The 238,703-nt window shown below is 36.6% G+C and overlaps 3 protein-coding genes across 6 annotated transcripts; 1 reads left to right on the top strand and 2 right to left on the bottom strand.

The window, feature by feature from the left end:
- Positions 1-14,685: 14,685 nt before the first annotated feature.
- LOC149777432 (RILP-like protein 1) lies at positions 14,686-91,676 on the bottom strand. Of its 4 annotated transcripts, XM_089942059.1 has the most exons (9): positions 91,287-91,676; positions 86,003-86,153; positions 82,891-83,009; positions 80,708-80,926; positions 72,620-72,864; positions 64,151-64,207; positions 57,759-57,863; positions 48,505-48,581; positions 14,686-35,298 (listed from the first exon to the last, which is right to left on the bottom strand). In XM_089942059.1, the coding sequence occupies exons 1-8, from the start codon at positions 91,584-91,586 to the stop codon at positions 48,527-48,529; spliced, it is 1,251 nt and encodes a 416-aa protein (XP_089798185.1). In that variant the 5' UTR covers positions 91,587-91,676; the 3' UTR covers positions 14,686-35,298; positions 48,505-48,526. The 4 variants fall into 4 exon arrangements, with proteins under 4 accessions (XP_089798185.1, XP_089798184.1, XP_089798186.1 ...); XM_089942058.1 differs by lacking the exon at positions 48,505-48,581; XM_089942060.1 differs by lacking the exons at positions 48,505-48,581; positions 64,151-64,207.
- A 419-nt stretch (positions 91,677-92,095) lies between these two features.
- On the top strand, positions 92,096-110,346 carry LOC149777431 (transmembrane emp24 domain-containing protein 2-like). Its single transcript, XM_089942057.1, has 4 exons — positions 92,096-92,350; positions 100,286-100,481; positions 101,587-101,694; positions 105,643-110,346. Exons 1-4 carry the CDS (start codon positions 92,165-92,167, stop codon positions 105,765-105,767), a joined length of 615 nt encoding a protein of 204 aa, XP_089798183.1. The 5' UTR covers positions 92,096-92,164; the 3' UTR covers positions 105,768-110,346.
- A 25,843-nt stretch (positions 110,347-136,189) lies between these two features.
- On the bottom strand, positions 136,190-186,070 carry LOC149777430 (uncharacterized). Its single transcript, XM_089942056.1, has 3 exons — positions 185,561-186,070; positions 144,658-144,866; positions 136,190-141,315 (listed from the first exon to the last, which is right to left on the bottom strand). Exons 1-3 carry the CDS (start codon positions 185,949-185,951, stop codon positions 139,324-139,326), a joined length of 2,592 nt encoding a protein of 863 aa, XP_089798182.1. The 5' UTR covers positions 185,952-186,070; the 3' UTR covers positions 136,190-139,323.
- Between the last annotated feature and the right edge of the window lie 52,633 nt (positions 186,071-238,703).

The following is a 238,703-nucleotide window of genomic DNA, read 5'->3' as shown; positions in this document are numbered from 1 at the left end:
TTGCACAGATGATGCTCATCAACAATCAGATATGACCATCGTAATTGCAAACAGAAAAATTTTCAAGCTATTTCTCAAAAATTCACTTAACAAAGTTTGACCAGACAAATAGTACAAATTATGCCAATCTGTCATCATTACGGCTACAAGTTTAAAAAATATATATATATATATATATATATATATATATATATATATATATATATATAGAAATGGTTTCACAAAAACGACTGAACAGAAACTGACCAAATTTCAACAAAATCATACAAATGATGCTGATGCATCATCAAATTTGGTTACTTAACTTTAATCAGATAAACATTTACGTATCTGGAGGCAACATACTGATCCAGATTTCTTTGCCCTTCCATTAACTTTTAGATGGCTGTCAACCATGGAAGCAATATCAGACTTCTTGTATGTGAATGGGTATCTTTCTCCTTCAAATACGTTCCCCGATCACATTAACATTAGGGATATAAGCCTGCTACCTCTCGAATCCAGCCCTACTAAAAGACGAAAATTCGTCTTTTCGGTCTATCTCATATAGACCAAAAGGCAATAACTCTTGCCCCTTACCTCCCCTAGCCACCGCCAGATATTAACCTTATTTCCCTCGCTCGCTAACTCAGCTTTGTCTGACTCTTTGGGGGAATGTTTCCCCAATTTTAGGCTGCCCAGTGGGCGTAAGTCCCCCCGCATGTCCGAGCATGGCCTTCGGGCCTGTAAGTCAGGACGCATGGGGTTTTTACCGGATCCATCGGATCCATTTCTTTATACAATCTCTACGTCACCGGCCGTCCAACTGTCCCAGCATGGGAAAACGATCCGACCAAACATGACTTACGGGGATTTTAGTGATAAATCCGTCCGTCAAGCTGTACCGCCGGCAACATACCAATACTATGGCGGAGATTTTAGTGAGAAATCTGTCCGTCCAGCCAGGCCATTTTAGCAGCCGGTACCGGTGATAGCAGGACCATCGCCAACATTCAGGCCGACCACAAGCCAGACAAACCAGCCGGCAGGGCCGGCCGTCCATATGTTCACGGCTTATCCACAAGGGAGAGTTAGTGACAGTGTTAAGGATGACGGAATCGCGTCATCTATGCCACCTGGTATGCTCTATCCAGAAATGCAAGCTATTACAGAACACGACTCGGCAAAAAGTGAGGGTGACGAAACTCCTGCAAATCAGCCGTACACAGATCCAACCATGGAACGGACTGAGTTTGGCTTCAAGGCGGCAGTGGAAGAAATTTATAGGGTGTTGGCAATTTCAGAATGCCCTCCACCTCCTACCGCCACTCAAGACTACAAAGTTAAGGCGTCTGTAGATCTTGACAGGGAGGAAGAGACGCCGTCCTTCCGGCTCCTTCCCCAGTCGGCAAAAATTAAGGAGATCAACGATCGTCTATCAGGATGAATAGGTGATCCGGGGAATACTAAGGCGTTCTTTTCAGAAAGCCAAATACCAGCGACGTTCTCGGGTCGCTGATACAAAACTCATTCAGACGCCTTCAGTACGGATCTTCCGGCCCTGGACAAAAATATGGCAGCAGTTCACATGTCCGCTCCACTGTTTTACAAAGTGGACAAAATGTGTTCCATGCCACGTCAAAGCTAGTCCGGAACGTAGTCGCTACGTCTTCAATGTTAGACTTGGCTTCATTAGCCATTGTCCGACTCGCAGAAAAATCCGACAATGACCACGCTTGGGAATAGACGACCCGGATTGCTAGAGTTATTAACAGGGCAGCTCACCATTCCATGGCTAATGTGTTGACTGCTTCTGCCAACTTAGACCTGATACGACGTGACGCATGTCTGCGGTCCACGTCGCTCAAGCCCCATCATACTCTGGCTTTACGGATGACTCCGTTTGGGTCGCCTTTACTCTTTGGAGGAAAAATTGAAGAAGTTCGGAAGCAGGCAGCTCAGGAACTGCCCCTCCGACTCACCGCCCAGCCCTCGCAGGCGTTTAGAAAAAATCAGCCCCTGCCACAGCGTAGGGATGATTGGCGAACCAGGGACAAGGGATCCTTACAATCAAATGTGCAGTATAGATCCCAACCCAATGCCAGGAGACAACAGTCTAATCAAGCTAGGAGGCAACCATACAGAGGTGGTAAGAAACAAAGTTTCTCCGTCTTCAAGCCTCCTAACTCTAAAAATTGACATACCCTCCCCACCACCCGCGGATAGCCTACCTGTGGGCGGCCACCTCCTGCAATTTCAGGACCACTGGACCACCTTTTTTCCTCAGAACAATTGGGTGATCCAGGTCATTTCGGAGGGACTTCGAATTTAATTTATCCAACCCCCTCCCCTGTCCTCCTCTCCCCTCTTCACGGACGTACCGTCCGATCGGGAGAAGGATACCTTTCTACAACAGGAGATACGGTCGCTCATAGAAAAACGGGCGGTAGAGATTGTGAAAACCCCGCAATCGACGGGGTTTTATTCCAGGCTGTTTCTTATCCAGAAGGCAAACGGCAAGTTGAGGCCGATCATCGACCTGAGTCGCCTCAACCAATACATTTTACCACCGAAATTCAAGATGGAAACGGCGAGATCAATCCGTCTTTCCATCCGGCGGGACGAGTATGTCGTCAGTCTAGATATGACCGACGCATGTTTTCACGTCCCTATCCACCCCGCGTCACGGAAAGTTCTCCGATTCGCTGACCGCGACGCGGTTTATCAGTTCCAGGTCCTACCCTTTGGCCTCAACATCAGCCCTTGGGCTTTTACCAAGGTTATGGATTGCGTCGTCACCCTGTTCCGCTCGACTTCATCTACAGGGACGGCAGTGTATTTGGACGACATCCTCCAGAAACATATGGTAAGTTCTATTCTGCTCAAAGGCAGAAACGATCTTTTAGCACTTTTAGATCATGTAGGCTTTCTCGTGAACTGGAAAAAGTCCGATCTCCGTCCATCCCAGCGTTTTGTCCATCTGGGTATGGAGTTTCTCACCGATCTGAATCTGGTACGGCTTCCTCGCGCTCGTGTAATCCGGATCGTCGAACTCGTCGAGTCCGTTTCCAACAGGACGTGGATTTCAGCGAGAGAATTCTTGCAACTCCTCGGATTATTCAATGTGGCGGCGGACTTGATCCCGCTTGGCCGTCTTTTTATGCGTCCCTTACAAATGACGTTACTGGCACAATGGCGCCCCTTTTCAAGTCCCCTCAAGCAAACAATAATGATCACGCCCGAGATACGATCGTTCCTGAGTCAGTGGCACAACCCAGGTTGGCTGTCCACGGGGATTCCTCTGGAGATGCCCCAAGCGGAGATAACGGTATGTACCGACGCCAGTACCTACGGTTGGGATGCCCACCTCTTGCCGGACTTCGCTACAGTCAGCGGCACGTGGGAGCCAGAGGAGAGGTCTCTCCACATCAACCTTTTAGAAATGAGGGATGTCATCAATGCCTTTCATTTCTGGAAGGATCAACTCTCAGGAAAAAGTGTCCTCATTATGTCAGACAACTCTGTGGTGGTGACTTATCTCCTCAAACAAGGGGGCACCAAATCACCAGACCTGTACATTCTGATCTGGCAGTTTCTACGTTGGTGTGACAACCTCCACATCAACGTATAAATCAGACACATTCCCGGCAGACTCAATGTCTTGACCGACACTCTATCCAGGAAAGGTCAAGTCATTCACACGGAATGGTCACTCCATCAATCAGTCTTTCTTCGGATTTGCACACTTTGGGGGCGTCCGATGATCGATCTTTCTGCGACAAGGTGGAATCGCAAGTTGCCCACCTTCGTCTCTCCAGTTCCAGACCCAGAGGCTTGGGCTGTGGACTCTCTGTCAATCAGCTGGGAGGGGTTGGGGCATTCGCCTACCCTCCCACGGTTTTGGTACCAAAAATAATCAAGATGCTTAGGGGTCAGAACTGTCGGATGATTCTGATTGCCCCTCTCAGATGGAACAAGTCCTGGGTTACCGATCTACTCAATCTAGCGATAGATCTACCCAGGAAGATTCCAACCAGCCCAAATCTTCTCAAACAACCGCGGTCACGAGTGTTCCACCCCTGCCCGGATCGTCTTCTTCTTCACGCTTGGCTCTTGTCCGGGCAGCCTTGCGAGACAATTTAAACCTTCGACTGTGGAGAGAATCTCAAGAGCAAGAAGGCCCTCTACTCTGAAGGCTTACGAGGGAAAGTGGCGTGTTTTCAGGGACTGGTGCCATGTCAATAACATCGTCCCTTTGAGTGTCTCAATCCCTCAACTGGCCGACTTTTTTCTCTGGCTTTTCGAGGAGAAACAGTTGGCCCCAATTACTATCAAAGGCTACCGCTCCATGATATCAGACACATTCCACCATCATGGTAGATGAGACATTGGGCATAACAAAGATCTATCAGATCTTTTAGCCAATTTTGATTTCAATCGACCAAAATCCCTCACCCTGTTTCCAAAATGGAATCTGTCCTGGGTTTTAACATGGCTCAATTCAGACAAATTTTGAACCTTTAGGCCACACTTCGTTAAAGCTACTATCATACAAAACATGTTTCTTGATAGCTTTAGCTTCAACATGCAGGGTGAGCGAGTTACATGCCCTTTCCAGTGACCCGAACTTTCTTCAGTTCAGATCAGATGGTTCGGTGGTCCTCCTGACGCAACCAGGCTTTGTAGCCAAATATAGGTTACCATCCATTGGCAATCAAAGAATTGTCATTCGCTCGCTCTCTTCCATAGATAAGTCAAGAGCAGCAGCCATGCAAGATCCTGTTCGTGCACTCAAGCACTATTTAAAATGCACAGAGGTGTGTCGGGACACACGTAAGCGCCTCTTTCTTCCGGTCAAAGCTGGTAAACGGGATATCACCCCTCAAGCCCTTGCTTCATGGCTGAAGTGGGTTATATGCTCAGCGTACTCTGAGGTCTCACAAGATCAGAGTCGCCTCATGAAGATTACGGCTCATGAGATTAGAGCAATCTCGGTGAGCCTGGCATTCGAACGCAATGTTTCGATCCGAGATATAATAGAAGCTGTTGGCTGGCATGCAGAGTCAACCTTCTCCAGTTTTTATCTCAGAGATTTGGCTTCGCAGAGGCAAACCTTGAATCTGGTAGGTCCGGTGTCGGCAGCCCAGATGACCATCAGACCCATTTAAAACAATCAGCACAGCCTATCAGCTTCGCTGGATTCGCCAGTGAAATTTTGTAGGTAAGAAGATTTCAATAACTATCTTCTTAACCGTATATAGGGGTCACATATCACGTGACCCTAGGCTGTGTTGCTGATGAAATTAGGAGAACGGGTTATCGTTCAAATGGGGAATCCAGCCATCATTCCCTAGAAGGTACCCGGGGTGGAGGTAGGATGCTCAGCATTCCCTCCTCCTAATACTTATTCTCCCAACGTTAATGTGATCGAGGAACGTATTTGAAGGAGAAAGCAAATTTTTAGTAAATTGTGTTTCTCCGAGAATACTTACCCGATCACATTACTTAAAAACCCTCCCAACCACCCCGCTATGCGAGCATCCTCGTATAATATATATCGCTCAGCTTAAAAAACTAGTGACACCTGGCGGTGGCAAGGGGAGGTAAGGGGCAAGAGTTATTGCCCTTTGGTCTATATGAGATAGACCGAAAAGACGAATTTTCGTCTTTTAGTAGGACTGGATTCGAGAGGTAGCAGGCTTATATCCCTAATGTTAATGTGATCGGGTAAGTATTCTCGGAGAAACACAATTTACTAAAAATTTGCTTTTTCTGTTTTTATATTTTTTAGTTCCATTCAGGTTAAAATTAGGAATATGAATGAAATGAAAAGATTAATGGAAAAACCTTTAAGTTAAATAAATATGTTTGATATTGGTGGTTAAGCAGGAGATGTACAAGAACTGGAAACCTAATTGAACCATCTCAATCAAGCATCACTAAGGTATGGGATGGAGATCAGCACTGAAAGACTAAGCTAATGACAAACAACCAGAGTGGCATCCAAAAAGAAATAACATTTAATGGACAGAAGCTGGACAAAGTGACAAGCTTCATGTATCAAGGTATCTCTGAAGAAGGTTCAAAAACTTGTGTTCTTTCCAAGATTGTGCAGACATTAACTGCACTGGCTAAAGTCTATTTGAAGGACCACAACTTTACATTTGGGTCTTAGATCAAGCTAATGCACTCATGGAGATGAATCCATGTGTTAGAGATGAGATGTTCTAGAAAAATCCAGAAAATCTCAGACCAGGTCTCTGATTTGGAGATGTGCATTAGAATCCAAGGTGCTGTTGGACCATATGAAGATCCGTTCACCACGGGAAAAATTACAGACTTAAATGGTTTGGTTACATCTCGTGTTCATCTGGCTTGTCAAAAGACAATCCTACAGGGCACAATGTGAGGAAAGAAAAACAAGGCAGAGAGAAGAGGACATTGGAAGATAACACCAAAGAATGGACAAGCATGGACTTTGCAAAGTCACAAAGAGCAGTGGAGAACAGGGCAAAATGTAGAGAAATCATCACAAAGTCATCAGTGGTACCCCTGTGACCAGCCAGTTTACGGGAAAAATGAAAAATCAAATGAATCCATATGGATGGAAATATCACATCCTCAATCCAGACCATTCAGTATTCTGTGTAGACTCCCTAATTCTACCATTGAATGGGTTGATAAACTAGAAACTGAAACAGAAAAGGCCTTTCTAAATGAAGAATATGAAACAATCATTCTAGGTGACTTTAATGTTGATCTGTTGAAAGATCCTCAAAAATGGTCAGATTTCTTCCAGATGATTGATAAACAAACAAGGAACAAACAAGGATAACTGACAAAAGTGCTACACTTATTGATCATATCTACACAAATAGGTCAGAAAATACAAATGAAATTAAAGTGCCTATTTGTGCCATAAGTGACCACTATCCATTGTGTATATCCAGACGATCTCCACATATTTTTGTTGGTCATCACACAGAAATAAATTGAGGCATGAAACATTTTGATATAAAGGAATTTCTTTATGACTTGGCTCAAATGCCTTTCCATGAGATTGAAAATTTTGTCACATTAGCACTGCTCTTGACATGTGGTATGTACATAACAGCTAGTATAAATGGTGGAGGAAGAACCCTGGAAAATCCAAATGTAAACTACTGATCTACTAGAAGCTACAAGCAAGCTTTCTTGACTATCTACAGTGTCCAAGCCTGAGACATCTTGGATACTAGATTGCACCATTTTCATGTAAGGCCAGTGGCATACTAAGGGTAAGTGGCATCTGAATTCATTCACACAAGACAATCAAATACCATTTTATGCATTTATTTAATTTCCACATCAGGCCCATTAATTTTACCTTGAACATATTACTGTACTGTTAAGCATGTACAGAAACCATATATTTTAACAAAATCTATTTATGTACAGACTGTTTGTTTACCAAAAAATATAGATATGTCTACAAAGCAACTTAGAGACAATAGGTTTTCTGAGCTTTTAACACTTCAAACTGCTGAATGATGCCCAAGACCTTGACTGTCCAGGGTAACCACTGTCTGCCCAGCCCCTTCCCTGTTAGTATGCTACTGTTTAAAACCAACTGGAAATCATAGGAAATCTCCTGGTGAAAATCCCATGTCAAAATGACTTTCTGTTGTTGTTGTTGTAGGGTTTAATGCCATTTTCAGCACAAGATAGGCTATACATGGTGGCCAGTATCAATGGTGGAGGAAGAACCTGGGAAGATCCACTGACCCACAAGAAGCTACTGGCAAGCTTTCTCACATACCCACATTAGCTGACTTTCTGTTCAAGTAGAGTTATGATAAAACATGAATTTTAAGATGGTTGCCATGGCAGCCATATTGGATGTCATATATTTTGGCACCATTTTTAATTATGTCCAGCTAGACGTCATAATTATTTTAGTGAAAGCCCTCACCATCCACTCAGCAGAAGTAGCTATGTAATTTTCAATGTGGCTGATGATCACATTGAATATCACATCTGTTCACTTTTTATTTAGGTCCAAAAAAACTTTGGGATAAATGTGTGTAAAGTTTCAAGTCAGTCCTCCAAGTAGTTTCTTCGGAGGAGTAGTGATTACAAACTTGTGATATCAGATAGATAGATAACATCATACCATACGTTTTTCTGGTTTATGACCAGTAGAGCAAACAAGTCCTGAATTTAATATGACTTTATCTTGACATGACCCCCCCCCCCCAGGATACAACCTCAGGGCAACAGTGGTATCAGAAAGATGGGAAATATGATATAAAATATTCAAACTGAAGTGAATAAATTCTAAGGTAATCAAATATTAGAAAACCAAAATTAACCAAAAAGTTTCCTATTTCTAGACCCCATAGTCATAGCTAAGCCTGTAACTCAGTGAAAATATAGTATAGAGAGAAAGCAGAATCTGAGATATAATATCCCAAAGATATAGTGAACTGGACACATTTCTTATAACTAAAATGAGAGAGAAGAAATCATAAACTTTAACCAAAAGTTGTCCATCATTGTGTCATTATGGTATGACATTTGACATGAACAAAGGGTAGGAGCAATAGAATCCAAAAGTAGAATGCATGTGATGATGTCATTTTCCAGACATAATTTAACTTTGTTATGGAAATATAAGTGTCTGCATTAGAACTTCTGACCCCATTTCCTCACCCAGGGGATATGGGGAGTATATGATATTACAAATAGGAAGTGAATTGGGTAAAGGAATTACTTACCTACAGTGGCTGGAAAACATAACCAAAACTGTCTGCAGACATACACACAAAAACACAATTAACAACTCAAAAGTTTAAGGAACTAGGGTTATGATAAAAAAGCTTTACTTGTTTGTAATATTACATAAAATTATATATATATATATATATATATATATATATATATATATATATATATATATATATATATATATATATATATATATATATCACTTTGTTGACAATGAAAAATAATTTCATCTTAGCTGGAAATGGGAATAATTTTTATGTGATGGTTTGAGCTGCTGTAGATGGCTTATGGGATGGTTCTGTATCCATTAATAGTTATTATCACTATTGTTCCTGCTTGCAGAAAAGTCATAAACTTTGGCACACAGTTTTATCTCAATGTCTAGTTGCTTCGGAATTAAAATGAACATCCAATATGGTTACACTGAAGTCATCTTGAAAATGTTGTTACCAATTCCCCACATGTATATTAGATAATCCTATAATTATATGGGAGTTGGAATAAAAGTCTTATGATATTTGGTTGGTACAAAAATAAAATGGTACCAATCAGACTGCCGACATGTCCATCACAGTAGCTGTCTTGAAAATCTCTGTTCCTCTTGAACAGGTTGTGGTACTGACATTCTTAATTCTTTCTTTCTTTACAAAATATGTTTTACTATCTGATTTTGGTCCAGCATGAAAATGGAACCTGAGGTCACAAATTGCTTGTCTTGACTATCTTGAAATCTTGTAATTGCTTTGTCTCTTTTCCTGAACAGATAGTTGTATGAACATAGAATTTCCACTAAAACATTTCACATGATACATGTAACTAGTTTGTCCAAAATAAAACATGTGCCAATCTGACCCCACACAATAGTTGCCACTGCAGTCACTTGAAAACTTCATTGTCACTTTTCCTCCTGATTGATGTATCGACATTGGTAAATTTCACTGAAATCCTAGCTTGGATGATTATACCAGCATTATTTTCTTTAGGAACCAGCCCTTGTCCCCCCTCCTCATTATTCTGATACATAGTTAGTTATATCTTAAAATGTTATTTAATTTAAAAATGGTGGCCTTTATAGCCACCCTGAAAATAATAGGTACATCTTATGAATAGATAGTTGTTTCAACATTGGGGGTTTACTGAAACACTGTAACAATATGTGCTGGTGCTGAATGAAAACTGGGCTGATCTGGCTATACTGTTGTAGTGAAGATCTTATCACTACTCCCACTGAATGAAATCTGGCAATACAGTTGTAGTGAAGATCTTATCACTACTCCCATTGAATGAATTCTGGCATTTTACAATTGCAGTGCTTATATGATGATCATATCACTACTCCCATTAAATGAAATCTGGCATTACAATCGTAGTGCTCATATGAAGATCTTATCACTAATCCTATTGAATAACAATTCATCAATCCATTTTTTGCAATATGTAATTGATTCTGAGTGACAGATCTGATTACTAACATGTCTTTGCCTCTGTGAAGGAGTCTCAGAAATACAGACCTACCATACCTCAAGGTCAAGTCAAAGGTCATTGCAGAAACTTGTACATATTACAGTTTAATTTTTTATTAGACTTTGCTTTTAGTTGAATTCATCTAAACAAGTTAATAGTCAACACTCTGAAATTAAGTTCAAGGTCAAAGATCTTGAATTGGGGTTCAATCTGTAATAATCTTTATCCATGATATTCTATCCATTATTTAAGGTTCATGTTCAAAGAGTATGACAAATAATTTTGTACTACATTCGTCTTGCAAATTGTTAAATCAAACATACAAGAAAATAATTGGTGGATGGTGGAGTTTCCCAACAATGTCCAACATAGTTTTAATACCCTGAATATAAAAAGAATGATAACCACATATGGTATCTTCTATTAAATCTAACTCCAAAAATATGCGAATATTTCACAGAACCCCCAAAAATTTAGATATTCAGATGAAACTGAAAATACTACATTTCTTCCCCATCTTATCAACTGATTTTAAAGCATTGTACAAACTTGTTCCAATATGATAAGATGCTTCAAAATCATTTTGTGAGCAATGAAGCATCTCTCTAATGTTGATTAGATGTTTGTTATTTTAAGGGACATAACTCTTAATTTGGAGATGCTTACTATTCTAACAGTGAACTACAATATATCATATCATCTGGTAAAAGTGAGTTAAATACCTTAGTGTCATGTTACTGCAAGCTTGAAATATTCTAACATAAAAGCTATAAAATAAAAAAAAGGAGAGGAAAAGAAGGTAAGGGAAGAAGAAAGAATATTTAATTTGCAATATTGTCTTTACACAAATATACTGTTTTGCAATATTGAACTCTGCTTAAATTTAGAGTCACTACATGAGATAAAAAAATAAGTTCACAGCAATATATTACATGGTCATAATCCATCAAGAATATCCACAGATGTGCAATGCTATATTAATGGCTTAGAAAAAGAATAAATATATAAATTGATCAGTAAATGAAAGTTTAGATGTACTATGAATAAAAATAGGGTTACTAAATAACTGTCCAAGTTTGATCAACAAAAACAAAAGGTACTTCCTTCTCATAAATCAGCATCATCATCCTGTACTCTCTGCTTAGCATGAATTAACATTGCTGCAGGAGTTTTCTCCTGAGTTTAGTTTCTTTTGGTGTTAAGTCTGTCACTAAACTAAATCCCGAGTCTTTGGGTAGTTTTGTTATCTTTCTTCAAACAAGGTCTTGAACTTTGAGGAACTGGACAAAAACCATTGGTTTTGGGTTGGGATCACTGGCTGATTTCAGCTATTGTACTAACTGGTAGAGCATGTTATTGGTTCCATCATAAATTTTCATTGACTCCATGAAGGTTCCATATTTCGCTTCTTTTTTTTATGTTAGCATCCATTTCAGCTCCATTCACCATTATCATGGACTAGGCAGCCCCAATGTCAATGGGTATCTGCCTGTAACAAATATAATTCTACACCCCCAACATCACCTTCATTCAGAGATTTATAAAAGGATGAATTCCTAGAAATCTTTTGAACCTATAGAATTTTAGTCCCTTGGATGGACTTATATGTCAGATCTATCCCTGTCCCCTTTCTGCACCCTCACCTTAAGGTTTGAATGGTGAGCAGTTTGCTCAGGTAAATATACCCCTGCCACTCCCACATCCTGCCCATACCCCCATGATGGAAACCAGTCCATATTATCCACTCCTATAATGGAGACCAGTCTATATTATCCAGAATGCAGACCTCTTCCAAAAACAGCGTGAGTAAAATGATTGGTTAAAATACATGTCATCTAATGATGATAATAAAATGTTCTAATTTTCACTGCAATCCACTGAAGAGAGTTATTGTATTCACAACATTCTGTCATATATTGCATCCAGCTGGAATTACATCACAATTAATACTTCCAGTTCAGTACCCACGAATTTAGTTCTAGTCTATTTTTAGAACATTTTTTCCTCTCTCATTTTGGTGGTGATAGAAGAGTTTTATTTATGCATTTTTGGTAGGGATTTTAAAGGTAACTGTTTATTCTTGATAATATGAGCTCAGGGTGTTGTTGTCTGTGTGCATTTTGGCGACAGCGCACAGTGAGTAATAAGGCCTTGGTGATGATCCGGAAGTGAAATCTGTGTTCCGTTTACATGCTGCTATGTTGACAGTCCAGCATCTCAAAAAAGAGCAGGTCAGCCTTTGACAAGAACTTCACCGTGAAGTCATCTTTGAAGGTATTTTAGATTAACATATGATTTGCATTGATTGTCACACAGTGGAAAGGTCAGTACTGAGAAACAAATGTAGAGAACATATAGTATTATTAATTGTGTTATATGTCCAGCTGTAGGACTAAATGGGCAACAACTCTTACAAAACAGAAAATGGGCAATAACTCTTACAAAGACAAGAATTCAGTGAATGGCATATTATGCATCCACCTCATAAACAGTAGTGTGTAACAGCTTGAATAGCATGGTTGACCCTGGAGATCACTGACCAACAAGTTTCAAAGACCCAGGATTGGTCAGTATTTGCAGTCCTCAAGTAAAGCTACATCACAGAAAACATTATTTTCATTTAAGCCTTACATGAAAGGCCTTTAACCTTTAGACACCATCCTCTAGAGGTTCCTTCATTATACCAAATACATACCATCCTTGCTAAAGGAACTATAGACATTAAAAAATGATGCAGTGAAATTGATTTTTCTTGTACAATAATCATGACTTTTGTATTTTTTAATCCAAATATCTATTGGCCGCATCCATACATTAACTGCATGCCTTCCATAAAGTTTGGTGATGGTTCATCATCACGACCCAAATATATTACAAGAATACCATAGTTCATTATATAGATCAGTCAAATTTGTTTCTGAAACTGTTATTCTTTTTTCAGTCTTTACAGGTGCCCCAGGTGGCTGAATGGTCCAAAGTGCTTGCCTTTACTTATCACTGCCACCTCACCTTTGCCTGCTTGGGTTCAAGTCTCAGGCTAGGCCAATGTGGGTGTGTGAGAAAGCTTGTCAGTAGCTCCCATGGGTCAGTGGTTCTTACCTGGATCCTTCCTCCTTTAGTTACACTAGCCACCATGTATAGCCTATCTTGTGTTAAACACCTAGGCAAGAACAACACAAAAATCTTACTTTTGACTCCCAAAACATTGTGCATCTTCATTACCCAAAGTGTAAACCATTCACAAAGTTTGGTCCAGGTCTGTGATTTACAAACAATGTTATTGTGCACAATGATTTTGGCCTCTGACCTTTTGACTAGAGCTGACCCAAATATCCAAACATTCAGATGCGAGTACATTTGTGCAAATATTTAAACAGAAAATTGGTATTCAAATATTCATCAAGTTTGGCAACAATTTGTACAAGAAAAATCAAAGCAAAATGTAAGCTACAACTTAAAACTTGCTAAATGACCTGCAACTCTTGACTCACAAGGTAATCAGAATGTAAACCCACTAGTCATTGCTCATAACACTACCATTTCTGTTCATTATAACCTTGAAAAGATAACATAATATGGAAAGTTGATGAAAACTGGTATAGATAAGGATGATATAAAAGTCAATATACCATTACATATCAATCAACCATAAGGATCATATCAAAGTCAATAGACCAATACATATCAATCAACCATAAGGATGATATCAAAGTCAATATACCATTACATATCAATCAACCATAAGGATGATATCAAAGTCAATATACCATTACATATCAATCAACCATAAGGATGATATCAAAGTCAATATACCATTACATATCAATCAACCATAAGGATGATATCAAAGTCAATATACCATTACATATCAATCAACCATAAGGATGATATCAAAGTCAATATACCATTACATATCAATCAACCATAAGGATGATATCAAAGTCAATATACCATTACATATCAATCAACCATAAGGATGATATCAAAGTCAATAGACCAATACATATCAATCAACCATAAGGATGATATCAAAGTCAATATATCATTACATATCAATCAATCAGAGTTCTGAAAACTGTGTGAACTGTTGTTGGACCATACTTTATACAAAACACTTACAAGATTGTATGTGTCTGTGTGTGTGTCTGTGTCTGTGTGTGATTTGGATTTTTATCAGCGCTTTTACAATGTTTCATTCATATTGCTACGATGTCTGCAGTATGGCAGTTTATACTGATGTCTTGGACTGAGGCATTGTGCCACAGACATGTTGCATGATGTCCCACCACAAGATTGTGTGATGGATGGAAGTACCAATGGACTTGTGAAAGTATCAATGGACTTGTGGAAGTATCAATGGACTTGTGGAAGTATGGACTTGTGAAAGTATCAATGGACTTGTTAAAGTATCAATGGACTTGTGGAAGTATCAATGGACATGTGGAAATAAATAAAAAATTGAAACATAAAAACTGCTTTATGAAGTACAGAGTTTATTGCTTGTATAATAACTCAATATTTAGTAACTTTAGCCCAATCAATATAAATATTAAAATACAATATCATCTCTATCATCATATCACCAATATCATCAGCCACAAACATCATTTTATTATTAATATTATGAAGGACTAAGTCTATTTTTACACAGCAAATTACATTTCTTATAAAGAAACCTCATTTTACCTGAATGAATTATTGTCTAATATAAACCCAAAGCTATAGTCAAACAATGAAAACATTACATAACTGTTCTCAAATGTAAGTATGCAACAGTTATATGAAACCTGTATATTTATCCAGAAATTATGAAGAATTACACAGATATCCTGTCCATGCTTTGCATAAAATGACACACAAACAAGAGGCCCAAGAGACTGTTCACTAGGCTGATATTTACCTCAATGCCAAAATACAAAGGCAGTTGGCCCAGAAATCTGGGTTATTTTCATGCTTAAAGACATTTAAAGGTTTTTCTGATGTTAAAACAATGGCCATAGTTGAAGATTGATTGGCATCATTTGTCAAAAATACAGGCCATAGCTAATGATTGATTGGCATCATTTGTCAACAATAATGGCCATATTTGATGACTGGTTGGCATCATATGTCAGCATTCATGGCCATATTTGATGACTGATTGGCACCATTTGTCAACATTAATGGCCACATTTGATGACTGATTGGCACCATTTGTCAACATTAATGGCCATATTTGATGACTGATTGGCATCATTTGTCAACATTAATGGCCATATTTGATGACTGGTTGGCATCATATGTCAGCATTCATGGCCATATTTGATGACTGATTGGCATCATTTGTCAACAATAATGGCCATATTTGATGACTGATTGGCACCACTTGTCAACATTAATGGCCATATTTGATGACTGGCATCATTTGTCAACATTAATGGCCATATTTGATGACTGATTGGCATCATTTGTCAACATTAAAGGCTTTCATGCCATAATGCTGTCTGTCAAGTATGTTTAATTATGTTCATTTATTTTGGACAAGAACTCATTTAAAGGTTTTCTACTTTTAGAGCAAAGATTCCTTTTTTTCCCCAAACGATGTTTTTCATGTTCATGTTGACATACATCTCCATGATGATTGACATGCATATAATAAACAAGTTTTACGATTTGTTGAAAGTGTCAAGATACATGTATGTGTACCAGCCAGAAAGAGTCAAGATACATGTATATGTACCAACCAGAAAGGAAGTGTCAACAATCATCTTATTAATAAAATGAGACTTTTTGTTGATATGTCTTACAATGATATGCAAATACACGCAAAGAATATCAGATGTGTCACCTTGAGCTTGTAGGTACAATTTCTACAACTTTGCTGAGTCTGGACACAATGGTTGCAGTAGGTCATCATTTTTCTTGTCACTTCCAGAAGCAGTAAATCTAGTCGCTTCTCATTGATTACTTATTTCACAAGCAATATTTTTGATTGTAGGCACCACAGATATGACAAGATCACTACTGAAATTAACTGAATCTTAAATATTGACATCCTTGTAACCAGACCCACATAAGCATAACATATCAGATGCCACAGCAAGGGGATTATCATCACAGTCACCAGTAATGACATTTGTACACTCACTAAACCATGCCTTAACAATACAGTCTGTAACACAGTCTAAACATCAAGCCATGCATACTCAATCATATTGATTGCAGACAATACGTTTACTTCAAAATAAATTGTCGTCAAGGCTTGTGAGGTATCTTTTGATTAGAGCAAACTGGTACCATGTCTTCAAACTGAAAATGACTCCTTGGGGTACGAGGGATTTACTTCAAGCTGTAGGTACTCAATTATTCAATATATAGGAACAGAACAAAAACTAATTTCTAAATTATTTGGTCTAAAAAGTATTAACAAAAGCATTTACTTTAAATGCACTGAATTAGCAACCTATGATTCTAAATTACCAATTATGAACAAGGTGTTATTATGATACTCTTGTTACCTGGTACATTTGTTACACCTTTGTTAGTACATGACTGCCATTGTTTACCTGGCACATTTGTTACACCTTTGTTATCTACATAACTGCCATTGTTTGCCTGGCACATTTGTTACATCATTGTTATGTATATGACTGTCATCGTTTATCTGGCTTCAACATGCCCAGTGATACAAACAATAATTGAGCTAATTTAATCTAAATGACCACAAATAAAATGCTGTAAACATTTAAATGTTGTAACAAAGGAACATTATACAAAGTCTTTGACAATATAAAGTAATTAGGAATTTATCCTGGGAAATTAAACTCAAAACGTTCAAAGAAATAACACTTTATCCAAGAATGGAATAAACAACCAGCAAGATGGAAGATCAGCACCATCTGAACAAATTTCAAAGAATTCCTTTCCACAATGTTACCTTATTAAAATTTCAAAGGATTCCTTTCCACAATGTTTCCTTATTAAAATTTCAAAGGATTCCTTTCCAGGATGTTTCCTTATTCAAATTTCAAAGGATTCCTTTCCAGGATGTTTCCTTTTTCAAATTTCAGGATTCCTTTCCAGGGAGTTTCTTTATTGATTTCAAAGGATTCCTTTCCAGGATGTTTCCTTATTCAAATTTCAAAAGATTCCTTTTCAGGATGTTTCCTTATTCAAATTAAATTCAGTATAATTCTGTTAAGCAGTTTTTGAAAATAGGTTGTAAAAAGGTTTTCTGATTTTATAAATGGGAGCCATATTTGATGGCAGATCAATGTTGTTTGTACCTAAAGACCTTTATGCAAGGATGCTTTCTGTCATGATTGGTCAAACTTAATTTAGTGTTATTTACAAAAAGTCATTTTTAATTTATTTTCCATATTTAGTAATTTCCTGAAGGAAACAAAGGTATATATTATGCATGATTTTCAAGTATTTTGTCAAACCTTGGCAAGATCTTTAGATGTTTTTTTCTTCAGTATTTCTATTTTTCGTAAATGTGACCATATTTGATGGCTGATGTAACTGGTTATATCCTGTTTATGAGAAGTCATTTTAAAATATTTCTATTTTTAGTAACTGTGACCATATTGATGACTGATGTAACTGGTTATATTCTGTTTATGAAAAGTCATTTTAAAATATTTCTATTTTTAGTAACTGTGACTGTATTTGATGACTGATGTAACTGGTTATATTGTTTATGAGAGTCATTTTAAAATATTTCTATTTTTTGTAACTGTGACCATATTTGATGACTGATGTAACTAGTTATATTGTTTGTGAGAAGTCATTTAAAAAAAATATTTCTATTTTTAGCAACATCAGCCATATTTGACAACAGATCTGAATCATTTGTGAAAATTCGTAAGCCTCTGCTATGATGCTTTCGGTCAAATTTTGATAAAGATCAATTCAGTGACATTTTATATAAAACGATTTTTTAGGAGGTCTGTCTATTTAGTAACAGTGACCATCAACTGTGAAATAGTTTTGTACAAAGTTAAAAGGTCTGCAATCTCAAATTAACTTTCATTTTTTCTTTTCAGCTGTTTCTAAGATGAGGTTGTTTCAATGATATTTTAAAAATATTTTTAATAATGGTGGACACATTTTTGTTTGCCTCATGCTTTTTCTTAAATTCAATGAAATTTTAGTTTAGGATGAGTCATTTTAAGGGTGAGTCATTTTAAGGGCAAGTCATTTTAAGGGTGAGTCATTTTAGGATTTAACTTGATGACCATATCTGATTGCAGAGGATCATCACTTTTATAAACTTGAAATTACCTCCATGCCATATGCAAGTGTATAAAATTGAAAAGCCTCAAGGCCAAGATCCTTTTCTGCCTCATTCAGTCAAATTCTATTCAAATTTTCTGAGGAGTCATCATTTTAAGGTTTCATTTGATTAGCAATGGCAGCCATATTTGATATCAGATTGGCAACATTTGTATGAATTTGAAAGGCCACTATGACACGATGCTTCTTGTTAACTATGGTCAAATTCCATTTAGGAATTTTTGAGATGGTGTCTTTAAAGATTTTGCTATTTTTAGTAGTGGTGGCCATATCATGGCAGATCATAATGATAAATTGGAATAGCCATATGCTTTCTGTCAATTGTGGCCAAATTCTATTTTGTGTTGTTTTTAAAAAAAAGTAGCATTGTTGTTTTTCTTTTCAATCCAAAGAAATGATGCTGATATTTTATGGTGGATCTGCATCATCTGTATAAATATGAAAGGCTTACATGTACTTGTAACAGGATGCTTTTTAAATAAATTTGGATGAAATTAGTTTAATGTTTTTTGCATTAGAAAAAGCTGAAAACTGCAAATGTTTACAGACAACAGGTCATTTTCAGACAATAGATGACACATGACAGACACAACACCATATCATAAGCTCAACTGTGTTTATGGCCAGATGACTAACACCCCCACCCCAAAAACAAAACATAGACGGTACCTGTAATAATAAGATTTCTGCCCAAATGCAACATATATATAATTAAAGCATCACTAATAAACACCAAAATAAAACATCTGATGAATACAAGAGCAGATAATTAAGAATAAAAACACATGACTAGCACATGAACTGATTTTTCATGCAGCACACTGTCTTTTCAAATGATTAACCCAATATTTCAGAGAAAGCTTTTTCTGATGTCTTCATGAGAAATGGATAAACTAGTTTCTCAGAGACATAAAGAATGAAGCATAATATAATGTTCCTCATGCTGATATGGGGGTGCTCACCAAATATTATGTACTTTTGAGAGAGTGATGTATGTAGGGTGAAGTTGTTTGCATTTAAAACGTGCACAGTGGAGAGAATGTTGGCATACCTATATGCTACATTAATGTAATGTGGATGATATTTCTTTGGATATTGTACTTTTGGAAATTGTACACGATCTAAGCACATTGCTAACTAAAATGACTGCTCCCTTGTGTTAAAAAAGATCAGCCTGAATTAGTCTAAAGTACACTATCCATAGCAGCTATTAAAATAGGGAAAATGAATTTTGCCCGACTAGACAATACCAGCTTCTGAAAGTGCAATGAATGAATTACCAAATATATAAAATGTAAAAAAAAATTTACCTCTGAAGTTCAGGAAGTAAAAATGACCAAGTGGAGCTAGCACTGTTTTGAAAGGTGCACATCTGGAGTTAGGCCAAGCTGTATACTCTACAACCCATGTTACACCCATCAATCATACACCAAAATAAAGGGAGTTAAAGTTTCTTTTAATTATACCTAAGATATACAAGGTATTTTTTAAATGGCCAGTATAACCAGTGAGGAAAGCCAGGGAAATTCTTTTTCTTTAAAATTCTAACCCTATGCAAAATATGAAACTGTAGAGCATCACCTTAAAGCAAATATCAAAATGTTTGCAATTATTTTTTCTTTGGTTTCATATCATTATTTATGATGTTCTAAATACAATGGTATATTCATATTGATGTTAAGAATGAAAATAAGCTAATTATGCTCATTTTGCTCTTGCTTATGTAATTTGCCATGAGGCATGTTTGTGTGAGTAGTGACCTTAATTATGGGGAAATTAGAGGTCTTAGAATATAGGAATAGAGTCAACTTAAATTTAAAACTGTTGCAATAAGTAAAAGAAATATATGGTGAAAATGTTTCCTTGCATTTTTTTGCAATGAAATAAAAAAATAAATGATGAGAAACTGAATTCGCTTCTTGCATATTAAACAATAGGCAAATATTTTACACTTTGACCTTTATGAACCTGATGTGTTCCATCCCTTTTCAAACTGTAAAATTCATTGTTGAAATCTCAGAAATAATTCTGGCTAGTTTCATGTTCCTGTCATTCAGCATAACATTGGTTGCTATGTTAACAAATTGTAATGTGCATTTTTAAAATAGCTCACTTTTTATCATGGGGAGGGGCTGGACATGTTTGAGACTCTGACACTCATAAATACCGTTCTGTGGGGGGAAATACAGGAGAATTATTCAAAAGGACTGTTTTGATGCTTGCAACTTAAATATTTCAGCCATACAATCAAAATTAAATCGTACAATAATAATACCTATGTTCTCTTTTTTAAATGGCCAGTATAACCAGTGAGGAAAGCCGGGGAAATTCTTTTCTTTAAAATTCTAACCCTATGCAAAATACGAAACCATAGAGCAGCACCTAAAAGAATATCAAGATGGCCACTATGGAGGCCATACTGGATATCAGATCAGTACAATTTTCATTTAGAAAAAAATACATCACAGAAAGTCATTTGGTAATACCTATGATTATCCTTTCTGGAGGAGCATTGATTTTCCTTCCAAGCAGTATTTATTTTAACTTAGGACCAACTATACCATGGGTGAATGTTTCATGGCAATCCTCCAAGTAGTTTAAGAGAAGCAGTGATAACAAGATTTTCAATGGATCTCCAAGCAGTACTTTTGTCACTTATGACCAAACATACCATTGTGTGTGTGAATGTGTGTCTAAAGATTCATGTCAATCCTCCAAGTAGTTTATGAGGAGTAGCGATAACAAACTTATGCTAAAGGATGGGCAGACAAGAGATGACAGAACACAGTTGATCTAATATGGACTTCTGGTTTATGGCCAGTAGAGCTAATTAAAATGTGTTATCATGATTTGTTAAGCAAGCTCTTATTATTATTATAATTATTATTATAATTATTATTATTATAATTATTATGATTATTATTATTATGATTATTATTATTATTATAATTATTATTATTATTATTATTATTATTATAATAATTATTATTATTATAATTATTATTATTATTATTATTATTATTACAGTAATTCCTCACCACACAGCCCCTCAAATATACCTCTGCTCTTCTTATAACACTCAATTTCAGTTCTTGACAAATGAGAACCAAATTATAAGGTCATCAAAAATAATGTGTCATCCAGGTTTAATGCTTAAAAAAGATATTCATCAGAATAAGTTAATATTTTTCTCCCTCTCCATTTACCAACCGTGATTTTATGACCTAATTTTATTCCTCTGCAAAATGACCTATTAAAAATTACCCAGCAGCATGACGTTATACATACAGAAATGCACTCTCCATAATCACTCAGTCATTTGCATTTGTCTCATATCGTTACACAAAAGAAATGCAGTTTCTATAACCACTTGGTCATTTGCATTTGTATAACTTGATCTAAGTTAAAACTGAAAAGTAGAAAAGTACATGCAAAGGCAGACAATACTGAATCATGCCATCTAGTCTGTGTTCAGAAGGTGCTTAAAATACTGGAGAAATAGCAGCATCCCTCCATGAGCATTACTTCTAATACAGTTACCTATGAAAGACTGGTGAGACTGGTCACAACATTCAGAAAATCCCAAATTTGGGGAGGGTGGTGGTTCTTTTTTTATGATCAGAAAAATGTATAGGGTCAGCAGGCAAGAAAATAGGGTTGGTCATGGAAAAGTGAAATAAAGTAAGCTTCCTTTTTTAGTCTAATGTGATTTCATATTGTTAAGTACCCTATTTTGTGTTTTTATCAAAAAGATATGACACAGCCTTGATGGTATAAGACTCCATCAAATGCAGTCTCCATTTTATGGTTCCAATAAGTATTGTAAAGAGGGAGCAAAGGATTACTATTATAATTATTATTATTAATTTATTACTGCATTGTGGGTATAAATTTTCTGTTTTGCAAAACTTAATGCAGACAAGGAAAAGGAATCACACTATCCTCACAGATATATCTCTTTTAATGTTCTCAAACTGGTTTTTTTGAACAACCAGGAAATCCTAGGTATCCCTAAAGTAAAAGTAAATTTACAGTTATTGTACTCGTCACTACATTTATTGACCTTTTCTGGAGGCAATATTAAATTTTATGAACTAGCAAACCCCATACTGACCAATGCAAAGTGGAGGTCAAAATTATTTGTTTGCTGGTTCATACTCAACAAAGGCATATAATTGTTATATTACATGAATTTGTGCAAAAATGTTACATTCAACTGATTTATTTTTAAAAACATAATGAAAATGACATTTTTACTGCATACTGCCACAAAAATAATAGGTCATTATGTCAAAAACATCACAGCTGTGAAAGATGATGATACACTTCAAATCGTACAATCTCATGTCATCCAATGAAATGTCATGTTTCATGTAATACTCATAAATATCTACGATTGGGACTCTCATAACCAACACTTGTTTGTCCACCGAGCATGAAACTGTGCATACACATGTGTAAAATGAACACCACAGGTAGGGTCCAACAACATTGCTGGATTCCCCGATAATGAACTCACAAAGGTCAGTGGGTTACTAAACAAAACCATGACTTGCTCCACCATTTTACTAAATTTAGTCAAATAGATTACACAGAAAAATAAGTATGAATGACTCATAACAAGGAAACAGCTAAGTCTTGAAGCAAACAGGTTTCATATTTAAATACTTTCTTTGGGATGCTGAATTCAAGCTGTGCCATCACGTTCTTTTGTTGGCAGTCCAGAGGGCTACCAGATTTATTACTTATAGTCCAGCGGGCTACCAGATTATTTTGCTGATTGTCCAGAGGGATACCAGATTCATTACTTGTACTCCAGAGGGCTACCAGATTCTTTCCTAGTTAGTCTGGAGGGCTAAAAATTATTTCATTACTTAGCAGTCCAGGGGATTACCAGACTCTTTCCTAGGTATACCGGTTTTATTGATCGATAGATTGATTACAAATAATCCAAAAATTACACATGAACTGCAAATATACCAGGCTAGTCTGCTCAACATAGATAATAGTCAAATACATGCACACACACACACACATGAAAACACTGGCATACTTCATTATTAAATGTACTGGAAGATGTGTAATTTTCAGCTTTGGATCAGCCTTTTCTTTGGTTTTAATATCGTTTTCTATGAAACTGTTTACTAACCAAAATGACTTTGTCTTTTAGGAAACAAACAGAATTTTGCCAACAACAGTATTTTATGTGACTCAACTATTTTAAAAATTAATGTAGTTTTGATAAGCTGACTTACTACCTCGAAATTATGTAACACTTAATTGTAGGACATTTCTAGTCTCACCTGATGGTAAATTGTTATTTTATTGGTGTCCTCAAATGTGTAGGAGGATAATAATAAAGATTAATTGTTGTTGCTAAGATCTTTTTCTGTTAAATAATGCCTTGTCTCAACACATTTTGTTCTAAAAGTCTGATCTGTCCTTACACACTGCTACACTGTCAAAACCAAATGCTCAAAAGGACTGATCGGTCCTCATACACTGCTACACTGTCAAAAGCAAATGCTCAAAAGGACTGATCGGTCCTCATACACTGCTACACTGTCAAAAGCAAATGCTCAAAAGGACTGATCGGTCCTCATACACTGCTACAGTCAAAACCAAATGCTCAAAAGGACTGATCGGTCCTCATACACTGCTACACTGTCAAAAGCAAATGCTCAAAAGGACTGATCTGTCCTCATACACTGCTACACTGTCAAAAGCAAATACTCAAAAGGACTGATCTGTCCTCATACACTGCTACACTGCCAAAAGCAAATGCTCAAAAGGACTGATCTGTCCTCACACACTGCTACAATGTAAAAAGCAAATGTTCAAAAGGACTGATCTGTCCTCACACTGCTACACTGCAAAAAGCAAATGCTCAAAAGGACTTATCTGTCCTCATACACTGCTACACTGTCAAAAGCAAATGCTCAAAAGGACTGATCTGTCCTCACACAATGCTACACTGTAAAAGCAAATGCTCAAAAGGACTGATCTGTCCTCACACACTGCTACACTGTAAAAGCAAACACTCAAAAGGACTGATCTGTCCTCACATACTGCTACACTGTAAAAAACAAACACTCAAAAGGACTGATCTGTCCTCACACTGCTACACTGTAAAAAACAAATGCTCAAAAGGACTGATCTGTCCTCACACTACTACACTGTAAAAACAAATGCTATAGGGTTTGTTTTCAAATTTTTTTCTCCATTAGCAAGACTGATGGTGGAAAGCAAACAATTATCTTTACAGAAACTACTGCTCACTCAATAATCAATTTCCCTTCTCTAACCTCATTCAACCAGCTAATTTTAATATCCGTGTGGTTGTGATTGTGTGTGTGTGCGTGTGTGCGAAAGAGAGTGGTGATAATATAAAAAATGCTAAGATCACCCCAGATAAGTGCATTAAATTCTTCAAAGAAAACATAATGTTTCATTCAAGACTGAATTTAAATTTTCTAAAGGCTTGTAGGTCTAGTTGATAACTTATTCTCAATTGTACAAAAAACACACTTTATGAGCCTCAAAATCTATTAACAATCTAGAAGGTAGACAGATATGAAGATTAGTTCAAAATTTACCTTGCTAAGGTTATTATGCATGGCCCTAATAACTGAAATCACAGTAAATAATTAAAATCAACCCAAGTATTCAATCAAAACACTCTCCACTGCCAATCTTCAATTTATGGTTCTCAAGATGAAAATTCTTTCTTTTTCTGTTATGGTGTGTTATACTTTTCTTAATTACATTTTTCATTTCATTAATTGATGACATAAATTTAATTGTTAAATCACAATATAGTCCAACCTATCATTAGCAGCTACCCATGGAAAAAGGCAAAAGTGGTCTTCGTACAAAGGTGACCTCTGCACACAGATTAAACTTTTAAAATTAATTTGGTTTATAAACAAATACTATTCACCAAACATCACCATTATTATTATTATTATTATTATTACTATTAATATTATTATCATTATTATTATTATTATTATTATTATTATTATGTTATCAAGATACTTTATGTGCACATTTCAAAAATATAAAATACATGTGTATATTGTTTTCTCCCAAATGTATGTTGCACACAAAATTACACTGCCCTACTTATTTTAGTCATGCAATAAATAATCACAGACTTCAAGCATAAATCACTAATTTTTGTTTATGCATTAAAAATTATATCTGGATTAATTAGTCAGTTGCTTAACGTGCCAAGATCAAATGACAGCTATTGTATGTGAGAAACCTGTAATAAATACGAAATCCAAAGAAGCTTTTATGGCGATTATCTGTGTCCCACAAAGCAGAATTTCATCTGTCTTTAACGACAAAACTTTTTAAAAACTGAATGACCCATGACCATTATGTAAAGGGATGTAACTCATATCTCTTCTGTAACACAAATGTTATTTCTTCTGAGATAGCTTTAATCACTTGTAAATAGAAGATATTGAATATACTTGTTACACTGGCACTAAAGGTGGCTTCCATTTCAGCTGCAATAATACAACTACTTTTCCCACCACCCACCAACCAAATTGCTTCCACCATCTACCCTAATGTAAAAACTGCCTCAATTTTGAATCTGACATATTGATACCTCTGAGTTACACTGTCAATGTGACTGGAGTATGGTGAGCACAAGCAAGATAGAACTGTTTGCACTTTCCAAGTAAAGACCTTGGGCAAATATCTTTGAAGGTAAACTGACATAATTTGTACAAACTTGAAAGGCACTAATTTTTCACAAGTTTTTTTCTTCAGTATTTCTATTTTTCATAAATGTGACCATATTTGATGACTGATGCAACTGGTTATATTCTGTTTATGAGAAGTCATTTTAAAATATTTCTATTTTTAGTAACTGTGACTGTATTTGATGACTGATGTAACTGGTTATGAAGTCATTTTAAAATATTTCTATTCTTAGTAACAGTGACTGTATTTGATGACTGATGTAACTGGTTATGAAGTCATTTTAAAATATTTCTATTTTTAGTAACTGTGACTGTATTTGATTACTGATGTAACTGGTTATATTCTGTTTGTGATAAGTCATTTTAAAATATTTCTATTTTTAGTAACATCAGGCAGTGACCATGTAAGGCAGAGAGTAACTACTCTTTGGTTAGGAAACACCTGGCTATTGACCGCAGAAGGCAGATGACCATTACATACAGGACATTTAAACAGGAATTTTTTTGAAATTAGAATGACCACTGTGAACAGGTGATCACTGAGTGAAGGTGACTGTCAGGGCAGGTTTGACTCCACATCAAAAGGGTATCCATCCTGCTATGTACAAGTCAGTTTACAATTTGAATACTGATGAATATAACATTAGATGAATTGCTTTGTTCTTTGCTCTTTATACTATAAATCATAAAATTACAAAGTATTAGAACATTATGACACACTATAAACATACTATGAACATATCATATGCTAATTATTTGAACATTATGAGATATAAGCATTTAAACAAATTATTAGCACCTTACGAGATATAATAAACATATCATAAGCATACAGATTATTAGCACATTATGAGATACTATAAACACTAAAATAACTTATGAACTAAAATAACCAATAAAACAACCATAGTCTATGTGCCACATACATTATAATATCATAAATATTTAAGATTTCAATAATACACTGTCAGCAGGGCTCAAAATTAGGATTTTCGTCTCACAAATGCAAAGGATAATTAAAATATATTTTTACTGAATTCAGCATTTATTATTCAGTAACATCAACTCAAAACAATAACAAAGTATATTTCATCACAAGACTCATGAATAAAGTACTTTGTACACTTTTTTATTTTCCTGAATACTCAGTGCAGATAGTGCACAAAATCACAGCCTATCCCGAGTCATACTTCAGCCATCTGTGTTCATTTTCCCAATCATTTTTAGTGCTTTCTTAGTCTGTCCTCTTTATCTAGTCATCATTTAATTTCTGCTGTTTCCATGGAGGCTGCATAACTTGCAAATAATTCCACATTTATGATTTTAACTGCACTATGCACATGCACTGAATAAATATTAAATGACACTGTTCTGTGTAATTCTGTATTATTCATTGAGTTGGCAAACATAATCTTCTCTGACTGGTCTGAGACTCTAGACCTTTTGTTATCATCAATAAAATCAGCACTTGGGGCAGTAAACCAGTCTAGTTCCATCTGCATGAAGATTCTTTTGACAGTAATCACACCAATTTACTTCATGAGTAGGTTAACGCCTGTTTATGTGCACTGCAAGCATTTATTGTTTACCTTCAAGTGCAGGATGCTGGTAGGTATTCAGTTCATACAATTAACAATAAACAAATAAATTAGCCATTAAAGGGAATGCTTACTTATGACCACTTCTTAACTGTTACAACAGTGAATGGCAGTAATTCTCACTGTTCCAAAAGATTAGTGACAGCTGAGTTTAAGTGATCCATCAGCAAAAAACTCAGTATCTATGGGGTAGTGATCCATCTGCAAAATCACTAACTATGGGGTAGTGATCCATCAGCAAAATCACTATCTATGGGGTAGTGGTCCATCTGCAACATCACTAACTATGCCATAGTGATCCATCAGCAACATCACTAACTATGCCATAGTGATCCATCAGCAAAAAACTCACTATCTATGGGGTAGTGATCCATCAGCAAAATCACTACATATGGGGTAGTGGTCCATCTGCAACATCACTAACTATGCCATAGTGATCCATCAGCAACATCACTAACTATGCCATAGTGATCCATCAGCAAAATTACTACCTATGGGGCAGTGGTCCATCTGCAAAATCACTAACTATGCTATAGTGATCCATCAGCAAAATCACTACCTATGGGGTAGTGATCCATCAGCAAAATCACTACCTATGGGGTAGTGGTCCCTCTGCAACATCACTAACTATGCCATAGTGATCCATCAGCAACATCACTAACTATGCCATTGTGGTCCATCTGCAAAATCACCAACTATGCCATAGTGATCCATCAGCAAAAAAATCACTATATATATTGGGTAGTGATTTATCTGCAAAATCACTATGGGGTAGTGATCCATCAGCAAAAAACTCACTATCTATGGGGTAGTGATCCATCAGCAACATCACTATCTGTGGGGTAGTGATCCATCAGCAACATCACTATCTATGAGGTAGTGATCCATCAGCAACATCACTATCTATGGGGTAGTGATCCATCAGCAACATCACTATCTATGGGGTAGTGATCCATCAGCAACATCACTATCTATGGGGTAGTGATCCATCAGCAAAAATCTCACTATCTATGGGGTAGTGATCCATCAGCAACATCACTATCTATGGGGTAGTGATCCATCAGCAACATCACTATCTATGAGGTACTGATCCATCAGCAACATCACTATCTATGGGTTAGTGATCCATCAGCAACATCACTATCTATGGGGTAGTGATCCATCAGCAACATCACTATCTATGGGGTAGTGATCCATCAGCAACATCACTATCTATGGGGTAGTGATCCATCAGCAACATCACTATCTATGGGGTAGTGATCCATCAGCAAAAATCTCACTATCTAAGGGGTAGTGATCCATCAGCAAAATCACTACCTATGAGGTAGTGATCCATCAGCAACATCACTAACTATGGCATAGTAATCCATCTGCAAAATCACTAACTATGGGGTAGCAGAATGGTGTCAATTTTGATCCCCATGTACACATATTTCATACATTTTAAGTATATTTGACAATGTACATAAATTATGAAAAAAATATGGCATTATACTCCCCTAACCATAAGCACAATTTATAATAAAAACAAAAGAATGACAAAGAATGGCGTTTTATACATATGTCTCAATTACAGAGTTCCCTCATGATAAGGCAACTCATCATACTGCCATACATCTTATAATGTTATGAATCCTATTAAATGGATCCAAACTGGACTCATGAGAGCCAACTATATTGTGATTTTGCATCATTCAATATTGTTTGTATGAACTAATACACATAAATGGACAGAGTCTTGTTGGAATATCCCTCACTATAGCACTCCCTCACTTACAACACAGGTCGCTTTTATGACTCAGGAACAGCTTTATAAAGTGGGAGCAATGAACATTATATGTACATTTGGCAAACTAAAAGGAAAAGCCATTACTATCAGTTTTAAAAATTGTACTCAAACTTAATTATGGAATAATCACTCACTAGTCAATTCTTTGTCATCTGATTGCCATCATAGCATCAAGCAAGATATCATGAACAATTCTCCATGTGGAGATGTCTTTTCTTACTTAAATATAGCATCTGCATCAGCAGTAAACATGTGTTCCACTGTACTCTTGGATGTTTATAAAAGCATGTAAAGTCTTCAATGGAATAATTACAATTCCTTGTGAAGACTGATGCAGGCTCCTTTGTTTTGAATTGTTATAATGATATTTTTAACATATTTTTGACTGAGGATTGGAAGCTAAGTGCCTTTCCAAAGGACACACTGAACCAGCTCACCCAGGCTGGCCTGGGTGGTTATCAAACCTGCAACCCTTGGATTACAAGTCGGATGCTCTACTAACATATTTATTGTGACTGCCTTGCTAATTCTAACTTAAGTTGAAATCTGCATATGGAAACCAAATTTGAAATGGTTCTGTCCTGAGACATTCATGGTCTTATATTATGGGACAGAAAAATTAAATCAGCAAATAATGCTGTATTAGGAAATAGTTTTAAATTAATTTTTATAAAAAGACAGAATGAGTTATAGGGTTAATTTCATCTTTTAAAGTATGATCCTGCAGGAGTCATTTAAAATACAGTATAATGATTTTGCTCTTGTAAAATATCATCAATTCAATTTTTATTCAAATGAAAGCATTTAGTGTAAACCCTGCTGTTTTATTTCAAGAGCCTCAACAACATTAAAAGTCAATTAAATTCTGTCTGTATATGCATCAAGGGAAAAATTGAAACACAGTATGTGTGCAATTACTACTATATTGAGCATGACTTTTTCATAATTTCACAGGTACAATTCTAAGAGGATTTATGTTAAAATGTAACAAAATTGTACAAGGTATATTTTCTAAAAAAATCAAACTAAAACAAAAGTTTCTTAAAACATTCAGGTGAGAAATTTGTGAAGTCAGTCTTACAGAATTAGTGAATTAGTAAAGCTTTGCTGTTGGTACTCCACAAACATGATGAAAAATGTACACACAGTGAAACCTGCTGTAGAACCACCTGCTTTCCACAACCACTTGTGTATAAAGTCATGTGATTGAAAAGCACAAATATAAATAAATCAATATATTTATAACAATATAAATTACCACCATGTCATATTAATTAATTCAAGCCTTCCATTGGTAGCCTTTATGTAAATTGTCTGGCCAGAAGCTTTACTCTTGTTTTCATCTTTTGATTACATCTTGTTTTTTTGTTTTTTTTACAGGTAACAATTTTTGTGGATCTCTTGGTCACAACAAACCATGAAAAAGACCCAACAGTTATTCTTCTGTGTTAACAATAGTGCCACTTTTCTCAGCTATACTGTCACAGAACAATGTTTCGACTTTTTAATTATTCCCCTGATGAACTCCATATACACATAAATCTTTCATAAAACTAATTATTTCATATGGTTTTAATGTGATAGTTTTTGTAATTGATATATGTATAATTCACATAGATATTAATTGCAGATATTAATTTTTATTGTCAAATTAAGGGATGACTATAAGTAGAACTGTCTTTCTTTCCAATGGTTGGTAATAGCCACCTAGTAAACAACAAGCATCAAGTCCCTGAACTTTAACCCCTTCATGTGCATATGCACACAGGAAAACTTTCATTTTATGAATTTGCTATTCAGTCATGTTGCAGCAAAGATGTGATCTTTCTGCTGCAATGAAAACTTGTTTTCAAATCTATGTTGCAGGTACTTTGTTATTATATTTTTCCTGGCCACAAAAAAATCTTTAATTCATTACTTTTATTGTAAATCTGATAAAGAAATATTCCTAGAATGTGGCTTTGTAATATTTCTTGAAACTGAATTTTATTGATTGTCATATGAATCTCATTCACATACTGAACACTGGTCAAAGAGAACTTGTATGCATTTAAAGAAAAATATATCAACCTGTAATCTGATTGCTTTACATTTAAGTTCAAACATTTTATTTAATTTTCCACTTTTAAAAAATATGTACCACACATTTGTCATTCAGCCATATTGTAGCAAAGGTGTTATCTTCTGTTGTTATGTTTATATAGCAGATCAAGTCACGCAATGAAACTACAGTCCATCAGTCGAAGAGAAATGACTTATTTTAATTGATGTGATATATATATATATATATATATATATATATACACACACACACACATACACAGTGTAACCCTGCTATAGCATGCCTAAGACACAAATCCACATATAATTAATATGATCTGGCGTGGCCCCCAAAATGTCATACACATGTATTTTTTCTTGAACACAAACAATTATTTTTTCTCTTTAAATGTACAAACAAAAAAAAAACGATCAAAAAAGTTTATCATCACTTTGGGGAAGAGATTATATATGAATTCTATCATAAGAAGATTGTGGCAAAACTCCTGAAATTCCATACACGTATTTTTATTGTAGTTTTGGTTTTACAGGTGAAAAATAACATGCCTAAAGTTTACTCAGGGATTGCACTGGGTTTCGCCAATGTTGCCAATTGCTGTGTTTTTTCCCCATATTGGCGACAAAATATAGCACCTGTCAATTTTTCGATTACAAAATTGTTGACTGTTTAAACTTGTGCATACAACCTAGGGTTTTGGAGTGGAGAAATTTAAAGGCACTACAAATGGAAGTTGCAAACTTAGATAAAAAATGCTCTGGAATCTATCTATTGTTACATAAACAAATACTATATTCATATTGACAAACTATCTTAACAGTGCATTATTATATCATAATCTGCTTATGCTGATATCTGGCCTCAGTACTGTATGATGTGATAAACTCAAATAGTCATGCTACCAGACTAGATGCAACTGATGACTGATCTTTTTTTAAATGCATCCAGAAAAAATAGTTTTGTTGAAACTTCAAAGAAGACTAATTACTTTTGAAGCAGCATTCGTTCTGCATGAAAACTAACCAAATGAAAAGCAAAAATTCAGTCTCAATCAATGTTCTACAATTATTTGATGTTGCCACCACAATGCCAAATGGGCATTTGCTAGGTCCTCCAAAGTAGGCCTGTAGTGATGACTTCAATAACACATGCACCCTTCATCAAAGCAAGCTGACTACAATCTTCAATAAAAACAAAACATTTTTCATCAAAGGAAGTCAGCACCAACTTAAATAAAAGCACTGGAATCTGATGGATTGCTGCATTTTCTAAAATGACTGGAAGACATTTATTGTGCAGTGAAAGTTTCACTTTTGCATGCTTATGATCACTACCAATGGCAGCATAAAATGCAAATTAAAATTTTTGGGAAACCACAGATCTGGCCATCAGGTTAACTCAGTGTGTTAAACTGTCTAATTTGTTGATGTATTCATTTTCCTATAAATAGCTCCATCCCCTGGGTAGCCTTGGCAAGATGATAACTGTCTCCAGCTGACCAAAATCTAAGCCAATTTAAGTACATTGTATATGTAGCAAGTAAACAACTATAGCCACATGCTACTGCCAACAATACTGTAGTGAATTGTTTAGAGACACGTGCTTTTTGATAATGGGATACAGATAAAATGAGGACAACCATTTTTTTATATATGTGTTATCTGTGTCTTCTAAAAGGATGACTGATTCATGAATTTTATAACACATGATCTATACTCGAATTCATGGATTTTTCATATACCTGTACAGAACTTAAATGCATTATGGATTGTATTACACAATCGTGGGTGTGTGTGTGATTTGGATTTTTAATGTAGCTTTAAAAATATTTCAATCATATCACTACGATGTCTGCAGTGTGGCAGTTTAAAGTGATGTCTAGCACTGGGGCATCATGTCGCAGACATGTAGCGTGGTGTCCCACCCAGTCACATTATCCTGACACCAGGCCAACAAGTCCTAACACTAACCTTGTAATGCTGAGCGCCAAGCAAGGAAGCTGTTAGTAACATTTTTGTAAATCTTTGGTACGACTCGGCCTGGGATCGAACCCACGACCTCCTGCATCCGAAGCGCATGCTCTAACCACTAGTCCACTGGAGCAGTATATTACACAACTGTAAGTTGTCAATATACAAGTGTATTTCAGTCTATTTTGGTCTTCATTTAATCAAAAGCACATATTTTTGCACCCACTTTTATTACCCCTACTCACAGCCATTTTTTCGTACATGCTTCTTTTTCTTAAGCTATATGACTTGGTTGGTTATAATGGTTTGGTACATAACATGCTCCGGTTCTATGGACCATCATGTTATAGCAGGAAAACACTGTTTATATATATATATATATATATATATATATATATATATATATATATATATATATATATATATATATACATGCGCACACACACACATAAAGCCACACCCATCATAGATAGGTGATAATATCCCAGAGTGAAGTTATGGTTCCATTATGGTATATGCATTTTATTAAATGACTACTTTAGTATAACCCATCACAATATGATTTCACATAAATATACCCCTGAATAATAAGGTTTCACATAAATATACCCGGAAAAATCTGCTTTAAAGTAACCAAGAAAATTTCATAACTTGCTTGTAATATACCTTGCTATAAAGCGATCTTTCTTTAAAGAAAATACATGGCTCCTGTTAACAGCATTATAGTTAGAGACACATATATGAACTAGGAATGTGTTTAAGGGACATGGATGTTCCCTTCCCATCGGCAATGTACATAACAATGTATGAAACAGGAATGTGTTTATGGGTCATGGATGTCCCCTCCCCATCGACATTATGCATAACAATATATGAACTAGGAATGTGTTTAAGGGTCATAGATGTCACCTACTCACCCTCCCTGGACACTGCCTGAAATGATCTAAATGCAGAACTTACCCAAGGTGTGATGGATGGATGGAAAGGCAAAGGTAACACTATGTGTTGCTATTTGTGATGGGGCATAAAATGACATTCAATAAAGTCATCATTACCACGTGCAAGTATTGCAAGTATTTTGTTGTACCTTTCATAAGATATATACAATATCTGCATTTAAAAAATGATATTGGTTTTTCTGAATTAATCTATTATTTAAAATCTAGTTACGTGTTTTGAGTAAAAAAAAGTATAACTTCTGAGGGAAAAGATTTCAGGTATCATCTTTCTGATCAAAAAATAAAAGAATGCAGATTGTTATTGGTAATGGTGAGTGTGGCTTTATATTTGAACTCTTCTCACTCATCTAACTCTTTCAATTATAATTAAAGTTCATTCCAGGTAAAAATATTACATAAAAAATTCTTCACAACATTAGTAACAACATCAGCATCAACAACAACAACAAAATATAAAATAAAACACTGAACTGCTTCATTTTCAAAACCCCATTAAAAATTTGGTCCCAGTCTGATGCTGGAGATCAAAGGTTGCTTTGAATACACTAGTCAATGATTAGATTCCTTGGCACTATTGTAATGGTAAATGTAATATCACAGCAGGTTTGTACAAAAATTCTCCACAGTGCTGATGTCAAAGAGATGATTTACTCGAACTCCGCGGTTTGTCTGGAGGTGACAGGGGGGATCCTTGACTATTGCCAAATACAAATCTGAAACTGAAATAAAGGCAAAAATATTATGTGGGTTTTGTTTGGAATTTCTATTATTATGTGTATCAACATAACAGACCGTATTTATTTTAATGAGTAAAGAATTACATGCATGCATTTTATACTAAATGACTACATTGTACAGCAAATTATAAACAATAACGCGTAATGTATAGATGAATAAAGTTTAAATAAATAATCTACAGTCAGAATATTTATATATGAATGAAAGTATACAAGATATTCCTGAAACAAAATTGCTTATCAAATTTAGTATTTAATATAGCATTTTCTCAAACAACATCTTTGGTATTTTTTACTTTTAAACCGTCATTTGAATGATAGAAACTATGCCTGTCTGGTTAAACCTTCAAAATGATAAGGTTTAATTTTTGACCTTTGAAACTTTGCACTTTATGGATTCAATTATCTTTTTTTTGAAACGTCAGTTGGTCACTGTAAAGCAACATATACCAGAATTACCTCCCTTAAATTGAAAAGTTTGCTGTGTATGCTTTATTTATATTTACTGTAAAATTCATGAAAAGCTGTGCAAATAAATCTTATCACATTAACCAATGAGATTTTCACTATCATTATTCATGCATTATAAAAATTAAGAATGTAGTTATTTTGTACCTATTCAGTGCACATGTACATTCATAAAATCTTAAAAATGCTTGCAACTGAACAAAAGAATGTTCAGATTTAAATACATGCCACTTAACAAACAGTCTCAAATTAAATATGAAGGGCTTCATAACGAAAATAATTATAGTGTACAATTTGTGTATCCTTACACATATACTGGTCATTTAATTGTTTACGACAATATTACTTCTATATATGTACATCCAATGACTTGCAAACATGCTTAACATGCTGGAATGCTGACAAGAAACAGAAAGAATCTGAAGAATTTACCACCATAAGCAGGCTTGGACAAGGAGACATTATACTGACATAGCAAAATATGAACTGTCTGCTGGAAAACAACAGTAATTTTTTTATTATAAAATCCTCTGATATTCTACAATCATTCCAGAGGTAAAATCATTGAGAGGTGTTAGGTATAGGTATATTCAAAATGAAATGAATGATGTGTACATATATGTATGCTCAAGATGAATGACAACATGTAGATACAGGTATGCTCCAGATGAAATCAATGACAACATGTAGATACAGGTATGCTCCAGATGAAATCAATGACAAGATGTAGATACAGGTATGCTCAAGATGAAATCAATGACAACATGTAGATACAGGTATGCTCCAGATGAAATCAATGACAACATGTAGATACAGGTATGCTCAAGATGAATCAATGACAACATGTAGATACAGGTATGCTCCAGATGAAATCAATGACAAGATGTAGATACAGGTATGCTCAAGATGAAATCAATGACAACATGTAGATACAGGTATGCTCAAGATGAAATCAATGACAACATGTAGATACAGGTATGCTCAAGATGAAATCAATGACAACATGTAGATACAGGCATGCTCAAGATGAATCAATGACAAGGGGTAAGTACATGTATGCTCAAGATATATGCTCAAAACAAAATAAAGGACAGAGGTTATGTATATTTCAATGACAACATGTAGATACAGGCATGCTCAAGATGAATCAATGACAAGGGGTAAGTACATGTATGCTCAAGATATATGCTCAAAACAAAATAAAGGACAGAGGTTATGTATATTTCCATTTAAGATGAATTAACTGAAAGAGGCTAGGTAGATGTCCATTCAAGATGAAATCAATGAAAGAGGATGGGTATATGTCCACTCATGATGAAATCAATGAAAGGTGATGGGTTTATGTCCACTCATGATGAAATCAATGAAAAGGGATGGTTATATGTCCATTCAAGATGAAATCAATGAAAGGGGATGGGTACATGTCCACTCAAGATGAAATCAATGAAAGGGAATGGGTACATGTCCACTCAAGATGAAATCAATGAAAGGGGTTGGGTACATGTCCACTCAAGATGAAATCAATGAAAGGGGATGGGTATATGTCAACTCGGGATGAAATCAATGAAAAGGGATGGGTATATGTCCACTCAAGATGAAATCAATAAAAGGTTATGGGTATATGTCCACTCAGGATGAAATCAATGAAAGGGGATGGGTACATGTCCACTCAAGATGAAATCAATGAAAGGGGATGGGTATATGTCCACTCATGATGAAATCAATGAAAGGGGATGGGTATATGTCCACTCAAGATGAAATCAATGAAAAGGGATGGTTATATGTCCATTCAAGATGAAATCAATTAAAGGGGATGGGTACATGTCCACTCAAGATGAAATCAATGAAAGGGAATGGGTACATGTCCACTCAAGATGAAATCAATGAAAGGGGATGGGTACATGTCCACTCAAGATGAAATCAATGAAAGGGAATGGGTACATGTCCACTCAAGATGAAATCAATGAAAGGGGATGGGTACATGTCCACTCAAGATGAAATCAATGAAAGGGGATGGGTATATGTCAACTCAGGATGAAATCAATGAAAAGGGATGGGTATATGTCCACTCAAGATGAAATCAATAAAAGGTTATGGGTATATGTCCACTCAGGATGAAATCAATGAAAGGGGATGGGTACATGTCCACTCAAGATGAAATCAATGAAAGGGGATGGGTATATGTCCACTCATGATGAAATCAATGAAAGGGGATGGGTATATGTCCACTCAAGATGAAATCAATGAAAAGGGATGGTTATATGTCCACTCAAGAAGAAATCAATGAAAGGGGATGGTTATATGTCCATTCAAGATGAAATCAATTAAAGGGGATGGGTACATGTCCACTCAAGATGAAATCAATGAAAGGGAATGGGTACATGTCCACTCAAGATGAAATCAATGAAAAGGGATGGTTATATGTCCACTCAAGAAGAAATCAATGAAAGGGGATGGTTATATGTCCATTCAAGATGAAATCAATGAAAGGGGATGGGTACATGTCCACTCAAGATGAAATCAATGAAAGGGAATGGGTACATGTCCACTCAAGATGAAATCAATGAAAGGGGATGGGTACATGTCCACTTAAGATGAAATCAATGAAAGGGGATGGGTACATGTCCACTCTGGATGAAATCAATAAAAAGGGATGGGTACATGTCCACTCAGGATGAAATCAATGAAAAGGGATGGGTACATGTCCACTCAAGAAGAAATCAATGAAAGGGGATGGGTATATGTCCACTCAGGACGAAATCAATGAAAGGGATGGATGTATGTCCACTCAATAATAGTGGTTAGGTACATGTCTGATCAAAATGAAATCACTAGCAGGGATTAGGTACATGTCCACTCAGTATAAAATCAATAAGAGTGGATAGGTACATGTCCACTCAATAAGAAATCAATGAGCAGGTTAGATTCATGACTGCTCAAGATGAAATTAAACACAATTAAAATTCCAAGGTCAGCACTTTCAAGAAAAAGGAGTTTAAGTGGTTTAATGCCATTTTTCAGCATATGATATTCTATACAAGGTGGCTAGTTTAACTAGAAGAGGAAGAAAACAGGAGAAACTCCAGAAGAACTACCAACCGACTGGAAGCTACTGGTAAGCTTTCTTGCATACCCCCTCCATCGGCCAAGACTGAGACTCAAACCCACATGGTCAAAGGTGAGATGGCAGTGATCAGTAAAGATAAGCATTTTAGACCATTCTGCCACCCTAACGGCCACCGGAAACAAGTAAATCCTGAGTAATGAAAATACTAAGAGATTTCTTCAACAGAGAGGAAAGATTTTATTACAAGTAAGAAAAATTAAACTTTTTGTTGATAATGTCATTCTTTTATTCTTTCAGATTTATATATCCTCTGTGTCCACTACAATGACATTTGTTCTGCTCCTTTTGACACTGCATTTTTAAGCTAACAGGGTGTGGTTACTTCTTGTACAAAGTCATTATGAACACTGATATAACAGAACTTAAACCCTCACACAGATTTTACACTGAGGATTAATGTAAAAGTGACCAAGAAAGGTACAAAAAGAAAACATATATTGTCTGTGCAACTGACCCAAACATCGGTTGCCAGAAGTAGCTTCGACACATTTGTGTAAATATTCTCTGAAAGTTTTCCAGCAGCCATCATTAAACAATATTATATATTTACAACATGGACAGAGAAGTTAAACCCTCCTGAATCTCCAAAAACCAGAACAGAACATTAGTTAAAATTACTGAACTCGAGTTCAAAGAATGTCAGGGTGCCACCATATATAAATCTGTTTAATTAACTAATAAAATTTTCCATTGATTGTCAACTGAGGATAAACAAACAAAAAATGTTAATGATGCTTCCAGAACAAAAACTCAGGCTCCTCCTTAATTTGAAAACCCCACAAATAAATGGACTGACATAATGAGCATAACAGTAACATACAGTTTTTCAAGAGAATACTGTCAATATTTTTTGCTATGTGAAAAGCTGGTCATGTTATGCATTACATTAAATGCATATTACCTTAACTAAAAAAACAAGAGCCCCAAGTGGACCTGATACTGCTCACCTGACTTTCGTAACTTGACAGTTGACAATTTCACTAAGTAGTACCACAACATATGAACACATCTCCCTGACTTTCTATCATGTCAATTTAACCTACAGTGCTACAGCCTGATAAAAATTCTTTCCAATGATAATGGCATAATTAATATGTACAGTCTTTTGATTATAATGAAGTCATTTAAGATATTACAACTTAAATTTATAGACAAATTTAATTTATAGTCTACAGGGTCATCAAGCATTCACACAGACTGGATACTAACAACTGTCAATTTTTCATTTCACCCAATACGTTAAACCTGCTCCAAACATTTAAGAAATTTAAAATGTTGTAAATTGTTTTTAAAAATAATTCTCTGCAAATACATTTTATCAATTTGAACATGAATTTTACAAGAAATATGTTCGGACTCAAGCAAAATCAATATGACGAAAACAAAAATACCGTTAAAAAATGTATCTACTGTATTTACCATATGTTTTCAGACTGCAACAAATAATTACTTTTTTTGTCGTCCGAATACATATCAAATTCTTTAATTAGGTGTCAGAAAACATACATTTGAAGATAGATTTATCCCCCCCCCATGTCTGTAACGAAGTTACCGTTAGCTCACATGATGACGTGCTGCCATGAAGTAAAACAAGTATTTTGTCAAGCACCATGGAAAGGATAATGAATGAAAATCAGGCATTACTTGCCTATTTTGTCTATGGGATACATGTCCATCCACCAGAAAACACAGCCATACATGTATTAGAGCCACGATTGTGTGTGTATTTTCCAAAAGAACCGCCATATTACTATATAATCTTGCAATCCACAGTTTAACCCTCTGCTAATCGGTGATCATTAAAATCTACATTACCAACGCGCGCAAGCTTAATTTCTGTGTAATTAAGACATTAATGCAAACTAAATAAAAAGATTTTGGAATTATAATTTTTAAGATATTTATGACAGAAATATTAGTATCGAGAGTAGAAATACCGGTACATGTATGATGGCTAATCTTAGAGCACCAAAGGTGAGAGGCTCCATATAGGGTGAGTGTTGTATGCACGCATAGGAAGGGTAAAAATAACAAGCAAGTTGCAATATACGAGTCGGCGTGTTTAATATGTTGGTATTTTTTTTTTAAAAATAAAGGTGGTCTATTTGTTGTGGTTCTCTCTTTTTTTTCTCCCCACCTAGCCGAGGGTAGCTTCAAAATGAGTACAGCTTGCTGACTCAAAACAATCAACTGCTCAAAGATTGTTTTGATGTGCTGGTATGTCGGAGATTTCAAGGTGTCTAGGTGATAATTGTTAATAATAAAACTTGTGGGATTCTTTGACATGTGTGTTCGGAAATAAAATGCAGCCATCTGGATTTCATTAAAAGAGCACACGATGTACCGAACATTTAGCACCCACAATCAATATTTATCGTCTACAAAGAGGTTTACTACCAATAGAACAATAACTATGTTTAAACCTTGGTATATAATGCCTCAGGGATAAGGGGTTTGTTTTGTTGCACAATGCCAATGAATTTTACTAATCCATACCAACTCTCCGATATATTGTTTAATGATATAAAGCAGGGGTCATGGTTTTTAATCAAAGCCATAACTGTCACACCTGTTTGATGTGGTTTCATGTGTAACAATGTCTACACCAACAACCAATTATATTTTTTAGCCGAATCAAGCTATTAAAATATAAAGTATAAATAAAATACCCACCACTATCAAAAGTTTATATACTGGATAGCTGTCGTTGTGCAATATAATATTGTTAGTACTGTAATAATTTTGATGGATAAGTTTATCATACATTATGCAACAAGCGGGGAGGCACTGCCTAGTTCATGGAGGGACTCTCCCTTGCCGAAATCGTCTCCAAAATGGCCAGTACGCCGTCCACAGAAGCGACTTCGAATTAATGATTCTGAGGATGCATCACAAAAAGAACCGCCTATGAAGAAAGCTGCTCTAGATGATGAGTCTGATTATCTTGAACCTGAGAGTGCTCCACCCGGTTCTGTACATGGTCACTATAAACATTATACATTAAAGCAAAAGCAGGATATCGTTATCAATACAAAATGTCTGGGAATTAGACCTACAACAGAAAAATTCAACATTCCGAAATCCACGGTGAGTACCTGGATGAAAATTGACTTTTCTGCCGATCTGAACTTGAACGGACATTTGCCTAAGTGTGGATGACCCATTTCTTATGGACAAGCTATGGATGATAAGATAGCTCAATGGGTGCTCACTCAACGTGACTTAAAAATTCCAGTCAGTGTTGAGGGAATATGTATATATGCCAAGGAGCTTGTCTCAACAGAATTTCCAGAGAGCAAATTCCATGCCAGTCGTTCATGGGGAGAGAGTTTCATGAAAAGACATGACTTTGTACTCAGAAGCAGGACCTCTCTTGCCCAACGTTTACCAAAGGATTTGGAAGAAAAGATTGCTTTGTTCCACAAGTTTGTGATGGATAGACGTGAGAAGGACTAGTTTGACAATAAGTTTATTATTAACATGGATGAGACACCGATGTACTTTGATCTTGTGCCAGGGAAAACAGCGTTCTGATTTGTACAACTGGCGCAGAGAAGAGACACATTACTGTCATTCTAGCCGTTGCAGGTTCTGGCGACGTATTACCTCCAATGATTATTTTCAAGGGAAAGAGACAGCTAGATCTGAAGGCTCCAAAAGGGTGGATTATCGCAGTTCAAGTGAAAGCATGGATGGACGAAATGCTAATGCTGCGATGGACTGAAGAAATTTATTTCCCATTCACCAGAAGAGAGCGATCACTATTAGTTATGGACTCATTCCGGGCTCACATCACTGATGACGTGAAGAAACAGTTGCGGTGCGGAAACGTTGTGCCAGCAATAATACCTGGAGGCTGCACATCCAAAATTGCAACCTCTTGATGTGAGCATCAATAAACCTGTTAAGAGCTACCTCCGCCGCAGCTGGACGGAATCATCAGGGATGCTACGAATGCATTAATATCATCTAATGAAAGCAGCAACGGACGGATCAAGACAGCCAGCAAACAGACTGTATTGGACTGGGTTGTAAATGCCATGGACACATTGAAGGAAAAGCGCACAATGATAATTAAGTCTTTCAAGGTGTGCGGCATCAGTGTCAATCTGAGCGGAAGTGAAAACGCACTGATCAGAAATGACAAACAATTAAACAATATGGATGATGATAGTAATACAGAATTTGAGGGCTTTTCGCCCGAGGACCTACAAAAGGCTATGGACAAGCTACTTGATACTGAATAATATATTTAAATATATTACAGCATTAAATCATATTTCTTTTCATTCTTTGATATTGCTACTTATTGTGTATGGCTTAATATAACAATGTTTATCTATCTATCTGCATACATACAAACATAAATATATACATACGATTAAAAAATTTAAATTACATTAGTTCATGGATGTTCATGATCACAATAAATAATTATCTACCAAATGAAGTTAATTTTGTATCAGTTAAATTAACGGTAAACACGCTGTGAATTTTACAACAAAACGAGGCAGCGAATCTTCCTAGATTGTGTCCAAAAACATAAATTGTAGAAAAAATTATAGCAGAGCAATGTCCGAAAACTTACAAGGCATTTAAATATTATATTTTCAAAAAAAAAACAGTGTCCGAAAACAAATGGTGTCTGAAAACATACGGTAAATACAGTATCATTGTGCATAATTAAAACACTGCACATAGTTTATGCTGACCTGCAAGTGTACATCATCCTGAACATAAATTCATCAGATCAAATGTAGATCAAATGATTCTTCAGTAACTATCTTCATTAAAACAGTTTTTGTGTATCAGAGGCTAACATTAACTTTTCAACTCACTATCAGGTGCATTTCCTAGTGGCTTCAGTTAGTTTTTATGATTTATTTCTGTGGACACCTGCCAGGTCTCTAACTATACAAAACTAACAGACCTATGAATGACACCCTTCTGATTGAAAGTCAAAGATTTTTATAACTGTATGCTTTTGATGAGCAACACATTATAATAGTGTCCCAGGATTGTAATGATTCAATGATTTTACAAACTTGTTTAATAGCCAACTGTTTTATGTGATTAGAGTGCTATTTGTTATATTTCCGCTGTTTACACTTTTTCTTCAGTTATAAATTACAAATCTGTCATAATTTCTCCAAGTGTATTATTTCTCTAATTTTTATAAATAATTCTACTGAAATGTGCACATCTTGCATTCTTTTTTTAAATATCTGAATTGCATTTTTGCAAGACGAAGAATTCTGTGTAATGCTGGACTTGTGAATCTCCATATTAAATATCAATTCATCTGCTTTCCTTTTTACTAAGTCTGATGATATAAGCCTATTTACTAAGTTTGATGATGTGTAAGCATATTTACTAAGTTTACTGATATCAGCCTATTTACTAAGTCTGATGATGTGTAAGCGTATTTACTAAGTTTGATGATATCAGCCTATTTACTAAGTTTGATGATATCAGCCTATTTACTAAGTTTGATGATATCAGCCTATTTACTAAGTTTGTTGATATCAGCCTATATACTAAGTTTATTGATATCAGCCTATTTACTAAGTTTGATGATATAAGCCTATTTACTAAGTTTGTTGATATCAGCCTATTTATTAAGTTTGTTGATATCAGCCTATTTACTAAGTATGATGATGATACAGTGTATAAGCCTATTTACTAAGTTTGTTTTTGATATCAGCCTATTTACTAAGTTTGTTGATATCAGTCTATTTACTAAGTACATGTATAACGATGTGTAAGCCTATTTACTAAGTTTGTTGATATCAGCCTATTTACTAAGTATGATGATGATATCAGCCTATTTACTAAGTTTGTTGATATCAGCCTATTTACTAAGTATGATGATGTGTAAGCCTATTTACTAAGTATGATAAAAAGAAATATGCTCAGAATTAGTTTGTAAAGCGCTGACAGGCTCAGTCATTCAGATGCAAAATCAACTTATCAATATGCATTGATCTTGTTCATAATTCTTTTCATCTGATATGCTGATGCTTTAAATCATGGATTTGATACCCACCCAGTGTGTCCTAAACAACAAATTCAACCAATCAGATGCAAGTTCACCTTATTAGGATGCAGAGATTTTACTCATTATCAAAACTGTCCACAAGGCAAATAGTCCAAGATTCCTCAAAATCAGGTCTGAAATATGGCTTCTCATGTGGTTACAAACTCAGTCAATAAGCATAAGATGCAAGATTATTTCATTAGCATAAATGGATCTCATACAAGTTGAGCCTTTGTAAGACCCTGATAATACATGTCCATGTTTTAAATTTGAACAAAATTGGATTTTAAAAAATGGCTTCCAATAATGAAAACAGGTTGATCCAATTACACATATGGTGACCTCATCAATATCAATACATCAAGTTCATCAGTGAATTTGTCCATGATCTTTTTATGATATAAGCATATATTCCGAGACTGATCAAAATTGGATAAAAAAAATACAGCCTTGAGATATGCAACAGGATCAGCCAATCACATGCAGGATAACCTTATTATTATGAGCAGATCTCACTCAGCATCAAATCTGTCAGAGATCTTGAGGATATAAACACATGTTCAAAGTCTGATCAAACTCAAAGTAGAAATATGGCCTCCAGAGCAGTAACAAGGTCAGCCATTAGTGTGCATGGATTTTGCTCATCGATGAACTTGTCTAATATGTTGATGATATAGGCCAATATCTCCTGTCTAATAAAAACTGGATTGGAAATATAGGTTCCAAGGGTGGTATCAAGCTATGCCAGTCATATGCAAGATCATTTCATTATTATTTGTGTATCTTCAAGTTGCTCATTATCAATTCTGTAAAATATCATGATGATATAAGCATAAATTCCAAGTTTTATCAAAACTAGATCAGAAACACAGTCTCCAGAATGGTGACAAGCTCCACCAGTCTGATTATAGATCAGCTCATAAATCGGCATGCATGGTACTTGCTAATTATTAAACACATCCAATATTTAATGAAATAAACATATATTCAGATTTTGATCAAAATCAAGATCAGAAATATGGTGTGGAGTGGTAACAAGGTCTGCCAATCTGATGTAAAATAACCAGATTTAATATTCAAGGATCTTCAATATTATCGAAACACACATACCAAGTTTGATTGAAACTGCAACAAAAATATGGACTACAGAGGGGTAACAATCAGTTGTTGATGGATTAAGGATAAACAGCTTGATGATGGATGACACAGGATAGATGCAGCTCCATCCCATAATCTCACTTGATCTTATGTCCCAGTGAGTTAAAACAAAAATGAAAAGCCCTGTATCTGTATTGGATCACAATTTGTGGCTGTACACTGACCAGTCATCAAATGACCATGCAATGAATAACACTTCTATATTGGTGGCTGGTCTGACCCTTCTAGAATGATGTCACACATAACATCAAACCTAATCTAAGTCATAGTCAGTAAGGCAGCTGGTAAAATTTTGTCATTTAATCTTTTTTAATTTTCATGGTAAATAGTTGGAAATCAGTTGGAATAAATTCTAAAGGAGAAATGATCTTTAATCTACACAAAAATTGTCATTTGGAAGTTTCTATCCACATCTGACTTTAAAGATGAAACCACATATCAAAGGTGTGAGTGAGAAAAGATTTTAACAGTGTAGGAAGCGAATGCCATGTTATGATGTGTATAATGTGCACTGATTAATAAAGTGAATCCAGAATTTCAACCCAGCGTGAGACGAAAAACTCAGCTCTTTTGTATAACTTGCATGCGATATGCTACATGATGATGATTTCAATCTATTTTTATGCAAATTTTGGCAAGTGTGCTAATCATCATTTGTAACACGTTGTTTGATTGGTTCCCAATAAAACAGTACTATACTTTTTTGTTATTTTCAATCGGTGCTTAAAACTTGTATGTGGCTTTAATGGTTATCTTGCATATCTCTGTGTAGGAGTATCTTATGCAGTCAATGTTTATATTTTGTGTCACATTATCATGCTGTGTAGGAGTATTTTATACAGTCCTTGTACACATTTTGTGTCACTATTATCATGCTGTGTAGGAGTATTTTATACAGTCCTTGTTCATATTTTGTGTCACTATTATCATGCTGTGTAGGAGTATTTTATACAGTCCTTGTTCATATTTTGTGTCACCATATTCATGCTGTGTAGGAGTATTTTATACAGTCCTTGTTCATATTTTGTGTCACCATACTCATGCTGTGTAGGAGTTATACAGTCCATGTTCATATTTTGTGTCACCATACTCATGCTGTGTAGGAGTATTTTATACAGTCCATGTTCATATTTTGTGTCACCATACTCATGCTGTGTAGGAGTATCTTATGCAGTCCATGTTCATATTTTGTGTCACTATTATCATGCTGTGTGAAAGGGTGAGTAAAGTATTTATATGCATTTGGATTAGGATGACACCACTTACATGTATCTAATAGTCTGAACCCAATTCTACCATGATAGTTCATTGTAATTCTGTTTAGCACAGCAAAACATTAGCTGGCATAAATTACCTTTCAAAACTGAGTCACAAAAACGTTACAAGTACTTTGATTTAAGATGTGAAATTCAACAATGAACTAAGTTGATTTTTCAAAGAAAATTACATAAATAACAAATTTGATGCAATAACTTCAGCTTCATGATAAGTATTAATATTACTGTAACAGGATTTTGTACAGCTTAAAAATATTTATGACAGTTGAATAAGCCATCTCTCTTGTGTATTTGCACTTGAACCACTGAACAAAAAAAACCCACAATGATATAAAATAAAAATAGCGCAATAAAATAGCCAAAGAACAGGACTATTGAGGTTTGTTACCATTAGGCTTCCCTTAAATAAGGCCTTTATCAATGTAGTTGCAATGAATTGAGTATTTCAACAGGAAAGCTATAGTGCCATGATCCTCTGAACTGATCAACCAAAACCTTTTATTTGGTCCTTGTAAAATATGCACCCATTGTTGAAAATAGGAAAATGAGTAATAAAAATGCAACTACATCAACTAAAATAAGCTAGATGAAAAAAGTTAGTTATGTGAAAAAATTAAATCGCAGTGACCAAGCTTTAGTATGGCGCAATTACAATCTTATATGCAACTACATACCAATGTTGAAAAGAGTAGGAAATAGATGGTCCAAGACAATGAGGGCATAATAAATAAATACAAACAAACTCAGAAAATTGCTATACCCCTATCAAACCTCATTGGCAAATGGATAAAAATAGATTTCTGTAAGGATCAAATTGAAAATCCTCTATTCAAAAGCAGAGCATATACAGCCATCCTATAAAATGAAAATGCGCTATTTTGGATATCAAAAAGATTGTTATTCTGTGAAGAAAAGAAAATGCACATTTAAAATTAAGAGCAAAATTTACCAAACTGAACAGGCACTATTACTGCCGAGACCTAAATGTGGTAGCGGTGAAAGATACTGCAGCCAACACAAGAACCAAATGTGATTTTCTACATAAAAAGAGTCTAACAAAGGGAGGTAATGCAGGCAATCTCGAAGAACAAAAGATTACATTTATGATACATATGTGTCACCTGATTTACTCTTGATGAAAGGTCAGAAATCAAAATCTATCTCAGGCAAATTTAACCTATCCACAAATTGCTGGAAACTGAAATATTGGAAAGAAATAGATCTTGTGATATTAAAATGCCTTCCAAATCTAGCTCAAGTTATATTTAATACTTTTTTGTTATGGATTTAATTTTACAAAATCAGTCATACAGTTTTAAATGTTTGACTTAGTATTGATAAAGTAAACAAAATATACACTCCAATCAGAATATATATATATATATATATAAAGAAAAGTAACTCTACAAAAATGACAGGTCCTGTGTGTGTGTACTAAGAACACTCTGTCAATGCTATCATTCTGTTTTCACAATAGTCTTTATCAACATAAAACTGAAATAACAGGCTTATTATTAAGTTCTGTAAGTCCACATGAACTTGTTATCAGAGGCGTATTACCAAGTTTTGTCCACATGAAATTGTTATCAGAGGCTTATTATCAAGTTCTGTAAGTCCACATCAAATTGTATCAGATGCTTATTATCAAGTTCTGTAAGTCCACATCAAAATGTATCAGAGGCTTATTATGAAGTTTTATAAGTCCACATCAAAATGTATCAGAGGCTTATTACCAAGTTTTGTAAATCAACATTAAATTGTATCAGAGGCTTATTATCAAGTTCTGTATGTCCACATTAAATTGTATCAGAGGGTTATTATCAAGTTCTGTAAGTCCACATCAAAATGTATCAGAGGCTTATTATCAAGTTCCGTATGGCCACATTAAATTGTATCAGAGGGTTATTATCAAGTTCTGTAAGTCCACATCAAAATGTATCAGAGGCTTATTACCAAGTTTTGTAAATCCACATTAAATTGTATCAGAGGCTCATTACCAAGTTTTGTGATTCCACATTAAATTGTATCAGAGGCTTATTATCAAGTTCTGTAAGTCCACATCAAAATGTATCAGAGGCTTATTATCAAGTTTTATCAGTCCACATCAAAATGTATCAGAGGCTTATTATCAAGTTTTGTAAATCCACATTAAATTGTATCAGAGGCTTATTATCAAGTTATGTATGTCCATATTAAAATGTATCAGAGGCTTATTATCAAGTTCTGTAAGTCCACATCAAAATGTATCAGAGGCTTATTATCAAGTTATGTATGTCCATATTAAAATGTATCAGAGGCTTATTATCAAGTTCTGTAAGTCCACATTAAATTGTATTAGAGTCTAATTATCAAGATCTGTAAATGACATGAAATTGTATCAGAACTCATTATCAAGTTGTGTAAGTCCACATTAAATTGTATTATAAACTCATTATCAAGTTGTGTAAGTCCACATTAAATTGTATTATACACTCATTATCAAGTTGTGTAAGTCCACATTAAATTGTATTATACACCCATTATCAAGTTGTGTAAGTCCACATTAAATTGTATTATACACCCATTATCAAGTTGTGTAAGTCCACATTAAATTGTATTATATACTCATTATCAAGTTGTGTAAGTCCACATTAAATTGTATTATACATTCATTATCAAGTTGTGTAAGTCCACATTAAATTGTATTATACACCCATTATCAAGTTGTGTAAGTCCACATTAAATTGTATTATACACTCATTATCAAGTTGGGTAAGTCCATGTGAAAATGTATCATAGGCTCATTATCAAGTTCTGTAAGACCACATGAAATAATATAATAGAAATAAAGATAATTACAGAGTTTAATACACCCATCAATACTGATGCCAAAGTCATTAGACATTATCAACCATATCGATCTGAACTAAAGAGACCATCCAAATGTGAAATATAAATACAGACTTTTCAAATCCTAAATCTACAGCATACAAAATCTTTCCCCAAAATTTTAAATTTTCAGAAGTTATTTTTCTGCATTATAAAGCACTCATGATATTTTTCCTGTTAAAATGAGTAACCTTTAACATGACCTAAAAAGTTCATACAGAAGTTTATGTTGTTAACAATTTTTTTCCCAGTAAAATATGTTTCATCAAGAATACTTACCCAATCAAAATATGTAAGAGAAACTACTACTACCTTGCAAATCCAGCCTTCCCAGATAACACTTTTAGCTAAAAGGAGCTAAAAGTTATCTGCCCACTTAGGTGACAGTTGGGCAGATTGATCTGCCTTTGGTACAGGAATTGGCACAAAATCCCATGAATATCTCAGTTGCTACTGAAGTGGAAATTATATGGATGTAACTGCAGGGAGGCTTGAAGGGTGTATGTGTATTACGATTGGATAAGCATTCTTGAAACATTTGCTAGAAAAAATTGGTTTCTTCTATAAATATGTTACCTAATTATAATACCTTAGAAGCATAGGTAAGAAGTGGAGAGAGATGAACTCCCTTACGCCAGAGATTCCATCTCCAGTCCCCTAAGGTATGTGAGACAGCTTCTAGATAACCTGACTTGAGAAGACTCCATGCGTCAGGCAGCGGCATCAAAAAGTTAAAATTTTCCTCCCACAAATCCAGTGAAAGTTGTTAAGCCACATTTTATGAAGCTGTTGAATGACCTGGAAGGGATACCTGTTGTGCCATGGCTATAGGTCCTACCAGATGAAGTTGAGCACTTTGGGATGAAAGATCTCTGTTATAAAAACTGGAGAACATTGACTCTGATCTCCATTTCATACCCTGGATAATGTCAGTTAGGGAACAGTTCTGGTCAAATGCAATGATTGTGACAACTGCTTAATCCTTGTGAGCCAAAACACATAACAAATTCATTTGAGCTGGGGTTATTTCTTGATATGCAAAACAAATAACCCACATAATCCAGGATGAAAGGGTCGGTGCTTATATATCATCCTGGTCTCATTTGAGAGGTAAAAAGTGTGATCTCCCTCAATGCAATGGTTCTGTCATTTGAGATACCACTTCAAAGCTCATACAGAATCATGTAGGTGGTCTTCAGCTGAAGTGTCCAGGAGCAGACAGTTATTTCATTACAAAAGTCCGGATACCGATGGACAGGATCCCTGGCAATGAGAGAGGGTACCATCATGAGAGAAACTGACCCGTCTTGTCGTAACTGCATGGAATTCAGGTCCACTGATAAGGTATATACTTCACTGATTCTACCTGCCATAACTAATGCAAATGAGGAAGTAGGTCATGTAAGCAAGGTGTGGCAATGATGCCCTTGCAAGTGGCAGAACATAATGAGTGATATTAAACCACCATGTTGGAACTGTACTTAGATGGGCCCACCAAGAAATGTATTGCCGATTTTGCCTGCTGACTGCCAAAGTCATGAGGAGACTAGACTTGTATGATAAGTAAACCAATTAAGCTCCTAAGTGCAGTTCAATTGGTGTCTTGTTCAGCCAGGCTAATCCTCATGAAAAGTCCACTTGGGCAAAGGGTCCAGTGTCACTGGCCAGGTGAAATCAAAACAAGCAGAAGATCAGACGGGTCTTTGATTCATGTGATATGCTCTCTTCTATGATAGCACATTGTGCTAGTAATCATGGAATGGTAAGTTGAACTGTCATGGGTGCTAACTGTTTCTCATTGAAGAGCCCAGAAAGTCAGCCAATGTGGTATGGATGTCTCCACTGAAATAAAGTACTCTCCTGTGAACCACTGAGATTATATTCCATTGTCATCCAAGACTCACCCAGTCCTGTATTCCCTATTTTAGTAAACGAATCAGGGTGAAGAGACACTCAGGTTTTGGTTCCTGTATCATGTACAGGTGCTTAGATGAGCTTACATTCTGCCATTGCAATGTATAGAAAGCAGCAATTAGCCTGGCCATTGGACCCAGGATTGGTGTGACAAAGGTTGATACTGTTGGCATTCCACCTTTTTATTAAGTTCCATCATGAGTCCACCCACTGAACATGTATCATAAGAAACCGAGGGATGTAAAGGTCATTCTGTTTTGTACAAGTTCTTGCTTGCAGAAAAACGAGTCTGCCAATACATTACCTAACCTAGGATATGTCAAACTGATACCTGGAAATGTTTTTTAGGACATGTTTAGAAAATCCCAAACAAGGATATAAAGGTCCAAGTACTTGTTTCATTTTGATATTTGAAGTCAGACAACACAGTGAAGTCATTGGTGTGAAAGAGAACTTTATTCTCATGTAGATTCACCAGCCACCAATGACAGGCTTTCAAAAATGGTGTCCATTCTAATAATGTGGACCTACACATATTTATCCTGAGAGGACCATGTTCTTATGTCACTCCAAATCGGTAGGAGTCTTGCCCCACCCAGTCCTGTGTGTGAGCATCTGTTGTGATTGTGATTACCAGAGGATGTGTTTACAGAGGTACTGCTGATGAAAGTTGTCTTGATCCAAGGTCAAATGGTTGCTGATTGAGAAAGATGGGTCCAATTGTCAAGGTAAGGTCTCCACTTGGACCACATAATCAATGTTATAAAAGACCAATAAAGTGACCAAAGACTAAGACGTCCACTGCTGTAATGAACAAAAGTCGGCTGGCAAATGAACACTCTAGCCAACGGATTGTTCCAAGAGGGTAACAACTTACCATTGCATGAATTCAAATCTCATTTCTAGGGAACACATTCTAAGTCCAGACCTAATTGACCAAATCTTGGAAAGGTACAAGGTCAAAAATGTTCTTGTTGACAATAGATTGAGAATGAAAGAAGAGTAAAATTTAAAATCGAGTCTTAATCCAAACTACAACCAGTCAGTTGTTTGTAGCCTGTTGTAGGCATAGCATATAACTTGTGGAAGCCATTTGAGTGGTGGGCATGAAATTACATTGCTTGCGAATTCACACTGATTACACAGACTTCACAATGGACAGTATTTGGACCTGCATTCCATCTCAAACCAAAGAGTGTAACAGAGCTGATTCAATGCACTTACGTTGAGGACTAACTGATAAGTGCCATCTTGACGCTGACAGAACTCTGGCCACAGGCTTAGTAGGGGTGCTGACAGAACTCTGGTCACAGGCTTAGAAGGAGTGCTAACACAACTCTGGCCACAGGCTTAGTAGGGGTGCTGACACAACTCTGGCCACAGGCTTAGTAGGGGTGCTGACAACTCTGGCCACAGGCTTAGCAGGGGTGCTGAATGTGATACCAAGCCAACAGGAAATCGTCCCCATTCTGCCACCAAAGATTGGAGCCAGGATATGTGATAAGAGTAGGAGAGAGGCCTGAATGTATGTCACTGAGATACATATGGTCATGTGTAATGCTGATGAAAACAAGCAACCTCCCTCTGACTCTTCCATTAAGTTGCAGGATTGTTTCCCAGGGCATGTGCTCTATGGACATCTCTGACCTTGTTGGTTGCCTTGCAAATCCTTCCGCTGTTGCAGAGACTGAGGGAGATGGTTGTATGCTGTAAATTCTGTCAACTTGATCATTAAAGAAGAAAACAGATGATGAAGGTTGAAAGCATATCTTGGGGCATGATTGGTCTGTAAGGTGGAGGTAGAGACAACTGCATCTTTTCCCATCCATTACAAGTTAATACTTGCAATTACAGTTATAGGATGTTGAGCCTGTTATGAAGTGAACTATAAATACGGTGCCACTTATTTTGTTGACTACACTTGTGGGATGCCTTGAACTGAGATTGTGACTTATGTATATGCTGTGGTTGTGGACCCAACAACCCCTTGTATATGGCCTAGTCTGGTCAAAATAGAAGTAGTTCATCTGTGTGGGGAGATTCATTATTTTGGGATGGGTAATAAAATATGTTTGACCCAAGTGAGATTGTTCCATGTATCTGCTATGCAAGAGGATATTTTTGGCTGTTTGCTTAGCTTAGTGTATAGCAATACAGAGTTGAACCCTGAGGTGGCAAGGTCTATAGGAATCACCAACAATGATGAGTTAGTCATGTGGTGATAACCTATAACGATTATGAAAGCAGAATCTTCCGTAGATAATTTTCACCTCATGTCAGAACTGTTGACCCAGCAGGTGATGTAGAGAAGCGAGGACTGAAGTCCAATGGGACAGGGTGGGAAATTTCAGTTCAATCATGCAAAGTGGAGTTTTACTCATTCAAGCAAGACCTAATAATAATGAGGGAACTTGAATGCCAGTTCCGTCATTTATAGATTAAGGTAGTAAAGTCGACATATAACCTGTGAAGTAAGAATGTTGATGATAGTGGCCCACTACACTTGCAACACTTATGAGTCAAATCCTGTTATTTCTAACATGTCGCTAAGTGATGGCAAAGGCTTAAGGGCAAGTGAAGAGACATCTCTTGAAGCTATCTGTTTGAAATACCCTGCAGTAAGATAGATAAATGAGGGTGTCCATGTTAACTGTACATCTTCCACGGGAAGTGCCTGGGAGCATTGTTAGACTGATCCAAGAGGGTGCCATACAGACTGGGGATTGTCCACAGGACATGTCTGCTCATGAAGAGCTTGGCAGCACAATGTGATTCATGGAACTGGACAAGTTCATTTTGGCTGATGCTGTAAGATCGGATTGTGTTCATGGCCCTTTACAATCAGAATCATATGGCCAATTGCAGTCATGGAGGAATATGGCAAACCTGGCTGGCATGATACTGTCAAGTTTGTGAGGTTGGGACTGGTTATGGAATGTTTGATCCATGCATCTAGTCCATAAATCTGATAAGAGAGACTGTAACTGCTGCTTGTAGCTGCTCTCACTGCCCTTGCCTGCATGGAGTGACTGGTCTCCCTCATGGTCAAAATCTGCAAGCTAACAGAAAGACCCTCTTTACATGTTGTGTAGTGAGTGTCCTGTTTAACGAGCCAGTGAGTTTCCATGCAGTCACCCACAATGATAATTGCCTATAAAGGTGCGCATGTGACACATACAAGCAGATTTGAGCACAGCTATGAATATTTAGAAAGTGGTCGCTAAATAAACAATTCTGGCCATAATAACCCGCAGGCATGTGAATCTGACTGCCTGTACAGGAAGAATCACTGTATCATCACTTATAAAACTTACACGTAAGAAGGTACGTAGGAAAATATCAATTCTATAGTCATAGTTTACCTGTAGGAAGGCACATGGATTGCCTATGCAGATAAACATCACTCAAGGGTCACTTATAGAAACATGCCTGGGCAGGATGCTACTGATGAAAGCATGTAAAGAAAACTTACCTGTACATGTCCGACTAGAGCAGAAGCTATACAGTAATACAAACAAGTTTCTATATTACACACAAAATCCGGCACATAAAATGGAAACTGTAGTGCTGTTATTTAGATACTTACAAACTATGTTTGACAATGTCCATTATGAGATGATTTTAGCTGTAGGAAAAGGCCTAATGAAATTCGATACAGATAAAATCAATAAAGTGTCATGTATATGACCATGATTTAGTGTTAGCAGACCTCATTAGGGCAATGAAGCAGCCATAAATCATGTCTGTTTGCAATTCTACTTGTTGGAAGGTGCATGGATGGCCTGTATGGGTGAATTCAATGCACCTGTCTGTTTGAATACAAGATAGGTGCCGAGCTATACTATGTTTTATCTGGAAATCAGTGATAGCAGGCGATCTGAAAAAGCAATGAAATGTTCAGGAATAATATAGTTTACAATACTACCTACAGCAAGGCTCCAGGACAGCATGTACAGGTAAAAACATTGAAGCTTGGCACCCTGATGATAATAATGCCTTGGTACAGAAAACTCACCTGCATATAACTGGTCTTAATGGAAGAATACATAATAAAGAGTTTTCAAGAGGCATAGAGACAAGCACAAATAGAAAAAGTAATGACAGTCTGAATTTATCGATAAGTAACAAAGACTACCCATACAAGTGCTATGAAATGTGAGAAGATGACAAAGTGTTAGAAATTAGTAAAGGTAGAACTTTGTCGGCACAGGAACAGAGAAAAGTTGAAAATATAGATGGAGTATACTTTCCTTAGAAGTGAAAAGACTCTTCCAACTTGTAATGGTATTTCTCCCAAAAGTTTATTTTGGCTTTTGCGAGGTCTCTAATGGTGAGGGCATACTTCTTAGCATAAGCAGAAGTAGTAACTGGCATATTGACAGGATTTACTGATAATCTCTGTACCAAGGGGAGATCAGTCTGCCTGACCACCAAATAGGTGGGCAGATAACCTTTAGCTTCTTTTATTTAAAGTAATATCTGGGATGGCTGGATTTGCAAGGTAGTAGTAATTCTCCTAATGTACTCTTATTGGGTAATGTATTTAAAGAAGAAAGACATACAAACAGATGTCACCATAACCATGGTATCTCATGATGTCCCAGATTTAAAAACACTTAGCAAAGACAAGAAAAACTTCCTGACTGTAATTCAGAGGTTTTAACCCAAAACCTGTTACATATTATGTTCCTTCCTGCAATGACTGCATGCATAAAGTTTGGTTTTATAAAAAAAGTAACATTACAAAAATATTACCATAATTGTACATTTTGACCCACTCCCACAGAGCCTAGGGTAGAAGCCCAGAAAGGATATCCCTCTTGCAGACAGTAACCACATGAGCAACGTGCCAATTTTGGCAAATTTCCATCCAGCTCTTTAGCTCACGATAAAGTTATGGATGGAATGAAATAAAGATACTCAAACTGAAAGGCAGATGGATACACAGACTGAAAAAGGGTTCATACAGAATTCTGAATGATAAATTCAAAGACTTTTCCAAAACTTTTGAAAACCACAACATAGATTTCCAAGACCTATTTTCGCTAACATTTTGTATAAAAGTTATGTTATATGAGAAAACAACAAATGCAAAATGCTACAATATTGTTTAATGATGAAATGAAACTGAATGGGTCATCAAAAGAAAGAAACCAGGAAAACTTGACTACATCCAAATCTAACAACCTTGGGCAATTTTATTTGTGATTATGGAAAGAAATTAAAACGTTTGGGTTTACTTCAGTTTTCAAAGACTTTTAAAGACCTCAGGGCAGTCTGCTCGATTTTCCCAAACTTTCAAGGCCTTGAAAATGCTACCTCATTTTTCCCAAACTGTCAAAGACCTTGAAAATGCTACCTTATTTTTCCCAAACTGTCAAAGAACTTCTTAGTCCGTATGAACCCTGTGAAGGACAGATGGATAGACAGAATGAAAGATGGATAGAGAGACTGAAAGACAGATGGAGGGTTTAACATTTAGCAAAATGATAAAAATGTGATAATATTTTGGTTATGTAGATACAGTAAATATAGCCAATAGTTTGAAATTATGTACATTTTTGCTATAACAGTCAATACATTTCAGACTTACAATTTCCTAATTCCTGACTCTCTCTTGAGATTTGGGTACAGCTTCTCAAGTGGTTCCTTATTGATAGGTCCCTGAACTGGCAGATCCTCTCCACTGTAATTGGATCTGAAAAATAAAGAGAACCATTCCAGTGAAAAAAAAGAAAACTATTATTATGTTAAGTTACAGTCAACTCAGATTAGAATGACTAACTCTGTCTCAAGCCATTTTATTTGCTGCAACAAGTTTGATGCTATAATTCACGAAACTTTTTAACCTGACTCAAACGTCAACTCAGATTTTGAAAGAGTATGATAAAGGAGCTAAAACAGATATTTCAAAGTAGCATTAGCACTACTTTCAGATATATCATATATAGTTAATTTTGTAACATTGTTACAAATACAAATCCTATGGCAAAGGTGTTTTAAGAGTTTTATGAATACAAGGCCAGGCCAATTTCTTTCTCTCCCTCCACCAAGAGCTAAATCTCTTATTTAGCCATTTATTCCGAGTTCAAAAGCTTAGTCCATCGTTTTTACTGGGAGCTCCAAGGATGTTATCAATGATTAACATCGTAGTTTTAAAAAAAATTGCTTTACATATGTTTAGTTAACCTTTTTCAAGCAGACTTTAAATGAAATATCTTTGAAATACCAATAGCCTGTTAGAAGTACCTTAACCTAAATATCTCATGTATTAGTCTGTAATTAGCCATATAAAGATGAGATAAATAAATCAGAAATCAGCTACCGTATATACTCACGTATAAGCCCGTTTGCATAAAAGCCGACCCCCAAACTAAACAGGTACAAACACTAATTTCTGCATGACCTGCATATAAGCTGACCTACAACTCCAAGACATCTCAAAATGCACGAGGTAAGTTTTAAATGCATTTTATTCAGGCAGACTTATATTTTAAAAAAATATATGTATACTTATCTTGAGGTTGGCGTGCATGATTATTAAAAAGAAATAATGCTTTATTTTTTAATAATAATGCTTTATTTATAGAGGGTGACTCATTAGTCAAGGACTATTCTCCCTTGAGGCCCTCTTAAGGAGAGTATAACAATGCACATTATATGAAGATGGCAATAATTACTGTTTATTTTAACATGTTTAGTATTAAAATACTAAATTCCATTATCTGTTAGAAACACGTACATGCTCATGATATCTTTTCTTAAATATTCTAATATTTTCAGCAGATTTTACATGTAGTGGAAGCTTATTCCACAGAACTGTACCAGAGTATTGAAAACTCTTTTTAAATTGCTCTGTTCTTGGTTTTGGTATTAGAATGTTTCCATGTGATATTGATCTCAACTGGTATTGTGCTGAAAAAGGCCTGAATAAGTCTTGAAGATACTCTGGTGCAGTTCCATGTAGACATTTATATAAAAGAACTGCCTTGTGAAAATCTATCCTGTCATATATTGTGAGCCATTTGAGTTCTGTAAATAATGCTTTTGAGGGATGATCAACAGATGCATCTAAAATTACACGTGCTGCTCGTTTCTGAAGTTTATAAATCCTGTCAAGCTCAGATTTGGCACAGTTTCCCCATACATTAGAACAATAATCCATTGTTGGAAGAATATATGACTTGTAGTATAGATTGCGAGTTTCCATAGGTAAATATTTCTTGATTCTGCTGAGAAGGGCAATTTTGGATGACAGTGTTTTACAAAGCTTATCAATATGGTCATTCCATAATAAATTATTATCTACAGACACACCTACAAGCCTTTCATGTTTGACATTTTCTAATGGATGATTATTTATTGCAAGAGACAGTTTTGGGTTCCCTGACTTGTGTAGCTTTTGTGATGTCCCCAAAATCATACATTTTGTTTTACCTTCATTAATTACCATCCTATTTTGTTGTGCCCAGTTTTGGACTCTGATAAGGTCTGAGTTTAATTTCATTTGGATAACTTCAGTATCAGAACTAGATGTATACAAAGTTGCATCATCTGCAAACAAATCTGTGTTTGTGGATTCATTATTTAATGGTAGATCATTGATATAGATAAGGAAGAGGAGAGGGCCCAAAACTGAGCCTTGAGGGACTCCTGAATGAATAGTGCGAGTTTGAGAGCTAATATTGCCAATGCTTACGTGTTGAGACCTTTGGTTTAGGTATGATCTAAACCAGTTTAAAGAAGGATTGTCAAATCTGTAACAGTTCAACTTTTGCAGCAGAATTTCATGATCAACAAGATCAAAGGCTTTCTTGAAGTCAAGGAAAACAATCCCAGTCATATGTCCATTATCCATTTCCTTCAGCCAAAGATCAATTAATTTGGTAAGTTCTGTTTGGCATGAGTGGTACTTTCTAAATCCTGATTGAGCTTTATGAAATAGAGAGTATGTTTCGAAAAATTTATAGACCTGAATGGCTACATGCTTTTCAAATAGTTTTGACAATACAGGTAGAATTGATATTGGTCTGTAATTTCCTGGATCCTCCTTTTCTCCTTTCTTAAAGATAGGTGTAACCTTTGCACATTTCAATTCTGGAATGGTATAAACTTGTTTGAAAAGTAACTTATTTAATTTTCTGTCTTCTTATTGTTTCTGCCTAATTCAGATTTGTGTATAATTTGACCAAACAATGACAAGTATTTAGCATTCGCGAGTTACTGTAACACTACCTCTCCTTTTGACTTGTTTGTTTATGCAGTAATGCACTGGATATTTTATATCAGTGCACCGGTAATTATGTTTTTACTTTGCTTTGAAATTGTAAATACCTAATTCATTAAAATGTAATCCCAGTATGACAACACAACGAACAACAATAAGGTTCAATTCAACACTCGCAATTAGGCTAATGAGTGTATTTACATAATGGCGCCACCACATGTACATTGTAGGTTTGATTACGCACTGAATTAATTACATCTCTTGGAGTCGAATCATGGGCACCATTACGCTAAACTTAAATGATAATACAATAATTAAGTTTCAGAAATAATGCTTTGAAAATTATGCTAATACTGTAAAAGTCGAGTTGTAGTTTGCTTTGATGTAAGCGATCTTACACCATACCTGTCAATTTTCATGCCGGGATGAAAAGAAACCTCCAGATTTTAGGGGAGTTCCATGCCTACCTCCCGATTTCATATCTTCCAATTTTGGCAGAGAACTCCCAATTATTACATTATGTCTTCGACTTTCATTTCTTCTAAACAAGAAAAGTCCTACATGTTCTGTTGCATCACCTGTGAATTATTGTTGTGACGAAGTAATTACTTTACTAGAAAGAATTTGCTTCTTCACTAAATAGAATGTTAAGTTTAAAAATTATTCAAGTAAATTAATGATTTTTTTTAACCTCTACAACAATACAAAAATAAAAAAAATAAACCACAACAAAAAAATAAACCACAACAATAAAATCGTCCACAATTAATTTCATACCCAAGAATGATCACTACAAATGCTGTAGCTCCATCTGCTATAGCGCCATTCAAACAAAAGAAATTTAAACAAGTGAACACCTTACATTTTTATACCATATATACCAATGTTAATTACCATCATTAAATTAAAAGAAGGAATGAAAATATATACCACGCAGCAAATGTGTCCTCAAAAAACTAATTCAGAATACATGTTTTATAGTAAACAATACTAAATGCTTTATGAGTTGACAATAAGGGAATGAGGTTGGATATAGATAGAGGGGAAAATACCATGAGACTGCCTATTTAGGTACCTTTAGTTCAACAAAATTGGGAATCCTTTATTTGCCAATCAATTGCTGGTGTTTGCATAACACACAATACTGTAGAACGTGGTTTCTTTGAATTAAGACGGAGGGCCAGTCATTTTCACAAAATAGTTGCATCGATAAGGATTAACTTTCAATTAATTGCGTTGACTTTCTTGCTTGTTTATTTAAGACTAATCTCTAGCTATTGTGCAGTTTGACCACAGCTGACCTGAATATGAAAATAGGACATGTCCTGGAGAAAAATAAGGTGTGTCACAGGGAGAAACAGCAAGTCTTTGTGCGAATTTCACACATATTGGACCAGGAAGATCGATCAATATTTAGTGAAAACAAGGCTTTAAAAATGCCAAGAAAAACCTCACAATTTTAGGTCCCAAACTCTATTTGTTTTTATTCAGTCTCCCTACTTGGCTTTTGAAAATTTCATAGGTAAGCCTTACACCCAGTTTTACAAAACTACTATTATGGAATAAAAGACAATCACACATCAATGTACTGGAATAGTTGCTGGTCAAAATTCCCTCTTCATACAAGTCAGTTTCAGGGTTTTAATGATTAACTGGCCTGTACTGCTGTTGCAAAACAAAAGACAAATTTGCCAACTATCAACATAGGAGACACCAAAACATCAAGCTTTACATTGTTTGGAAAGTTATGATGTTTGTTCAGCCAAAACACAACTAAAATTGATTGATGTTGATCTTAGTTGATCTATATGAGAATTTTAGCCTTTATTATTACCACTCTTCATGAACATGTAAATTATGCTGGTTATATGCCTTATACAATTAAACCTGCGTACCTTTTTATTACCTCCATTTGTAGGATCGCTTATATCACTGCAAATGAATAACTTGTGAGCATGTGATTCAACGTAAATGAAACAGCTATTAAGGGCTATCTGAAATTTTATCTGGAAGAATGTGATTTGGTCGAAACAATGAATAAAGCAAAATCTGCATCTAATATGTTTGGGAATAAATAAGGATTTAAGTGACACTTTGCACTGTGTAAGTACTGTACATTATAGTTCAGCCAGGTCTCCCGAGTAAAATCAACCGTCCTGCAAATTATCAAGTCTGTATTTACCTTTATTTAATTTCATGTTGGAGAAATCTGAAAATATGCACATGCAAAATAATAACAAAACCAATCATAGTACTTTATAACAGTTTAATAATTGTCGGGTCACCGAAAGTTATTTTTTTAAAATGTGGATAAAAGCCTATCAAGACAGCTGGCTGCCCAATTGAGTTTTTTTTTATACCACAACTTGATGCATGAGAGCTTGAGCTGGTTGCCTAATTGAGTTTTTTTTTTATACCACAACTTGATGCATGAGAGCTTGAGCTGGTTGCCTAATTGAGTTTTTTTTTATACCACAACTTGATTCATGAGAGCTTGAGCTGGTTGCCTAATTGAGTTTTTTTTTATACCACAACTTGATGCATGAGAGCTTGAGCTGGTTGCCTAATTGAGGTTATTTTGTACCACAACTAGATGAATGGAAGCTTGAAAAAATGAACCGGTGATTGCTAAAGTGAGATGACCTTTGAGGCAGATTTGACTTTACACTGCATAAAATACATATGTATTAGTATTCTTTTTATTCTTTTGGTACTGATACGGGTAGGCTAGTATGGTAATACATTCTCAGATAAATTATAACTAAAGTTACAATGCAGGATATGACAGTATATCAACCATGTAACACTCCATGTTTAGATGCATTATTTGTATAAAGAAACTAACAGCCATAGGCAAACATGCATGTTTTCTCAGGACTGCTAGTTTTGACTCTGTAAAGTGGGAAATAAATGTATGCAAATCTACAAAGTACTCACTCATTATAGTGCAATAGTCAGGGTCCATTGCCACTAACAGCTTTATGTACTGAACCACACTATACTGAATTTTTATAGAATCTATAAAAATGCAGCATACGGAGAAAGGCGTAATACACAGAACTGTGGTATAGCAGGCACAGTCACAATTTGTAAAATAATGGTGTCTAAAATGAAATGAATACATACAACTTGTTTTCTTTCAACCCTTACTGTTATACATTTGTATGAATTTGGTCAAAGGGTCCATAGTAGTATAGCATTATGTCCAGAATAGCATATAGCAAGATGCATTGAAATGGGGTGGGGGGGAGAGCTGTATATGTTGAATTTTTAATTTTAAACAGCCCAGGCCACATATTTATGAACAATCTTCACACACAGAATTTGACTTCATTCAAAATGCTGATGTCTGATTGGTTAATCACACATCACTGACCAGTGAATAGCTAATGATGCAGCACTGACCAATAAGATGACTGATTTACTAACCTCACATCAGTCTGATCAGATGTCTGACTGGCTAACCTCCCATTACACATCTATCAGATATCTGGTTGGCAAATCAGATGAAAAGAGTTTGAATTACATCTAAGTTGGAGTATGAGAAATTTTTGTAATCTCAGGTTTAGTCCTGTCTTTAAAAAAACAGTTGCAACTATGGTCCAGCATTTTTTAAATATAGACTCCTAACGTTCGTCTTAAAATATCAATTACTTAGTGAACTGGTTTTTCATTTTCACACTCAATGGGTTGTACATCAACTTTGTTCCACACTGCTGTTGATAAGGAGTAAAGTGGATCAATGGCTAGCAACTTACTCATTGTCATCCTGGTCCTTCTGTAAGGTACACCTGCCACCATCTCCTTCACCTTCACTACAAGTCAACCGGGGAGAATGGAAGTGATCAATATATATGTATATATACATGCAAATTCAAAAATCATATCAGGGTTCAATTTTTAGGTTGGTTTGTTGGACATTTTCAAGTGGTTTTATCAAAAAGGTGCTTGTTCCTTGGACAAGTGGTTTGAAAACTGGCTGTCTAGTAATCTCACAGCCTGCTGAACATAAAAATTGTCTCAAACTTTTAAAGCTTTGGACATTAATTGGAACTAAACTTTTTCCCAATGATAAGGGCTAAATAACCTTGCAATTTTAAATTCATGTTTTGGAAGATGTAAAAACAAACAGGTCAAATAATGATTTATTTTCTATTCAACAATACTAAAAGCTTTTCCACGCATGTTTTAAGTATTAATAGTCCTTTCCAAAAAGCACCTGTCCAAGGTACATTTAAGAACAAAAAACTGAACCCTGTAAATACTAGCTATTGTTAAAAGACAGCAAAAGCATGATATTTAAACAAATTCATGACTCAGAACCAAACATTTATCAGATACAGTATTAAACACACATTATCAGTAAAAATTTAATCCTTTATAAATCAAGTATGCAAGATATCAAAACGAAAACATGTATAATACAGTAAAACTTCACTACACTGGACACTGTTGGGACCATAAATCTGACAATTTTTTATAGGTGGTCAGTATGCAGAGGCTTCCTAATAATAGTTACTGTAAAGCTTTATCAAATTACTTGGGCAGCTTGCACAGGAGTCCTGATTTTGGAATGGCCAGTTAAGGAAGCTTTCACTGTAGAAATAAAGGTTCTGGAATGTACAAGTTTTCAAGACTGAAGTTGATGTTTAATACATGTTCTCAATACTGGAATGCAATTGCATACCAAAGGCATCAGGTTAAAATGGTATATACATGGTTCCCACGCTTTTCTAAAGATAAATTTCCAGGGTTTTTCCAGGATGAAATTAATTTTTTCAAGGTTCACCTATGACCATTACTGAATGGAATTAAAGAGCATTTTAGATTGTAAAATATGCATTTTCTAAATCTAAAGATGTTTCTCTTTCAAGACTCTCCAAAACATCTAAGTCAGAAAAGATGAACGTGTACAAAACCACAAAATGTATCACACGAAACAAGTTTGATTATATTCCTACAAATTGACATGTAAAGTCATTTAAATGTACAGAATAAAAATTCTAACATTTTTTCGCTGACCTGCATTATATTGCCAAGTGGTAACAACATAATGAACATAAATTAGTTTTGTTTCCTTTCAAACCTTTAATTCTAAAGAATTCTATAGCAATATATATATATATATATATATATATATATATATATATATATATATATATATATATATATATATATGTATGTGTATGTGTGTGTTTATCTCATAGAAAGTAAACATTTCCTACTTGAGTATATATAAATAATTAAAATCTTGTCTAGTAACAAAAAGAGTTTAACCCTAAATTTATCTGTGCCAATAAAATCCCAAACTAGATTTTTTTCAAACAACCTAATCTCTTTAAGACGGTTAAAAATCCATCATTTAAAAAACATTTTCACACGGGCTGATTTTGACAAAAGATCTTCAAAATTATATACTGTTGTATAAACAAGGACTGAATTTTCTGTAAAATCAATAGCCTGTATTGATACAGGGGCTCATATCGTGTTTTAATATATAATACAAGGGACGACAATTTCTCATTTCAGCTCTGAGATTCAACAATTTGGACCACAAATTTGGCTTAAAATGAATAACGGTCAGTTTTGTAATCCTTGTTTTCTCCGAATATTTCCACTCCATTTTTAATATTTAGACATTTAGGTTGCAGTATGGGGTCATTGCATATCGAAGATTTGGAATTTGCCGCCACTGTACATAGCAATATATGGTAGTTGGTTACCAGTGGGCCTAGCAAATTTAAACATGTTATATCGACTCATACCTGCATCAAATCAATAGGAAAATGATTAATTTTCTCAGAAATGGCAAGCGTTATTTAACATTACAGTATATCTTTAATCCACTGAGAGACTAGACGAAACTATGGCATAGATGAAACCTGACCCTGAACTAGCTAATTGCATCACTGGTCACATGACTTCACAAATCTCAAACTTTGACATCGGAAGTCCAATAGTCATATGATATGAACAACAAACTCCTTTTTAATGTTGTTGTTGTACAGAAATTCAATTATATTAAATTAAAGTCAGATACTTTCTGTAAAAACAAGCAGTCTGACCAGTCTGATTCATCAAAAAGAGAGCACATGTCAATGTGGTAGTCACATGATACAACAAAACTCTAGAAGTTGTTCTCGGAATATAATAATATGGAGAATTTTGTGTTCTTTCATTTTTTGCATTTTTATTACAACCAGTGTATGACTTTCAATTAATATATTTTTCTATTTTATTCTCTACAACATTTGAAAATGTGGTTTGTTAGATTTGTGTATTCATGTGACTAGCAATGCAAATCGTGAGTACCAGGTAACATTTCATCAACGCCATAGTTTTATCTTGTGTTTCAGCAGATTAAAGACATAACGATTTTAATACTCACAATTTCTAAGAAAATAAGTAATTTATATATCGATTTCATGCATGTATAACTTGATCTAACAACGTTTAAGTTTGCTAGACCATCTGGTATGCAGCTACACTTTGCCATGACCATGCTGGCCTCTTGTGATGCTAGACTGGTTTTCATACCTTATATATAATGAAAGATATGGATATTGAGCTGAGTTTGAAACTAAAAGTCTACTAAATGAATATAATCCACTGAGCATTTGGATTCACTCAGCATATATAACTACTGCAAGCACCCAAATGATCCATACTGCACCCTCTGAATATCCTGGTTAGAACTCGATAAATTTAACTCATGATCAGTTTATTTATGACTCAATTACGTGATTGTTTCGGGCATCAAGTGGTGGCAAAAAATTCCATGTTTTTTCCCAACTTTCATCAATATTTGCAAAATTCCAGGACTTTTCATGGTCAGGAAATTTTTTTATATTTCTCCTGACTTTTTCCTGATTTCTTGGTAGTGTGGGAACCCTGTATGTAATAATGGCATGAAAAGAAGTAAGCAAAGCAATACAGTGTCCACTCATTATGCAACTGGAAAAAAATATTGTATTATATGTAAACATTTTTATCATTTTCGCCCCAAAGATAAAATCATGCAGCAAACTTTTTTATGCTAATTGGCCAAAGGAAAGGAAACATGTTTTTACATTAAAATCCATAATAACAATAAGCCCCATCTATAAAAAAATATAATCTATGGCATCCTCACTACTGTTTCATTATTCACTGAAATAAGTGGGTTCTTAAAATACTCTGACACAGAGAAGAACATACATAGTCTTGCCATGAAATAACACGTACCTCTTGGATACTTCTGATCCACCACACCTAAGTTGCAAAGTGAGACCAATCTGAGAGAAGTATAAAGCACTAGCACCTAACACTACACCTATGCCATTGCAGTCTCTGTTTATAACAAGTCAATTAACTGCCAAAATTATCATGCCATACCCAGTTACAGATGGTATGCTTAACACTACTGTCTGTCTTACTGTATTTACCGTATATGTTTGTTAGGACACAGTATTGGTTGGAACACTATAATTTTAAAAGCAGTTTTTTGGGTACTGTATGTTCTGGGACACATCATTTTTTTAGTCATAAGTTGTGGAACATCTTTTAAATCATTCAAAAATTACATTTCAGAAAATGCACTCCAACTAAAACTCTTTAGTCCACTGCAGCATCACCTCATCAACCTAACCCTTCTCCTGCACATGTATGATCCATCCTTTCAGTGCATGTATACATGACATGAAAAATTATCATTGGAGGCAACAAACCTCCTGAAACTGAAACTGCAAGGACTAACTTAAGTCATCTTTTTTTTGTTTTTGTAACAAATCTGCACCAGTGCACTAATCCTCAGTTTTAACCCCCATCTTACTGACAGTCCATCCAGGAATGAGAATCAAAGTATACTGGAATTTCAGCCAAGTTAATGATCATATTGTCAGTGAAATCTTCTTTTCTTCTGGCATTCACAAATTCATCGAATGAATTTAATTTCTCCAATTCTTCTGGTCGATGCTGGGTCATCAATGTCAGTGCAAGAAGCGCTATATTGCATACTTTAAAAATTCTTCCACCATTTCATTTTATTTTTTCAAAATTCCCATGAATACCAATAAAAGGAACCAAAGCTGGCTTCTCCGTGTCAACCAACTTTGTATATAAAGAAAGAAAACACTCAACAACAAAAAAGTCGGCACACTTAAAAGGATCCAAAGTCGGCTTCCAAGGTCAGCATGCTTTGTAATAAAATAACCTTTGTTATCTTTTATCCTGTCAATAAATTCAAACAATGAGTTTACTGCTCGCTGCCGGTTTTGTTTATTCATCACCTGGAATTCTAATTTCTTGGCATCTACAGTCATAATTAATACAAAAACGGCACTGATGTCTGCAGGTAAATAGTATACACAGCAATAGCTTGCTTTAATAATACTTTCTGCAACCCATGCTATCAAAAAGATTGTCATTTGCACTCACAGTGAATGTAGTGTCAAATAACAATTTTTATTTGTCATTTGCACTCACAGTGAATGTAGTGTCAAATAACGATTTTTATTTGCAAGATACTGTACTATCATCTCATTAACCTGGATATAGTACAATCTTGGTTATTTGTACCTAACACCATTTCATGCATGAATGGCAGATGCCTTCAAGCAATCAGTTGGTATTTCCCGCCGTCGTTTGTGATCACGTTGGTTCCAGTTTTCAGTCGGATAACATATTCAAACCTTTGAGTAGAACCAAATAAAATTTGTTTATCTATGTTCATGTCAATGAACAGTGTATTGTGTTTTAACTGACATAAGCGATACACGCTACAGTACGGATGCCTATGCTACATATACAGAGTTTGTTAATATATTTTTTCCTTTAATGCTCATGGTGAAAAAAAAGGAATAAATGATAATAACACAAGGTTAATTTCTTTAATTTTGTTATCAAATAAGTGTTTTTTTTATATGGCAATGTGTGTGTGTGGGGGGGTGCAAATTCAACAGAAATTTACTTCATTTCTTAAGTTTTGTGACACATGACCTTGGTGATACAAGTTTCCACATTAGTTCTGGGACAGGAAAAAATTAATTCTTTTATTGTGTTTCAATATATATGGTAAATATGGTAATTAGTATCACACAAATTGTGCAAGTAAATTCTTGTGCTGCACTTGCAACTTAATGAGTAATGCCAACCAGTCTGTGACTAATTGTATATCATTACCTGTGTCATGATGGGCACTGTTAACTAGTCTGTGCTAGGACCTTTACTGTCTATGCCCTAAAGGGCAATGTTAACAAGTCTGTGCTAAGCCCTTCACATCCTCTGCCATAATGGGTGCTGTTAATTAGTCTGTTGTTGTTGGGTTTAATGCCATTTTTCAGCACAAGATAGGCTATACATGGCTAAGTATAAATGGTGGAGGATGAACCAAGGAAAACACTGGAAAGAACCACTGACCCACGAAAAGCTACTGGCAAGCTTTCACACATACCCATATTGGCTGAGCCCAAGACTCAAACCCACGCTGACAGAGGTGAGACAGGAGTGATCCGTAACGGTGAGCGCTTTATAACACTCTGCCACTCGGGGACCCTGTTAACTAGTATGTGCTAAGCCCTTCACAACCTATGACATAATGGCACTGTTAACTGGCCTGTACTATGCCCTTTACTGCCTATGCCATAAAGGGCAACGTAAACTAGTCTGTGATAAGCCCTTCCCTACCTATGCCAACTTGGGCACTGTCAATTCCTCACTCCAAGTGACAAATAAGAGACCTGACCGATTTATAACCAGTGCTGTTCTTGTCTAATTATATCCTGTAAGTTGTGTTTAGCCTGTTATCTCCAGTCATATCACATGACAGTTTGATTATGTCATAAAACAGCATGATGCATTTTCATGATGTAAAAGCGCTAAACACAACTTCTAAATAAAGCAAGTTAGTGACAGTGATGGAATTAACCTGAATAATTATTTGCTCTATCCACTTTGAAAAACAAATGGGTAAACAAAAAATAATCAAAGTAGGAGTTAGCATCAAAGCGAGGAAATTCCACCATCACAATTATATTTGTCTTCTAATCAGAAATGCCTTGAAGACAAAAATGTAACCCACTGACTGCAATTTCCTTGTGTCTATGCCATAACCAACAAAGATCTACTGATCTCATCAATGCAAAATCTACTACATATACTGCCCATACACAATCAGCCATGACTCATGCAAGATATAAATGGTGGAGGAAGAACCCAGGAGAACCCAGAAAGATCCACGACCCATGAGAGACTATCCATCTGGGAGATGCAATAATAGCAAGATTTTGAAGCTGGCTGCCATGATGTTCATACTGGATGTCAGATTGGTACCATTTTCAGTTAGGATCAACTAGACTGCATATGAAGCGAAATCCCCTTATCAACATGACGAGCCAATCAGGTTCATTAGTGATAACAAATTCTTCAAGATGATTACCATGGCAGCACACTGGATGTCTGAGGGAATGTCTAATGGGCACCATTTTCATTCAGGCCTCATATTAAGTCTTTTAGTTAAAATGCATGTTGATATGACCATTTATTCAGGAGTGCTAGAGATTTTCAGGATGGTGGTCATACTGATTTCAGATCAGTACCATTTTCATTTAAGGTAAATTAGACATTATAAGTTTTTAAGTGAACACCACACATCAATTTGACTATATATTTGTAATAATGAATGTCTCAGGATGTCTGTCACAATGACCAAATTGGGTGTCAAATTCATTCTGAACACTCTCTTCTTCTGGACTTGAGACAGAACTTTTAGGATTATTTTGGAATTAGTTTACAATGCTTTGAATTCCTCTTAAAGTTTCATTTTTTTCCTTGGAGAATGGAGAATTAAATTATTTGTTAAGTTTTACCCAAAAAATTGGATTTTCTTATTTCTGTTGTCCTAGTTTAAGACCTCAGAGTTGCAACAATACATAGGAGGATTTCATTAATTAAAAAAAACAAGAAGCTTTGAGTGGATAATGTAATATATTTACAAGACAAAAACGAACCATCTGTTGGAGGTATATAGAAAATGCTGAAAGCATAAAGAGGAATAACATTTAAAGACATGGGACATTTCATTGAAAGCATAAAGAGGAATTATATTTAAAGCCATGGGGCATTTCATTGAAAGCATAAAGAGGAATTACATTTAAAGCCATGGGACATTTCACTGAAAGCATAAAGAGGAATTACATTTAAAGCCATGGGACATTTCATTGAAAGCATAAAGAGGAATTACATTTAAAGCCATGGGACATTTCATTGAAAGCATAAAGAGGAATTACATTTAAAGCCATGGGACATTTCATTGAAAGCATAAAGAGGAAATATATTTAAAGCCATGGGACATTAAATTTAAAAAGGAATTATATTTAAAGCCATGGGACATTTCAATTAAAGCATAAAAAGAAATAGTATTTAAAGCCATGAGACATTAAATTTAAAAGCAGAGGAAAAGATTACAGCATTTCAATTATCAATCAAGTCAACGTATGCTGGGTCCAAAACAAAGAAAGAAGTACAAGTAAAAATGCTATCATGATATTTATTTTCAATACCTCACCCCAGTAGTCACCCTTCTCCTATGCTCCTCCAAAAATTAAGTGCATTAAGGGACTAAGCACTGAGGATATAAATGTAACTTCCAGGCCAATATTTGTGCAAAATCATATGAAGCAGGGTCATAGATCATAGAGCTTAAAAACACACATATGCTGAAAATAAATAGGTGCATTATAAGCTAAAAGTGAACCCCAAGCATACTCAATAAGGTTATTTATAAAACGTTCTGACTTGCAGTAGAGTATGTGCCCAAAAAACACACAGGCATTAATCACCTGCATGATTATAATAACAAATAGACAAAAATCTGAATGAGTCAGTCACATGATGCACAAACCAGGTTCTCACATGCACAGAGATGTGGTCTTTAAGTCTGGACACAAAAATGTCCAAGAAAGAATTCTGCATCATATTTAAAATAAACTTATTTTGAAAAGTTGACAGCTTTTTTTTAAAAGCTATTAAAAGTAAAAAGACTGGTAAATTTATCATGTCACATATAAACCTTATCACAAATTAAGTGTTCTGATATTTCTCCTGTATTATTTAAAAGAATATGCTGTTCAAGTGACATGAAAAAGTCACACAGAAAGATGAAGAATTCTTCAGTTAAATTTGAAGAAATATAATCTTTTACATGTTATATAATCATACCTGGGAGGTTTATACATGTTATATAATCATACCTGGGAGGTTTATAGATGTTAAGTTCCTCTTCCACTTCTATCAACTTGGCTTTTAATTCATTTCTCTCCATCAGCACTGTACGGAGTTCGCTGAGCGTGAATCTGGGACGATTTGGATCCTTGAGATCTATTACTAATTTTCCAATTGTGCTTAACTTTTCATCTATATCGGCCATGTTTTCCCCAGTGTCCTGGAACCCTGGTCCACCTGGGGCTGGAATGTCATGGAGTTCTGTTTCCTCATCCTATAAGCAGTAACAGTTATTCTAAATTTACTATTATTGTTGTATTACCCTAGAACACAAAACAAAAATTTTAAAAGGAACTTGCAGTATAATTAATTAAATTCCAAATGATCCTAAAAGTTCTATCACAAGTCCAAAAGTATAGTGTTCTAACCAATTACAGTATTGAATGTGCTGATGTACCAGTAACCTTGGATGAGATGATGTGCCAACAGTATTGATGTATCATGACGATATTATCCAAAATGTCTTTGAAAGAATTTACAATAATCCCAACATAATTATTTATTCCAAAAGTCAATAAGCACTTTTGTAATTCCAATGAATAATTTAAATGAATAAATCCTATCAAGATATGACTGAACACAAATAAAAGACTGTTTCCACTACACAGATGTTAAAATAGGAATGAAAAATTCTGATTTGAACAACCTTTATATAAAAACATAAGAGGTAAAAACAGCCCCAGGATGAGGGTCAAAAGTTCATTTCCAAAACATTCTAAGTTGTAAACAAGGTCAGGTGTTTTATTTAAATTTTAGTAAAGAACATGACACATATCAAGAAGACCAGGAATTTCTAAGGGGAAAACCCATATCCTGAACTCAGGTCCAAATAAACATGTTTACACATATTATCTTTAAATTTTAGTCTACACTTAAGAACTGGAAATTACCCATACAATCTATAATAATGGACACAGATTAAACACACAACACAGATATACATAACAGATCAGAACATTCTCCCCAGTCCACAGATTAAAGTCCTTACAAAAATGTAAATTTTGTGAAAACATGATACACAAAATTAAATGTATTTAGAGCATTAATTCTGATATATTCATCAAATGATATATTTTAATACAACAATTAAACCGAGATATATTTGCAATGTGTTTATATAAATACAGCAGTCATGAGAAGATGGTTTGTCCAGACAGTAGACAGAGCAGATTATGACACATTTAAGACTCTGTCAACATATTACTTGCTAACTATGTTGGTGAATTGCTACTGCTATAATGTGCCCATGAAGTTCTTGGTAACTACATGAAAATCGTGAATTGTTTTATGTTCTCTGTGATCTCTTATTATCTTCATCTTACCACACATGAACTGAAACATAGAGTGCTATTATGATCAAGCTTGTGTTATGATGAGCTTCAATGGTCAGAGGTAATCTGGGTTAAAACAATCTGTTTAGAAGTGCCTGGCAATTCTGTGCTGAAACAAAGCTGAGTTTTAGGTATTTTGTAAACAAATTTATCTTCAAGTGAACTGAGACTGAACTCTACAATATTTATTGCATTAACCAGAGATATCAGCAAAGGGTCCCACTCTTTACGATTTACTCAGAATGGCTTTAAAGAGACAAAAACTAGCCAAGGTTAGGAGAACAAGCATTAATGGTACACAACTCCTCTAAATGAAATGGAATGATAAAAATCTAAATAATTCAAGGACACATCAGTATAAATCTGGCTGAATACCAACAATCCTTTGTAAAGTTATGCTGTACAAACCAATGTCAGAAGGACTGGCTATCTGGGATCATAAGTCTTTTAAACGATAACATGGAATGTTAGAAATGAAACACTTTCAAATATGTTGTCAATAGAAAGTTGAACATCAAACATGGTTGAAATACAAAATTTCTCAGTCAAGTAATGCTGATGAAACCAGTCATGAGGATGAACTATATGGAGCCACGCATTTTCTAAATGATGATATGAAACATTGGCAATGGAATCCTCTCAGAGTTTTATCAATATAAAAATGCATAAATCCAACAATAGCAGATAATGAAAAGCTGCAGAAACCAAAATTTAGAAGGACATGCAAGGTCCATAACTCCTGCAAATCATGTTGAGAAACACAGAAAATCAAATTAATTCAAGAATATACCAATATAAATGTGCATGCTCAATTTCGTTGAATCCAAGAAATCCAAAGTAAAATTTATGCTGCAGAAACCAAAGTGTGGAGAATGAGAACTGGAGTTATAACGCCTCTAAAGACCGTGAATCTAACTCATTCTAGATCACATCACTATAAAGTTGCATGCTGAATCAGACTGAAATCCAATAACCCTTAGCAAAGTCATTCTGCAGAAACCAAAGTCAGAAGTGCAAACAATCAGGAAGAATAATTCCCACAAATAGTGCTGTTGAACACAGAATATCAAACACTAATACAAAATCTCATCAAGATATAGGCATATACCAATTCTGGCTGAGATCCATGAAACCTTGTTAAAGTTATGCTGTGGAAACCAAAGAAGCATAATGATATGAAACATTGGCATCCTCTCAGACAAACAAGCATAAACAACTAATTTAATTCCAGTTGCAAATAATATTTTTGTTTGACCAAATTACTATACCTCCCTGGTAAGACCAGCAAAAAATGTTTAAATACCATGCAAAATCAATCTAAAAGGAAACTTTTAGAATAAACACAACAATACATCGTGCTGCTCATTTTTGACAAGAATTCATTTATAGGTGCCCACTATAAAAATCTAACCTGGTGAGATCTTTCAATTTATAGCCAGTAGCACATGTACCATGACAGCAATAAAACAAAAATTGTTTTGGTTCTAATGTAATACTGCATACAATTTACCATTTCATAAGTTACTTTTGAAAAAAAGTTTTTTTTCCAGTAATTATCAGCAATCAGTAAACTTCACTCTTTTAAATATGGTACTATATATACCACCACAAATAGGCTTCTTCCACATGTGATATAATAATTACCGTATTTTCGCGTATATTAGACGCACCCAATTATAAGACGCACCCATATATAAGACGCGGGTTTTGACGATTTGTGTAAAAAATATTTTAAATAAGATGCCCACGAATATAAGACGCACTCGGCCACGCCATCTGCCAAACTGAGCAAACCCTATTTTGACTGCAGATGATATAGCATTGATTTTGTTAAAAACTTATAAGTTACTTACGGTATTGATCTGTATCTAATATTATTTTGTTAAGTACTATTACATTATTGTTCCAATAAAGTTTAATAAAATCTTTTGAATAATTCTGTGTGTTGTTTTGTTCAAATATGTACCGGTAAACATCCGTTTTCAAACCGCGTGCATCAAAGTGGCTGCCAGTACATGTACTTTCCATTGTCATAAACGCAAATATCTTCAATGTTTCAATCACTGACCTAATGTAAAAAAGGCTCCATTCATCGTTTTGGCTGAAGCTCAAAGAATTGTTTGAGGCAGGGCTGCAACGGTTATCGTTTGATCTTATCTTCTTCTAGGCCGCTTGGCCTAGGCTTTAGCGGCTGGGGTTAGTAAACACCAGTATATACTGGTATATAGGGTATACGTGGGATCAATCTCTTGTTATAAATAAATGAGTGATCAATCTCTTGAGCATTTATAAAATTTTCATGATAACGAAGCGAAAATCATATATGGCCGATTTTAAATTAGACGTCATCAAGTTTGCCAAGGAGCATGGCAACAGAGCTGCTGGAAGAGAATTTAGTTGCACGTGAACTAATTTTTAGTTGCACGTGAATTTACGTGACTGGAAGTTGCAGGAAGAGGAGCTTAAGAAGATGAATCCAAGGAAACGAGCTCGTAGAGGTAGAAAGGCAAGATGGCCGAACTTGGAAGAAAATCTTGCCAACTGGGTACGTTCGAAACGTGACAGTAACCATGCGGTTTCAACGATATCGATCAAACTCAAGGCTCGAATTATTGCTACAGAAATGAAGATCGTGCACTTTCGTGGCAGTGGGAACTGGGTGTACAAGTTCATGAAACGGAACAACCTTGCAGTCCGGGCACGTACAACTGTTGGACAGAAGCTTTCAGATGTTTGGGAGAATAAATTGGATGTTTTCAACACCTTTGTTCAGAAGGAAATAACTGAACTGAAGTTGGCAAATGATGACATCATCAACATGGATGAGGTTCCAATGTCATTCGATATTCCAGCTAGCAGATCAGTGGCAGAGAAAGGAGTAAAGACAGTAGCAGTTGATACCACGGGACACGAACGAACGAACTTAACTGTTGTGTTGGCCTGCACAGCTGCAGGAGGAAAACTGAAACCCATTGTTATCTTTAAAAGGATAACCATGCCCAGAGAAACTTTGCCAGCTGGAGTTGTTGTTGTCTGCAATAAAAAGGTTGGATGAATGCTGAGGTGATGCAGACCTGGACGGATAAGTGCTTCAGAACAAGAAGAGGCGAATTTTTTCAAGAAGCGATATCTTCTAATTTTCGATGCGATGGCTGCCCATAAGGAGACAACTGTGCAGAAACACATCCACAATGCTGGAGCCCACATAGTCATTATACCAGGTGGTCTGACTTGTAAGCTCCAGCCCTTGGATGTTGCCGTCAATCAGCCATTTAGGACTTTTGTTCGTGAGGAATGGGATCGTTGGATGACTAGCGGTAAGCACACCTTCATGCCAGCTGTTCGACAACGTCGTGCAACGTACGTAGAGGCATGTAATTGGGTTCTCCGGGCATGGGAGAAAGTGAAAACAACAACAATCATCAATGGCTTCAGAAAGTGTGGGATAATTCCAGAACCGGCCGCCGATATCAGTTCTTCGGACATCCGATACCACTGACTCCAATGAGGATCGATTATCAGCGGCTATGGAGGTATTCGGCGACAAGAGTGAATTCGATGAAAATTTCTATGGATTTGAAGCAGAAACTGATGACAATGAAGATGAATAGATTGATATTAAATCAAGACAAACAGTATTTTTAGTAAATGTTTATTACAAAACTTGTTGACTGAGTTTTCGTTTGTGTAAAAAAATAATTAGATAAGACGCCCACGAATATAAGACGCACTTAGGGTGCGGGGTAAGTAAAATTTTATATAAGACGCATCTTATATATGCGAAAATACGGTAGTTGTCTGTGACCAATCAGGGGCATAACTCCTGTAAATGATATAAACAACTGGAAACAACTCATTCAAGCTTCCATCAACACAGAGCTGCATTCCAATTCAACTTTTGTTGACATCCAACAATCCTTTATAAAATTAATCGGCTCAAATGAAATTCAAAAGGACCAGCAATTTGGGGCCATAACTCCTTGAACTAATTTTACCAAAGGATAATAAACAGAATATTCTGAGGCCTTGTTAGTATAAAGCTACATAGCAAATTTGGCTAAATCTGACCATTCCAAGTAAAGATATCCTGCAAAAAAACAAATTGTTGACAGCCACATGGACATCCTAATGGAAAGCGCTCCAGTGGCCTCGGGATTTTAGCATCCGCTTCAGATGCGGGTTCAAACCCTGGCTGAGTCATACCAAAGACGTATACAAATTGGTACTAACAGTTGCTTTGATTGGCGCTCAGCATTAAGAGAATAGTGTCAGGTCTGGTTGGCCTGGTGTTGGGATAATGACTGGGTACAACATCATGTCTGTGGCACAATGCCTCAGTGCTAGATATCACTATAAACTACCACATTGCAGACATTGTAGGATTTGACTGAAAAACTGTTAAAGCTACATTATAAATCCAACACACACACACACACACAAACACACACACACACACACATATCCTAATGGACAGGTGGATGGACAGACAGCAAAATGGATGGAAATGAATATTATAGGATTCAGACAACTTCAACTGATGCATTTAAATGAACAGTACACTAATGGTAATGCATTTGTACTCTAAATGATCCATGTCCTACTGAAAGAGGATGTTAATTGTGGGCCTTCTTGGATAATGTGTCCCTCGATGTACAGACACGACTTTGTTTTCTTTATTATTGCACATTTGTCTCCTGCAACTGTTATCATGCTGAAGAAAACTTAACCAATACATTCTATCAGGAACTGTTTCTGAAATAGCAAATAAAGATAAGGAACTGTCTTTATTGTAAACTACAAGTACATTAGTTTTGATTGTTAATTTAAGACTGTACCATTTCAACAGCAGATTGTAAAAGAAATAACTACTACAAATAGAACTATCAGAGATGGGTGCATTGCAAAAGGCCCTGCAACTATTTGCTTGATAAAATGAGGACTTTGTGTGGGGGAAACCAAAGATTTGTTCTATAAAGCCTTATGATGAGGAACTTGTGTGTGGAAACCAGATTAAGATTTGTTCCATAAAGCCTTACGACGAGGAACTTGTGTGTGGAAACCAAAGTAAGATTTGTTCTACAAAGCCTTACAATGAGGAACCTGTGTATGGAAATCAAAGTAAGATCTGTTCCATAAATTCTTAAATCGAGGAACTTGTGTAGGGAAACCAGAGTTAAGATTTGCTCAGTAAAGCTTTAAACTGATGAACCTATGTGAGAAAACCAAAGTAAGTTTTGTTCCAGGAAGACTTAAACTGAGGAACATGTGTAGGGAAACCAAAGTAATAGTTGGAGCTGAGTAATGTTTTATGACAGGCTAGTCATTCCTGCAGAATTTCTTTTTTCTCACCCCCAATTTGTCCACAAATAAATTTTCAGGAAATGAAATGTATGTGTACAATGTATGTGTTACAGTACCTGCATCAATTAAATCAACTGACTAACATCTTATGTGTATCAAATGAACCTATATACCACCTGTGTCAAACAGATCTACTAGCCAGGGACAAAATATGGTTAACTAAGTAACTCTCTCTCTCTCTCTCTCTCTCTCAAGAAAGATTAATTTGACATTTGAATAAAATACATGTATATTTAATTTAATTGTTTGTTTGTTAGTTTTAATTTTTTTTATTTCATTACATGTCATTGTAATGTAACATTGTTTGCTGGACTTGACCTTGTCCAAAATTTTGTTCATTTCTGCTTGAACTGACTGACTTTTTTTTTAACAGTTTCATTTATGTAAAAAAAAAAATAGCTTCATTATTCTCTATGTGTATGAGTTTATTAACTGAATTATTATTCAGATAAACACGTTGATTTGGGTCAGGGTTTTGCAGATTCCAAAGTGAATTTTATAGGCTATTGTGTTGTAAGTAAACAAGGCTCATTAGATCATTCTAGAAGGTTATTTTCCATTAGGTAATAGCTGTTTTTAGAAAATGCTAATTGTGACCTGGGGTCAAGCAGAGAACTATATTATCTTGTGAATGTGAGGATTTTAGCAGTCGTTCTTTAACATCTAGCACTTTAAGCTGTATTATGTTGTGACCAGTTTGGGCTGAATTTTATTTTCTTCAAATTATTGAATTCAAGGGATTATTTTCTCTGGAAATACAAGTGCTCTGACAAATTCTTGGATAAAGAAATTCATTTGAATTTATACTGAATTCAAACCTGGTATAATATTTCTGTGATTTAACAAGAGACTGTTGACACATCAGTACTTCATAGGCTATAACATACACATCATCGCCTTCAATTCCGGATATCTTCGGGACTTGAACTGTTTCATTCAGGACTTTTTATTACTAGGACTTGTATCTTTAATTCTTGGATTATTTTTTTACTTTTTATTCCAGGAAAATAAAAATTATTTGTTAAATTTTACAAAGCTTCTTGTGGGTTCAAGTCTCAGGTTCGGCTCATGTTGGTATACATGAGAAAGCTTGCCAGTAGCTTCTCGTGGGTCGGTGGTTCTTCCCGGGGTTTTCCAGGGTTCTTCCTCCACCAGTTATACTGGCCGCCATGTATAGCCTATCTTGTGCTGAAAAATGGTGTTAAACCCTGTTACAACAACATCAACAAAGCTTCTTGTCTTCACTCTTTTCCGTTACTTATTTTAAGAGCATAGACTCATAACATACAAAAGAAAATTTGTTCTCAATATTGTCAATCAAATAGAGGTGAGATTAATGGAACTAAATCTGTAATTGATACTCACTGTAGAGGATGATCTTTTATCTTTCTGATGACTGCCATCTATGCTGTCCTGATGTCGTAGTAACTCTTGCACCTGGATTACTTGTTTATCCTTTTGTGCAAGTGCCACTTCAAGGTCACATTTTTCTTCCATTAGTGTGCGTGCATGTTTACGCTGAGTGTTGTTTTTCCGTCTTAATTCTGCATTAATCTTTACCATTCTCTCCAACTGGTTTTGCAACTAAAAATGTAATGATCTAAAAATTATAGTTTCTTTAAAAATGGCATGCAGAAAATCTATGAATTGCATTTCATCCAAATAAAGTCCTTCATGCGTAAACTTTTCATTTACATATGGCTCCACAATAAAGCAAAGAGAATCAGCTGAATGCAAAGTAAATATCAATGCATTTCACATTCAATGTAATACAAAATCTTGACAACCCTCTAAAATCAATGAATGAGAAGAGTTTCAATGAAAGTAAATGTCAATGCATTGCACAGTCAATGTAATACAAAATCTTGACAACCCTCTAAAATTAAGGAATAAGAAAAGTTTCAATGAAAGTAAATGTCAATGCATTTCACAGTCAATGTAATAAAAAATCTTGACAACCCTCTAAAATCAAGGAATGAGAAGAGTTTCAATGAAAGTAAATGTCAATGCATTTCACAGTCAATGTAATACAAAATCTTGACAACCCTCTAAAATCAAGGAATGAGAAGAGTTTCAATGAAAGTAAATGTCAATGCATTTCACAGTCAATGTAATACAAAATCTTGACAACCCTCTAAAATCAATGAATGAGAAGAGTTTCAATGAAAGTAAATGTCAATGCATTTCACAGTCAATGTAATACAAAATCTTGACAACCCTCTAAAATCAAGGAATGAGAAGAGTTTCAATGAAAGTAAATGTCAATGCGTTGCACAGTCAATGTAATACAAAATCTTGACAACCCTCTAAAATCAAGGAATGAGAAGAGTTTCAATGAAAGTAAATGTCAATGCGTTGCACAGTCAATGTAATACAAAATCTTGACAACCCTCTAAAATCAATGAATGAGAAGAGTTTCAATGAAAGTAAATGTCAATGCATTTCACAGTCAATGTAATACAAAATCTTGACAACCCTCTAAAATCAAGGAATGAGAAGAGTTTCAATGAAAGTAAATGTCAATGCGTTGCACAGTCAATGTAATACAAAATCTTGACAACCCTCTAAAATCAATGAATGAGAAGAGTTTCAATGAAAGTAAATGTCAATGCATTGCACAGTCAATGTAATACAAAATCTTGACAACCCTCTAAAATCAAGGAATGAGAAGAGTTTCAATGAAAGTAAATGTCAATGCATTGCACAGTCAATGTAATACAAAATCTTGACAACCCTCTAAAATCAAGGAATGAGAAGAGTTTCAATGAAAGTAAATGTCATTGCATTTCACAGTCAATGTAACACAAAACCTTGACAACCCTCTAAAATTAAGGAATGAGAAAAGTTTCAATGAAAGTAAATGTCAATGCATTGCACAATCAATGTAATACAAAATCTTGACAACCCTCTAAAATCAAGGAATGAGAAGAGTTTCAATGAAAGTAAATGTCAATGCATTGCACAGTCAATGTAATACAAAATCTTGACAACCCTCTAAAATCAAGGAATGAGAAGAGTTTCAATGAAAGTAAATGTCAATGCATTGCACAGTCAATGTAATACAAAATCTTGACAACCCTCTAAAATCAAGGAATGAGAAGAGTTTCAATAAAAGTAAATGTCAATGCATTTCACAGTCAATGTAACACAAAACCTTGACAAACCTCTAAAGTCAAAGAATGAGAAGAGTTTCAATGAAAACATGTAGGTGAGGCACATATCAAGGTGACGTAGAGCAAAAGCAACCAAATTAATCTACAGTAGAAAGTGACTTGAACAAATAACTTGCAATGTTATCTTGCTGGTTTTCAACTTAGTCCATACCAAATTTTGTTAAATAAATTTCACAATATACAGGTCTTTAGCTATGACAAATATATGTTGGGCATGGTATCACACAGAGCTCTTTCTAACATCTTGTCTTTTTTTGTTATTCCAAAGTGATGTTCATTAAGTTGGAAAATTTACAATGGAAGTGACATGTTTGACTCTACTGACACACATTTTATGGATTTCATTATAATATTAACAAAAAGAATTTCACTTACAGCTTCAGTGTCAACAGTCTTTTGTCCAACTTCCCTCCTTAACTGCCGCAGTTCTTCTCTCTGTCTATCAACTGTCTCCTTCAATTTATTTAATACCTCAATTTCTCGCTCTTCTGTCTCTACAAGAAGATAGGATAAAATATGTTGGCAATGGGGTGTATCACCTGTCTTCCATTCTATGGTGCAACTTTGATGAATCTGACTTGCTAAAACTTTAATACAAAACATTGATGATGTATGCTTGTAAAACGTTCTAGTATATATTTAACTTTTTGTAAAAATTTGTACGCTTACATAGTTACAAATCTGAGCATCCTAAAATCACTTGGAAATGTACAGGTTGGGTTTTCATTTTCTTAAGTTACTCCTCGATGAATAACTATCCCCAAGTATGGGCTATTACATATACAAGTATGGGCTATTACATATACAAATATGGCACAACAGTATCCTGTCACTAAATTCTGTAAGAAAAGAGCTCATGGAGCATTGAATTTTTTTTCAAATTTGCCTGAAAACTACAGACTCCCCTAGAAAAGGGTATGTAGACGAGTTAACTTTTACAGTATGACACAATTACTGACATCACAACACAGTTCCACAGCATAAAGTCTGTGCAGCTAATTTATGGCAGGTCATAAATCACCAATGTTTTCATTCATTTTATTAAAAACGTTCTTAGGACTGCAATTATCATTTTTAAATGGTATATGCATTTTTTGTTATGAGCAGGTAACAACTGACATCATACTGATGACACTGTCATATAAAGAGCAGGTAACAAGTGGAATCATATTGCTGACACTGTCATGTAAAGAGCAGGTAACAAGCAATTGTCAACTAATGAGCAGGTAACAAGTGAAATCATAATGCTGACACTGTCAGGTAATGAGCAAGTAAAAAGAGACATCATATTGATGCTGTTGTCATGAAATGTACCGGTAACAAATGCCATCATATTGATGACACTGCCATGTAATGAGTAGGTAACAAATGCCATCATATTGATGACATTGTCATGTAATGAGTAGGTAACAGATGCCATCATATTAATGACATTGCCATGTAATGAGTAGGTAACAGATGCCATCATATTGATGACATTGCCATGTAATGAGTAGGTAACAGATGCCATCATATTGATGACATTGCCATGTAATAAGTAGGTAACAGATGCCATCATATTGATGACATTGCCACATAATGAGTAGGTAACAGATGCCATCATATTGATAACATTGCCATGTAATGAGTAGGTAACAGATGCCATCATATTGATGACATTGCCACGTAATGGGCAGGAAGCAAGTGATGTAATGAGTAGATAACAAATACAGTCATAGTGATTACTCTGTCATATAATAAGTAGGTAACAAATGCCATTATATTGATGACATTGCCATGTAATGAGTAGGTAACAGATGCCATCATACTGATAACATTGCCATGTAATGAGCAGGAAGCAAGTGATGTAATGAGTAGGTAACAAATGCCATCATATTGATGACATTGCCATGTAATGAGTAGGTAACAGATGCCATCATACTGATGACATTGCCATGTAATGAACATGAAGCAAGTAATATCATATAGATGACTCTGTCATGTAATATGCAGTTAACAAGTGACATCATACTGAAAACATTGTCATGTAATGAACAGGTAACAAGTGATGTTATACTGATAACAGCCATAATAACACTGTCATGATGACCACAATCATGCCCTATTAAATTTTCAGTTAGGACCAACCAAATATAATAAATCTTTTGCTGAAAACCCACTTTCAATGAAAATCTTGTGTCAAGTATTGATGCCATACTTCGAGTGTTTCTAACACATATGTCCCCCTTGTGCTCACAAGCTTTGTGCTTCTCAGTCCCCAAAATCTGTGACCAACAGAATTTCATTACATGGGGGTAAGAACACATGCCCATTTTTTTGCTGCAGACATTTATTCATATTTACATACCAGGGAGTGTATATGCAGTTACAGGTTTGGGATCTCAGTAATTTGCAAGTTATGACCCAGCAGGTAAGTTCCATGGGCCAGTGTCATCTGCTTGTATGCAATTATATTTTCATATTCAGTAAGTGTCTAATACTTCTAAAGGGTAAGAAATGTACCGGTTTCCTGGTTCCAACCCTGGATTAAGTCCCTACAGATCTGGGATGATTCCTGGGGCCAATGTCTTTTACATCCATCAATTTTCTCTCCAAGCTATAGTAATACTATGCTGATCTCGACAGGTTTCTATGTTGTAAGAATGGGGACTGCTATGTTATAACAATGGGGATTTCTACATTGTAACAATGGGGACTTTTATGTTATAACGATGGGGACTGCTATGTTATAACAATGGGGATTTCTACATTGTAACAATGGGGACTTTTATGTTATAACAATGGAGAAAAGTTTCAAAGTAAGAATATACCATGGGGCAAATGTCACTTGCATATCTGAATTAGCCTTTTTCGCATACAAAAAGTGTACATCAAGTTATGGCATGTGGATCTCAAGAATCTTTAAGGAGTCAGAGTCTATGTTCCCTGGGTGTAACCCAAGGGGTCCAATTCAAACTACTATTATCATGCACATCTAAAAGACACCCTCCAATCATATCCAAGGTTTAGTATTTCTATTTAAAGCAGCAAGGTGAAATCATAACCAGCCCTACTATTGTGTAAAACTCCAACCATTTCCAGAAATGTAATCTTGGGGAAAACCATTAAGTGCTAGATGAGCATCATAATCACTACAGAGGTCTGTCAATCTTGTCAAGTAGAGTCCTCCAGCATTATGCAGGACTTCAATTAGAGTCCTCCAGCATTATGCAGGACTTCAGTTTACTGAACACTGTTGGGATCAAAAGTGTTGGTCTTCCCTCCAGGTTAATCAGTACAGAAGATTGATCAATATTTGAAAATCTTTAATGGAATGAAAATGTCTGCCCAGTCTGCAGTGGAAGCCAGGGTGCTGAAGGACTAGTTGTTGTGAAAAGTTTAACAGTATAATGAAAGAATAAATAAAAAAATACACTGTATTATAGTCTGAATACTAACGAGGTAACAATAATAGTAATGATGCAAGATGGTTAGGTTTGGAGACTACCTTGCTTTGCTGCTATAACCTCATTAATCACAGCCTGTTTTTCTTCTTTGATGGAATCTTTTAACCTTCGATTTTCTTCCTTTAATCTAGTGACACTTGCAACTAGCTCTTTGGTCTCTCTCCTCCAAGCTGCTTCAATCTGCTCTAATTCCTGGAGTTTTAAAAAAGAACACATTATATATATATATATATATATATATATATATATATATATATATATATATATATAGCACCCATCTCACACTTACTGATACATTTGTTATAAATTTGGGTTTTGGATTGCTTAATGTAGGCTGTTCCAAGGATGGCTTTAGGTGAGCAGTAAACTTGCTCCAGCACTGATGCTGGGGCACCTTAAGCATTTCACAGTTGACCAATAATTCTTCCATAAACAACTTTAAATATCATTGCAACACTCATAAACATGTTTTAAACATGACACAAAGCACATCCAAAGTTATTTTCAACTTCCTCTAAATTGCCCAGGGCTACTGTAAGCTTTTCACCTAACATTTTACATGTAGGTTGACCTTAGTCTGCTCTCGGACAAAAGGATGTCCCTGGACAGCCTCCAAGCTGTGCCTGCAATTAGGGCAAAGTTACAATGGGTCACCCCAAAACCAATCAAACTTGCCAGTCAATTGGAACATCCTCAGTCTTTTCCTTCAAGTCCATAAAAAAACCTCACATGTAATTGGTCACCATCAACTATATTCTGAACTACTTCAATTCACATGGAACAATATAGCAGTGGAAAATGAAAAAATCACAACTGAAATATCATCAGGCTTGCTAATGTAATATGTGTGGTATGCTCTGCCTGAGGCAAGTTACCAATACATCAAACTGATGTGCATTCCTACAACTACTTTCGAAGTTATTTCACTACCTAATGGAGATGTCAAAGCAATGTTCCAAATGACTTGCTAGTGTGACAACAACAACAAAAAAAACAACAGCCCAAGGCCAAACTCTAGGCTGGCCTCTACTGCCTGTGAGAAATGTATATACCTTAATTTATGTCCACCATCATTTATACCAACATTTGTTTTATTTTCATACTCTAAAATGTTAAACGCCATTCTTCTTATGCTTAACAGAAATTAAAAGTGTGTTTTTGTTGTACAGTCAAACCCACTTATCTCGACCTCGGTTATCTCGACAACCCGCTTATGTCGAGCGTTTTGGTCCGGTCCCGAAAAAATTCTTCTTTGTTATGCTATTTTTTACCCGCTTATCTCGACCTCTGTTAAGTCGATAACCCGGTTATGTCGGGCATAAGTTTCGGTCCGAAGTAACATGTGGACCCGCTTAATTCGACGAAATGCAACTTTTTAACGTCAATCTCACAGAAATTGTACAAGAAATAGTCAGCAAAAGCGATCGATTTTCAGGCACAATTTTGGTCCGTTACAGCAGTAGTCACATGTCACCATAGGCATTGGCATCATCATCCACGTGAACATAATTAGAAAATTCATCCCGAGCAATGCCTATGGAGTCCGCAATCTCATCAGCCATCGCTTCAAGACCTATTTCTGATTGAGGCTCTTTAATTTCTTGTGCAATTAAACACTGCTGGTGAAATTCTTCATCAGAAATTTCCGGAAAAATACAATGGAACCAGCAGTTTTGAATGGTTTTCGGCGATACACTGTTCCAAGCTGCACGGGCATACATGATGGCGTCTAGCAGAGTTGGTTTATAGGATCGCTTTTCCTCAACTGCAAGCAAATAATTACAAACTAAAGCTTTCCGATAATGGATTTTAAAAGCCTGAATTATTCCTTGGTCGAGTGGCTGAAGCTTACTGGTAGCATTGGGAGGAAGAAAATACACTGTGATTGCTTGTAACCCTTCTACACGTGGGTGAGCACGGCAGTTGTCTATTATCAATGCGATCTTTCGTTTTTCAAACTGTAAGTGGCGATCTAACTTGCGTAACCAGCTGGTAAAGATATCACCTGTCATCCAGCTATTTGACTGGCTTTTATAGTCAACGGGGAGAGAAGACATATTCAGGTTTTTGAAGCATCTTGGATTTTCTGATTTTCCTATTATTAATGGCTTGATCTTGTCACTTCCATCCATATTTCCGGCCAAAAGCAAAGTTACTCTCTCTTTGGATTTTTTTCCTCCATGGCATTTGTTTCCTTTGAAATCCATCGTCTTGTTAGGCAGACATTGCCAAAATAGCCCCGTTTCATCAGCATTGTATATATCGCATGGCTTGAACTTGTCTAAGATTTTTGGCAAAACTTTTTTATGCCATTCCTTAACAGCCACATCTGAAACAGATGCACTCTCTCCACACATGGTTTTAAAACATATATTATTGCGCTGTTTGAAACGATCTAACCAGCCATGTGATGCTTTCCATGTTTCGTGTCCCAAGTCTTTTGCAAATTTCTCAGCCTGTTGCTGGCATTGATGCCTGCGGGGTAAGTAGTCTACTCAACATTAACTTGCTTTAATAAATACTCTTTGTAACCCATGCTAGCGAAAGGAGTGTCATTTGCACTCACAGTCAATGTACATGTACATGTACATGTATTTTCAAAAACATTTATTGATCTTTATCTGCGAGATACTGTCATATATTAACCTGGATATAATACAATCTTGGTTATTTTGCACCTAACACCGCGTTATGCGTGAATGGCGGGTGCCTGAAAGCAATCGGTGGATGTTTCTCTCTCACTCTCTCGTTTGTGATTTTCTTTGATCCATTTTTCAATCTGATAACATATTCAAACGTCTGAGTACAACCAAACATGATCTGTTTTTCAATATTCACATCAATTATAAAAATGCGTCGTGTGTTATCTGACATAAGTGATGCACACTACAGTAATGGATGCATACGCTACATGTGATATAAGGAGTTCATAGATATATTTTTTCTTTAATAAATTACTTATGATGATAAAAAAAGAATAAATGATAACAACACCAGGTTAGTTCATTTCATTTTATTATCAATTAAGCGTTTTGTTTATTTTATTGTAACATGCAGTGGGAGGGGATTCCAGTAAACACCAGCAAGAGACAGGAGTAATGCTCAAGGACATTTTTAAAATTACCGGTTTTTATGAACCCGGATATCTCGGGACCCGGTTATGTCGACGATTTTTTTACACCCCCGACGTAATCGAGATAACCGGGTTTGACTGTATTTATGTTTTTAAGATTTGCCTCTTTGAATGTTTTTGAAAAAATGGATTTTATATTTTTATCTAGTCACAAACTTATATATATATATATATATATATATATATATATATATATATATATATATATATATATATATATATATATATATATATATATATATAATTTTGCTTTTCTTGGTGACTATTGGTTGGATAATTGTGACGTGTGTGTGTGTGTGATTTGGATTTTTAATGCAAATTTACCAATTTTTCAGTCATATCGCTACAATGTCTGCAGTGTGGCAGTTTCTAGTGATCTCTAGCACTGGGGTATCATGCTGCAGACATGTAACATGATGTCCCACCCAGTCACATTATCCTGACACCAGGCCAATCAATCCTAACACTAACCTCCTAATGCTGAGTGCCTAGTGATGCAGTCGTAAGCACCATTTTCATAAGTCTTTGGTGTGACTTGGCCAGGGTTCAAACCTGTGACCTCCTGCATCTGAGGCAGATGCTCTAACCACTAGGCCACTGGAGTGGTCCACTGTGATATGAGAATTAAGCTAAATAAAAAAAATGTGTGGTTCTGGTTACAGTGAACAAAAAATTAGGTTTGGTATGTTGGCCCAAACGTTTTAAATTATTTTATATATCTGCAGAGATTTTAAATGAAAGGAAATAAGCTTCATTCTCATCCAAAATATAACTTTGATCAGTTAAAAATATTTTCTCCTGAAATATTTTTCTACTAATTTTTTCAAATTTTCAAACAATAATTTACAAACAAAAATGTCGGGTCAAGAAGGGAAAATCTGGGTGGTCAGGTAACCAGAACCACACATACATTTTTCTTTGACCTAATTCATACCCTAGAAGAGTCTGACCATCGCTAATGACTATCAATGCTGACCTACTTGCCAGTCTCCATTCATGCACACATGACCTCTTGAATTCAAAATGCAATATCATCTGATCAGAAATCACAGCCAATAAAAAACTTAATTATACTCAAACACTGCATTTTTGTTACACAAAACAGAGATCCCTTAATGTGCTGCTGTCTGTAATGATCATATCTGTAGGAATCCAATGTGTATGATACGTTTTACAAAGATACAGTAACAACTTTGTCCAACTATGGTAAAAAAATCCAAACCTAATCACCATGTTAAGCCTGGCTGGAATGACTATCAAGGAACTGCACCATACATGAAGTACACACCTTATGTGGTATGATAATGGCAAATCTTGATGTGGACCAAATGTGCCAAACTCAGTTTTGAAGAAACAATTAAAACACATAAACAACAAGATGAAAGTGATTTCTGGAAGCAAGTTAAGCAAAATACTAAATCAACTTCCAAAAGGTTACCAATCTGCATATATGTTGACCATGGCCAAAATAATATATGCAATACTAATACATGTTGAAATAATAATTTTGAATCCTTAATGAACAGTGTTAGAAATACATTTCAAATAAGGATTATGTTCTTTCAGCATGCAAGACCCCTTCTAGTTTTCTGGAATTTATCTCATTTTCTGAGATCAACTGTGCCATAGAAAAAAAGGGGGTAAATGTCCAAGTTCAGAACTTTTAAAGGAAGAACATTTTTATTTTCATAGAATAGACTCCATTTTCTAGGGTCTTCATGTTGACATGTATAAATCACATTTTTATATACATTTAGAATAGAAATTTGGATCTTTGTGTACACTTTATGAATATCACTCACCTTAATTAGAGGATGATCATTCTTTCTTTATATAAATTAGATTGTCTACCAAAATCAACACGTGAGCTAATGTTTATATAAATGACATATCATTGTGCAGAATTACATGACGTGCAGAATAGGCCGACACAGTGGTGTGTGTGTGTGTGTGTGTGTGTGTGTGTGTGTGTGTGTGTGTGTGTGTGTGCGTGTATGCTATAACAAATATTATACTTAGCTTTCTATCAAGCTAGGGCATTTGACATGCTTGAATGTTACATTCAAAGACAATTTCACAACTCTTTAATTACAAATTTTAATGGTGTCAGGAAATAATGTCGAGTTTATTTATGCATTATTTCTTGACGTGAGAGGATTCTGTAATTAAAAAAAAAAAAAGTTGGATGTTACCTCTTCAAATCTAGCTCGTTCTTGAGCCTTTTCAGCCTTTTCTGCCTCTAACTTTTCAATTGTGAATTTCAGGTCCGATACTTCGCTATTTTCTTTTTCATATTTTGCTGCTAGTGCTTCTAATTGTTCCAAAGCCTTTATCACTTTGGGCATCAAATCTGTCACTGACTCAACCCCATAAGATTCAATCAGTCTTTCGAAATCTTTGCCGATTCCAGCAGCTTGATCATACACATCTGTCACACAAACATTAGTTAAAATATCATCAGACATGTTTCTCCTTATAGAATATGGATCCATAGATCACAATAACTGTAAATGAGAAGATTGCTTCCGTTTTCTTCCTTATACATGAATCTGTCAATCACCATCCCTCTAGTCATAGGGCAGCTGACCCCACCTATACCGGAGAAAAGATAAATACTAATCAAATGGATTTTATTTGTATCTTAGATATCAAATTTAACCGACATAAATAAAAATGATAATTTTAATTAGGAAATGTTCACAATTGTATTCAAATATACAAATATCATAATTTAACAAATCAATGTGCATTCTTCTCTTCAGTTGCATTTTGGAAGCCATTCTCTTTCTTATTATTACTTATGTCGATAATATTAGAGTAATCCCAATTTTTTTCATTTGGATCGGTACAGCATTGTTTTGTGAAATGTAAATCGTTCTGAATGCACTCAATGATTGTCTCTATTGAGTTGGCATATATCATACGGAAAAAAAGTATAGATTCCGATTGTAATCTCAAGTCTGAGGTCTTTATTATAACAACATTTGAACACCAGTCTAAATCATACGCATGCTCAAACATCCATTACGTGGCAAGCCGAAATTGTAGACGCGAGTTCAACGAAATAAGCATGGATACAGTCAGGATATTAGCAACTATACTAACTTTCTTTGTATTTATAGCATCGATAGAATGTTATTTCATTCATATTGATGCACATGCAGAAGAATGTTTCTTTGACAAGGTTACATCAGGGACAAAAATGAGCCTGATGTTTGAGGTTGCAGAAGGTGGTTTTCTGGATATAGATGTCAAGGTAACCCAGTCATATTGTGAGATATGTAGATACGTGTACAGAGGCTCGTTACAAATGAAAATGAAGAGTAGGGTATATTCGTCAGTGAACAGAGGCCTGGGGTGGGGTAGGGAACACATCGGTCCGCGCCCCTCGGTATGTCCAAACCCGCTAGTTTGTCCTAATTAACTCTAATAATTTCCCAATTATGCCAGCCTAGTCATACAATGTAAGACATAACACGTTATTTTGGTTTTAGTGCTATGTCTTACTACCCAAATAACGGGCTTGTATAACGTGTTCCGATGTCGGTTTACATCGGAAAGAGTAATCAAAGTTTCAGGAATATCTCACACTTGGCAGCCCATATCAACACTCTTCACCAGTTGATATGAAATTAATATACTTACTGTGTTGTTTTTGTCTTGGTTGAATCAAAATCTGACACTAGCAAATAGATGCATTTTCATGTACTGTTGACATACATTTGAATTTGTTGAAATGCAACAGTAGACGAGGTGTGCCGAAGTAAGTTCATGTGGGGGATAAGTTTCATGAACTAAACGAAATGTTGCTTACAGCTTCAATAGGCATAATATATTTTTATTCATTTCAGTAAAAAATATTTCAACTGAATTTTGGCATACCTGGCTTTCATCCCTTTCCAGCCAACTGAAATGTAGGCCAACAAAACTTGAAAACAGATCCATTTCTTTTGTGAGACATTGAATTTATTAGAGAAAAGACATCAGAGTAAATAAAGTCTGACTAAAACATTATGATTTTACTGATGTTATTTTAGTTGCCAGTTGTGTGAGATATTCCTGAAAATTTGTTACAGTGTTACTCAGCATCAAAACATGCTACACTGTGCCATTAGGCAGTAAGACCCTGATGCCCAAAACAAAAATATCAGTGTTGAGGTCTTACATGTAGGACTGATGCCAGCCATGTTCAAGAATAGTTTAGTTTCCAAAACATCTCAACATATTGAAGACAAGTGAACATTATAAGCCAAAAGTACATGGAAGGAAGATGTCATTAGCATTCAGATAGTCTTGGATTTGACCATTTTAGAGAGATGGAGGTTGTTCTGATTTTAACTTTTGGTCAGTGGTGAAATCCAGGACTATCTGAATCCTAATGATGTATTCGTTCCATGTACTTGCCATTTCGTTAAAATCAGATAACAAATGTTGACTTCTGTCCCATATGTCATGAAATGAACAAAGTACATGTATCTTGAACTGTTTTGGAAATTGAACTACTGTTTACTATGGCTAGTGTAAGTTGGAAATTAACAGATGTAATTAGGACAAACTAGCAGGGTTGAAAATACAGAGGATTGCGGACCCATGTCTTCCTTGTGTTATATTATTACAGGTTGGACCCCCAGCCCTCTATTCATTGAAGGATATTCCTAATTTTCTTTATAATGAGCCCTCTGTGGATACATGTATTAATGTTTAATGTTTAACAGAACCTCAACACAAATATAACAAGAATAACATTGGTATTCAGTGCTCAGAGACATTTATTTTGTAGACATAGGCCAAGGGCTGGTGACTTGCACAACAAAATCACAAGCCCTGGCTTGGTCATACAACATAAAACATATCACATGATATTCAGGGTCCATATGTGGCCTTGAAAAGCCTTGAAAATTGAATTTGTCCCTCAAGGCCTTGTAAACACCTTGAAAATTCAAATTATTATCTGGGTACCTTGAAAAGCCTTGATTTTCTTGAAACCGAGAGTAATTAATAAATAGTTTTTGTTTACAGATTTAAATAAAAAAGAGAAGGAGAAAAGGATCTCTTGCTAACAGAGGTCTTGTAAACACTTAATCGTGTGTATTTGGACACCAATGTTTTATCTTGGCCGCCGAAAATCACTTAGGCGGGAGTCCATACACATGTAATAGGTTGGCAGCAAAATTCAAAGGCTTGACCATCCTGCTTCAGCCACCTGCTTAGTGGGAAAATGTGTTGATTAATTAGCTGTGCTGATATTTAGTGACCGAATTTAGTGGCTGTTGTTGTTGTAGGGTTTAACGCCATTTTACAGCACACGATAGGCTATACATGGCAGCCAGTATTAATGGTGGAGGAAGAACCCGGGAATCCCCAGAAAGAACCACCAACCCACGAGAAGCTACTGGCAAGCTTTCTCACATACCCACATTGGCTGAATCCAAGACTCGAACCCATGCAGACAGAGGTGAGATGGCAGTGATCCATAACGGAGAGTGCTTTAGACCACTCAGCCACTTAGGGGCCCCTTTAGTGGCTGAAAAACCCATTGATGTACGTGTTGCAAATATAAGAGTACGGCAAAAGAACATGATGCAATAGCAGGGCGGCAGGTTCAAAAGCTTTGACTGGCAGCTGGGTAGGACAATGTATTGATATTTACTGTGATTGAATTTAGAGGCAGAAAGACCCAGAGATGTACACGTGGTCATTTATAAGACCACATCAAATAAACAAATTTATATTTTATTAAAGTTAGGGCATAACCGATTAGCATTTTTCTACTGATTTCCGATTCCGGATTTTGGGCATGAAATTTTTCCGATTCCGGATACGATTCAATTAATCGGAAATGCTAAATTAAATGGTTTTTCAAATTAACTTTTTAAACCGTGTTACACACGTTTTGCATATCACACCGATGTCACAAGGGGAAGGATATGGCAGGACTATAGCAAAATGCAACGAAGTTCAAAGACACAAAGAATCCATGAAATTTTTTATTTTTTTGCCAGTTCCGACCCATTCTTTGTTCAACAATTAGTTGATCTTGCCGCCAGGCTTTTATTTTCCCGCCTTAATCATTTATGTCGGCAAGCGGCCAGTTCCATCCTGTACTTTATTCAACAATTAGTTGATCTTGCCGCCATGCTTTAATGTCGCGGTCAAATAAAAATAAAACAGGCTTTTGTTTGGTCCTATAAAGTTGGCCTCTTGCGGAATCATTTTCTTTTAATACCTCATTAGCATGTGTCAATGTATTCAATATTATGCCTTCATTATTGAGGATGTTGACATAAACGGGTAGGACTGTATTATATGTTTTAATAAATTTAAATCTTTCGGTCTAACTCAAGTATTATCGTTTCACCCCGTTGTGTTGACCATATTGGACTTTTCTGACTTCTTATTTAACTTTATTAACGCACTATGGAATGACACGCAGTGTTAGACACGGTGCTATAGAAATTCAACTTTATTATTTTTATTATCCGAATCGGTCGTTCCTGCCTTGTCCGACTCCGATTAATCGGAAGTTCATACTATCCGGTGGAATCCGATTTCCGGATCAAAAGTCGGTTATGCCCTAATTAAAGTGTTAATTTCTGAGCATAGTGGAATAAGCAGTGCATGTGACCTCAGAATCAAGACATGTTGAGACTTGGACAAAATGCCATTCGCAAATTTGGATAAGTAATTTGGGGTTAAACGGCAAACTGATGAAGACTCTATTGAGATTGAGAATAGTACTCAAGTTGATAGAACAAAATTTAGTCTCACTCTGATGGACAAACAAGAGCTGTTTCAGTGTTATAAAGAATGTAGAAATTAACCTCAGTGGCAGCCAATAGTTGTTCTGATTTGCATAGTTTTTTGTGAGGGGACTGCAACTTCTGCTGGTGGGACTCCTATTTTTACCAAAATGGTAGTTCTGGACTCCTACTTTTAAAATCCAAGTGAGACCTTTCTACTAAGTTTGTGCCAGAAGGGAACTTTCTGCAACTGGCCACTGTGCAGTTGTACATTTTACATTTGTACAATTGTGTGAAGCCCAGATGCAGCCACGGTTTAAATTTGAATCATTTGTATGCTTTGAAATGGCTGGCTGCCGATTCCAACCTTGGTGACTAGATGAAGGAAAATATAAAGTTTGGATTAAGAGATCTTTCTCAGAGAGCTTTGCATGCAGTAGGAGAGAGCGATCTATGGTCACATGCAACTGGAAAAGAAAAACTCTTAAGCTCTCGTAATGTTGGCTAATATGGCAAAACATGAAACCTTCAAGAAGAAATCGTTTTTGATGAAAGAAGTATGTGGACAGTAACTGTATATAGTCTTAATTATGAAATTAGTTTGATCTGGTTCTGTATTTTGATTGAATGGAAATAGAACAGACAGTAAGTGCAATGAACATGATGAATCTAAAAATATAGACTACAGCTAAAAAAATATAGACTATAGCTAAGCTCAGAAATATTAATATGTTTAATATTAAATTGTTTGAAATATCCATATGCTGTTTTAAAATAAGTGATAATACAAAAAAACAAATATCTTTGTTACTTTTTTTATTGTCTGGGGGTGGGTGAAGAAGAAAGGCTGGTACTGAAAAAGACAATGAGACAATGACAGCTGCTGCTGATGCCTATGCATTGAAAGCAGAGACCCATAGGAAAATTTCCTTTATCACGACAAAATAGTTTGAGGAAAAGTGTTAAGGACAAAATCGCTGAACTTAGAGCTATTGAAAATTAGCTTGATGACCAGCTACAAGAACAGAATAATTCACTCTAAAATATTTGGGACTTTGTAAATAGTTTAGTGTAGACAGAGTAAAATGACCATAGTTCAGTGACTGTACATTATTCTAATGTCCAGATGTAAGATGTTTATTTAGTGTTAATGGGAATGATATCAATGATCATGATCTTAACTTAATGTTTTTTTTTAAAGAAATATATTGTTGAGAAATGTTCTTAGTATGAAGTAACTATTAACTTGCATTTACATACAGTTTCATTTATGTATCCTTTAAAATTAATGTAAGAACGCACCTTGAATAACATGATTTTGAACCTTGAAAATTTTGAATGAAATGTGCTACTAACCCTGGGTATTTTTTCTTTGGTGCTTCATCTTACTGCCTAAATAATGGCCTTGTGTAGCTTGTAACACCCAAGTCAACTGATAGAAGAATGAGAGGTCAAATTTTCAGGAATATCTCGTATGATTGGCAGCCCATATCGACACTCTTCCACAGATTGAAATCTAATTGATTATACTAACTTTGCTGTCTTTATCCTGATGGCATAAAAATCTTAAGTGGCAAATTAATGCATTTTCATATTCCGTTCAGCTGGTTGGATTGCAGTGGAAGCTGGTAAGGCCTAAATCAGTTTTGGTTGAAGAATGTTTCTTTAATGAAATAAAAAAAAATATACTAATATTGAAGAAAGTGTTTAGATGGCTTCGTTTCATTCATGATATTTTTATCATCCTTTTAACCAATTTTGGCATTCTCAGCTTTTATCGCAATTAACCCAATGGAAATGCAGGTTAACAAAACTTGAAAACGTCCATTTGCTGGTGTGAGAATGTAAATTTTTTATTTATTTTAAAAAAGTGTGTTAAAGTAAGTAAAGCCCATCTAAATCAACATGACTTTAATTTGTTGTTGTTGTAGGGTTTAACGCCATTTTTCAGCACACGCCACTGACCCTCGAAGCTACTGGCAAGCTTTCTCACATACATGAACATGAAACAGAATTAAACCCAAGTCAGTGATGTGTAAAGTATTGGACCATAATGTCTTTCTATGGACTAGTGCTTGTCAATATACTTCTCCAAGTTTTATGACTAGATAGGATAGTACAACACGACAAACATATAGTTGTGAGCTCAAAATTCTTAATATAAAGACAGTAGAATGTGAAATATAGATAAGAGTGACCTTGTTTGGTATGGATTTAGTACATGCATTGAGGGAGTGTGTGTGTGTGTGTGATTATTTCATTTTTGTTGTTGTTGTTGTAGGGTTTAACACCATTTTTCAGCACACGATAGGCTATACATGGTAGAGGAAGAACCAGGGAAAACCCCAGAAAGAACCACCGACCCTTGAGAAGCTACTGGCAAGCTTTCTCACATATCCACATTGGCCGATTACGAGACTCGAACTCAGACAGAGGTGAGATGGCAGTGATCCGTAACGGAGAGCGCTTTAGACCACTCATCTACTCAGGGCCCCGACTTTAATTTGTGAAAAAGCTTCAATAATTGCTGCCAAGCACATGAGGTATTCTTTATAATTTGTTCTCTCATTTTGATGTCATTCAACATTGGAACATGCCACATAATGCCATTATTTAGGAAGTAAGATATAGCGCCAAAACATAAATAACATGTGATATGTCTTACGTTGTACGACTAGCCCTGTTTCAATTCCACCAGCCAACTCCAGTTTCCATATGCTAAAATTGCCCCTATTTTAATATTTGTCACACCGGGGCTCGTATAGTTGCCTAAAATTTAACTATCTGTCATTCATATACTTTATAATATTACAAGGTAGGACACTTCTGTCCATGTTAACACAACCTATATAAGAATCAGTGCTGATATTTCAGGTTACAATTTGGCTGGTGTAATAAATTTGGTACTGATGTTAAGCTCAGGCATTTGATTTTGTATGCCTATTCCAAAGTTTGGCTTACTATCATCATACCTTTTGAGTAATGCCAAACCATTTTCCCACACTACTGATTGACATAGCCATGATTGCACCCACTTACTTTGCAAGTGAAGCACGCTTAATGGAACGCTGCCTTCTCATTGGCCAAAGAAAATAAGTTGTACATAGGTACAGTATATCATTTTCCTTAACCAATGAGAGGGAAATATTGGCATTGATTCTTAAAATGGGTTGTGCAAGAAAGAAGATAAGTGTCATACATATATATAGTACATGTATGACTGAGTGTTAAATTGTAAGCAATGATATGAGCCCCTGTGATTTGTCAAACAATGTTGCAGTGGCTACACTTCAAATATGAAAATATAAAAACAATATCATGTTAAATTGATTTGTGTTTATTTGGATCTTGAAAAACTAACAATGCAATGTTTTCCTCCAGGTCCAGAGGTCAGCCATTGTCAATAATTTTACTGACAAAGTCCTTATTCATTGGATCGTCAGTGTTTATGTTCCTTAGCATCTAAAGTGTGTCTTGATTTATGCTGCTTCTGTTTTGACTTCAGATGTTTATAGGTGCCACTTTGTTTAATCAGTGTTTCATTAAACCAGTGGAAGCGGGCACAAGGGACAGGTGAATTATATTAATTAAAATTTACCTTGAAATATCTTGCATAATGCAATGACAAGACCATTACAAATAATCAAAATACTTAGTGTTTTTGTCAAAATCATTTTTTTTGTTGGTCTTTCCACTTTATCTCAACTCTTTCCGAGCCAAGGACAGCTTATTTTTAATGAAAAACTCGGAAGCCAACATGAACACATTTGATCACTTAATTACTTATAAAACAATAAGAAACATCCCGTATTTGGCCTAAACTCTCCAGTAAAATAATCAGTAAACAGATTGTAGTGTGTGCGTAGTAGCCTTAATTCGAATTACATGGCCATGCATCATTGCTGGAACATGTGCTCAGTATAGATTCCGACTGGTTTCTGAAGTTGGTCAGAATTTCTGGTTACAGCGAGGGACATCTAAAAAATGTTTACATTTTTCAGGCAACTTAGTCACCCACATCGCCAGATTAGCACTATCCCTGGCTTAGATGACCCAGGGTCAGAACAACCATATAGTTGCAATATATTCTGAAAGAGTAAGAGCTCAGCAGAGGATAATAACTGGGCATTTGTTGAAAATCGTGTGTGTGTGTGTGTGTGTATATATATATATATATATATATATATATATATATATATATATATATATATATATATAGTCTAATTCAGTGATGTGTTGAATTACCAGTGTTTGATAGCTACAGATAAAATGAACCAAAACTGGACTATTGAGAACTAAATGCTTATTATACAAGTTCATTTGATAAAATATTTTTTAAATGCAAAATCTTGGTTTTAGTGCATAAATTTGATACAGATCTTGTTTGCCTAAAAAGTGTAACAACAATAAAATATTAACTTGTATATGCTGTGAATTATCTTATATTTTAGATCTTCGGACCAGATGGAAAGGTAATCCATTCTGGTGACAGAGAATCCAATGGCAAATACACTTTTGCGGCCCACATGGATGGTATTTACAAATACTGCTTTAGTAACAAGATGTCCACAATGACACCCAAGATCATCATGTTCACCATGGATATTGGAGAAAAACCAAAAGAACAAGACATGGAAACTGAAGATGGTATGATTATGAAAATTTGAGATGGCTTTGAAACGATATTTCATGAAATCTCACAATTTTTTTCTAGGCAGAATACTGTGAATTCATTGTTTTTGTTGTTTGTCAATTTTCTTGACTTTTTATTAACATATTGTTTCCATTTTTACTAAAATCTTGTTCCATGGGTCCTATTGTTTCCACAGAAGAATCTTTGTGAATTTAGAGTTTTTTGGATTGTTTAATAGTTATAGAACATACACTCAGCGAAGAAGCACAATTATTGTTATCAGACGCATGATATTTATAAAAAATTTGTGAGAAGTAACTTAATATTCCAACAAAGATTGTGAGCTGTGTGACGTGTTTCTATGCCAAGATTACATTATTTGTGATGGAAAAATATTAGTTGAACTTGGTTAAGATATAATTTGATACATTTCTTTAGTGAACTGAAACATTATGTCCCTATTTCACCATAGTACTTTTGAAAAATCTTGTTCTCTCATATTATAGATTTTTAGCTCTATAGACAAGAAGAGCATATAGGATGATCTATCATCTGTCCATTAGCACAAGTTTTCTGTAGCTTCTCTTCCTAAACTACTAGGAAGATTACCATGAAACATTATACACACATTCATCCTGAGGTCTAGTTGTTCCTAGATAAAAAATACAGCACCTGTATCCAGTGTTGTCATCACAGCAGCCTTCTTGAAAATCTTGCTATTATTACTCTTCCTGAAGGGAAAGTCTTATTGATAATGGTGTTGTTTTTTTTCTCATAACATACTCACCTTAGCAAACCCTACTACATTAAAACATCATTTGTTACTTTATCTGAGATAACACTCGGGTACAGGGAGTTTGTGGTGCCCCGCTATAAATATGATAGGGGCATATAGTTCTTCTCTTGTCTGTCTCTCCATCATACCTTGGTTCTGGTCTGTACAGCCATGTGAGCTTATGGTATGGCTGTGAATCATGTCTGTTTGACAACAATTACATATTAATATTGAGGAGTCCACATTTCTGACCTGATTTTCACAGACATGTTTACCTATCCATACTTCTCTGTATTTGTATCTCTCATGGCAGACAACACATCATATGCTATTTTGTATTTCAGCTCACCAGAATAAGCTTTCTGAGATGATCAATGAATTGTCTACAGCTCTGACCGGTGTCAAACATGAACAGGAGTATATGGAGGTCAGAGAAAGGATACACAGATCAAGTGAGTACTCAAGTACTTCAATTCAGTGATATTGTTTATCTTTTGCAATGTGCGTTATAAAGCATTAATTTCGTCTTTTCGCAGACCTGCCAACCATTATGATTTTTCCTTAAGCCTTACAAAAATAACCCTTAAAATACGGACCTACGGAATAAATGCACAAATTGCAGAAATATGATTATTGTGGTAAAGACCATTTGCGGGCTTGCTTGTTGTCCATATTTGATTCGGATGCAGGTTTCATATGAGATTGATTGGAGTTGGCCAGGGAACCAGACTAACTTTACAGGAGTACTTCAGATTCTTTAAACTTCATGCATTTTGTGATGCAAAATGTCTGCATAATCAAGCTTTTGCTTATTTTTCTAAATGCAGCATCCAACAAGCAATACATTTTCAGGATTAAAGGGATAGTAAACTTCTTCAAAAGTTTTAATAATACAAAAAAAATAGAAAGGAATGTTAAGATTCTTGGGGAAAAAGCAGGAAGGGCAACATTTATGTTTAGTGGACGTCATGTATGGATTTTAGTACATCTCATGTGGGAAAGATAGTCTACATTGTGACAGCCCACATAAAATTTAATTATTTAAGGATTACATCAAGTTGAGAGATAACAAGAAGCCGTTGATATCCATGGGGATTTTAACTGCAGTTTGTGAAACTTTAGATAATTAAGGTCAAACATTTTACTTGAACACAATGTTTACTGTCACTGTCTTGTTCACACTTCTGGACTTTAAATGCATATTTTCCATGCTAACAATAGCAGTATGTGATATTTTGTTATAACATTACTGAAAACTGGCCTAACTGGAAAAAATTAACTGCATTACTGAGGTTTCGTTAGGGTTGGCAGGTTTGCTTTCGTTTATCTGTCCATTGTTCATATCAGGAATGTAACTCTTTATTTAATGAAGCTGAGGAGATTTTAAATTGCATCTTGGGATGAGCTTTTTCTTATCTGATACCAATGCTGATTGTGTGACATTATATATGATTTACTTAATGTTATATAAAAATAATATCCATGTCATAATAGTACTGTCTTAACATCTGTTGTCATATAAAGTGTCCACACCATAATATCAATCTCTACTCATCTCTTGTGATGAAAATATTGTCCAGCTTACAGTACCAGTCTGTTCTCATCTTGTGTCTTGAAAATATTGTCCAGGTTGTAATACCAGTCTGTTCTCATCTGTTGTCTTAAAAAGTGTAATAAAGTTGTAAAATTTGTGAATTGCACGATGAATATAAAGAACATACTGAGTCACTATAAACTGATTCTGTGCATCATTGATGATTAGTATTGCCAAATATCGCCCAAGTAAGGATATTTTGTGACTGCATATCTCTCAAGTTTTATTGAGGGACCCTTGGTTAATTATATAAAACCTATCCATTATCAAATTTAGTTCAACTCTCAAGAGTAATTTATTCACACTTTTTCTATGATAAAAAGTTTTCTTAAATAACTTGCTTATATAAAGAGAAAGACTGCACCATTTGCCTAAGTAATTAGAGCAACTGCTTTGGATGCAGGTGGTCGCAAGTTTGAACCCTGGTCGAGTCATCCCAAAGATTTATAAAAAATTGTACTAGCAGCTGCCTTACTTGGCAGTCAGCTTTAAGAGGTTAGTGTTAAGACTGGTCCATACATGCCAACCATTATGCTTTTGACATAATCATTAAGCTTCCTTTCACTAAATTACATCTTACACATAAATGTATTCAGATTATGTGTTTTTGTATATCCCCCTCCAACAAAAATTATAATTTGTTTTCTCATTTTTATTAACATCTCATTTGCCCTACAGACCGTATTCTAGAAAAGATGGCTTCTATGTAACTACGACATAAGAGTGCGCTTGTCCATAAACTTGCATGCACTTTCCTAACAGTTATGTTCTATTTATAGCAGCTGCCCTATTTCCAAGAAACATGCAGGTTCTACTTTTAAACTTTTGACCTCAGTTTCTATTTATAGCAGCTGTATGGCTTAGGAGAGAACAGACTGGTTTTCTAACTTGTAATCTTTGCTCGCAGATTCATTGTTCAAATTCATATCTGGTACAGAACCAGTCTGTAGGTATTTGGCACTAAAAGTCAAGTCAGATTTATTCTAGTCAGTGCAAGTGTTAGAGCAAAACAAGTTCAAATAATTTCACAGATGGATTAGGAAAAGATGAAAAATTGATTCAGAGATGAATACACGAATCACACAATACAACGTTCCATTCTAGGGCAGCTATATGCCCCTTGAAGGCTGTGTGGAAATGATTTTAATATTGGTCATGGTGGTAAAACAAAGAAACCTTGAATTAGCTCGTTTTACTAACTCCAATACTAAGGTAACTTCCTTTTTACAGCAGAACTAAATTGTGGACATGAATTTTATAAATGCAGAAGTGTTATGTAACAAGTTCTTGATAGAACACGGACCACCCCTTTGTTCAAATGGATGTTTCCTGATTCCAAAATTGCAGAAAATGTGCATGTGCAAGAACAAAATCATCTAATATTGTTAGGTGTTTAGGAGAAAATACTTCACTTAAAATTGCAGAAGCCATGAAAATTGGGCTGTTTAGTATTGCAACAGACAGGAGTAGTGATTATGCCGACAAAAAGTTGTACCCAGTCTGTAAGAGACTTTAACAACAAAAAGGGCAAAGTCAGAGTGCTCTTCTTTCATTACCAGAATTAACAGTAGATTCCACTAGAGAAAACATTTTTGTATTTGCTTGATAATGATTTGAATAAACGTAAGTTGGCAGAACTGTATGGGGTTTTCAGCTGACACTGCATCAGTGATGGCTGGAATTCATAAAGGAGCTGCATTCTATATTTTGAAAAATGTCTCCATAATTGTACATATAGGTTGTCTCTGTCATATGATGCACCATGCTGCAGGAAAGGCTGCTGATAAATTAGAACTGAAGTATCAAGTTGGCACTCTTCCTGACAATGTACTTCATGCAGAGTTGATTTTTATTCATCTTATTTGCCAGCTAAAAGACCCAATAACTAGAAGATATAAATTTCCTCTTCTTTGTCAGGTTATGAAAGGAATATTGGTTCTTTACCATTCTAATGCTGACTGTGAGGGATTGTTCAGTATTGTTAACAAAAGTAAAACTGAATTCAGATCCAGGCTCTGTAACCCAGCACATAGTGCTCTACTGGTGTGCAAAACATTCATAGTCTCAGCTGTTACAAAGTGTTTTGAAACGCAATATGAGTTTGTTGCTTTTTAAAGCTCAAAGTGTAATATACAAAAACTTGGAGCAGTCATTGATGTTAAGAGTCCAGAGAGATAAATAAATCATTTTGTACATATGCTCATTGAATTTTTATCATGTTATATGTGGATTACTCTTTTTCTGCTCGGATTACTCTTTTTGTCCACCTGGATTACACTTTTTCCTCACCAGGGGTTGGCATGTATGCTTGTTGACCTGATGTTAGGATAATGTGACTGGGTGGGACATGATGCCCTGGTGCTAGACATCACTATTAACTGCCACACTGCAGACATCATAGTGATATAACTGAAAAATTTATAAAGCTGTGTTAAATAACCAAATCACACACACACACACACACACACACTATATACAGAGAAACTTCCCCAAACTGGCCTCTATGCAAAAGGACCACATATTTTGGTCCAGAGAATTCAGTTGTAATATGAATCAAACCTTTGTGCACTGGCCATGAATATAAATTAGACCAGAATATTTGGTCCCCACACTATTAGGTTTCAGCAAAGTTTGACATAAGTATTTATTATTTGGAAAGATAACTATTTTTCTTTTCTCAGTATATATAGAAAAATACCTCAGTGGAATAGTAAACATGAAGTTTCTGTTCAGATTCTTGCAAATATTTGTGTATTTTTCAAAATAATTAAGTAATTTACACCACTATCCTTTCCTTTCATTTCAGTTAATGACAACACAAATTCCAGAGTGGTGCTGTGGTCATTCTTTGAGGCCTTAGTTTTGGTTGCAATGACATTAGGACAAGTTTATTACCTTAAGAGATTTTTTGAAGTGCGACGAGTCGTGTGAAATTTGCTAACATTTTAGTAGTATACATGGGAGTGTGCATGTTTTTTATGTATAAGTGTGTATATCATGTTGAAGGAGTGATAGCTCTTTCTAAATCTGTGACTCTTATTTTTGGGAATATCAAAGGATTTGTGTGCTTTAAGTAGTTACCATGGGTGGGCCTGTTTATATAAATTGTATTTTATGCAAGTTTTTGTACACATTGTTTTATTTGCTTTGGGTAATATTCAAATAATTTTTGGAAGAAAAATGGAAATTATAATTGTCTACCAATGATAAAGTAAAAAATATTTCATAAGTTTCAACAAATGATACAACATTCATTTTGATGATGTACTAAAAGATTTAAATGGTATGAGAAAGTTACAGGTGTCATAAAAACTATGCGAGTTTGTTGAATATTTCTTTTTCAGTGTTTTACCTTTATGTTCTGAAAAATGTTCATTTTCAAAATAATAAATCTTTAGTCTAAATTACAGATTCTTAAGGAAAAAGGAAAGTAATCTAGACATTGAAAAGTAGTGTGAAAATCTTTAATGAATTTGTACCTTTAATGGTAAACATCATTTCCTGTAGCCCCATTTTTTTCTACATTTCCTCCATTTTTACAGTGTCTATGCTCCCTACTTTTTGAGGGGGAAAAGGCCTTAATATCCCAACTTTTTTTAATTGTTAAGGCTAAAAGAGCTTACAGTGCAGTCCATTTTCCACCATGCATCATCATTGGACTGATTTCAGCCAAACATGGCTGAAAGTATTGTTGCATGATTCTTCCCTATTGTTTTCTACATTTTCCATGCTTGTTAAAAACATTCAGCTCAACATTATCACCACTTTTCACAAAATATTGTTTGAAAGACTGGATACAGTAAATAATTTATTAATGTTAAAGTTCACAGTTTATGTAGGTTTTGGTGGTGTAAAAAGCATACCTAACTCCAAATGTCATAGCAAATGGTCTGCCCCAGATAATCCATTGACAGATACAGTGGTATCACCCTCTACAAGTTGGCCCATTTTATGATCTGGGAATGGCCATTGGTTCCATTTCATTATTGAATTATAAATTATACATAAAACACCCCAAAAATGCAACATCACAATGATCTAGTTTCAGTGTATTTTAAAATCTTTCAGGTTTGAAACTCGTGCAGATTCAAATATCCATTGATGAGGAAAACTAGGTCAAGCTAGGTCTTTCACTGAAATGTTCCTCTATCAACGAATTCACTCTATTTTAATTTTTAAATATTTTTTCTTCTTTTTCTGGGGAGTCTTATATTCACCCTAGCATTTGCTTCCACTTCCATATCATCCATTTTCACCTTGAGATCAACAGTATGCATTTAAACAACCACGAAAAGCCAACTTGGAGAATGATTTGAAAATACTTATTTTTATCCATTATTTGCCAAGCAGTATGTATCAGTCTCCTGTAATAATTACATGAAACATACATGATAAACAGTACTGATGGGTGCTACATTTCCAGGTGAATAATTGCTACAGGCGAGTCCCTTTTATTTTCAATCAGATGTGTTAAAGAAATCTCACGGGTTATATTATCATCCTTTATGACCTTGTAGTCTCCAAATTGGTGGCACCCATCAAAATGATCTATTACAAGCCAGTTGTTTGGAGTCAGCAATCTCAGCACATTCAGAGCTCACAACAGGCAATAGGTTGGTTAGGACTTAAAAGTCAGATAATAATGTATGTGCATCAAAAATGTTATTACAACTGATGCATAACTGATAAGTACAAATATAAATACTTGGTTTCAATAATAAAACTGAACACAACCTATTTCTCTCTCTCTTTAACTTGCACAATGTTTAGGACTTGCCAAGGCACAAGTACCTTGTAAGCATAGGCTTGCACAAGATAAATTTGTCCAGGGCACTGTACTATTAGATTGTAAAGCCCTGCACTTTCTTATATTGCCTCAATTAAATGACCTACTTGTGTTGTTGTGTTGTAAAACACCACACCAAACAACATTAAAATTTGTTTAAAAATCATTCCAAGTGTGTCACTTTCTCTTCACTCCAGTCTAATTTCTATCTATCACGAAGTTGTAATTTAATGAGGTACATCTATAATTTCTACCCAATGTTGTTGGAGAAAACATGTTGGTGTAACAATGGACTGCTTAAATTATTAGGTAATAAAATACATGGATTGAATAAGGGAATGTTTTATTTAATGACAGGTTTAAAACAATAAAGAATATAAATGAAATGTGTTTTATCTGAAAAGTATGTCCTTTTTACTTCTTTTAACATTTGATTGTTTTCATAATTTTGGATATTAAAAGGTTCAGATAATTGATACCTTTCCGGTGAGTTTGCATTCTACATCCGTAAGAGACCAGAATGTTAATGAACATGCTAATGAGCATTACTTACGATCTCCTTGTCTTATTGCCTAGGTCCATTTGGAAAAATGTCAGCTGATGCCTGTTGAGAGTAGTTACATTATGTAGGACAATCTAACTTAACATTCCCTTATCTTGTTAACTAGATCCAGTGGGAAAAATGTCAGCTGATGACTGTTGAGAGTAGTTACATAATGTGGGACAAAATAACATGGGGCTATTCCATTTAAACATAAATGGTACCCAGGGAAGGCACTTTTTAAAAAATGTATGCCAGGGTACTCAGATTACCTAAAGAGTTAACATGAAAACAATGCAGAATTCTAAATTGCATCAATGGGTGACTATTCTGTACTAAAAAGTTGCTTCCCTGTGTCCCATGTATATTTTACTGGAACTGCCCTTGAGATATGCTTTTCTAATTACATAATGCAGGACAATGGGAGTATTCTTCCAACAAACTGAAATAGAATTTGAATATGTGAAAAATATATCAGCCAAGAGCGGAAACGACTTTAAATTTTGAAAGCAATTTAAGTGTCAAGTCCGCTTTCATCACAAAAGAATTTCTTATATAAAACAAGTTAGGGTATCAGTGTAAAGCTAATTTTAAAAGTTAAAGTGTATTGAGCAATGACTTTTACTAGGCAGCCATTTCTTGTAGTAATTTCTGAAAATTTGATCCTTTCCCATATATGCTCGTATGAATGAGTATATGTACAGTATATTAGAAACATAAATGGGATATTTTGGCATTAATAAACACAACTCTGCATGTTTAATCGGAGATCCTATTTTTGCCTAGTGGTCTAAAGCACTTGCCTATACAGATCAGTGATATCTCACCTCTGTCCACATGGGTTTGAGTTGCAGCTTGGCCAGTAGCTTCTAATACATCACTGGTTCTACCAGTGTTTTCCTGGGTTTTACCTCCCAAATATACAGGCTACCATGTATAGCCAATCATATGGCTTGGCGCCCAGCATTAAGAGGTTAGTGTTAGGACTAGTTGGTCTGGTGTCAGGATAATGTGACTGGGTGGGACATCATGATGCATGTCTGCATCTTGATGCCCCCATGCTAGACATCACTATAAACTGCCACATTGCAGACATAGCGATATGACTGAAAAATTGTTAAAAGCTACGTTAAAAATCCAAGTCACACACATACACACACCAATCATATGCTGAAAATAAGTTTTGATGGCAAAACATTTCACTCCATAAATTTGTACAGAGTTGTTTTATTTTTTACTCAAAGCACAGAACAATTTTTTAAACATTGCAGAAATTTTCCCATATATTATTTTATATGCTGGAAACTACTTAGCAAATGTCATATTGAATTGTTCAACAAGTTTCATACATTTACTGTCTCGTAAACACAAACATGATTTAGTATTTTGTATTTGTGCATAATTTGGTGTCACTGCCATGGCTATGTAATGCTGGAATGTTTGTTGCAGTATGGTATGCAATATTTATCACATAATCCTGTCTCGCACCTTTGTTCAATCTGATTAAAATCAGATTTCCACTATCCTAAATGAAGAGCTGACAGTGACTGCTTAGGGGCCATGTTCTGACCAGTGTTATGACCATACCAGCCAATCAGATGAAGTCTTATATCTTCGCATTTGGGAGACTGAGCAGTGTAGCTGAAGGGTTCATATGTGTTTAACAATTTGATTCATTTTCAGAGTTTTGAAAGCTGCATTTCCATTTCTTAATTCAAGTGTCACCAGAACATGAACTGTCAGTGGTCGCTGTCAGATCTTCAACAAGGACACTAGAGATCTGATTTTAATCAGATTGTCATTTGTCATCCTAAGAAAGTTTGCCTCAGTGTGACATGCCATGTTTGTTACATAATTTGTGTCACAAAGTGTCACTGGTTTGTGATGCTGATAAGTTTGTCACATGTGACATGGCATGTTTATTACCCAATTTTGTGTAACTATTGAAGCTAAGTGATGCAGAATCTACAGTTCATACCTCACTGAGACCAGGCATATTTCTGATGTGGCATAATTAAGCTTGTTTGTGTTAACATTAGATGATAATAAAAATAATGATGTAAATTTGAGATGTCAGATTATCTCATATGTTAAAGTCTGAGACCTTTATATAAAGTTCAGCAGAGTTGTTGAAAAACCATCCAAGAGTTGAAAAGGTGTCACATTAAATAACTTGAGTTTAACTATTCATTGTATGTTCATGTCTACTTTTTAATCTATAAGGATAAAGCTGCCAAAACCTAATAACTTCTTAACAGTTTGTCTTGCAATTGTTTGGTCTACTGTTTGTAGATCAGAGGAGCTGCTGGGATGGCCTATTGTCCATCTGTCCTTCATCTTTAGTCTATCTGCACATGTTTGAAATCATGATTCCATGACACACATTAATCCAAGGTTTGATTGATCCTAAATGAAAATGGTGGAACTCAGACATCCAATATGTTTAGCACAGTTGCCATCTTGGAAAAATTGTGTTACCACTAATCATCGTCACTGCATGTTCCTATCAAATGAGATCTGATAATATCATTAAATGAGATCTGATAATATCATTAAATGAGATCTGATAATATCATTTTGGTCTCCAGTCAGAATGGTGTGGATCTTGCATCTAACATGGTCACTAGAGGAAGCCATCTTGAAAATCTTTTTGTTGCTATTCTTCCTAAGTAAGTCATATCGACATTGAGTATTCGCCGAAAGATTTATTATGTCTTGTTAGTCCTAAATGAAAGTGCTGCTGTTTGAACATCCAGTAAGATCACATTGGTGGCCATCTTGAAGATATTGTTATTGCTACACCTGACTGGATGGTCATATTTACACAGGGGTTTTAACTAAAATTCTTTGTATCATATCTAGATAGTTTTAAATGTAGATGGTGTTGATATATCATGCTCAAAATGACCACTGCAATGGCAAATACAATAATCTTGTTACCATTACTGGACAGTCTTGGTCCTAAATGCTTTTCTTATATACCATTTGGTGGCCATCTTTAATTATTTTTTTTTGTGCTCAAGAATATACAAGATAGTTTCAATACAGCAGTTATAAAGAAGAAACAGTCTTATCTTGGAGTCCAGGAAATGCCTTTTTAGTCTGAGCATCAGTACCTCAGAGATTTTATGCCCCCATCTCTGGAGGGGTAAATAAAAATCATGCCTGTCTCTCCACTGATCTGACACAATCTCATTAGGTCTAGTCCAGCAATTTATGATGCATCGCATAGAATCTTGTTAATTAATTTGGTCATTACCTGAAGATGCGCATATTAACAAATCACTTTGTTCCCCCAATATTAGTTCGTTATTGCCCCTTTTTGTCATGTAGCAGTGTATGGTACAATCATCTTAATGCAGCTGTTTCCACAGTTTTTAGGTCTACCAGGCAGGAATAGTTAGCGTAAGATTCCAAATGCCTTTACTACTTGGAGGATTGTCAAACTTTACACACACATTCGTTCTAGTTGGTGTTAAATGAAAATGGTGCCACTCTGAAATCGAATATTCTTGCCACATTGACCATCAATGGATGCAAGTAAACTTGGTAAAGTTTGGTGTTTGAGTACATATTAATCACATCTAAGATGAGATTAATATCAGCAATTCAAGTTGTATGGCCATATTGTTGAAGCTAAAGGAGTATTATTTTTTGTGCTTTTTAACTCAACTGGTCATAAAGCGTTGTCATCCATCCGTTATCACAAGTTTGTTATCGCTACTCATAAACTACTTGGAGAGTTGCTGTACAATTTCATACACACACACACACATTCATCCCATGGTCTAGTTGGTCCTAAATGAAACTGGCGCCCATCTGAAGTCCAATATGGCAACAATCTTTAAAATCTTGTTTTCATCATTCCTTCTCATTGGATGATCATTTTAACATAGGGTTTTCAATTAAAAAAGCTTCTTAAGATGTCTAGTTGGTTCTGAATGAAATTAATGTAGGTTTGATGTCCATTATAGCCACCACAGCAGCTATCTTGAAAATCTTGTCATTACTCAATGGATGGTCTTATCAATATGAGGTTTTCGCTGAGATACTTGTGATGTCTGGTTGATCCCAAATAAAAATAAAGCCCATTTGAAATCCAGGGTGGACACCACAAATTTATTTCATGTGAGACAAATGAATGTGCAAGATATAAACATTACAGTTGATTCGAACTGCTATTACTGTCGGTCCTACATACAACATGGTTGCAATGACAACTGTCTTTAAGTCTTATTGCCCCCCCCCCCCCCTTCCCTTGGATGATCATCATGTGGAGCTTTCACCAAAAGACTTCTAATGATGTCTGCTTTGTCCTAAATGAAAATACGTTAAATCTGATTTCGAATATGCGCACCACAGCAGATACTATAAAACTATTGTTATCGCTGAAGAATATCATGGTTTCCACCTCGTCAGTTAAAGGAAGAAATCGTCGTCTTCTGCATTCATGGAAATTCTTTTCGCTCAGTAGAGTATCAGTCTGTTCTAGGGTCTTCTGCTTTTAGATAACTAATGACTCGTGAACTTGCGAAATGCTTTGGACAAAAGTGAATCGGACTGTGACACTTGATGTAAGTGGTTTTGTTTGCGGCTGTCCATTAACATTACTAGTAAGTAACCAGAGCAAATATTTGTGGATTACTATCTCATTTTGCACGTAGGTTTATCTCGGCAAATATATTTACTGGATTGATAAAAAATATACATATAAATACCTTTATCTTTCGTGTTAGGGTCAGGATAAAACGAACTGCCCATATTTTTGTTTTACTTAACATTTGTGAGAACAGCAAGTTTTGATGTACTATGGATTTTGACCAAACGAGGCATTGAATACATATCGGCTTCATAGTGAAATTTTTTAAAAATCTGATTCTTAGTGTTTAACCTTGCGTTCAAGGTTATTGATCATGACTTAAAGTTTGTGAACCCTACTCGCTACCTAGGTAAATGCCCATGGATCTGAATTGCATTTGTATATATTGTTACGTCTTTTGGTCATAAAGTTTGTAGCAGGAAGAAGAAAAAAAAAGTTTTGTAAAACTTAACAAATAATTTCATTATCAAGTGTATCAAATAAAAATGGAAGAGGATCTTACAGTATTATGAATTGAATCAAAAATAATCTTAGAAAATTCTATTCAACTCCAAAATAATCGAATGTTCCGAATGAATTTCCTATTCTGGAATGCACTCGTCTGCCAAATGCTCAGATGTATCAAAATGGCATTGTCCAGATCTCTGAATATTTCACAGTAGTCCCAGAATAATTCATTAGTCCAATGAACACTTTGTAATTTGAGTAAATAATCTAAACAATATGTTTCCTCTCAGTATCTAAACATAACATTAGCTTACAGCTGCTGACTAATGTTACGACATGAACATTATAAATAAGAATGAAACAAATTGTCCAGTTCCACATATATACATGCATAAGGGGCGAAAACGCGTTTTGCTCCTACAAAGTAGCTTTTTGAAAATATCCCACATTGTAGAAGAACCCACCAAACCTAAACCATCCAATGGGAAATAACTTAATTCTTCTTAGAATCCAACTGACCCCAACAGCCGATGCGAAATTATTCCAAACTTTTCAACAGGTTTTATTAATAGTATTATTAATAATCGTAAATATCTAATTCAACTATTTATAGATCATACACTCTTATAATCTTAAAATAGAAGTATATATCCCTATATAAAAAGTATCAAATATATTGATTATCGATTATCAGTACAGTGTAGTCATACGTTTTTTAATATATAATATAGATAGTCATGTACCAAGAGTTGCCAAAAATAAAGATGTACATAATATATTCGCCTGACAAATAAATTCTGGTTCTAGCATCCCTCGATTCCAGTCCTTGAATCCTTATAAATATCTACCATTCCTGGCATGGATCAATTGTAATACTTACCATATCTGACGATTTCGAGTTCCGAATCTCCTAATTTGAACTTAACATTTTGTCTGTTTCTAAATCTGCTAAAAATGATAAATTCGGCTTTGCTTTTGGTAATTATAAGAATGCGTCAAGATTATTTTTCATATCGCTTGGATGATCTGAAAATACAACGGTACCATCTGCACAGAGTAAAACAAATAGTTCTAAATCTCTTGCTTTATCTCCATCCAGTATATCGACTGTAACTCCATTACACTTCAAACTTAAATGTTATTGTCGATGTCACTTGGATACAGGGCAAATAATGTTTAACTAATTGATTCCATTATAGTCATGATTTCTTTTCGTTGTGGAAGATACAGTACTTTACATCCATATACACGTTCATTAGGACCGTGAGTATTTTCCTATGTATAGCAGTATTAATCAAGTTTCTTCATACCCCAACTCTCCAAATCTCATCGAATGTCGAGGGGAAAAAATCCACAAAATTACAAAATTATATCTTAAATTCTAAATATCTGTTAAAGAATATAAGGCAAAAATTGTATCAGTTGTGGAGTTTAGTTTACGGAAATCAGGCTATGCCTTGGATGGCAAATTGGTTTCTTAAAGAAAACCCGAAATTCTATTGTGAACTAGAGGTAAGACATGAAGCAGACTAATCGGTCTGTAATCGGTATATCTTAGTTATCTCCCTTGTTTTATATATCTCGGTTTAATTAACGCTGTACATATTCCAGGAAGCGGGGGGGGGGGGGGGATGACATGCATTTAAATTCAGGCTTTAAAAAACACGAATGTGTTTCTCCTGTACGCTTAAAATACTCCTTCACGATGGAATGCTCATCAAGCGACTTGTTAGACTTCAAATTTAATTTCTCAGTCGTATGATTATTTTCTCAAGAGATTGGTTCCTTTAGTACCGTGTAATGTCTTACATTTAATGGTCTCTCATTTACATCTATCTCATCATCATTCTCAAGCGATGTTTCATTTTGATAGGTATGTCAACATTTGGTTTTATTCAACTTGTTTATTGTTGACCAGTATTGTTTTTGATTTGATGTCTGCAAGTTTCTTTGTTATCTTGGGGTTTTCTTGTTGTGTAAGGTTCTTATCCTATCTTGCTTTTTTTGCTGTGCAAGTTTTTTTTTTATAGTGTATCTTAGGGTTTCATTCTTGTGCAAGATTCTTAGCCTATCTTGGTTTTCATGCTGTGCAATTTTTTTGTAGTTGATCTTGGTGTTTCTTACTTCTTACTATGCAAGTTTACACACATCTAATTGTTTTCTTGTAATTTTAACTAGCAGAAAGTATTAATTTTGACTTTTTGTTTTTATTCGTGAATGATTTGTTTTAGCATTACAACATTTATCTCTAACTAGATTTCATTCTCTTCAACAAATGGTTTGCTAATACTTTATTATCAGATATTTATTTATAGTACCTATTTGCAAAAGTGTTAACAGCACTATCTTAAACAAATTTTGCAATTTCATAAAAAAATCTCCTACTTCTAATTATCGATATTCATAGCTTCTTAAGTCACGAATTCTGTTATTTGTAGCTTCCACCGAGACCCTGCTAATGCTTGCTATGAACGTAGTTATCTTATCTGACCTCCATTTTTTTTATTTTTTTTTATTTTTTTATTTTTTTTGGGGGGGGGGGAGATTTTGCTTCAAGTAAGCACATATTCACCCCAGAATGTACTATGAAAGTCAATATATTTTTGAACGTCAGAGAGCATTAGACAAAATCATGAACACAAAATTCTTTTCATCGGGATATCAATATTACTGACACGTTGTATGCCATTCAAGTAATCTGAAGCGATTTTATCAAGATTACTGGTATTTTCAGTATTGATTGATAACATGATAAAATCATCTGTATCTAAAGCGCAGCGGGTTGTTTCAATCGCATAAGAACACATGCTATGTATGTATGATGAATTAACATCAGCTATTCTAATCGTCAGTGAAGAACACGTGCTGAACATCATGAATTATCATCATGTATTCTAATCATCAGTAAAGAACAGGTGCTGGGCATCATGAATTATCATCAGCTATTCTAATTGTCAGTGAAGAACACGTGCTGAGCATCATGAATTAACATCAGCTATTCTAATCGTCAGTGAAGAACACGTGCTGAGCATCATGACGTATCATCGTCTATTCTAATCGTCAGTGAAGAACGTGCTGAGCATCATGAATTATCATCAGCTATTCTAATTGTCAGTGAAGAACACGTGCTGAGCATCATGAATTAACATCAGCTATTCTAATCGTCAGTGAAGAACACGTGCTGAGCATCATGACGTATCATCGTCTATTCCAATCGTCAGTGAAGAACGTGCTGAGCATCATGAATTATCATCAGCTATTCTAATTGTCAGTGAAGAACACGTGCTGAGCATCATGAATTATAATCAGGTGGCGCTATACAGTTTCGCATTTTGCATAGGTTAGGATTTTAAAGAAAAAGAATTTCCCCGGCTTTCCTCACTGGTTATACTGGCTATTTAAAAAAGACCTTGTGTATCTTAGGTATAATGCAAAGAACCTTTAATTCCCTTTATTTTGGTGTATGATTGATGGGTGTACTATGGGTTATAGAGTATACAGCTTGGCCTTACTTCAGATGTGCACCTTTCAAAAAAGTGCTAGCTCTACTTGGTCATTTTCACTTCCTGAACTTCAGAGGTCAATTGTATAAAAAAGAGCCGATAACTTTTTTTACATTTTATATATTTGGTAATTCATTCATTGCACTTTCAGAAGCTGGTATTGTCTAGTCTGGCAAAATTCATTTTCCCTATTTTAGTAGCTGCTATGTATAGTGCACTTTAGACTAATTCAGACTGATTTTTTAACACAAGGGAGCAGTCATTTTAGTTAGCAGTGTGCTTAAATCATGTAAAATTTCCAAAAGTACAATATCCAAAAGAAATATCATCCACATTACATTAATGTAGCATAGAGGTATGCCAACATTCTCTCCACTGTGCATGTTTTAAATGCTAAAAACTTCACCTTATATACGTCACTCTCTCAAAAGTACATATTATCTTGTGAGCGCCACCTCAGCTATTCTAATCGTCCGTGAAGAACACGTGCTGAGCATCATGAGTTATCATCAGCTATTTTAATCGTCAGTAAAGAACACGTGCTGAGCATCATGAATTATTATCAGCTCTTCCAATTGCCAAGCAAGAACACGTGCTGAGCATCATGAATTATCACCAAAAGCTCATCCTCAATTTTATCAAAACATCCAGTGAAGGGAATGCTAAACCTTCGAGAGATAAATAAACGATTCCATAATGGAAATCATTCGTTTGGAGCAATTCTTGTTATAATTTAAACCAAAATATTGATTCATAACTGTTCGATAACAGTTTGATATCTTGACTATTTACCTCACAAGCAGACTCTTTCCACCCAATGTGCGTTTGGTATTGTGTAATTTAATTTAATATTCCTTAATCACATAATTTTCAAAACAAACTATATCCAGGTTGACGGCTTGATTTCAGTACGACAAAACTGATTTCAAGTTGCTTATTATTAAATATAAAATAATTTAGCCTGCTTTTTTAAAATACAGACAGTAAAAAGGAGAAGCTTGTATTACTTTTGTTTTCATTTTTTATCGCTCATGTCTCACTCACCCTGATTCACTACGGAATAATGCATGTTTGATTCAGGTAAAAGTGCAAATCTTTGTTTCAGTATTTCTTTAAGATTTGTTCACTGATGACATGTTTCTTATATTACGAGTCTGTCGTCTTAGACTAAATAACAAAAAAGAATGAAAACAAACAAGTTTTATAAAATTTAATAAATAATAAATATCCCTAAAATACAAAATAAAAAGTTAAGTAAACCTTATATTATGGTGAATGAAATCTTAAATAGTCCTCCAGTTCTATCACAAGGTGAAAAGTAAAGGGTATTCCAAATGAGTTCCAGTGGAATTCCTAATGAAGTTAGATTAATGGTGCTGATTTCGAATAGTCTGGAATAGTTTGCTAACAGTCTTGATGTATGACAATTATATAATCCAAAATGTCTTTAAATGAATCCACAATAGTTCCAAAACAGCTACATAGTCCTAAATGCTGAGCTGTTTGTAGTTCCAATGTATGATTGAAATAAATAACTTAAATTCTCTCAAGTGACCACAATCAAGGCTGATTCTTATAAGACTGCTGTTTAAGATAGGAATGACTAATTCTCACGTAAAACATCCCTTATATATAACAAAATCTTTGAGACCTAATTTCAGAATCAGAATGAGGGTCGATTATTCATTTCCAGAAAATTCTAATAAATCTATTATGTCAAGTACTTCAGCAGCTGACCAATAAGGAAATAGGTCTCGTAATTTTCCTAGGGGGATACCCATGGCCTGGACTCTGATCCCATCAAATTCGTCAACATTTCTTCTACACATTTAAGGTCTAAAAATCCACATTAATGTTTACTCCAATTAAATGTACATCCCACTATTTTGAAGTTTTGTAATGTGTTTAAAAATGACCTTCTATAATCGTAAAAAAACAGCATACATAATATAGATATACATAACACTTATTTCGTAATACTTCTGTAGGTACCTTTCTTACAAGTCCTCTTTCTTTAAAATAAGTGACTGTTGCTATTTTAGGTCATGGCCAGGGTCGTGAGCCAGGAGTTTGCTAGTGCTTCATTCTGTTGACTCTTTCAAGACGAATTTGATAAGCACCGATTTCTTCTTTCATTTAAACCTCGTAAGATTCTTTGAACAGTGATTTGTCCCAGGTTCTTAGTTTCTGTTTCAGTTATTCCTGACAACACTATGCTATCACGCATAATTCTGCTATGCAAATTAAATATTCGCATATACTGGCATTCTCTTGGTTGATTTTTGGATATAATGTTCCCCGATTCGTTACATATGCTTACTAATCTGAAAGGTTTGCACGTGGCCTTTCGTCCCTTTTTTTCACTGTAAATTTCAATGTATTTTCTTTTTCGGAGTAATTTCAGGAAAGAATTTTCACTTCGTTTTTAAATCCACAAAACTTGCTCATCGAAAGGGGTGGGCAAAATACGACCCCCTTTCCAGATCCGAAATGTGATCTGGTTTTATCCGATATCACCATATAGTGTGGTTTTGAAATTCACTAAACCGGCCAGCGCCACGTACGAAGTTGCCCATATCTTTTATGTTATCAGTTTTGACCAAATTGATGAGCATCGCACCCTGTTTCTTACTGACTTCTGCAATATGGGTGGAGTGACGGGATTTTTAGCGAGACCGTGAAATATCAGCGAAGGTTGGAAAGGTTTCTGAGTTTGTGGATAACTTGGAGAAAATGGATTCAGAAGATAAAGTTATATTTCAACAAATCATTTGCCTTTATTTGATTGATTAATTGCCGTACTTAATATTAAAATTCTCCAGTGAATCTAACAGACCATTGGATATTACTAGTGTCACAACCCCTCTACATTATTTGGGGCTAATACGGCAGAAAGGTGAACATTTAAATTTTGAATACTCAGAAGCACCCAGTCAGCAATGCCGTCAGCCTAAATACATGAACAATATTATTCTAGTGACTATGTTATTTACCATAATGACTAATTTTATCAGCTAATCAATGAAGTCTTCTATCATCGGGTTTGGAAGGCTGAACAGCTTGTTTGAAGAACATCAATGTGTGCCGAACGATTTGATTCACTTTCAGATTTTTTAAAGCTGCATTTCCATTGACTAATTCAGAGGTCACCAGAACATGACTCATATGTGGTCGCTGTAAGATCTTCATGTAAAATAGTGGAAATCTGATTTTAATCAGATTGAGATAATGGTCATATATAATTGAACATATTTACAATGTTAACTTTTGTCCATGATAGTAGGTAGTAAACACGATGTTTATTACACTTTAAGTTCAAGGCCTGACCTTGTTTACGAATTTTTCCATTATAGATATTACGTTTTTGCAGAGCATTGTGTTGCGTCATAGGTCAGATGACAGTTTGTATGTGGTAAATTATTATTCATTCTTGTTTTAAGATCAGTCTTGGGGAATCTGTGACAAGAGTTTATCGTTGTATTTCGTTATTATTTGAGAGTAATTATTGTTTAACTTATTCATCGTAATTACAAAGTACTTACAGACCAAAACAATATTTTGGGATTTGTGAGGACTCATTTAAAGACACTCTGGATTATATCATTGTGGTACATCAAGACGTCCAAGACTTTTGAAATTCATTCGGGACTTTCTATAATTTTGGACTTGTCATAGAACATTTAGGATTATGTTAGGTTCAGTTCACAATATTGTATGTTCCTCTTAAATGTTCAAATGTTCCCTTTCTAAATTCAAGAAACAAAATTATTTGTTGAATTTTACTTAACTTGTTGGTTTCGCTTCTTTTTGTTACATAGTTTAATTCCATAGAGTCGTAACAAACACACACACACACAAACGCACGCGCGCGCGCAAAACACACACATACACACACACACACACACACCATTCTTTGTCCATAGTCGAGATGACAAGGCCGTCCTTGTGGGAAATTGGTACCCACAGAACTATGGCTTTAAAAGGATCCATTCATTAATGTGCACGCCTGACAAAAATTCTCAGACATGATAGTCGATGACAAGACTAGAAAAGAAAACTTTTAAGGAACAAAAATTGGGTTACTGTTCAGACTTAAAACTGTTTTTTAAAAATACATTTTCTTAATAGAAATCTCCGTACCACCTAACGTATGACTTCGATCAAAATTGTAAATTCATATTTTGCAGTGAAATATATACTATGCTAAAATAAACTCATTTAGTTGTCTTGATAATTTTAGAGATATTTAATTTCCATCCTTGGAGGTCATATTTAGTTTCAAATTCCAAAATTTTAAAAAGTTCATGGTCATACCGCTTTGAACTTAAACTGAACTTTATAATTTAAAATTGAAGTACCTTAAACTTTGATCCTACAACTTTGTGCTGCAATAGTTTTAACTTTCGCCAAAATTCTTATAATTACAAACTTCGTACATAGTATCATATTTGTAGACGAAAATATTTAAAACTCTGAATTGTAAGAGATCGGAAGGTTAAAAGCAAATTGTGGATTTTAGCGTTAAAGTAAAATTTCCAGAAGGGTACCAGTGTTTGCGACTTTGAATCAAAGACATGATAAGAAAAACATAAAACAAAAAGACATAGCCTAAACTACTTGAATAAACCAAATATAATTTCCGAAAAAATGCACTTATTGTTGTTTGCTTTATGATATTACTTGATTTAAATACTCGGTTACAGATTCGGATAGTATTTAACTTTATGGGGAGCCCGGAGTCGCAGTGGCACAGTCGCTAGCTTGCCGGACTCTCGACCGAAATCGTGCGGGTTCGAATTCGACCATCGTATCAGGCAATGTCAGCTTGTTTGGTGTGTCCTATGGCAAGGCCCTTTACTCCAATTGCCTAGGCACTAAATAACCTACTTGTTTTGCTGTACCGAAAAGCAGCAACCCAAAACAAAACAATGAAGTTTTTTTAAAGAGATTCCATGCACGGGATGATGATGTCGAGATGTAACAGGTTGTATTCTCCAGCTCTCATTAACGTAGCCTCCTGCGACTACTGTATATTAACTTGATTACTCTTATTACAGATATTAAACAATTTTGCAAAGATTTATTGTTGAGGCGGTGTCACTGTACGTTTATATAATTTCTCAAACTTCAGCATTCGTGGCTATTTAATTTCGAAGTTTCGATCAAACTGTAAACATTATGTCAAAAATAAAGACAATATAAATTGTGTTACAAAACAAACATTATTAAAAATTTAAATCATAGGCTGCAAATCATTCATGCTTTTGGAGTTTGATTTTTGTTTTCCTTCAAAATCTTATAGTGCATTTAAGAAAAGCGTTTTTGTGTTAATCACTTCTCTAATCTTCATACCAAATAAGTGTCAAAGAATAAATGGTGACGTCCTCTGTTTCAATTTAAACACGAACACAAAGAAGGTAAATATGAAAATTCATTTCCTTTTGTTTCTAATGTAAATCCTGGCATTGCATCGTAGACATGGCACCATACAAATTTATTGCGAGATTATTTTTAAAAAAATTCAAAGAAAATACAGATTCTAAAGGTTATATTCATTGTTCCGTTTTAAAACACGTGTATTTTAACTTTAATGTTGTCACGGAATTGTATACATCCTTTTATTTATTAATTATATGTACTCGGGTTTCGTATTTTGTGTACAACGATACCCGAGGGTGATTTATGTATATTGTACAATGTTTCGAAATAGTGAATTCGGTTCATCCTATGCCGCAAGTGCGAAATGCTTTCAGTGGGAAAAACCGAATGCTTCCAGCGCACAGACAATGTATGACGACTTCTTCTGTGTACAAATGCCTCACCTTATGATTAAATCTTCAAATTACGGAACGTCTTGTCAGTGAGCGGTCTACTATAGTGATGCAAGACTTAATCCGTGTCTATTATAGCAGACATAATGTCGTGTTTTTGTGCCAGACCAGACACGTCACCAAGGTAGACCTCGGATTGATTCACTAATACGTCTAAGGGGTATAAACCACAAAACAAAATATTTATTCTACGGAGAAGGAATGAAAACAAGCAAGGATTTCGATTTAAGAAAGGGATTTCAGGTAAGGGAACTCAAATAATTAATATGTGTCTATCATATCAGACAGAATGTCGGGTTTTTGGGAGAGGGCCAGACACTCAGAAGGGTTGACCTCAGATTGATTCACTAATACCAATAAGGGGTATAAACCACAAAACAAAATATTTATTCTATGGAGCAGGACTGGAAACAAACAAGGATTTCGATTTAGGAAAGTGATTTCAGACACGGGAACTCAAAGAATTAATCCGTGTCTATCATATCAGATATAATGTCGGGATTTGCCGGAGGGGCCTGACACGTCTGCAAGGTGGACCTCAGATTGATTAATTAATACCTCTAAGGGGTATAAAACGCAAAACAAACAAACAACTTAACCATACGGAAAACCGATTCAAGACACGGACTATTTTGGACCAACACAAATATAAATGGACAAGACATTCTAAACTAACGAAATTAGAAAAAGAATACTATGGTACTTCGTCTGAAATATCCCCTGCTTAGCTCTGACTCTGTAGCCGAGCCACCCTGAGAAAACTCAAAATAAAAGAGGAGAATTTTGGTACCCAGAAAAACGAACCAGAGGAAAGAAAAACCAGTTGGGTAATGATTTTGATGGATTACTTTCAAAATTGCCATAGGATTGACTTATTCTTATTCAAAACACATGAATTCAATTATAAATATTGATTAGAACAACTTACATTTTTACTACCAACCTGTGATTATTTATTCACATTTCAGATCGATTTAATTACTTTCAATTTGCCGAAGCAAGACTTACCAAATACTAGTATCGGCATTTTAACACACAGCCAAGAATCTGATAATAAATATTAATTGCAACAATTTTAATTTTTTGTACCAACTAGTGATTTTCACAACTCAGCTTGATTGAACTATTTTTAATTTGCCGAAGCAAGACTTACTATTTACCATTATTGGCAATACATACTATTTTATTTTATTTTGATAACGAACTTTAATAATCTGAATATACTTTAAAATCTTGGAAGGCAATAACTATCTATTCTGGATTTTTGACTTTTATCACGCAACCAAGTACTACTGATTGACAATATAAAACAACCTAACAACAATTACAGTATGCTAAGGAATATAGAATAACTAGAAAACCAGTAATAATAAGCACCACATGTACTCACCAAACAAACTCAAACACTTAAACATTTTTATTATTTTTCCAACACTAAATATGTTATTTTCGGCTTTAAATACTTATTCAAAATTTCCTTTGACACAAATATGTTTAGATAAGAACGTATAACTATAATGAATGTGACCTAGATAGTGCCGTCTTTACGTGTAAAGGGGGATCAACATCAGCACAACGCAAATCATTGCACAACACAAGACAAAACGACTTTGGCAGTGTCAATTTCAAATGAGTAACCACCACATACACAAAAATGAAAGGAACCTTCCATTGACATAATAGTCCTAAAGGAAGCTAGTACTATCCTAAGTTCAAGTGAGGGTCGTTAGAAATCGGGCCCATTGCCATCCCAGGCACAGGGAAGAACGACTAACTACCTAAGCATCATTGGGATAACGTGAAACTCTATAATATCACGAACAAAACAGAGAACAACCCTGACTAAATTACACTTATTTTATTATTATTTTTCTTCTTATGACAATTACACTTATAACATCAAAAGGGTGGACAGGGAGACACTCACAACATAACACTTTTGGAAAACCAGGGTGTCACTTCTAAGTCCTAGCCAGCTATATATGATGAGGTGGGGCTAAGAGGTGTCAACAACTACTTTAAGGACTTGCACATCTTCAGCTGTAGAGGTATGTGATTTATTAATTTCTTGTGTATAAGTTATAACTATTGTACTACCACGTTTATTTTTGCTGGTTTGTGACTTATCAAGGGATTTATATTAGCAATATAAACCTTCAGTTTTAAGAAACGTTTAGTACCGTAGGATTCTTGTCGGGCACGGTTATGTTTACTTCTGAACCTGTTTGTTGTTTTGTAATTATTGTGCCGATAATGGAATTTTTATAACTTATCGTATATAAGGTCATTAAGTTTTATCGTATATGCCCGTGTCATGCATAGCACACGGTGTTAGGTGTATTTTCAGCTGACCCGAGTGATCACAGAATAACCAGAGTGGTCGGAGTGGTCGGATTGACCCGAGTGACCCGAGTGACAGGAGTGATTTGAGTTATCGGAGTGATCGGAGTCGACGTGGTGCCACCTGCAGAGCTAATCATAGAAGTCGACCATAGCAGCTGTGAAGCTGAACCATAGCAGTCGTAGAACTGAATAAACAGTGTTGCTGGTCGAGTAGCAGGTGATCGGGCGTTGCTGACAGAGATTGGTGGACGCTGATTACTTGATTGATCAATCTGGAACACTGACGGCTTGATTGGCCAGTGTGACTCGTAGCCGAGTGTGCTAGTGACGGAGTGTGTAACTCCATTCATGTAATCTTTTAGCAGTGGGCTAATTGTTGGCGTTTGTAAAACCGAGTTCGTTTTGTGGACTGTAAAGATACTTTGTATACCTGTCCCTTTTGTTTACATAATTTCATTATCTGAGTGAATACATTTTATTATATGAGTAAAATACTACATTTGTTTCACTAATTGAGTAAAAAAAGTCAATCTTTTCGTTGTGAAATCACTGTGAATCATTCACTCCTTGTCCTTGTACTGTGTATGGTCATTTATTTGTAGTTTCATTATTAAGTCCGTGTGGTTTATGTTAAATGATCCAATATTTGGATCATATACATGCACATATTAATCATAATGAATTGCTCATTCAAGTCGTTCGATATTAATCATTGTATTTGTATAACTACCAAAAGTGTTATGTTGTAAATCCGAAATCCCACCGGTTATCTTGTCACAAATGTTTCCGAATAATAAGACTGATATAAGCTATGACACTAATAAGCAACTGTAATTAAAGGTGTAAGAATTTTCAAAATTTTATTTAATTTTAATTTCTAAGTAAACCACTTAATTACTTCTAGATTTTAAGATTACTCCAAGGCCAAATATAACCACTTAATTATTTATAGATTTTTATTTAACCATGTTATAAACCTGGAGAATTACATCATAATCGATACTACTTTAACGTTCAATGTCAAAGGTTCACGCAAAATAAATATTATAGACATCGTCGGTAAAATGCAATCATTTGTAAGTATCGTAAACTGCGTCAATAAAATGCAATCATTTATAAGTATCAGAAACTGAGTCAGTAAAATACAGCCATTCACAGCTAAGTTTCAGAATTCAAAGTAGATGATTAAAATATACGAAACTGTAATGATCTCAGATTCATTTTCCTGAAAGAGATTGGGTTACGGATAGATAGTTTAAAAGGACAACGTTTCAAATTGGTAAATTTGTAATAAAATGCTTCGGGATCTATGATAGCGAGATATCAGTGTTGTTTGAAGTTATTTAGAAGATTGGTTACCATGCTTAATAATGTTCATCAATAGAAGCTTGCATAAAGGTTACTATACAGGTGTAAATGAGTACTTTAAATGACATATTGACTTGTAATTGAGTTTCATAGTAGACCTTAGCCTCTTCCTTACAACAGTAAACACATTATATAGCTACCAGTTCGACGGTTTTTTTTTCTCTCTTAAATTAAAATCATTTACAATAGCTGCATTAAACATTGTGATAAAATGGAGCACAAATTCACACGAAATTATAAATTTTAAAAAACAATTAAAAGGCTAACGCAAGAAATCGTTCATAAAGTTTCAAATCAAAAAAATTTAAAAAGTTGAACTTTGATCTGTTAATTTTTCTTACCTCGTAATATTAATGAACGTCAAGGTCCAAGAAACCAGATACTACGTTGTTAACTTGATCCAGTTTGAAATAAACATTTATCACACTCCTTATATTAAACTCTTCAATCTCTTTATTTTGGATTGGTTCTGGGAATAAAAGTGTAGAGTTAGCATGTCTTAAGTATTTGAGACCGTTCCGGTGGTCTAGTGGTTAGAGCGTCCGACTCGGAAGCGGGAGGTGTTGGGTTCGAACCCCGGCCGAGTCATACCAGAGACTTACAAAAATGGTACTAACAGCTGCGTCGCTTGGCGCTCAGCATTAGGAGGTTAGTGTTATGACTGGTCGGCCTGGTGTCAGGATAATGTATGTGACTGGGTGGGACATCATGCTACATGTCTGCGGCATGATGCCCCAGTGCTAGACATCACTATAAACTGCCACACTGCAGACATCGTAGCGATATGACTGAATCTTTTTTTAAAAAGCGACGTTAAAAATCCAAATTACACACACACACAAACACACAGACACACACACACACACACAGACACAGACACACACACACACACACACACACACACACACACACACACACACACACACATTTGAGAAATACATTAACTTTCCATGAAGAATGAATGACTCTAAGGTGTAAAAATTTGAAAGCTTTGACCTTTTTCTGCTTGCTCAACAATGCCTATTACAAATGTGAAATAATGTCCGTAATAGAATAAGCATTAATTACAAATTCTCAGACTGGGGAGATATGTTGAGACTTCTTAGGTCAACGAAACGTCTTTGATATGACAGACAGGTAGCAAGGGAGATAACAGTTACTAGTCGTAAAAGACTTACCACTAACAACACGCAATTTTTGTCTGTACTTTGACTTAATTTGACTGACTTTAACTGCACTTTCTACTGCGTTTTATACAAGAAGAAAACATTCTGGACTGTAAAAAGTAAATAACAATTATAAAGTTTAAACCAAGGCCATTTAGATGATTAAGATAATAGTCCACGTGCAGCAAGTATTTTCTGGCTAATCAGAATTCTGGCAATGCCACTACATGATTAAACTCAGAGATCCACTGTCCTACTTCAGTACTTCACATAGAACAGTGGAGATCGGATTTTAATTAGAGTGGGCAATGCCCATGACTAAGAAAGGTGAAAACGACGTGTCCGTACTTTTAAAAAATGTCACAAAGTAATGATGTTTGTTTAGCACAATACATCTTACTGTTTCTGATCCCCGCCCCAAAGAGGCACACTGTTTACACCTGCAATAAAAACTAGTCTGGTTTAGTTTCAAGATCTTGTAATATCGCAAAATCTATACCTTTACTTCAAAACCTCATTGAATCAGGCAGTGTACAAATTACTCACCACAGAATTAACAAGGAAAATATTGTGTGAATTTAATGTAGGGTAGCGTGTCGCGGATAGATGAAACAATTTACAATACAAACAGGCATATTATAATGTAAATGTAATTATGAAGATAATGGTTTATTTGTTTACACATGTTACTGGTTCGGTGAAATGATTATATCACGGATATAACATGCTTATAAAATGGAAATTCAAGAACTGTCTTTAAGCTCTGAATTTCTTTCGTTATTTTGCCATTCAAAAATAAAGCTGGAGATTTTACTTCGTTCGTTTCTGGTACACGGTTTCAAAATTAACTGTGGATGACTTTCCACTCAATATTCTTTATACCAGAGAATTATTTTTATAAAGGTATGTATGTATGTATGTACGTATGTATGTATGTATGTATGTATGTATGTATGTATGTATGTATGTATGTATGTATGTATGTATGTATCTATGCATGCATGTATGTATGTATGTATGTATGTATGTATCTATGTATCTATGTGTGGATGTATGGATACATGCATGCATGCATGTATGTATGAAAGTATGTACGTACGTATGTAATATGTGCATGTATGTATGTATGTATGTATGTATGTATGTATGTATGTTTGCATGTATGTATGTATGTATCTTTCTTTACGACTCTATGGTCTTAAACTGAGTAACAGGAAAGAGCGAAAACCAACAAGTTTTGCAAAATTAATTTTTTTTATTTCCCAACAATACAACGTGAAAATTAAAAACAAAACTTACATTATTGTGAATTAAATCTTAAACAGTCCTACACGTTCTATCACAAGTCCAAATGTATGAAGTTCCAACTGAATTTCATTGGTATTCCAAATAAATTCCGATATTGATTTTTTTATGTGCCTGTAATCTCGAACATGCTAGTATGCCAATAGCGTAGAATGTGGTGATGTGTTAACAGTCTTTGATGTTTCACAACAATATAATCAAAATTGAACTTGACTGAATTCACTATAATTCCAAATTAATTTTTAGTCCAAGAATATTATTGAGCACTTTAAAATTCCAGTTAATAATAATTTGAATAAATATGTCTGTCCAAATTAAAACAATGAACACAACAAAAAGAAAGACTGCTTCTTCTTCGGATGTTAAGGCAACAATGAGTAATTTTCAAGTAAACAACATTATATACCTGTCTACCTGACCCAGGTCGCAATTACCATATTCTGTAAATATTCTGTCAACTTAGTGGGAAATTTCCATTCTGGAAATTTCTCGGATCAGAATCAAGACTGTATCTTTAACTCAAACTGATGTAAGCATATATACTACCAATAAAGATCTGAATATTTATTCAAGAATCATAGAGAAATATTAGCTTTGTATTATATTGTTTACAAAATAAATGTTCCTTGTCAGCTACATAATGACCATGATTTATTTGGATAAAGTCAAGTACAAACTACCGGTATACATAACAAATAATCATTTTTTAAAAAGCCAAAAAACAATACAAATTAAATATACATAAGTGCACGTCAGTACAATTTTGGCTATATGGTGACAGTTGAATGTTATGTTCTAAACCTGTAAAAATAAAGAATTGCAAAAACAACTTTTGGATGATAATTCCTTCTAAACATAAGTAAACAGGAAGTACTACAAAATATAAGATAAAGGATAAAAGGTAAAAAGTACGTGAAACAAACGATACAGATAAAATATAAAATATATTGTGAAAATGTCTTGCATAATCTGTATTCTCTCAAAGAAAGTCCACGAATTTCGCTCATGGTACATCATCATACATTTTCTAATTAAATTCACATAAAAATACATTCTCATTCACAGGGTGGAAGTCATTAAATTCAACAGAAACGTGTTCCGCTAAGAGTTCGCCTTTCTGCATCGTGACCGTCTCCGTTTCAAGTCAGTTGTATGAAAATTTGCCATATTATGTTGGTTCAGATTTGAATGTAGTTAAACATATCAATGTATTTAGCCCTGGCTTAGGATATAATAATAGTAGACATCAAGATAATGATTGCAGTGCCGTGTATATCAAACGAGTTGCCGGCATATATTTTGAAATACTTCTTACTTCTTACTGCTCATGCCGAGATAGACGTAACATTTACGCACGCAATAAAGCAAATTTATTGATTTAATTTTAACACAGGTCAGTGTAATATTGGTAAAATGTATATATAACACCCTTACTTTCAATAACGCTGCGAATCCGGCAATGTCGAAATGACTCATTAAATTTAGAAAACAAATGTCAAGAAAAATATTGTGCCAAATGAATGAAGGGTGTGACGTATCAATGGCACGAAAATAACTGTCATACAAACTGGAGATAAATAAAATGAAAGGCTACATAAAACATTAAACTAAAGTTTTAATGAAAAATAAAATATTGCATTGGTAAAGCGATACCATGCGTATTACAAATGCATGGTTTATAGCCATATACATAAATGGTGGCACCCTGCATGGAAAAGTCAACCCGATAATTTTCGGTATTATTTAAAATTGAAAAACATTCAGGCGATGTTGAGAATTAGGATGACAATTTTGATGGGGGTGGGGGGGGGGCTGCATTCCATGAAACAAATGTTGCACATATGTTTTATAGAGTATTCCTTGTCATGTTTTTTTCCGTACACTAAACGTGGACACTGGCCTTTCACCGTGGAGTGAACTTTGGCACCTGTTTGCTCAGGGATATGGTTTCACCTAAATCGCCACTCAAGTATTTTGATAAGACAGTTCATATGAATTCTTGACCTGAATTCGTTTCATTTTAAGTCAACAAAATTCACCAACACACTTAAAAAAAACTTCATGGTGGTGATGGTGGTGGGGGTTTACAAGAATTTTCTTTCTTACCAGACTATTCTTTGTTTATCACAGGGATTTTAAAAAATATTATCAACCATTAAAATGGATATAATTAGTTGGTTCTCCCCCTACAAATTAGAGCAAGACTATTTTTATTTCAGGGCATGAATTATTTTGTCCAAAAGAATCACACACCGATTTTTTAGGTCACGTTTTAATCGGCTCTTGTTGAACTCGGCACTTAATCATATAAATCATTACGAAATTCAAAAGCCGCGCATTGAATCATAGGTTATATAACTCGCCGAGTACGTTCATGAAAAACTCCATGTTCAAAAGGTTAGGTATTATAAGGGTCAATTTCGGTCCCTAATCAGACCCAGATTATAAAGCTTTATAAAGCTGATGAAGATGATAAAGTTGATAAAAACGATAAAGCTGATAAAAATGCAACTCTCTAATTTATCCAAGACCACTTTTACTAAAGGAACGCAAGAAATGATTTTAGTTTTGCAACATTGTCTAAATGATGTGTATATTTTCCACTAGGTTCGTTTGATTGCATATGACACCTAGTTTCGTTTTCAATTAAAATATTTCGCTCATGTTTATATTTAGTACTGATCTACTGTCAAAAATCTTGGCATAATTGCCCTAGAAAATACAATCTATGTATTTCTTAACCATTTTGTTTTTTTAAAAATCAGAGCATACACTTCGTACATTAATATTATCCGAATATGAATACCACACCCTACAACCTAGGCCATCGGAAGCGATGCATTCCGGAAACTTTAAGACGCCAGATTTTCGCTTCGATTGTAGGTACGTTTTGCTTTAAATTCTATATTAATCAAACCTTTCAGGAAAACGATGGCGTGTACCAAAGACACATCATCGCTAGTCATTTATCTTGGTTTGAGCATTGATGACGTGTAGTGTCTTCAAACATCGCAACCGACCATCGGTTGAGGTGTTTGAAGTTATCAGCAGCATCTGGGACAAATATTTAACACCGATAATACTCTGAGAACCTTCTGACTTTGGTGCATTATGTATTTTTATTTAATGAAAACTCTTCAAAATACGCAAATATTAAATAAATTACCTCAAATCGACAGTTCAGTCAAATATGGCGGCTCAGATTTCCCGCAGTTCATCACTTCCCATGACGTTGAGTGTTGGCCCTAGATACTGTGTATACAGAAAATTACAAACGTTCAAAATATCAGTGACGAAAGCTATTTTGTTTGTGTCGTTAAGTCGGCGTAGAATGATTACTCTATGTTAAATAATAATGCATGTTCAACGACCATAAAATTATATTTATTTTTGAGAGAGAGAGAGAGAGAGAGAGAGTATGATTGCTATAAATTGTACAGAGTGTAAGGCACTTGTTCAACAAAAACGGCACGGTTTTATAACTTCACCGACTGATTATATCAGTTTTTGGTATGTTTTTAATACATTTATTATCATGACGATGAGTAAACAGGCACTGTCGTCTTATTTCGTATAAAATAAGTCTCCAGAATGTATGTAATGAAGAAAAAAACCCAGTAAGATAAATTAATACAAATGCATGTGTTCCAGTGCGCAATGTTCCTCTCCTTATTAGTGTATCATCGGCATCAATTACTGTGGCTTATTCAATTAAAACTCAACATTATCTCATTACATGTTCTTCCTTAAATCCAGAGTATTTATCCCTTAACTTCCCATGTATTCGTGCTTAATTTAATCAGGAAATGTCTCTAAATTTCTTTCGGAGAAAATCGTGACATATTTTTGCATTATTTTTCCGAGTTTTTTAATTTTGCATAAATATCTTGGGAAGTAATGACGATACGTTATGAATATCCTAAACCACAATAATTTTCTCTTTATAGCATGTAGTTTGCATTCCCAACCCTTTGCACTTAAAATAAACAAGGTCATACCGGGTTGAAATTCATGATAATATATTGAATTTCAAGTTGACATGGTAACATGATGATGTTCATGTTGACATGGTAACACTGATCTTCTCGTAAGCTCTGCAAACATAGAAATATTCCTTGAAAAGATGTACACCACATTTTATTAATGTCATATTGAACAATTAAACAGGAAAATTCAGGGGTGAAAAATACCAAAAATGTTTTACATCTGCATTAAGAAGGAGTCCACACATAACAAAGATTTATATACATTCACGCGTGCATATTCATGCCGGAGCACGTGCGTACACACACACACACACACACACGCAGAGTCCAGTGATATTAGGACTTTTTAAAAAACCCTGTTTACTCAATGTTAACTAGATTTATGTGCTAGAGGCGAGGCCGTTAATCAAATTGTTTGTTATAATTTAATTTGAAGAAGAATAAAACAGTAGTAGTTATGGTCGACGATCTCGCTCGTTTTTGGACAATCCCCGTGCACATATACAGCACACATTTATACATTTTAAGTTCAAAATCCAGCAGCTGAACACTGGGTAGGAGAGACTCCAAAAAGACTTCATCACCTCCAGTTCTTGTCTCAACTTTCTTAGGGCTGACACATGTAAGCAGCAAGTTGAAACTGCAGTATTTAAAGACAAATGAGTTCCAGGGTAAATTTTAAGCTATCCCACATCTTTGAATAGATGATAATTTCATTTATTCAGCAAAAGAACTATGTGACGTGAGAAAGAAAGACAAAATCAATGAAACAGAAACAGATGCAAGGTATTAGTAACAGAGGAAATACAACAATAGAAACAGAGTCAAAGAAATAGTGCAAGAGTACAAGCATAAATTACTGAAGAAAAAAATGAAAGGAATCCAAATAATTAAAAAAATGAAAGGAATCCAAATAATTAAAAAAATGAAAGGTCTAAAATAACAACGAAGTAATTATGTTCCAAAAAATTATAATATCCCTGAGAAAAAAAAAACGATTTCTGCTTGTCTTTTGCATTCCAAATAGAGCAAAATTTATAACTGTAAAATATAACCCCTTTATCAAGGAATGCTTAATCTACAACTATTACAATCAATCATATTTTTTGTTTTCCAGTCAGCTGCATGTTTATGCGCTGCAGTAATTTATCAAATGGGAAAAAATGGCTAATAATGCTAAATATCTTGCATTTTAAATGGATTCGACGATGACTTAGTAGTTTGATAGTGTCTATGTATATGATTCAAGTTATTGCATATTTTGCTGCCGTTTGTCCGAGTTTGCGGTTGTGAATTTACACAAGGGATAAATATAGTCTACACAAAAAAAACTAAAACAATAAATATTATTTTAAAATTATCAGGGTAAGTATAATATAACCGGTAATTGTTAATTCTACCATTATTCCTTGTCTTTCAGACATTGTTAGTAAAATAATACCACCAGCTTCGTCTTGTTCTTGTTGCTGGCCGATTTTCGTTATGTGCCTTTTATATTTTGCTAGCATCATCATTAGATTCACACAAAGACTGTCCCAAAGACTGTCCCCAACCGCGATCAGGAAAAAAGAATACAATTTACAGCTGACATTCAATGTCAGTTATTTTAAAAGAAAAGGTGGGGGACGAAATTTTGGGATGAAGTGTAGTTGATTTTTTAGGCCATACCGCGAAGGATATATTAGGTGAGCAAAGAAAACGGATTGTCTTTTTCTTCTGTTCAAACCGGAACACGTATACAATTCGAATGCACATTAGATTTTTAAGAATTTTTGGTATGTTTTTTTCTTTCTTTTTTTGGTTTTCGATTGTACTAATATTTTCCGAGCTCTTTGAATATATTAGGACAGAATTTTTTAGTAAAAGTAATAAGACTGAAATTTTCTCTAAATTGTATTAAAAGTAATTTTTGATTAAATTATATTGAGAGTAATTTTCTATTAAAATATATTGAGATTAAGCCCATTTATTTCTGTATTACAATTATATAATATTTAATAAAGATTGCGCCCTAATGAGCAAAAGGCAAAACTCTCTATACATTTCCCTTGTATCATAAGTCAGCAAAAACTACTCTCGGTAAGTTGTGAGATAGACGAACTAGACAAATTACAAAGATTCCTTCTAGAAGGGTAACTGAGCTGATCTGGCAAAATTGCCTACATAATGACGTACATAGACCCAGACGATAGTCTGTAAGAAGCGATGGAGCCTCACTTTGAGATTCTGGCGGTCCACAAGAACTAGACGTATCACTTTATTTAACCATGTCCCAAGAAATTGATTAAAAAAAGTCTCGACTGGCTGACACGCCAGTTTATTCGTCAGAATCTCAAAGAGTCTCGTGTCGTTACAGGTAAGATTCTCGTCTATGTACAATTTTTTATGTAGGATAATGATTTTTAGTGTAAAGATGTTAATCTAACATCAGTACGTTGCAACATTGTTTTATTTTAATATTTCTTTACCATCCTTTAATATAATGTATTGGAAAGTTTAATTGTATGAAAAACTTTTATTTACTTGTAATTATATTGTTGATTAAAGTATATGTAAAAAAACGTTCGCTAACAACTTAATACTTAGTAATAGTTAATTTAGAAATAAAATACTCTTTAAATAATAGACTTTAATATGTTGACATTTTAGATTGAATTCAGTAAAATATATTTCTATTAAATGATTGCGGTATTAGTCTGACATATTGAATTTTAGATTCTTTAGTTATCGTGAATTTATTCGATATTTAATTATCTGTATTCTATTCTGAAAGGCAGAAATTATACAAATGTATGATGTTGGTAAGTTAAGGAATATCGTACTTTTATACGTATCTCTTATATCCGTAATTAAAGTTTATGTAGATTGATATTGGAATGTAATTTTATATGTCGAGTATTTCAATAAAATGAGTTGATTCATCAGAACCTCAAAGAGGCTTGTGTCGTTACAGAATCTCAAAGAGGTTTGTGTCGTTACATTATCCCGAAGTATCCTCGCATCGCCATATTCCCCAGATGTAGCCGTATTTACACCGTTATCAGTGGCACCCTCTTTCGAGACAGCCGGGAACTCTCTCTCTCTCTCTCTCTCTCTCTCTCTCTCTCTCTCTCTCTTTCTCTCTCTCTCGCCATGGGTAGAGACCTTTCTTAACTAATGAATAATCCCCTTCGCAAAAAAAAAAAAATACAGAAAGATTGCAGAATTTAAGGTTTTTAAGAACATACTCCCATTTAAAAACAAAAATACCCACCCCCACCCCAGTTTCACGATATCATACGTATGTATAAATTGATTAACATAATTCCAAACGTAGAGCAAAATACAAAAATAAAAGCAGTCTGGAATGAGATAGAAAAAAGGAAGGAAATAAATTATTATATGAACTGAAGCACTTACGTTCAATATCGCAGTCTTTAATAAGAGTCAGAGTAAATAATTTTACTGTAATACTGAACAACATGGGTACAGTAGTGTAATACTGGATAACATGGGTACAGTAATGTAATACTGGATAACATGGGTACAGTAGTGTAATACTGGATAACATGGGTACAGTAATGTAATACTGGATAACATGGGTAGAATAGTGTAATACTGGATAACATGGGTACAATAGTGTAATACTGGATAACATTGGTACAATAATGTAATACTGGATAACATGGGTACAATAGTGTAATACTGGATAACATGGGTACAGTAGTGTAATACTGGATAACATAGGTACAATAATGTAATACTGGATAACATGGGTACAATAGTGTAATACTGGATAACATGGGTACATCAGTGTAATACTGGATAACATAGGTACAGTAGTGTAATACTGGACAACATGGATACAAAATGGGAGAGATTACGTCTGTAATATTTCATCATATAACTATAACATACTTCCTGGATATAAATTGTTTTTGAAAAAGCCATTCTGTAAAACAAAGACTTGACTGTATAAAATTATGTTAGTCCATGCAGTGACATATATACAGTAATTGTTGGTTACTCCATTTGTATGGGAAAATATGAAAGAGTTTTTCTTAACAATATTGCACGACCGTCGGGAGTGCATTATTTTTTCACAAAAAATGAGTTCGTATTTTCCCATACAAATGTAATAACCTTTTTATTATGTGCTCATTTTGTTCCACTATCTAAGACTTAATAATAAAATATTTCACAAGAAACAATGTAACTGAATTTATGCTTTATTCCAAAAGAAATTCACAACTGTAGATTCATCAATGCTCAGTAAAAGCATTTATGCGCACATAGCACCGCCAATCGACCTTTGAACTTGATAGAAATCCCATTTTGCTCTAAAATTTAAAGTTAAGGTCATATCTTGAATGAATGCGCCATTGAACAAAAAGCTCAGAGTTGGTCAGGAATCGAGGGATTTAGTTTATCTATCAATCCAACTAAATTCTGATTATCTAGTTCTGGTTGTTTTTCGCACGGTGTTCAAGTGGCTTGAGGGATTAGCGTTGACAACAAGCTGCATGGCTGTTTCTGTTCTGCTATTGATAAATTTGAATCATAAGCTGGAAAAATATGAAAATCTTTTAATTTAAATTCTCAAGAAGGTGCTGGATTAAACAATTTTTAGTGAACAACAAATTCGTTTCGTTTTAGAATGCAGTAAATTCTCCTGTGGAATGTGATTTCGGCGTCAAATGTAATGTAGATTATAGGCTTACATATGAAAGTACATTTCCGGCTGTGGATCAATATTTGGAAACTTAGTAATTCTTATTAAGAGAAATAGCCCACAGTGTACATTTTGAAGAAATTCAAGACGCAGAAAGGCAAGTTGATTTTTTTTTATTACCAGTCATACATGACATTTTTTTAAAATGCCCAGTCACCTGCATGGTCTTTGTTGGAGAGACCCCAGATTTCGACAGGGTTGTCACTGTAGTCTTCCTTACTGAACAGTCGGTGATTCGGTGATTCTCCCCTAGATTTCTGCCCTTTCTGCAGATCGTTTAAATCCCAGCTGATTAGTTTTTGTTTGGATTGGAATAATATCTGCAGTTTGTAATATTTTGTCCAGTAAAATATATTTTAATTTTTTTCCAATGTCACTTTGTTAAAATAATCTCTTTTTTTTCTTATATTTTGCAACGTCCATTGATGCATTTGACTGTGGAAATTGTTTGGTTTTTGCGAATACACATTTTATTACAGATTTTTCCCATTTTTGTGTACTTTCATATCTATTTATTTTGGTTTATTCATTATATTGTCTGAAAATGTTTACGACTATCTTTTCTTTATTTATATTTTTATTTGAAATAAGGACATTAACTGAATCTTTCGAAATATGACTGCCATATCTAGGAAGCTTCTGTCAGTTTCTGCATTGGAATTGGTGTCAAATAAAAAGGATTGTTGTCATCTATCATTTCCAAGAGTCTTCGTTTTAACAACTGCAGGTCAAGATGAACTTGGTCTCACTCCGAGGATGTTCCGGTGGAAACAACTCGAGGTATGGTTGATCTCTAGTCACCCCTCCCAGTACCGTGAATGGAATATAATGTTTGTTTTATTCTGAGTGCAGTAAGGAGGACGTAATTGTACTTGGAATATAGTCGAAATTACAATAAAATTTCGAAATGTGTAATCAAGCTTCAGCACCCATGACATGGCTCATGTAATTCGGATTTGCAAAACTAAGAAAATACATTTTGAGGATATTCAGGATGTAAAACAGTAAGTATATTTTTTACCATTTTTATTACCAGCTAAAGAAGACAGTTTATGCATCGTCACTTGCTTGTTATTTGCAGTGTTATGAAATCTGGCGTATATCGCCCGCCTAAATCCGAAACATTGTATAAAAGTTAACGCGGAATGTGACAAAGCAGCTGTTATGTGGCAGTCCACGAAAGATCTGCTTAGTTAATTCAGAAGCAAATTTAATCAATCAAAACGAAAACCGCCAGGTACTTCAGTATACATGATTTGTTTAGAAATAAATAGTGCTGGCGTCTGCGTCCATTGTTTGTTTTCAATAGAAAGTAGTTCCTTTATGAGTGCAATATGAAGTTGCGCGTGTTCAATATCGCAAAATACTGAACGATTAAACAGCCATGATATATTCAATGCTAGTAAACTTACAGCACGATTACAACTCCAACACAGTTACACAGACAATACATGAAACCAGTGACAAAAATAATACATGTGAAGACAAACAAACTGTATGTATTATGATACGTATTGTCATTTATGTATCGCAATATACTGTATCGCTTGTTAACTGTATAATACATATCATTATAAGTATTGTATAACTACTCATATATCATGATAAGTATTGTATCGCGACCAAATTGGTGTTGTATAACTCTAATGAAACTGGTACCACACAATTTACGATATAAGTAAGTTACCTTCTAGAACACACGCCTAAATTTCTACGCATTTTGTTCGAGATGAAGCATTAAACAAAATGGGTTTTTTCTTCTGCTAGATATACTGAGACTTTGTTGGAAATACATTCCAAAGGGTCATTCTTCGTCTTGGAAATTTCAACGCTTTTCGAGTCATAGCTAAAGTCGATGATGAGTTAATTAAGTATGGATTTTTTAATATCACAGTTTTGTTCAAAGCAATTCACTCTCTTTGTAGACGGAATCACTGACTAGAGATTTAGAAATCATACGCTCAAATAATAATTCGTTTTCCCTGTGAACTATTTTAGACGGTGCTGAGTTACATCGATTTCCACCAAAACTCTTGACGCAGGCTTTTAAAATGTTTGACGCCTCTATTTTCTTTCCAGATTGTGTATAGATGCCTGCTAGAAGTATGTACGACCTTGCTCTCGATGGGTCGAGCTTAATGGCGTATTCCAGTTTTGCTGCTGCCAAAGGCAGCAAATCAAAAGCTTTAAGCCAACTCGCTTCATATTCTAAGACTGTTGCATTTATCCCGAGTGGTAAACCATTTGCAAAGTCAGCCAGACGGCTTTTCGAGTCGGAATCGGTCAACCGCTTGTAAACCTTTACTCTACCTGATGAGAAAACTTCCTGATAACCAAAGTCAATAAAGCGTTCGGATGATATGACTAGGTAATTGTAATATTTCTTGGACAGTAACACCTTTAGCAGATAATGAACGTTTTTTATGTAAATGAAATCCGAAACTTTGCTGAAAATTGACAAAGACAGATTTGTTCTAGCACCATAAAATGCAAACCGTGGTATAGTTTTAACTCTAGCTTTCTTATCAAATTCATAGAATTCATTATGAATTAAAGTCAGTATTGGTACATCTTTATGCAGCGTGACATATGCGCCTGTCATGTGAATACTTTGATCCAAGTATACTCCGGTGACGTCATCCTGTCGACGTATATAATCTAAGCAAATGTTAATATGATGTGTACCCGTCAACCCCTCGAATGTATATTGTGAAATGGAAGATGCTGGCAAAGTGCAAAAGGAAAACAGAGACTGGGATAAATATATTACTGTCAACATCTGTGTGGCGACCTTTAGCACACACTTAAAATTGACTAGAAAATTAACTAGGTTCACTAAATTAATGATTGCACTGCTGTACAAAATACACACAAGAATTAACAAGTTCTGCATGAATCGGAGTTCTTTGTGACCATGGAAGGAGTATAATGTTAGGAAACTGATAATAGTGAATAATATTGTAATGTCTGCTTGAGTACTTTTGCAACATTTTCCTCTAGCGTTCCAGTTTCCATACCACATTGATAAGTAAATTAGCATCCATAAGATAGCTGTAATTGTTAGTATCGTCTGTGAAAGGTTATCAAATAAAATTGCAACGATGTAATATCGTATTCCTTCTGATCCAAACATGACAGATGACAAATCACGGATCACGTTAAAGACCAGCCATTGATACGGTGAAATAAACCATTTCTGATAGGCTATCCAGTCGTATAATCCACCAATCAAAATCGCCAAATTAAACCCCAAAACGAAGTTTCTCAATCTGGTAATAGCACGTGGAATCAGGTGACAGTTTCCTCTAATCGTAAAAATGATTAACAAGACTGGAAGCGCAATATTGTCAACACGAATATATGATAATATTCCAAAAGACAAACCACCAGCAAATAATTGGAATGAATTATGTGAAAATCTAGAATATTTCGAGTAGTCATCAAATCTCTCATAGACGTCTTCTTCATTGCATGTTCCTGAGAAGGCCATGAAAGTGATCCCGTTGTCAAATGTCTCTGATGCCTTAAGTTTACCGTAGAATGAATAATTGTAGTTTAGATGGGAGTCGTATCTTTCACAATGTCCATTTTCCTTTAAGTTGTTGTTGTTACGATACTCGACATCGTTGGACCACATTTGAGGTGTTGTTTTATCGTTTCTGTTGATGAGTGTCCCGAGTGCCGTCATGAATGGTGTCAGTGCGAAGAAAACTGAAGGCGAGAGAACACTGTTAATTAGTGTATGCGTGTCGAAGAGGTTAAGGTGAATCGAAGAAGCGGCAATAACGGAAGTCATGGTGGCGATATCATGATGACTGTAGATGGCAGTGGTAAAGTAGTACAGGGTGATTGGGAGAAACGACGTCACTCCGGTGTGGAATATCCTTCCAACCTAAAAGAGGGAGTGAGTGAGAATTATAAAATGTACTAGTAATATCTCTAGTTGACACATCATACCATATGTGTTATTCCCCTAAGTTACACATCATACATGTGTTATTCCCCTAAGTTACACATCATACCATATGTGTTATTCCCCTAAGTTACACATCATATATGTGTTATTCCCCTAAGTTACACATCATACCATACATGTGTTATTCCCCTAAGTTACACATCATACCATATGTGTTATTCCCCTAAGTTACACATCATACATGTGTTATTCCCCTAAGTTACACATCATATATGTGTTATTCCCCTAAGTTACACATCATATATGTGTTATTCCCCTAAGTTACACATCATATATGTGTTATTCCCCTAAGTTACACATCATACCATATGTGTTATTCCCCTAAGTTACACATCATATATGTGTTATTCCCCTAAGTTACACATCATACCATACATGTGTTATTCCCCTAAGTTACACATCATACCATATATGTGTTATTCCACTAAGTTACACATCATATCATATGTGTTATTCCCTATGTTACACATCATATCATATATGTGTTATTCCCCTAAGTTACACATCATACCATATATGTGTTATTCCCCTAAGTTTCACATCATATCATATATGTGTTATTCCCCTAAGTTTCACATCATATCATATATGTGTTATTCCCCTAAGTTTCACATCATATCATATATGTGTTCTTCCCCTAAGTTTCGCATCATATCATATATGTGTTCTTCCCCTAAGTTTCGCATCATATCATATATGTGTTCTTCCCCTAAGTTTCACATCATATCATATATGTATTCTTCCCCTAAGTTTCACATCATATCATATATGTGTTCTTCCCCTAAGTTTCACATCATATCATATATGTGTTCTTCCCCTAAGTTTCACATCATATCATATGTGTTCTTCCCCTAAGTTTCACATCATATCATATATGTGTTCTTCCCCTAAGTTTCACATCATATCATATATGTGTTCTTCCCCTAAGTTTCACATCATATCATATATGTGTTCTTCCCCTAAGTTTCACATCATATCATACTTGACACAAAATGTTTCCATTTCACCAGTGAAATATTTGCGTTATATCGACTAAATAAAACAGAGTTATTTTTATTATATACTTTTTAAAGGGAAAACTCTTCAATTTGCATGGATTTGTTTCTAAATTCTGTGTCATTAATGGCTGCATTGTTACATCGATACAAAGAAGTTCCGAAATTTGTCTACAGTTTTAGCAGATAGACTTTTTGAAAATTTAGATTGTCCATATAAAGTTTAAATTAGTATATTTTGTCAAATTAATGACTTTCCAAACGAAACTGATTATATATATATATATATATATATATATATATATATATATATATATATATATATATATATATATATATATATATATATTGTTTGTTAACATATTGATACAGCCGACATTGCAGGGGTACGGAAGCTGTAAAACACTACAGAACGATGCAGCACTTTGCTTTCAATTTTTGTTGATCGCGATTATACTTGCAAGGACTTTGCTTTCAATTTTTGTTGATTGTGAATTTACTTGTAAGGACTTTGCTTTTAATTTTCATTGATTGTGCGTTTTCTTGTAAGGACTTTGGTTTCAATTTTTTTATATTATTTCTGCATTCAGAGGTGAATCTTTATGTCGTGCTGGCAAGCTTACAGTCTATTTTGGCAACAGGAGATAAACCCCAAGTTAGATCGCCACTCAAGTTTGGTTTGCAATCGATACTAATCAATGCCTTGTTTCTCAATAACTTTCAGACATGATTATAATTGTGATGACCATTAAAATTGCTTTTTTGCTATATGTCATGAAAACAATTTGATAAAAATATATATTCAACGTTTGCCGTTGAGAGTAACAGGTATAAAATACTGTATGGGTTGACATAGAATATCGAAAAGCAACAGGTCATGCAAGTTCAGTCACTAAAATTTTACCCAATTCATTTGGAAACCTAACCGTAAAAGAGTTAATACTTCAATCCTACTTCCTTATGTTTGAGCTTCTTTTTTTAGCATTCCTGATTGCACATTTGCGTTGATTACGTGAATGTACACAAGGTGGTCAATAGTTTTTAAACATTTTTAAGATCTATTCATCCTGGTGGGGAGAGAGAAAGAGAAGGAAAAGTGTAAATGAGGGCCTAAGTATGGAAACATGGACCTGAATAACACACACACACACACACACACACACACACACACGGGCAGATATACTTCCTAAATGTTAAATGAAAGTAGTTCCAAAAGTGATGTCGCTGCTGCGGCGATAAAAGTGGTATCGCTATTTTGGCGTCCCCCTCCCCCGATACATTTCAATATCTCATAATGAAATATGTAATAAATACTTCATATTGTATCACAGTGACAAGGGTATCTTGTCACTAAGTTACACATCATATCAAAAAGGACTATATTTTTTAAACATGCGTGAATTAGAGAAATCAATCGCTGCCATAAACTGTAACACGTGATCTTACAAGATTATTACTTAGGAACTGCACTTATATAACGTATAACAAGAGCTATTACATATATTGTGTAAATACTATATCATCATTGTATAAACATACACATTATACAAATAATTTTAAATATCAACACATTATGATTAATTGTAAATATACACATTATATCATTAATTAAAAGGTTCAGAGTAGTTGTGTTTGTAAAACTATATATTTTTGTTAAGGCCTATAACACATTTATAAACCGGGGTGGACTGCTAAATGAATTATGAAACCAAGCCGTAACAAGTAACATGTTTTAAGTTTATGACAGTAAAGTTTATTTTCAGCTATTCTAAAGCAAAGGTCACTTTGATGCATAGCTATGGGTAATTTAAACCATGATAATAATACTGCTACACTTTACTCCACTCCTTCAACATGTATTCTATGACTAAATACAAAGAAGGAGGGAGTTACAATGCCACTATATCCTAATCAAACACATTATTATAATCATCATCTTTATCATTATCATCATAATCTAATGTAATGTACCATAATATACGTAAATACTCCCATTAAATATAATTGTGTGCTACCTTCTTTACTACCTGTTTCATCAAATTAAACTACACTGTTCACTGCAGTATTTAACCTGGCTGGTTATTGCGCACTACCTTATTTCACTATAGTGCACTACATGGAACACTTATAAGTATGATAATTTTACAACGTGGCGTTTAATTAGTGTACTACTTGTACACTACTATGTTTCTTTTAAGAAGCTTCACTTCTTGAAAATTGTAGGTATTCATTTCATTATTAAAAATTCGAGTGCATTGCTTACCATGAACGGTGAGACATTTGGCCATAGTTTGTTAGCAACTATCATGACATTGGCAAGAAGATGCGTCAAAATGAAGGGGCGGAGACTATACATCCCAAGCGCATGTTCTTGTTCAAGCGCCGTCGAAGTTGTGGACCTATTTTCTGATGATGGTGGTGGCATGTATTCATACGTACGGAATCCGTATCCGAAGGCCTCTGAATGTGCAACTACAATATAAAAATTGATGGATGCACGCGTTCAGTCAAAGAGAAAAAGGAAAAGAAGGGAAAACTATATTGTTAATTACATTTCATGTAATCGTAACATAAAATGTGCATAACACTATATGAACACAGCTGACTGATTTTCTCGTGACGTCACTTACCGACGCTAGACATATTACTATGGAGATGTGTCGCAGTACCACACGTGGGGTTTCTTAGCCTTGGGAAGCAAAACTATGAGGTCTCCTAGATTACACGCTATATATTTTTCTAAATTTGTGTTCTACTATTGTCCGTTTTGTGCGTAAAACATTTTGCTTCTTTATTACAAACTATATTACTGGTTTGGAACTGCACGTAGTTGCAAAATACTGTTTTTGGAGAAATTCGACACTCAACTCTGCTCCGATTTCCATATACCATTCCATATGTGGTGTTTTAAACTCGAGTATCACTATCCCCTGCTAACGGAAAATGTTAGTCTACATTAGTTTCTGCTGTTTAGCTTTGTTTTTTTTTTTTTCTTGTTTGTGTTCATTTACTTAACACATGCCTGTTGAGGTCTACACTGGCACATATATTTCATATAAAAAGCGAGCTTCAGTTATGCATTTATTCGATTTGCATTTTTAATATGAAAAGAGGTAAGCCTACTACGAAAAAGCTTCTCTTGACGTCATGTCCAAGATGATCGATAACACCCCTGACACTTTGACCGACGATAGCCCTGACACTATAAAGATGAGCTTACTTAACTTGTACAAAAGAAATGATACTGCATTGCGGATTTTTTATATAAACATTCTGCGTCATTTTCATATGCCCCAAATAGGTTTTTGTTGAATTTGAACTATATGCCTGGTTGGTGTATAAGACAAAAGATCAAAGTCAATCTAATTTACTTATAAGTTCAGCTTAGCCCTGTCCGGATTTCTCGACAAACTCGTTTGGCAAACCTGTTTTTAAAAAATCTAACTATGGAATACAAGTTTTAGAGTCACATTTTCTCAGAGCCAATTTTGTAGTTATTTCAATAGTCAGAACCAAGCAAACAAATCGTGCTGAGTGAAGAAATAATCAAGACACAATATTGTAATGATCCGAAATAATCACACTACTCGTGCTAAGTGAGGAACTGATTCGGGTACTTTGCAATGGTCCGTGCAAGGCAAACCACTCGTTCTAATTGATGAAATGATCAGGACACTTTGAAATGGTTCAAACCAAGCAAACCACTCGTGCTAAGTGATGAACTGATTAGGGTTCATTACTGTAATGGTCCTAACCAAGCAAATCTCTGGTGCTAAGAGATCAAATGATTAGGGTACTTTCTTATAATGGTCCGAACCAATGAAACCACTCTTTCTAAGTGATGAACTAATTATAGTCCGAACCAAGCAAACCACTCGTGCTAAGTGATGAAATGAATGGGGCATTTTATTGTAATGGTTCGAATCAAGCAAACCACTCGAGTTAAGTGAGGAACTGATTAGGGTACTTTGTAATGGTCCGAACCAAGCAAACTACTCGTGCTAGATGATAAACTGGTAGTTATTGTAATGGTTTGGACCAAGCAAACCACTCGTGCTAATTGATGAACTGGATAGGGTACTTTATTGCAACGGTCCGAATAAAGCAATCACTCGTACTAATTGATGAATTTTGTAATGGTCGGACCAAGCAAACCACGCGTGATAAGAGATAAAATGATTAGGGAACTTTGTAATGGTAAGAACAAAACAAACGACTCGTACTAATGGATTCATTTGCACTTTGTAATGGTCAGACCCAAGCAGAAGAAATAGGAAGAGATAAAATTAGAGAAGAACTATACGAAGACATACACAGAACATTCAGAGGAAAGTACAGAAGGAAGAAATTAGTAGAAAGAAAGAAAGAGCTATCGACAGTTTCTCAATAGACTGAAGTATATCAACAAATAAACTTGAAATTATGAAAAAAAATTATAAATTTTATAACAATCTATATACAAGTCAAAATGTAGAGCAGAGATAGTGGAGTATTGTAATAGTGTACACATTTGGGCAAATTCAACAAAAAGAGTGGAGTACTATAACAGAGTACACAATTGGGCAAATAACACAGAGGTAGTAGAGCAAATTACACACAGAGTGAATGAACTACTGTAATACATTACAGAATTGGGCAAATTACACAGCGAGAGTGGAGTAGTGTGTGTGTGTGTGTGTGTGTGTGTGTGTGTGTGATTTGGATTTTTAACGTAGCTTTAACAACGTTTCAATCATATCACTACGATGTCTGCATTGTGGCAGTTTATAGTGATGTCTAGCACTGGGACATCATGCCGCACATATGTAGTATGATGTCCCACCCAATCACATTATCCTGACACCAGGCCGACCAGTCCTAACACTAACATCTTAATGTCAAACGCCAAGCTAGGTAGCTGTTAGTACCATTTTTATAAAGTCTTTGGTATGACTCGGCCGGGGATCGCACCCACGACCTCTCGCATCCGAGGCGGACGTTCTAACCACTAGGCCACCGGAGCGGTTTAGTGAAGTATTGTAATAGAATACAAAATTGGGCGAATTACATAGAGAGAGAGAGAGTGGAGTACTGTAATAAAGTACAAAATCTGGCAAATTACAAAGAGAGAGTGGATTACTGCAATAGAGTACAAAATTGGGCAAATTACACAGAGAGTGTGGAGTGTGGTAACAGACTACCAATTTGTGCAAATTACACAGCGAGAGTGGAGTACTGTACTATATTACAAAATTGGGCAAAGTACAGAGGTGGATGAATACTATAACAGTGTACAAATCTGGGCAAATTACAGATGTAGTGCAACACTGTAATAGTGTAAAAATTTGGATAAATTAGAGATAGAGGAATTCTGTAATTGTGTACTAATTTTGGGCAAATTACAGAGGCAGAGGAGTACTGTAATAATATACAAACTCTGGCAATTTAGGGAAGCCTCAAATAAAGAATGTGACATTTTTATAGCAGATACAAACAGAACAAATATTAAAAGAATGAAACAAGAGGCCATCATCAGGAATAGAATGGAAGATACAGGTGCAATAATTTTATTCTACCTGTAAAAAGCGTTTGACAGAATAGAGAATAACTTTATAAAATAATCCCTTTAAACGCTTTGGTTTTGAAAAGAATTTTCTTGACATAGATAACGTTATATGGTAAAATAGCAGAAAGTCTTCATGCAAAGAGGTCAGTGAGAAACGATGCCCGCTGTCAATTCTAATTCATGTGATAGCCATTAATACACTAATTATAAGAAAAATAAAGCAAACATAAAAGATATTCATCCTAAGATGTTACAACATGCAAATTATTGTACAAAATTTAATTAGGGACTATTCGATATGTAGAAATCGAATTTACGGATCTGCCAAGGTCACAAGATAAATAATCAACCTTTTAATTGGAATCTGCCTGTGAAACTTCCTGGATCTGCCCCCCCCCCCCCCCCCCGCATAATATTAAAATTATTGTAATAGCATTAGCAGCAAGTATGGAAAGAATGCGTTGAAAAACAACTAAACGTTTTAATAGATAAAATATTGGACAATATTTGCATATGGATGCTTCCGAGAATTAACATAATTAATAATATACAAATAGGGAAAACTTTATTATATATAGCAATTTATCGTATGTAATGGACTGTATTGACTTAGTAACTCGCAACTGAATGCTGTTGACATGGCGATTATAGCCTCTGTGTGTGTGTGTGTATGTGTGTGCCAAGGAATTAACTGTATTTCGAAGGATACAACGCATAGCAATACATTGTTGTTATTGTAGGGTTTAACGCCATTTTTCAGCACAATATAGGTTATACAAGGCGGCCAGCATAAATGGTGGAGGAAGAACCCGGGAACACACAGGAAAGAGCTACCGACCCACGAGAAGCTACTGGCAAGCTTCCTCACGTACCCACATTGGCCGAATCCGATACTCGAACTGACGCAAAGGTGAGATGGCAGCGATCCGTAACGAGGAGCAATCGGCCAGTCGGCCCCCCCCCCCCCCCCGCAATAAATTGAATAAACCCGGGAGAAAAAAGGTGATGGGGATGGGAGGGAAATTACTGCTAGGAATTCAGAGCTGTTGTCTTCAACGTACGAAGGCCTATATCAGCAACTTTATCGCATCCTTTTTTGGGGGGAGGAGTGATTGGTCGAGAGGGTATGGGGCTTTGTGCATGCAGGCAAAGCGAAAAGTGACGCAACCTCCGGACCCGAAATCTCTGCTGAATAAAAATGAAAATTATCTAACCTGTATGACAGCATCCTTATCATTATCTCTCTCTGTGTCTGTCTGTCTGTATCTCTCTCTCTCTCTCTCTCTCTCTCTCTCTATATATATATATATATATATATATATATATATATATATATATATATATATACACACAAGTTTACTTGCACTCCCTCATTATAAGACAATTAAATATGTGCCAAACAACCATGAGAACAGTTTCGTATTTAAACCTTAATCAAGAATTAAATAAATGTCTTGTTTGGTGAACAAATGTTAAATTTACAACCAAGACATTTTGTAAAACAGGATGAAAATGATATATTTTTATTGCTTGTTTGTGAAGCAGGGAGTATACCGGAAGTAATCTTGGACCGCTTTGTTCCATGCTGCCGCCTTTCTGTTTAAATGGAAGATAGCTGGCTATGACCCCCTCATAGTAGTCTGGTTCCCTGCTGTGCATGCTCCCGGCGTTGCACTTTGCAGTATAGCGGAGTGCAACGCGGGGAGCATACAAAGCAGGGAACCAGAGTACCCTCATAGTTCTCAAACTAAGAAGCAAATTCAATACACATCTCTGATTTAATACATAAAAGGGTTATTGAAGATAAGTAATTAATGGTGAGTACCTTTTACTATCTGTAGACGGATATAAGAACGAAAGTCTGATGATACCTGACAATATAAACTTTAGCGGATTTCTATTTAAAGAACTTCATGCGGTGAAATACGAGGTGAAAATAATTTAAATGTAAACTAGCAAATACGTCAATTTGAAGTATGCATTTCAGGAATGTTTTGTAATTCTCTTTGCTATTATCACTACCAACCACAACTGTAAAGTTTGATAACTATTGGGTTACAGGTATGCGTGTAAAATGACTGTTAGTCATCGGGAAGGGTTGAGTGGCGGAATACCAATATAGCAGTCCCCATTACATGAGATAGTGATGTTTTCCACATACATTGCACGCAAGGCCGAATCTATATAAAACATGCAATGTTCCTTGCATCTTGATTACTCGTCATATACAAGATAATTACAATACAACAGTTCAATACTGTGATCTATCGTGCGAAGAATAAAATATCAAATTGCCTATTTTAGCGCAAATAAATAATTTTCCATAAAACATATTGACTCTGGATATTCAAATCTCAGTTTGTTAAAGTTAATAATATATGACTTTAAACTCATTACGTACTTAACGTGACACTGAGAATACCACACCCACCCATCCGTTAAGCCTATACGTATATCCAATAGCCCTTGAGACATGAGAGTGTTCATAGCCTCATCAAAGAAAATCACAGTATATTGAATTTTCCTCGATGTGAGCGTTCTTAGACTCATCAAAGATTATAGTATATTGAATTTTCCTCGACTGTTGTACATACAAATATTTGTTCAATCGAATTTTGGATAGTTTTGTGACCATGCTTAACGGCGTTGCTTTCCTCATCAGTAGATTGAAATTAATATAAGATTGAGTGTGTGTGTGTGTGATTTGGATTTGTTAACGTAACTTCAACTTTTTTCAGTTATATCGCTACGATGTGGCAGTTTAAAGTGCTGTCGAGCACTGGGGCATCATGCCGCAGACATGTATGATGTCCCACCCAGTCACATTATCCTGACACCAGGCCAACCAGTCCTAACACTAATCTCTTCATGCTGAGCGCCAAGCGAGGCAGCTGTTAGTAACATTTTTATTAAGTCTTTGGTATTACTCGGCCGGGGTTCGAACCTTCGACCTTCCACATCCGAGGCGGACACTCTAACCACTAGGCAACCGGAGCGATCACATATAATTGATTGAAGATCTTTGGCTTTTTTTCCCCCAACGCTCAAATCTTTCTATTTTGTTTTTATGACAAACTGTTTAAGAAAGAGTTGCAGAACATACACAATGGAAAGTTTACACACTTACGTATGTGTAAATTTCCTTTCGTGAACGGCGGGAGTTGCGCTAACTATTATTATTATTAAGGGCAACGCCTCAGACGAGTGCAGCTGACCCCTGGTGACTTCAACGATTGACATAGCGAATGACAATATGGGATATATTGCTATGCGGCACCTGATCATTCTTATCCTTGGGAACGGAAACTTCATTAAACTGCACGGTATATATCCCGATTTTATCGATAGCTGTCCAGTTTTGTACGTAAAAACATTTCTTTTCCCTGCGAGTATTCCAAACTATATGGCTGATTTTGTACAGTTAGTATGTAAGGCTTAGATGACATGTAGAGATTTAAGATGAGTTTAATTTATTGGAGGCCTTCGGCTTTTACCAACATTCAACTCTGTTTAGATTTCACGACAAACTTCCGGTTGTCGTAAAGTTTTTCATACTCTTCACAGTGGATTATCTACTTACCACAACAAACTGAAATCTTATAGAATCCCACGGAAAGGCTTTTTATGGATATAACACTGGCTTCGTAAGAATGATGGAAACTATTCACAATTTCACGCTTAAGCAAGCAGATCTAGCGGTATAATAGTAGATGTATCTATCTTGTCATCCAATCTCATCTCTAAAACAGCCAAAATAACGTTTCAAAACAAGGCCGATCCACGGGTCAATGGGTTTGTACAGGAAATGACATCATGACCCATGAGGTAACTGTGCTGCGCTCTATTCTTCTTATTTTTCATTTTCTGACCGCTCCGGTGACCTAGTGGTTAGAGCGCCCGCCTCGGATGCGGGAGGTCGTGGGTTCAAACCCTGGCCGAGTCATACCAAAGACTTATAAACTGCCGCACTGCAGACACTGTAACGATATGACTGAAAAAATCGTTAAAGCTGCGTTAAAAATCCTAATCACACACATGCACTCTTTTCCATTTTCTTCTCCGTATTTTCCTCCTTTGTAGAATATGCGGAAGTTAACGTAATAGCTAATAGCATCCAATTATTAAAAAAAATATGGGGGGGGGGGATTTGCCGAAAGGAAGCTCCATTTTCATGTCTTTACTGTTCATATAAAGCCAACCCTGTCGTGATCAATGTATCGAAATTACCACACTGTCTTCCAAATGTCTTATTTCTTTTTTGTTTTGTGCCTGTTGTATTCTCAGTCAGTCTGTCAGCGCATTATGTTCCGCATCTTACGTTCCGCACCCTACCATACTACAAACGCTTCAACTGTTACCGTTGATGAAGACGTAAAGTTTGACAAGCAACTTAGGTAGCAGGGTCCAGTTTCGTAAATTGCCCCCTGGCAAATTTATTAACTTAAGGCTATGGTGTTTCTTTTTCAGGTATTATTGTTTACTATTTAAAGATATGGATATATTTGTGAACTAGGTGTTTCTGGCTTGTGTTATTCTTGACAATGATATCAGCAATGTACACTTTCCATAGCTACTCTGCAGTATGTTGATAGTGAAATACCAGTAGTCGGAAGAAGAGCTAGCCTCCCATAACAGTAAACGTATGGGTTTGGGGCAAGTAGAATATCTCAAAAACGGCTTGGATGACAACTATTTTCAATTGCACCAGCTTGTTTAGTACACACTGTTTTGCTGAATTGTCGTCTAGGAAAAGGACTTGTGTTTGCACTGTGACAATCACATGGTGTCAAAAATGACCTTCGGACATGAAAATTGCCGGTAGAAATTTGGGATTGGGGTGCATAAACTTCTTCTGCTGTGAACTGCCATTGACTTCTCTGGTCAAGTGGATAATATTATTATGCTTTGTTTTAATATAGGTATCTAAAAATATGGACCTTTTTGACCTCACTTGTATATATGATTATTATTATTTTTTATACTAGGTCGCTGATTGTGGCATTAAAGATGTACATACAAACTGGCCCCTGCCCCCTTTGGCTTTTATTTCAAAAGAAACATTTGCTTAGACCATAGGGTCTTGTCATCACTCACCCCTTCAGGTTTAATAAAAAATATCTCAGTGGGATAATTGTAGATGGATTTAAATGTCTAGCGATCTCTCCCTCGTTCCATCGAAATTGTACGGTATAGATTCAGACCTGGTAATTTAGCCCACCGATTTCCCTAATGTACTGTATTTGTGCTACGGTAACCATTTCAACAATATTTGACAAGTTAATCCATTCTGGTTGTACAAAATATCCGCGGCATGTACATCTAGTATGGAAAAAGGCAAGTTGTAAGACGGCAGCAGTTTGACCATCTCGCGTGATATCATGCACGGACATCGCCAGTGACACTGTGGATATATACATTAAAGCGGCAAATGCTTAGCAAAATCGAAACTACACTACACTGAATGTCAACCCCCACTACTATTGTCATTCTTTTAATGTAAACATATATAATTGTTGGCACATGATAAACTATATGACTGTTTTGTAACTTGTTTCGCATTATTACTTTGCCAAAAAGTACGCACGCAAAAGCAGTCGGATTGACACGCGTTTTAAGTAAAATGCTTAACTTTTACACGTGGCGTGTTTCTACGGTTATAAACTCCGTCACGGATCACTGCCATCTCACCACTGTCTGGGTGGGTTCGAGTCTCAGACTCGACCAATGTGGATATGTGAGAAAGCTTGACGGTAGCTTCTCGTTGGTCGGTGGTTCTTTCCGGGGTTTTCCCGGGTTCTTCCTCCACCATTAATACTGGCCGCCACGTATAGCCTATCTTGTGTTGAAAAATGGCGTTAAACCCTATAACAACAACAACAACGGTTATAAACTGAACGACAATAGTGTGCGTTTTCTACATCCATGACCCTAATGTGGGACTTCAACATACTCTTTTCTATTAGCTTAACATAAATTTCATGCAAACTGCTAAAGCTTGTACAAATTTGTTTTATCGAACTAGTTTCACAATTATTTTCAGTTATATTCATTTTGCCACAAAGTATTACAAGAACTAGTTTTATAAAGTTGTTTTCTGTCAGTTAATATGTTATGTGCAGATAACCCAGCTGGCAAAGCTAGAGGCAGATAACCAAATCTAACGAATCGTAAAATGTCGTCTGCTGTGTTTGTTGTTTATTTCATGTAACACACATCAATATGGTCACATGTCAAGGAATGACGCTAAAACAATCTCCTTAGGCATGTCACTTTAACTGTCGTATGTCGACCCTAACGAGACAAACATTACAAATTCATCAATTTCGTTGGACGCTTTGGACAGTAAATGCTTCATGAAAATGTTATTATGTGGGCCTAGAAAAGTTTGACAGTGTAGTCGTCGGTTAAAGACCTCAAGACAGGATGTTGTTTTGGGTTTAAAGCAATTTCTCGGCGCAAGACAGGCCGTACATGACGGTCAGTATAATTGGTTGAGGAAGAGCCCGAAAAATCCCCGGTTAGAACCACCAACCCACGGGAAGCTACTGGCAGCTTTCTCAGAAACTCTAAGCAAAACTGTCGTGCTTTTTGTTCTCTTCTTTCTTCATGATTCAAATTGTCTTTGTGTAATTAAAAGGAAAGTAGTATAAAAAAAAGGAAAAGAAAAGAAAAACATGAAAATATGCTAGATAAAAAATATCCGTTAATATTTTTTCTTTGACAAAATAGAAAAGAAAGATGTCGACCGTCTCCATTTTGTTCTTCTGATTTGTGCACGTTCACTTCATTATTCGTTCTGTGTTTTCTTATCTGAGTTCAAAGAATTTTGCATGTATGCATGACATCCATACCTGCATACACATACATACATACATACGCGTGCGTGCGTGCATACATACGTACGCACGATATATATATATATATATATATATATATATATATATATATATATATATATATATATATATATACAAAGGCAGGAAGACAGATTAACGTGCTGAGGCCGTCATACAATATTAGACATTCATGCATATGTACATGCTGACAGAGACATGCATGCACATAGACAGACGAACAAAACAGGCAGATTAGAGGGTGGCTACCGTCCACTGCGAAAAAGTTATTTCTTTATATTAGTACGTAAAAGTCTAGTGATGTTTTCTACATTCACTATCAACTGTGACTTATTACAAATGCATGAATATTTACAGTTAAGCTTTTATTTGATAATGGTAGAATCTACAGCAAGAATTAAATAATTTACTTCGCGTCATAAAATAAAATTTAATCAAACTTAACTCTGATTTTTTGGCCAGCTTTAAAATCTGTTGTTCATTGTGTCTCATAAAGCGACAAGTGCACGGAGTTCCTTCCACTTTTTTGCTTATCTTTGCACAAATTGACCACTTAAAATTTATGATTCCAGTTTGGTCATTAACGCCATATGGCTTCAATGAGCACAAGAAAAACTAAACATGATAATAATATGATAGGAGTAAATTTCTTAAATAGGTTGAAAATGCCACCAGAACAAACAGCTTATTACTTTTGGTTTTCAAAAACTTCATTAAAACTTGACAAAGTCTTAAACATTTGTGTCTGACGTTTAATGGATCCCTTTTACATGCACTTTTCAAGTTGAGGCTACTCATCTGAAATATCAGTTACCACTATGGTTTGAATACATGACCACTGTGGTTTGAATAGATGACCACTGTGGTTTGAATACATGACCACTATGGTTTGAATACATGACCACTGTGGTTTGAATACATGACCACTAGGGTTTGAATATATGACCACTGTTGTCAGAATAAATAACTACTTTACTTTGAATACATGACCACTGTAGTTTGAATACATGACCACTGTAGTTTGAATACATGGCCACTGTGGTTTGAATCTATGACCACTGTGGTCAGAATAAATAACCACTGTGGTTTGAATACATGACCATTGTGGTTTTAATACATGACCACTGTGGTTTCAATCCATGACCACTACAATTGGAATACGTAACCACTATGACTGGAATACATGACGCTATGGTTTGAATATGTGACCACTCTGATTCGAATACATGACCTCTATGGTTTGAACACATGATAACTGACCACTGTGGATTGAATACATGACCACTATGATTTGAACACATGACCACTGTGATTTGAATACATGACCATTATGATTATATGATTCAAATACATTACCACTATAATTGGAATACATGACCACTGTGGCTTGAATACATGGCCACTGTGATTGAAATACATTACCACTATGATTTGAACACATTACCACTGTGGTTTAAATAAATGACCACTACAATTTGAACACATGACCACTGTGGCCTGAATACATGGCCACTATGATTGGAATACATGACCACTATGATTAGAATATATGACCACTATGATTGGAACACATGACCACTATGATTAGAACACATGACCACTATGATTAGAACACATGACCACTACGATTGTAATACATGACCATAGTGGTTTGAATACATCATCACTGTGGTTTGAATACATGACCACTATCATTGGAATACATTACCACTATCATTGGAATACATGACCATTATGATTGGAATACATGATCATTATCACTGGAATATATGACCACTAAGTTTGGAATACATGACCAGTATGATTGGAATACATGACCATTATAATTGGAATACATGACCATTATGACTGGAATATATGACCACTATGATTGGAATACTTACGGCCACTATGATTGGAATACACATGGCCACTATGATTGGAATACATGACCATTATAATTGGAATACAGATCGCCATTATGATTGGAATACACATGGCCACTATGATTCGAATACATGACCTGTATGGTTTGAACACATGATGACTATGTTTTTGCATACATAACCACTGTGGTTTGAATACAATACCACTATGATTTGGAGTGCTTGATCACTATGATTGGAATACATGACCACTATGATTGGAGTACATGACCACTATGATTGGAAAACATGACCACTATGATTGGAATACATGACCACTGTGATTCGGAGTGCATCATGACCACTATGACTGGAATACATGACCACTATCATTGGAATACATGACCACTATGATTGGAGTACATGACCACTATGACTGGAATACATGACCACTATCATTGGAATACATGACCACTATGATTGGAATGCATGACCACTGTGATTAGAATGCATGACCACTGTGATTAGAATATATGACCACTGTGATTGGAATGCATGACCACTATGATTGGAATGCATGACCACTGTGATTAGAATATATGACCACTGTGATTAGAATATATGACCACTGTGATTGGAATGCATGACCACTATGATTGGAGTGCATAACTACTATGACTAGAATATATGGCCACTGTGATTTGGAATGCATGACCGCTATCATTGAAATAGATGACCACTATGCTTTGGAGTGCATCATGACCACTATCATTGGAATATATGACCAATATGATTGGAATACATGACCATTATGATTGGAATACATGACCATTATGATTGGAATACATGACCAATATGATTGGAATACATGACCAATATGATTGAAGTGCATGACCACTATTATTATATTACCACTATGATTTGGAGTGCATCATGACCACTGTCATTGGAATTCATGACCGAAATGATTTAGAATAAATGACCACTATGATTGGAGTGCATGTCCACTATCATTGGAATACATGAACACTATGATTTGGAGTGCATGACCACTCTGATTAGAGTGCATGACCACTATCATTGGAATACCTGACCATTGTGATTGAAATGCAAGACCACTATGATTGGAATACATGACCACTGTGATTGGAATGCATGACCACTATCAATGGAATATATGACCACTGTGATTGGAATACATGACCACTATGATTGGAATACATGACCACTGTGATTGGAATACATGACCACTATCATTGGAATACATGACCACTGTGATTGGAATACATGACCACTATGATTGGAATGCATGACCACTATGATTGCAATACATGACCACTATCATTGGAATACATGACCACTGTGATTGGAATACATGACCACTATGATTGCAATACATGACCACTATCATTGGAATACATGACCACTGTGATTGAATACATGACCACTATGATTGCAATACATGACCACTATCATTGGAATACATGACCACTGTGATTGGAATACATGACCACTATGATTGCAATACATGACCACTATCATTGGAATACATGACCACTATCACTGGAATACATGACCACTGTGATTGGAATGCATGACCACTATTAATGGAATACATGACCACTATGATTTGGAGTGCATGACCACTATCACCCAAACCACACTCACACTGGAGCAAACGTCAGTTCATTTTTTCTGCCTATACAGTCCTCATCCTAGAAGAAAAAACAAGCTGACCGAATCTCTCTTTTTGGTGCAGTTTCCCAATCTCCTGGAGTATGGAAATTCGATAGGTGGCAACCTGATTATTCTTGGCGATTTCAACTTTCACTTTGACTGTCCCGGAAACCCAAACACATAAAAACTCCAAGATTCCAACCTCAAACAGTCATTTAAGCAACCCACCCATAAACATGGTCACATTTTAGACTGGATTCTTCATAGACCTGATGATAACATTCTGCGGTCCTCCCTGGTATCCCACCTCTGCATTATATGCCATCTTGACGTATCAGTCCCTAACCCTCCACCTTTATCGGCTACTAAGAGAAACCTCCGTATGATAAATGGAACCAAACTAATGCATGACATCCAAGCAAACCTAACAACTTGCTTACCTCATACAGCAGAACAACTCGATAACTGCCTGCCTTCACAAACTGATGTTATTAATACCTCTCTCTCATCCGTGGAATTCCCATCAATTTTCAAAACTGGCATTGTAAAGACTCTGCTGAAGAAACTAACACTCGACCATAACGATTTAAAGAACTACCGCCCAGTTTCTAATCTCCCATTCATATTAAAAAATCTTAGGAAAGGTTATTCTATGCCAGCTTGTATCTCATCTGAATTCAAACAGTATTTTTAGCAATGTACAATCTGCATATCGGCCTTGCCACAGAATAAACTCCAGCCCAGTTAATCTATGTTGTGTTGTTCCACAGGGGTCTGTTATTGGACCTGTTTTCTTCATTCTATACACTCAGCCGCTCTCAAGTGTCATAGATCATCATCCAGTGTCTCACCAATTGTACGCTGATGACACCCAAATATACAAATCTAGCCACCCAACTGAAGTTGATGCTACCATCCAAGGTGTAGAGAGGTGCATTTCTGATGTGAAATTATGGATGACATGTAACAAACTGCAGATGAATGATGATAAAACTGAGGCCATCCTGATCACAACACAAAGACTTTCTCTTTCACATCCTTTACCTCAAACAATAAATATCAGCAACACCAACATTAAATTGACACAGTCAGTACGAAACCTAGGTGTTACTCTGGGCAGTCCTCTCATATTGCACCAACATGTCATGAACATATGCAAGGCTGCATATCTTGCGCTGAGACGCATCAGCTCCATTCTCAAATATCTTTCAGTTGATGACACTAAAACAATTGTGTGTTCATTAGTACTTTCAAGACTGGACTATTGTAACTCATTATGTCTGGTTCATATCAATATCTACTCCAGACTCTTTAAAAAGTTCAAAACACAGCTGCTTGGATCATACTTAGAGAACCGATCAGAGCACACCGCCCCGCTGCTCTGTACCCTACACTGGCTATCCATTCGATCCAGAACCAAACACAAAATTTGTTCTCTGTGCTACGTTTCAATGACGGACTCCAGTCCAACATACCTAACCGACCTCACTCATGTGTACACACCAGCAAGATACTTACGCTCCTCTTCTGACAATCGTATACTCATTATTGCCACTATGAAAACAAAGTCATATGGACAACGTTCTTTTGCATACTAGGGCCCAGCAACGTGGAATGAATTGCCCACTGAACTTAGACATAAAGACACAGTGATCCCATTCAAGAGTGCTCTTAAAACTCACTTATTTCGACTGCAAGAACAAACTTAAAGACTTAATAATGTTTCATACCTTAAATATTTTCAGTATGTTTTGTATGTTTTCTAATTTCTTGGTGTTTGTTTTTTGTAATCATATCATTAGATATGTTTTTTATGTTATAGGTGTTGTCTAATGTTGTAAAGCGCTTAGAGCTTCTAAAGATTAGGCGCTATACAAAGTCTTCATTATTATTATTGTTATTATTATTATTATTGGAATACATGACCACTATGATTTGGAATGCGTGACCACTATCATTGGAATACATGACCACTATGATTTGGAATGCATGACCACTATCATTGGAATACATGACCACTATGATTTGGAATACATGACCACTATGATTTGGAATGCATGACCACTATCATTGGAATACATGACCACTATAATTGGAATATATGACCAATATGATTGGAACACATGACCACTATGATTTAAAGTATATGACCACTATCATTGGAACACATGACCACTATGATTTAAAGTATATGACCACTATCATTGGAACACATGACCACTATGATTTAAAGTATATGACCACTATCATTGGAACACATGACCACTATGATTAGAGTGCATGACCACTATGATTGGAATACATGACCACTATGATTAGAATATAAGACCACTATGATTTAAAGTATATGACCACTATCATTGGAACACATGACCACTGTGATTAAAGTGCATGACCACTATGATTGGAATACATGACCACTATGATTAGAATATATGACCACTATGATTGGAATACATGACCACTATGATTTAAAGTATATGACCACTATCATTGGAACACATGACCACTGTGATTAAAGTGCATGACCACTATCATTGGAATACATGATCACTGTGATTAAAGTGCATGACCACTATCATTGGAATACATGACCACTATGATTAGAATATATGACCACTATGATTGGAATACATGACCACTATGATTTAAAGTATATGACCACTATCATTGGAACACATGACCACTATGATTAGAGTGCATGACCACTATGATTGGAATACATGACCAATATGATTAGAATATAAGACCACTATGATTGGAATACATGACCACTACAATTAGAATGCATGACCACTATCATTGGAATACATGACCACTGTGATTAAAGTGCATGACCACTATGATTGGAATACATGACCACTGTGATTAGAATATATGACCACTATGATTGGAATACATGACCACTACAATTAGAATGCATGACCACTATCATTGGAATACATGACCACTGTGATTAAAGTGCATGACCACTATGATTGGAATACATGACCACTATGATTAGAATATATGACCACTATGATTGGAATACATGACCACTACAATTAGAATGCATGACCACTATCATTGGAATACATGACCACTATGATTTGGAGTGCATGACTACTATCATTGGAATTGATGACCACTATGATTTGGAGTGCATCATTATCACTATCACTGGAATACATGATCAATATGATTTGGAATGCATGCCTACTATATTTGGAAGACATATTTGCAGGCACTCTCATAGAAACATTGTTGTAAAATAGCTGAGATGATCTTTTGTACTTTCGTTTGTTTGAGAAGTTTTGAAACTAACAAATATAAATTGGTTGTCCTCGTGGCAGTTAATTATATAATTTAGGTATTATTAATTTACCATAATGTAATCTCGGTACCACTATCAATTACCGTAATGTAATCTCGGTACCACTATCAATTACCGTAAGGGGCCCGAGTGGCCGAGTGGTCTAAAGCGATCACCGTTACGGATCACTGCCATCTCACCTCTGTCTGAGTGAGTTCGAGTCTCGGATTCGGCTAATGTGGTTATGTGAGAAAGCTTGCCAGTAGCTTCTCGTGGGTCGGTGATTCTTTCTGGGGGTTTCCCGGGTTCTTTCTCCACCATTTATACTGGCCGCCATGTATAGCCTATCTTGTGCTGAAAAATGGCGTTAAACCCTACAACAACGCATCAATTACCGTAATGTAACCTCGGTACCCGTATAAGATATCATAATACAATCTTGGTACCCCTATCAGATTAAATTACAATATATATTTTCTCCTGTGTTTATTTGATTTCATATGATCCAAATGCATGGTGTAAGGCCCGAAATGGGTACATAAACCTCAGTATGTAATAAGCTAAAAATAGATTTTGTACATACAGTTAGCAGAGGGCAATGAACATACGAGTACTGTAGGTTAAAAAGATCAGATGTTAATGGTGCTGATTGGTAAAACTGGACGAATGGGCGTGAATCATTCGAGTTTTTTTTCTTTCGGTACGGCTATATCTCCTATTTCAATAATTAATTGCCAACAGACTTTACATAAAATTTACCTGACGACATGAAAATCTCAAAGGAGGTGAGTATCCAACTGCCAACATGGTCAGTGTGGTCACTCTTTTACTGATTATGCAAAAGACTTCATTTCGTGTGTCCATAGACAGAATGTTGCTTGCATGCAATGCATATGCTATCGAATTTTGCACAAGAGTGTGCAAAAGTATATAGACCTTTCTTTGTGTAACAGCGTGAATTTTGCAGATGTCTGAATTTTGCAGGTGTCATTGTAACACAAAACAATATTAAATTAATCTCTGTGATTCGGCACGGAATTAAATTCATGGCGTATTTGAGGATGCCCGTGTTTTGATACATCTGGTATGGACGTGATTGATTCTTGATCAGGTTTAGTTTGATGGCTGTGTTCGACGTAACTGGTCAATAGGTAAGGTCATGGTTTGGTTTATAAAAATGCCAAGGGTTGAAATGTTGAAGAAACAGCGTTTGTACTTGCTGAAATATTTATCACAAGTTGAAACTTTGCAGAGATCGGTTTATTAAGGAAAGCGGAAAAATCACAATTTCCAACTCTGGAGAAGCGTGTGCTAATAATGGCGAATAGAAAAATCTGAATTCTGATTGGACAAATTAATCGTCTTGGGTAGGTTTCCCAGGCGCAGTATCGTGTTTTATAAATGTCTACTGCTGCAAACTAGTCGGTTTAGGTTTAGGGGTTAGGCGAAAGTGTCCTGGCTCCGGGCTATTAAGTTTGTACTGCCTCATTACGACGTGTAGATGGAAGTCTTCGAGAGACACGTAACCAGAGGTGTAATGAGACGATTCTGCTAAAGAGAAATGAAAAAGAAGTTCAGAGCGAGGTACAGTGTCTTAATTCCATACTTTATTTCATACTTTATACCTTATTTTTCGCTGATATGAGTATAAAGATAATTGTTTGGATTGTATCTATTAAATGCCATACGAGTCAAGTATGCTCAGAAAAGATTATGATTAGGTAAAGACGAGAATTGAAATTTTGTGTAATCTATCTGTATAACCTAGATGTGAATTCTATTAATCTATAAATTGTATTAATGTTTGAGTAGCATGGCGGGATATACGGCTATATATTGTGAAGACTGTAATTAATAGTTCACACTGCAGGGGCGTAATTGTCAATTAAGCGAGAGCAAACTATGCAATCAATCAGTTAGTAATGGTAAACAAATGTGCTTGAGAAACACATTGTTCCCTAAACGATGTTAATAAATATGGAAATATATTTTGTGCAACCAAATACGATATGGAATGCAGGGTTGTGACCTGCAATCATATTAGCAGTTAAGAATATGTTGTGAAATTGACACGGTATTCTGAAGTGTAACGGGAGAGAGAAGTGTATTCTGTTCAGGAAGTAGAGATCGAACATAAATTTAGTTTGCATTTATCTTATTTTTTTTTTTAGCTTCCGCAGCTGAACGTGAGAGAGACGACTGAAAGTAACAGCGAACGACCCTTAAGAGGCTGTACGCGAGAGATAGGCCATCATATGGAGCAACGCGTAAAGTCCACCCAACCTACTAGTTGAATTGAATCTGAAGAGTGACATGCAACCAGATTAGGTTATTAAGACATGCTGGACAATTCATTTAGAAACACTCACTTGATTTCATGAAGAAATTTGCCGTATGTAAACCAAACCGCTAATAGCATTTTTAGAATTTATCATAGAGTCAATCTTGTACAGTTTTATTTTGTTATCTAATTAATTAAATTGTCATATTCTGTATACGGGGCTCGTGCTGTTCTATTCTATATCTTTGATTAGATCTCCATTTATTCCATCCAGTAATTACATAGCTTAATACTCGCTCGATCCGGGCTATGCGACCGTGATCGATCATCCGCTAGACATCTATAACCAACATTTAAAGCAAATAAGCCACAACACTTGAGGATGACAAGATTATGAAAGAGAACAAAGACCTCCCTTAGGGATGAAAAGAGAGTCCATGAATACATAGACATTCCATGGGAATGATAAATGGAAACAATAGAGGCTAAAATCTGGATGTTTTTTTGTTTTTTTTTACTCAGTTGAGCTCCTGGAGAAAACTTGAAATTCTGACCCATCCTCTTTCCTTGCCACGAATGGACTGCGGAGTTTCAGAACAAATTTTTTTTTTTTTATCTAACAGGTCCAAAGCAACTCAAGTTTGTGAAAATGATTGTCCGATGTATAAATGTGTTGGCTCTAAATTATGTTTCGGTACTCTCTCATAAAAAATAATTACAAAGAATATAATTAGTAATTCTCAGAAAAATATGGGCTTACACAAAATTAAGGCAGATTCATGACGTGGAGCTGTGTTATTTATTTTTATTTCTTTATCATTGGCGTTGGTATCATATTCTGCTTATGAATTTACTAAGTGTTATTTATATTTAATTTGTATTATTTGTTGACTTTCCTTCATGATTTTATGATATACACATTTGTAGTTTGTACTTGACCCTGCCTAAATTAAACTCATACTGTACCTGAACAATCACATTTATTTTGTAAATAACAGATTACATAGCTAGTATCTCTCCATGATAAAATATTCAGATCATTATTAATAGAAGTAAACATATTTATTTGGGTCTGAGTCTAGGAGAAACAGATTTCCATTCGAAATTCCTAAACTTATTGACAACTTGAACATTTTAGTGAGGAGGCTGACCTACATACTGGCTCTATTATTGTGTCTTAGCTTTTTATATAATGTTGTTTACATGAAAAATTATTTCTTCTTGCCTTAACATCTGAAGCAGAATCAATCATATTTCCGTGTTCAATTTTTCTTTGGGTGGATTAATTTATTCAAAATAGTATTCACTGGAATTACAAAGTGCTCACTAATATTCTTGAACTGGAACATTCATTTGGAATTATAGTGAATTCAGATAAAAGCATTTTGGATTATATTATTGTGATGCATACAAATACTTAGCACATCATCATGCTCCAGGCTATGGCACATTAACATATTCGAGACTACAGGCGAATCAACACATTCAATATTGAAACCTATTTGGAATACCACTGGAATCCATTTGGAAATTTAAACATTTGCACTTGTCATAAAACGTTTAGGACAATTTGGGATTTAATTCACAAAACTGTTATTTCAACTTTACAAAACTCGTTGGTTTTTTGTTCCTTTCTGTTACTTAGTTTAAGACCATAGAGTCGTAATAGAAAATTCGGGGTCGTTCCGGAGTAGTAATTTCTCTACAATATTTCAGAAAACGTTGCTTTTAAAAGTTAAATTCACTTTGTTTCCAAATTGTATAGGTCTCTGGAATTTTAATATCACGTAATAGAGACATCTATTTAAACCTACAAGATTTCACAATATCATCTAAAGTAGAGAACGTTATTTTAAATCCTACTCTGGAAGTGTTAGAGTCCTTGAAAATTGATGAATAACCCAACTTTCCAGACAATATGATCTTTATGAGGTGAAAGTTTCTTTGACGAGCAAGATATAAAAAATATTTTGGTTCCATATTTGGTGAAAAAAATGTTTTTGATAAAAGTGCTTTGGGTTTGATTAGTCATTCTCTACCTGACCCTGAAATGAAATTATTAGAATTGAAATTAAAACACTAACTAGAGTTATGAATGCTTCAGCTGCAGCTTCAGAACGAGGGAGAACAGAGACAAATGCAGCTGGAGAAAGAGGAAAGAGAGACAAATGCAATTGGAGAAAGAGGAAAGAGAGAGACAAATGCAGCTACAGAAATAAGAAAGAGAATTGCAGAAAGAGAAAAAAGAAAGTAAGAGAAGATTGGATAATACAACTGCAGAAAGCAATTGATGAAGAAGAGAGGGAACTACAAATCCAAAAAGATACAGAAATGGAAGAAAGGACATTTCAATTTAGATAAAAAGAATTACAGCTAGCTAGTGCACAATCCCCCCCCCCCCAATTTATGTAGAAGTTCGGTTTTTGATGTTACCACTAATATTAGGCTAGCACCCTCTTTTAAAGTAAAAAGTAGATAAATATTTTCCTCATTTTTAAAAAAAATGGCTGAAAATGTGAAATGGCCAAGAGAACATCTGTTATTACAAAGTGTACTTATTGGCAAAGCTCCTTAAGTCTATACTTTACTGTCAGTACAAGAAAGTGCTGATTATGATGTGGTTAAGGAATATATCTTGAACGGCTATGAGCTGGTACTAGATGCGTATCGATAAAGATTTAGGAACTGTAAAAAAGTAAGACCGATGCCGAATTTGCAACAGAAAAAGAACACTTATTATTGATGGTGCTCAGCCAAGAAGGTTGGTCAACACTACGGTATCCTCGGACAACTCATATTAATTAAAAAATTCAAGAATTGCGTCCACAGTGATGTTACGACATATAGTGATGAGGAAAAGGTCGAAACCTTAGAAAAATGCTGCTCTTACAGCTAACGAGATTTCATTAGTTTATAACGTTTCTTTTGTCATTAAGTCTTCCACTCCGCAGTCTTCTGGTACAAAAACTATTATTATGGAGAATTATGAACCATTCATGTCGAATGAATGGTTCTATATCATTTATTAGTAATTCTAATAATCTTATCCCTAATAAATTTTAAGTGACACAGAAGCATCTCAGAACCTTTCATTATCAGTTACTTTGCCTTTTCCTAAGAAATTTTCTTCAAATGAAAGTGTTTTAATTCGGGGAGTAGAGGTTTGTTAATGTTCCTGTCCATTGTGTACATTTGTCGTCAGACTTAGTCTTAAGACCCATCACAAAACAGTGTCGTCTTACCCATCGAGCGTATTCATTTATTAATAGGCCAAGACCTTGTTGGAGAAAATGTTGTGGTTAATCCACTTGTATCTGACAGGCCTTGTTTGGATCCGAAAGTCGATCATATTGAAAAATACATCCCTGATTCATACCCAGCTTGTGCAGTTTTTAGAGCTATGACAAAGAAAGCTCTTTAAAATGGTGTTAATCAGGAAATTACTCCTTTAGCTGACACAAGTATTGGTCAGGATTTTGATGAGGTCACCTTTGCTCCTAGTATTGATCATTATGCGATATTGATCTCATTGATCCTTTTTCTACTCATTCACTTTATGGGGCCCCGAGTGGCCGAGTGGTCTAAAGCGCTCACCGTTACGGATCACTGCCATCTCACCTCTGTCTGCGCGAGTTCGTGTCTCAGCCTCGGCTAACGTTGGTACGTGAGAAAGCCTGCCAGTAGCTTCTCGTGGGTCGGTGGTTCTTCCCGGGGTTTTCCAGGGTTCTTCCTCCACCAATTATACTGGCCGCCATGTATAGCCTATCTTGTACTGAAAAATGGCGTTAAACCCTACAACAACAACAACATTCACTTTATTCTAATCAGGGCGACAAACAACAATAACTTGATGTGGAACAGGAACAAGATAATCAGATCTCCTGTTTGTTTAAGAGTGCTATTAATAAAACATGAAGCCACAGCAGTACCTGATTGTCGTTTTGTTCAAATTGGGTTCCTTATGAGAAAATTGAGACCACCTGAGGCACCCGCCTGTGACAAGTGGTCAGTAAGCTATCAAAATGTTGCTTTAAGTCGTACAGACATGAAATTCTTAGTTTAGCCCATGAAATGCCTTTGGCTTGTTGTTTACGGATCACTAAGACTGATCATAAGCTCTTGAATCAGTTTTGTTGGCCAAAAATTAAAAGTGATGTTTGTAAATACTGTAGATCTTATCACACTTATCAACTGGTAGGAAAATCCAATTAAAACTTACCTAAGGCTAATCCGCAAGCTATCTCTGCATTGGATGAATCATTTAGCAGAATATTGATAGAACAATTTGGTCCCGTACGTAAACCCAAGTCAAACAAGCAGTACTTGTTGACCATAACGTGTGCGTCTACAAGATTTCCAGAGGCAATTCATTTCAGAAATATTAAAACTAAAACCATAGCAAAAGCTTTGATAAAGCTTTTCTAATGCACAATTTGACCTTCCCAAATCTCCCCAGTCTATTCAGGGGTCAAATTGTATGTCTAGAATATTTCAGCATGTTATGCGTGAATTAGGCAACCAGTAATTTAAATATTCTGCCTATCACCCTGACAGCCAATCGGCTTTAGAAAGATTTCATCAAACTTTGAAAAATATTAGTCGATCATATTGCTTTGATAGTGGAAAAAATTTGGACGAAGGTGTTCGTTTACTTTTGTTTGCTGTTAGGGAATCAGTTCAATAATCTTTAGGATTTAGCCCTTTTGAACTAGCTTTTGGACACTGTCCGTGGACCATTGAAGCTGATGAAGAGAATCTTCTTTCAGATGAAAGTACAGAAATTGATATTCTCGACTGGTTTTCTAATTTTATATATAAACTGTCAAACGCTTGTGAAGTTGGAAGAACTGATCTTCGATTTACTCAGATAAAATTGAAAAAAAAAGTGTGACAAATATACAAAGGCCTGGTGTTAGAGTTCTGGCTCTTTTGCCCGTACCACAAAATCCTCTTCAGGCTAAGTATTGTGGTCCTTACAAAGTTGAAAAGAAAGCAATTGACTTAAATTATATCATTAATGCTCCTGATAGGCGAAAGCAAAAGCAACATTGTAATATAAATATGTAACGTTAAAGGAGTATATTGATAGAGGCAGCCCTGTTATTCATATGAATTTAGTTCAAGCACTGCAATGATTTAAATGATGGAATGCAATCGGAATGTAGTGACTTTGGTATAAATAATTTTCGGAATTCAGAAATATTGAATAACCTGGCTAGAAACTTTCACATCTACAGCCACAAGAAAAGTGAGAACTAAAACGGTATTACTTGAAAATGATCACTTGTATCCACCTACGGAAAGGGCAAAGGAAATTTCGGCATTCCTAACTACAGATGGACTTTATCATTAAAAGTGATGCCGTTTGGGATGAACGGTTCTCCTTACACTTCCCAAGGTTTAATGAACATTATTACATCTGGTATAGATAATTGTGACGCTTAGATCGATGATATATATATCCATATATATATATATATATATATATATATATATATATATATATATATATATATATATATATATATATATGCACACACACACAGCGACACCTGAAAAGTTCACTTAGAAACAATCGAAACGATTTTGATAGACTCAATGATGTACGTTTGATAATTTATTTAAGTAAAAGTGAGATTTGCCGTGCTTGTGCCACATTTCTGTAACATATCGTGGGACACGGTCAAGTGAATCCTATAGAAGTTAAGGTTTAGGCTATCTTTAAATTTCCTGTGCCTATCAGTAAAATGCATCTGATGCGATATTTGGTTATGGGTGAATATTATTCGACATTTTGTTCCAATTTTTCCAAAATTGTTGTTCTTTTCTGTTACTTTCTTTAAGAGCGTAGAGTCGGAACATAATATACTTAGAACATTTTAGAAAAGGGGCGTTCAAAAGGTCAGAGATTAAAGTCACATATGCCAAATGGTGAATTAAATGACTCGGTTATATTGGTATTTTTCTTTCTGTCAGACTGTGTTTGTGTGTGCGTATGTGTGTGTGTGCGTGTGTGTGTGTTAGAGAGAGAGAGAGAGAGAGAGAGAGAGGCAGACAGACAGACAGTAGTCGTCACGAACTTTTCGAGATTTACAAGTAAAACAATTATTTCAATCAAATTAAACTGAGATCTCTGACAATACAAAAATCTGAGGAGGTCATGTTAGCTTGAAGTTTCCATTCTCTAACCAAATTATTGTGAAAGTCTGCATTCAGAACATAATGTATCTATAGACGGGTCTCCATTCCTCGAAATGCAATGCAATTACAATCAGATTAGTATGATATAAGCTAATCTTCATTGCTTATATAAGAATATAAGCAGTACTATTGGTATATCAAATTGTGATCCGCCCAAGGCGCAATAATATTCATATATAAACAATTTTGCAACTGTGTGCTGTCAATTCTAGGCCTATAGATCAGTGATAAATTTCCAATCATTAATCATTAGTGACGTATGAAAGTAATGATAAAAAGTACTAATAATCCACGTTTTCTAAATGAATTTAGCATGTACACATTTGCATCGCAACCCTTTCCCCCTCCCCTCTCATGCATAAGGGACACAGTAAGCAGAATTCTGGAGTGTTCTTGTTGTTGTAGGGTTTAACGCCATTTTTCAGCACAAGATAGGCTATACATGGCGGCCAGTATTAATGGTGGAGGAAGAACCCGGGAAATCACCGACTATCGAGAAGCTACTGGTAAGCTTTCTCACATACCCACATTGGTCGAATCCGAGACTCGAACCTACGCAGACAGAGGTGAGATGGCAGTGATCCGTAACGGAGAGCGCTTTAGACCACTCGGCCACTCGGGGCCACCAATTCTGGAGTGTGAGAGAGAAAAAGAATATAAGCTGAATGAAAACCTTGAAATTGAACTTACACCAGATTGCCTACAAGAATATGATTCGTCGTAACGGTATATATACGCTTTCTTTGGGATTTATCTACAGTATTTACATAATCAATGACACAAAGTTGCAATAACCTGTCGACGCTATACGGTAAATGTTTGGTTTTGTTTCTCTCTAAAGCCACTATTACTGTAATGTATTTAATGCTTTGTTGTTATTGTTGGACCATCTCAGCAAGATACGGGCGAAAATCCATGAAAAGACGAGAGTAGAGGCATAGGAAACTCGGCAAGCCTCCTTTGAATGCAAAATGTATACATCTCGTGGTACATACATACATACATACATACATACATACATACATGTTGTTGTTGTTGTGGGGTTTAACGCCATTTTTCAGCACACGATAGGCTGTGCATGGCGACCAGTATTAATGGTGGAGGAAGAACCCGGAAAGAACCACCGACCCACGAGAAGCTACTGGCAAGCTTTCTCACATACCCACATTGGCCGAATCCGAGACTTGAACCCACGCAGACAGTGGTGAGATGGCAGTGACCCGAAACGGAGAGCGCTGTAGACCACTCGGCCACTAGGGGCCTCCATACATACATACATTCATACGGGGCCCACATACATAGATACATACGTACATACATACGGGGCCCCGAGTGGCCGAGTGGTCTAAGGCGCTTTCCGTTACGGATCACTGCCATCTCACCTCTGTCTGCGTTGGTTCGAGTCTCGGAATCGGCCAATGTGGGTATGTGAGAAAGCTTGCCAGTAGCTTCTCGATGGTCGGTGGTTCTTTCCGGGGATTTCCCGGGTTCTTCCTCCACCATTAATACTGGCCGCCATGTATAGCCTATCGTCTGCTAAAAAATGGCGTTAAACGCTATAACAACAACAACATACACACATACATATGAGTTTAAATTGTATTTGTCTTTCATAATGTGTTTGTAAAAACCTTTCTTTATTTCATGCTAAATGCACATGTTCTGGCAACATCTATCAGTAAATCTTGACAGATTAGGTAGTTGTGTGAGGTACTCTTACAGGCAGAGAACGAGGAGGACAATTCCGATATTGGCAAGGCGACACAAAACACCTTCATGTAACTATCTGATTTGGTTGGGTGTTTAAGGCATAGTAACACGGGTAGGTTAATTTGTACAGACTCAATTGGAACAAAGTGCCTTGGCCAAGGACATAATATGGCAGACGATCCTAGCTGTTCTGACTGTCGGATTCGAAACCGCATCCTTTTGATAGCAAGTCCAGCATACTAACCATTGAGTCATAGCGGTTCCTTCCACCATTAAAAGCCTCTTACTTTATGTGGAAGAACGAATCGAGTGTATTCTATCTACATCTTGGTCCTACACGTGGTTGAGTGTGCCTTATCCGCGACGAGGCTGAATGTGCCTGACTCCCGCACTATCCCTGAAGCACAGTAGTGCAAAATGACCATGTTAAATTATATGAAGTTTAATTTATTACACCTTGATCGCACATAAGTAAAGCAATAGTAATAATTTATTTTCAAAGCAACAGCACAAACTTCCATGCTATACCTAGTATGAAATCCGACACTGACTGTTAATGGATCACGAAATAATCGCCAGAGTTCCTGATCAATTTAAACTGAGAATAATGCAAAAACCAATCTGACGGCGGGACATTATTGCTGTCACATTCATGCTGGGACATAAAATGGCAAAATATCGCAGAAACGAGGTCTTCTTCAATCATTTATTAGCGAATCATAAAACAGTCAGCTCTATGACCCGAATGGAATCTACACAGTATGTTGCCGATAGTAAATAATGACAATTGATGAATTGGGTACACAAACGGCCGTAAGCGTATATTCAAACAGAAAATTTAGGTACAAAAACGTGATGTCAACAAAGATTTAATTATATCAGTTGACAGTTTTTTAAAATAGGAGTTAGCCAAATATGCGGTAGGGTAAACACTCCATCTAATTCAAGGAAGCATAAGTCTTCTATCTACGGCAGCTTAGTGGCTAGAAAACGGGAGTCGCCATTTTCTGAAGAAATAAAAGCAATTGGTTTGTATGTGAAACCCTATTCACTGGGGTGCCATTGACATTCGATATCAGTTCTGTCTGTGAAGAGTTTTGTTGTTGTGGGGTTTAACGCCATTTTTCAGCACACGATAGGCTATACATGTCTGTGAAGAGAGCAATGTGGCCTTGTATGAACTTAATGCTCTAAGATAACGAAATAACTTCATACTCTAAGATAACGAAATGAACTTCATACTCTAAGGTAACGAAATGAACTTCATGCTCTAAGGTAACGAAATGAACTTCATTCTCTAAGATAACGAAATGAATTTCATGCTCTAAGGTAACGAAATGAACTTCATGCTCTAAGGTAACGAAATGAACTTCATACTCTAAGATAACAAAATGAACGTCTATAAAATTAACGAATACTTTGTTTCCACTGTCTAGCGGCATATACGCTCTGAGGAACAGGAGTCAGCAGAAACAATACATTGTAATTAAATCTACAATAGAGTACTGTTATGACAAATAGGTAAAATTATTTTATCAACGTTCACTATAAAAAGCAATTTAATTTTTTTAATTTCCTAAAACTTAATTAAAACAATTTAAAGCTATTTTGAGAAAACCCCATAACTGTACATGAGAATATACGCACATGTGTCTTCACGTCGTATTGTTCATGTATTCAAAGCAGTGGCCACTCATATTACGCCTGAGTAAACTTAAGCTACATGTTTTTGTGGTAAAGTTTTGACCTTGTCAGTATTTACTCAGGATTTATAACCTTAGAAAATAATAATCAAATATTTTTCTTGTAAGCGGTTGATATAAAACAGCCGTGTTTGAGAACAGTTTTGGGTTGGTCTGAACATATTAATAGGATTCCAGAGGGTAAATGAATTCTGCGTGCAGGACCCGACGGTAAAAGATATAGCATCGCGTCAGACTGTCAGAATTAATACACGATTCAGGTTAAGCTGGTCTGTAATGTAATAAGTGGTAATTATGAAGCCTCATCCTCGACGACGCAAGCGTCATGTGATATTATACATTGTTTGGGTTTGTCCCGACTAACTCCCCATGCCATCTGATGTCAATTACTCCAAAACCTTCCGTGCAACAACGTCCAGTTAACATGTCTTCGTTTTCCTGTGTGATCCAGGAATGGCACGTTAGACCTACGCGTTGAGACCTTGACAATACAAGTGTACATTAGAGATCGACCTGATATTTAATACAATTACTGCAGTGTGTGTGTGCGTGTGTGTGTGTGTGATTTAGATTTTTAACGCAACGTCAACAATTTTCCAGTCATATAGCTACGATGTCTGCAGTTCATAGTGATGTCTAGCACTGGGGCATCATGCCGCAGACATGTAGCATGATGTCCCACCCAGTCATATTATACTGACACCAGGCTGACCAGTCCTAACATTAACCTGTTAATGCTGGGTGCCAAGCGAGGCAGCTACTAGTACTGTTTTTAGAAGTCTTTGGTATGACTCGGCTAGGGTACGTACCCGCGACCTTTGCGTCTAACCATTCATGTCACCGGAGCGGTATAATTATTACTGTCGTACATGGACGTGCAATCCCCATTCGTAATGCTAACGTGAGAGGATAAACCATTTACGCGAGATGCTATAGTATTAGACGAAACCATAACGTGTAAACAATGGCTCAATTCAAAGATACCGCGTATGACATGGAGACGCCAGTGCTGCGGGATCAAAGCAAGAACAATTACCAATATTATGCACATGATGATAGGGATCCAGACATGGAAGGACCAAAAACATTTCATATTCACAACACATTTCGGTATTTTCTTCCGTGCCATTCAAGGACATTCTTCGAAGACCAAAGAAAGCTTGTACAAAACAGCAATACCGCATACGGTACCAATGACAAAGTAGGATGTTATCAATAATGGCACAGGTTAGTTCCGGAAAATATTTCACTGAATGAAAGGAAATCGACGCAATTCTCGGGGGGGGGGGGGGCCAAACACGGAGTCAGGTTAAACAGGAAGGTCTACGCCAACGATGAATTTGGGATTATAGTGTCACCGTTCCCAAGGAGGGTAACTTTTCTTTACCATGAGAATTGCGCTAAGCATGATATACACACGCGTATGTGTTGTCTCGGCTGCAGTTTGTGGAATCTCCGCGTCAACCACCTTTGGTCTGGGTGTGGCTGGAGTCACAACCACAGCGACTATCATAATAACAGCAGTCGGAGTTGGTGTCGGAAGTGTATCAATAGCAACCGGCGTCACTGGTGGTGCTGTCAAAATATTTCCGCGATGACACGTCTTTTCAGAAAATCTCGCGGCGGCAGTTGTTGTTGTTGTTGTTGTGGGGTTTAACGCCACTTTTCAGCACACGATAGGCTATGCATCGTGGCCAGTATTAATGGTGGAGGAAGAGCCCGGGAAAACCCCGGAAAGAACCACCAACCCACGAGAAGCTACTGGCAAGCTTTCTCACATACCAACATTGGCCGAATCGTAGACTCGAACCCACGCAGACAGAGGTGAGATGTCAGTGATCCGTAACGGAGAGCGCTTTAGACCACTCGGGGCCACTCGCGGCGGCAGAAATGAGTCGCTATACAATTATCAATCTATAATCTATGGCTATTGGGTATAAACGATTAGCATAGCTGAGTTCGACATCATGTTGGCAGAAAAGGAAAACCACCAGCGACTACGGGCACAAGTACGGAACCGCAGCATTAGAGATCCGAAACAAGGAGTTGATTTACAGAGAAAATCGATTAAATTCTTTCCAGGTTGCTAGTGCCTATCAATGGCTGTATTTATATCCTCACGAGAACCTAGATTATGGGGTTTCACGGATTACACACGTATGGTTTCGTAATCTAGTAGTATGATATTAGCGGTTCGTTTTGTTATTGATGTAGGTAAAACCTTCTGTACTCACACGACTTTCCTCTCTCATCAAGCTGTGTTGGGGTGCCACATGGTAACTTTGCTTGACGGGATCTTGCGCGCATTCCTGTCTGATGCGGGAGCAAAGTCACAGTGTGTGTGTGTGTGTGTGTGTGACCTAGAGCAGAAACCAAAATCTCAAACCCTATTATCATAATATTTGCAATCTTGAACTCTCACACATATTGCGCGTTGTGAAGATTTTTAAAATAACACAAAATTAAATTATTTGTTCCATTTTCAGTTGAATAACTCTTTATATCTATTTTTAATTATAAAAATGTAATTAGGTACTCATATCAGTTAGGATTCATTACAAGGTATAGTTCCCGCTTTGCTACCTCCCTCTGCGTGAGTTCGAGTCTAGCTTCGACCAACGTGGGTATGTTCAAACGTTTATCAGTACATTACCGTGTATTTGTGTTTCTTCTGGGAGTGTTTAATGTTCTTCCTCCTCCAAATATAATGACCATCATGAACAACCTATCATGTGCTGAAAAAGGCGTTAAAACCCACACAATACAGAGATAAAATAAATTCTGATGTGGCCATTTAAAGTTATATGGCCAAACACACGGTGTACTAAACCCTAACTGAACAACAAATGAGAATTTATTTTTTGCTACTTGAAGAAAATTTTACTTTGTACGCTTGTAAAAGGAGGGTTTGGATGTAAGGTTAGTACCTGCATCCGAGTGACATGTCGGTAACCAACATAGCACTATTAACGGTATTCATCTCCTAAATTACAACACACGGGTACTAGCTAAGTTATTTTCATTATGGCTGCTTCTAGCCGCAAACCTTTGTCTTCAACCTTTACAGATTGTATACTAAAATGGACATTAATTAAAGTGGAAACGAATTAAAACAGAAATAAATGTGAATTTTTATGTAATCGAAAGAAGAAAAAACACTTCCACTCACCCCATTTTATAAGCTTACAGAACTCTAAATCTCACTTTAGCATAACGTAACAAGCCAAGGGTGACCATATTTTATGAATTGACATAAAAAAAAGTTCCAGGCATTATTCTCGTGCACTTTTCAGTGGTGCTTTTTGAGGTTGGAAAATAGTAATTATTTTTTTTCTTCATATACTCGCGCTGTTTATATGCTTCACATATTCGATTTTATTCAAAGCAAAAAGTGATAAAGATATGTTACATAAATGTTAACGGCATATAACAAATATGAGCTAGAAAAGTGTTAATGTGCAAATGCCCCACCACAATACCGGAAATGAATCTAAACGCAAAAGTTAACCATGTATGACGAATATGGGTAACACTGTACCCTGTCACTGCCATGGTGGGACATAAGAGGGTAACACTGAATCCGTGTCACTGCCATAGTGGGACAAAAGAGGGTTGATATTTTAAATGTTTGATAAGCTTAGATTTTCAACCACTGTTTTAAGGCTTATCTATATACTGTACTAATAAAGACTGAAACCATCGTAAAGCGGCGAGGACAGATAGCTTTTATAAATTTGTTGCATAGTTTTTTATTTGTTGCATATTTTTTTTATTTGTTGCATAGTTTTGTTATTTGTTGCATTTTTTATTTGTTGCATATCTTTGTCACAAGTAAGCTAAGCTAATAGCTTAGGTCCATTCTGCAACAAGTGGCCGCCATTGATAATAGCTGACTGCCTAGAATACAATACAAACGGAGAGAGAACACTAAAAAAAAAAAAAAAAAAAAAAAATAGTACACTCTTTTACAACACTAAGTCGATACTTTGTAGGGTGCTCTTAAATAGCAAACTCTTAAAACACTAAGAAGAAATTGTATGGGTATTTATAAATAGTATACTCTTACAACACTAAGAAGAAATTTTTAGGGTATTTTTGCAATCGTAATAAGACAGTTTTCAAAACATCTGAGATGTGCACCGACGAACACATACAGTTGAAGCGGTAAGAAAGCTACAGATTTGATGATCTACTAAGTGCGTGATCTATTACATGCGGCACGTGCTCAGGAGGTTAATAAGAGCCATGCCATGGTCAGAAAGATTTGAAATAAATCTGAAATACATAACTGAGAGAGAGAGAGAGAGAGAGAGAGAGAGAGAGAGATGTATGACCAAGACAAACAATTTAGTACAAATATCAAATTTTGTGATTTTAACGACAGCATGTATGTGTGTGACTTGGATTTTTAACGTAGATTTAACAATTTTTTCAGTCATATCGCTACGTTGTCTGCAGTGTGGCAGTTTATAGTGATGTCTAGCACTGGGGCATCATGCCGCATCATGTCCCACCCAGTCACATTATCCTGACACCAGGCCGACCAGTCCTAACACTAACCTCTTAACGCTGAGCGCCAAGCGAGGCAGCTGTTAGTACCATTTTTGTAAGTCTTTGGTATGACTCGGCCAGGGATCGAACCCACGACCTCCCGCATCCGAGGCGGAGACTCTAACCACTAGGCCACCGGAGTGATCATATATAATTGATTGAAGATCTTTGGCTCTGGCTTTGGTTTAGGCATAGGTGGAAACATTTGACATCTGCAACGAAACCCGCGCCCTTTACAATAAATTCTGTAATTTATGACCTCTCTGGCTCTTGAGGTTTGGACTGTCCGAAAAAATCATCGCCAGATTCAACAGTTACAACCTGCCACATGAAGAATGCGGTCAGGGTATGAAAGGACTGCTGTTGTGCTCTTATTCAATGCTTGAACGTTTCGTTGAACCTTTAGCTTAAAACGTCGCAAATTAACATATTTTATTTCCAATTTATACAGTTCGTATCCCCATTCCTTACAGGATAAATAGTAGCCGCTTAATGTACCTGCGTAAATGGGGCACTCTTAATGTGGTTGCCGAAGATGTTGCAAAAAACGAATCCCAGTCTAAAGCTAATTATTTGATTTGAAAATCCATCTGCCTAGACAATCGAACTAACTCTATTATTTTTTGCAAGACAACATATATATCTCGGATATTTGTCAGCGCAATAAATTTACAGAAAAAATCATCAAAGTTAGCAAGAGATTTCTTCGCAAACGGGGAGCTGTACAGATATTATGAACGAGAGAGAGAGAGAGAGAGAGATTGCATTACGAAGATCTGGCAGGCACCGTTCTGTCTACCTATTGATTCATCAATCAAATTACATGAACATTTTTCAGCGACTGTAAGATCTACTTATTAAAAGTCCCGATATTTATCAGATCACGTCATCGTTTATAGCCTACAGGGTTTGAACATCATGAAAGAACGAGTTTCACAACAGTAGTTAAAGGTTTCATCAGATCTGGACAATACGCACTTTCTGTGTAAGATGTGTGATCAGGTGAGAACAATGCTTCACATACTGGTGAATAAGAACGACATTCACGGAAACAGAGGTATCATCTTCAACGTAACGTAAAATGCACTGCATTTATATTGCACCAAATGTAATATCACCCACATTTTACAACACAGGCATATACTCACATCAAAAAAAGTTTCCGGCCACGAAATCGTCGGTTTGATGGTAAAATAAAGAAGTACGTTAGGACCAACACATGTTGATCCCACGCTTAAAGCACTGCTTTTAAACCCACTGACCTTCATCTTAAGGTCACAGTAACTTATTTATTGCAAAATGAATAGTCTTGGCGTCATCCAGTATGACCAGAAACCATCAAGGGATTTAGGAAATATATGTAAATCAAAAGCTCGAATAAGAATAAAATCATTATAAAACTATATCGAACCTACGCCGCCGCTAACAAATTTACTGATATGTCAGGCTTTTCCATTGACATATGTTCAACAAATTTACTGATATGTCAGGCTTTTTCATTGACATATGTTCAAAAAATTTACTAATATGTCAAGCTTTTCCATTGACATATGTTCAACAAAAAGCATTTATAACTGATTAGCATTAATTAAATTTCAGTGCCATTTTGTATAGCGAAGCGAGATTGAATTAAACGTGCAGCTTCAATTAAAACAAAAGAAAACAAACAAACAAAATGTTTGATGACGAATTTTCGTTCCTTTCTTAGGAATATACCAATTAATTTTGACAGAATTACTATTTAAAACCGGGGAGCGGTTGGGGCGGGTGGTGGTGGAGGTGCGATGATAACAAAATTGGTTCAGCTATAAGAAATTGTTCGGGATAGTTTATAACCTTGGTTTTCATGAACTGCAACGTATTCATGTTGAGAAATGTTCTGAGCCTCGTTTTCAAGTATTCTTTTTTGAGAGTTAAGTTTGACTGATAAGTCGGGTACATAGCGTCAAAACGCATCCCAGAAAATATTAGGTTTACTCTGGCACTTTGCTACGATAACACTATGGAATTCTTAGATGTACTGGCACTAAACAGTAAAATCCACACACCGCTTATCGTGACAGATTGAAATCCGTAGCGCAGATTGCAAAAGAAAGGAAATTAATTTCCAGAATGACGATTTAGTATTTGTCAAAGCGCAACATGTTTGCCATCCTGACTGTCAGCGCCAACAACAATGAGTGATGCGTGAGATTTTATATTCCGTGGAATCGTATAACAGTGAAATGCTAATCTCTTCCTGTTCATGCAAATTGTTGAGGACATCTGACACTATTTTTACGCGAATTATACAAATAATTTCCATGCTTATGGGTTTATGCACGTAAACGGTCAGATGTATTCGTCAACCAAACATTCTGCTTGAGGTGGTCTTGTCTTCTTGATTTTCATTTTCATATATTTATCATTATCCGATACCGCTCCAGTGGCCTAAGTGGTTAGAGAGTCCGCCTCGGATGCAGCAGGTCGCGGGTTTGAACCCCGACCGAGTCATACCAAAGACTTATAAAAATGATACTAGTAGCTGCCTTGCTTTGCTCTCAGCATTAAGAGATTAGTATTAGGACAGGTTGGCCTGGTGTCAGAATAATGTGACTGGGTGGGACAAGATGCCACATCACTATAAGCTGTCTCACTGCACACAGACATCGTAGCGATATGTTAAATCTACGTTAAAAATACTCTCTCTGTCTGTCTGTCTCTCTCTCTCTCTCTTCGATGGCCTAGTGGTTTAAGCGTCCGCCTCGGAAGCGGGAGGTCGTGGGTTCGTACCCTGGCCGAGTCATACCAAAGACTTACAAAAAATGGTACTAACAGCTGCCTCGCTAGGCGCTCAGCATTAAGAGATTAGTGTTAGGACTGGTCGGCCTGGTGTCAGGATAATGTGACTGGGTTGGACATCATGTCTGCGGCATGATGCCCCAGTGCTAGACATCATAATAAGCTGACACACTGCAGACATCGTAGCGATATGACTGAAAAATTGTTAAAGCTACGTTAAAAATCCTAATATCTCTCTCTCTCTCTCTCTCTCTCTCTCTCTCTCTCTCTCTCTCATTATCCGCCGCCATTATATGGTACGGTGGAAAGAAGCCTTAATGACTGCAGATTTGGTATGCCTTCAAATTCTTTATTGAACATGCCATGCTATACTGTGTCATCCAGATATGCATAAAGATATGAACTGTTAATTAGACAAGATATAATAATTGAGCAATTTCGCAAGTGTAATAAGGCTTTCGTGACTAACCTGGATGACGTCACAGTACTACAGCGGGAAAGCAAAAAAATATAACAGCTGTGAATGACGATTATTAAACAGCTGAAAGTGCGAAACAGAACAAAAATTTACAGATGCAACAATGTAAACTTAGGATTTTTAAGCATTATTTAAATTCATTAGCGAAACAAAAACCTTTATTGGCATCGGTTAAATACATGTAACTATTATGATTCTATAATGTTTTTGCCATCCATGGAATGATATGAACTACCGTTTACATGAACATGTTGCACAGTGCATGAAACAGCTAATATTTTGTACATACTATCTATCGATCTTCACATTTACCATCATAGCAAACCAAGGTTCTGCTAGGATAACCCTATCTACACCTTGGCGTATAGAGCAGATATTTATGTGCTTCGGGTCTGTGAATTTCATTGGATTCGGCGGCACACCACCACATCCAATCAAAATTAAGTTGTTCAAATCTGAACACTGTTCCTACATGATCGAGACAAGGGGAGCACACAACTTGAATGGACTGATAAATAAGCAATTTTCCACTGCCGGTCCGTGTTGGTACAAATACATTTCACTCAAATGCACATAAAATCGCCTCCCTCTGGTAAGCAGACATACTTTCGATGTTAAACTTACAAAATATTCTTTTTAGGTCAATTGCCTCCTCCATTTAGGGCCGATGTACAACGCATCATTGTTACACGCTACTGGTTATTTGGCATTACATACTAAGGGAGGTAACGCATGAAATACAATAGATGTATCTAGGACAAAGCACTAAAATATCTGTTCGATCCGCCAAGATGTAGATAGGGTTATCCTATCGGAACCTTAGCTAGCGACGATGCTCATTTACACATGTTCTAACAGATAAAACTGAGGTTAGTAGTGAAGCAGCAAAGGTTATGACAAAAATGAGGTTAGTAGTGAAGCGACAAAGGCTGGGGAGGAATGAGGTTAGTAGTAAAGCAGCAAAGATTGGGGAGGAATGAGGTTAGTAATGAAGCAGCAACGGCTGGAGAGGAATGAGGTTATTAGTGAAGCAGCAAGGTTGCACTCGAGATAAGTGAAAAGATAGCTTAACTGACTGTCACGATAAGCAGTGAACACATTATACTAAATGAGACTAATCTAAAAATAGCATATCACTTTTTCGGACTAGAAGGCACGAGGTTTGAAGATGGTGACGTCCTGAATGTAGAAATTATAAAACAAAGAAGGGTCTGAACGTCACTGATCAAGCTGGATACCAGCAGGAAATCACGGAAAACATATTTCATGACTAAAGGGAAATCTTTGCAGTGGCAATGTAATATTTTCTCTTTAATCCCCTAATGATAATCTGTCGCAAAAAGATCATCATTAATTAATGGGACAACTATTGAGATTGTGGCGATATGACGCCAACATATATGCGAGGTGTTTAATAGCCAAATAGCACACGACATTTACCTTATCCAGAACGAGGCAAAGATGTTGCTGCATGCACCATTTCCTGTAATCGGATCTTCCATTGCAATAAAGCCCAAGGTAAAAGCGATAGTACTGAACATTTGTCTTATGTTCGGAATAGGGGGCAGGAATGTGGCAGTGAGTTCGAAACAAGGAGATGAGGATACAGTTTGTATTTTTAGAAGTAATAATCAGAGTTTTCTAATTAGCACATTTAATCCGAGTGGCAAAGCAGAAGGCGCTGCGCTAATTTTTCGGACGTCCCCAGGCTTAATAAAAGTGACCGGTCTGTATTTCAGGCTAGTCAGAACACATTTCTGGTTAAAACTACCTATGCACAGCAATAAGTATATGCATGTGTGTACGGAATTTTACATTTAATATAAGTTGTTCTTGTTGTAGGCGTAACGTTATTTGTCAACACACGATAGGCTATATATGGCGTTCAGTATGACTGGTGGAGGAAGAACCCGGAAAACCCCAGAGAAAAACCACCGACCCACAGAGAAGCTACTGGCAAGTTTTCTTACATAGAACTCGAACCCAGGCGGACAGTGATGAGATGGCAGTGATCGGTAAAAAATGCGAGTGCATTAGACCACTCGGCCCCCGTGGAACCCCTTTAATATTATTGGAAGTGAATGGACGGGTGTGTACGGACCTTTACAATTTAATATAAGCGACTGGGTGAGTGCATACGGACCCTTACACTTTAATATAAACGAATGGACAAGTGTATACGGACCCTTGCACTTTAATATAAATGGATGGACGAGTGTGTACGGACCCTTACACTTTAATATATGTGAATGGACTAGTGAACATGGACCCTCACACTTTACTATAAGTGAACTGACGAGTGTTTACGGATCCTTACACTTTAATATAAGTGAATGCATGAGTGTGAAGTCCCTTATACTTTAATATAAGTAAAAAAGAGTGAGAAAAATAAAAGAAAAGTATGTAATGACTTTATATGAGTACATTAATAGAAGTAGTATGCATGTATGTATGTATGTCTGTATGTATGTATGTATGTATGTATGTATGCATGCAGGCAGGCAGGCAGGCAGGCAGGCATGGATGTATGTATGTATGTATGTATGTATGTATGTCTGACATAGCGCAAAACTACTGGAAATGTTTTGGAAATCAAGAAGATCCAAATGGCAAGCAGTATATTTCTACACGAAAACTACTTAACGCATGGGGGACCCATAGTGGCCAAGTGGTCTAAAGCGCTCACCGTTCCGGGTCACTGCTGTCTCATCACTGCGTGGGTTCGAGTCTCAGGCTCTAATAACGCGGTTACGTGAGAAAGCTTGCCAGTAGCTTCTCTAGGGTAGGTGGTTCTTCACGGGGTTTTCCAGGATTCTTCACCAGTTTTACTGGCCGCCATGTATAGTCTATATTGTACTGAAAAATTGGCCCTAAACCATACAACAACAACAACAACAACAACAACAAAATATATAGCATACATAGCTTAGCTAACTCGCTTACAAGAAAACTACATAACGTATATTGCACATTGTATGCTTAGCTCATACCATTTTAATACCGGGAGTCAAAACAATTTGTTTGATTCATAACTGAACGTCTTTTTGATTGCATAAACTTGTTTCTTTAAGATGTTCAACTATTTCATAATTATATTTAGTTTTCGTCTCTATCGAACGTTTTAAATGGACTACAAACATTTAAAATGGTCCTGGAGAATGAAACAATAATTACAGTACGTACAATGGACTCAACTACGAAAGTATCGCCAAAACGGTCCAACCCTCACACCAACGATTATATTTTAATTAAAAAATTACTAATTTATTTGATAAACCCTTTTTCATTTGTTTGCATATTTCTTTTCAATCATGATCTTACTCTACATTTTTCCTTTGTAGAATTGGCAAAATTTTTAAAGACAACAATAAACATACATATACGCTTTCTTATCTTTAAATCGATTTAATTAAATATAAATTTTTACACATTATTTATTAGCTCTTTTTTAATAGTCAAGGCAGTCCGAACATATTGCTGTGTTTTGAAAAGACATTTCCGGCAAGCAAAATATATGATTTATTGGTATTTACTACGCTGATATACATCCAATCGCTCGCAACAGAGGTCATTGATTGTATCTGTAGAGTTCCCCTTTGGTGAATTGGAAGTGACGACCGATCGAACTATGTTTTTCATTCTGCAGCTAGGTCAATCGTACAAACATTCCAAATGCAGAAATAGCCATTGTGACCCTGATAGATTAGGTTCTTTTTGCGGAGATATTTTCGGCGAACAAAATATTAGATTTTTCTGTAAATTACTGCATCTACATACATCCGAGGCTTAATTTTACCCTGCAGAAATAGCCGAAGTGGTTCCCAATCACGGAAGTGGCCCAAATGGATTACAATTAGGTCGCGGAACGCTTACAATACAGGAACTTTCATCCCAAAGACGCCTTACCTACTTGATTACGATCCCACACCCCTAACAAGTTCTTCCTCCCTCAATAATCTCTCACTCCGCCAAATCTCTCTCTCTCTCTCTCTCTCTCTCACGGAGTTGCGATGTCTCATTGGTTAAACTGGTTAAAGAGAACCCTTACCGGTTCATATCAGCCCTTAATATCGACCTTACTTTGTTCTTTGGTAATCTACTTTTTTTTTGTCTCGGCACGATATGACCTTCAAAGTGTTGCTGTGCAGCACATCGCCAAGCTAAACCAACTCTCTCTCTCTCTCTCTCTCTCTCTCTCTCGTAAATTTAAAAGGTAAATAATTTATGAAAATCTAAGTCATTAACTTACCTTCTAAGGTTTGAAATATCTCATCTGGGTGTAAAATCCACCAGTTTTGTTTATCACACACATACCACACCCGGAACACTAAAGTCACTAAAAAGACTAGCCAATGAACATTCTTCGGAAATATATAATTTTCCACCGAATTCCTGCAACTCTTGTATATCCTGCCATCTTTCTGTTCGTTTTCTTTTATATTCTGCCTACATTTATTTTCCACAAATTTTCCAGGTGCATCTCTCTTTGATACTGCAATAAGCATTTGCCATAACACATAGATGACATTCAAAACATTCCTTATAAACCCCTCCATTTTACTATTAAATTTGTCCTCTTTTATAGGGTATTTTCCGCCCGGTTTATCATCTTTCAGAAATCTACGATTTCTCCGTCTCATTTTCTTCTATTATATGTTACACGACAAAACTGGATTCACCGCCTGATACAAATATATTAGAAAGGCTGTAACTGCTTGCAAAGGCGAGATTAAGAATTAGGGCGGTCCACTAGTGGAGAAGTCAGTTGTAACGGAGACAACAAAATACTTCAGGTAGAGGCGTTATTATAAACCAACTTGAAATTGGCGAGCGGCACGCCTCCCATTAGTTGATAAGGAAATGCAGTGGAATCACTGGATTGGAACTCTTACACCTGTAGGTGTTGGCCAGCTGATCTATAATATCTTGGATGGGTGCATGTCCATCCATGCATCCATCTGTCTGCCTGTCTGTCTATCTGTCCATTCATTAGCATGTCAATATGTAGAAGCATATCTGTCCGTGCAGTCGTATCTTTCTATGTACGTGCGCGTATGTATATAATTATATATATATATATATATATATATATATATATATATATATATATATATATATATATATATATATATGTGTGTGTGTGTGTGTGTGTGCGTGCGTGCGTGCGTGCATGCATGTATATATGTATGTATATATATATGTATGTGCGTATGTATGGGCGAAAGTTTGCGAATATATTTGTAAGGGGTACAATATACCCTAGAAATGGAAAACTTTAAGGAAAACACAACAAAAAAAAAACATAAATACACATGAACGAGAAAACTTGCCGGAAATGAAATATAAAAGAACAACGATCTAAAATAGCATGCAAAAGAAAATGGAAACATTTTGGACGAATTGTAATTATTTACATTTGACTGGCACTTTTTAAATGAATCATCGCGTTAGCACTCCCTCTGAACACCAGGAATCTGTGAGTTGTGATAAATTAAACGGTAGTCCAAAATGAAATGGGTCCATTGAACAAATATAATTCATAAACATAATGTCAGATATCGTGTTCAAGTTCATTTGTTCTTCTGTACATTTATTATAATCTTTCTGCCATTAAACACATGAACGTTTGCCGTGTCAGGTCGTCCATAAAGTCAAAGTTTTCCACTCTCTTGCCCAGAAGGATGTGAAGTAGTGTCATTGTCCTGACAGAATATCCAGTGTGAGTCTAACATGTTATTGTCCTGACAGAAAATCCAGTGTGAGTCTAACATGTCATTGTCCTGACACAAAATCCAGTGTGAGTCTAACATGTCATTGTCCTGACACAAAAATCCAGTGTGAGTCTAACATGGCATTGTCCTGACAGAAAATCCAGTGTGAGTCTAGCATGTCATTGTCCTAACACAAAATCTAGTGTGAGTCTAACATGTCATTGTCCTGACAGAAAATCCATTGTGAGTCTAGCATGTCATTGTCCTGACAGAAAATCCAGTGTGAGTCTAACATGTCATTGTCCTGACAGAAAATCCAGTGTGAGTCTAACATGTCATTGTCCTGACACAAAATCCAGTGCGAGTCTAAGATATCATTATCCTGATACAAAATCCATTGTGAGTCTAATATGTCATTGTCCTGACACAAAATCCAGTGTGAGTCTAGCATGTCACTGTCCTGACAGAAAATCCATTGTGAGTCTAACATGTCATTGTCCTGACACAAAATCCAGTGTGAGTCTAACATATCATTGTCCTGACAGAAAATCCATTGTGAGTCTAATATGTCATTGTCCTGACACAAAATCCAGTGTGAGTCTAACATGTCACTGTCCTGACAGAAAATCCATTGTGAGTCAAACATGTCATTGTCCTGACAGAAAATCCAGTGTGAGTCTAACATGTCATTGTCCTGACAGAAAATCCAGTGTGAGTCTAACATGCCATTTTCCTGACAGAAAATCCAGTGTGGGTCTAACATATCTATTGCGTCTATTATTTGCTGATACATAATATTGCGTTCATAGTTGATGTCTTGGCATAAAGAAACATATGCTTGTCTCTGTCTAAACCAACATTTTGCAAAGTTTAAAGTTATACTCATCCTCAGACAAAATGGAACAGATTGTTAAATAAGCAATGATTGCAAAAGACCAAGCTTTATCAAACTCCCAGCTTCCAGACAGCAAGTAGTTCAAGATCGGTATCGACACTTGCATAACGTAAGAAGTTAGAGCTTGATTCCAGTTTAGATCTACACAATCTCTCTTCGAAACAGTGAACTGTTGTTTCAGCTACCCTCTTCCAGATAGGTTTCGGCGCAGAGTACAGGGTGCTCACGTATAAGTGGAAAAATGTCTCCAAACTGGTATTTCACAATAACATGGTACATATCTTTAACAAAACCAATGCTCTCACACTTGTATATTAGGAAATCAAGAATTCTTCTGCTGAACACACTTTTCCATGCTAATGAACCATTAACTTTGCAGATTTTATTGAAGAAACCTAATTGGATTTTATCAACATATCCCTCAAATGAATTTATTCCAAGACTGCTTATTGTTGTCTCTTTAGGTGAGCGCTGATCCAAACCTATCATTCTTCTTGCAGCTTTTCTTTAATAGACTTCTAGGCAATATATCTGGGACTAAGCCAAATTTGACCACAATTCGCATCCATACATCATAGCAGGCAAAACTATGTTTGACCAGATTTTAGCACTTTTAGCTGGCTTCATGTCATCCTTTCCGATACCAATTCCAACAAGGGAATAAAACATTGATCTTCCATTGTCACCGGCACTTTTCACGGTACCAGTATAAAGGTCAGGAGACAATAACCCCAACATATTTTCTTGAAGAACTATAGGAATCTGCTGATCTCATAGCATGAACACATTTTCCTGCAGGGTTCTTTTCATTGAAAATATGACAATATTGCTTTCATACCCATTTTATCGCAGTCTCCACTTCGAGCATAGTCATGGAGGTTGCGAAGCAAAATAAACGTCATAAAATGATGAGGATAGCAGGGTTGTGTCATCCGCTAATAGAACACATGGGATGTTTAAGGTATACGCTTGTATTTCACATTTTGTTGATTCTAATAAAAATATTAGATCATGTATCATTACTAAGAAAAGCCAAGCTGATAGCGTTCTTCCTTGACCTACCCCTTGGATTACTGAGTATGGTTTCTAATGTTGGTCGTAGAGAAGATCAAGGGCCCTAACATTTCGAAAAAATTACGAATGAATCTACAGTTTTCCTTTAACTCAAAGAGAGAATAGCTTGTAGAAAATGCCATAATGCCATACTGTGTTGAAGGCCTTCGTATTTTCAAGGAATGCAGAAGATGCCATCATGCCATACTGTATTGAAGGCCTTCGTATTTTCAAGGAATGCAGAAGATGCCATCATGCCATACTGTATTGAAGGCCTTCGTATTTTCAAGGAATGCAGAAGATGCCATCATGCCATACTGAATTGAAGGCCTTCGTATTTTCAAGGAATGCAGAAGATGCCATCATGCCATACTGAATTGAAGGCCTTCGTATTTTCAAGGAATGCAGAAGATGCCATCATGCCATACTGAATTGAAGGCCTTCGTGTTTTCAAGGAATGCAGAAGATGCCATCATGCCATACTGTATTGAAGGCCTTCGTATTTTCAAGGAATGCAGAAGATGCCATCATGCCATACTGAATTGAAGGCCTTCGTATTTTCAAGGAATGCAGCATATTCTTCTGAGTAGTGTTCAAAATGGTGGGCTACACCCTCTCCTATAATAATGGCTGCAGTAATGCCACTACATTGGTTTTGAAATTCCTGGTGTAAGACGTGAGGAAATTTGATCCTTTTACTAAATTGAATAAGTCTTTTCAACAGTATTTTTTCAAATACTTTTTGAAAAAGAGGAAAGATTTAGATGTCTCTATAGTTATTCATATAAAGTCGATCTTTTTCTACCTTTAAAGATAGGTATAACAATTATACTTTTAATATAGTCGGGATACGTTTCCAAGAAGACCACGTGAATGTACACGTCACAAAATATAACTAATCTATTGATCAGGAAAAATTATATGTTTTGCATATATCTTATCATGACGTCATGATTTAATTTTCTTCAGATCTCTCACGGCCTCGATGTCATTTTGCATTATGGTACCGCGCAGTTTATTGTATTTTCCTTCTTCAATAATCGAATCCATGATATTCTTCATGTTGTTCCTAATTTCATCCGCAAAAAAAAAATTCGTTGAAATGATCATCTGGTGATGCAGTTCCTAGTGTCTAAAAATGTTGATGCCAGGCGTCACGAATCAACTGAAGGTCCTGAATGTTGATTCAGTCTACTTTTAATTCAGCAATATTTTGTTTCTTCCCCTTCTTTTGCATTCTTCATATTCTATAATCTTCCTTACATACTCGAATTGTTCCTGTTCATATTGTTCTTTTGCCTTTGTAGATTGCATATAACGTATATTGCATACCACGGGGACATTCGTCTTTTATCCATAAAGCACGTGTCCTTCTCATCTCTTTTCGCAGTTGAGCCACATTAAGGAATTTCCAGTAAGGTTTTAGATTCAGCTGAAGGTTTCTTTGTGAGATTTTTTCAGTTGCATTGCGTAAAACATTTGTAACATTATCAACGGCGTATTGTATGTCTGCAATGTCGTATATAGGTAGTTTTACCGAATTTAATTGTTCATTGATTTCAATTTTGTATCCCTCCAGTCGCTCTGAAGAAACATTTCTCCAGTTGTTCATTGTAACGGGATGGTTCGAAAACGTGGATTGCTGGAGTTTGTCGAAATATATCAACTGTACTCATACGGGTACGTAATAAGGGGGATTTATACGATGAACCTCTTCAATGCCGCCACTAATGAATAAATCCTATTTTTGAAGAAGGTACACCAAAACAACCGATCAAAGACGAGTTTTAGCCAACAGATGAGTAAAATGTATATCCTGGAATTCAAGAAAAAATATTACCACTTGTGGAGATTAGATGCCTAGTTTTAAAAAAGGAGTGCAACAAAATAACCTTTGTCATTGTTACATTTCGGACCCCCCCCCCCCTCCTTTGGGCAGCCTGCATCGAAGTTACCACAAATAATCACACGACCTTTCTGGTTATAGTCGTCACAGAAACATTCCACAGTTGCCATTATTTCGGTGTAATCATCTAAAGAGGCATTCGTAGGACGAAACCATATACAAATATGAATAATCTGACTGTGCGCAAACTAATTTCAACTGCAATAATTCTGTAGATTCCGACGTTTTTTTTATATTGGACAGGCCGACAACAACTTCAGAGAGAGAGAGAAACATAATTCCGCCAAATCCGGAGGGGTAAATCATGTTATCCGGTCTCGCAAAAGCAGTAAATTATGTTATCCGGTCTCGCGAAAGCAGTAAATTATGTTATCCGGTCTCGGCAAAAGCAGTAAATTATGTTATCCGGTCTCGCAAAAGCAGTAAATTCTCTTTGGATGCTTCTCAAAAAGTGCAGTTAATCTGGAGGTAGGGTATGATCTTATATGCAAACAATATCTACATATCTAACGAACAAGATAGGGCGTTTCTGACAGAATGTCATTCGCATGCCAAGTCAGGATGTTTAGAGTAGTTATTCAAATTAAAACAAATCCATCGTACGCAGGTTAGGAGGACGGAATCGTGTATCTATTATACCATTCCATAGGCTAATAGAAACTTAGGCCAAAACCCCACCTGTAAAATTCTGCCAAGTAGCGTTTCCGGAACAGTGATACGAATCGTGTTTCTCCGTTGATATTTGACCACTTTTTTAGGACTAGAATGTTTATAATTTGCACTCCGATGTTGTACGCATGTCTGTTTATTATACGCTTTCGCTCCTCTTGGCCATAGTTTGACTCAATTCAAGATAACAAAAACGATTATGTTTTCGTACCCTTCTTGACTCCACTGAAAGCCATTTCGCTGATTCAAACCTGTACTGGGCTGGATACATTATTTATAGGATTCTGTGACATGTTTTGAATGTGACATTTCTAGTAATTGATAGCTGGCTGTGATTTCGTATTTTCTATCTCATTTTGTCTTCTTTTCTCTTGTGTTGCCTTTTCCTGCTGCTCGTATTACACTGTGTGCTACAGTGCTTGGGGTATTCCATGCCGGAGATTGCAGCACTTCTGTTCTCCGATTTACCTCTATCTGATGCCTGGCATTGGATAAGCCTGTATTTCTGTAATCCGGTTGAACTGACAAAATTCTTCTACGAGACTCTTGACGATGGTTATAGATACGGTGTTGTATTTGGTGCACTTGGTGTATTCTTAGGTAGGCAAGATGAAATGGTCATCTTTGTATAGTATGTACGTGTGTGTATGTGTGTATATATATATATATATATATATATATATATATATATATATATATATATATATATATATATATATATATAGAGTGTGTGTGTGTGTGTGTGTGTGTGGTGTGGTGTGGTGTGTGTGTGTGTGAGTGTTAACGGCACAACATTAAATTCACAGCTATACAGTGTTGATTAAGTTTAGATATTCGCAAAGTGGCATAAAGTTGCGGATTGGCACAATTTTCATCTGAGGCTACACAACATCATATGAAGTCTTTGACTTAAAAACCCATGATGATAAGACCATCTGTTCATGAAAGGTAGGGCATTTATTTTCAAGATGTCCGCCACCGACCGTATAAATTCAGATCGGCACCATTTTCGTTCAGGACCAGATAAAAGTCAGTTCTTTTCAAAAACTATGTCGATGGTTTTGCGATAACTAATCTTTAATTTTTTATCTGCATTTGCTGTCAAAAAACAATTCCATCGAACAAATTTAAACCAAAGACAAAATCAAGTGAAATTTCATATCAGTTTAACTCGCAAATCACCATGCAGTATCAAAATTGTAATGAAATTGTCGGCTTTTTATGTAACACTTTGAACAGGAGCAAACAACGATGAAAGACTTGTAACCTGTAAAACGCGTCGAATAAACAAACAACCCCCCAAACCCCAACAAGTTTCGGAGCGCAAACATATACAGTTGTTATGAGACGTATTTACTCATAACTGTAAGAAATGTTTTCACTCATGGTTAATGTTACGATTCTATGCTCCTTTAAAATAAGTAACAGAAAAGAGTGAGGAAAACAAGCTTTGTAAAATTTAACAAATAATGTATTTCTCTAGAATACAAAAGTGAAAATGAGATAAAAGAACTTACGGTATTGCGAATTAAATCCAAAAATAATCCAAGAATTAAAGATACAAGAACTATTAATGAAAGGTCCTGAATAAAACTCAGTTCAAGTCTCGATGATATCAAAAACTGAAGGCGATGACGTGTCTGTTATAGCCTACGAAGTACAGTCTCTTGTTGAATCACAGAAATATTATTCCAGGTTTGAATTCAGTATTAATTCCAGTGAATGTTTTTATCCAAGAATTTTATCAGAGCACTTTTGTATTTCCAGAGAAAATAATCACTTGAATTCAATAATTTGAAGAAAATAAAATTCAGACCAAACTGGTCACAATATAATACAACTTCTAGTGCTAGATGTTAAAGCAAGACTGGTAAAATCCTCAGATAATACAGCTCTCTGCATGATCTCAGGGCACAATTTGCATAGTCTAAAAACAACTATTACCTAATGAAAAATAATCTTTTAGAATGATCTAATTACCCTTGTTTCTTTAAAACGCAAGAGTCTATAAAATTAATTTAGGAATCTCCAAAACCCTGACCCTGATCAACATATTTACTCCCTATTTACCTGAACAATTATCCTGATAATAAGCTCATACACACAGAGAAAAATGAAGCTATTATAAGTTGTTTACATAAATGAAATAAAAAATAATAAGAAAAGTCAATCAGGTCAAGCAGAAATGAACTCAGGTTTGGACAAGATCAAGTCCAGCAAACACTGTTACCTTTACAATAACATGTAATGAAAGAATTAAAAAAACAACAACTAACAAACAAACAATTAAATTAAATATACATAACAGTGAGAGAGAGAGAGAGAGAGAGAGAGAGAGAGAGAGAGTTCAGGTTCCCTAAAAAAAGGGGTGCCACTCCAACCATGCAGACCTACATTTTGTGGAGAAGCTGAACGAGAGGAACGGGATCGCTGTACGAAAGACGAGCCTTTGGGTTCTGACGAATCGAACTAACTTTATTGAAATAATTGATATATACAATTTCATTCTATTTATGGGAATACAACTACATGAACATTATATTTTAGATATATAATATAACATTACAATATTCTTTCAAGCTTACCAACGTCATACAATTCTGTAATTCCTGTCTTTTGGAATATAATGTAAATAATTAAATATAGAATAAATTGACCATAGCCAAATTCAGTATTTGAAATTAATGCATCAAAGATTTTATAGAAAAGTATTTTACTGAATTTGATCAAAAATACTAAATTATTATTCTCTTTTGCTTAAAGAGTATATCATTTCTAAATTAAGTAGTACTGAACATGATGTTAGTAGTGAACTCGTCTTTTACACTAATCAATAGATAATTATAAGTAAATATAAATTCTATATAATATTCAACTTTCTAATACATTATAATAAGGAATAGAAAAGAATATGAAAATAATACATTAAAAATCCATACACTTAATAGAAAATAATACAAACACAGACAGCTGCTTACCTGAAAGAAAGACAAACCTTAGGGTTCTGGCGAATCGAATTAATTTGCCTACACCATCATCTCGCTCTATACATGATTTAGGGAAACAATTTACTGGAAAATTCAATCCAAACACTATATATACTTCATGTCGTCACGCAAATAAAGTTATTATGGCTAATATTTCTGCATACAGGTCGAAACGTTTTGCGAGGACAGCGCTGCATTCTTTTCACAGAATAACTAATATTGTGTTTAAAATATATTGTGTTATTTCTTTTCTTTTAATGTTGGCGTCTCAGTAGTGGATAAAACCATACAGTTCAGGTATTTAAAAAAATCTAGAAATTGTAATTTATTCTTAAAACTCTTTTTACAGAACATTGTGCTGACAAATTTCCGGTTCCGGTACAGTTTACAACATCCGAATTTCCGAAATTTAACATTAAAATAAATGAAGATTCAGATTAGCGACTGCATGCCATCCTTTGACTTCATTCTAGACGGAGTCCACCAGCCACAAATGTAGTAGCGTATCTTCATTTTCATTTTAAGAAATAATGACGGATTTTGTGCAGTATACGGTGATAATTTGTGTTCAAAAACAGAAAAAGGATATTAGTTTCCTTTTTCTGTCTAAACGAGAACGGACGCAGCAAATACGGATATATAAATTATACAGTGTCAGACTGGGAAGTATTTATGAGGAGCTTTCTGGGCAGGCTCTATTGCTCACGTGATTATGCCCCCCCCCCCATCAAATCAGTACAAATCTTTGTAAAAAAATAAAAAGATTTAAACATATTTGACCTATTTTATTTTCAAATATATATATCGTCATTAAACCTTTGCTTGGTGGATTTCTCGTGGGAAAATACAAGCAGCACATATCACATAACATAGTGCACAATATTACAGTAGGAAATTGGTGATTACATTTAAGCTGGACAGGATGTCCATATACAGTTTCAAATAACTATAATTTGTTTTCGAAGATGTTTAAAAAGATGGCTCAGATGCATCTATTATCTTTTTGCGGTTTTCATTACAAACATTATAAACATATCCGACGCCGAGATTTGTGTTTGAATTTGTCTAGAGTATACCAACAATTGTCATTTAGTTTCTTTGCCCCCATCGGTCTATCGATGAATATATTTATCTATAAGTTTTCTCTTTTTTATATCTGTCTCTTAATGACCATATTTGTCTATACATTATCTTTTTGTCCCTAGTGGTCTGTCAATGACCATATTTATGTGTATTTTTTCTATTTTCCCCCATAGGTCTAACGATGAACATATTATTTTTATAGTTGTAACATTAGTCGTTTCAATGTCTTAAAGTCCTATAGAATCACTGTTTATTTCAGTATGTATCGTCAATTCCCTACACTATATGCATTCTCTGTGTCAACCATGATATTGAAGATGAATATCATTTTCTTATATATGCCCCACGTATACTAGGCTACGTGTACGTTTTCTCATATATGCCCCATGTATACTATGCCACGTGTACGTTTTCTCATATATGCCCCATGTATACTAGGCTACGTGTAAGTTTTCTTATATATGCCCCATGTATACTAGGCTACGTGTAAGTTTTCTTATATATGCCCCATGTATACTAGGCTACGTGTAAGTTTTCTTATATATGCCCCATGTATACTAGGCTACGTGTAAGCCTACTTCGAAAGTACTTCTGGAATAAACCTTTGAATTGTTAACTTCCAAGAATAAGAAACTAATATGTTCACCTGCTAAATTTGTTTATGAAGCGTTTTAAATAAGAGATTGATTATTATATCCAGAGTAATTTATTCCAACGATTTTTTGTATATTTGCTAACCCTCTCCTTTCCAGTTCTTGACGATTACAGTTTTGTCTAAAGTTGTACATATAGCATTTGATAACCACTCAGTATATATATTAATGCTAATGATAATAAACTATTGGACTATAATCTCTACGACAACAGTTCCGTGCTCTAACGACACATCACAAAAGCACACATATCACGGGCGGGTAATACCTGCGGAACAGCTTATGGAAACATTTCTGCCTGAAAAATTCATTGATTTATGCGCATTCCGTCCTCCCTGTGGCTGTAGGTTATCAAAATCGTTTAACACTCGCCACCTTTTCGTTGTTCCCGCAAGCTAGTAAAGGACCAACACAAATTGTCCTTTTAGTATGTTGAATTGTGCGTACATAACAACATATATGGTACGCATTTAAAACTCCTGCCCGCTTAGATCATATTTGCTATCTGCAGCATAGTACCTTGTCTCGCGTTTTCGACGCGTCTCCCGTCGACACTGGCAATTTGGATATATATATATATATATATATATATATATATATATATATATATATATATATCCAAAATTTTCAGATGAATTCATTTTGCACAGTATCAGTGTATTTGCTGCTTAAGTGTTTAAGGTACCTTTATTTGTCTTTGAAAATACTTAATCTTTCATATATGGCATGTATTCAAGAACTTAATATATTTTGCGACATCATCTCTGAACACCGTAGGATTTGCAATTTTTTTTCTGCCTTAAATAATTGGTCGTACACTAAGATTCGAAATGCAAACCTCTGTATCTAAAATAAAATGCTCGTATGATGGGCTATTAAACATGACTATTGACACTTGAATAGTTACTCCATGTTTGCATAAAAAGGCCATGATATCACTGGTCAACAGTGAAATCATTACTGACTTGAAAAGGCCCTAAGCTGTAGTATTTTGGTGTGCCGAACACGAATATAACCGTGAAAAATTTGTATTGGCTCTCGTTTTGAAGATATTCATATACCTCATTTTCTATGTTTCACTGTGTAAATTTCTCCAGTAGGACTGCAGCAACATCCGGAATAATGATGTAACATTGCATAATACCATCATGCTCACATCATCCACAGTTGATTGCATCATTTTCTGATGCAATGCAATACTAATGCCATGCGGCTGCTGAAGTAAGTTGACGTCAGCAGTGTACTATACATGTGTAGGCCTATTATACAAATGCCAGGCGGCTGCTGAAGCTGACGTAAGCAGTGTACTATATAAAGCCCAATCAGATAGGTTCAGCATTTAAAATATTTTAGACGTTGTGCGAGACAGTTCAAGCTACTGTTACATAAAACTTATTATTTTATCCATTTACGTACAATAAAGAACAGTAATGCCTCGAAAGTGTGTTAATACCGCGGACAATTTTTGCTATATTTGTGGGGAAGTGACATTTGCCAACCAGAAGAAAAGTATCAATTCTCAAGTGAAGAAGGCATATCATCTTTACTTCGGATGCAAGGTTGGTGACCAAGACAAGCCTTGGGCTCCGCATATATGCTGTGCTACATGTACAACACAGCTTTCACAGTGGTTGAATTGCAAAAGGTCATCAATGCCGTTTGCAGTCCCAATGGTGTGGAGAGAGCCAAGCAACCACCTAAATGACTGTTACTTCTGCTTGGTTCCTCCTCTTTCCGGCGGAATAACGAAGCGAAAGAAGTCGAGAATAGTCTACCCAAACATTCCGTCTGCATTGAGACCAGTTCCACATGGTGAGGGACTTCCTATTCCAGAACCTCCAGCAGAATATTCTCTTGATTCATCTGACGAAGACAAAGATGAGTCGACCTGTTCTTCTCCTGGTCCATCAGCATGCAGTGATCCAGATTTTCACTGTGGTGCATCATCAACCCCACACAGAATAACACAGGAAGAACTAAATGACCTGATTCGTGATTTGGACTTATCAAAGAACAAGGCAGAATTGCTAGGATCAAGACTCCAACAATGGAATCTTCTAGAAGAAGATGTCACAATTACTGCATATCGAAAGCGCCACCAGCAATTGGGGCCTTTCTTCAGAAAGGAAAGTAATCTGATATTCTGTTCCGATATTGAGGGCCTCATGAATGCTTTAAAAATCACTCATGACCCACAAGAATGGAGACTATTTGTGGACTCTTTGAAACTGAGTCTCAAGGCTGTGCTTTTGCACAATGGAAACATTATTCCATCTATTCCAGTAGCGTATGCTGTCCACATGAAAGAGACATACGATAACTTAAGGCAGCTACTGAATTCCATTGAGTATAACAAGTACAGCTGGCACCTCTGTGGTGATTTGAAGGTAGTTGCCCTTTTAATGGGACTGCAGCAAGGATATACAAAATACATGTGTTTCTTATGCGAGTGGGATAGCCGAGCAAGGGAAATGCACTACATGAGGAAGGAATGGACTCACAGGCAGAATGTAGCCATTGGAGAGAAGAATATCCAACACCCAGCTCTGGTTGAGGCTCAGAAAATCTTGCTACCACCCCTTCACATCAAACTAGGTTTGATGAAGAACTTCGTGAAAGCCATTGACCGGACTTTGCCAGCATTCCGATACTTGCATGAAAAATTCCCTCGACTCAGCGAAGCAAAGATTAAAGAGGGAGTTTTTGTGGGTCCTCAGATTCGAGAGCTTTTCAAAGATGACCGGTTCAACAACTTGCTGGAAGGTGACGCGAAACAAGCATGGAATGCTTTTCGCCTAGTTTCTACAAACTTCCTCGGAAATGTTAGGGCAGAAAACTATAAGGAACTAGTAGAAGACATGTTGATAAAGTATAAGAAACTTGGCTGCAATATGTCTCTAAAGATTCACTTCCTTCATTCCCATTTGGATTTCTTTCCTAGCAACTGTGGTATTGTTAGTGATGAACACGGCGAACGTTTTCATCAAGATATCGCAACAATGGAACAAAGATACCAGGGAAAATGGTCCACTACAATGCTGGCTGACTACTGCTGGACACTCCTCAGAGATGCTCCCGAACAGCTGTACAAGAGACAGGCGAAGAAATCTAAGATGTAGTCAATGACTTGATTTTTTATAGGTAGGCTATTACAGTTGACCTTTTACTATTTGGAATGCATTTCGTTATGTAAACATTAATTTCTTGCAGATTACAAAAAAACTAGAGCCAATTTTGCAATTTGACTGTCATATTCGTGTTCAGCACATAAAAATTGATAAGAATTGACTAATTTTATTTCAGTAACATGACTTTTGTAAAAATTTGTTGTCCAGTGTATTTGGTGTTTTATCTACACCGAGCTTTCCACTATTGATTTGTTTACGAATCTGTCTTTGATATAGCGTCCATGTACTTTCAAAGCTACATTTAGTGTTATTAATATGATTACAATATAATGAAGCAAGGTTGTTAGGTAGAAGTAAATAACTTCAGTGCTGGAAATCACTTCGCAGTCCAAGGTTCTTTTCGTCTATTGTGCGTTGTAAAATGGTATGCAAAAGAATATATACCGTCCAAATAAGTAACTGCCGGCTTATGGCTACACCTGTTTACGTTAATAATAGACTTTATTTCATGATGTACTGTGGAAATGTATGTTTCTGCCTCAGTTATAAGACAAAGCAGTAAACGATTTGTTGCTGCATCATTTATGATTTTCTGTTTGAGTCAGCATGACTTGGAATACATCCAAATCTTTCGAAATATTTATTGCGTTGTTCTTTTTTTATACTCAGCATGACTTGGAATAGATCCAAATCTTTCGAGATGTTTATTGATTTTAATTACATTGAAATGATCTTATTGAAGATAAATCCGAACGTATTTTCCTACTGGAAAATCCGATCATCCAAAACACGAGATCCGCAAAGATTTGATGGTATCATTCAACGTATAACGAGGTACCAGTATGTCTTGAAGGTTTTTCCTTACAGGAACTCCACACAAAGTTTCTTTGAAAATGCTTGTTTGGTCCAAAAGTATTTCTGCTTCCCTCTGTTGTTTGGTTCTGTCCGATTTTCACCATGGCATGGGCGATTGGGGGTCAAAAAATACCCTTGGGGATGTTAAAATGGCACATAGGCTTAGCATGCGGGTGACTATAGGGTCAAAAGTGTTTATGGGGTCAAACGTGTTTATGGGGTAAAAAGTGTTTACTGTGATCGTAACATTTTATTTTATACAATCCAAACACATATACAAACTAGCAGCCACTTTTTGATTACCATACAATTATTCTACATATACAATCCATCACTTACTTTTTAAAGCTATCCGAACATATACAATCCAACACCCACCTTTTAATAGCAATCCGAGACACTGCAAATATACAATCCAAAACCATCTACTCTCAGACTAAACAGGAAAGGCTGGAACTAATGAGATTAAATCCAACAAATATACTATCCATCATACCATCTATTCCAATCAACACCCCACACACTCACCCTCTCCACACACAAATCCAAAGACCTTGTTTTAGCTTAGAGTTTAAAAGAAAAAGATGAAATCTCACAAACATACTATCCACCACACCATCAATACCATCCGCCCACCCACCACATCCCCACATACACAATGCAAAACGCCCTGTTTAGTCTCCACTCACCAACTATCATACCGAGCGGGGAAGGTCTGAAGCAAAATATATGTAATGCAACAAACCTACTATCCATGGCACCATCTATACTATCCAAAAATCCACACACACTATACAAAATACCTTTATTCCATGATTCATTGGTGTATTTGTTTCAGCGCGTTTGTGTTTATGTATAACATAATCAAATCAAGACACAAAATGATGGCTGGTCATACTGGCAAACTCCATGCTTTGTATGCCTATAGAACGTACGTGATGGAAAACATCCCTTCCATTCGGCAACGCAAACGTAACGACAAAATTCAACCAGGTCGACAGAGAGGTGAAAAAGCATATGTTCATATAGTTATCAATAAAACCACAATGCACCACCATTTCAAATTTCAACATCTTTAATCACACGAATTAGTTTCTGAACTATACAAAATAAATTCAACAATTTTAAACATGAACATGTTTACAAGGTTGTCAACGTTATTGAGTCAAACTTGAAATCCACTGATCTATGTATACAGGCACGTTTTGTGGGTAAAGTTAGGTTCGAAAGGTCTGGTACCCAACGTACATATCGAATGTTAAAACTCGAAAAGATTTTAATCTTGGGCTCTCTTGAGGACTGCATTGCTGACGATGCCGATGAGTAAACGTTTGTGTAACTGTCCATGAAAAAAATGATCTTCGATTTTGGATTGGAACTAAGAGGCAATGGCGAAGGTTGTTCACTTCCACTCGTCATATCGGATACTTGGCTGTCGTTCTGCTCATAGCGTGACTGATGTTGTTTCGCACTTTTGGTAAAATTTCGACACGGCACACCTAGAGTCGGGTTTCTTCGATGAAGGTTTTTTTTGCTCGTTAGCATTAGCCATCAAATCTTTTCCGTACGTGAAGAGATTATTTAGGTGTGCTCAGTGAGAGTAGGTATATATACTGCTGCTAACCAGGTTGTTATTCAAGTACAAATTCACTTCACTGAACAAAGAATGCATGAACTTGTTGATTGGACTATTGTTGTCCGTTTTGACAACTTTGACTTTCAAGAAGTGATTGTTATTCAGATCCATGTAATCTTCGGTCTGTCATGTGACTGTAGTTCGAATGGGTGTTGAGGTAATTAAAGACGACACAGTATGAAATTCTACCCATTTGGATTCTTGTATTTTCGTCATGGTAGGTGGCATGGCAAACGGACCTATTTCTGACTCGGAACATACGCAAAAATCTCGGTGCATCATTTTCTTAGCAATCAGAGACGCTCAGTTCTCTGGCTATTCTTCTTTTCTGATTCTTTCTCGAAACGTGTTTATTGGCTCTGAAGGGGTTTCAACGTCTGTTTCTACCGTGTCCTTGTTGTGGCATTGAAGAGGAAGGAATGCTTTAGTTAGAAATGTGAAGCTAATTTATAGGGGTCTGTTGGCGACCCAAAGGATTTGTTCCAGTTTGAAGTGACACATTTTTGAGTGCTCTCAAGAAAGCTACTTTGGGGCATTGTCGATGATGCCGTTTCGGAGAAATTCTTTTCCTTGCGTCAAAGAGGTATCTTTCAAAGGGCGAAGTTCTCGAGTCACCATCGGTTTCAAGATGGGTTTGAGCATATTTCCTAAATCATATCCTTGTTATGGAGCGATTCCTTGGTACACAGGACACGTGACTTACAATTTGCTGGAGAATCGTTTTCGAAAATGTATATTCACCGTGATAGTTCCTTTAGAGAATGGAATATATTGTTCCAGATCTCCTTTTATACATATGTTGAGACTGACAAAATGGGACTTACTAACATGAAGATAATAAGGATGTACAAATTCACGGTCATCATTGTAAGTAGCGATGGCAGACACCAATATTGTCAGTAACTGAGCGGGTGTGCTACACACCACATTGAACTCCACCACATCGGAGTACTCAAACATTTAATTAATTCATTCCTCACTTCGATTGATTCACGAAAATACGTAAAGAATTGTACATTGCACTAGATTTTTTCTTGGACACCATATAGGGATTCCATCCAAAGTATAAAACAATGAAGGAAAAATGTAATAGCCAGGGTTTTAGCATATTTGCAAATAAGTGCCAAGAGGATGAGAGATGTTATGGTACTCGATCTTAACACTTTTCTTATGTTCTTCAGGGCATTAATAAATTGTATGTCTAACTAGAGGTAATCGTTTGGACCAAATATGGAGCAAGAAAAAGCCCTACAGGAATTCTTAATTGAAGATTGTGACGTGATAGAGGTTTGGAGTTGTAAGCCATCGGTTCGTTTTTAATCAACATTTCTTGCACTTGTTCCTACAGGATTTCGACCAAAAGAGTTTTTTGATTTTCGTTCATAATATGCGTGGATCAATGATTTCTGTCGAAGCAACTTCCCAATGAGCTTCGCGATCCGAATGTATAACCTGAGGCAATTGGGCCGTGAAACAACATATGGTGTTGTTGGGAAACACATGCATAGAACAACTGTCACTGGATAAAGGCAAATAAAATTGGTTATTAATAATTCAGTTGTCTCGCTTTAACAGGATAACTCGATGTTAAAAGAGAATGATTTTCCAACTGTTCCACAAGAAGACTGTTACTGCTGTTGTGGTTGGATACCGTTGTTACAGCCTAGAATATTTCAAGGAAGGACTAGGAATAAGATAACTGATGCAACTGCTGAGTATAATGGTCCAGAATTATTCGTCTTCTTGTTGCAAACTCGGAGTGGCGATGGCTGATCTGATGACGCAATACACCACAAAGATTGGCACAAAAAAAGACGATTTGCGCTTTAATCACACGTTCTCCACACTACATCACGGGGTTGTTTTAAAGATCCTGAAGAGAGGAACTCTGAAAAGGAGTGGTCGTGGATCTGTTTCAAGGCCTGATGGTCACTTCCTTTCATAATTGATTGCTTGCGAAGAGGTAGTTCAAGAATCAAAACTCGGTCGATATCATTGACAATGCACTTACACTTCCTCGAGCCGGCGTTTGCCAACTTTACGTTTTCTTCAACCGAGAATGCTTTCGGTAATTGACTGTAAGCTTTAATCAGCCGGGATAAGAGGTCGACGTACTTGAGAGTCTGTTTATGTGTCAAATATTTGCACATGCGTTCTTTAAACGTGCTTTGAAAACGTTTCTCAGCACTGGCTTTTGTTTCGGGATTCTCGGTGGTGAAAAAATGGGTGTAATTTTTCTTCAATTCTTTTTGGAAAGTTTGGTTCAGAAATTGGTGCCTTGTCGTTTTGCCACACACGGATGACGACCAGTTTGTTTCAGCACCAGTTTTAAAGCATGTACTAACCCAGAGTTCGTTTTATAAGTCAAAGGACGACCCAAGCGGATTCGGAAGGGATGTCGAAGACACAAAATAAATATTTGTAACCGCGATTATACGGTGCCAAATGAGAGACATCTGCTAAATCGGCTTGCCATTGGAGATCCATCATCTTTACTTTGGTTTGACTTCTGGAAAATTTCAGTGAGATGGGTTTGTGTAACGTGTTTTTGTTGTCATCGTCGCACGTCGGATAATCGTACACTTTTAAGTTTAGTTTTGGGAGAACGATACAATTTTTGAACTCCCCGTAACCCGCAGCGTGTGCAGAATTGGCCTGAATTATGGCTAGGTCTCTCCGTGAGGGTTCTCTACAGTAAGTCACCTCCTGTTCGCCTCTGCTACTCTTCATTTCGTGGGGAATGGAGACTGCTTGGCGTTTCCGACGAGAAACAGGAGTTGTAATCGAGGGTGGTTGTAACGGGTCACTTCTTTCCTTTCTATCTTTACTTCTGTCTATCCTTCCTTCCTTATTGTTTCTGCCGAAGATGGGGTTAACATCATCTTTTTTTACCCAAGCTTTTATTTCTTCTCGCCGGAGAATTGGAGAAGGAGTCAAAAAGGAAGCGGGTGCCATGGGGATTGGAGCAGACGAAGTTTGAAACACTTCTGTGTCTTCTTCTTAGTCTTACATCCGTGTGGCTGCTTCTGTCTTGGTCACTTTGGGTGATTGGCTGTTCATGGCCTTGAAATGTTTTGAAATCTTTCAGTGTCGGTTTAGCTGTTTCGTGTAAAGCTTTCTCGTGAAAGGTTTGAAGACGTTACTAGACTTGGCCGTACCGTTGCGATTTTTCTGTTTCTGACAAATCTATTTGATCCATCAACGATTGCAATTGTTGTAATTGTGACGTCTCTGTGAAATTAGAATTAGGACGTAAATGACGTTTCCTTTGTTCACACCAATAATGAAATTCCATCTATCTTTTGTGGGGCACTAAGGTCAGCTTTAGTCCTCCATGAAATTCAAAGTATCCGTATGAGACTTCCCAGAGAAGGGTTTTTTTAATCTCCTCGCGATGCTTTCTAAAAGTGGCCCAGCCATCTATCCAGGGAAAGAAGTAGCCACTTATAGCAAGGTTCCTGTCAGCATGGGTAGAAATCCTCCGCGCTGAACTAGCATCTTCCTATTTGGACTGGTGGGTATTTTCTTCTTGAACATTTGGCGAAGAATGTTCCGATGTGTTTCTAAGCGTTCTTTCTGCAGACTGGACAAAGGTGCCGCTCATTTCAAGACGATCAAACAACACCCACACACAGAATCGATGATTTCGCCAGGGTCTGCTTGAATGAGATGCTTTAGCATCGGTGGACTGGTTTTCGTCACTACCTACAACATATCCCAGTGTTGTCTAAATGAGGAGGTAGTTCTTTTATTTTTATTTTCTTTGGGTGTCTTGGGAGGAGAATGGCGTTGTGTTCTTCTTTGAAGTGACATCTTATCTTTTTCTTTCAGGAGCGAAAGAGCCCAGAAAGGAGTCGCCGGACACACGTCCTTTTTATAATATGATTCATTTCCAGTGACGGTCTGTACGTAGTAGCAACTTCATTGTGGACATCACTCGCCGTTTAGGTGTTTTCAACTGACTAAATCGTGATAGTTCTTGTCGGGATAAATCCACTAAACACTGTAGTATCCCTGCTCTCTCTTGGACTTTGGTCTTGGGTTAGGGTAATGTTTCTTATCGGAAGCAGCAACAGCCAAAGAAGAAGGAGTTCACCGCTGCAGAAGTTTCTTTAGAAACGGGTTTTCATTTTTTTTTCATCAAATTAGGAAGAAACATATTAAATCGGCTTTGTCAGGCATCATGGCCAGCGACAAAGTCGATGATGCTAGATGTGATTTTATGTGATTTGGATTTTTTACGTAGCTTTAACAATCTTTCAGTCATATCGCTTCGTTTATAGTGGCGTCTAGCACTGGGGCATCATGCCGCAGACATGTATCATGTCCCACCCAGTCACATTATCCTGACATCAGGCCGACCAGTACTAACGCCAAGCGTGGCAGCTATAGGTGTTGACTTACAACTTTGTTGTACATGATTTATTTGTTATTTGTCTTAGCAACACCTGGGTTTGTTTGAACGGTCTGTGGACGACATGTACTTTCACGCTCATGTTGGTGTGCCCATTCTCTCTGAAAACCTTGGCGCCATCTCAGTCACAAGTGGTTACATACACATTGTTTTAATTCTCTCAGATAAATTTCTATTGTTGGAAGGCATAGATGACAGAATGATATCCATTGAAGTAATGTCCAATTTTCAAATTAATTTACAATTTAATTTAGGCAGCATATACATCAAGAACAAATATATGCCATCTTAAATATATTTTTCGCTATTACCGCGATAACATAGTAACGTCCCTTGCATAAATTGGCTTCTACATGGCGTCTGCTTATCAATCGTTCCCACAATCATCTCTCCATTATACTTCTTACCCCTTCCTTGTTCTGACAGTTATCGCCCCTCTATGCTGTTGCATACGTGATTCTGTAGTCAGAATTGACAATCAAAAATTGTTCTGTCTGGTAATGTATGTCATCTCTGCTGGAAATGACTAAAAGGAACATTTATTTCACTCCAATGTACTGAAAACACTTTAATATTGCGTGATTGTCATTCGGAGTATCGTCGTCTCTTTCCAACGCGAGCCGAATAGCTTTCTTCAAACGTTGTAAAAGATCACGGGCATTCCGATTGTTGTAGTATACCACGAGCATGATAAGCTTCGAAATGTTTACATCTGCAAGGCTGCTTAATTTTGCATGGTGTATCTATCTGTAAATATGTTGACGCAGTCACGCTTGACTTTTAAGCAACGGGTGGTGCGTGGTCAAAGATAAACTAAAGACGAAATTAAAGGACAGTCAGAAGAGTAATACTAGGTAAGGCCGAAGTAAGTGAAAGAGTGTGAGTGTGCGTTTACGTCATTTCATACTCTGACCAGTCTGGCTACCATAGCGGCGATGAGATAAAGAACCTCAACCGGCATAGGTCTTTCTTGTAGCATTATGTACTTCGCATGGTAAAGAAAAGTAATTAAAGTGCGTGCTAATCTATATTAAAATGTCTGCAAATAGTGGTTGTTTTAAAAGGTTTTTAATGCAGACTCAGCAAAATAATTCCAGTGTGAAGTTTGTTTTAAAACGTTTAGCGATAATAGATACATGAGAACTCATTCAGAACGGAATCCATTAAAGTGTGAAGTTTGTGGTAAACAGTTTTATCGTAGTGCAAGATTTGAAAATGCACACGAGGATACACACAGAAGAAAAACCACATAAATGTGGAATTTTGATAAAACATTTAGTCAGGGTGGAAATCTTACGGTCACATGAGGAAATATTCTGGCTATAAAACATTTAAGTGTGATATTTGTGATAAAAGGTTTAATCGGCAGGAACATCATACGATTCACATAAGGACACATGCTGGAGATAAACCATTCAGGTGTGAACTTTGTGATAAAAGGTTTAATCAGAATGCAGATTTGAAAATGCACATGAGCATGCATACTGGGGAGAAGCCGCACAAATGTGAAATTTGTGATAAAAGGTTTATTCGGAAAATGCAGCTGGTGGTGCACTTGAGGGTACATTCTGGAGATGAACCATTTCAGTGTCGTGTTTATAACAAAACGTTTAACCAGAGTTCATCTGTGAAGAAACACATATGGACTCATACAACAGAAAACAAAATTAAAGTGTGAATTTGTGATTCAATATTTTTGTTAATAATATAGATCACATTTTAACACACATAAGGTTACAACCATCCCAACCCCACTGTAAATATGAAATTTGTGCAGTTTAGTCATTGGATATATAATTGTGCCCATGAGATACATTCTGGAGATTAATCACTCAAGTTGACACATATGCAGAGAGGTTGTCATGAAAGTTATAGGCAAAATAAACTAATTTTGAATAAGAAGCATATCATTGGACTCACTCATTTTCTTGTCACTGTATATTGTACAGTACAGTTGTCACTCCATATTGTACAGTACAGTTGTCACTATATTGTACAGTGCAGTTGTAACTATATTGTACAGTGCAGTTGTCACTATATTGTACAGTGCAGTTGTAACTATATTGCACAGTACAGTTGTCCCTCTATATTGTACAGTACAGTTGTCACTCTATATTGTACAGTACATTTGATGATTCTGATTAAAGAATACTTTCAGTGTCATGCGAACAATAATGATGTACAACTTGACATGGTCATCAATTGCAATGTTGTCACAAACACAAACTTTTAGGTTTTCTTTATCTTCAAGAAGTAGCCATACTGGTCATAAATTACAGGTGATACTTATATTAAGTACACACTAGTGTTATTGGGTTGACGACTCGTGTCTGGCTATCGAAGGCCTCTTCATTTGTTTCTACGGCCATCGACCACCTTTCTCAAAGCCATTCCTGATGCAGTTCCGACTGCCCCCAACTCTGCACCTTTTGCAACCGCTGGAGGCGCTGCTTCCTAAAATACTTGAATCGCTGAAAGAAATGTAAATATTTTCACCAGTCTTTTGCAATTTTGCAACCTCTGACTTGGATAATTTTAATCTTACTGAGGTGTTTTGTGTTTGGCAACATTAAGATTAGTGAGCTGTGTTTGGGTTAACAACACGGAGACATTTCCTGTCAATTTTGCCTGAGAAAGTTTCATTGTGACCCCGCAATTGTTTTTGATTGCATATTTTATTTTTGAAAGTTGATTTTAAGTACTACACACCCTCACTTCATGATAGGACATTAATCTTAAACGAGATAATAGGTTTATTTGAAAATGTTCCCTAGATGCATCGATCACCCCCAATCCGCCACCAGCACCTTCCAATTAATGTCGACAACGGACTGTCAGAACAACTAAAGGTGTACCAGTGAAGAGTAATAAATTGGGTACAATGTCCGAAAGTCTTGTTGGGAAATTTGCAGACCAGTGTCAATGTTTTCATATCGGTCCATATACGACCACCGATTGTGCTATGCACGTGCAATACAAGGAGTGGCTTCTGCTTAGGTCAATTTGTACAGAAGGCTGCTAATGGCCTTTTAACCGCACCGAAACATCTGTCACTCCTAAGGTGTCAATATACTATGTTCTTGACTATTGTGTAGATTTACATTTTGAAACGCCACAAACACCTGTTTTGGTGCAGTAAGTCCGTGTTGGGTACTTATATGCCGAGCAAATTGTCCTGCAATAGCAGATGGTGAGTGTGAGTCCGTAGTATATGCGAGAAATTACGGCGTTGAAGTGTTTCCCAACTGCATAAACGATAACAAACATGATTCTTTAGAGAATGAAGGGGATAACATAGGCATTCACAAAGTCAGGATTGACAACTCTGGTTTATCAGCAGGACCTCCTAAACGCCAAATTGTATCGTTGGAGTTATTCTTACGAAACAAGGCGACTGTGTGTTTGGCTCCAGATATAACCTTGCGAACATCTCTCAAAAACTAAAGATGTGGCTGAGAGGAATTGTGCAAGAAAACCTATCTGAATGACCAATAAGTTTTGATCGATGCTGTGCAAATCCAAAGTTGAAATTAGGAATGAGGAAACAGTATATTTTCCACAGCTGCTTAAGAATCTCTAGCAAAATTTCAAACTCGTCTAATTATATTTGAACTATGATCTGCATCGTTAGTTGCATCATTGACAAACATCATTGTTGGACTAGAGGTTCTGGTGTAATCATCGCTATATCTGGCAAGCCCAATGATTGTGGCAACTTCATCGTCCTCCAAAACTGATTCGATTTCCTTTCCATCGATGGAATAACGCACACTGTTGAACAATGCCATGATGCTGTTATTAACAAATCCTGCTTGGACATTGACAGGATAATCAGCATCGTCGGCCTGAATCAGTTTTTTCCTCAATTTCCAAAATGCCTCGCCTGGAAGGAAACATCTAGATGTGTCTTGAACTTGCAATTCTATTTTTAATTGATTAGGATCCCTAGCTGGATATGAAGAATACTGAAAATCTATATTGCTTACATCCACTAATACAGTGCTCCCATGTCAAATGCTAGATCAAATACATATTTGAACTGATCTAGTGCAAAAACTATATATTATTGATTTTCTTTAATACCACTGCGTGGCGGTTTTTACCCACCACTCCCCATTACCAGATTTGCAGTCACTGATTCTGACAATATCTGCTGAGCGGCCTCGTTAATGATTTTACTAACTGTAGGCCTCATTGATTCTTTAGACTGTAATATAACTGGAACTGAACAATGATGGTTCTCGTGGCACTAATCATCCTAATCGCTCTCGAATCAACTGAGCTGCCTGCGATCCCGGTTGATGCAATCGATCCACAGAGGCACTTTTGATGCTATCTAAACTAGCATTGGAACTTCCTTAACGATAGGTGCAGCACTTGATGATAAGGACCGTGAGCACTTTTTGGTGCACTCATAAATAATTCACGAACACAGTCACCAAGACCAGTTCAAAATCACCAAACCCATTTCTGTAATATGTCATGTACACTGGTTTTCACGCGTTAACTACGATGACCGGTTTTACACGTCCAAAAACGACAGTCATTGTTGTTGTTGTTGTTGTTGTTATTACATTTCCGGTTCATCTCTAATGTGCATTTGTATCATTAATGTTTCACCACGCAGATCCCCAACGTTCCCGTCTTCGTCTACAAAGGAAAAATGAAAATGTCTCAGCCTGTTATTATGGCAGGAATGTTAACAGGAACTGTGGATGTGATTGATATGAAATCACCTGGTTCTATGGTTGGTGAAAACTCAAGCAGTATATAACCCTGAACAAGTACGCATATTGTTACAGACCTGATTTCATGACTGCCACAAATGGCGTCACAAGTTACATTGACTTGCATTGTTGAGGTAATTCACACAATGTCAGGCGCGATATGATATCCTACATGTAAAAAATCGTTTATCATCTGGAAAGTTGCCAGGCCAACTTAAAACTGATCTTATTGACGACTGTGCAATATCAACCGCATACGTTTGAGATTATATTGCAATGACAGAATTGAATGTGGGTTCATGGGCACGTATCGAATTTTTTTCTTCTTCAGTGAACACTGAAATTTTTCGCCGAATTTCTTCATCGATTGATTCAGTGTCATATTCGCCAGAGGAGAAGTCAGTTGTTCGCGCTAGTGTCTGATGTGGCAACCTTTATACCTGTTCGTCGTGCATATTGATTTTGTTTTCTGGTGTTTTTCTCGTGTAACTTGTACTGTTGTAGGCTTACATTTTGGTTAAGATGCGTCTGCTTGATCCCAATATTCTTCTGTCTCAGTTTCACAGTATTCTTTTGTCGTTGTAGTTTTATGAGCTGGTTGATATTCTCCTGTCCCGTAAGGACTACCAAAATATTTTGTTACGTTTGAAGTGCTTCATCACTTTTTCTTGCTTTCGTCAGATCAAGTATATTGTTATAAGAATTGAACACCTTGCCAAACCATTTTTTTAGCCGCAGTAAATTCCCTGTATACATATTTGGTACATACTTTATTTTTACTTTCCTTGTTTTCTTTGATCACTAAATCTCTCCATATGGTAGGTATTATAAGACCTGCACGGAAGGTGTCTCTGTTTATCCACTGGCGACCTTCTTCATTAAAATTTTATTTTGGTGTATGCATCAATAATCGGTATATGGGTGGCGGTGGAGAAAGTGATTCTTTAGGTTCTCCAAGGTCTTTTTTTTCTTTAACTTCAGTCACCATCTCTGGCAAGAGTTGAAGAACCTCTGCTGTTGCTTATGTTTCTTTTTGATAGCCTTGGTGTGTTTGACTTATCTTGCGAACTGGACCAGGCGCTTCTGTACCCGTCAGCTCTGCCTCTTATTCCACTATGGCCTTTGTAGCATTTTTAATATCCTCGACACGTTCGGCAGTTTCCTTTGTGGGTTTATTCAGCGGCACAAATGTTTATTTAAACCCCGCTATGAGACTTTTACGTGCAGTATGCCGTGACTGTAACACATCTTTGACTTGTGCCACGAAATATCACCAGCATGTTACAGTTGTCACGGATGACATTGGATACATGGGTGTATTGTTGATTCTGACAAATTACGTCCGTATTTTTGTGCCGGCCTCGTGAAAATATTTATGCTGTATGACTTAATTTTCAAGCATCACATCATTGTACACGACATGATTGTTTTTTGCATCCAAATCTTTAATGGTAGGGGTTTCGTCAATGGTGAAAAGGAAATCGTAGGTTGACGACAGAGTCGTCTTAGCGTTGTGACCACTTCTCGACGGTCTTTTATTACTCAACTCTTTTGAAAATCATTTAAATCAAAATTCTTAGGTTAACCATCGTAAAACCATGTTCAACAACAGTTGAGTTTTACCTGATTCAGCCTGCCCAATAATTAGTGCACAAACTGAGTTTGGAAAAACAGTTCCATCACCTTGCTTGGATGGTTAAGTTGTTGCTTGTGCAGTAATCAATAACTGACAAATAGTCTGTTTTTCTCAAATCGTTCTTTTCACCAATATCATCTGCAAAATTTATTTTGCGTGGTGTCATTGAATTATCATTGAACACGATGTCTTCATATTGTGTGTCATGTCGCGTCAAACATGTACCGCAAATGCAACTCAAATTCAAACAAGAAATGGACGAGCATCGATTATTGGAACTTGTGTTCGTTGTGGAACAAAGAAGTATTCGTTTGTAGGAAAAAGCAGTGGTAGACACAAACGCGTATCACTCACAAGGTCCGCAAAATGTTGGTGGCGATGATATCGAGGCTGCATTAACAAAGTTACCAGTGGCATCGTGGAGTAAACATCCGAGTGAAAAGCATGTTCCTGGCTACAATTACTGCGGCCTGACAAACAGCTGGATATACAACTCGAATCTAACAACCTACCAAGGCTTGGTGAAGCGCATATCAGCCGCGTCAATGCTAAGTGTTACCGAATGACATTGCACGCGTCAATGTGCTGATTTGGATCTGATCCATGATGTGAATGCTATTAATCCAACATTGGGAGAACGAAGCGCACAATGGGTCGTCGAAGGAGGTATGAAAACCAAGCTTGCATTGGGAGGCAAAGCCACTTATTAAAAGTAAAAATTATATAAATAAAACAAACAAGGGACACAAAAAGATGGACATTATCCAAATTATACTACATTGGGCGTGGATCCTGGTTAGGTGGAGCTGCCGTGGAACAGTTTGCCAGTTCGCATACTTTGGGAGCCAATAGCTTTGCTACTGCTTCCTATTTGTATATGTTTCATTGGCTATTGACTCCCAAAGGATGCTGAAAGAATTTCGCTGCTAGCATTTCTTCATTTCTTTAATTCAATATTCACAACTCAATTAATATATTTCTCTCTGTGAGTACAGAAATATTGCTATACAAACAGTGCACGCATAGCTGTTGAGAAAAATAAATACAGGGCTTTTTTTATTAATATAGTATGCAGTAGATTCATTGTTGATTGAGCTTGCAGTGTGAGTGTACTTTTCGCTACCATAGGCTTGCCTGAATAAGTACACTCGGCGGGATTTCGTTTCTACAATCACAAAGTAATATGAAAGGCTAGTGTTTGGTCCCTATAGGAGCTTTTGGGTACTTCCTTCCGGTCGACACTCTAACCCCCATGACTGGATCACTCACGTTGCCTGTGTGCGGTCAAAATTAAAAGTGATCGACATGCAAAGGTCGCGTGTGGGCTAAATATCTCATAGATATGGGTAGAGTCAAGAATGGATGCAAGAGTCACAAAGAGGGCCAGTGGGGCAAAACCCGTAGTTTCATATTACAAAAGTGCATTAGATTAATTTACTAATGAAGCAGCAAAACGCCGCCAGCTGAATCAATTACAGTCGGTGGTAGATCAAAGAACACAATTAAGAACCATGAAATGATGCAAATTGGGTCTTTCGTCGACAAAGGAGCTTTGAGTATGGCACGCCAAATAGTTCAAAATGGATGAGCTGGAGTAATCGTATGGTGAGCTGGAGCAATCGTAGGGTGAGCTTGGAGAGATAGGGTGAGCTGGAGCAATCGTAGAGATAGACGAACAAATAGGTCTCCGCTGTTTTCTTCTTTTTTTCTGACAGCGGAGACCAACGTTGTCGGGCCGTATTCCATACTGAAGTTTTACGCTGTTTTAACCTCCCCATCAATTCTGCTTTACCGGACGCTCGCTAGTAATTAATAAATTAATATCGACTGACTTTAGTAAGCGATGGTAATTAAAAACCCTCTTCGTTTGACCCATGGTCTTAAATCCTTCAAAGCACTCACTTTTTATTAGTAATAATCCCTGTCAGAACAGAACAGATATGTATACATTTATTATTGATCTTAGTTTTAAAGTGCTGACGCATGCGTGGAAAGCAGCATCACACCAATGCAAGAACAACATCTGGAAACCTTCTAGCGAGGAGCATATCACTTGGAACTGACTAATGCTTGGGACGGAACTGCGGTTAGGTCTGGCCGTCACAGCAGAATTTTGAGAGAGAGAGAGAGAGAGAGAAAGAGAGAAACAGACAGACAGACAGAGATAGACGTGTCGGAAATTCGAGATCGAGAGAATTATAAAATTTATATATATATATATATATATATATATAAGCTGTAATGAGCTGTAAAGATATGTTAAATAATAATACATACATACATACATACATACATACATACATACATACATACATACATACATTTTTATATCCCTTTTTTAAATCGTAGAGTGAGCTTGGAGAGATCGTTGGGTGAAATGAAGTAATCGCAGGGTGAGCGGTAGAACACGTTCACAATGGAAACGATTCCATTTGGAGTTTATATTTAATCTCTCTTTGTGACTAACGGTCCTGCATTAATCGTGCTTTGTGATTGATTTGAAAGAACATGTTTGTTCAATGAATAATTATGGAGAGAAGTGAAATTAACGATTTCTTAATAGACTTCGATTCCTGTCTACAAATTATTAATAGATTTTAATTGACACAAGATTTGTTAGGAATCGAATACCAGATTAGAAACTGGAGGACTACGTCGTGTTATTAGCTGTCATAGAAAGGTGTATACATCTTGTTGCAAGAAATATTACACATTTTACAGAAACTTGACTATTCCATCCACGGAATACTTTCAGGCCTGTAAAATCTGCTAAACAGTTCACAGAGGCAATCGTTTTCATATGAATGCCCACTTAAGGAGAGAACTAGACTTGGTCGACCACGTTATAGCGTGTCCTTCAATCAAATAGAATCAATATGTGCAACTAGCATGACATGGGACAGAATCGCCTCATGTCTGTCAATTAGTATCTCAGCTTTATATATAAGGACAGAATTGAATATACCGGTAACATTTTCGGACATAAATGACCGTGACCTTAACAGTCAAGTTCGTGATATATTGCATAGTACGCCTAACACTGGCGAATCCTATATCATAGGAAGCCTTCTGGCGCAAGGCATACATATACGGAGATGGCGTTTGCGAGAAAGCATTCAAAGAATTGATCCAGTGGTAAGAGCCCTGAGAAGGAGGAACTGTATAAGAAGGAGATCATACAATGTCAAAGGGCCAAATTGTCATAGGCATGTGGATATTAACCACAAACTGATACACTGGCGCATCATTTTCACGAAATAGTGGATGGCTATAGCCGACTCATTACAGGTATTCAAATAGCTACCGATAACAAGGCGCACACTACATTTAAAAAATTTGAACATGGCAGTGAATATGTATGGACGACCGCATCGCGTGAGAGGCGACAGCGGTAGAGAAAACACAGAAATTGCGAGATTTATGATAATGAGAGGTTGAGGCAACAGAGGAAGATTTATTGCTTGTCGCAGTGATCACAATCAGCGTGTAGAAAGAATTTGGGGAGAACTTGGCACAGTTGTCTCTAGGTTTTACAGTGAAATGTTCACGTTCATGGAGGAGCAAAAATCTGCTATTGCTAAAAGAAACCCCACAACAACAACAGCCCTTTCATACGAATACCCCCTGAAGGGAAAAACAATACAAGTAAACCACAGCATGAACCATTTCATTTGTATTAACAGCAATCCATATTAAGTAACGTTCTTATATTTCAAAGTGATTGATTCAGCTCACCATATGATCTCTCCAAGCTCACCATACGATTACTCCAGCTCACCCTACGATTTCCCCAGCTCACCCTATGATTACTTCAGCTCACCCTACAGTTACTCCCGCTCATCCTAAGATTACTTCAGTTCACCCTACGATCTCCCTATACTCAACCTACAATTACTCCAGCTCGCATTACGATTACTTCAGCTCACCCTACGATCTCTGAAAGCCCACCATTCGATTACTCCAGCTCACCCTACGATTGCTCCAGCGCACAATACGATTACTTCAGTTCACCTTGCGGTCTCACCAAACTCATCCTACGTTTACTCCAGCTCACCATACTTTCTCTCCAAGCTCATCCATTTTGAACGATTTGGCGTGCTATATTCAAGTCCCCTCACGGCAATTCATAATCTTCGAGAAGGCAGCAACACCCAGGGACCGTAAGAATGAGCTAGTTAATGACCAGGCGACATGCTCAAGCCATTTTGGAGCTCCAGATCTTAAACAGATACACCAGCATAAATACCAATCAAAACCCGAGAATGCGAGACTCGAGGTAATGAAGCAGAGTGAGTTCTGCTGCTATTCACATATATCTCTCTTATGGTTTAACATTCAATATCACGCGAAGAAATCCAGTCCAAGAACAATAATCATTATCAGTGTAACATAAGAAATTTCTAAAAGATAGTCTGAATTTTACATTATGCATAGTGTCTGAATTGTACACTATGCATAGTGTCTTAATTGTACACTATGCATAGTGTCTGACACAAAATTCTAATTCCTAAGATGGAATTTTCCATTCCTACTCTGAATCATAACGATGCAATCTTTTTCTCACATTTCTGAACGAAAGTAAATAAAAACATGGCATATTGTGAATACTGATCCCATTTTCAAAAACAAACAATCTATTCAAATTCTCCTTCCTTTAACTTATATGGTAAAAGTTAGGTTTACATTAAAATATTGAGTAAACTTTAAATGAAGATTTAGTGCATTTTATCTTTCAACGAACATTGATTGAAACGGCTATCGAAATGTCGATACATATCGTCTGCTCAAACTGTCTGTAATATTTAGTTCAATGATACATATGTGAAAGAGGTAAATTATAAAAGTCCACTCCTGTCCACACAACTAATCGAGATAGACAAAACAACAATGAAATACTCGTTTGTTTAACTTTGATCTATAATTGATTTACCCCATAAAACATAACGTTTCCAGCGTCGGTTTTTAAACTCACATTTACACTAAAGAGGCAGTAAATGTTTTTATAGTGTCTGCCTCCTCTGCCGCAGTTTGTACGCATCGCCGTATTTATAAATTAAAAGCATGCGGGATTAAATAAATGGAACAAAACTTACTAATTCCTTCATTGATTTATAATTTGTAACTTGACAGTCATTAAGCGGTCCTTAATATTGTCATCTTCGCGCTTCAATCCAAGCAGAACTTTTCAATGTAAATGAGAATCCTGCTCATTGACATTTTCCAGTTTCTGGAACTGTCGATTTCGAGTGAAAGCCTACACATACATAGGTGGTAAACACTCTGTCGTTTGCATTTAATGTAAAGAAAAAAAATGGAAAAAAGGTATTAGATGTCCTTATATCTCAACGTTACAAAAAATTACGGAATTATACGGAACTTATGGAACACTTTGAACTACTTCAATAATCGGACCGTTGTCAGCCTTTTCCGGCAAGTCGCGAAAGAGTTGTTTCCCGACTTTACGGAATGAGCGAGCGATGTTCAAATCGTAAAAACAGTCTTGTTTGGTGAAAAAACACTCACCCACAAAAGTATAGACGCCATGCTAGTGTTGAAGTTCTATTAGGTTTGAAATGCGCAAAATGGTGTTAATATTAGGGTCTGCTTGGAGGCAATCGAGTTAGAAATTTTAAGTCAAGGAATGAAAGGAGTAAGTCCTGTGCATTGTCTAAATATATATTCTTTATACTTTTCGTTTGTAAAATCGTTAGGAGGGTACAGTCTCATGTGTGAGGTAGAATAGGGCTTCTCACAGTCCTCAGTGGCGTCGCTAGGGGGGGTGCGGACCGCACCGGGTGACACCATCTCAGAGGGGTGACACCAAAATGAAAAATTGCAAATTTTACAGAGCACACACTGCTCGGTCTAGTCGGATTTCATAAGCGGATAACCGATCATAGTTAAATACATGATTAGCAGGCACAGCAGTGGCGTCGCTAGGGGGATGCGGTGGTGGTGGTGGTGGGGGGGGGTGCGGACTGCACCGGGTGACACCATCAGAGGGGGTGACACCAAAATGACATTACTAAGGATTCTGTATGGTCTGTTACGGAAGGAGGATCATGGGGGTGACACCATGAGCTACCGCACTGGGTGACACCAACCCGAATGACGCCACTGACAGTCATATATATGTATCATCATGTTTTCCAGTGGAGAACACCGGTGCAAGATTACTCTATCCTGCCTCACACGCGACCTTTATCCTGACTCGTGGATCATTTTGGCCTTCTTCTGCGAACATAGCATAAGCAAAACATTTCCCGATTTCCATTATCTCTTGAACATTTCTTTCACAATAATCAATATAAACATTAGCTATAACACATGTACGTCTTTAACGAGGAATGGTTGACTTTAAGTGTTACAAAACAGTCTGTTTCGCATCGATCGACCTGGCTATACATGTACATCTTCGCTAGCCAAGGTTCCTATATGTTAACCCTATCTAAACCTTGGCGGATCAATCAGATATTTCAATGCTTTCTTCTAGCGACATCTATTGGATTTCATTGGTTGCCTCCCTTAGTATGTAATGCCAACTAACCAATAGCGTGTAACAGCGATGTTTGAACATCGTTCGAAAATGGTAGAGGCAAATGACTTCGAAAGGATACTGTGTACATTTAACATCGAAGGTATGACTACGTAACAGAGAGAAGCCATCGCAGGTGTATATGAGGAAAAGGATGTATTTGTACCAATACCAAAATTTCTTATTTATTAGTTCATTCCAGCTGTGTATTCTCCTTATCTCGATCGTGTATGAACAGAATTCAAATTTGAACAAGTTGATTTTGATTGGATGTGGTGTGTTGTTGCCGCATCCAATGAAATTCATAAACCCTAAGCACTGAAGAAAACCAGATCGATCCGCCAAAGTGTAGATAGAGTTATCATATCGGAACCTTGGCTAACGAATTTGATATATGTAGGGTTTCTTTTGTCCATTTCGAGTCGAGAAAGCCGTTCTTGTAAATATTATTTATTTAAAAGTTCATATTCTCGTTGTTATTTCTGAAAGGCAAATCAATTCTAGATCAATGTAGAATCGATGACTATTTCATAAATTGTTGTCTGCCTCGAATAATCTCATTGATTAAAGCAAACTATTAATTTTATGCTTACATTTGTATCATTGCGCAAGCTATCTGCAGTACTTAATTCGGACGCCGTTAGTCTCATTACCGTAGCAATTTCAAGTACAGTTCTTCGGACGCTAACATGTGTTTAACCATCTTTGAAAGTTTACGCTGATTATTTCAGTGTGAACCAAACTTTGTACGCTCTTTCTATCTATTGGTAAGGAAATTTTAAGTTGGTGTTCCGCTGTTTGAAAGTTACTGTACTACTCACAAGACGCCATTTTTATTTCGGTCCTAATTTATCATTCAGAAATGTGAGAATAAGAATCCATGATTCGGGTGAAATAGTTATATTCAGGGCCGGATCAGGTCAAGTGTTGGGGGTGGGTCCAAAATTTAAAAGGGCCATGACTTTCCACGAAAGGGCACCAAAGCAAAAGTCAGTGTCTTTTTACTCTAAGTGTGCATACTACAAAATAAACAAGCGCAAGAATAAAAGCCATGGTAAAATTTCAATCGACAAGTGATTGTATTTGTGTGTACGTTTTTTTTAACCGGGGCTGTGTGGTTTCGGAAAATCCCGGACAGCGCCCCACCCCCATCCGGTACTGCTAGTCTACACCGGCTGCATATGTTGATTCTATAATTCGCAATCTAATTAAAATCAGATCTCCACTGTCCTATGTGATGGGTTAGGGTTAGGAGAGTGGAGATCCGATTTTAATCAGATTGCTAGTATCCGTAACTTCGAGATTAATCTTACGGAGTATATATCAAACATTCTGTCAATAGTTCCCTTTCGGACCATTTTGGCTGCTTACCTAACAAATGCTAACCGAGAGGTTATTAATAATATAAACATTTGTTCCATTTTCGGTCAATCCCACAGTCAATCCAGGTGCAGAAATAGACAATAGATTAATAAAATAGGGTTCATTTATTGCGAGTAAATTTTCCGGAGAACAAAGTATATGACGCTTCTGTAAATTACTGAGCCTACCCATATATCTAGGCATATTTTACACTTGCAGAAATAGTTAAGGTTGTTCCAAACGGAATTCAGTTAATCCCGCACCGGTGTTCCGCACTAGAAAAGATGATGATAAACATATGAATGTGAGAAGAAAGTGTTCCTTTACTTCAGTAATAAAAAACAGCATCCAAATACCAGTAAGTATAATAATTTCTTTTTTTTAAAACCATAAGCAAACCAACAACCTGCATCCTCTGATATTGGTGTCAATTGCACAAGTGTATTGTAGGAAACATCATAGTCAGAAATGAACAACACAACTATAGTTGTGATTGGTGCATTGGTTTAAGAATTGTAGTTTCAGTCATGCCGAAAAAGACCTAGCCTATTGGTTTTATGTGAGATAATATTAATGCATATTCAAATGAAGATCTGTACTACTATTATTACTATTATTATTTTTGTTGCTGTTATTATTATTACTACACGTCAGTGAAGCGCTTGTGATATGATAACTCTTACAAATGTCCTTGTTTGGCTGAGTTATCTCGTTAGTATTGTGGAATACATGTAGGGCGATAAAATAAAGCCCCTCACCCGTGATGATATTGACTGGCGGTGTAGGGACTGATATCACCTATTCATTAAAACAAGCAAATATCAGCAGTCAGTTTTCGCTGCACACATCCGTCTTCATTTTATACACTTAACGGTATTTCTCGCGACTGTGGAGCTACCGTCGGCTGAAGTGTTCTTTTGGTGGCATGTACATTATATTTCCTGAGCAAATCCTTTATTTGTTGACTTGTAAATCCACGTGGAAAAGCACATGCCCCTTGTCCTGTGGCCATTTTGAATTTCGCTCTAGATATGGCTGTTACCAATTGCCAGTATGTGTCTAAAGTGTACGCAGGAAGATTTGCATGCAGCAAAATTACACATTTTAATGAACAGGTGACATCAGACACACATATCGTCCATCAGTATGAACGCGTATTGGGTGGGTGGGTTTATTTATCGGACTATAGTACATGGTGCTAGAGCTGGGTACCATGAAAAATGTTGAACCACGGTATACTGCTGTATGTCTGAATAAACCGTTATATTAGGGACCAACTATTGACTGTTTTATGCCATGGGCCTTCCACGTGTTGAAGAAACAAAATCCGTTTGTCATTAGCTGGAAAAACTGCTCTGAGTTCTAGCAAAATAACACCATATTATATCTGTTATATTATTTGAGAGAACAAAAGGAATTATCTTTCGAAAAAAGAAACTATATATATATATAATTAATAATGTAAGTTCAGTTTCAGGAAAAAGAATCTCAAAATTTTGAGTGCTTACCCTAGTTTTAAGTGAAAAACAATAGAGACATTGTTTTATTGATGGAATGTCATTCCTTAAACAGTCATGATTTTGGAACACTCATTACTAAAATTAGCACCTGACTCTTTGGTGCAGAATCGAAAGCACATGTTTCAAACACATGCAGGTCCAGAAAATGCCGCTGCTCATATACTTTCCTCTACACAGAAGCTGACATTCAGGTTTCATCTATACTGCTAAATATAGGTTTGTTCATGAGCACTAAAAAATTTAAGTTATTGAATTTTTAATATGGTGTTTGCATAGGTTTACTATGGGAACTGAATTAGTACCGTGAGTCCTGTACGAACAAACGGGAGGGTAAGTGAATGAATTATGGAGAACTCGTCCCATGGAGAACTCGCCCTGGGACAACTCATCCCAGGTGTCAGAAGAAGTCGCCCCATGATGGTCGGAGAAGTCGCCCACTTCGCCTGGAGAAGTCGCCCCAAAGATAATATATAATAATTCTGAGATGTCGCCACATGGTTGTTAAGGCTTTATTTATTGTTGTTTTTCTTCAACTTAATAACTTATTAAATCTATAAAATTTGCAGCTTTTCAACTTTTCCATTTGATCAACTCCGCTTCTGTACTTAACGAAAAAGAAGTATTCTCGGTCTCTTTTGCTCTGCTCTTCAAATCATTAGATGCATTTTATTTGGAAAAATAGAGCGGGTGTATGATGTGACGTCTGCAGTTTTATATATGATAGGGCTCCAACCTAATAACCAAAGTCATCCTGAGAGGACTTTATGGCATAGACCTCTATAACCCGAAATCGACTGAATTGGTGCTGACCGTCAATAAACAAAGGGTTATAGTATCATCTCTCTAACTGAACAATTTAATCTGATTTTTCATTGAGATTTGCTAACCACTAACGAATGATACTTGAACTCGATAAAAAGCATCATTGACTCCTACTCAGGAAATGCGGTCGCTACTGAGTTCATCATCATTGTCAGTGTTCGTAATTTTATTATTTCTCAATAAAACAAACTATTTAAAGTTGAACGAGAAGTTTAAAAAAATATTTTACTACTAAATCACCGATGCAAAATAAACTAGATTGCGTTATTTTATTATATATAAAAACACCATGATCACGTGTATTATCGGGATTTGTTTTACCTTAAATGCATAATTGAACTGCTCCACTTACTTGGGACATAATGAGAAGATCATCTTTAAAAACAAATTTAAATGTCAAATTTTCATCCTGAACTAAACTGAATAATAGTTCACATGGTCCGAATCAGCTTGGAAGTTTAGAGAATCAGCCATTTAGATGAAATATTTGTACATCTCGTTGTATAGCATTGATACAGGGAGAGGGAACAGAAAGATGAAAAGATTGTGATGAACCTGTGTCGTTTGAATTACACGGCGGTGGTTGAAATTTCAATGTCATACGTCGAGAATTTCTAATACTGTATTCATGACTATAATTCAATCACGATAATTTAAAGGGCAAAAATAATCGCTATTATCCATCAGTGTCATTGCAACAGTGGCCAATGACAATGGCATGTTTCTAATATTGCGAAAGGAATTACATCTCACTCTATTTTACAATCTGCTGTGTTTAAAGCCTCATGTTGAGTAAGATTACGGGAGTAGTAAAGTGGGTCATTTTAGCGTCAAGGGGAATTAGCATTAAAAAACACCCTGGGTCACTTTGGCTTCAATGGGAAATTTAACATTACGAAAACCCCTGGGTCACTTTGGCGTCAAGGGAAATTTAACATGGGAATATATTTTGGGTCTGTTGAGCGACAAGGGAAATTAACATGGGGAATAAATCGTGGGTCTGTTGAGCGACAAGGGAAATTTAACATGGGAAAAAAAGCAGTTCTAGGGACAAGGGGAATTGAACATGGGATTTTTTTGTTTTTTGTTTTTAAAAAAATAAAAAAAATAAAAAAGGGGTAGGCAATTAAAAGTCGATCTCTTTTCGAGAAACTGGAGTGGCCCTGAAAAGGGCCTTTGAGTTTCTTCTTCTTCTTCTTCTAACTCCTTAACATCTTTATCCATCCCCTTATTTTTTCCATCATTCCTTTCTTCTTCTTCTTCTTTTCTGTTTCCGGTATCCATTCCGGGTGACCCATGGCTCGGAACTTCTGTTGGATTTTCATCCAGTTAGCGTTTAGTTTCTCTAGTTCTTCCTTTTTCTTTCTATTTTCTTCTTCTTTTCTTTCCTTTGACCACTTTTTTTTGATGTTCATGACCTCTTCGGTCAGCACTTTCCTCATTACTTCTTCCGCTTTCTTAAGCTTGTCTAAGCCCCACTTCACAAAAGACCAATCTGTCCATTCTACAATGTCTTCTAAAAAACACCTTACACTCGTCACATAAACTATGGCTTCTTTCAACTTGCCCACTTTCACATACGGTGGGTTAATGAAACCTCTGATTCTCTTCTTCTCATCCTCTATCATTTCTTTCACAATATCGATTGCTAAGTGGAGGCTGGTTACTTGTCTTGAGATGAAGTCTTTTGTCACTGCATGCCTCCATTCCTGTTCAAGCCTTTCTGCTACATTCAATCCATCCACCATCCAGTACCAACCTCCCATAAGGTTGATATACAAAGCTGAAGCTGCTGGCATCTTCTTGTTTGCTTATTCCGTGGAATGGGCTCCAATGGCAAACACTGTTAGTGTTATAGTTAAAGCGCGGACGTGAAGGAAAACATCCCCTACTTTTCTCATTTCATATGATCTACTATCCACATACGTGAAGCATCAATAAACAAACTCCTAATCTACTATTCACACACGCAAAGCTTTAAAATTAAACCCAAATCTACTATCCACACAAATGTACGTGAGCGATTACAAACACACACACACACACACACACACACACACAAGAAATTAAAAGAGTCAGCGTTTATATTCACACTACTCTACATACACAAATTGGCAAATCGATTGCTATTTCTTTTCTAGAGTATTGGGTAGCCCTGAAAAGGGCTGTTTGTTTTTGAACTCCATGGCACCTGGTTAATGATGGCACCTTCCAGGCCTGGCACCACACACACATCTTCTTCCCCAGTCTCTTTTCACTCTTTTTTGGGGGAGAGCAGAGGCGGAATAAGTGGCTTCAGAACCCAATCTTCTGTCTCTGGGATTCTGAAATTTCCTCTCTCCTTTTCTTCCTCTTCTTTGTTTCTTCTCTCCTCCTCTTCTTTGTTTCTTCTCTCCTCCTCTTTCATCCTTCCCTCTTCTACGATGGCCTCTGCAGCCAGTTCATTCACTATACGCCTGGCATATTCCAGGTGTACATGAAGTTCAAGCAGTTTAGCTAGTCTGGTGTTCATTCTGGTGGTGTTGATCAATCAACAAGGGTAGCTAGACTGCCGAACGATTTTTAATTTATACTGAAAGCGATGGAAAACATCCCCCTAAAACAACATTGAGCTTACCTAGATCATAACCAAACAACGCGCGGACCTAAAAGAAACACTCACTCACTTTTTATACTACCCATCACTATTCTAAAAAATTTTATTAAACAAATAATATACTATCCACATACGCAAAGCAATCCAATCAAACCCAAATCTACTCTCCCCACACGTGAAACAGCAAAAAAACCATCATCATAATCTACTATCCACACAAACGTATGTGAGCACTTACAAACACACAATCATATACACAAACACATACACTCACACTATAAAAAAAGAGTCAGTGTTTATATTCATACTACTCTACCTACACACATTGGCAAATGGATTACTATTTCTTTTCTAGAGTATTGGGTAGCCCTGAAAAGGGCTGTTTTTTTCTTGTTTGCTATGGCAATCTTTTAGTTTCTAAGAATGCGATGTCCTCTGACGATAGACTTTCTGACGATAGGTCTGCTTCTTCGGAAAGAGAAGAAGAACTCTTTCGTGTCGATACGACAATCGACAAAGCCTCTGTCAGGTTCAGGTTGCTGCTGCTGCTGTTGCTGCTCTCTCTGCTGTTTCTGAAGTCTGTACTTCTCTGTCCATTCTTCTTTCTCCCTGTTCACTTCTTCTCTGAAGAGCTCTTCTATCAGGTCTTCAGTGACTTTTAGCATTCTCACATTCTCTATCTCTTCTGGCTTCGGTATCAGACTATGTCTGACCCTGTGCAAATTCACGTAGGCTTCGTTTAGCTTAGCTAGTTTGGAGCACATCTTCGTAGGAGGATGAGTCGACAATGGATGGTTAGACTGGAGGCTACCCCGGCTTTAAAGTCAAAGCGCGGACGTGAAGGAAAACATCCCTCCACGGTTTTCGAGCCGGAACGTTCAATGAGTTCCTTGAGAGGGATAGTAAGAAGTCAAAGAGAATGAATCAAGATTTCTATAGTCAAACAAACCGCAAAGGCATTTTTTTCAAAACACAATATTTTTTTATTCAAAATCACTTAACACTAACAAACAACTCTAACATTTTTAACAATAATCCAACAATATAACATCAAACATTTTGTTTCAAATGAAAACATTTTTTTCCAACTCACACATTATTTTGGACAGGGCTGACAACGTTGTGAATGAAATTGTGATTTCCACTATTGGAAGTCATTAGGCCATTGATGGTCACTACGTTTCCTAGCTTGAGACAAAAGATAAGCATAATGGTCACAAAACTATTGATCTACTTTCACATCGTTTCTAGAAGAAGAACGAGGATGAAAATGAATCACTAAATGTTCTAAGGAATATCCCAGACTGCGATGATGCAGAAACTACACACAGTACTGTCCACACACCAAGGAATCTGTGCCTTGTAATTTCACATTATTGAATCGGGTGGTCTGAGCATTTCTTCTCATAAAGTCGATGATATCGTCTTCCAAAGGGGGCAATCCATACGAATCAAAATATTCCACACATCCTTCTTGAGGAAAGTAGACGGCTACCCAGTGGGTTCCTGGGAGATGACTGTCGTCCGTGTTGATCACATAAGCTAGATGGTCTTGAGGTTTGCGATGAGGGAGTTCATCTTTAGCACATACGACAGGATTCCAAGAAGCCGTGTACGAACTGTGGTTCAAAAGGTAATAAAGTTCCCAGGTATCCATGTTTTGTGTGGTTTTTTTTCTTCTTCACAGGTAATAATAAGTCATCAATTCGATCCTGACTTTTTGCTTGAAAATGTCTGACAAATAACCGTTTCTTCGCTTCGTCTCCCCACTCTGATTCAGAAGAGCTTCGATACAATGGATCTCTTGAGTGGTTAATGGTGGACAAGAATGTTCACGCAAGTCTTTATACCACTGATGCAACACGACTTCGTCCGAGATGAGACTCCAAGCTTCGTCCAGATACTCGTTCAATTTTTCTTCTTGACTCAGCATTAGGCATTTATCGTGTTGAATTTGACTGGGATGATCGTTTTGACATCCATAGCAATCTTTCTTGATCAATTCCGTCATTTTTTCGACCAAGTGTTTGGCAAAACAGGAGACTAAATGGGCTTCTTGTTCTGGCCATCTTGACTTCATCATGATAACTTCTTCGTCTTTGTCTTGAGATTCTTCTTCCCCGGTCTCCTCACATTTCATCTTCAAAGTTTCTCCACTAGGTAAAGAGGGATAACAGTCTTCCATGGCTTCTAATTGTCTAGAATGACTTCTCTCAAACTGTTGATTTCTATGGTATTGTCAAATTCTGCATACAGGAGGACGTTCACTGTGCGATCTGGAGGTGGATTTGCAAACTGAAGTTCCACACGAATCTGACCCGATTTTATAGGGTGGAAATGTCCCTCGTCGCTGCCTTGGTCTGGAGTGAAATCAAAACCCCACAAAGCGTAGCCTCCTGCATAATCGTCGTACGAAATACCGTGTCTGGTGTTGGTTCCTAACTGTCCGGTGGCTTCGTACAGGGACAAGTACGATCTCAAATAATTCTTCGCGACACCAAAGTTGGGCTCAAAGGGTCGGGTACACAAGGTCTTGCCGTCGCGACTGACTTCGATCTTGGACACACTGTAATGTTGAAACTCAAAAGGATTTTGATCGTGGGTTCCGTTGAAGGCTGAATTCCTGATGATACCAACAATCAAACGTTTGGGTAACTGTCCTTGGAACAGATGATCTTCGATCATAGATCGCTGTCCAGCGGGAATGGTGAACGTTTTCACTTCTACTCGTCGTATCGGTTACTTGGCGGTCGTTCTGCTCAACGTCTGACTGACGTCGTTTCCCACTTTAGGTAACAAGTCCACACGACGCACGTAAAGTCGGACTTCTTGAATGATAGTTTTGTATTCATTGGCATGGGCCATCAAATGGAAAGCGGCACTGCTACGATTTAGTCTCAGACGGATTTCCACCCCGTTCAGCAAATACTTTTCTTGTAACCACATGTCCAAATGCAAACGATCCATCAGTTCTAAACTTCGCCCTTGCAGAATTTTCTTACGACGGTCGTTAAACCCCACATTGTGAGGATTGTCATCTTCTGTCAGGACTGTGTCGCTAAACGTGCCTACACCTGCCGTGTCAGGTTTCCATACCACGCAAGCATCCAGATGAGTATTCTTGGCTTCTTTTCCGTACGTCAAGGGATTTTCCAGGTAGGCACGGTAAGGATAAGTATCCATGCTGCTGCTGACCAGTTTGTTATTCAAGTACAAGTCCACTGAGCTGAACAAGGAATGCATGAAATTGTTGACAGGAACTACTCTAGCATCGCCTCCTGGATTGGTGTTGTCCGTTTTGATCACTTTCACTTTCAAATACAGGTAACTGCTATTCAGATCGATGTAATCTTCGGGTTGTCCTTTGATTTCAAACTCGATGGGAGCTGATTCCGTCAAAGAGGAGACGGGATGAAATTCCACCCACTGGGATTCTTGCATGGTCATCATGGTGGGGGGCATGGCAAACAGATCCAGTTCCGACTTGGAACAGGCGCAAGACTCTCGGTGCATCATTTTTTTTCTCTTTCTCAGTAATCGAAAACGTCTAAGTCTCGAACGGTTCTTCTTTTCTTTGCCTTTCTAGCTTTAGACGTGTGAAGTCTGATGAAAGGGTGTTTTCTTCGTCGTCTCTTTCTGCCTTGTCCTTGCTCAATGCTTGACTCGGTAGCGTGCAGGGCATTTATAGGTGTATCTCGTCGGCCCAAAAGGTCCTTGCCAGTTTGCAGCAAGACATTTTTGCCTGCCCTCATGAAGGCTTCTTTAGGATTTTGTTTGTCGATGATGACATTTTGGAGAAATTCTTTGCCTTGCGTCAGTGCTGCATCTTTCAAGGCGTGCAATCCGCGTGTCACCATCGGTTTCAACACCGGGGCCACCGAACGAAAGGCCGATTTTAACATGTCTCCTAAACCGTGTCCTCGCTGTCGAGCAACCCCTCGGTACACTGGATACATGGCTTACGAATCGTGAGAGAACCGTTTTCGAAAATGGAGTTTCACCGTGACTTTTCCTTTGGTGAATGAAATATTTTGTCCCAAATCTCCTTTTACAGCAATGTTGACCGTGTCCAAATACGACTTGCTGACAGGCAAATAGTGAGGATGTACAAATTCGTGGTGAACCTGGTAAGTGTTTCCACCTTCCTCGTCAGTGACCGTGGCAGAATCCACTTTGAAAGGAATGACACGCAGTAACAGCACAGAGGTGTGTCCCACCACGTTGTACTCCACAACATCAGAGTACACAAACATCAAATTCAGTCCTTGGTTCAGTTCTACCGGGGCACGAAATAACTTGCTAAAAGACTCGTTGTCGTAAATGATTGGTAATTCGTTTTTCTTGAGCATGGCCATTCTCATGTCCATGTCTCCGCCCAACATGTCAAACAGTTCACGACAAAATAAAATGGACACGATTTTACTCCTGTCAAATTTCATCAAGAACCGACGAGCTGCTTTGTGGTATTCCATGGTGACACTTTTTCTTGACACTTTCCAAAGCTTTCAGAAACACAACATTAAATCTAGAGGTAATGGTGCTGACCGAATGTTGACCACTAAAATAATAGCCTGGGGGAACGAACAAGTGATAGGTGGTGTACTTTTGATTTTTTGTGCCAGGGGTTTTCTTGTCATATTTGCCATAGGTATCCAAGTACTGTTGCAATTGTTCGTCATAAACTTCCACATCAAAAAAGTTTTGATTGGGAAGGACATTGAGGACTTGGGTCGGGAGAATGATTTCTACTAAAGCCACTTCCCAATGGGCTTCGTGATCTAATGGGATGGTCTGAGGTAATTTGGCCGTGTAACAGCACAACGTGTTCTTGGGAAACACCTCCATGGAACTGTCACTGGGTAAGGTTAAGTAAAATTGGTTTTGGTGACTCATAATTCCAGAGTTCTGTGGCTGTCCGAAGGGTTACTGGACGTCAGAGGAGTGTCTCCGCTCAAAATGGGGTTATTGATGTTGTTGGAGTGGTGACTGGCACTGGCACTGGACACAAGGTTCCCGGGGTTCCCGTTCGAGAAGAATTTCAGGGAGGGATTGGGAAGCAGGTAACCGATGCAACTGCTCAATAAAATGGTCCACAATTGTTTGTCTCCTTGTTGCAAACTCAAATTGGCAATGGCTGCCCCGATGACACAATACACCACGAAGATTTGGCAGAAAAAGACGATTTGCGTTTTAGGCACACGTTCTCCACACCACACCCACAAGGGTTGTTTTTGTAAATCTTGCAGAGAAGAACTAGGTGAAGGAGTGGTCGACGTAGCTGCGTCTGTGTGAAAGGGCATGATGGTCACTTCTTTTATAGTCGATGACTTGCGAAGCGTCGATCCAAGAATCAAAACTGGGTGGATATCCTTTCCAACGTACTTTGACTTCTTTGACACGTCGTTTGCCCACTTTACGGGTTCTGCGTTCGAGAATGCTTTCGATGTCGTACACGTCGTCTTCTTTTTTGGTGACACGTTGTAACTCGGGCAAATAAAACGTTCCTTTGAGCACTTCTCCGTTCATGTCTTCCAATTTATAGACGTCAGGATGACGGCCATGTACTCGTCCAGTGACGCGAAACAATTCGGTCGTCCAGTTAGGTAAGTAACCTTTGTCGAAAGTGCGTTTGGTTTTGCCAATGCGCACCCAATCTCCTACGGCCAACATTCCACTTTTCTCGGGGACAGCCCTCGTCGGGGACGTACCGAACAGACATCAAACACCAACACTTCGTTGTCGGGAGTCACGTCTTGCGGGGCACGTCCGATGCTTCGATGGTAAGATTGGTTGTACGCTTGCACCAGGTGCGGTAAGATGTCGATGTACTTCAGAGTGTGGTGATGCGTAAAATATTTCCACATACGTTCTTTCAAAGTGCGTTGAAAACGTTCCACGATGCTGGCTTTGGTTTCGGGATTCTCCGTGGTAAAAAAATGAATGTCACGTTTCTTTAATTCTTTTTGGAAAGCTTGGTTCAGAAATTCGGTGCCTTTGTCCGTTGGCCATCGAAGAGGGTGACGACCGCTTTGTTTCAACACCCGTTGCAGGGCTCGCACTAACTCGCTGCTCGATTTGGAAGTCAAGGGCACGACCCAGGCAAATTTGGAAAAGACGTCGATGACACAAAACAAATATTTGTAACCACGATTGTAGCTGGCCAAATGAGAGACATCGGCTAAATCGGCTTGCCATTGATGATCGATGCCTTCCACTTGGGTGCGACTTCTGGCAAACTTGCGTCGAATGGGTTTGTGTAAAGTGTAGGTAGCTTGTTCTTGTAACCATCGTTGCACTTGAGGTAAACGGAGACTTTTCAGTCGCATTTTGGCAGCACGATACAATTTTTGAACTCCTGCGTAACCTGCAGGATGCGAGGGATCGTAGTAAATGCTGGCTAAGACTTTTTACATTTTGTGTTTATGTGTTAATAAGGCACGCACTCTTGGAAGATACTACTCTTTTTCTCTTGGGGTACTTTCTTCGATTGTAATGCTTTGCGTGTGCGACCAGCAATAGGTGTCGCAGAGGAGGATGTCGGAACAGGGGATATCGGTTCTTGTTTCACTTCTGTCTTCACTTTCTTTTTCTCTTGTGATGAAGAAGGGGTGGTCATCATCTTTTTAATCCATCCAATTCTGGAGGTAGGTGGTGTTGTTAACTTGCGTACTGTTTCTCGTGGAGTTTGAAACCCTTCTTCTTCTTCTTTTTCTGTCTTGGTCACTGGTAGTGGTGGTGGTGGTATTGGTGATGGTGCTGGACTTTTCATCAAGGTCTTAAAATCTTTCAGAGTGGGTAGAGCTGTTTCGTCTAAAGCTTTCTGGTGAAAGAGTTGCAGTCGTTGCAAGAGTTGACTGTACTTTTGCGATTTTTCGGACAAGTCTTGGCGATCCATCAAGGACTGCAATTCGTGCTGTAACTGGGACGTTTCGCTGAAATGGGGATTGGGAGGTAAATGCGGGGTGCGTTGTTCTTGCCAACGATGGTATTCCATCCATCGTTTATAAGGCACTAAAGCTAGGGGTTGTCAAGGGTCGATTCTGAGATCTTGGGACTTCCGAGGGCCTTTTTATCTTGCTCCCACCAGTCCTCCCAACATGGTTCCCAAGACTCCTTTCAGCAATGGGCCTAACAAGACGGGTAAAATGCCTCCACCTTTGAAGACGTTCAAACAACATTCGCACACGGTATCGATGACCTCATTGGAGGCTGTTTGAATGAGTTTTTTTCGTAGGGGCGGAGAAGCTTTGGACAGGACAGATAACATGTCCCCATGTTTGACTAAACGTGGAGGCAGTCCTTTCCTTTTCTTTCCTTGGGGTTGTTTAGAAGAGGGATGTTTTCTGGAGGGTGACATCTTCAGGAGGACCAAAAATACTGATACCCTTACTTGGTCACAGACCTTTTTATACTGGAACGCGTCGCCACTGGTTGTCTTCACGGCATATCAACTTCAGGACAGGCATGACACGTCGTGCAGGGGTACGCAACGGACTAAATCGAGCCAGTTCTTGCTTGGACAAATCCAGTAAACTTTGTAACATGCGCGATCTCTCTTCGACTTTGATTTTGGGAGCAGGTACTTTGTGAGCAGCAGCCACTGCCACTAAATTGGAGGGTCCTGCTACTGGGGAAGTTCTTGGGGTCATCAACGGAGAAGTTCTTGGTGTGATCAACGTCTCCAAGTACTCTTCAGTTCTTGGTGTCATCAACGGAGAAGTGGATGAACTTGAGGCTGCCGGAGACGCAGTCACCGCCGTGGCAGGTCGTGGTTTGCGAGTGTAAGGTTGCGTCCTGGCCGAAGTGCCTCTCTTGCGACTAGTTTTCTTCTGTGGACTTTTCTTTTTCTGGGGACTTTTTCTCTGTTTCTTTTTCTGGGGGCTTCTTTTCTTTTTCCGGGGTGGTGTCTGGTAAGAGGAGGGTCCCGCCACTGGAGAAGTTCTCATTGGGGACCTGATCTTTTTCTTCTTCTTGGAGCTTCGTTTGACTTTTTTCTTGGGGAGAACTTTGGGGACATTAGGATCCCATCGTAAGAGAGAGCGAATGATGACCCCTCCTAGAGTTCCGCTCCCTCCAGGTTTCAAAATGATTTGTTTTTTGGTTTGAGTGTCGATGCGGGGATCGGCCAGTTGGACCAAAGCGACTTTGTTTCGATCGAAAAAGCGTTGGGTTTGATGAGGAATCTGAATGATTCCTTGGAGTAATTGACGTGCTGTCACCGTGAACCATCGTAAGACTTCTTTGAGACTAGCTTCTAAGACACGAGCTCGTGTTTGTGGATTTTTTTCTCGACTGATGCCATACAAGGCACGCATCAATTTGACGGGAAGATGCGACTGAAGGGACGTCATGTTCAAAATGTGTGTGAGACAGACGAAATGGGTCTGAGGTTTTTATAGATTTTTTTGTGGAGTGAAATAAAGTCGAGGACGGAGACGTGTACAGGACAGGCCCTTTGTCTTGGCACCAGTGGTGAAACAAGTGGGTACGAAATCGCAAATCCTCTTGAGTCGTAGGTTTCAAATCGACGAGTAAATAGGCGTGTGGAGTTTGAGTGGCCTCGTCGTATGCCTGAGTTAGCCAAGGCGTTCCTAACTGTTTGGCTAAGACTTGCACTTGTGATTTATCTCGAGGGCTTTTAAGCAAGACCACGTAATGTGCATTGAGACTGATGGTGCGATGGGCTTTACTTTGTTGAAACAAATTTTGAGTAATGTAAACGACACTGGCATTACGGTGATGCCCTTTGCGCGTGAACCACAGTTTAATTTCTTCTTCGTCTTTTCCTAACATGTCGTCGAAAATGACCAAATGGGTTTGACTGGAGTCAGAGACGATGCCGTCGTCTTCTTTAGGAATGCCTTCCACAAACACGATGGAATCGCCTTGACTTTCTCGCAAGAGGCTGTACGCCGATTGCCACTCTTTGTAACACCACACGATGCGTTGAGGTGGATGATCGATCAAATGATGTTTATGTTCGATCAAACGTTTGACGAATTCGGTTTTGCCTGAACCGGTAGGTCAAGCAATGAGCATGTTAAAGGGATGGCGAAGATACAAAGCCTCCCAACTGGCACGATCTAAGTGTTCGTCGATGACTTTGACAGTAGAAGAAGAGGGAGCAGAGACAGCAGAGGTAGCCATAGTGTCAGGAATGTCATTTGTGACACGAAAACAAACAAGACGAGAGTTTATATACTTTTTTCAGGACACGTTTATTGAATGTTTCAAATATGAACAACACGAAAGACAAAAATACATAAAAGCCAAATAGTTATGTACAGGAATAAAAAACACATCAAAACAATCAAAGTGGAATATAAACAAGTCCCTGTACAACATGTTTTGGGTAACCAAGATGTCCTAGGGACAGTGTGTAATGTTCTTACAGTCTCTACATGAGGTATTGTCACACAAGTGTCCTCCCGGAATGACCTTTCAGGAATGTCCATGACAGTCCTGTCCTGAAGCGAGTGGTTGTTCTCGGTGACGGGTTCTTCTGGCACTGTCAGTAACACGGGTTGAAAAGTAACTTTTTTTCCTTGAACAATTCTCGTGCATACTGGGCCACTTCTTGGGTCCAAGCCTCAAAACCCCCCTTTTTCCAGTCACGAACATCTGTCCAGTGGGATTGTAAGTCACAAAGTACACACACATCGTCATACACGTCTTCGGTAGCTAAAAGTTGACGAATCTTTTTTTTCCCGTTGAGGTCGAGAAGTATCCAGATGAAAACGCAAGGCTTTGAGCAAAAGGAGTCTTTCGTGACCATTTAAGGCCATTGAGGTGGTAAGTACTGAACGTAAAGAGTCCACAAGGAATCGGCTGGTAAACGAAATCCCAGAAAACAAGTCACTAAGACACACACCACTTGTCGACCCAAATTGAATGGATACAGTTCTTGTAATAATCGATGGTAATGATCCACGGTTTGAATATGGTCATTGAGTTCCTTCCACGGAATCTGTTCAATTACATGTGACATAAGTCGTGGCATGGCAACCTGTTTTTATAGTCTCTTTGTTTCGGAAACAATACACGTACTTTCTAGCCAGAGACCTTCGTTCTCGGTGATGTCCAACATTTCACTCCTAGCCAGTCTGGTTTCTTCTTCAACGACATGGTAAGTTACTTTAATGTCTCGGTCCCACTAAGGGTAAGTAATGACAATTCGGTGACCATCGAGCATGTTCTAGGTAGGCCGAATCTTGCGGTTCCCAGTGGTGAAGTGACACACCGCAACTGAAGCACTTGACTTTATCCCCTTCACCCAAGTAGTAAAATCCGGCTCTGGCTAATTCTTCGGGGGTCGGTCCTCCCAGATACAAAGGCCATTTTCCTTTGAACGATTGAAGACGATTTTCAAAGTCGCAGTATTCCGACAAACGCACAGGGAACGAATATTCGTCTTTCACAGGTTCGTTTCGATGAGGGTTGAGTGACATGGATAGGAGTTTGCTCAGGGCTGGATGACATCCGTAGGGAGGCAGACTTGAAGGTAGACATTCACCTTTAAAACGAAACCCAGTAAAGTGTCCAAGAGGACGAGTGGCATCGCTTTCGCATCCCTCAGGTTTGACACGCACAACATCACTTTCCATGATAGGGACAGTGAGAACAAAGTTACCATGATGCTTTACGGCATTACTAAGGTCACAGCGTACAGCATCGTTCCCATCGCAAGGCTCACAATCTCATTCCACTTCAGAGCCCCCAAACTTGAATTGTGCCCTTCTGAACTTGTTGTGTGGTTCTCTGAAAGTATTCATCTTGTTCGCTTGGTCTTGGTAGTCACAATGAACTATCGATCTTGCCTAGGGTTCCTTTCTATATACAGACCAATACCGACGTGTCCATACGGTAAGGTGAAATGATTGGGAAGTCGCACTCGCTTCTGGTACACGATTTGATAGACTTTTCCCAAGGGTCGACTGACGATGTGGTGAGTGGGTAAACGTACAATCTTGTTGGGTTGATAGGGGGTGACTTTAAAGTGTTCATCCTCTCCAGATTGCATGGCTTCTTTCAATTCCCCAAAGCTGACCACACGACTGGTACGACAATTCAGAGTCAATCCTTTCACTTTACACTTCGTGTGCACTTCTCCTTGTGGGTCCCGGTATTCGTAGCCGTAATTTTTTGGACCGCCACTGACGAAACTTAGAATCTTGTCGTCGGGATGCTCGTCTGTCCAGGCTCCTAAACGGTCTCCTTTGATGTCAGGGTGCTGTTGACTCGGGTGATGGATGTAAATGCAACTGTCCGTGTCAAAGTACAGGACGCGTTCCCCTAACAGTTTTAAAGCTTCGTACAATTTTAAGCGAGCATGAGCTGTCACGTAAGCCGCAATGATGACATTTCCAAAAGGGTCGTCTTGTACAAAGTCCAGATCTTCTTCGTTATTGACCAAGATCAAATCCTCGCGAACGACGTCCACGTGTTTCATGAATTTGGTTTTGTCGTGAATCATCTGAAAGTAGCGGGAAGGTTCTGTCAAATACTCCGTCTTGGGTAAACACGGACGTTGTGCCATTTTACCCCACAAGCAATTTAACATCACTTTGGCAAACGATCGCCTGCCTTCGTTTTTCTCGATGTGATCTAAAGTAATGCCTTCTTGTGCCCAGAATTTCTCTTTGAATGTCTTTTGGTCTTCGAGAGTGTGACACCAGGAAGGATAGCCACTGGCTTCTTGTTTTAGTTTCAAAAAGGCATCCACGTAGTCGGCGAAAATGCCTTTCTGCGTGGGGTCACCCTTGTGATATCGTTGTGTCTTGGGAAAGTGATAAATTTCGTACACTTCTAACAGTTGGTATCCCATGTCCAGAGCTTTGAACAATTCTACGCTGACCCAGGTTCCCGTGAAAGCCAGTTCTTCCTGGCTGTGCTGACAAGGTTGGTCTTGGTTGCACGTTTCGGCACAAGTACGGCACAAAGGAAACATCAGTTTGCCTTGGCAATGGTGAGGTAAGACGGGATGGTACAATTCCTTGGGAGGCAAAACTTTGCACTTGATCAAGCCTTCGTATTGTCGAATGTTTTTCAGGTCGATGTCTTCCGTGAACAATTGTGGGTGCCCTGCAGGAAAGCGACAATATTTGCACACGTAGGGAGACAGCGAACACACGTCCAAGTATTTGATTTCTTCTCCTTTCTTTCGTCGGCTTGGTACAACAAACAGGTGGCATTGGTCCTTCCTCCGTACAAACTATCCCTCGGGTTCAGCGGGTCCATGAACTGGTAACTTTCCACGAGGCGTTTAAACTCGGGATCGGTTTTCAAACGGTGATCGTATTCGTGTTCCCACATTTCCACCACTTGGTATCCTTCCTGTTCTAACTTTAGGCGTCGCTGACAAGTGTCCTGGTACAAATCTTCCATGGTTCGTTGCAAAAACTGATTTTTAGTGCTACGATCAGGATAACAGACGGGACATCCGTGAAATAAGCAACCGTTAAACTCGTACACGATCTTGGGGTTTTCTAAGTCCCAGCCATCGACCGAATCCGTTCCAATGGTCTTTTAGCCCCCTCCGTTGCGGGCATGCCGAATCCACTTGTCTTCCTTGTCGCACAAGTAATGTAACCAGCGTAGGGCTTTGACCGAGTATTGACGTTTGACATAGTTGGTCGTTTGAGGACTGATGACAGCTACGGTGTTTTCAGGCATGAATCGTTGCCGGTAAACTAAGGAACACGCTTTGGCAATGGTGCAAGCTTCTTTCAAAGAATCGACCCCTCCGTGTTCCATGAACAGTTCTCGAAATTTTCCACAGCAGCGTCATAAAATGTCCACGTCGGAACGACAATACTTTAACATTTCTTCCTGAAAGTCGAAAGGGTCGGAGGCGTGAGCCTGGTACCAAGCGTAGAAAGCTTCTCGTTGTTCGGTACGCATGTTGTCGGGGTCGTAATAGTGAGCCTCAGGTAAATGGGGTAGAACGGCGTGTTGATTGGCTTCCGTATTGAAAAAGTGTGGAAAGTACCCTTTAGCCATTTCTGTCATTCCAAACGTTTTAGGCATTCGGCTCAAAGGCATGGCCAAGTAACTCATCGAATCTTTAAACTGTACTTGTCCCACTTGCATGAAAATGATTTTGGCTCCGTTCAAAGTCACTTTAGGACGCTCGGTGCCTTGTTCCGTATAGTATCTGAGAAGAAACTGTCCATCGTATCCGGAAAAATTGTGAGCCATCACCGTG

This window comes from Sinohyriopsis cumingii, chromosome 18 (genome assembly GCF_028554795.1).
Source record: "Sinohyriopsis cumingii isolate HCF-2022 chromosome 18, ASM2855479v2, whole genome shotgun sequence".
Taxonomy (NCBI): domain Eukaryota; kingdom Metazoa; phylum Mollusca; class Bivalvia; order Unionida; family Unionidae; genus Sinohyriopsis; species Sinohyriopsis cumingii.
This window is presented reverse-complemented; position numbering and strand designations above follow the sequence as displayed.

Bases quoted from the DNA above. Each gene is read 5' to 3' on its own strand.
- LOC149777432 (XM_089942058.1), bottom strand. From the start codon at position 91,586: ATGGATCCATATTCTATAAGGAGAAACATGTCTGATGATATTTTAACT. The intron at 83,010-86,002 runs GTAGTCTCCAAA...ATCTTCTTGTAG, and splicing joins GGTTATAGCAGCAAAGCAAG to AGACAGAAGAGCGAGAAATT. The intron at 64,208-72,619 runs GTATGATTATAT...GTTGACTTGTAG, and splicing joins AACATCTATAAACCTCCCAG to TGAAGGTGAAGGAGATGGTG.
- LOC149777431 (XM_089942057.1), top strand. From the start codon at position 92,165: ATGGATACAGTCAGGATATTAGCAACTATACTAACTTTCTTTGTATTT. The intron at 100,482-101,586 runs GTATGATTATGA...TTTGTATTTCAG, and splicing joins AGACATGGAAACTGAAGATG to CTCACCAGAATAAGCTTTCT. The intron at 101,695-105,642 runs GTGAGTACTCAA...CTTTCATTTCAG, and splicing joins AGAAAGGATACACAGATCAA to TTAATGACAACACAAATTCC.
- LOC149777430 (XM_089942056.1), bottom strand. From the start codon at position 185,951: ATGAGACGGAGAAATCGTAGATTTCTGAAAGATGATAAACCGGGCGGA. The intron at 144,867-185,560 runs GTAAGTTAATGA...TTTATATTGTAG, and splicing joins GATATTTCAAACCTTAGAAG to TTGCACATTCAGAGGCCTTC. The intron at 141,316-144,657 runs GTAAGCAATGCA...TCCCTCTTTTAG, and splicing joins CAAATGTCTCACCGTTCATG to GTTGGAAGGATATTCCACAC.